Consider the following 288,358-nt stretch of genomic DNA (forward strand, 5'->3'; position numbering starts at 1 on the left):
AGTAATCTTGGTTGTAGGTCCTTAGTTTTCATCACTTTGAATATTCCCTGCCAATCCCTTCTGACCTGCAAAGTTTCTGTTGAAAAATCAGCTGATAGTCTTATGGGAGCTCTCTTGTAGGTAACTAACTGCTTTTCTCTTGCTGCTTTTAAGATTCTCTCTTTGTCTTTAACCTTTGGCATTTTAATTATGATGTGTCTTGGTGTGAGCCACTTTGGGTTCATCTTGTTTGGGACTATCTGCACTTCCTGGACTTATATATCTATTTCCTTTGCCAGATTAGGGAAATTTTTCATCATTATTTCTTCAAATAGGTTTTCAATTCCTTGCTGTCTCTTTTCCTTCTGGTACCCCTATAATGTAAATGTTCGTTTGCTAGGTGTTGTCCCAGAGACCCCTTAAACTCTCATTTTTGGGGATTTTTCTTCTTGTTCTTCTGATTGGGTGTTTTCTGCTACCTTATCTTCTAAATTGCTGATTCAATCCTCTACTTCATCTAATCTACTGTTGATTCCCTGTAATGTATTCTTTATTTCCATTATTGTATTCCTTATTTCTGACTGGTTCTTTTCGTTTGTTTGTTTTCTATCTTCATATTTGTGTTTTCTATCTCTTTGTTGAAGTTCTCCCTGAGATCACTGAACATCCTTATAACCAGTGTTTGGAACTCTGCATCTGGTAGGTTACTTGTCTTTATTTTGTTTAGTTCTTTTTCTGGAGCTTTGTCCTGTTCTTTTATTTGGGATATGTGTCTTTTTCTCCCCATTTTGGCTGCCTCCCTGTGTTTGTTTCTATGTATTAGGTAGGGCTGCTATGTCTCTTGGCCTCAGTAGAGTGGCCTTATGTAGTAGGTGTGCTATGGGGCTCAGTGGGACAGTCTTCCTGGTCACCTGAACTGTGCACTCCAGGTGTGTCCGTTATGTGCGTTGTGTGTCCCTCTCCTCTTGAAATTGAGCCTTGGTTTCTATTTGAACATCAGTGGGAGGAATTGACCTCAGGCTCAGTGGTTGTGAGGACTGGCCATAACTACCATGGAGGAGTTCTGATGCAGGCACTGACCCTGTAGAGCAGAATATGGCTCAGCAGGGCTCTGGTGCCTGCCCAATCTGTTCCTTGGGTGTGTCATACTTGGTTGTGGCTAGATGATGCTCCAGCTCATTTCAAAGCTGGCCTCTGGACACTCCAGCCCTAGGGCCACCTGGGAGGGGATGTGCTGCAAGCGGAGTTCAGCCACAACCTGTGCCCCACCTGGGGCCATCCAGCAGGAAGCACAAAGCTGCCCATGCCATAGTTGGAAGTGCCTTGAGTGGCCAAGCCACAAACCAAGGCCAGCTGCCATGAGTACTGGGCTTAGGGCTGCTCAGCCAGAGGTACAGGACACACTCAAGACAGATGCTATATGTCTGGGTTCCATAAAACTTTCAGAGACCTAGGAAAGCCTTCAGCATGACCCAAGTCAAGCAGTTTGTATAAAAAAACCACTGGAAATTATTTGGGTGTACCTGAAAGTTGGGTCGGGCAGAGTCTCAAATCACCAGGGCATGGCGAACCAATGGTGTTAGCCAGCTTGTTGGAGACAGATATGGCAGCCGCCTCCATCTGCTCACAGGGAAGGGGGAAGGCTCAACAAAAGAACAGTGGCCTCTCAACTTCTCCATCTGCGAGAAAGCTGCCCCTACAGGCCCCATTTTGAAGCCAGACAACTCAATTCCCCAACATATATGTCTCTGCCAGCTCTCCAGCTGCTGCCCCAACGCTGGAGCTCAGAGCCAGTGATTCCATCAGTAAGTCTGTGCATGGTTCCTTTAAGAGGAGATCCTGGGAGTGCAGCCTCCCTTCGTCTCACTCAGCCACAATCTCCACTGGTTTTCACAACCACAAATTATGGGGATTTCTCTTCTGGCACTGGAACCCTGGGCTGGGCAGGGGCTGGGACCCTTTGCTCCTCTAGGAGTGACCTCCACAGGAGAGATATCCTTCCTGATTTTTAATGGTCACACATGGGTGTGGGACCCACCTGTTCAGAGTCTCTGTCCCTCCTACCAGTCTTGAGGTGGCTTCTTCTCTTGTCCTTAGTTGTAGGGCTTTGGTTCAGCATGATTTTAGGTGATTATCAAGGATGGTAGTTTTGTAATTTAGTTGTGATTTTGGTGTGGTTGTGAGAGAAGGTAAGCATAGCATTCATCTACTGTGCCATCTTGACTGGTACTTGTATGATCAACCGTCTCAAATGAGCCATCAACACTGCCCAGGCTACTCCAACTTTCTCAAACCAACCCTCTCTCCTCCTTCCCACCTTAACAGATGATCTCACCTTGTTGTTTAGAGAAAGAATGAAAGCTATGAGGTGAGGTCTACCATCTTGTACCAACATGAAACAGAGGTAAAGGAAATCCACCATTCATGTATCACCCATCCATCTATCCATCTACATAGCCAGCCATCCACCCACCCACCCATCTACACATCTACATATCCATCCTTCCACCTATGCACATATCCATCCATCCATCCACCCATCCATACATCTATGCATCTATGTATCTATCCATCCACCCATCCACCCATCTACATATCCATTCATCCATCCATCCATCCATCCATCCATCCATCCATCCATCCATCCATCCATCCATCCATCCATATATCCATTCAACCATACACTTACCTACCCACCCATCCAATCCGTCTATCTGCCTGCCTTACTTCCCACTGGTTGCAGTGTTATTGAAGGTCACTCCCTGAATCTGTTTTTGGATGCCTTCCCTTTCCACCTTTTCAGGAACCATAGACACTACTAATTTTCCCTTTTCTTCCCTGTACATTCAGTTTTTCCTTCTGAGCTGAATCCTTCCCACAGGCTTTTTATACTCTTAAGTCTCTCTCATTAAAAACCTTTTTCCTTGACTCCAGGTCTTTCTCCCATCTTGCCATCTCTTGTTATCTTCCCCTTAACAGCCAAACACTTCACAAGTACAGTCTCCATGTCTTCACTGCACACTCACTTCTCACCCCTTCCATGATAGCTCTGCTCCCATTATTCTAGACACAGTGCTCACTGAAGTTACAATGCCTTTCATGTTGCCAAACCTACTACATATACTCTTTCCCCCCATCTTGTCCTCTCAGTAGCAGTCAAAGCTCTTGGCTCCCTGTGATAGTCATATACCTGGTTGCTCCTACCTGTATTTCTTGCCTGTCCCCCACCCCATTCCATACTGCTGGTTCCTGGCCCCAGCAAACCACATTTCCAGGCTCCTGCCCAGTGAGTGCCTTCCCACTGGGAAGCCCTGGGGGAAGATAGGAAGAGAGTAAGCCTACATAATTTCTCTGTGCTTCAGGTTACATCTCCAGGAGTGGCTGAGTGTTCTCCTATCTTCCTGGGCAGCCCTGCCAATCCTAGTTCCCACGTTGCCCTCTTTTATGTCTGTCTGTTTGTTTGTTTGTTTTCTCCTGCTGGCTGACTCCAATTTCAGAGTTCTGCAACATGGAGCAGAGCAGGGCAAGTGTTTTCAGCAACCAGGTATGACTGACACAGGGGGTAAACAGTCTTGACTGCTATGGAGAGATCAAGATGGGGCAAAAAGTATGTGCATTGGTTTTGGCAACATGAGAGGCACCAGTGACCTCATCTTTTCTTTGTCAGTCTATCCGGCGTTAGGGTGGTTTCAACTTCCTGTTTGCTGTTAATCTCTGGGTTGCCTCACCATTTCTTCTCTGCACCCTCAGCTCTTCTAATGTTTCGATAACTACTGCTTCATATTAAGTTCCCTCCATTGAACTTGCGTGGCCTGTCTCCTAATTGGACAGTACCAGGTCATCTGTTGATCTTTCTAGGTCTGCTTTCTTCCTTCTCTTGCTGCTTGTTGCTCAGGAATTTGACCTGGAAGTACTGCATTCATGGCCTTTTTGCCTCTGACTTCCAGTTACCCAAACATTAGGGAATCCTGGAAGGAGATCTGAGGAGAGAGGGAGGAGAGTGAGATAGGTATTAATTCCTTTGGCTCTCCCTTGTGGCTGGCCGTGTCCTTGCCCAAGTTCACCACTCCTCTCCAACAGCCCTCTCTCCACACTGTCCTCCTTTGGGTGTGGTAAATGCTGCATGCCCCGCTCCCAGCCCCTTATAGCCTAGAGGTGGTAAGAGCTCTGCTGTCGCTGGCCCTGGGCACCACCCCATATTCTCTGAGACCAGTGCTGCCCACTTCTCACTGATCTCCTGCTTTCCAGTCTCTCCATCTCATATTTCTCAAATGTAGACACTGCTGCTCCTTAGAGCCAGAGCACTGCTTCCTAAAAGCTGGGCCCACAACCAGCAGTGAACTGGGACAGAGTTTTCAACAAATCTAATTGTTAATTAAAGATTTTTGGTGCTAAATAGCCTTTTAAATTAAATTATCATGACCAGTGGAAATTTATTTTTTAAAACTTAATTGTGGTGAAATCACACAAAATTTACCATCTTTTTTTTTTTTAATTGGGGTGACAATTGTTAGTAAAATTACATAGATTTCAGGTGTACAATTCTGTATTACATCATCTATAAATCTCATTGTGTGTTCACCACCTGGAGTCAGTTCTCCTTCCATCACCATATATTTGATCCCCCTTACCCTCATCTCCCACCCCGCAACCCCCTTAACCTCTGGTAACCACTAAACTATTGTCTGTGTCTATGAGTTCTTGTTTCTCATTTGTTTGTCTTGTTCTTTTGTTGTTTTTGGTTTATATACCACATATCAGTGAAATCATATGGTTCTCTGCTTTTAAGTCTGACTTATTTCGCTTAGCATTATACTCTCAAGATCCATCCATGTTGTCACAAATGTTCCTATATCATCTTTTCTTACCACCGAATAATATTCCATTGTGTATATATACCACAACTTCTTTATCCATTCATCTATCAAAGGACATTTTGGTTGTTTCCATGTCTTGGCCACCGTAAACAAAGCTGCAATGAACATTGGAGCACACGTGTCATTATGTGTAGATGTTTTCAGATTTTTTGGGTAGATACCCACGAGAGGGATTGCTGGGTCATATGGTAATTCTATTCGTAACTTTTTGAGGAACCTCCACACTGCCTTCCATAGCGGCTGCACCAGTCTGCATTCCCACCAACAGTGGATGAGGGTTCCTTTTTCTCACATCCTCTCCAACACTTGTTAGTATTTGTCTTGTTGATGATAGCCATTCTGACTGGGGTGAGGTGATATCTCATTGTGTTTTTTATTTGCATTTCTCTGAAGATTAGTGACGTTGAGCATTTTTTCATATGTCTGTTTGCCATTTGTGTGTCCTCTTTGGAGAAATGTCTCTTCAGGTCCTCTGATCATTTTTCAATTGGGTTGTTTGTTTTTTGATTGCTGAGTTTCATGAGTTCCTTGTGTATTTTGGATATTAGCCTCTTATCGGAGACACTGTTTGCAAAAATCTTCTCCCATTCAGTTGGTTGCCTCTTTATTTTGTCGATGGTTTCTTTTGCTGTGTAGAAGCTTTTAAGTTTCATATAGTCCCATTCGTTTATTTTAGCTTTTACTTCCATTGCCTTTGGAGTCAAATTCATAAAATGCTCTCTGAACCCAAGGTCCATAAGTTCAGTACCTATGTTTTCTTCTATGCAGTTTATTGTGTCAGGTCTTATGCTTAAGTCTTTGATCCATTTTGAATTAATTTTGGTACATGGTGACAGATAGCAGTCCAGTTTCATTCTTTTGCACGTGGCTTACCAATTCCCCTAGCACCATTTATCGAAGAGGCTGTCTTTTCTCCATTGTATGTTTTTTGCTTCTTTCTCAAAAATTATCCATCGATGTATATGTGGTTTTATTTTTGAGTTCTCAATTCAATTCCATTGGTCTGTTTTTATGCCAATACCATGCTGTTTTGATTATTGTTGCTTTGTAGTACAAGCGAAAGTCAGGGAGTGTGATACCTCCAGCATTGTTCTTTTTTCTTAAGATTCCTTTAGCTATACGGGGTCTTTGGTGGTTCCAAACAAATCTGATGATTTTTTTGTTCTATATCTTTAAAAATGCCATTGGGATTTTGATGGGAATTGCGTTAAATCTGTATTTGCTTTGGGTAATATGGCCATTTTAACTATGTTGATTCTTCCAATCCATGAGCAGGGAATGTCTTTCCATTTCTTTGTGTCTTCTTCAATTTCTTTCAAAAATGTCTTATAGTTTTCAGCATATAGGTCCTTCACATCCTTGGTTAAGTTTATTCCTAGGTATTTTATTCCTTTTGCTGCAATTGCAAAAGGAATTGTTTTTTGTATTTCTTTTTCTGAGATTTCATTCTTAGTATATAGGAATGCAATGGACTTTTGTACGTTGATTTTGTAGCCAGCAACTTTACTGTATTCATTGATTGTTTCTAATAGATCATGTCATCTGCAAAGAATGATAATTTAACTTTTTCTTTCCCAATATGGATGCCTTTTATTTGTTTCTCTTGCCTGATTGCTCTGGCGAGGACTTCAAACACTATGTTGAAAAGCAGAGGTGATAGGGGACAGCCCTGTCGAGTTCCTGAACGTAGAGCAAAGGGCTTCAGTTTTTCACCATTAATTATTGAGATTAGCTGAGGACTTGTCATATATGGCCTTTATTATGTTAAGGTATTTTCCTTCTATACCTATTTTATTAAGTGTTTTAATCATAAATGAATGTTGTATCTTGTCAAATGTTTTTTCTGCATCAATTGATATAGTCATATGATTTTTGTCCTTTGTTTTGTTTATGTGATGTATCACATTGATGGATTTGCAGATGTTGAACCATCCTTGTGACCCGGGGATGAACCCCACTTGGTTGTGATGAATGATCTTTTTAATGCATTGTTGTATTCGATTTGCTAGAATTTTGCTTAGGATTTTTGCATGTGTATTCATCAGAGATATTGGTCTGTAGTTTTCTTTTTTTGTGTTGTCCTTATCAGGTTTTGGTATCAGGCTAATGTTGGCCTCATAAAATGAGTTAGGGAGTACTTTCTTCTTCAATTTTTTGGAAGAGTTTGAGCAGGATTGGTATTAGATCCTCTTTGAAGGTTTGGTAGAATTCACTAGTGAAGCCATCTGGTCCCTGACTTTTGCTTTTGGGAAGGTTTTGGATGACTGATTCAATTTCCTTACTGGTGATCAGTCTGTTTAGACTTTCCAGTTCTTCATGGTTCAGCCAAGGAAGGCTATCTGTTTCTAAGAACTTGTCCATTTCCTCTAGGTTATTGAATTTGGTGGCATATAGTCCTTCATAGTATTCTTGGATGATCCTTTGTATTTCTGTGGTGTCCATGATAACTTCCCCTTTTTCATTTCTGATTTTGTTAATTAGTCTTCTCTCTTTTTATCTTAGTGAGTCTAGCCAACGGTTTGTCAATTTTGTTAATCTTTTCAAAGAACCAGCTCTTTGTCACATTAATTTTTTTCTCATGTCTTTTTGTTCTCTGTTTCATTTAGTTCTGCTCTGATTTTTGTTATTTCCTTTCTTCTGCTGACCTTGGGTTTCACTTGTTCTTCTTTGTCTAGTTCTTTAAGGTGTAACATGAGGTTATTTATTTGGGATTTTTCTTGTTTCTTGAGATAGGCCTGTAATGATATAAATTTCCCTCTTAAAACTGCTTTGCTGCATCCCAAAAATTTTGGTAGGATGTATTTTCATTGTTATTTGTTTCTATGTATCTTTTGATCTCTCCTCTACTTTCTTCTTTGACCCAGTCATTCTTTAAAAGTATGTTGTTTAATCTCCATGTATTTGTGTTTTTTCCTGCTTTCTTTTTGCAGTTGATATCCAATTTCAAAGCCTTGTGATCAGAGAATATTCTTGGTATGATTTCAATCTTCTTAAATTTGCTGAGGCTGATTTTATGTCCCAAAATATGGTCTATCCTTGAAAATTTTCCATGTACACTAGAAAAGAATGCATAGTCTGCTGTTTTATGATGAAGTGCTCTATGTATGTTAATTATGTCCATTTCATCTAATGTGTCATATAGGGCTGCTATTTCGTTATTTATTTTCTGTTTGGATGATCTATCCATAGCTGTCAGTGATGTATTTAGGTCCCCTAGTATAATTGTGTTTTGGTCAATTTCTCCCTTTAGTTTTGTTAGTAGTTGCTTGGTATATTTCGGTGCTCCCTGATTGGGGGCATAAATATTGATGACTGTTATGTCTTCTTGTTGTATAGTCCCCTTTACCATTATGAAATGTCCATCTTTGTCTCTTGTTATCTTTTTCACCCTGAAGTCTGTTTCATCTGATGTCATTATGGCTACACCTGATTTTCTCTGGGTACCATTTGCTTGGAGTGTCAATTTCCACCCTTTCGCTTTGAGTCTATGCTTGTCCATGTAGCTGAGATGTGTCTCTTGGAGACAGCATATGGTTGGATTTAGTTGTTTGATCCAACCTGCTACTCTGTGCCTTTTTATTGGTGAGTTCAGTCCATTTACATTTAAGGTGATTATAGATATGTGAGGATTTCCTGTCATTCTATCTTTAATCTTCTGGTAAGGCTGTGTCTCCATTGTTTCTTTGCCTTTTTGTTTTTGTCTATTATTTCCGTATGGTGGTATTTTATGATGTTTCCCTCTGTTCCTTCTTTTATTACAGTATATATTTCAGTTCTGGATTTTTCTTGAGTGGTTACCCTTAAGTTTAAGTAAAAGAAAGTTTGATATTTAGAATATTCCATTTTCTTTAGCACGCTTACTTTCTCCATTCCCATATTCCAGTTCAGGCCTTTACTCTCCCCCTTTTTAAGTTTTGGTGCCACAAATTGTCCCTGTTGATGGTGGTCGAATAGCCTCCTTTAGTATTTCTTGTAGTGCAGGTCATGTATTAGAAAATTCCCTCAGCTTCTGTATGTCTGGAAAGGTCTTTATTCCTCCCTCATATCTAAAGGATATCTTTGCTGGATACATTATTCTTGGCTCATAGTTTCTCTCTTTCAATAGTTTGAATATTTGGTTCCACTGCCTCCTGGCTTGTAGAGTTTCTGCTGAAAAATCTGATGATAATCTAATGGGCTTTCCTTTGTAGGTTACCGTCTTCTTTTCCCTGGCTGCCTTGAGGATTCTTTCTTTATTGTTGATTTTAGACAGCTTCAATACAATGTGCCTTGGAGAAGGCCTGTTGGGATTGAGGTAATTAGGTGTTCTATTTACTCCTTGGATTCGAGGATCCAGTTCTGTCCACAAGTTTGGGAAGTTCTCATCAACAATTTGTTTGAATATATTCTCTGTTCCCTTCTCTCTTTCTTCTCCTTCTGGTATGCCCATTATTCTTATATTGCTCTTTCTGATGGAGTGAGAAAGTTCTTGTAGAGTTCTTTCATTTCTTTTAAGTCTCAAGTCTCTTTCTTCTTCCATCCATGTCATTTCCAGGTTTCTATGTTCGATGTCACTGATTCTTTCCTCCATCTGGTCAACTCTACTACCTAAGCTGGTTATTTCATCTTCATTTCTTCTATTGAGGTCTTAATCTCCAGAAATTCTATTTGGTTCTTTTTTAAAATTTCAATCTCTTTTGTAAAATGCTCATGTTGTTCTTTGATTGTGTTTCTGAGTTCATTAAACTGCCTTACTGTGTTTTCTTCCAGCTCGTTGAGTTCTTTCAGAACTGCAATCTTGAAATCTCTATCGTTTAAGTCACATATTTCCATATCTTTAAGTTCCTTTTCTGGAGACTTTTCACTTTCTTTCAGAGCCGTCTTGTTGCCTTGGTTGTTTATTGCAATTACTGATGTATTATTTCTCTTCCTAGACATCTACAGGAGTGCCTTCTGCAATGGTTGGTAGAAAGAGGTCTTTCTTTTGTTTTCCAGTACTTGTTGGTAGAATGGTTTATTTTCTCTCCTACTGCAGCCTTTTTTTCCTCTCACAGGGTAGTGCTATGTTTTCTCTGCACTATTCCAGCTTCTCACACAATGGGGGAATTCCCTGGGAGACGGGCTTCTCCTCTGTTAATAGTTCGCCTGGGTCACAGGGCGCAGTGTCCATGTGGGTATGCGGAGAGCTTTTGAAGTTCCAAAGCTCTTCCTGCACCAGATTCAGAGCCCTTATGTTTCAGCAGTTCTGTTTACTCCTGCAGGGATCCGCCCAGATAGGTGGGGTCAGGGGTGGGGTGAGTTGTGAGAGGTGGCCCAGAGCAATGGTAGCAACCACCACCACAGCTGGTCCTGCTTCCACAGCTCCCTCCCCTCTGCCGGAACTAGTTGGGCTGCGAATCTGTGTCTGCGGTCCACAGTTCTCAGAACAGCAAATACTCTGTTCATTTGATCTGACACTGCTACTGCTCCGCTTCTAGCACCAGGCAGGTGGGGGCGGGGTGAGCTCTGGGAGGGGCGGGAGGGGGCGGCTAGTCTCAGTGCCTCAGGGTTCCATTCTCTGCTCAGCAGTGAGGGCTTTAACCACCGTTTTCAGCCTACTTCCCTCAGTCTTTGCTCCGAGGTCTCTTCTGTGAGCGTTGGGTCAGCTGTGTTTTATGCTGCACCCTCAGCCCTGTGAGCCATAAGTGGAGCCCTAGCAGTCCGAGTTCTTCCCTCTCCCGCAGCTGTGGTAGTTCCAGGATGCAGCGAGCTCGGAGCAGTGAGCTAGGTCTGCGTCCTGTGCCCATGCAGCTCCGTCTCTGCACTTCTCCCTTCCCTCCTCCCCTGCTCGCGTGATTTGCCCGCCTTTTGGTGAATTCAGTAGTGGGCCTCTTCATCTTGCCTGTCTGCTGTGCAGGGAGTCCTTTGTGGAGTTATTGTTCTTCGATTAGTTGTAAATTCCAGGGGAGATTTACAGAGGCTCACCTCACCTTTCCATTTTGATGACACCCATGAAATTTACCATCTTAACCATTTAAAATATTTGGTTCAGTGGCATTAAGTATACTCACATTGTTGTGCAACCATCACCATTGTCCATCTTGAGAATTTTTTCATCTTCCCAAACTGAAACTCTGTACCCATTAAACACTAACTCCCCTTTCCTCACTCCCTGTAGCCCCTGGCAACCACCATTGTATTTCTTGTCTCTATGAATTTGACTACTCTAGGAACCTCATATAAGTGGAATAATATAGTGTATATCCTTTTATGTTTGGCTTATTTCACAAAGCCTAATGTCTTTAAAGTTCATTCATGTTTTACATTTGTCGGAATTTCCTTCCTTTTTAAGGATGAATAATATTCCAGGAAATTGATTTTTTTTAAATGTTCTTATTTTGTAAAATAAAAGTTATTAATAGTGAACCAATGTCACCCAAATGCTTCTGAAATGCCCTGGCCTATAAAATCATGTGTCTGGCTACCACTGGATCTCAGGGTAAAATGCAGTCTCCTTGCCCCATGTTGCATGTTCTCAGGACCCCAGACCTCTCAATCAGTTACATGGTGAGCATGATGAGTCATGCTTTCTCATCGTTCCTTGGAAACCACTTATATGTCCCTGTTTCCATGCACCCTGCATCCATTCTTACTCTTCTCTCCATCTGGAATCTTTCTCATTTTTTCCTAATTAAAGTCATCCCAGTCCTGCCATGCCTCCTCCTCCCAAGGAATCATAATGCACCCTAGACTCCCTCTCTTAATTTTTTCCCTCTCACAGTTTATATCACTTCCTCATCTTTGATTTCTGCTGTGTCTGCACGTTCATCTCCCACATTGGACTATAAGTACCTGAGGGCGTCTGAACCTGACTCTCCCCTATTCTCATTTAGTCCTTGGCAATAAGCTCCTGGGTGTCATCTTCAGGCCAGGAGCTATCCCAGGCACTGGGAATACAAAAACAACCCTAAGGTATGATTTTACACAGGGGTCAACAGGCTCTGCCTGAAGCTGGTGAGACTCACAGAAGGATGGCTGTGAACTTCCTGTCAGTTTAGCTTTTCAGAAACATTTTTATTTGTGACTCTAGATTCTCAGATGTGTCTTGGTTCAAGGCCTGGAGCTGTATTAAGGTTAACTCATATTTTTACCTCTATATGTGCTATGATCTGAATATTCATGTGTCCCCCAAGTTCATATGCTGAAATCTTAAACTTCAAAGGTGATGGTATTAGGAGGTGAGAACTTTGGGGGTGATTAGATTTTGAGGGTGGAGCCCCATCAAGGAGATTAGTGTCCTTATAAAAGAGACCCCCATGGAGCCCATGTGAGGACACATGAGAAGTTTGTGATGTAGAAGAGGGCCTTCACCCAACCATGCTGGTACCCTGATCTCTACTTCCAGTCTCCAAAACTGAGAGAAATAAATTTTCATTGTGTATAAGCCACCCAGTGTGTACTGTGTTATAACAGCTAGAATGGATCATAAAGCAATATGTAAAATCACATGTTGATCATTTTAAGAGGGAATATCAAGGAAAACCATCCTGAATTCTAGGTTCCCATTGGGGAAAGGTTCTAAGGGAAGGGACATCAGGTGACACCATGAGTAATTCACAAGGCAAAGTAGAAGCATGGGGCGGTCTCATTTTGTGTTTGAACAAGAGGCCTCAGGAGTTGAACAAAGGGGAATACTGGCCCCAAATTTGCAAAGAAAGTTCAGGTCATGTGCTTTGCTCATTTTGATTTCCCAAAGGCTACAGACCTTGACAAGTTAATGTTTCCTTTGCAGGAAATGTACACTGAGTTACTGAGTTCCTAAAGGACAAGCTGAGTCATTCTTACACAACAGAAAGTGAATCTATCTCTCTATCCATCTGGTCACCCACTCATCCTCTAAACTGTCCCTGGATTGGATCAGTAGCCCCATCCCCTTACCCACAACATAGGGCTGTGCAAGTACCCACTGTCCTCCGGCCACCTAGGAATCTACAGAAAGCTTAAGCAGTGGCTGTTTCTGTTGGGCACATCCTCCATCCACACTCAACCACCCGGGGCCTTTTTTGAGTCAGGTTCCATTCAGGGCTCTGGGGTCTACAGATGAAGTAGTCCCTGTCTTTGCCCTCAGGGGCCTTGCAGTTGAGAGACAGACAGACAGACAGACAGACAAGCATGTGGAATTTATATTAGAGTGTGATCTGTGCATAAATGTGGGAATTCCCAAGGGAAGAAGGCTGGAGAAGTCTTCCCAAAAGAGATATAATACATAAGCCAATACCTGAAGCATAAGCTCAGATAGATGAGTGAAGGGACATTCCTGGCAGAGTGAATTGAGCTGGCAGAAGTGGGTTCAGTATGACTCATTCAGAGAGTATCATAGAGTTCTAGGATACAGAAGAGCTGGTTTCTGCCACTCTCTGACCTCAGGCCCCATTTCTCTATCTGGTTCATGAAATGATGAATTCAGAAGCCATATTCTGTCACTTCCACCATATTTCATTTGTTAGAAGCAAGTCACTGAGTACAGCTCATGCTCAAGGGCTCAAAGAATTGCACTTGTGCTCTTGAAGGAGGGAGAATCAAAGAGTTTTAAAATTACCACAGTGCACCCAATAGCCACAAATTATTTACAGTCCTCCCATATGCAAAACATATACCCCTTCCAAACCTCCCTCCCAAAGTCCCATCCTACTATAGAATGAGTTTGAAGTGCAGAATCTGCATCTAAATCAGGTTCTGTGAAGGATACTCCTTGGATGTATTTCCTTCAATGTAACCCCTTGAGTACAGTTCTCAATTTGCAGACCTGTGAGTTCCAGGGATAAGTAGTCTTCACTCCTGTGCCTGCCTCTCCAACATACAATGGTGGAGTAAGTATAGCATGAGCACTGTAGATAGTATTGTTCAAAGAGGATAGGGGTGAGAGGCACACAGGTGTCACTAGGGAACTGGGGCTGGCAATTCCGAAATCGATCTGGGCAGATGTTGGAAGTTCCTTGATTAGGATTAGTTCCTTGATTAGGACTCAGTCTGACTCTGACCTCTCCATGCTCACGGTTCTACTTTTGGAGTCTTTGTTGTGCTCTCAAGTCATCCTTTTGTTTCCATGAAATGTAGTGCATGTCAATATCTGTGTGCTTTGTCAGGGTACTTCTTGCCAGTAGAATTGGGGTGGATGGGTAGAAGGGGCTTCCAGAAGTCTCTTTTCATTTTGTACTATCTCTGATCCTTTCAGTCCAATCTCCAAGCTGGCACCATTTTGCCAATATAGTTCTTTTAAAATCGGTGTGTCTTATGTGAATCTCTTTGAGGTTTACTCTTTTAGACAACTGGAATCTCTTTGAAGTAAATCCTTCTCTACCTTGGGCTTTGGCTGAATGACAACTTTAAGCTTCTTGGAAGTTCTACTGTTTAACTGAATACTCTTGAGGTGTCACTTAGGATTTTTTTGAGAAATTAACAAAGGATTTACAGCCCCACCTTTGGCATCATCTTTTGGCCAACTTTTCCTGGGATGGCCCTGGATTACATCTTTGCCTGGAAGTTGTTTGTTAATTTTAGCATCATTTGACATCTGGAGAAGCTGGGAATTTTAAAAACCTGCACATTTTGGTCCATTTTTACTTAACGGTCCTTCTTTTGGCTTATCTCTCTTCTCTCACATTTTAGTATATGAAGTAAGAATAAGCCAGGAACACCTTCAACATTCTGTCTGAAAATTTCCTTAGCCAGATTGCCCAATTCATTTGGCACATTTTCTACTTTCTATGCTACTGCAGGTGGCAGTGTCACTAAACTTCCTGCTTAAACGTCCCTCCTTTCCTGCTCTTTATTCCCCTTTAGACTATGGGTTCTTCTCTGATTTACTAACACCTTTTTGCGGTGTCCAATGTACAAGTCATTCTTTGGGGGGGTTCCTGTTACCTCCCATCATTCTGCCTTCTCTATTCTAGCTTCAAATTTCTGCTCGCACTGCTTTCCCATTCCAGGCTCCTGATATTCAGTCATTTATTCTACAAATTTTATTGATCACTTTCTGAACACAAAGCACTAAATTAAGTGTTGGAGAATTGCTGGGGACTAAGATAGTCTTTGCCCTCAGGTTCTAGTGGGGGAGACATGTCAATCAAATAATCCCAGAAGCCATGACAAAATTACAATGGGCGGGGAGAATGCATCAAGGAAAATTAGAGGGCCCTCTGTGATCATATAATGAAGGATCTGTTCTAGTGGGTGTGTGCCCAGGAAAAGAGTCCCTGAAGATGTGATATTTAAGTAGGAACCTCCTGAAGTATGAATGGGATTCCCTTGGAGAAGAAGATGAATAGCACGTGAAAAGTTCATGAGTCAAGAAGGTCGGTATATGTGAGGGATAGCCAGGAAAACTGGAGACTGGAGCAGAAAGAACAAGGGGACAATTCCTGAGAATGGGCTAGAGGGCTCAGTAGAGATGGGTCACCTCAATCTTGGGTGTTCATCCTGGTATGTGGACATTAAGCCATTCAACAAACATTTAGCATCTACTATGTGCCATCACTGTTATTGGGAATACAACAGTGAATGCATCACACCAGTTTCCTACCTTTAGAGAGCTTAGAGTCTAGTGGTAGAGACAGGTAATGAACAAGAAATAATGAACAAGAAAATCTCAGATATACAGTAAGTGCTGAGAAAGAAATACAATGGTAACGTGATACGGAGTGGCTGAGGGACTTCTTTAGACTGTGTAACCTGGAACAACTTCTCTAAGGCTCTGCATCAGATATTTGATATGTAAGCCTCAATATGAAGGCAAGAGAGGGCGTGCCTCTGTAGTATTTGAGAAAAGAATGTTCCAGCAGAGGCCAATGTAAAAGTCCTGAGACTGGAGCAAGCTTGATGTGTTCAGGCCCTGAATAGAAGTCCAGGTGTCTGGAACTCAGGTAGAGAGAGCCCTCCAAAGAAGTGAAGATAGGAAAGGCATAGAGAAGTCCAGCAGCGTGTGTGGCAGGAGGTTGCATTCCAGGCAGAAGGAGCCACTTGAACAGGGGATGGATGTCAGGAAAAAATGGGCATATTTATTCTCCTCTGTATTCTTTTTTCCCCTGATTTTCCTTGGCCCAGAAGGAAACAAATAACCTTGCCTGAGGCAGGATTGGTCAGGTTGGGAGACAGGGGAGGGGTTCCTGGCATACCGACTAGGTGGAAGGGAGCACTGGAAGAAGAGGAATTGCCTAGAAAGGCAGGAAAGGGCACTGTGCAGGCAGAAACCCAGACACGCAGTTACTGACTCGCGCAGGTTCCTGGAGGTACAGGGGGCAAGGATCTTGTTTGACTCTGCCTCGTGTCCACAACATATGGCAGGAACTTGGTACTTTATTTTTGAGTGAGTGAGTGAGTGAGTGAGTGAGTGAGTGAAAATTACCCGTTTTGGTGAGTTTCCCTTTACCAATTCAGCCTTGCAAGTACTCATAAACTCGTGGCGCTTGGGCCTTTTCAAAGCCCCGTGAATTCTGGAAGGGTCTATAGCAAGTCCTCCCTATAAATGCAAGCAGGCCCAGAGAGGGTGAGTGATGCGTCGCGCCACGGTCTCAGAGTTTGTCAGAGTCCTTCCCACCCCCACCCAGAGTGACTTTCTGCTCTTCCCGCGTCCCCCGCCTTTCTCGCCTCTGCCGGGCGCCTCTCCCCTCCGGAGCTCTGACCTTGACTGTGGCTCCCGGACTGGCCGGGGCGGGTCCCACCTCTCCGCCGCTCAGGGCCAGCCTGCGTCAGCCACAGTTCCCAGACCGCGGCTCTCAGAGGTCCCTTCTGGCCCGCAACGCCTGCACCTCCTTCTCTGCTTGGTGAGTCCCGGCGCATCCCGACTCCCCCCTCGCCCCCCGCCAGAGGAAGGCAGGCTATCCCAGTTCGCACCTACGGGGGTCCCGGGGGCTCCACGAGCCTCACCGCAGGAACGTGGGGCCTGGGATCCGGATCCCGGGTTCCCCTTGGGGTAGCCGAACCTCCAGCCTGGCCTGGGATCTTCAGTCTAGAGGACCGCGACAGGGGGCTGGGCAGGGAGGGCAGAGCTTAACAGAGCCCGCTCCAACCTGTGGAGTGGGCATTATAGACCCGGCTTACAGAAGAGAAAACTGAGGCTCGGAGAGAAAAGGGGACAAGCTAAAGGTGACACGGATTGTCTGTGACAGAGGGACAACTTGTCCCCCTGGGCCGTCTGCCCCCTTTCCTAAATCCCTTACCCCATTCTCTGGATTGGGAAAACTCCCCCCCCCCGCCCCTCCCCACCCCCCATCCCCGCATTGGTCCTGTGCAAGAGGAGCCAGACCCTGGGGGTTGCCCTACTCATAGCCCAGCCTGCCCCCCATCTCGGGGCGAGGTGGGGGGGCGCAGCTCATTTACCAGCTGCCTAGGAGAGACAGAATTCTCCCTTAGATGGGGACAGAGACAATTTAACAAGTAGTCTCAAACTTGTGGTTAAGAGGTGTGTGCTGTAGCGTCCCTCCCCACTTTCCACTACTCTGTGACCTTGAGCAACTTTCTTAAGCTCTGAATCAGTTTCTTTGGCTGAAATTGGGAGGGGTGATAAATAATTGTGCCTACTTCCTAAGGTTGCTTGAGAATTACATGAGATTACGCATCATGTCTGGCCCTAGGAAGCCCTCTGTGAAAGTTGATTCGGTATTACCCTTCGCAACAATGTTGGGAGACATGAGGCTGAGAGATGGAAGCGATTCTCCAAGGTTGAACCAGGTCTGCAGCCTCTGTTGGTCTAGGTAGCAGTGCACTGTGGCCTTTCCCTATGTTCAGGACCTTAGAAAAGACACTCCCCCAGGGGACCCTGGCTGTGGGAGGGACAAGCGTGCTGCCTACCAGATGCCAAGCTGAACAGGCTGATTGCAGGAGGGGAGTCAGCTTTGCACCCTCCAAAGGGCACTTAGAGGAATGGGACACCTGTGGCTGAATGAAGGCTGACCACTTGGCAGCTTAGCTGAGCCTCTGCCGTCTTCTAGAGCACCGTCCCTTGGTGGGTCGCAACACTACAACACGAGAACAAGGGACTCAGAGCTGCTGCTCCTGCATAGCAAAACCTGGTAGCTGGGTCCTGAGGAGACAATCCTAGGTGGGGGTTTGGGGTAGGAGGCCTGGGAAGCCATTGCAGTCCTAATGCTGCTAGGGCCGCCCCACAGCGTCCCCATGTCCTCCCTCTATCCCCCTGCATCCCTATTCTTTCTGCCTAAGGTAACACCCACGCACCACCTGGGTCAAGGACACCGAGTGGTGCCAACTCAAAAAAGAGGCAAAGGCTGGAAGGCTGCCAGATGGCCCACGTGGGGCTCTGTAGTCCCCCTTTTCCGGCTTTTCCCCATCATTGCACCCGATATTTCTGTGGCCAAGGGCCAAGGTTGCCTGTGGCCCCACCCATTGCTCCTCAACTGTAACAACAGCCCCACCAGGTGGCTACTAGACTCTACCTTCCAGCTTCCAAAGGAGTCTTTTTTTGCACTCCTTTATTTTTCAACAAGGAATACGTGCCCAGTGTAGAAAAGAAAAAACAAAACAATATTCTGGAAAGAAAAAGATAATTGCAGTCATAAAACAAAACAAAACAAAAAAACAGACCCCAAAAACTCTACCCAGCGACTTTCAGGCTTTTACACTGCAAGTACACAAACATTTTAAGGTGCTTGCATACACTCCTTAAAAAATTATAGTGGTGTTTTTCCTGTTGGATGTTTTGGCTTGTAAATTCCTGGGCATGAAACAGATTACACTGTCATTTATAACTGCTGCATGGCTTACCCAGTGTGAATGTGTTATTTAAAAATACTCACGTCTTTATTTGCTTGTTCAAACATAAGTTAGAAGTGAAATTGCTCAGTCAGAAGAAAAGAACTATTTTTAGGATTTTGATATTTATTATACCAATTTATCAGTGCACTAAGTTATACCACTATCAGAGGTATATAAGATTGTCTATTTCCCTATAACCTAACCAACATAGGATATTTATATTGTTTTAAATATTTTCCAATTTTACAGGAGAAAAATAGTTTTGTTTTATTATTAAATCAAGTTTTTGATTACTTGTGATTTGAACATGTTTGTTTTTTTTTTTCTTTTGGCAAATTGCTTCACAGACATGTAAAATCTTCATGTATGAAAGTTTATCACATACTTTCTTTTACATTTGTTTTTAGTGTAAGGCTTGTAAAGCCCAGTATTTACTAGTATTTTCTAATATTTCATGTTTTCTTGCTATATTTAATATTTTAAATATTTAGTTTTAACCCAATTTAACTGTATTTTGGAGTAAGATGTGAACTATAGAGATAGATTTTATTAATTAATTTATTTATCTAATTAATTAAATTAATAGACTATATTTTAGAACAATTTTGAGTTTAAAGAAAAATTGAGCAGAGAGCACAGAGAGTTCTCATATACTCCCTCAGGTCTACCCCCCACCACCCCACTTTCCTTTATTATTAACTTCTTGCATTGGCATTAGTGTGGTACATTTGTTATTCTTAGTAATTCAATGTTGATACTTTATATTAACTAAAGTCTACAAGTTTACATTAGGATTCTCTCTTTTGTTGTATATCATATGGGATTTGACAGATATATAACGACCTGCATTTGTCATTTTAGTAGATAATGGTTTATCTACTGTAAAACATATCTTGTGTGCTCCACCGGTTCGTTCCTCCTTTTTCCTCACAAACCCCTGGTAACCACAGATCTTTTTACTGTCTCCCTAGTTTTGCCATTTTGAGACTGCCGTATAGTTGGAATTGTACAGTATGTAGGCTTTTAATATTGGCTTCTTTTACTAAGTAATATGCATCTAAGGTTCCTCTATGTCTCTTTGGGGCTTCATAGATAATTTCTTTTTAGCACTGAGTAACATACAATTGTCTGGATGTACCACAGTACAGTACATGTATCCATGTACCTACTGACGGACATCTTGATTGCTTCCAAGTTTAATTAATTATGAACAAAGCTGCCATAAATCCATGTACAGGTTTTTGTGTAGATGTAAATTTTCAACTCATTTAAGTAAATACCAAGCAGTGTGATTGCTGGATTGTATGGAAAGAGTATGTTTAGTTTTGTAAAATACTGCCAAACTATTTTCCAAAGTGGCTGTACCATTTTGCATCCCCACCAGCAATGAACGAGAGTTCCTGTTGCTCCACATCTTTGACAGCACTTGGTGTTGTCAATGTTTTGGAGTGTAGTCATTCTGATAGGTGTGTACAGGTATTTCACTGTTGTTTAAATTTGCAATCCCTAATGACATACAATGTTGAGCATCTCTTCATACGCTTATTTGCCATCTGTATATCTTCTTTGGTGAGATGTCTGTTCAGATCTTTCCCCCATTTTTTAATTGAATAGTTTGTTATCTTATTTTTGAGTTTTAAGAATTCTTTGAATATCAGTCATTTATCAGATATGTGTTTTGCAAAGAGTTTTTCCTATCTATGGCTTCTTTTTATTCTCTTAAATAGTGTCTTCTACAGAGCAGAAGTTTTAAATTTTAATGAAGTCCAATTCATTATTTTTTTTTTCTTTCATGAATTGTGCTTTTGGTGCTGTACCTAAAAAGCCAAACACAAGGTCACCTACATATTCTCTTATATTAACTTCTAGGACTTTTACAGTTCTACATTTTACATTTAGGTTTATTAATGAGTTTGAGTCATTTTTTGCATCTATATATTCAATTGTTCAAGAATCATTCGTTGAAAAGTCTATCTTTTCTCCACTGTATTGCCTTTGCTCCTTTGTCAAAAACCAGTTTCTTTCTGGGTTCTCTATTCTGTCTATTGATCTACTTGTCTATTGTTTTCCTAATACCATAGTGTCTTGATTACTGTAGATTCATAGTAAGTCTTAAAGTCATGTAGTTTCAGCTCTTTAACTTTGCTCCTCTCCTGCAATATTGTATTGAATATTCCAGATCTTTTGTCTCTCCACATAAACTTTAGAATCAGTTTGTTGATATCCACAAAATAACTTGTTGGGATATAATTTTTTTTAATTGGGGAATATTGGGGAACAGTGTGTTTTTCCAGGACCCATCAGCTCCAAGTCAAGTTGTGTTATTTTTTTTCAATCTAGTTGTGGAGGGCCCAGCTCAGCTCCAAGTCAAGTCATTGTTTTCAACTAGTTGTGGAGGATGCAACTCAGCTCTAAGTCAAGTCATTGTTTTCAATTTAGTTGCCGAGTCGTTGTTAGTTACCGAGTCATTGTGGTTGTTTTTTTTTTTTTTACATTTCACTTTTTAATTTTTTTTATTATTTTATATATATATATATTTTAATTTATTGGGGTGACAATTGTTAGTAAAATTACATAGATTTCAGGTGTACAATTCTGTATCACATCATCTATAAATTACATTGTGTGTTCACCACCCAGAGTCAGTTCTCCTTCCATCACCATATATTTGATTCCCCTTACCCTCATCTCCCACCCCCCAAACCCTTACCCTCTGGTAACCACTAAACTATTGTCTGTCTTGTCTATGAGGTTTTTGTTTTTTTTGTTTTTTTCTTAGACATTTATCATTTATATCCCTCACACTCTGGACCCCCCGCCCCCATCCACTATCTCTCTGACATCGCAGCGAGCCATCCCATTTCCACTATCTCCACTCCCAATGCTGTACTCTGTCTCTTGTAAATGTATACATACCTATATATACATATGTATATCAATAATATTATAGTTGGCATTCATTATTGTTCAGCTTCAGGTGTACAGAGCAGTTATCAGGCATCTACATCTTCCCTGAGATGGTCTCCGAAATGGGACACATGTCTATTTGATACCTACAAAATCTTTACAACATTATTGATTACGCTCCCCAGATTAATTTTCAAAACCCCGTGGCCATCTTGTGGTTACTGATTGTTTTCTAATCCCCTCAACCTTCCCCCTTACCACCACCCCCCCACCCATCTAGCAACCCTCAGTTTTTCCTCTTTGTCTCCAAAACTGTTTCTGATTAGTTCATTCACTTATTCTTTTCTTTCGATTCCGCATATAAGTGAGATCATATGGTACCTATCTTTCTCTGTCTGACTTATTTCACTTAACATAATGTTCTCTAGGTCCATCCATGTTGTTGCAAATGGTAAGATTGCTTTCTTCTTTATGGCTGTGTAGTACTCCATTGTATAAATGTACCACATTTTCTTAATCCAGTCATCTACCGATGGGCATTTTGGTTGTTTCCATGTCTTAGCTATTGTGTATAGTGCTGCAATAAACATAGGAGTGCATAAAGATTTTTGAATTGGAGTTTTGGATTTCTCCGGAGAGATACCTAGGAGTGGAATTACTGGATCATAGGGTAGTTCCATTTTCGGATTTTTGAGATACCTCCATACTGTTTTCCATAGTGGCTGCACCAATCTGCAATCCCACCAACAGTGCACAAGCGTTCCCTTTTCTCCACATCCGCGCCAGCACTTGTTGTTTGTTGATTTATTGATGATAGCCATTTTGACTGGGGTGAGGTGGTATCTCATTGTGGTTTTTATTTACGTTTCTCTAATGATTAGTGAGGTTGAGTGTTTTTTCATTTTCATTTCATGTCTGTTTGCCATCTGTATGTCCTTTTTAGAAAAATGTCTCTTCATGTCCTCTGCCCATTTTTCAACTGGGTTCGTACGATAGTGACCTTGTAAAAAGTGTTTGTTTTTTTGGAGTTGAGTTGAGTGAGTTTTTTATAAATTTGTGATATTAACCCCTTATCAGATACATCATTGGCAAATATCTTTTCCCATTCAGTAGGATCCCTTTTTGTTTTATTGATGGTTTCCTTTGCTGTGAAAAAACTTTTTAGTTTGATGTAATCCCACATGTTTATTTTTTCTCTTACTTCCCTTGTGCAAGGGGATATATCAGTAAAAATCTTACTCTAGGTAATGTCTGTAAAGTTTCTTCCTATATTTGTTTCTATGATTTTTATGGTTTCAGATCTTACACTTAAGTCTTTAACCCATTTTTAATTTATTTTTGTATATGGTGTAAGGAGGTGGTCCAGCTTCATTTTTTTGAGTGTGTTTGTCCAGGTTTCCCAGCACCATTTATTGAGTACACTGTCTTTACCCCACCATACATTCTTGCTTCCTTTGTCGTAGATTAAATGGCCATATAGGTAGGCATGGATTTATTTCTGGGCTCTCTATTGTGTTCTATTGATCTATGTGTCTGCTATTGTGCCAGTACCATGCTGTTTTGATTACTGTATGCTTGTAGTATAATTTGATGTCAGGTATCATTATACCTCCCACTTTGTTCTTATTTCTCAAGATTTCTGAGGCTATCCAGGGTTTTTTATGGTTCCATATAAATTTTAGGATTATGTGTTCTATTTCTGTGAAAAACGTCATTGGTAGTTTGACAGGAATTCTGTTGAATATGTATGTTGTCTTAGGCAGTATGGACATTTTAACTATATTAATTCTTCCTATCCATGAACATGGGATGTGTTTCCATCTATTTATATCTTCTTTCATTTCTTTCTTCAGTGTCTTATAATTTTCTGAGTACAGATCTTTTACTTCTTTGGTTAAATTTATTCCCAGGTATTTTATAGTCTTTGAAGCAATTATAAATGGCATTGTTTTTTTAATTTCTCCTTCTGATGTTTTATTATTGGCATATACAAATGCAACAGATTTCTGAATATTAATTTTGTATCCTGCTACTTTACTAAATTCATCTATCAGCTTTAATAGTTTCTTGGTGGAGTCTTTAGGGTTCTGTATATACAGTATCATGTCATCTGCATATAATGACAATTTTACTTCCTCCTTACCAATTTGGATGCCTTTTATTTCTTTTTCTTGTCTGATTGCTGTGGCTAGAACTTCCAGCACTGTGTTGAATAGAAGTGGAGAAAGTGGGCAACTTTGCCTTGTTCTTCATCTTAAGGGGAATGGTTTTAGCTTTTCCCCATTGACTATAATGTTAGCTGTGGGTTTATCATATATGGACTTTATTATGTTGAGATATGATCCCTCTAGTCCCACTTTCTTAAGGGTTTTTATCATAAATCGTTGCTGGATTTTATCAAATGCTTTTTCTGCATCTATTGATATGATCATGTGATTTTTATTCTTCATTTTGTTAATGTGGTGTATTATATTAATTGATTTGCAGATGTTGAACCACTCTTGTATACCAAGGATGAATCACACTAGATTAGGGTGATCTTTTTAATGTATTGTTGAATTCTGTTTGCTAATATTTTGTTGAGGATTTTTGCTTCTATGTTCATTAGAGATATCAGGCTGTAGTTTTCTTTTTTTGTGGTATCTTTATCTGATTTTGGGATCAGGGTGATAGTGGCTTCGTAAAAAGTGTTTGGGAGTCTTCCCTTCTTCTGGATTTTTTTGTAATAGCTTGAGGAGAATAAGTGATAATTCTTTTTGAATGTTTTGTAAAATTCACCTGTAAAGCCATCTGGTCCAGGGCTTTTGTTTGTTGGGAGATTGTTGATTACTGATTCAATTTCCCTGGTGATAATCAGTCTATTGAGGTTTTCTGTTTCTTCTTGAGTTAGCCTTGGAAGGTTGTATACTTCTAGAAAATTGTCCATCTCTTCCAGATTGTCAAATTTGTTGGCATATAGTTGCTCATAGTAATTTCTTAACATTTTTTGTATTTCTGTGGTACCTGTTGTCACTTCTCTTCTTTCATTTGTGATTTTATTAATTTGGGTCCTCTCTTTTTTTTAATGAGTCTGGCTAAAGGTTTGTCAATTTTGTTTATCTTCTCTAAAAACCAACTATTGGATTTATTGATCTTTTGCATTGTTTTTCTGGTTTCTATTTCATTTATTTCCTCTCTGATCTTTGTTATCTCCTTTCTTGTACTCCCTTTGGGCGTATTTTGCTATTCTTTTTCCAGATCCCTTAAGTGTGAAGATAAACTGTTGATTAGTGATGTTTCCTGTTTCTTTAGGTAGGCCTACAATGCTATGAATTTCCATCTTAGGACTGCTTTCACTGTATCCCATAGATTTGGGTCGTCGTGTTTTCATTTTTGTTTGCCTCGAGATATCTTTTGATTTCTTCCTTGATCTCATGGTTGACCCATTCATTATTTAGTAACATGTTATTCAGCCTCCATGAATTGGTGTGTCTTCCAGTTTTTTTCCTGTAGTTCATTTCTAATTTCATAGCACTGCAGTCAGAGAAGACAATTGGTATGGTTTCAATTTTCTTAAATTTATCAAGACTTGTTTTGTGGCCTAACACTTGGTCTATCTTGGAAAATGTTCCATGTGCGCTTGAGAAGAATGTGTATTCTGCAGCTTTGGGGTGAAATGATCTGAAAATATCTATTAAATCCAAGTGGTCCAATGTGTCATTTAAGGCCGTTGTTTCCATATTGATTTTCTGTCTGGAAGACCCGTCCCTTGTTGTCAGAGGTGTGTTGAAGTCCCCTACTATGATTGTGTCACTGTTGATCTCTGTTTTATGTCAGTCAATATCTGTTTTATATATTTAGGTGCTCCTATATTGGGTGCACAGATGTTTACTAGGGTTATGTCCTCTTGTCGGATCGATCCCTTTATTATTATATAGTACCCATCTTTGTCTTTTAATATGTTCTTCATTTTAAAGTCTATTTTGTCAGATATAAGTATTGGAACTCCAGCTTTTTCTCATTTCCATTTGCATAAAATATATTACTCCAACCCTTCACTTTCAGCCTGTGTGTGTCTTTTGATCTGAGGTGAGTCTCCTGTATACAGCAAATACAAGGGTCTTGCTTTCTTATCCACTCAGCCACCCTATGTCTTTTGATTGGAGTATTTAATACATTTACATTTAAAGTGATTATTGATAGGTACATAGTTATTGCCATTTTTTTATATTTGTAGTTAGATTGTTTTCATCTTTCTTCTGTTTACAGAAGTCCTTTTAATATTTCTTGCAATGCTGGCTTGGTGGTAATAAATTCCTTTAGCTTATTCTTTTCTGGAAAGCTCTTTATCTCTCCTTCAATTTTAAATGATAGCCTTGCTGGCTAAAGCAATCTAGGTTGTAGTCCTTTGTTTTCCATCACTTTGAGTGTCTCCTGCCACTCCCTCCTGGCCTGCAATGTTTCTGTAGAAAAGTCATTTGATAGTCTTATATGAGTTCTCTTGTATGTAACCCTCTGTCTTTCTCTTGCTGCTTGTAGGATTCTCTCTTCGTCTGTAACCTTTGCCATTTTAACTATAATATGTCTTGGTGTGGACCTCTTTGGGTTTAAACTGGTTGGAACTCTCTGCACTTCCTGGGCTTGTATGTCGGTCTCCTTCACCAGCTTAGGAAAGTTTTCGGACATTATTACTTCAAATATGTTCTCAATCCCTTGATCCCTCTCTTCACCTTCTGGTATTCCTATGATGCGCGTGTTGTTGCACTTGATGTTATCTCAGAGGTCTCTTAAACGATCTTCATTGTTTTTTACTCTTTTTTCTTTTTGTTTTTGTGATTGGGTGATCTCTGCTAACTTGTCGTCTAAGTCGCTGATTCGATCCTCTGCTTCATCTAACCTGCTGTTAATTCCTTCAAGTGAGTTCTTTATTTCAGTAATTGTGTTCTTTAGTTCTAACTGGTAGTTCATTATGATTTCTCTATCCTTCTTTATGTTGTCTCTAAACTCCTTAAACATTCTTATCATCAGTGTTCTGAATTCTGTCTCTGATAGGTTGGTTACCTCTATTTCATTTGGTTCCAATTCTGGAGATTTCTTCTGTTCTTTTATTTGGGACATGTTTCTTTGTTTCCCCATTCTAGCTGACTCTCTTTGTTTGCTTCGATGTATTAGGTAGATCCCCTAGGGTTCTTAGTTCTTGCTGGGTTATCTTATGCAGTATGTGTCCTTTATATTTGACTTGCACCTCTTCCTTCTTCTCCTCTGTGTGTGCTCCAAAGGTGACTCTTGTGTTGCATATGTTGTCCTGTTAAGGTTGATCTTTAATTGCTTTTTGCTTGTGAGTAGGTGGGGTTGACTCCTAGGCTGACTAGTTGTGTGACTTGGCTCTGCCCACAGCAGGGTGTTCTGCTGCATGAGGGTTGACCACTTAAATGAGGTTTGGCCTTTATGGGCTCTTGTGCCTGTAGAGAATTCCCTCTGGGTGTGTCACTTGTAGGTCAAACCCAGTAGTCCTCTGGTTTGGTCTGGAGTTGGCCACTGGGTGTGTTGAATCTTGTGTCTCTTAAGCTGTGCCCTAGTGTAGGGCAATTTCAGAACAAAGCAAATCATCAAGCACAGCAACAACAACAACAACAAAGAAAAAATCAAATACATTCACATGTAAAAACAACTGATAACCCACACTCAACACAGGCAAAGATATCAAAGGTATCAAAACAAAACAAAACAAAAAAAGCAGCTCCAGTCTTGGTTTAATCCCACCAAGTAATCTCCAGGTTGTCCTCTGCTGTACCAAAGAGTCATGTGTGTACTGTGCAGGCAGAGCCAATCACCTGGTGCCCAGAGTGACCTTGGGACTGCAGATTTAGATGCGTGGGTTTAAGGGGTCTGGATGGTAGTTTCTACAAAGTCAGTGCAGTTTCTGCTCTTGCCTGCACATATGCGCTCTGAGATTAGTGCCACCAGCCCTGTGCCCAGGTCTCCTGAGTCTTAGGGCACTTCTTGTGTGTGTGTGTGTGTGTGTGTGTGTGTGTGTGTGTGTGTGGCTGGCGGGAGATTTCTGAGCTGCTGAAAGCCCAGAGCTGCATCTGCCGCTTACTGCTGATCCCTGGGAGTGCCTCTGCAGTTGTAATTGCCCTGCCCTAGGCAGGCCAGAAAGGGTGAGGGCTGGGGATGGAGGGATCTTCTCTCTCCCAGCCCAGCTGTGTCACACTCTTCCCACAGGCCAGGAAAGGTGGTGGCTGGGGGTGGAGGAGTCTCTTCTCTCCTAGCCCAGCAAAAATCACACTCTTCCCAGCCTCTTCCCTGGGTCAGAGCTGCATGCCGGTCTTCTCAGAGCCTGAGCACTACAGCTCCTCTGTAATCTCACACTACTCCCACTACAGTTCAGGGGACAGTTTAAGTCTCTGGCACGCCAGGAGTAGGATTAGGAGAGTGGGGGGAGGTGCCCAGGTATGGAGTTTGTGTCCTTTGTCAGACCTAGGGCCCAGTTGGAGGTCTCAGCTGAGGTTACTGCCTCAAATGTTGGATATGCTGCCCCCTTGAGGGGAGAGATCAGCTGTGGGATGCAGGGAAAGAGCCCACCTCCTGGCTTTTGTGTTCTCTGTTCCATCCTGGGATCCCCTGCGTCTCTGCAGCTGCCATTCGCTGCATTTGCGGCCATGTCTTCACAGCCGCAGGTGCAGGCCATGTCTCCACGCATGTCCCCTTCGCTCCCTTCCCTCTTCCCCTGCTCTCCCTATTTGTCCACCTTCAAGTAATCCTTGCACGAGTCTCTTAGCTGTTCTGCGTGATGAGCAGAGAGTCATTTGATGGGTTATAGATGTCCTGTTTGTTATAAGATCCAGAGGAGAACTCAAAAAGACACCCCTGCCGCCATTCGTATGACGTCACCCCTTATCCAGTAAGTTTCTGCTCTACTTTTTATTATTTCCTTTTCTCTGCTTACTTTTGATATAATTTGCTTTTGTTTTTCTAGTTTCTTAAGACAGAAGCTTATATTATTGATTCTTAGATATTTTTCTTTAACAATATATGTATTTAATACTATAAATTTCCCTCTACACACTACTTTAGGTGCATCACACAAATTCTGGTAACTTGTATTTTAATTTTAATTTAGTTCAAAATATTTTAAAATTTCTCTTGAGACTTCTTCTTTGACCCATATGTTGTTATTATTGACTTCTGGTAATTCCAGTATGGTCTGAAAGCATACTTTGTATGATTTCTATTCTTTTGAATCTGTTAGGGTGTGTTTTATTGTCTTTCTTGGTGAATATTCCATGTAAGCTTGAGATGAATGTATATTTTGCTGTTGGATGAAGTATTCTATAAATGTCAATAAGATCCAGCTAACTGAGGATGTTGTTCAGTTCACCTATGTCCTGACTGATTTCCTACCTGTTGGATCTCTCAATTCGTGGGGATTAATAGAGGGGTGTTAAGTTTCCAACTATACTCGTGAATTTGTCTATTTCTCATTGCAATTCTATCAGTTTTTGTTTCACATATTTTGATGCTCTACTATTAGGTACATACACATTAAGGATTGTTATATCTTCTCAGAGAATTGAACCATTTACCATTGTGTAGTATCCCTCTTTATCCCTAATAATTTTCCTAGCTCTTAAGTCTGCTTTATCTGAAGTTAATAGAGCTACTCCATATTTCTTTATTAGTGTTAAGAGGGTATACTTTTCTCTATCCTTTTTCTTTTAGCATATCTATATTTTTATATTTAAAGTGGGTTTCTTGTAGACAACATACAGTTGGGTTTTGATTTTTTATCCACTGTGTTTTAATTGGTATACTTAGACCATTGATGTATAAAGTGATTATTGATATAGTTGGATTAATATCAAATATATTTATTATGTTTTCTGTCCATTGCCTTTATTTTTCTTTTCTTTACCGTTTTTGGTCTACCACTTTTTTCTGACTTCTCTGCTTTTAACTGAGCATTTTGTGTGATTCCACTTTCTCTCTTCTCTTAGAATATCAATTATACTTTTTTTTTCTTTTTTTCTTTTTTTTTTTTTTTCTGGTGGCTGCTCTAAAGTTTGCACTATACATTTACAATTAACCCAAGTCCATTTTCAAATAACACTATACTGTTTTTTGGGTAATGCAAGTACCTTGTAACAGAGTATTTCTGACTTCTCCTTCCCGTGCCTTATTATCAATACTGTCATTTCACTTATACACAAGCTATAATCACTGAATATATTGCTGCTATAATTATTTTAAATATATTGTTATCTGTCAGATCAATTCAGAATAAAACAATTATTTTACCTTTATTTTATGGAACATTCTTTTACCTTTATTTATGGAGCATTCTTTAATGTTCTTCTTTTCTATATGTAGGTCTGAGTTTCTGAATTTTATCATTATCCCCCTTTATTTTGAACAACCCGTTTTAAGATATTTTATGAGTCAGGTTTATTGGTGACAAATTCCCTTAATTTTTGTTGAGAAAGTCTTCAATTCTTCCTCACTTTTGAAGGATAATTTCACTGGATACAGATTAGATCCAGTTCTAGGTTTTTCTGTCAATGGGATTTTTGTGTCAATACATTAAATATTTCATCCCAAGAAGAGAAGTCTGATATAATCCTTATTCTTGTCCCTTTATAGGTAAGGTTTTTTTCCTCCTCTGGCTTCTTTCAAGATTTTCTCTTTGTCTTTTATTTTCTTAAATAAAAGCTTAAATGTAATATGCCTTTGTAGATTTTTTGGGATATTTTACTCTGGTTGGTTTTCTCTGAGCCTCCTAGACCTGTGTTTTGATGTCTTTCTTTAATTTTGGAACATTCTCAGTTATTAATACTTCATATACTCTTCTATTTCTTTCTATCCCCTTCTAGTATTCCTATTACTAGAGGATGTTACACCTATTGTAATTGTAATTGTCCTGCAGTTCTTGCATATTCTGCTCTGTGTTTTTCTTTTTCTCTTTGCATTAAGTTGAAGAAATTTCTATTGACTTATCTTCCAGGTCGTTAATTCTTTCATCAGCCGTATCCAGTCTATTGATGAAGCTATCAAAGGCATTGTTCATATTTGTTACAGTTTTTTATTTCTAGAATTTCCTTTTGATTTTTTTTCTTAGAGTTTTTCTCTCTCTGCTTGCATGACCCATCTGCTCTTGCATATTATCCATCTTTTCCATTTCCATTTCCAGGCAATGCTAAATAACCCTTAGCATTTTGATCATACTTATTTTAGATTGTCAGTCTGATAATTCCAACATCTCTGTGGTATCTGAGTCTGGTTCTGATGCTTGCTCTGTTTCTTCAAACTGTGTTTTAGTCTTTTAGTATGTCTTGTAAATTTTTTGTAGAAAGCTAGACATGATGTACTGGGTAAAAGGAACCAAGGTAGATAGGACTGTAATGTGAGGTTTTATTTTCATCTGGCTAGGGATTAGGTTGTGTTTGCTGTTTGTTATAGCTGTGCTGTCAGAGGCTAAAATTTCATCTGGTGTCCTTGTTTTTCTCTTCTCTCTTGTTTTCCTAGAGACTCTTAAGTAGGGTCTGAGGCCAGCAGTTCTTTCATTTGTAGTCCCCTGTTATGATGCGGTGGTGAGGTGTGGGGGAGAGGAAGCAATTTATAGTCCTATAATCACCATATTTTGCCATTAATGCACACTTTTTTGCCCAAATGTGGGAAGGAAGAATAAGGATGCGCATTACGAGGTTGGACAATTAAGCTTCTGAACTCATCCTAGAAAAAGTACTATATACCTCACTGCTGAATATCACTACGGTCATCTTCGAAGTACTCCCCTTGGGAAGCTATGCACTAGGGTTTCCAAATTCCCGACATTTTGGAACCTTCAGGAATCGAGAACGGGAAATCATATTTCCCGAGAATTCTCAAAAATTCCCGAAATAATCTTTTTTATTTAATTTTCGTTGATCATCTGTAATAATGGCTGTAACAGTAAATGTTAATAAACAGAAAAGCCATAGAGAAGGTGGGGCAACCACGGTTCGTGGTCCCGGCACAGACTTTCAGAGGTTTCGAGACACTCCTATATATAAAATGTCCATGCAAAACTTTAGTAAATAAAATTTCCTAAATGGAGGCCGACTGGAATTTCATGCCTAGTTCATCTCTTGCCCTGAGTGCTAAACAAGATCTCTACAGCATCATTTTGGCTAGGTTTCTGTTATATTTCAGGTTTTCTCAAAACATAACAAATGTAATTAATACAAACTTTATTTAACCAAACCTTATAGTACACAGTAAGTTTTTACATATAACACACAGTGTATTAACATTCCCAATCTCATTTAAATATTTTATTTATTAAATTAAACATTAATAGAAAACAAATGCAAATATTCATTTGAAAACTTAAAAAGTACTTCAAATACTTTTATTTGTCTTTTTTTTTAATTTATTGGGGTGACAATTGTTAGTAAAATTACGTAGATTTCAGGTGTACAATTCTGTATTATGTCATCTATAAATCCCATTGTGTGTTCACCACCCGGAGTCAGTTCTCCTTCCATCACCATATATTTGATCCCCCTTACCCTCATCTCTCACCCCCCACCCCCCTTACCCTCTGGTAACCACTAAACTATTGTCTGTGTCTATGAGTTCTTGTTTCTCATTTGTTTGTCTTGTTCTTTTCTTGTTTTTGGTTTATATACCACATATCAGTGAAATCATACAGTTCTCTGCTTTTCCTGTCTGACTTATTTCGCTTAGCATTAGCTATCAGAAAATTTTTGCAAGACTTACCAACTAATGACAAGCTCTACAAAGTGCAGGGAACTGCAGGGAGAAATGAACAGAAATCAGCTTAGTGCTGAAAAACTTTTACTTACCTCTTACATTTCTTGACATATCAAAAGTATGACATAGAGAATCTGAATAATAGAATAATAAACTCAATTTATAAATGGAACTTCCACTACAACCAAAAAACACATTTCTCATCCAGGGCCCTTAGAACATTTACAAAATTAACCATGCGGTAGGGCCCAACTCACTGAAAGAGTAGAAGTATTCTGGGTCATATTCTTTTTTTTTTTTTTTAACTTTTCTTTATTCCATTTTATTTCCCCCTATTACATAACATTATTCTGGTTTGGGAGATATATCTCCTATTTGTAGTCTTGTGATTTGTAATTTCCTTGAATGCTATTCCTTCTTCTTGTTGAGTTTAATGCCTCACCTTTGTGATATTGCTTTCTTAGTGATTCTACACTGTTGGTGTCTTTTTGTGGTTGAAATTTCCCATTTGCCTGTGTGTGGTTGCAGTTTCTGTTTCTGTAATGTGACTCCCTTGATTGATCCTAAATCCTCCATGGATTAAAATATTTTTCAGTCAATGCACTTTCACGCTATGTTTATTTTATTCTATTAGAGAAGTGTTTTTTTTTCATAGTGAGGTTAACCTGCTATATTAGAAAAAGAGCAAGTTTTCAGTTGGTGTGGACATCTGCATTCCCCAGCTCCTACTAAAATATCTCTGGTTGTAGACAGCAAAAATGACTAATGATAAGCCATAAATAGACTCATTTTGGTCCTCTCTTTCATATCCCCCCATCTACCATCACCTCCAGCCTTTACCCTCCAGATGACAGGCACACCCCAGCACTGAGATGCCAGCATTTTCTGTTGGGTGCTGAACTTTTCTTCTTCAGACAGGCTTATGAATCACTCTAATTATGGAACATTCTTGCAAGCTCTATCTAGTTCCTTATAGTCCCCTTCATCTTCAATGTGTCCTTATCCCTGAGGTTGAACATCATTATTTATTATCCTAACAGACTGTTATTTTTCTTATGAAAGCATTAAGAAGAAAGCAAAATATCTTTTGTATCCATGTTTCTATCTAAGTGAGATGATGAAACCTAGACTAAGATCTTACATCTATCCTACCCACTAACCTACATTCCCTGCCAAAGTCCCTACAAACACTTAAATTTATGACCCTTGCACTCAGGAGTCCTCATTTCTCAGGTACAATAAATGCTGATTGATGGTGTAACTCTCAGTTCTTAAGGTAAATAACTGTCTTTACCTTAATTGCATATGTGTGTCCCTCACCCCCACATCCTGATCTCTGGCACCAAAGTATGCTTATAAAACACCATTAGACTAGATTCATGGCAGAAGAATGTTGCCCATGGCTGGAGCATAGTCTCTATTTTCATCTTCCCTCTCCTTCCGCCAAATTTCTCATCCACCTCAGGCTTCAAAAACACAAGCCCAGAGCATCTTCTTTCCTCATTAGTTAACAGCACAAAAGTGTGTGCTGAAGTCAGATATTAGTAGGGCATAATGATAGGAGGTTGTGGAGATAAATGCAGACTTTAAAATAATAATAGTGGTCACACTGTCAAAGCTTTTAAAAATACATTATTTCAGAGTTTCTTTTTCATTTACATAGTCCATGAATGAAGGCAAAAAATGAACAGTCATGTATTCATTTTAATATGTATTAGAATGACTAGCAATTCAACCCATAATTTAAAGGTGTTCACAATTTCTTTTTAAAATATGTATATATAGTGAATAACAGAGTATTCCAAGGCAGGCCAATACTCTCACTTAGTCCAACTATAAAAGTTGGATAAATTTATATCTGTATTTACATATCTATATTTATCATTTATCTATACATTTAAAGGCATCAGAGACCTTCAGAAGCAATAAGAACTAGAGGCAGTAAAGTTCCAGTGAGAACAGAACTTTCTAAGGTGGAGTGAGGATCTGTAGCTGCCTTTCCCCTGTGGACACTTACCAATATGTGTGGGTGATAAAGTATAAGAGAATCTTGGTTTAGTGCAGGCAAAGTCTTATTATGCTGGAGACAAAGAAACTGTAGATGTTTTATTGATCACACAGGAATGAAGTGACAAAACTGGTGTCTTGAGGGGCCTTACAAACATGACTATTTCTCCTCCAGATATCTGTTGAATTCCAAAGCTGCAGAAGGGGGATAGCTAAGAGTTAAGTCAAAAAACCTATGAAAGGCATACTAGGAATCCCCACTGTTTTTCAGTGCTAAGGAGACAAAGACCTGTCCGGGTCTAAATTTGGAAGCCCTGGAGGGCCAAGCCCAAGGAAAGGAGAAAGCCAGACGTAGATTAAATTTTACTAAAACAACAGCAAAGCATCAAGCCAAATCAGTCCATAATTGGACCTACGCAATTGTCACTCTCAACCCCACATGTACTTAACAAATGAAAGGGTAAACTTTCTTTGGTAAAATATATTATGAGGAACATCTACTTTTTAAACACAAAATGCCTGTAGTCAATGGAAAAATTATGAGGTATTTGCAGAGACAAGATCATATGAACACTAAAGAGAAAAGCAGACAATACACACAGATTTACAGATTATACAGACACCCAGATTGCAAACTAGTATGTTAAAATAACCAAAAATAGTACCTTCAACAATATAGAGGAAAAGATGGAATATTTCCCAGATATATACCGGGAGTGCCAAAAGAATGTATACACATGACTTGTATTCATCTTTTGTTATCGGCATATACTGAGTATTAGAATTTTAATAGATTTTTCCTTTCTTAAATTGTGTACACAAATACACACTCACACACACACACACACACACATATATATATGAAGTAGGTGGGATGGGTTTAACAACAGGCTGGATATATCAGAAGACAGTATTAGGGAACTGTGAGAGAGGCCAATAGAAAATAACCAAACTGCAGCACAGAGAGAAGAGGAAAAATAGAATATAAGACATATATGGTATACAGTTAAGTAATCTAAAATGTATGTAATTGGAGCTTCAGAAGAGGATTAGAGGGAATGAGATAGAAAATGCACTTGAGGAGACCGATGGACACAAGCTTTCCAGGGCTAATGTACTGATGAATAAAATTAACCACAGATTGAAGATATTCACTGAACCTCAAGCAAGATAAATAAAAAGAAAACCACATCTAAGCAAACCACACCAAGACCTGGAAAGGACATTTGTTACAAGAAAGAAAATTACAAATCAATCTCTCTAATAAGCATAGATAAAAAATATCTTAAATGAAATATTAGCTCATCAAATCCAGCAATATATAAGAAGGTAATAAATCATGATCAAATAGAATTAATTCCAGGAACACAAGTTTGGTTTAGTATTTGGGAATCAATCAATATGATTCACTATGATAAGATTTTTTAAAAGGATAAAAATCCCATGTTTAGAAAGAACATTTGCTAAAAAGTCCACTCCTTCTCATAATTAAGCAAGCCAGGAATATAAGGCAAATTTCATAATATGCTAGCCTATCTACCAAAAATCACCAAGTATATCAAAGAGTCAAATATTGAACAATTTCTTCCTGAGGTCAGAAATTAGAAAGGAACTACCATTACTGTCTATATTCAGTATTGTAGTGGATGAATTGACCAGTGTAATAACAAAACAAAAGAAATGAAAGCCTTCAGTATAAGAAAGAAATAAATAAAACTACCATCATAACATGATTGTATACTTTGAAAATCCCAAAGAATCTACATACATTAAAATTCATGTGTGAATTAAATAAGTCACTGTTCAATCTAAAGTCACTGCATAAAATCATTTTTTTTCTATATGCTAGCAACAAACATTGGAAAATAAAAATTATGCCATTTATTATGGTATTGAAAAACAAGTACCTCAGAATAAATGTAACCAGAAAAGAAAGGAAGACTTCTATACTGAAACTATTACTGAGGACAAAAGAAGAAAACTTAAGAAAAAAGAAAGATATGCCCTGTTTATGGAAAGAAAGTCATAGTATTAGAAGAATGGTAGTTTTCTTCAAACTGAGCTACAGATTCAGTGAAAAAAACAAAATATAATCAATCAACATTCCAGCAAAATATTTTTTGACACCAATTGTTAAAAAGGGGGCCAAAATAGTCACAGCATTTTTGAAGAAAAACAAAACTGGAGGACCTAGACTACATAAATCAAGACCTGTTAAAAATCTCTAGAAACTGATAATCAGCAAAATAACAGAACAGGAAGGGTCAAGCTCTTGTCCCCTCCTGCCACAGAAACATTGAAAAGAAAATGGAAACTGTCAGAAACAACTTTGTTAGAACTCTGGGAAATAGTCAAAGGTTTACAGAAACCAAATGACAACTTACTCAAGAAAAAAGCAACTTAAAAAAATGTAAGAAATCTTTGGCACTTTTCTCACCCTTGCCCCACCCCCTCCCTGACATGGTGGCAGTCATGAAAATGGTAATCCATGTTTTAGTGTGAGAGCCAGGTCCCTGGTTCAGGATGGAGCAGAGCATGCTTAATTCACAAATTATTGTGTATGTCTGTTGTAACCTGTGCAAGGGCTACCTAAAAGACTGGCACAAAGTGCTCAACTGTGTTTCACTTAACTCAGAATTCAGGCTATAAAAGCAATGGGCATTGCTTGAAAACACAGTAAAGTGAACTAACAACCTACAGAAGCCTGGGACAAAAGATTACAGTCATGACATCCATTAAAACACCTAAGGCACAGGAGGAAAAGAGAGGGAAGATTTTTTTTGGGAAACGGGGGCATTTAAAAGCAACTGATGTACATTGAAGAATTCAGAAATCCTGGTGCATGCCCAGGGCAAGATGCATGGTCAGAAAAGCCTTGAGAAGTTCCTAAACTTTCAACTTGGGTTGATCCCTAAGCTCAGTGCAATCTGGGCTAAATGTTAAAGGAGTGTTCCAGCACAGAAATGTTCTGGAAAAATTGGGAAAGTTGTTTTTTTCTCTTACCTATGGCATTCAAGAAAATTTCTGCCTAAACATTGGCAGAACACAAGCTAAGGAACAGATACTTCAGTGACCAAACATGACAAAGAATATAGTATTTGCTAAAATACTTTGAAAAAGTCACTAACAAAGAGACTACTATTGCTTTCAAAAATCAAAAACACAGCAAAAGTAGTAATGGAGGAAATGAAGGACAAGAAAGAATATAAGTCATACAGAAAACAAGGAGAAGGGGGAGAATCTGATTTCCAGAGTTGCCATATTATAATAGTAACTTGTACAGTTTTCAACAACAACAGAAACAAAAACACAAAGCATGCAAATAAACAGAAAAGTATGGCCCATTTAAAGGAACAAAATGAATGGACAGAAGTCATCGTTGAGGGTGTCCAGATATCAAACTCACTAGACAAAGACTTTAAAACAACTGTCTTAAATATGCTTAAAGAAGTGACAGAAAATATGGACAAAAACTGAAGGATATCAGAAAAACAATTATAAACAAAATGAGAATATGAATAGGAAATTATACAAAGGAATCAAACAGAAATTCTGGAGCTGAAAAGTACAATAGCTGAAATGAAAAATACACTAGAAGGGTTCAACAGCAGATTTAAGCAGGCAAAAGAAAAAAAAAAAACCCCAGTAAAGTCAAAGGAAATTTGATTCTGCAGATCAAAAGGAAAAAGAATGAAGGAAAGACAGCAGAGTCTAAGGGATCTGTGATACCATGAAGCAAACCAATGTATGCATGAAATTCCAGAAGGGGAAGAGGGAGAGAAGGAGCAGAAAAAATATTTGAATAGTGGCTGCAAGCTTCCCAAATTTGATGAAATACAGGAACCTACAAATTTAAGAAGCTCAGTGAACTCTAGGTAGGATAAACTCAATAAGATCCCCCCCAAGATACATTATAATCAAACTGTTGAAAGACAAAAAGAGAGAACCTTGAAGGCAGCAAAAGAAAAGAGACTCATCAAGTACAAGGTATCCTCAATAAAGTTAACAGCTGAGTTCTCAATAGAAACTCTGGGGGCCAGAAGGCAGTGGAATGACATATATAAAGTGCTGAAAGGCAAAACCAAACCAAACCAAATAAACAAACAAACCTGTCAACTAAGTACTCTATATCTGACAAAGCTGTCTATCAAAAATGAGGATGGAATTAAGACATTCTCAGATAAACAAAATCTGAGGGAAACATTACCACAGGACCTATCTTACAAGAAATGCTAAAGAAAATCCAGCAGATGGAAATAAAAGGACATCAAAAGTAACTTGAGGGCTGGCCTGGGGCTCAGGCGGTTGGAGTTCCTGTGCTTCTAACTCCGAAGGCTGCCAGTTCGATTCCCACATGGGCCAGTGGGTTCTCAACCACAAGGTTGCCAGTTCAACTCCTCAATTCCTGCAAGGATGATGGGCTGCACCCCCTGCAACTAACAACAGCAACTGGACCTGGAGCTGAGCTGCGCCCTCCACAACTAAGACTGAAAGGACAACAACTTGAAGCTGAACAGCACCCTCCACAACTAAGATTGAAACGACAACTTGACTTGTAAAAAAGAAAGTCCTGGAAGTTCCCCAAAAAAGTCTTGCTCCCATTCCCCAATAAAATCGTTTTTTTTTTTTTTTTAAAAGGTAACTTGAAGCAGTATGAAGCAATGACAATCACCATTAAAAGTAAACACAGGGGCATACATAAAGCCAATATTATTGTATGTTTGGATTGGAACCATACTTTTTATTTACTATGTGATTTAAAAGACAAGCATGTAAAAATTAATTATGTATGTCAATTATATCTCAATAAAACTGAAATAAAAAATTTAAATAGAAAGATTCATTTTTGCTCTGTATACTTCATTCATGAGAGGAGGTATATATTTATAATTTCCTGATAGTAATATAAATAAATGTTAATAGTGAGAGAAAAAAATTAATGATAAATCTGTTTTTGGATATTAAATGCATAGAGATGTAATTTATGACAACAAATAAAAGGTGAGCGTGGAGCTGCCTAGGAGCAGAGTTTTGTGTGCTATTGAAGTTTAGTTGGTCTCAGTTCAAAGTAGACATTATAAATTTAGAACGTTAAATGTAATCCCCACGGTAACCATAAAGAAAATATGTGTAAAAATATAACAAAAGAAAATGAGAAGGGAATCAAAACAGTTCACTACAAAATATCAGCTAAGTATGAAAAAGGCACTAATGCCAGAAATGAGGTACACAAAAGGTATAAGGTATACAGAAACAAATAGCAAAATCACAGAACTAAGTCTTTCGGTATCAGTAATTATTTTAAATGTAAATGTATTAAACTATACAATGAAAATGGAGATATTGGCAGACTGGATTAAAAAAGGATCCAACTATATTCTGTCTACAAAAGACCCACTTTAGATCAAATGTCACTAATATGTTGAAAGCAAAAAGATGGGAAAAGATATTCTACGCAAATAGTAATCAAAAGAGAGCTGGGGAGGCTATACTCGTATTCGACTAAGTAGACTTTAAGTCAAAACTATTACAAGAGACAAAGAAGGATATAAGGGTCAACTTCATCAAGAAGGTATAACAATTATACGCCACTAAAGAACTCACCCCAAAATATTTGAAGCAAAAATTGATACAATTGAAGGAAGAAATAGTTTTGCAATAATAGTTTGACATTACAGTATGCCACCTTCAATAATAGATAAAATATCTAAATAGATTAATAAGGAAATAGAGAGAGGGCTTGCACAATACTATAAAACAATTATGCATAACAGACATATATGGAACACTCCACCCAACAAGTCAAATACACATTCTTCTCACTTGTACATGAAACATTTTCCAAGATAGACAATATTATAGGCCACAGAACATGTTTCAATAACTTTAAAGAGACTGAAATCATACAGAGTATCTTCTCTGATCACAGTGGAATGAAGCTAGAAATCAATAACAGAAGGAAAACTGAAAAATTCACAAATATGTGGAAATTAAATAACACATCTTAAACAATTAATGAGTCAAGAAAAAATTACAAAAGATATTTTAAAATATTTAGAGATAAGTGAGAATGAAAATGCAATATATCAAAAATTCATTGGATGTAGGTAGTGTTCGGAGGGAAAATTATAGTTGTAAATGCCTACATTGAAAAAAGAAATACCACAAATCAATAAAATGAATGATCAATGGGGAAAGGCTGAAAGTGTTTCCCCTAAGGCCAAGAATAAGACAATGGGGCCCACTTTTGCCACTGCTATTTGATATTATACTGACATTCTAACCAGAGTAATTAAACAAGAAAAATAAGTAAAAGGCACCCAAATTGGAAAGAAAGAAGTAAAACTATTTCTATCCCATAATCCTATACATAGATAATCCCCCCAAAATCCACAAGAAAGCTGAGCTAATAAATAAATCTGCAAAGTTGCTGGGTATGAGCTAAACATGCAAAAATCAGTTGTGTTTTGATTGTTCACAGTTTCAATGACCAATCCAAAAATGAAAATTTAAAAGCAATTCCATTTCCAATAGCATCTAAAAGTAGAAAACAGCTAGAAATTTAACTAAGGAAGTGAAAGACTTGTACAATGAAAACTATAAAACATTGTTGAAAGAAATTAGAGAAGATCTAAATAAATGAAAGACATGCATTGTTCTTGGATAGGAAGACTTATTATTGTTGTCAATACCACCCAATGTGATCTACAGATTCAACACAATCCTTATCAAAAGTCCAAAAGTCCCAAAGCCTCTTTTTTCAGGCTTACATGCAATTGCAAATGGTCCCAAATCATCAAACCAAGCAAATTTGGAGGACTCACACTTTCCGATTTCAAAACTTACTACAAAACTACAGTAATCAAAGCAGTGGGGTACTACCATGTTTCCCCAAAAATAAGACCTAGCCGGACAATCAGCTCTAATGCATCTGTTGGAGCAAAAATTAATATAAGACCCAGTCTTATTTTACTATAAATTAACACCGGATATAAATTAATATAATTAATATAAATACCAGGTCTTGTATTAATTTTTGCTCCAAAAGACGCATTACAGCTGATTGTCTGGCTAGTTCTTATTTTCGGGGAAATATGATAGCATAAGGATAAAAGTGTAGTTCAATGGAATAGAATTGAGAGTCCAGAAATAAACCCATACATATATGACCAATTGATGTTTGACAAGCCCACTAAATCAGGAAAGAATAGTATATTCAATAAATGTTGCTGGGACAATCGGATTTCTACATGCAAAATAATTAAGTAGGACCTCTAACATACAGTGTGTACAAGCACTAAAGCAAAATGGGTCAACAACCTCAACTAAATATAAGACCTAAAACCATAAAACTCTTAGAAGAAAAGATAAGAGTAAATCTTCATGATCTTGTATTTGGCAATAGAATTTTAGATATACATCAAAAGCATGAGCAACAAAAGAAAAATAGATAAGTTGGATTTCATTAAAATTAAAAACTTTTGTGCATTAAAGAATGTTACCCAGAAAGTGAAAACATCACTTTCAGAATGGGAGAAAATATTTGCAAATCATATATCTTTAAGGTTTTAATATTCAGAATTTTTATATATGTTTAAAAAAATCCTACAACTCAACAAAAAGGAAAACAACCCAATTAAAAAATAGTATACACCTAAGAGCGGAATTGCTGAGTAATATGGAAATTGTATGTTTAGCTTCTTGAGGAACTGCTAAACTATTTCTCACAGAGACTGCAGTGGTGGCAGAGCCCATGACCCAGGCATGCCCCCCCCATTATGGCAACTGTGACCTTGACCCTCCCAGCAGTGAGGACTGCACCCAAGACCCTAGTACCCAGCAGTAGTGGTCCCTCGCCCTAAGGTTACAACAAACATGGCAGTGCTCAGGACCAGGAGTTCCAGGAGCCATAACAGCACCCACAACCCAAGTACACTCCTGCTCCATGGCAATGGTGACTGTGACCTCGGCCCTCCCAATAGCAGGGGATGCACCCAGGACCAATGCCCACAGCAGTAGTGAGGCTCTAGGAACCTCACTGGCACCCAGGACCTGAGGCTCCAGGAACAACAGCAGCACCTGAAACCCAGTGACACTGACAGCAGCAAGGCACTAGCAACCTTGGAGGAACAAGCAGTGACAACAAGGGCACTGGGGACACTACTGACAAAGGGTAGTGGAGAGTGGAAAGTGCTGGCTCTCAACTACAGCTAGAAAAATCTCAGAAAGATGTTTGCTACTTCAAATGCACCAGCAGAGGAAAAATTCATCAAGCACCATGAAAAATCATAGTAACAAAGTATCACAAATGAAAATGACAATTCTCCAGAAAGTAAAATTCCTGGAAGGTTGTGATCTAACTGATAGAGAATTCAAAATAGCTTTTTTAAAGAAACTCAGTGACCTATAAGAAAATTCAGAAAGACAGTTCAATGACCTCAAGAATAAAATTAATTAACAGAAGGAGTACTTTACCAAAGAGATTGAAACTCTAAAAAAGAACCAAAGAGAAATTCTGGAGCTAAAGCACTCAATAAATGAGCTGAAGAATGTATTAGAAAATATTGGAAATAGAGAAGACTATGGAAGAGAGAATTAGTGATCTCAAAGATAGAATTCTAGAAATTCTAGAAATGTTTCAGGTGGAAGAGGAGAGAATACTAAGATCTAAAAAAAAGAAAAAAAAAGAAGAAGAAGAAACTAGAGAACTATCCCACTCCACTCCATTAGAGAAAAAATCAACATAAAGATAATGGGTATCCCAGAAGGAGAAGAGAGGGAGAGGGGAGCAGAGAGCTTATTTAAAGATATAATAGCTTAGAACTTCCCAGACTTGGGGACAGAACTGGCTATACAAATCCACAAAGCTAACGGAACACCTAATTATCTCAATGTAAACAGTCCTTCTCCAAGACATATTATATAAAACTGTCAAAAGCCAATGATATACAATGAATTTTAAAGGCAGCCAACAGGAAAAAGTCAGTAATCTACAGTAACCTATTAGACTATCATCAGATTTCTCAGCAGAAATTTATAAGCCAAAAGAGAGTGTAATGACATATTCAAAATACTGAAAGCTACAACTAGCATCCAAGAATACTCTACCCAGCCAAGTTAGCCTTCGGATATGAAGGACAAATAAAATCTTTCCCTGACAAAAGTTGGAGTTCACCACCACTAGATTTTCCTTACAAGAAATGTTGAAAGGAGCCTTCAGCCTGAAATAAAAAAAGCAAAAGTATACAAAACTTTGAGTAACGTGATAGACAGAATCATAAAATTGCAAAGTTATTTCAGAATAGAGTGTTAATCACTAAAGGTTAGTATAAAGGTTAAAGGAAAAAGCCATTAAAAAATAACTATTGCTACGGCCATTTGATAGCAAACTCAGGACATAAAATGGGACTATGTGCGACAACAAAAGCATGAAAAGGGAGGGAGAAAATGATGGAACCTGGCAAATCAAGATAAGATGCTATCAGCAGGGGAAAAAAAGATTATTTTATCTATGAGACATTTTATACAAACCATGCGATAATCACAAAACAAAAATCTAGAGCAGAGATATAAAACATTAAAAAAGAGAAAACTGAGAAAACCACCAAACTAAAATGGCAGACAGAAATATAAGGGAAAAGAAATAATGGAGATTAAAAAAAAAAAAAAGAAAAAAATGGCAGTAGTAAGCCCTCATATATCAATAGTTACCCTAAATGTAAATAGAATGAACTCACCAATCAAAAGGTACAGCATGGCTAGATAGAATAAAAAATAAGACCCAAATATGTGCTGCCTGCAGGAGACTCCCATCTTAGCTCTAAAGACAAACATAGGCTCAAAGTAAAAGGGTGGAAGATGATAAGCAAACAAAGCCAAAAGAAAGTGAGCGTAGCCATACTTATATCAGATAAAACAGGCTTTAAGCCCAAAACAGGTAATAAGAGACAAAGATGGATGTTTTATAATGATTAAGGGGACAATCCATCAAGATGACAACATTTATCAATACATATGCACTCAATGTCGGAGCACCAAAATATATAAAGCAACTATCAACAGTCCTAAAGGGAGAATAACAGTAGGGAACTTTAATACCCTGCTTACAGCAATTGATAAATCATCCAGACAGAAAGTCAACAAGGAAGCAGCTGCATTGAATAACATATTAAACCAAAAGGACTTAAAAATATATACAACAGAATGCACATTCTTCTCAAGTGCACATGGAACATTATCAAGGATAAACCATATGTTGGGACACAAACAAGTCTCACTAACTCTTTTTTTCCTTTCAAGGGTAAAAATTTTATGTTTTAGGAAGCTTATACTGCATATTTTCAAAGAGAGTCACATAAGAAAGCAAAAATGTTATCCTCCCCTCATATTAGAAATAAATATGAAGGACATAAACTTTTTCTTTTTTAATCATGAGACTTGAAAGTTTAGCACCAGCATCCAAAATGAACAGAAAAGGGGAAAAAAGCGTTTTACTATATATTTCAAATTTCTTTAGTAGGGGTTCTCCCCATACGGTATTAATGTTTCTTCTTTAGTTCATATTATAAAAATAGTAAAATGCAGGGGAAAATATATAAAACTAGTGGTTGCTGAAAGTGGGGAGATTTTTCCCTTGTCTTCTGTGAGGCATTCCCAGAAAAATTGCTGTAAAAAAATGGTTGACATTCTCCTTTGTACTTGTTTTGTAAAGAGTAATAGTAAACATTCCAATGTCCACATCTTGGTTATCAATCTTATTAATCTTGGTTATTATTGCTTGGATGTTTCTTTGGTGTTAGCATGGTATGGTCTTCTTTTTGCTTTATTTTTTGAATGGTCATCAATTCCTTAGGTCATCTGCTAATGGTGAAGGTGCCTGGGGAGCCTGGTGTTGCTCATTACTGCTCTGCTTGGTAGCTGGAGCAGGGTTCTCATATGGTGCTTCACCTGCCTTGGTCTCTTTGCCACTTTGTGAAGAAGTATTAGGAGGACGGGGACAATGTTAATATTTTTATGAGCACCGGTATTCACAGGGAGTAGGTGGCTGGTTTAGACCATTGACCACTTGTGATTCTCTTTATCTTTAGCCTCTCCCACAGCTAGGGCAGATCATGGGTGAGGAGGTACCCTATGATACCTTGGACGGTAAGTTGGATTTCGACGAACCCATCCTTGAAGTTGTGCTCCCTCTGGGACTCCATCCTTAATCTCTCCAATTTCACTAGTATTACTAGGAGGTCCCTGGTGTCTGCAATAGTAGCCACATCTGTAATGGGGCTGATCAGCAGCACAAGGGCTCCCTTCTACAGAAGCTCCATCTGGAACAGTCATATTGGCTGCTTCTGCAGCCTTTTTTCCTTTAACCACATCAAATTCTATAGTTTCTCCATCTACACTGCGCAGATATTTCGGAGAGTTATTCTTTTTGATGGCAGTCTGATGTATGAGTACATCTTCTTTGGTGTAATTTAGACTTTTTTTTTATTATTCTCAGGTGTACAAAGCAACATAATAGTTAGACATTTACACCCCTCAAAAAGTGATACCCCCTAATCTACTACCCCTCTGACATCGTATATAGCTGTTACAATACCACTGACTATACGTATTCCCTATGCTGTACTTTACATTCTGTGAATACACACACACACACACCCACACACAAACGAGTTCTGCCAATTAAGTTCGCGAACTTGCCATTGTGTGCTTACATTGGCAGTGCTGTACAAACAGCTTGGTAAGGTTTTATAACCTTGGTATATCAGTGTCTCACAACTATGTTTGTGTCAATGTGTGGTGGTGTTTTGCTGAGTGGTATTCATTATTGTTGCGTGTTTTTGTGTGCTATCGTGAGACTATCTGAGCTTGAATTAGAGCAATGAACAAACATTAAATTTCTTGTTAAACTTGGCAAGAGTGGAAGTGAAATCAGGGACATGTCAATCCAAGTTTATGGGGATAATGCCATGAAGAAAATGGCAGTATACAAATGGATTAAATGTTTTTCTGAGGGGAGAGAATGTGTCACTGATGAAGAGAGGTCAGGGCCGCCAGTAATGAGCAGAACTGACAGAACACTGCAAAAATTCAGTGAATTGTGCGTCAAAAGCATCGGCTGACTGTGAGAGGCATAGCAGACCAAGTAAACATCGATAGAGAAACAGTTAGGAAAATTTTAACTGAAAATCTTGGTACGAGAAATGTATGTGCACAAATGGTCCCAAAGGAGCTCTTGCATCACAACAATGCACCAGCTCACATGGCACTGTCTAGGAGGGAGTTTTTAGCCAGTAAACAAATAGCTATTGGAGCACCCTCCATATTTACCTGGTCTGGCCCCCAATGACTTCTTTCTTTACCTGAAAATAATGGAAATATTGAAAGGAAGATATTTTGATAACATTCAGGACATCAAGGGTAATACGACCGCTCTGATGGCCATTCCAGAAAAAGGAGTTCCAAAATTGCTTCGAAGGGTGGACTAAGCACTGGCCTTTATGCATAGCTTCCCAAGGGGAGTACTTCAAACGTGACGGGTAGTGATATTCAGCAATGAAGTATATAGCACTTTTTCTAGGATGAGTTTATGAACTTAATTGTCAGACCGTGTGTGTGTGTGTGTGTGTGTGTGTGTGTGTGTGTGTACCGGGGTGCCAAAAAATGTATACAAGTGGACCCTTTGGTCAATGTTGCTCAAGCAGTAGTTTGCTGTAATCAGAAGTGTCTGGATGCTGATGGTAACCACTTTGAGTATCTCTTGTAATTGCAGAAGTCAAACATGACTTGTATTCATCTTTCATTATTGGTATATATTGAGTATCACAATTTTGATTGTTTTCTCCTTTCTTAAAATGTGTATACATTTTTTGGCACTCTCCAGATAGATAGATAGATAGATAGATAGATAGATAGATAGATAGATAGATAGATAATTATAGTTGGCATTCAATATTATTCTACTTCAACTTCAGGAGTATAGAGCAGTGGTCAGGCATCTACAAAGTCTATGAAGTGATCCCCCTAATTCCAATACCCATCTGGCACCCTATGAATCTTTAAAACATTATTGATTATATTCCCTATACTGTATTTCATATCCCTGTGACTATATTGTGACTACTAATTTGTACTTTCTAATCCCTTCACTTTCTCCCCCATCCCCACCCCCTCCCATCTAGCAACCATCAGTTTTTTCCTCTATATCTCTGACTCTATTTCTGTTTTGTTTGCTCTTTTATTCTGTTATTTAGATTCCACAAATAAGTGAGATCATATGGTATTTGTCTTTCTCAGTCTGACTTATTTCACTTAGCACAATATTTTCTAGGTCCATCTATGTTGTTGCTAATGGTAAGATTTCATTCTTTTTTATGGCCAAATAATACTCCATTGTATAAATGTACCACAATTTCTTTATCCAATCATCTATTGATGGGCATTTTGGTTGTTTCCATATCTTGGCTATTGTGAATAGCCCTGCAATAAACATAGGAGTGCATATATTTTTTTGAGTTAGTGTTTTAGATTTCTTTGAGTACATACCCAGGAGTGGAATTGCTGGGTCATAAGGTAGTTCCTTTCTCAATTTTTTGAGGAACCCCCATACTGTTTCTCATAGTGATTGCACCAGTCTGCAATCCAACCAACAGTACACTAGGGTTCTCTTTTCTCCGCATCCTAGCCAACATTTGTTGTTGGTTGATTTATTGATGATAGCCATTCTGACAAGAGTAAGGTGGTATATCATTGTGGTTTTTATTTGCATTTCTATAATGATTAGTGACGTTGAACATTTTTGCTTATGTCTGTTGGCCATCTGTATGTCCTCTTTAAAGAAATGTCTCTTCATGTCCTCTGCCCATTTGTTATTTGGGCTGGGTTTTTCTTTGTTTTTTTGGGGTGTTTCTTTTTTTTTTTTTTTTTTTTTTTTTTTTTGGTGTTGAGTTGTTTTGTTTGTTTGTTTGGTTTAGTTTATTTTGCTTTTTACAAATTTTGGATATTAACCCCTTATTAGATATATCATTGGCCAATATCTTCTCCCATTCATTAGGATTTCTTTTCATTTTATTGATGGTTTTCTTTACTGTGAAAACCTTTTTAGTTTGATGTAGTCCTACATGTTGATTTTTTCTTTTGCTTCCCTTGGCTGAGTAGATATATCAGTAAAAATATTACTCAGGGTAATGTCTCCAAATTTACTTCCTATATTTTCTTCTAGGAGTTTTATGGTTTCGGGTCTTACATATAAGTCTTTCATTCATTTTGAAATTATTCTTGTATATGGTGTAAGAAGGTGGTCCAGTTTCATTTTTTTGCCTATATTTGTCCAGTTTTCCCAGCACCATCTATTAAATAGACTGTCTTTACACCACGTAAATTTTTGCTTCCATTGTCATAGATTAAATGACCATATAGGCATGGATTTATTTGTGGGTTCTCTATTCTGTTCCATCAATTTTTGTGTCTGTTTTTATGCCAATACCAAACAATACCATGCAGTTTTGATTACTATCACTTTGTAGTATGATTTGATGTCAGGTAGCATGATGCCTCCCACTTTGTTCCTATTTCTCAAGATTGCTGTGGCTATTTGGGGTCTTTAATGGTTCCATATAAATTTTAGGATTATTTGTTCTAGTTCTGTGAAAAATGTCATGGATAATTTGAAAGGGATTGCATTGAATCTATATATTGCCTTAGGTAGCATGGACATTTTAACCATATTAATTCCGCCTATCCATGAGCATGGTATATGTTTCCATTTATTTGTATCTTCTTTAATTTCTCTCTTCAATGTCTTATAATTTTCTGAGTACAGGTCTTTTACTTCTTTGGTTAAACTTATTCCTAAGTATTTTATTGTTTTTGAAGCAATCGTGAATGGACTTGATTTCTTAATTTCTCCTTCTGATAGTTTGTTATCGGTGTATACAAATGCAACTGATTTCTGAATATTAATTTTGTATTCTGCTACTTTACTAAATTCATTTATCAATTCTAATAGTTTTGGTGGAATTTTGGGGGTTCTCTATATATAGTATCATGTCTTCTGCAAATAATGACAATTTTACTTCCTCCTTTCCAATTTGGATGTCTTTTATTTCGTTTTCTTGTTGGATTGCTGTGGCTAGCACTTCCAGTACTATGTTTAGTGAAAGTGGGCATCCTTGTCTTGTTGCTGATCTTAAGGGGAATGATTTCAGCTTTTCCCCATTAAGTATGATGTTAGCTGTGGGTTTATCATCTATGGCCTTTATTTTGTTGAGATATGATCCTACTCTTCCCACTTTGCCAAGAGTTTTTATCATAAATGTATACTGGATTTCGTCAAATGCTTTTTCTGCATCTGTTGATATAACCATATGATTTTTATTTTTCATTTTGTTAATGTGGTGTATCACGTTAACTGATCTGTGGATATTAAACCAACCTAGATACCAGGAATGAATCCCACTTGATCGTGGTGTATGATCTTTTTAATATATTGCTGAATTTGGTTTGCTAATATTTTGTTGAGGATTTTTGCATCTATGTTCATTGGGGAAATTGGCCTATAGTTTTCTTTTTTTATAATGTCTTGATTGGGGATCAGGGTAATAGTGGCCTTATAAAATGAGCTTGGGGGCCTTCCGTCCTTCTGAATTTTTTGGAATAGTTTGAGGAGGATAGGTGATAATTCTTTGTGAATGTTTGGTAAAGTTCACCTGTGAAGCTATCTGGTCCAGGACATTTGTTTGTTTGGAGCTTGTTGATTACTGATTCAATTTTGTTCATAGTGATTGGCCTGTTTATATTATCTGTTTCTTCTTGATTTAGCATTGGAAGATTGTATACTTCTAGGAATTTATCCATTTCTTCCAGATTGTCTAATTTGTTGGCATATAGTTGCTCATAGTACTTTCTTAAAATTTTTTGTATTTCTGTGCTGTCTTTTGTCACTTCTCCTTTTTCATTTCTGATTTTATTAATTTGGGTCCTCTCTCTTTCTTGATGAGTTTGGCTAAAGGTCAGTAATTTTGTTTATCTTTTCAAAAAAACAACTCTTGGTTTCATTGATCATTTGTATTTTTTTTCTTTTGGTCTTTATTTTATTTATTTCTACTCTGATCTTAATTATTTCCTTCCTTGTACTCACTTTGGGCTTATTTTGCTGTTCTTTTTCCAGTTTCCTTAGGTGTAAAGACATACTGTTTATTTGAAACAAGATTTTTCTTGTTTCTTTAGCTAGGCCTGCTTTGCTATGAAGTTACATCTTAGGACGGCTTGTGTTGAATCCCATAGATTTTGGGTTGTTGTGTTTTCATTTGTATTTGTCTCCAGGTATCTTTTGATTTCGTCCTTGATCTCATTGTTGACCCATTCATTATTTAGTAGCATGTTATTCAGTCTCTATGTGTTTGTGTGTTTTCCAGTTTTCTTCTTGTAACTGATTTCTAAAGTTCATAGCATTGTGGTCAGAAAAGATGTTTGATATGATTTCAAACTCTTAAGTTTATTGAAACTTGTTTTGTGGCCTACCATGTGGTCTATCTTGGAAAATGTTCCATGTAAACTTGAAAAGAATGTATTCTGTTGCTTTGGGATAGAATGCTCTAAAAATATTGATTAGATCCAACTGGTCTAATGTGTCATTTAAGGCCACAGTTTCTGTTTGATTTTCTGTCTGGAGGATGTGTCCATTGGTATCAGTGGGGTGTTGAAGTCCCCTACTATGCTTGTGTTACTGTTGATCTCTTTCTTTATGTCAGTTAATAGCTGTTTCATATAGTTAGGTATTCCTGTGTTGGGTGCATAAATGTTTACTAGAGTTATGGCCTCTTGTTTCATTGATCCCTTTATTATGTAATGTCCTTTTTCTTGTCTCTTGTTATAATCTTTGTTTTAAAGTCTATTTTATCTGATATAAATATTGCTACCCTAGCTTATTTCTCATTTCCATTTGCATGAAATACCTTATTCCATCCCTTTATTTTCAGTCTGTGAGTGTCTTTTGATCTGAGGTGGATCTTTTGTAAACAGCAGATGCATGGGTCTTTTTTTCTTATCCTCTCATCTACTCTGTATCTTTTGATTGGAGCATTTAATCCATTTACATTTAAAGTGATTATTGATATTAATAGGTACATAGTTATTGCCATTTTATTATTTGTATTTCTGGTCTTTGTTAGTTAGTCTGTTTTCACCTTTCTTCTGCTTAAAGAAGCCCTTTTAATGTTTCCTGCAATACTGGTTTGGAGGTAATGAATTCCTTTAGCTTTTTCTTTTCTGGGAAGCTCTTTATCTCTTCTTCAACTTTAAATGATAGCCTTGCTGGGTAGAGCAATCTTGGTTGTAGGCTGTTGTTTTTCATCACTTTGAATATTTCCTGTCTCTCTCTTCTGGCCTGCAAAGTTTCTGTAGAAAAGTCAGCTGATAGTCTAATGCGAGCTCTCTTGTAAGTAGCTCTCTTTCTCTTGTTGCTTTTAGGATTCTCTTTGTCTTTAATCTTTGCCATTTTAATTATGATATGTCTTGGTGTGGGTCTGTTTCAATTCTTCTTGTTTGGGACTTTCTGCACTTCCAGGGCTTGTATGTCATTTTCCTTCACCAAGTTAAGGAAGTTTTTGTTCATTGTTTCTTCAAATAGGTTCTCGATCCCTTGCTACCTCTGTTCTCCTTCTGGTATTCCAATGATGCGAATGTTGTTGCACTTGATGTTGTCCTACAGGTCTCTTAAACTATTTTCATAGTTTTTTGTTGTTGTTGTTCTACCTGGGTGAATTCTGCTACCTCATCTTCTAAATCACTGATTTGATCCTCTGCTTCATCTAATCTGCTGGTAATTCCTACTAGTGTATTCTTCATTTCAGTTATTGTATTCTTCATTTCTGATGGGTTATGTTTCATGGTTTCTATATCCTTTTTTATACTTGCTATCTCTTTGTTGAAATTCTCACTAAGTTTCTTAAGCATTCTTATAATCAGTGTTTTAAACTCTGTGTCTGGTAAGTTGGTTGCCTCCGTTTCATTTAGTTCCATTTCTGAAGATTTTTCCTGTTATTTTATTTGGGACGTTTCTTTGTTTCCTCATTCTGGTTGCTGCTCTGTACTTGCTTCTATGTATTAGGTAGATCACCTATGTCTCTCAGTCTTTGCTGTGTGGCCTTATGTAATATGTGTCCTTTGTAGTTGAATTGCGCAGTCTCCCTAATCTCCTGCGCATGTGTTCCAGAGGTGTCCTTTGTGTTGTTTGTGTTCTTCTGTTGTAGTCGAGCCTTGAATGCTTTTGGCTTGTCAGTGGGTGGGATTCATTCCCAGGTTGACTAGCTATAAGGATTGGCTACACCCACAGTTTATGAGTTGCTGTATGTGGGCTGACACCTCAGAAAAGGCTTTACCCCTGCAGACTCTTGTGCCTGTTGAGAACCTTCTTTGATTGTGCCACTTGTGGGTTTAACCAGATAGTGCTCTGGTGTGTACTGAAGCTGGTTTCTGGGTGTATTGTTTCTGGTATCTCTTGGGAGGAGCTCTCATGCAGGGCAATTTCAGCCCTGCCTGTTACCAGTCCATGGCTACCTTGTAGGTGCCTCAAAGCTATATGTGGCTGCTGCCCATGCTGGACCTGGAGGCATATGAGGGTGACCTTGATGTGAACTGAGGCTGGCTGCCACCAATATTGGGCCTAAGGCAGCTTAGAAAAATACTCAGGGCCCCCAGGCCTGTTGCTACCTGTCAGCTGCCCATAAGACCCAGCTGTTGAAAGAGGTTCCTTACTTACAACACTGTCTAGTTGACCCAGTGTTGAGAGTGCCCTCAGTCATGCAGCACTAGCAGTGTGGGGTAGAGTTCAAGTAAGTCACAAGATGTGACTGGTGGATTTTACAATGTTAATTCAGATTCAGATCTTATACCTGTATCTGGCTTGTGACCACCTTGTATAGCTCCCCGATGACAGTGCAGCCAGCTTCCACCTCAGGCTTGTGAATTCCAGAGAGCTGCTCCCAAGTGTTTATGGTGCAGTTTTGGGGTCACTGTTCACCACCAAAATCTTCCCAGGCCATTATGGATTGTTTACTGCTGTAACAAACTTCCTCTGTGGTTTGTGGGAGCAGGGCTAGTCACTCAGGCAGCCAAAGTGCCCCTGGCAATACAGCTTTAGGTAGGCAGGGTGGAGTTACAGGGGTTTAAAGGGTGTGGGTCAATGGTTTCTACAAATTCAGTGCAGTCTCAGCTCCTGGACCAGTGCTGGGCCTATGACCACCCTGCAAAACAAAACAGAACAAACCAACAACAACAAAACACACACACACACACAAAACCAACAAACAATCAAAACAAACAAAAATGCAAAAAAACCAACAAAACAAAACACAAGAAACAAAACAAACAAAAAAAACAGAGTAAACTGAAAGCACCAAAAACAAATCGGAACAAAAAAATAAGAAAAAATAAAACAGAAAAAAGACGAAAAAGAAATAGGAAAGAAAAGAAGAAAGATGAAAGAAAAAAGAAAAGGAAAAAAAAAGAGAGAAAGAAAACGGAAAAAAAAACAGAAAAAAAAAGGTGAGAAAAAAACAAACAAACAAACAAACAAAAAAACCGCTAAGTCCAGCTACTACCCATCTATGCTGTCGCACAGGTCTTGGCTTAATGCCCTCCAGCAATCTCCCCAGGCTGTTGCAGGTTGCTGCTGTAGAAAACCTCCTCTGTAGCTTGTGGAGGGAGAGCCAGCCACCAGGTGCCTCGAGTGCCCCTGGTAATACAGCTCTAAGTGGTCAGGGGCAGGCTACCCAAGGGCTATGGGGTGTGGTCAGTGGTTTCTACAAAGTCAGTGCCGTTTCTGCTCCAGCCCACAAAAATGCACTGAGAACATCATGGCCAGCTACCAGAAGGTGGGCTTTTCCTCTGTGAGCATGTTGCCTAGATCTTAGGGCACCAATTTTATGGAAGGATATGGAGGACAATAGAGTTCTGAGCTTCTGAAATTCCAATGCTGCCTCTTTAGCCCAATGCTGAGACTGTGTGTCTCAGCAGCTCTGATTACCCCACAGGGATCTGCCCAGAAAGGTGGGGACAGGTGGGTTGTGAGAGGTGGCTGGTGCTTTGTGGCTGCGACCAGCCCAAAACTGTTTTACACCCACAGATCTTTCACTAGTGCTGGAGTTTGCATCTGCAGATGTGGGACCCCATTGCTCCAGTTCTCAAGGCTGTAGATATTCTGTTCTTTCATCTGACACTGTTACTGTTTCTTCTGGAGCCTGCTTCTAACACTGGGATGACGGGGGCGGGCCAAGCTCTGGGGAGAAGGGGAGGCAGCCAGGCTCCATGTTTTATTTTCTGTTTTCTGGCTGGCAGTGAGGGCTTAAAGCACAGTTCCCACCTGAGGTCTATGCTTCAAATGCTGGGTTCAGCCATCTTATATGCTGATCTCTTGGGAAGGACTATGGGCCTCAAGGAGTGTGCCTGCAGCCTGGATTCTTTCTTCTCCTGAGGCTGCAGTGAGCTCTGGTCTGCATCCTGGGGCCCTGCGGCCCACGTCACTGCACTTTCCCTTTCCCTCCTCCCCTGCTAGCCAGATTTACCCACCTTCAGGTGATTTGATGTATAGGTCTCTCAGGCCTTCCTGTGTGATGAGCAGGGAATCCTTAGTTGAATTATGGCTAATCAACTTGTTGTAACTTTCAGGGGAGATTTCAAGAAGCACTCCTCACACTGCCATTTCTGTGATGTCATCTTTTGGTGTCATTTACATTTATAAATCCACATCCATTTCTGATGTAGAACCACTTGAAGTGCCAAGGATTTTGGTGGTGAGAACTTTTTTCTCGGCATCTTCACTGCCCATGGAGGCTGAAGAGGTGAGGGCCACAGGGCTGCAGGGGCAGCATCCCCACAGGGGTTTCTTGTGACGAGGGTGTCAGGTGCTGGGGATGTAGCCTGCAGGCTCCTGGGCTCTGGGTCCTGAGGGGTTGTAGTGTCTCTCTCCACTGGAACCTTCAAGAGGGTGGTGGTGTCTTCACTCACCTAGCTCATGCTGCCTCCTCTGCTCTCAGTCTGGCACCTGAGTGGTGATTAATTGGAGGTAATCATGGTTGGTGGTCACAGTCATCAGGCTCACTCTGGAGAGGCTGGTGAAGATGTCCTGGTTTAAGCAGTGGTGGCCAGGGTGAGGTCTCCTAGCAGAGGCAGCTGGAGCTCTTAGGCTTCACACTAGCTCTTGAAATCATTGCTGGATCTTTTTCCAAGTCTCAATAAATTTGAGAAGACTGAAATTATATCAAGGAAGAGTTACATTATCAAAATGGCAGTGTGAGGTGAGCCTCTTGAAATCTCCCCTGGAATTTACAACAAATTGAATGACTATAATTCCACAAAGGACTCCCTGTGCAGCAGACAGGCAAGACTAAGAGGCAAGCAACTAATATCACCTAAAGGTAGACAAATTGGGTGAGATGGGGAGGGGAGAAGCAGGAAGTGCAGAAATGCAGGCTGCACAGGCGCAGGACGCAGACCAGAGTTTCCAGCTCTGAACTCGCTGCATTCTGGAGCTACGATAGCCACGGCAGAGGGAAGAACTTGGACTGCTAGTGCTCTGCTTACGGCTGCAGTCTCACCTGAGGGATCAGCATATGACACAGCTGAACCAAACGCTCACAGCAGAGACCTCAGAGCAAAGACTGAGGGAAGAAGGGTGAAAGTGGTGGTTTAAGACCTCACTCTCAAGCAGATGATGGAAGGCTTAGGCGCTTAACCTAGCTGCCCCCTCCCCACCCTCCCAGAGATCACCCAACTCCCACCCTCCTGGTGTTAGAAGAAGAACATAACAGTGTCAGATCAAAAGAACAGAATATTTGCAGTTCTGAGAACTGCTGCCTGCAGCCACGGACTCACAGCCCAACTACTAGTTTCAGCAAAGGGGAGGGAGCCTTGGGTTCAGGACTGTCTGTGGTGGTGGTCACTGCCATTGCTCAGGGCCACCTCTCACAACCCACCCTGCCTCAGACCCCACCTATCTGGATGGATCCCCACAGGAATAAACAGAGCCACTGAAACACACAGCCTATGAATCTGTTGCAGGAAGAGCTTTGCAACTTCAGAAGTTCTCCACATCCACCCCAGAGGTGGAAGCCTGTGACCCATGTGAACTGTTCACAGAGGAGAAGCCACCTTTGAGGGAATCTGCCCATTGTGTGAGAAGCCAGAAGAGTGCAGAGAAAATATAACACTACAGTGTGAGAGAGAATAAAAGACTGCAGTCAGAAAGAAAATAAAACATTCTTATAACACCTACAGGAAAACAAAAGAAACACCTCTTTCTATCAACCTGTTACAGAACCAACTACTGTACATGGCTAGGAAGAGAAATAATAATTCATTAATTGCCAAGGATAACCAAAGTAATAAGACAGCTAAGAAAGAAAATGAGAAGTCTCCAGAAAATGAACTTGAAGACATGGAAATGTGACTTAAATGACAGAGAATTCAAGATTGCATTTCTTAAAAAACTCAATGAGCTGTAAGAAAACACAGACAGGCAGGTTTATGAACTCAGAAACATATTCAAAGAACAAAATGATCATTCTACCAAAGAAACTGAAATTTTAAAAAGGAACCAAATAGAATTTCTGGAGATTCTGAACTCAGTAAAAGAAATGAAGAATGCAATGGCCAGCTTAGTTAGTAGAGTTGACCAGATGGAGGAAAAAAATCAGTAACATCAAAGATAGAAATTTGGAACTGACCCAGATGGAAGAAGAGAGAGACTTCAGACTTAAAAGAAATGAAGGAACTCTATAAGAATTTTATGACTACATCAGAAAGAGCAATATAAGAATAATGGGCATATGAGAAGGACAAGAAAGGGAGAATGAAACAGAGAGTATATTCAAATTAATAGTCAACGAGAACTTCCGAAACTTGTGGAAAGAACTGGATCCTCAAATCCAAGAAGCAAATAGAACACCTAATCACTTCAATCCCAACAGGCCTTCTTCAAGGCACATTTTATTGAAGCTATCAAAAATTAACAACAAACAAAGAATCCTTAAGGCAACCAGGGAAAATAAGATGGTAACCTACAAAGGAAAGCCTATTGGATTATCATCAGATTTTTCAGCAGAAACACTACATGATAGGAGGGAGTGCAATCAAATATTCAAACTATTGAAAGAGAGAAATTATGAGCCAAGAATAATATATCCAGCAAAGATATATTTTAAATATGAAGGAGGAATAAAGACCTTTTGAAACATAGAGAAGCTGAGAGTTTTCAAACACAGGACCTGCACTACAAGAAATACTGAAGGAGACTATTTGACCAGCATAAATAGGGATAAACTGTGACTACAAAAAAAAAAAAAAAAAAGTGGGGGAGACTAAAGGCCTAAACCAGAATATGGGAATGGAGAAAGTAAACATGCTGAAGAAAATGGAATACTCTAAATAGCAAATTTTATTTTTACATAAAAGTAGTGGTAACCACTCAAAAAAAAATAAATAAATCCAGAACTGAAATATAGGACATAATAAAAGACAAAACAGAAGGAAAAATCATAGAATACCACCGTGCTGAAATAATAGATAGCAACAAAAAGGCAAAGAAACAATGGAGACACAGTCTTGCCAGAAAACGAAAGATAAAATGATAGGAAATCCTCATGTATCAACAATCACCCTAAATGTAAATGGACTGAACTCACCAATAAAAAGGCACAGAGTAGCAGATTGGATCAAAAAAAGAAACCCAAACATATGCTGCCTCCAAGAGACGCATCTCAGCTACAAGGACAAGCATAGACTCAAAGTGAAAAGGTGGAAATTGACATTCCAAGCAAATGGTATCCAGAGAAAATCAGATGTAGCCATACTGATATCAGATGAAACAGATTTCAGGATAAAAAAGGTAACAAGAGACAAAGATGGACATTTCATAATGAAAAAGAGGACTATACAACAAGAAGACATAATAGTCATTAATATGTATGCTCCCAATCAGGAAGCACTGATATATACCAAACAACTACTAACAGAGCTAAAGGGAGAAATTGACCAAAACACAATTATAGTAGGGGGCCTACATACATCATTGACAACTATGGGTAGATCATCCAAACCGAAAATAAGTAAGGAAATATCATCCCTAAATGACACATTATTGACATTTATAGAGCACTTCATCCTAGAATATCAGACTCTGCATTCTGTTCTAGTGTACATGGAACATTCTCAAGGATAGACCATATAGTGGGCCATAAAAGTAGCCTCAGCAAATTTAAGAAGATTGAAATCATACCAAGCATATTCTCTGATCACAGACTTTGAAATTGGATATCAACAGCAAAAAGAAAGCAGGAAAAACCACAAATATGTGGAGATTAAACAACACACTTTTAAAGAATGACTGGGTCAAAGAAGAAATAGAAGGAGAGATCAAAAGAAACATAGAAACAAATGAGAATGAAAATACACCCTATCAAAATTTTGGGGATGCAGCGAAAGGAGTTTTAAGAGGGAAATTTATATCTCAAAGAACAAGAAAAATACCAAATAAATAACCTCACGTTACACCATGAAGAACTGAAAAAGGAAGAACGCATGAAATCCAAAGTCAGTGTGACCGTCCAGCAGCCACGAATCAACGAAGAACCTGAAAGGGGGAGTGGGAATGAACAAAGACACTCACAAATGATGATGATGATGCGAATTCGGTCTCCAGTGATGCTGAAGCACTGAGTTTACTTTCTTTCACCAATTTATACCATCTGTGTACATGCAGCTTAACAATCATAAGTATGCATTATCTCATTAAGAGTAAATTTATGACTTTTACATACAAACTACAAAATCCTTGAAACTTTCCCAAAGTCATTATCTCATGACAAAGCCCACCAATTATCCTGCTAGTCTTCAGTCCTCAGTGTCCGAGAACCGGTCACTCCCACCTCATTCCTCAGCAGCTTGCAAGCACCCTCCAGGTGCAGGCAGAGGTAATGCCTTAGAAGCTGAAACAAGTTAATCATAAACTGAGCCAGTCTGCAAGGCTTTAGAATAACAAGAAATCATGGCTCCCCACAAGTCAGCAGAAGAAAGGAAATAATAAAAATCAGAGCAGAACTGAATGAAATACAGAACAAAAGACAATAGAAAAAATTAAAGTGACAAAGAGCTGGTTCTTTGAAAAGATTAACAAAATTGACAAACCCTTGGCTAGACTCACTAAGATAAAAGAGAAAAGATACTAATAAACAAAATCAGAAAAGAAAGAGGGGAATCATCATGGATGCCACAGAAATACAAAGGATCATCCACGAATACTATGAAGGACTATATGCCACCAAATTCAGTAACCTAGAAGAAATGGACAAGTTCTTAGAAACATATAGCCTTCCTAGACTGAATCACGAAGAATTGGAAAATCTAATAGACCGATCAACAGTAAGGAATTTGAATCAGTCATTCTAAATCTTCCCAAAAGCAAAAGTCCGGGACCAGATGGCTTCACTAGTGAACTCTACCAGACATTCAAAGAGGACCTAATAGCTGTCCTACTCAAACGCTTCCAAAAAATTGAAGAAGAGACAATACTCCCTAACTAATTTTATGATGCCAACATTACCCTGATACCAAAACCTGGTAAGAATAACACAAGAAAAGAAAACTACAGACCAATATCTCTGATGAATACAGATGCAAAAATCTTAAACAAAATTCTAGCAAACCGAAAGCAACAATGCATTAAAAAGATTATTCACCACGACCACGTAGGGTTCATCCCAGAGACACAGGGATGGTTCAACATATGCAAATCCATCAAAGTGATACACCACATAAAGAAAATAAAGTATTTTCATATGATTATATCAACAGATGCAGAAAAAGGTTTGACAAGGTACAACATCCATTCATGATTAAAACACTTAATTAAATAGGTATAAAAGGAAAATATCTTAACATAATAAAGGCCACAAATGACAAACCCTCAGCCAATATCATAATTAATGGTGAAAAACTGAATCCCTTTGTTCTACATTCAGGAATACGACAGGGCTGTACCCTATCACCTCTGCTTTTCAACATAGTATTGGAAGTCTTAGCCAAAGCAATCAGGCAAGAGAAAGAAATAAAAGGCATTCAAACTGGGAATGAAGAAGTTAAATTGTCACTATTTGTGGATGGCATGATACTATATGTAGAAATCTCTAAAGACTCCACCAGAAAGCTATTAGAATCAATAAACAAATACTGTCAAGTTACCAGCTACAAAATCAATGTACAAAAGCCCATTGCATTCCTATATACTAACAATGAAATCTCAGAAAAAAAATAAAATACAGTTCCTTTTGCAATTGCAAGAAAAAGAATAAAATACCTAGGAATAAACTTAACAAAGGATGTGAAAGACCTATATACCGAAAACAATACGACATTTTTAAAAGAAATTGAAGAAGACACAAAGAAATGGAAAGACATTCTTTGTTTATGGATTGGAGGAATCAACATAGATAAAATGGCTGTATTACCCAAAGCAAAATTCCAATGGCACTTTTAAAATAAATTGAACAAAATATCTTCAGATTTATGAAGAACCACAAAACACCCTGAATTTCCAAAGCAATCCTAAGAAAAAAGAATAATGCTGGAGGTATCACACCCCATGACTTAACCTTATACTATAGGGCAACAATAATCAAAACTGTGTGGTATTTGCAGAAAAACAGACACACAGACCAATGGAACAATGGAGAACCCAGAAATAAACCCACATAAATATGGACAGATAAGTTTTTCAGAAAGAAGCCAAAAACTTGCAATGGAGAAAAGACAGACTCTTCAATAAATGGTGCTGAGAGAATTGGAAAGCCACATGCAAAAGAATGAAACTAGACTGCTATCTGTCACCATGTACCAAAATTAATTCAAAAGGAATCAAAGACCTAAGCTTAAGACCTGAAACAATAGACTACATAGAAGAAAACATAGGTACTAAACTTATGGACCATGGGTTCAAAGAGCATTTTATGAATTTCACTCCAAAGGTAAGGGAAATAAAAGGTAAAATAAATGAATGGGAGTATATCCAACTTAAAACCTTCCGCACAGAAAAAAAAAAAAAAAAAAAAAACATAGACAAAACCAAGAGGCACCCAATCGAATGGGAGAAGAGTTTTGCATACAGTGCCTCCAATAAGGGGCTAATATCCAAAACATACAAGGAACTCATTCTACTCAACAAAAAAAAAAAAAAAAAAAAAAACAACCCAATTGAAAAATGGGCACAGGACCTGAAGAGACATTTCTCCAAAGAGGACATACAAATGGCAAATAGACATAAGAAAAAATGTCAACATCGCTAATCATCAGAGAAAAGCAAATAAAAACCACAATGAGGTATCACCTCACCCCAGTTAGAATGGCTATCATCAACAAGACAAACAGTAACAAGTGTTGGAGAGGCTGTGGAGAAAAAGGAACCCTCATACACTGTTGGTGGGAATGCAGACTGGTGCAGCCGCTATGGAAGGCAATGTGGAGGTTCCTCAAAAAATTACGAATAGAATTACCATATGACACAGCAATCCTCTCCTGGGTGTGTACCCAAAAAATCTGAAAACATTTATCCATAAAGACATATGTGCTCCAATGTTCATTGCAGCTTTATTTATGGTGGCCGAGACATGGAAACAACCAAAGTGTCCTTTGATAGATGAATGGATAAAGAAGTTGTGGTATATGTACACAATGGAATACTACTCGGCGGTAAGAAAAGATGATATAGGAACATTTGTGATGACATGGATGGATCTTGAGAGTATAATGCTAAGCGAAATAAGTCAGACAGAAAAAGCAAAGAACCATATGATTTCACTGATATGTGGTATATAAACCAAAAACAACAAAAGAACAAGACAAACAAATGAGAAACAAGAACTCATAGACACAGACAATAGTTTAGTGGTTACCAGAGGGTAAGGGGGGTGGAGGGTGGGAAATGAGGGTAAGGGGGATCAAATATATGGTGATGGAAGAAGAACTGACTCTGGGTGGTGAACACACAATGGGATTTATAGATGATGTAATACAGAATTGTACAGCTGAAATCTATGTAATTTTACTAACAATTGTCACCCCAATAAATTAAAAAAAAATTCATTACAGCAAAAGACACATTGCCATTAACTCACTCAAAATACTCCACCTCACTTCAAACACACTTATCCCATCATTCTTGCCACTTTCTGAAGTAGTTTTGGAAGTCCTTTCGTGAATGCCTTTACTTGCACTGTGGTGGCTGCTTCGATGTCCTGAATTGATTCAAAACGTTTACTTTTCATGGTCATTTTGACTTTGGGGAAGAGCCAAAGGTCACACTGTGCCAGATCTGGTGAATAAGGTGGATGAGGATACACTGTAATGTTTTTATTTAACAGAAATTGCTGTACCATAAACAATGTGTGATACGAAGCGTTGTCATGATCGAGGATGAAACCATTTGCCCATTTCATGTTAATGTGCTGTTCATGATACATGATTTATGGCACACTTTAAAACACATTTTCTCTCAATCATAGCTCACACCCGAATGACCACATCAAGTAAGTTGAAACTTGTCACACACTGTTACTAAGGTTCGACATGCCACTTCCCACATTGAAGATCCCTGTCTTTCTGTTGGATGGCACTCAGCAGCAGCATTCACCATATTTTTTTTTTATCACAATGGAAAGGCTCTGTGTCACACATCGCTTCTGGTATGGCAATTTCTGTTAAATAAAAACATTACAGATGTAAACGCTGTGTTTACCTTCTCTCACAACCATATCAAAATTACAATTAATCTACAAAATAACCATTATTGAGAATCGCCTAAAATCAAGCTGAACTGAAGCCTTTAAACTAAGGATGTGCAGAAGAAGCCACCTCCAGACTGGTAGGAAAGTCAGAGACATGGAACGGACTTGTCCCACACCCATGTGTGACCATTAAAGATTGGGAGGGCTATTTTGGCTGTGGGAGTACCCCATCCCTTAAAGGAGCAAGAGATACCAGCCCCACCCCAACCCAGGGTTCCAGTGCTGGGGAGAGAAATCCCCATAATTCTTGGTTGTGAAAAACAGCAGAGATTGTGACTGAGTAAGACAGTATGGCTGCACTCACAAGCACTCTTCTTAAAGGGACTGCATGTAGCCTTACCCACCAGTGGTCACTCGCTCTGAGCTCCAGTGCTAGGGCAGCAGCTGGAAAGGCAGTAGGGACAAATGGTGGGGAATTGAGTTGTCTGGCCTGCGAAGGGGGCTGGAGCGGCAGCTTTCTCCTGCATAGAGGAGTTGGTGGAGGCCATTTTTTTTTTGTTGAGCCTTCCCCCTTCCCAGCGTGAACACAGGCGACCACCATTTCTGAGTCTCTGCTGCTTGTTCACCCGACCCTTGCGATTTGAGACTTGGCCCCACCCAACTTTTGGGCACACTCAGGCTGCTTTCAGTGTCTTTCTTTCACAGACTGCCTGCCTTGGCTCAAGCTTCACTTTCCTAGGGTATCTCAAAGGTTTGTGGAACCCAGACAAGCAGCATCTGGCTTGAGTGTGTTCTGTACCACTGGCTGAGTGGCCCTAAGCCAGCACTAGTGGCAGCCAGCCTTGGTTCAAGGCTTGGCCTCTCAAAGGCACTTCCAAGCACAGCACAGGTGGCAGATATCTGCGGATTTCTTTCTGGCTCCTGCTAGGTGGCCCCTGGTGGGGCATGGGCTATGGCTAAAGTATATCTACAGCGGATTCCCTTCAAAGTGGTCCTGGAGATGGTGCCCCCAATGGCCAGCTTAAAAATGAACTGGAGCATCACCTAGCTGTCTCCAAGTATGACACATCCAAGGGCCGAATTATCAGGCAACATAGTCCTGAGGCAGATACTGTTCTGTAGGTTCAGCCCCTGCAAAACAACCCTTACACTGTAGTCAAGGCCAGTCATTATAACCAGTTAGCCCAAGGGTCAGTCCCTCACATTGATGTGAAGTTATCAACCAAGGCCCAACTACAAGAGGAGGGCACACACAACCCACACAAAAGACGTGTGTGGCTCAGATAACCAGAAAGACTGAGCCACTGACCCGCACAGCACACCTACTACATAAGGCCACTCTACTAAGACCAGAAGACATAGCAGCCCTACCTAATACATAGAAACAAACACAAGGAGGCAGCCAAAATGGGGAGACAAAAAAAAAAAACGTGTCCCAAATGAAAGAACATAACAAAGCTCCAGAAAAAGAACTAAGCAAAATGGAGATAAGCAATCTAACAGACGCAGACTTCCAAACACTGGTTATATGAATGCTGAATGATCTCATAAAAAATGGAGATGGAAACCAGGAAAAAGGACCAGTCAGAAATAAAGGATACATAATGGAAATGAAGAATATGTTACAGGGAATCAACAGTAGATTAGATGAAGCAGAGGATCCAAACAGCGATGTAGAAGATAAGGTAGCAGAAAACACCCAACCAGAACAGCTAAAATAAAAAAGAATCCAAAACATTGAGGAGAGTTTAAGGGGCCTCCAGGACAATATCAAGCACACCAATGTTCGTATTATAGGGGTACCAGAAGGAGAAGAGAGAGAGCAAAGAATTGAAAACCTATTTGAAGAAATAATGACAGAAAACTTTCCTAACCTGGTGAAGGAAATGGACATGCAAGCCCAGGAAGCACAGAGAGTCCCAAACAAGATAAACCCAAAGAAGCCCACACCAAGACATATCATAATTAAAATCTCAAAGGTTAAATACAAAGAGGGAATCTTAAAAGCAGCAAGAGAAAAGCAGTTAGTTACCTACAAGGGAGCTCCCATAAGACTGTCAGCTGATTTCTCAACAGAAACTTTGCTGTTTCTGTTGAGAAACAGAAGGGAGTGGCAGGAAATATTCCAAATGATGAAAAGCAATGATATACAACAAAGATTTTTCTACCCAGCAAAACTGTCATTTAGAATTGAAGGAAAGATAAGGAGCTTCCCAGACAAGAAAAAGCTGAAGGAGTTCATCACCACCAAACCAGTATTACAAGGACTCTTAGAGGGACTTCTTTAAGATGGGAGGTGGTTAAGGATGGGTGAAAGGGGAAGGGATTAAGAAAAGCAAATTGAGTGTTATACAGTAGTCAATGGGGATGTAGGTTATAGCATAAAGAATATAGTCAACGATATTGTAATAACTAGATATGTTGTCAGATAGGTACTAGATATATCAGGGTGATAGATGGGAATGGGGTTGGGTTCAGGGTGAAAAAGCTGAAGGCATTAAGAAATATAAATTGATAGTTAATACAGTATGGGGAATATAATCAACAATGTTGTGAAGATCATGTAAGGTGCCAGATGGAAACTGGACTTATCAGGGAGATCACTTCATAGACTGTGTAGATGCCTGATCAATGCACTACACACCTGAAAAGCTGAAGCAGAATAATATTGTATGTCAACTATAACTAAATATATAGCTATACATAGTCACAGGATGTGGAGTACAATATATGGAAGATAGTCAATGGTATTGTGACAGCTATAGAAGATGTCAGAGAGGTAGTACCTTGGGGGTGGGGGGTTTATCACTTTATGAGGTGTTTAAATGTCTAACTATTAAGCTGCTTTGTACACCTGAAACTAATAAAAACAAAACAAAACATTATGGTGAGATCATATGGTATTTGTCTTTCTCAGTCTGACTTATTTCACTTAGCATAATATTTTCTAGGTATATGTGGAATCTAAAGAACAGAATAAATGAGCAAACAAAACAGAAATTGACTCAGAGATACAGAGAAAAAAACTAATGGTTGCTAGATTGGGGGTTTGTTAGGGGATGGGAGAGAAGGTGAAGGGATTAGAAAGTACAAATTGGTAATCACAAAATACTCACAGGGATGTGAAATGCAGTATGGGGAATATCATCAATAAAGTTGTAAAGATCATGTAGGGTGCCAGATGGGTACTGAACATATCAGGGGGATCACTTCATAGATTGTGTAGGTGCTTGACCACTGCGCTTTACACCTGAAGTTCAAGTAGAATAATATTGAATGTCAACTATAATTAAATATATATATATATATATATATATATATATATATATATATATATATATATATATTCATTCACAGGATGTAAAGTACAGCATAGAGAATATAGTCAATGCTATTGTAACAGCTATATATGATGTAGAGGGGTAGCAGACTTGGGGGGGCTATCACTTTGTGAGGGTTGTAAATGTCTAATTATTATGTTGTTTTGTACACCTGAAACTAATATAATTTTAAAAATAATTAAAAAAAAAAAACATTACAGTGTGACCTCATCCACCTTATCCACCAGATCTGGCACCATGCAGCTTTCAGCTCTTCCCCAAAGTCAAAATGACCATGAAAGGTAAACATTTTGAATCAATTCAGGACATCAAGGCAGCCATGACAGCACAAGTAAAGACACTCATGAAAGAGGACTTCCAGAACTGCTTCAGAAAGTGGCAAGAATGATGGGATAAGTGCGTTTGAAGCAAGGGGGAGTGTTTTGAGGGTATTACTGGCCATGTGTCTTTCACTGTAATAAATTTTTTTAAATTTAAACATTCACCATAATTTTATATATATGTGTGTGTGTGTGTGTGTGTGTGTGTGTGTGTGTGTGTGTGTATACACATATCTTACAAAGGACGCATAGTCTAGGTTATTTAACAAAACAAAACAAAAACAAAAACTCTGCATATCATAAGGAAAAGACTACCCAATGGAAATGAGAGACAAAAGACTCAGGGAGTCAATACACACAAAAAGATACATAAATGGCCAATATACATAGAAAAATGTGCTCAACTTCATTAGTTATCAGGGAATTGCAAAATAAAACCCCAATGCTACAGCTATATTTCATGTTTGCAAAATAGCTGAAATGAAAAGGCGCAAGGCTACAATGCAGAGCACATGGAAGTGGAAATTGGTTCAACCACTTTGGAAGACTGGCAGAATTTGTTAAGGCCAAATATTTTCATACCTGTAACTCAAGAATTGCACTTCTAGGTACATACCCCACAGAAATGTGTACCTGTGCCAGAATCTTTATAACATCTCTATTGATAATAAATAGCCTCAAAGTGGAAATGACAATCAACAGTAGAGTGGATAAATAAATGTATTTATTTACATTCACACAATGAAATACTATGTAGCAATGAGAATGATCACAATACAACATGGATAATGTTGAGGGGAAAATCCACAAAACATTAAAATTTATAATTCCATTTATATAAATGGAATATATATACATGTACATATATATGTATATATATATATGTATATGTATATATGTATATATATATGTGTGTGTGTGTGTATATATATATATATATATATATATATATTTTTTTTTTTTTTTTTTAAACAGGCAAAACTGTTCAATGCTGTTAAAAGTCCAGTTACTCTTACTGGGATGTAGTGACTGGAAGAGACTCAAGAGGGATTTCTGAAGTAATTCTTTATCTGAGTGCTGATTACAAGGGTGTGTTCAGTTTGTGAAAATTCATTGAGCTACATACTATGATTTGTACACTTTTCTGTATATATGAGGCATACAACTTCAATAAAATTTTCAAAAAATGTATATTTTTGTAAATGGACAATTTAAAGAAATATGTCAGATGAATAACATGCTTTACAGATATGTTGAATGAATGCCCAAACGTTGGAGACATTTGCATGATCTAGCTATGTGTCATTTCATATATCTTCCTTCTTTTCTGTTTTTTCTCCTTCTTCCCCCCACCACCCCACTCCGATTCAAGCCCTTGTTTCTCAGTCTAGTTGTGTAGGACACAGCTCCCTGGCCCATACTGGTATTATGAGCCTTGCCCTCCCCCCGGGTTAAGGCAGTCGGTTGCCAGTCATTGGTCGGCTGCTCACAGCAGCGGAAGCACACGCTAGCCCACAGCAGCCCATGGCTGCCCACGGCTGCCCACGCCATCCTCCGGCTGCTCACGGCAGCCCAGTTGCAGGGAGAGCCGTTGTTCACAATCTTAGCTGTAGAGGGCACAGCTCACTGGCCCATGTGGGAATCTAACCGGCGACCTCGGAGTTAGGAGCACCTGAGCCACCTGGCCAGCCCTATATCTTTCTTCTTAACAAGCCCAGTGGCACCCCCTCCCACTTCCCTCTTCCATCTTCAGTCCTCAGGGCCTGTCCACCAGGTATCCTTTCCTATGAGGCTGAGGTAAACAGGGGAATAAGCCTGACTTGTAGGCTGAACGTCATTTGAGGCACATGACATCTTTCTTACTAATGAATGAGGAAACTGAGGCTTCATGTGATTTGGCCAAGGTCACAGACTGGTTAGTTACAAAAATATGTTCAAATACCCCTCAGAGAACTTGACACCCCGCGTTCCATGTGAATTCAGAGGGTTTCAAGGAGGAATTCCTAATTCTGCAATCTCGGTGTGACTTGCCCACTGTAGCATCTAAAATCCCCCCTTGCAATAACTTTACCTGTGGTCTTTTCACAGTGGCCGCCTCCCCACAGTGGCTGCCACTGGGGAGCCCCAGAAAGGGGCGGAGGAGTAGGGGCAGGCAAGTCAGGTTCTATGCAGCTACACCACTTGGGCCAGAGAGCCCTGTCCAATGCTGCAACCTTGTTCCTTCCCCAGGTCCTCCTGACCCACTGTTGCTGCCATGAAGATCGCAGTGATTGGGCAGAGCCTGTTCGGCCAGGAAGTTTACCGCTGTCTGAGGGAGGAAGGCCATGAGGTCGTAGGCGTGTTCACTATCCCAGACAAAAATGGGAAGGTGGACCCCCTGGGTGAGTGGATGGCCTAAGAACAAGGAAAGGGGGTGTATAGGACGGTGGGTAGCAGTGGATGGAGCAGAAGCCTGCAATATCTTGTGGTAAGGCCATGATGTCCCTGGCCAGATGCAGCCGAACACGGTCTACTCTGAATCCTGCTCAGGTGCCAAATGGCTGCCCGGCTTTTCTGGAACCAAGTGGAAACCTCCTTCCCACCTGATCATAGGGTGGGATTTGCATCCTGGAGAAGGGCCATGGAAAAGCTTGGCTTGCTCCCAGGGCCCTACTGTCTGATCACTCCAGGTTTCTCTGAACCTTGCATCCAGGCCCTGAAAAGGCTATCAGTAGTCACTGTGTCCCCACCACTAGGAATGCCTGGTACACAGAGCACTGAGCTCCACTCTAGGAGTTTCTGCTCAGAGGAATGGAGTGAGGTCTGAGAATTTACATTTCTAACAAATTCCCAGGTGATGCTGATGCCCCTGGATCTAGGAGGAGCACATTTTGAGAATCACTGGCTGAGCTGGGGAGTTCAGCAGCATGGCAGGATGCAGGGTCCCTTAGCTCAGATGCACAGACCCTCCCGGGACACTCACAGGTCCTTCACATGTCCTTCTCAGGTCTGATGAACACAGAATATGGGGCTAAGCTCAGGAAGGGGGCCTCGTGGGACTGGCCAGGTACAAAGTTTTGGTTCATAGGGAAGAGTGAGTTTCCCTGAGACCCTGAACTCAGTTCTAGCACCACCCCAATGCCAGCCAGGCCCCCGTCCTAGATCTGACCCCAGTGTGACCCATGACATAGAGCCTGAGCCCAGCCCCCGATCACCAAGTGACCACTGACACCAGCCTCTGAGCCTGGACCCAGATTGAGCCTGGCTGTGGCTGTTGCTTGACTTTACCTCAGATGTCCTGCAGAAGTAGTCCCTTGGTCACAGTGGGAACAGCTTTTACAACTAAAGTCCAGTCTGTTCACACTGATCTCACCCTCCCTCAACACCCCTGGATGCCAAGGTACAAAGGCAGAGGGGGCTGGAGGGTGGGTCCAGTCAGGTCCAGTCAGGGGCCAGACATCAGGTGTGCTAACAGAGAACAGAGTACAAGGAAGTGTCCAATAGGTGCTAAAGAGAGGCAGCCAAAAGAGAACTCAAAGGTACCGGTTAGTGATTGCAGGAGACAGCTGCCACCTCTAAGGCTGGGGAAATCAAGAGAATAAGCTATAATTTCTAAAACTTGGAAGCTTGAGGGGCTATAATTCATAATTGTGAGGAGGACGTGCTTGTCGTGGGTACTGGTAACAAGGTAGGAGGAGGGGTTTGAAGGCTGGAATCTGGACCTTGGAGGGCAGACACCAGTGGGAGGGGATTGTGTGCATTGAGGCTAGTTCTGCAGATATTGGGAAAACTGCAAACTGACTCAGCTGCTGCTCTGGGGTGAAGATGTGAGACCAGAGTGATGCTCACAGGACAGAAGCTCACAAAAAGAAGCAAGTTTTCCTCCCCTCTTCTCTCCCTTCTTCCCCTCCATCCTGTCAGTGTCCCTCTAGCACCCCTTATTGATAGTGTTTTTGCAGTTTGCAGGGTCCCAGACCCCACCCCAGAAAGGAAAAGGGTAGAGAAACAGTAACTTGGTAACGGGCATGGTGAGGCTGTGGGAGCAGCATGAGTTCAAGAGGTCAGCTGTAGAGGGTCAGGCAGGAGTCTGGGAGAGGGAGGCACCCATACATCTTGGTGGTCAGTAGAAGTCAGTCCAGACAGAACTGAAACCTCACCCTTGGTTAGTACTGTCCCCTCTGCACTGCCCAATGGAGCCTTGCGGATCAGTGGGGAAGGGTGAAAGGGACAGGCCTGGAGAGAAGGTGCAGGAGTCACTTTGCTGGGAAGGCAGAGACGGCCATGTGTGGGTGGGTGCAAGGAGGGGCCAGTTTCTCACTCGCTGTCCCACAGGCTTGGAGGCTGAGAAGGATGGAGTGCCAGTGTTCAAGTTTCCCCGCTGGAGGGTGAAAGGACAGGCTCTGCCTGATGTGGTGGCAAAATACCAGGCTTTGGGTGCCGAGCTCAACGTCCTGCCCTTCTGCAGCCAGTTCATCCCCATGGAGGTCATCAATGCCCCCTGCCATGGCTCCATCATCTACCACCCGAGTCTCCTCCCCCGGCACCGAGGGGCCTCAGCCATCAACTGGTAAGATGGCAAAACCACCCCCATTTGCCTGAATCATCATCCTCCCTTAGCCCGGAGCTGTTCTCTGGGGTTGCAGAACAGGCATCATGCAGGTGCCTGTCCTGTGCTGCCAATGGCATCCACACACCAGACTGCTTAAGTGTTATCAGTAAGCAAGAACCTTCGAGAGAACTGGGGATAGGCATCGCTAAGCACTCTGCATTCCCACAGTAAACTGCAAAGTGAGCAGTCAGTGTTTCCATTTTGGGCGGCGGCCTTGGGGACAGAGTGGGTCAAGAGGCTTGCCAGGCTTCACCCAGGAGACCATTGGGGCCACCAGCCCAGGTGATGTACCCAGAGGTCTGCTTTAACTTCCACCCACTGCCACACTCTCAGTAGCACCTCATTTGGAAATAGATAAAGATAAATGATGAGAAGTACTAAGATGACAGACTAGGTGATCGTCTGGTGGGTAGGGCAGTTTATATGAGTAGTAGGGTGGGGAGGCAGCTGAGCTGGGAAAAGAGGGCTTGCAGTCAGACTGGTCTGGTTGGAATTCAGACCCCTAGATCTCCAGCCATCTCTCTTCACTTCTCTGGGCTTCAGTTTCCTTATCTGTAAAGGGAGCATGCAAAAAAGGAGCTGTAAGGGAGCTCCTTACATCACGTGGGAAGATTAAGTTACATGAGTCATATAGGACTTTTACCACAATACCTGGCACATGGTTGGTATCAATAAATACCATTTTCCTTCTCTTTCCCACTCTTGCCAGAGTAACACTCAATCCTCCCATGGGACAAGGGGTAGGGGAGTACTGGAGGATAGCAGGGGCCATAAAGTCTGCCCCCAGAGCATCCTTCTCTGTGGTCCTTCCTGCTAGACTCAGAGTTTCACTCTTCTGCTCTCTAGGACTCTCATTCATGGAGACAAAAAAGGGGGGTTTACCATCTTCTGGGCAGATGATGGCCTGGACACCGGGGACCTTCTTCTCCAAAAGGAGTGTGAAATCCTCCCAGATGATACTGTGAACACTTTGTACAACCGCTTCCTCTTCCCCGAAGGCATCAAAGGGATGGTAAGAGCTGGACGCTGACTGTGCCCAGGTGCCTACAGGGCCCTTCCCACACACCTTCTCTATGCCCAGTTTGCCGCCCAGAGGTAGCCGGGAATCTGTTCCCCTAATTTCAGGATTCTGGAGGGAGAGAGCTCTCATTTCAGGGTTTCAAAGAGGTAAGATTAAGACATATAATGCATTGTATTAGGCAGGACTCTTGCTTACAACTGACAGAACCCAACTCAAAAAGCTTTAGCCAAAAAGGGGTCATTTTTGGCTCATTTAATAGAGAAGTCTAGAGGCAGAGATGGTGTCAAGCATGGCTGAATCATTAGGATTTTATTTTTCTCTCTTTCTTCACCCTGATTCTACTTTTCTGTTTGGTTAGCTTCATTCTCAAGTTGTCTGACCTCAAATGGGAAAAAAGTCACTGGTGGCTCAAGGCTTACACCTGTGGATTGGAGGGGAAGAGAAACCCTTTTCTCCTAGAATTCATGAATGAAAAATCAGAAAAGACTGTGATTGGCCGATTTTACAATCATGTGATTGCCCTGAGCCCATCTCTGGCCAGGATGATAGAATACTCCAATTAGCTAGCCTCAGTCACATGCTTCCTGTTGTGGCCAGTTGGGGAAGGAAGGTTGGTCTAGTTGTAGTCTTGCGGACTGAGTTTTCTGCAAGAGAGAGGCTTCCGTTACTGGAGAAAGACACAAGAATGACTGAGAGAGACTTGTACTTGGCATAGGAGGCAGGCCCCATGGGACTTGACCCCAAAGAGGTTGGTGTGTGGGATTGCAGCTGGTGGTTCAGTGGGAGGATGCCAGCCAGTAATGGCCAAAGGCAGACACATTCCTGATTGTCACCAATTTCAGCAGCAGGTAGGAGTCAGACAGGAGGAAGTCTCCCGGAGGAGAGGAGAGCATTTACTGTTTGGAAGTAGCAATAAGCATAAAGACGTAAAAGTGCTCACTATTGACCACATGTCAGTTGTCCCCTTGCCCTCAGCCAATCTGGTGTACCACCACCTTTTATTGTTTAGGTATGTTAAACTAGATGCCTCTTTGTATTCTCTCCCATGCAAAGTAGACTTGCTAGAGATTTGATATGAGAGACAGAGAAACTGGTTACCTTGTACACGTCACAGAAATCAACTAAAAATATCCTTTAAGGCTGGGCTGTCCAATAGGGCAGCCAGTAGTCACATGCTGCTATTAAATTAATTGAAATGAATTCTAATTAAAAAAATATATGGTGATGGAAGGAGAACTGACTCTGGGTGGTGAACACACAATGTAATTTATAGATGATGTGATACAGAATTGTACACCTGAAATCTATGTAATTTTACTAACAGTTGTCACCCCAATAAATTTAAAAAAGTAAATAAATAAGTATATATATTTAAAAAAAGATAAAGATTGTCCGACTGGATGAAGAAAAACAAAACTCAAGTATATGCTGCTAAGGCACATCTTAAACATACAGTTATCAGATGGTTAAAAAAAGGGGAGGGTACAGAAAGATACAGCATGCTAACAATAACCAAAAGAAACTTGGCATAACTATTTTAATATTGCTAATAATAATTTTGGTGTCATAATTTTGAAACAATTTTATATATACTATAGGATAAAGCAAACAAATAAATATGTAATATTATTAGAAACCAAAATTTCTATTGTACAGGAAAAGATATTAATATAATATAAAAACTTCAGAAAAACCTATAATATTAAATTTTAATTGAAAACATCAAAAAAAAAATTGAGTTCCTCAGTCTCAGTAACTACATGACAGGTCCGTAGGAAATGTGCATGGCTGATGGCCACTGTATTGGACAATGCAGTCATAGAACATCTCCACCACAACAAAACATTCCACTGGGCAGTCCTGCTTTAGACGTTTCTTACAATCCCGTCACTTCTCAGTCTCGGCGTTTCTGGGAGCTCTCCCCCCAGACCTTCTCTCACAATGAGCCCAGGCTCCTTGGTTCCCCTTCGTCCCTGCCCTGATTTCTTCTCCCATAACCTTCCTCTTTCCTTTAACAGAGAAACTACTTCTGATTAATCTCAGACCTCCAAACCTATCATGAGACTCATGATCCATTCTCCTTACTGGTCAGGGAAGGTTTTAGATAAAAACATGAAATTTGTGCGTGTTACACTTATACAGTGCTTTATATTTTGTGTAATCTTCTAAGATCTATGTAATCTTGTAAAACTTTGTATAGTAGAGAGGGCAGGGTTCTGTGCCCATTGTACAGATTGGAATCGGATTTGGGCTAGCTCCATGTCTTCGTATAGGAGTTATTTCTTGGGTGCCTGTTGTGTGCCAGGCATGTATGGTTACTGTGAGGCAGGATCCAGATCAGTGTGAACTCAGGGGATGGGAGTAAGGGGAGGGTACTAATGCTGGGGATATGAGTGACCCGGGTCTCCCCAGGTGCAGGCTGTGAGGCTGATTGCCGAGGGCAAAGCCCCCAGACTCCCTCAGCCTGAGGAAGGAGCCACCTATGAGGGCATTCAGAAGAAGGAAACAGCCAAGGTGAGTGCCAGGGCTCTGCCCACCCTGAAGCTCTGCCCATCCTGAAGCCAGGGCCGGAGTGCAGAAGGCATCCTGGGGAAGCCAGGGATCAGGCTGGGCAACCAGGTTGTAATTATTTAAGGTGAGAAGAGAGGACTACCCAGGCAGGGAAAGTGTGAACAACGCCGTGGATTGGGGAAAGCATGTGGCACTTGGACAGTCAGGGAGCAGGGTCTGTTTTGGGTTCTTACCTGTTCCTCTTTAGGAAGAATGGGCAGATATGGCCCTCAGGGAGAAGAGCTGGTTTTGTGTGTGTGTGTGTGTGTGTGTGTGTGTGTGTGTGTAATATCAACAGTCATGCCAGAAGTCTTTAAGATGAGGAACGAGAGATAATTCAGTTCCTCAAAGCTGTCATAAGCATGGGAGTCTTGGGGGCCTACAGGCTATACCTCTACTCAGAGCTTATTGCTTGCTGTGTAGGCATCTATGTGAGTCCTATAGGACAGGAGAAGCTGTTGGCAGGGCACAATGGAATGGGCCTGCACTTTGTGCTGTGGACTCTGTAAGGCCTTGGCCATCTTAACAAAAGAACATTATCTTCCCCAAATCATCAATTTACATTTACTCAACCCATGAAACACCGAGAGTCAGAAAGCACCCTGACTGTGGGTACCAGAGAGAGACCCCACCCAGCTCAGGGACTCAGACTAGTGTCCAAGAAATCGCCAGACTTCCTAGCTTCCTCCCCCCAGGCTTCACCCACCGTCAGGGGTCATCAGGGCAGAGTGTTACCCAGATGGTCAGGGAGTAGAGAGACACCAGCTGAGCAGACATGTCCTACCCCACAGATCAACTGGGACCAGCCAGCAGAGGTCATTCATAACTGGATCCGTGGCAACGACAAGATGCCAGGCGCCTGGACAGAGGCTTGTGGGCAGGTATGCTCATGCATGGCTGGGATTGGGCTGGATGCACTGGTGTGCCCCACTGACTGCAAAACTGTCAAAATATGTTTGAACTGGCTGGCAAATAGCTACTTCCCTGAACCCCAATCCCACCCAAGTGCCCCCAGCCCAGGAACATTGCTAGAGTGTAAAGGGAGAGCACAGTTGAAGGCCTCCCGGCCTTGCAGCAACTCTGGGGTTGAGCTGTCTCGGCTGTAAAATATTTTGATTCTCACCCCTGGGCTCATGGAGGCCCAGCTCTGACTTCGACTTGGCCCCACGCGGAGGAGCAGCATACTCAGACCAGGGGCTAGGCAGTAGGCAAACCAGATGCTGAAGACAGGGAGCCCTGGGGCTCACAGTCTCTCTCAAGGCATCAGGGGCTGGCAAGACCCTATGTAGGGCAGCCCTATCCTCCACAAAGTCCTGGACTGTCTGAACCCCTGACCGCTGGCCAACTGCCCAGACTGTGTTGGGGAGTCCTTTTGCTGCCCTTGCCATCACAAAACCCTATGCAGAGTGACCAGTGCTTGGTGGCATCCTCAGGGCAAGTGTCTTCACCCCATGGTGACTTGAGCAGGTTTTCTCCCAATGTCTGTCCACCTGAGGTCTGAGACCATGGGCCAATACAAAGGGTCTTAGAGGAACACAGGGCTTGAGGACTTCCAATGCCTCCAGTGTTCCTACAGGCCTTGTTTATACCCCTGGATGCAGAGTTCTAGGGCTGTGGCCCTCACATTGCACTTCCCTTGGCCCCTACGTCATCTCCCTAACCCTGCTCAGCCCTGTCTAGGCTACCTACAGTGGGGGCCTCTTCTCATCCACCACCTTCTGGTTTTCCGGTCCTGTTTCCAAACAGAAGCTGACATTTTTCAACTCAACGCTGAACACTGCAGGTCTGGTGCCTGAGGGAGAAGCTTTGCCCATCCCGGGAGCCCATCGGCCAGGGGTGGTCACCGAAAGGGGATTGGTTCTCTTCGGGAATGATGACAGAATGGTAACGAAGCTGCTGTTGGTCACATGTCCATACAGTAGGCTCAAGGCCCTGCATACTCCTGTCCAAGGGTTCCCACCCTGCAGTTAGACCCCAGGCTGCTCTGGAGAAAACAGGAGAAAATAAGATAAGACAGCAGATTCCAGGAGTCCATGCTTGCCCCAACCACTGGGTTTGCCCACTTCCATGTTTCAGGAAGGCCATCCTCTTGATCTTCCTGACCAGATGCCTTAGCCAGAGCTGGGTGTCCTGTGAGGGTGTTAGAATCATGGAGACGCTCTCTCCATGGAGCCCTGAACTTAGGGCCTCATATTAGTCCTGCAGAGTATACAAACACTACTTGGTGTGGTCACTGAAACTCTATGCCTCTGTTTCCTTCTGTTTTAAGAATCCTTGGAGCCATGCTGGGCACATAGCATGCTCTGATTTATATTAGCAGACTCTGAAACTCAGAGCAACACTTAATATTTATGGAGTGCTTTCTGTGTGCCAGGCAGTTTTAAAATAATTTATAGGTATTAAATTTAATTCTCCCAACAACCCTGTGAGACATGTATTAATATTATACCACTTTACAGAGGAGAAAACTGAAACACAGAGATTTAAATAATCTACCCAAGTTCACCCAAGCTAGTTAGTTCATGGCAGAGCTGGGATTCAAACCCTAAAATTCTGGCTCCGAGGCCCACCAGTTGCCACAGTACTATACTATTAATGCTCACTCTGTGCAGTGTTGGGCAGGTCTGGACTTTAAGGTACTAGGGGCAGGGAACAAGGAGGACAGGCAGGGAACCCCAAGCACTTGAGGGAATTTCAACAAACCTTGTGGATGTTGGACGCTTGGCTGCTTTGGTGTATACAGACCAGGTGGAGTGTGGCATGGCTTTGCTTGGGACTGGTGTGACCTCACTCTGGGTGCCCACCTTTCCGTGCTCTGCCCTTGGAGAGCCTGAGGCTGCCATCGGTATCTGCGATTTACAGTTGTTGGGTGTTTTAGGTATTCAAGATTGATAAATGCAGTTGGAAGACCAGATCTGTCTTGGGTCAGCTTCCCTAAAAGCAGCTCCTGAGATGGGAGATATTGTGCACGTGATTTATGGAGGGAGTGCTCTGGAAAAATCGTGTACCAGTCGGGAAGGACAGAGGACAATGCTAAGCGAAGCTAATGGTTCTGGAGCAGTCTAGCCTCCATTTGATCCCAGGGCAGGCTCTTCAGTGTGACTTGCACCTGCCGATTGTTTCCCAGCATCTTTACATCACTCAGTCGTCTGTTTCTGCTCCCCTGGAGCTGGGTGGGGGACAATGAGGCATCGCCCCTGGGCCTCTCTGTGCACAACCGTGCTTATCCACCAACAGCAAGGAGGAAGGAGTACAGAAGTAGGCCACTAACAGCACCCCCCTTGTGGCAGCTAGCTGGACATCCCTGCATCAGGAGGGGGTCACCAACTGCATCCCTGTGATATCCACAGGGACAGCAAAGTGAAGGAGGCAGTCTTGATGGACACCTTTGGTTGAAACCTTTCTCAAGAACTTCCAGTTGGGTCTGACTGTACTTTAGCTCACAGAAAGCTCCAGAACATCTTCAAAAGGCAGCAGGGTAGGGGTCAGGCAGGACCGTTCTTATAGATGTCTTATCAAACAGAGATGTGCTCCTCCACCCATGAGTTCATCTGCTCCTCTTCCAACCCAGAGGGCATCTATGACCTTCACCAGATGGAAGGGTTTCAGGAGCTGGCTATTGTGTGATAAGTTGTTTTCTCAGTTGGTTTTCAAAGTAGTGCTTTAATTATTTTGTCTAATGAGTGGGTATCAGTTTTATAGAAATAATAAAGTCATTACACTTAAAAAGAAAGCGAGAGCATAGTGGGGTGGATGATAGGGAAAAGTGAGTATGAGCGTTACAGTCTCCTCTGTGCCCCAAAAACAGCAGCCTCCCCGCTCTGAAGTCTTTTCCTCATCATTCATTCAAGACTCCCTGTGCCTTTCTTATGGCAAGGGTTGGAGACTAGCACAGAGCTCTCTGTGGAATTGCTCTGTCCCTGCCATAAGGGCAACCACAGGCACTGTGCAATCCTCCCTGTGCAGCTGCTGGTGAAGAGCATCCAGCTGGAGGATGGCAAGATGATCCCGGCCTCACACTTCTTCAGGGGAGAAGACAACTGTGCCCTCGATCTGACTGAGGCAGAGCTAGACATCATGGAGGCTGTGCGGGTAAGAGACCACTTCAGGCTACTGTCTGGTTGCACAGGTCACTCAACGCACATGTGTTTTGTGAATCACACTTCCTGAAGTCAGACTGTGCACACTCCCTGTGGATGTATGTGCTGGCCCCACGCACAGTGTTTGTTCTATCCTGTCTTGGGGCTTTCTATGTCTTCTTGCCCCTTCTTCTTCTACTATTGGGACTCTGAGATTTGGCCAGCTGGGTCTGACTCTTCTAGAGATTCATTGTCAAAAGTGGATAAATGAAACAGAAGCCCCTGGAATAGCTGAAAGAGTCAGGTGTTAAGCCCATGGTCTTGTGATAGAACATGTGCTCTGGAACCTTCCAGAAAGGCTTTCTGAGAGGGATCACCCTGAGATGTGACCAGCACAGGTGTCTAGTCAGGCAGACCCAGACTCCAATCCAGCTCCCCGCTAGTGATGTAGGCCAGCACTTCCTTTTCTGACTCAGTCTCTTCCAGCTGAGTCCAGTATGTGGTCATTTCCCAGAACTGTTCCTGGCCTCCTTCCTCTCCCAACCCATCACCCTCTCCCTGGAAGGCATGGTATTGATGATGCTTAGCCTTATTAAATGGATGACATTGGATGCATTGTCAGCTATTCATTCAATCAATCACGTATTCAACTACTTATTTAAGAAATACGAATTGAGCTCCTACCGATGCTGGGTGCTAAGCCAGACACTAGGAGTGTGACAATAAGCATGTCCCTGCTGTCATGAAGTGTCCCTTCTCATGGGGAACAAAGCCAATGAATAGCCAAGCAAATGAACAGAATGCTTTTACACAGGGAGAAGTGCTATGAATGAAATAAGGTAATGGGAATGAGGTCCTTGGAGACTGCAGGACAACATTAGAAGGAATAATCAGGGAAGGCTTCCCTGTGTGGAAGGAGGGGAAGCCTTGAGCAGAGACTTAAATGCAGAGAGAATATCTGGGGGAAGTCTGAGACAGAAAGAACAACAAATATGAGACCCTAAGAGGGAGGACATACCTGTCTTAGGGAGCCACAGGAAGACAATGCAGCTGAGCTCAAGGAGGAGGGCGATGATGGGAGGAGGAGGCCCAGCCAGCAGGCCACATTGGTGACTGCAGCTGTTAACAAGTGCAGATGGCAGGACTCAGATGGAGGGATATGAGGAGCTCACACTGCTCCAGAGGGCACCGAGAACTTCCTTAGTGGAAAGGTGAACATTGTGAATGTCTGTTAAGAAAAAAAAAGAAAAGCCTATTCATTCAAAAAAAATATTATTGGAGCAAGTGCTCTGGCTCCTATGCCTGCTCTGGGCTTATAGGGCCAGCTGGAAAAACTGACCTTCTGGAGCTTATAATCGAGTGGCACTCAGGGAGGGATGAGGTTGTGTGTTTGTAGAGCTAGGCCTGATTCAAACGCTGCTTCAGCTGAGTCCTTCATCTGTGAAACAGAAAGAATCAACCTTGCCTCCATGGATGTTGTGAATGGTGAAGGAGAGAACACATATGAAAAAGGTCAATTTAGTAGTGCCTATTAGGACCTCAATAAATGTTGGCAGTGAGCTTAACTGTCATCAAACAAAGCAGATACTTCTAGAGTATGTACCCATGCAGACAGAGTTCTAAACACTTCAGGAATAGTGGTGTATTTAATTACTGTAACAACTCCATGAAGGAGTTACTTTTGCTACCTTCATTTCCCCCCTGAGGAACAGGGCCAAGGTGGAGTACTGAGGGTAATGCTGGGGCTAGAGCCCAGGTGCTGGGCCTAGAGTTCTTGCCTCCACTGCTACCTATATGGCCTCTTGGTCATTAGCGTTGTTATCATTACCCCTGTTGGTCACAGCTGGCCTGAGCCCTTTCAGGATGTATGGTCTGGAGGCGAATGGGGTGGAAGGGAGATAGCTGGAGATGAAGGCCAGTGAGGGGCAGTTGCAGCCCCCCAGTATTGGTGGTGAGGGTCTGATCTGGTGACTGTAGCAGGGGTCAGCCCATGTTCTCCATTCAGCAGAACTCATCAAGTGCCCACTGTGAGCTGGGGCAGGCCATGGGCAATAAGCCAAGCCTTATAGCCTCTTGAGCTGAAGCCGTGCAAGGCATTGTAGGTGGCACAGACACTGTGTTTAATGAGCAACTTCTGTACTCCAAGCACTCTGCCTGCATCACACAAGGTATCCTCCCATAGCTATTATCAGCCTCTTGCACAGATGAGGAAACAGCTCCCTGCATCTTCATGGCTTGTCAGAGATCAAACTAGGATCTAAAGGAGACTGTGTGGCTTCAGGGTGCACTGCCTCTCGGAGGTTCCACATGTATCCAAAAAGGGCTGGTGTGTCTTGCAGGCACCGTACAGTGGCATGTCACCACTGTACACCAGTGGTGTACACATACACCAGCAGGTGACCAGTGACCCCAGGCCACATGAGTCTGAAAAGGATAGCCCATGTCCAAAAATCAGTCAGTAAAGGTTTCAGGAAAGAGATGGTGCAGAAGTTGGCCTTGAAGAATGCCTAGAATTTAAATGTGTTGCCAATGGGCAAGGGCCCCAGGCAGAGGTGTGAAGGGCAGTCGGCAGTCATGTGGGGACAGGGAGTGGCTCAGCATGGCTGCTAATGGTCAAACTGAGTATGGGAAGGGTAAACCCGTGGCACCTTCCCAAAAAAGAACGAGGGGGGAGAGGTTAGACTAGGGGTCATGGGAGGCTGGTCCCAGTTGGGTCTGCCTACCTGCACCCCCCCTACCCATCCAATACTGGCAGTGGCCTTGAGCTCTGACAGAGCCTGAGGCCCCTCCTGGTTCCTGTCCTGATAGGTCTGGCTGGGAGCCTGCCCAGAAAATAGTCATTCCGTCCTGGGCTGGACTGGGAAATAGTCATTCCTTTGTGGGAGACTGGGAAGGTGCTGCCCACTCAGCTGTCACTGTACCACAAGGCCGGCTGGCGGGCACCGCTACCCTCCACAGATCTGGGGACAGAACCAGCTAGCCTCTCAGCGAGGACAAGACCCAAGCCTTCTGAGTCCCATCAGTGTGCCTTGTTTTCTTCCGCATAACTACCCCTCATTTTGCTTTCCCTTCCATACCGCAACACCCACACACCACTGTCATGCTGGGGATATTCAAACCTAGACAATAGCAGCAAGGTGAGGCCAGGCGTAAGGGAGACCCAGGAGGAGCTGGGCCCTGCCTTCCTAGTTCCCAGCCACACCTTCAACTCTGGCACTTCCGTCCTCCTTCCAGCCCTGGATTGTCATGGGGATCCCAGAAAAGCTGAGGATCAAGGTGAGGTGGGTATGAGGACAGCAGCTGAGAGGCCTGGGCTTTGGCAGTATCTCTCTCTCCAGGGGGTGGTCACTCCAAGACCTTCAGACTCCTCAAAGCAGCTGTACCTTGGAGGGGGACGAGGCCCAATCTGATACCAGGCTGTCCACGCACATGTCAGGGGCTGCTCTCATCCCGATGACTGATACCTGCTTCCATCTCCCCTGGGAGCTGTGTTCTCACCATGCCTATTTTTCAGAGTGCCTGGAAGCGGATTCTCCCTAGCATCCCGGAGGTGGAAGACTCCACCGATTTCTTCAAGTCAGGGGCCGCATCAGTGGACATTGTGAGGTATGGCCAGGGGTGGAGGGTCCCATTCCAAATGTCTGAGGCTGTGTCGTACATCACCCCAAAACTGAATGGCAGGAAAACGACCACCATTTGTTATGCTCATTGATTATGCAGATCAGAGATCTAGAAAGGGCCCACAAGCCTGGCAGGTCACCTCAAATGGCTACAGGTCAGTGGACTGGTGGGAGCTGGGACAATTGGGTAGGAATGTACTGCTGCTAGCTGGCTTCTCACTGCCATTACTGGTGCCTGGGCCAGGTAGCCTGGCAGCTGCTTTTCTGGCACCGCTGACCAGGTACCTGCATGTGGCAGCTTGCGGACTTGGACTTTTCTCTGTAGCAGCTCACAAGGCTGAGAGTGAGAGTGCCCGCAAACAAGGCAGGTATGGTAACGACTTTCATCACCCAGTCTGGAAAGTCTCATTGTGTCACTGCTACTGACTTGAGTGGTCTCAGCAGTCACAAACTCATCCAGATTCAAGGGCAGGTAGTGGGGCTGAGACCCACCCCTCAATCGGAGGAGGATAAATTAATGTGTGGCTCTGTTTTAAAACTGCCACAAGCCCCAACACTCCCAGTGACAGCCAAGATATGTGAGGGGAAAGGGACAGGCAGGTATGCCTGAGCAGATAAATCTAACCTCACAAATGGCCCCATGAGGCATGTGCTGGGTGTTAATTACTGTAATATTTTAAAAATTGAGGTATAGCTCTGTATAGTGAGGTGCACAGATCATAAAGAGAACAGTTTGGTAAGCTTTATTTAACTTGTATAACCCACACAGTTTTATCATATATAATATATAGATTATGTTGTATGTATCATATATAGCACAAGTCATATCTTAATCTAGACAGACACCAGCCTCATCCCCAGGAGGTTCCCTCCTGCCCCTTTCCTGTCAGTGGCCCCATGCCCCACGGACAATCCATCACCATAGATTAGTTTACTTGTTCTTCAACTTCATATGAATTGTCCTGCTTGCCACTTGACAGTGTATAAAGGGAAAGATGTGGATGGAATGTATTAAAACACCTTTGCTTATAGCAATAGTAACTCAACCTGGTTTAAGCAAATTAACCAGTAATTCAACCTGGTTTAAGCAAATTAACAAAAATAAATAAATAAATAAATAAATAAATAAATAAATAAATAAAGTCCAAAAGTCCATGGTGGGGCAGCTGGGTGGCTCAGTTGGTTGGAGCGCTGTGCTCCTAACAGCGGGGTAACCAGTTCGATTCCCACATGGGCCAGTGAGCTGCACCATCTACAGCTAGATTGAGAAACAATGGCTTGACTCAGAGTTGGGGGAAGGGAGGGGAGAAGGGGAAAAAGAAAAGTCCATGGTGGCTTTCTTTAGGCATAGCTGACTACTCCAAAGGCTCAAATTATGTCATTAATGTTGTCATCGTGTGTTGCTTCATTGTGGGGTAGGATTTCTCCTCATAGTGACAAGATAGCTGCCCAGTAGCTCTGGTCTAATTTCTTGTCTTTTCAACATTCCCATTAAAAAGGGGATGCTTCCCCAGCAGTTATTACAGAAGCCCTTGACTTGAATTTTACTGGCTCTGCTAGAGTCACGAACCAATCAGTGGCCGGGGGAGGCACGCTCTGATTGACCAAAGCTTGGACATGTGCCCATCTCTGGAGCCAAGGATTAAGCCAACTACATTGAACTCACATCTCTAGAAAGAGGGGAGAAGGTTGTTTCTGTGGAAAATGTCAATGTTGTTCCCAGAAGCAGAGGAAGTGAGTGCTGGGAAGGCAGAAACAGAGATGTCTGACACATGCGGGGAGGGGTTTCTTGTACTTCAGATGGGCTCACTTGAGTGTCTGCAATCAGCTGCCAGACCAGCTGGGGCTTGCTGGTCTAGGTTAGTCCTTTTAGTGGGATTGCCCAGGCTTAGGTACTGATTTAAACAAACAAACAAAACTTTTGGGAAGAATTTGAGAATATGCTAGAATTTAATTATGATAAACCTTAAGTTATAGGAGGTGAAGAGTGAATTCAAATTATGATATACTCAGTGAAGTATGTGAATACACTTCTGTACAAGCACCACATGTTAGCTATGTTCTTGGGTAATGCTCTTAACCTATGTGTGCCTCAAAATCCTTATTCTAAAACTGGAAGAAAGAGACCTGCCTTTTTTTCTTTTGTATTTTTTTTTTGGCTTAGTATATATGAAACTTTAAGAGCAGCATCAAAAATGCATAAAGTGATTGGCTTTTAATAATTATTAGCTATGATTTTCTTTGGTGTTGAAATAGTTCTCAAAACTTAATTCTGTCATTCATGCATGATCTCATCTTCCCCTCCATTTCTCCAATGTTGATTATGTATTTCGTACATCTTTGCATTGTAACATTTGTATATATCCTATTTCTCCCAGTACGTTGTAAGTTCTTAGAAGACAAAGACTTTGCTTCTTTGTGGCCTTTATTACTTAACCCACACCAACGCTTTCAATCAACTGTTTTATTTATTTATTTATGTTTTAAAATTTATTGGGGTGACAATTGTTAGTAAAGTTACATAGATTTCAGCTGTACAATTCTGCATTACATCATCTATAAATCCCATTGTGTGTTCACCACCCAGAGTCAGTTCTCCTTCCATCACCATATATATGATCCCCTTTACCCTCATCTCCCACCCCCCACCCCCCTTACCCTCTGGTAACCACTAAACTATTGTCTGTGTCTATGAGTTTTTGTTTCTCATTTGTTTGTCTTGTTCTTTTGTTGTTTTTGGTTTATATGCCACATATCAGTGAAATTATATGGTTCTCTGCTTTTTCTGTCTGACTTATTTCGCTTAGCATTATAACCTCAAGGTCCATCCATTATCAACTATTTTATTAATAGCCATCTTTCACTACCCCTGGGGAAAACTTGGGAAAATTATCTCTTAAATCCTCAATTTCCCCCATTTAGTAATATCTACCTTGCAGGTGTTCTGTAAAATTATTTAAATGTCTTGCACAATATCAGACACATATTAAAGATTACATAGGTATCTGTTCCTATCTCTTTTATATTCCATTTAATAAATAGTTGTTGATGGTGGTAATGATTATTATTTTCTAAGATCTAATTAGTGTCTGGGAGAGCACAGACAATGGATAAAGAGGAGATAGATATGACTAGAGAACATACAGGAAGAAGCTACTATAATATGGTCCCATTTTATTAATTAGGAAAGTGTAAATATAAGAAGAAAAAGTTATTTTAGATGTGATGTGACATCTTTCATTGTTCACTAAACCACCACATTTTCTATATCCATATGATGTTTTCCACGACAGAATAATAATATCAAACATAGGAGTATCTTTTGAATTGAAATTAGGATCTTTAGAACTTTTTCTTCTTTCATGACTGAGACTTTGTACCCATTGAACAGCAACTCCCCATTTTCCCCTCCCTGCCCCCAGCCCCTGGCAACCACCATTCTACTTTCTGCTTCAATGAGTTTGACTACTTTAGATGCCTCATATAAGTGGAATCATACAGTATTTGTCCTTCTGTGACTGGCTTATTTCCCTAAGTATAATGTCCTCCAGGTTTACCATGTTGTAGCATATGACAGAATTTTCTTCTTTTTCAAGGTTGAATAATATTCCATTGTAGATATATACCACATTTTATTTATACATTCATATTTTGATGGACACTTAGGTTGTTTCTGCCTTTTGGCTATAGTGAACAATGAACAAAGGAGTGCAGATATCATTTTGAGATCCTAATTTCAATTCTTTTGGATAAATACCCAGAAGCAGGATTGTTGGATCACATGTAATTCTCTGTCTAATGTTTTTAGCAACCTCCATACTGTTTTCCGTAGTATCTACACCATTTTACATTCCCACCAAAAATACACAAGAGTTCCAATTTCCCCACATCCTTGCCAGCACTTGATTTTTCTGTTTTTTGTTTGTTTGTTTGTTTGTTTTGTGTTATATTTTGTTTGATAATGGCCATCCTAATAAGTGTGAGGTGATGTCTCATTGTGGGTTTGACTTGCATTTTCCTGATGATGAGTGATGTTGAGCATCTTTTCATATACCTGTTGGCCATCTGTATGTCTTCTTTGGAGAAATATCTTCAAGTCTTTCAACCACTTTTAAATTGGGTTATTTGTGGATTTTTTGCTGTTAAGTCGTATTTTGGATATTAACCCCTTATCAGATAGATGGTTTGCGAATATTTTCTCCCATTCTATAAGTTGACTTCTCGTTCTGTTGCTTGCTTCGTTTGCAGAGAGAAACTGTTTAGTTTAATGTCATCCCACTTGTCTATTTTGGCTTCTGTTGCCTGTGATATTAGTGTCATATCCAAGAAATCATTGCCAAGACTAATGTCATGAAGCTTTTCTTTTATGTTTTCTTCTAGGAGTTTTACAATTTCAGATATTGCATTTAAGTCTTTAATCCATTTTGAACTGATATTTGTCTGACAAAGCTGTAATGGCCACTGTAACAAAAAAGTACCTTCAGACTGAAAGATGAAACAGGCAATTCTGTAGAATATGAAGGACTTATTGTAAGGTAATTTACTTTTGGGAAAATTATGAGTTAGAGTGGACAGATGGGCCAACAGTTCTGCGCAAATTATTCTCCACTACCAGATCCCCGTTACAATACTTTTTTTTTTAATTTATTGGGGTGACAATTTTTAATAGTGTAACTCAAGTATTAATGATTGACAAGACAAAGAGACAAAGAATGACGTAGCGCCACGGGCCATACCTCCTGATGGTCTTGTGATAGATGATTGTTTATAATTGGTACTATTACTAGTTTGATATTTATCTCAATTGTCATGCTATTCGGCTGTTAATAACAAACATATTTATGGCTACATTTTAAGGAACACAGATAATCATCAACTAGAAAGCTTTGATATTCTTACTAAGGACAGTGAGGTTGGTCAAAGGTCACTGCATGAAAGGACACAAAAATGGAGATAGTTTTGTTCACACCTACATCTATACAATGTTTGTGTGTGGTTTAAGATTAAGGTCCAATTTCAGTCTTTTGCATGTGAGTATTCAGTTTTCCCACCATTTGTTGAAGAGATTATCTTTCTCCCATTGAATATTCTTGGCACCTTCTTAAAGATTAGATAACCATATATGCATGAGTTTACTTCTGGGCTCTCTATTCTGTTCCATTTTCCTATATGTCTGCCTTTATACCAGTATCATATTTTTGATTACTATAGCTTTGTAATATATTTTGAATTTAGGAGTATGAGGCCTCCAGCTTTGTTCTTCTCAAGATTGTTTTGGCTAATCAGGTCCTTTGTGGTTCCATATGACTTTTAGGACTGCTTTTTCTATTTCTATAAAAATGACATTGGGCTTTTGATAAAGAGTAAACAAATCTGTAGATAGCTTTGGGTAGTATGATCATTTTAACAATATTGTCTTCAAATCCATGAACACAATATGCTTTACCATTTCTTTGTGTCTTTTTAAATTTCTTTCGGAAATATTTTATAGTTTTCAGTTTACAGGTCTCTTATCTCCTTGGTTAAATTTATTCCCAAGTATTTTATTCTTTGCAATGCTATTATAAATAAGATTCTTCTCTTGTTTCCCTTTTCAGATGCTCATATTTAGTGTATAGAAATGCAAGTGATTTTTGTATGTTGATTTTGTTTCCTGCAACTTTGCTGAATTTGTTTACTAGTTCTAAGAGTATTTTGGTGGCATTTTTAGATTTTTCTACGTATAAGATTATGTCATCTATGAAAAGAGCTCATTTTACTTCTTCCTTTCCAATTTACATGCCTTTTATTTATTTTTCTTGCCTAATTGCTTGTGGTAGGACTTACAGTACTATGCTGAATAGAAGTGGTTAGAGTGGGCATCCCTGTGTTATTCCTGATCTTAGAGAAAAAGCTTTAAGTCTTTCACCATAATGATGTTAGCTGTAGACTTGTCATATATAGCCTTTATTATGTTAAGGTAAGTTCCCTCTATACCTACTTTGTTGAGAGTTCTTATCCTACGTGGATGTTGGATGTTTTTCTGAATCTCCCGAGATGACATATGATTTTTATCCTTAGTTTTGTTGATATGGTGTATCACATTGATTTGTGGATATCAAACCATTCTTGCATGACCACTTGATGATGGTGTATAATCCTTTTAATGTATTGTTGAATTCAGTTTGCTGATATTTTGTTGAGAATTTTTGTACCTTTAGCCATATTCATCAAGGGAAAAAAAAGAGATCTTTAGGTATCTAAATGTTGAATGACTATAATGTACACCTGAAACTAATATAATATTGTATGTTAGCTATATTTTAATAAAAGTCTTTAAAAAAGAAAAAAGAGAGAGTGCCCAAATAAGTAAAATCAAAAATTAAAGAGGTTACAATCAACACCACAGAAATGCAAAGGGTCATTAAAGAATAGTATGAACAATTACATACCAACAAATTGGATAAACCCAGAAGAAATGGATAAATTTCTAGAAATAAGCAACCTTCCAAGACTGAATGAGGAAGAAACAGAAAATCTGAACAGAGTGTACCTTTCTCAAACTATTGCAAAAAATTGAATAGGAAGGAATGCTTACAAATTCTACAAAGCCAGCATTACCCTGTTAGCCAAACCAAAGACACTACAAAAGAAAAAAATTACAAGTCTATTTCATTTATTTCTGCTCTAGTCTTTGTTATTTTTTTCTTTCTGATAGCTTTGGGTTTAGGTTACTTTTCTTTTTTCTAGTTGTGTTGTGTATTGATTTGAGATCTTTCTTCTTTCTTATTGTATATATTACAGTTAGAAATTTCCCTCTTAGCACTACTTTTGCTGTGATCCATAAGTTTTGGTATGTTGTGTTTTTGTTTTCCTTTGACTGATAATATTTTTCAGTTTCCCCGGGATTTCTTCTTCCACCCATTGGTTGTTTAAGAATATACTGTTTAATTTCCAAAAATTTGTGATATTTTTCCATGTTCTTTTTGCTATTGATTTCTAGTTTCATTCCATTGTGATCAAAAAGATGCTTTATACAATTTCAGTGTTTTAAAATTTATTAAGACTTATTGTGTGGCTAACAAATGGTTTACCTTGGAGAATCTCCCATGTGCACTTGAGAAGAATGTCAATTCTGCTCTTCTTGGGTGGAGTGCTCTGTAGATATACAATTGGTTTATAGTGTTTTCATGTCCTCTCTTTCCTTATTTGTCTTCCCTGTGGTGTTCTGTTCATTATTGAAAGTTGGGTATTTACATTTTTAAATATTATTGTAAAATGTATATTTCTCCCTTCAATTCTGTCAATTTTTGCTTTGTTTATTATGGGGTTGTGTTTCTCGGTGCATATATGATTATAATTGTTATATCCTCTTGCTGTGTCAATTTTTTTTATCAATATTCTTTGTTTCTTGTAAAGTTTTTCAATTTAAAGTCCATTTTGTCTGACAATAATGCAGCCACCCCAACCCTTTTTTGGTTTCTATTTGCATGGAATATCTTTTCCACTTTTGTACTTTCAACCTTTTTATGTAATTTTATCTAAAGTGAATCCCTTGTAGCATATGGATGGATGCTGTTTTTTATTCATTCTTCCAATCTATGTTTTTAATAGGAGAGTTTACTCCATTTTCATTTAACAAGATTACTGATTTAAAAAGGATTTACTTTTGGCATTTATTTATTTGGTTTTTGTATGTCATATATGCTTTTTATTCCTCAATTTCTCCATTACTGCTTTTTTTGGTAGTGTACAACTTTGATTCCTTTCTTATTTCTTTTTACTTATTTCTTAGTTATTACCTTGGAGAATACAATTAACATCTTAAACCTATAATAATTTAGTTTAAATAATATCAACTTAATTTCAGTAATGTATAAACACTCTAATCCTATACATCTCTATACATCCCCATTTACATTGTTATTGTCACAGGTCACATCTTTACACATTGTATACCCATTAATATAGAGCTTAACTTACTGTTTTATGCATTTGTCTATTATACCATATAAGAAAAAGAGAGAGATTTCTAGTCAAGATGGCGAAGTAAGTAAACACTGCACTCCCCTTCTCTCAGGACCACATTAATTACAACTAAACCACAGAACAACCATTATGGAGAATCACCTGAAGTCTAGCTGAACTGAAGCCCTACAACTAGGAACATAAAGAAGAAGCCACCTCGAGACTAGTAGGAGGGGCAGAGGTACAAGATGGGCTGGTCCCACACATGCATGTGACCATTAAAAATTGGGAGGGATATTTAGCCTGTGGAGCCCCCTGCCCCCTGCAAGGAGCAAGGGATCCCAGCCCCTCCCCATCTCAGAGTTTCAGTGCTGAGGAGAGAAGTCCCTATAACTTCTGGCTGTGAAAACCAGCAGAGATTGTGGCTGAGTGAAATGTAGGGCAGCTGCACTCCCAAGTGCTCCTCTTAAAGGGACTATGCACAGACTTACTCACTGATGGACTGACTTACTCTGAGCTCCAGTGCTGGGGCAGCAGCTTGAAAGGCACCAGGGACATATGGGGAAGAACTGAATTGTCTAGCTTCAGGGTGAAGGGCAGCTTTCTCCCAGACAGAGGAGCTGGCAGAAGCCATTGTTTCTTTGTTGAGCCCTCTCCCTCACTGTGCGCAGGTGCCATATTTGAGTCTCCATCAAACTGGCTATCACCTTTTGTCTGCCCCACTCTAGTGATTCCCTGAGACTATGCCCCACACAACTTTTGAGCACATACAAGCTGCTTCCAGTGGCTTTTCTATATAAACCACCTACCTTGGCTCAAGCTGTGGACTTTTCTAAAATCTCTCAAAGGTTCACAAAACCCGAACAAGCAGCATCTGGCTTCAGTGTGTCCTATACCTCTGGCTGAGCACCCCTGTGTCTGGCACTAGTGATAGCCAGTCTTGGTTCATGGCTTGGCCTCTTAAGACACCTAAAAGGACAGCATGGGTGGCAATCATCTCTGGGTTGCTTTGTGGCTCATACCACATGGCCCCAAGTGGGACACAGACTGTGGCTGAACTTGGCCTTCAGTGGGTCCCCTTCCATGAGGCCTAGGGGCAGGCAGGCCAAGTGGCCAGGTTTGCACTGGGCCAGGTAATCTTGCAGCCATCCGAGGATGACTCGGATGACCCAAAGGGCAGCCTGGGCAAATACCAGAGTCCCTCTAAAGTGAACCCTACTCTGTAGGGTCAACCACTGCAGAGAGCTCCTCCACTGTAGTCACAGCCAGGGGTTAATCCCTCCCATTGATGTGCAAACAGCAAGCAAGTCTCAACTATAATAGGAAGGCACACACAACCCACACAAGGGACTCACCTGGAGCACCTGGCTCTAGTGACCAGGGAGATTGCACCACTGGGTCTCACAGGACAACTACTGCATAAGGCCACTTTACTAAGACTGAGAGGCATAACAGCCCTTCATAGAAAGAAACTCAGGGAAGCAGCCAAATGGGGAGACAAAAAACAATTCTGAAATAAAAGAACAGAACAAAGCTCCAGTAAAAGAACTAAAGAAAATGGAGACAAACAATCTACCAGAAACAGAATTCCAAACACTGGTTATAAGGATTCTCAATCTCAGGGAAAACTTCAATGAAGAGATAGGAGACATAAGAATGGAGATAGAAAACATGAAAAAGAACCTGTCAGAAGTAAAGACTACAGTAACTGAAATGAAAAATACATTAGAGGGAATCAACAGTGGATTAGATGAAGGAGAGGATCGAATCAGCAATTTAGAAGATAAGGTAGCATAAAACACCCAATCAGAAGAGCAAAAAGAAAAAAGAAATCCAAAAAAATGAGGACAGTTTAAGGGAGCCTCTGAAACAATATCAAGCATACCAAAATTCGCATCACAGGGGTACCAGAAGGAGAAGAGAGAGAGCAAGGAGTTGAAGAAATAATGACAGAGAACTTCCCTAATGTGATGAAGGAATAGATATACAAGTCCAGAACGTGCAGAGAGTGGCAAACAAGATGAACCCAAAGAGGCCCACACCAAGACACATCATAATTAAAATGCCAAAGGTTAAAGACAAGGAGAGGATCTTAAAAGCAGGAAGAGAAAAGCAGTTAGCTATCTACAAGGGAGCTCCCACAAGACTATCAGCTGATTTCTCAGCAGAAACTTTGCAGGAACTATTCAAAGTGATAAAAAGTAAGGACCTACAGCCAAGACTACTCTACCCAGCAAAGCTATTATTTAGATTCGAAGGACAAATAAAGAGGTTCCCAGACAAGAAAAAGCTAAAGGCGTTCATCACCACCAAACCAGTATTACAAGGAATCTTGGACTTCTTTAAGTAAAAAAAAAAGATGAAAAATATGAATAAAAAATGGCAATAATGGTATCTATCAATAATTACTTCAAATGTAAATGATTAAAGGCTCCAGTTAAAAGACATTGGGTGGCTGGATGGATAAGGAAACAAGATTCTTACATATGCTGCTTACAAGAGACTCACTTTAGATCAAAAGAAACACAGATTGAAAGTAAAAGGATGAGGGAAAAGATATTTCATGAAAATGGAAATAAAATTTAAAAAGCTGTAATAGCAATACGTATACCAGAGAAAATAGACTTTAAAACAAAGTCTATAACAAGTGACAAAGAAGGACCCAGTAATCTCTCTTCTGGGTAATTATCTGAAGAAACCCAAAACACTACTTTGAGGGGATATGTGCATCCATATGTTCACTATAACATTGTTTACAATAGCCAAGATATGGAGGCAGCTTTGGTGTCTGTGGATGTATGAATGGATAAAGAGTAGGTGGTACATATGTACAATCAAATATTGCTCGGTCATCGAAGGGAATGGTTCTCACCATCTGCGGTGGTATAGATGGACATGGAGGGACATGGTGCTGAGTGAAGTATGTCAGATAGTGAAAGACAGATGTAATGTGATTTCACTTCTATGTGGAATCTAAAGAAATAAAACAAAACAGAAACAAACTTATAGATACAGAGAACATTTTGATGGTTGCCATATGGGAGGGGAGTTGGGAATGTGTGAAAGAGGGAAAGGGATTAAGAAGTATAATGTGGTTGTTACAAAGTAATCATGGGGATGTAGGGTATAGCTAAGGAAATGTATTCAATAATACTGTAATAACTATGTATGGTGTCAGATTGGTGCTAGATTTATTGGGGTGATAGATGCAAGGGGGTTGGAGGACAGGGTAAAAAAGATGAAGGCATTAAGAATTAATGCAAATTGTTAGTTACAAAATAGGTCACAGAGATGTAAAGCATAGGGAATATAGTCAATAAACTATGTGTAGTGACAGGTGGGTCCTAGACTCATCAGGGGGATTACTTTTTCAATTATATAAATATCTAACCACTATGCTCTTCACCTGAAATTAATATAAAATAATATTAAATGTCAACTTTAATTGAAAAATTTTAAAAGGGGGGAAAACGGTGAAGTCCCCTTCACCTAAGAGTCTCAAATTTTCAGGTATAAAACAAATAAGTCATGAGGATGTAATACACAGAATGGGGAATATAGTCAATGATATTGTGATAGCATAGTATGGTGTCAAATTATTGCTGGACGTATCATGGTGATCACTTCCTTAGATATATTAATGTTGAATAACTATTGTGTATACCTGAAACTAATATAATATTGTATGTTAACTATATTTTAATAAAATTGTTTTTTAAAAAGAGAAAAGTTATATACTATACCAAAATTACAATACTACTGGCTTTCATATTTACCTATGTAGTTACCTTTGCCAATGTTCTTTATTTTTTTAGGTTTTGAGTTACTTTTTAGTGTCCTTCATTTCAGCCTGAAAGATTTCCTTTAAGATTTCTTGTAGGGCAGATCTACTGGTAACGAACTCCCTCAGCTTTTGTTTATTTAGAAATGTCTTTATGTCTCCTTCATTAATTCTTGGTTGATTAATTTTTCTTTCAGGATTTTTCAATCCCACTACCTTCGAGTCTTCATAGTATTTGAGGGAAAATCAGCTTTCAGTCTTATTGAGGATCCTTTGTATATGAGGAGTCACTTCTTTCTTGATGTTTTTCCCAATACCTTCTTTGTCTTTGCATTTCAGTGAGTTGACTGTAATATGTCTCAGCGTGATTTTCTTCAAGTTCATCCTGCTTGGAGTTCTTTGAGCTTTTTGGATGTGTATATTCATATGTTTCCTCAGATATGGGAACCTTTTAATCACTATTTCTTAAAATATTTTTTCTGACCCTATCTCTTTGTTTTTCAGTAATGAGTATGTTGATATGTTTTATGATATCCCACAGGTCTCTCAGCCTCTATTCATTTTTATTTATTCTTTTTTCTTTTGGTTCCTCATACTGGATAATTTCAAGTTCACTGATTCTTTCTTCTGCCAGCTTAAATCTGCTGTTGAACCCATCTAGGGACTTTTTCATTTCAGTTATTGTACTTGTCATCTTGAGAAATTTTTTGGTTTCTTATTATAATTTCTATCTATTGATTTTCTTATTTTTTCATACATCATTTTCCTTATTTTCTTTAGTTCTTTGTCCATGGTTTTCTTTAAATCATTGAACATATTTAAGACAGTTGATTTAACATCTTTGACTAACAATTTCAATATCTGTTCTTCCTCAGGGATGATTTGTTGTTTTTTTTTCCAAATTCATTTTTTCCTATGAATGGGCTATAATTCACTGTTTTTTTCATATTTTTACAATTTCTTTTGTTCAAAACTGGACGTTTTGAATGTTATATTGTAGTATTTCTGAAAATCTAATTCTCTCACTCCTCAGAGGTTGCAAAATCTTGCTTCCTGAGTGCTGGAGCCATCCATTTGTGACTTTTCCAAACTGTTTTTTACAAAGTGTGTATTCCTTGTTGTGTGTAGTCATTGAAGTTTCTCTTCTGTTATCTTTGTGGTCAACCAGTGGCCTAACAAGGATTTTCTTAAATGTCTGGCTCCCAAAATGGAAAAATAAAAGTACTGCTTCTTTAAATCCCCTAGAAGTTGCTTCAGCCTGTAAGGGTTGAAACAATGGCTGCTAGACTTTGTGTTGGTTCCTCAGTGATCAAAAGAAGTATCATAATCCTGAGTTACAAAAGACAAAGTCGTTATTGCTCACCCTGGCTCCAGGGAGCTGCAATCAGGAATGTGGCCAACTGCCTCTACTGCTTCCTGTCACAGAGAGAGAGGTAAGAGACGGCAGCCAATACCTCACCGAAAGGAGTAAATTCACTGAAATCTACTGACATTTGCCAGCCTCCACATTATGTACTCCCCTGGATACTGCAAATGTTTGACTAAAGTCTAGAATTTCAGAATGTTTGATTAAGACACTTCCTACCAGTTCAATAGTTATTTAGGTGGAGGGATGGATTTTTGGAGCTTCCTACTCTGTCATCTTCTGTCTAAACATAGGTTTTTATTTCTCTTAAGTAAGTACCTAAGAGTGAAATGGTAAGTATATGTTTAATTTTTAAGAAACTGCCAAAATGCTTTACAAAGTGGGTTCCAAAGTATCATTTTACAATCCCACGAGCAGTGTATGACAGTTCAGTTGCTCTGCATATTTATTGGTAAATTGGTATGGTCAAGCTTTTTAATTTTAGATGTTCTAATGAGTATGTAGCCATAACTTGTGCTTTTAATTTGCATTTTTCCTAATAACTAACAGTGTTGAGCATCTTTTCTTGTTTTATTAGTTCCAAGTATACAAAACAACATAATGATTAAACATTTAAACACCTCACAAAGTGATAAACACAAGAATTCTACTGCCCATCTGACATCATACATAGCTATTACAATACCATTGACTACATTCCCTATGCTGTACTTTACATCCTGTGACTGTATGTATTTTTTAAATAATAGTTGGCATTCAATATTATTTTACTAGTTTCAGGTGTACAGTGCAGTTGTTAGGCATTTATGTAATTTAAGAAGTGATCTCCCAATAAGTCTAGTACCCATCTGACACCATACATAGTTTTTACAACATTATTGACTAGATTCCCCACATTGTATTTCACATCCCCAGGACTATTTTGTGACTATTCATTTGTACTGCTTAATCCTTTCACCTTTCTCACCCATTCCCCCAGCCTCACCCCATCTAGCAACCATTAGTTTGTTCTCTGTACCAATGAGTCTATTTGTGTTTTCTTTGCTCATTTATTCTGCTCTTTAGATTCCACATAAAAGTAGGTCATATGGTATTTGTCATTTTCAGTTTGACTTATTTCACTTAGTGTAATACCCTCTCGGTCCATCCATATTATTGCAAATTGAGCATCTTTTCATATGCTTATTTGCCATCCATATTTCTTCTTTAGTGAATCTGTTCAATCTTCTGACCATTTTTACTTAGATTTTTTTTTCTTAGTGTTGAGTTTTGAGAGTTCTTAATATAGTCTAAATAAAAGTCCTTTATCAGATATGTTATTTGAAAATATTTTCTTCCAACCTATGGCTTGTCTTCATTTTTTAACAGTGTCTTTTGAATATTATTATTAATTTTCTATTAATTATTATTATTAATAGTTGAATTATCTCATTTACACATCACAAAATAGTAGTAGCACTATTATTATTCCCATTTTTCTGGTAAACAAACTAAGACTCAGAAGAATTAGTCATTTGCCCAAGGTCACAGATTAGTAATTGGTGGAGCCAGAACTTGAAACCAGGGCCTTCTGAGACCATGGACTGGGATTTTAACCTCAATTCTAGACTAATACTCATGCTTTGGGTGCTGAGATGAAGGTTTCCTCTGGGTAAGTATGTTTGGCATCACCACCTCTGCCACTAGAACAATGCATGTCTGCCAAGCCTCTTCCCATGCTCCCATTTTTTTTATCTCCTTTCCTCCAGACTGGTAGAGGAAGTAAAAGAGCTGTGTGATGGCCTGGAATTGGAAAATGAAGACGTTTACATGGCAACCACCTTTAAGGACTTCATCCAACTATTAGTGAGAAAGTTGCGAGGAAACAACAAAGAGAGTGAATGCATCATTGACTACGTGAGTACTGGGGGCCCCCACATGGGTATGGCCCTGCAGACCCCTCAGGCATCCATATCTATGGATCCAAAATGACACATGGGGGAAACCTGGATGTACAAGAAGGAAGGATCCCCATGAGACCACCCTTCAGTGTCCCAGGCTTTCCCTGGCAACTCGATACCCTAAGGATGCCAGGGCAGTAGGGCAACCTCAATAGAGGAAATTATTGTCTAAGACTCAGTATTTGGGATAAGTTCTGAGTCCTAAGACATGAGACCAGGATATCAAGAAGAGGCTTTTACAGAGGACTTCTCTCCCTGTTTCTCCTTTGGTGGGCTTTTCCAGCGGTGGCTGCATGTCTACTGTGCCTCCAGCTCCTGCCAGATCACCCTGCCGGGATTCTGGTTCCTCTGGGTAGCCCTAGCTCCTAATACTGGTACCACCACCTCCTCCATTTGTCCCTATAATTTAGTTATGGCAGTGGCTTCCTACTGTTGCTGATCTCTGAGTTGACTCACAGCTTCTCAGCTCTTCCACCACCTGTGTAACCAATTCTCTCCATCAAATTATTTTTGTTGAAATGCCAGAAAAAAAGAAAAAAGAAAGCAAGAGAGAAAGAAATTGGAAATGTTTTCTCAAAAAGGAAAACAAATGTTTCTACACATTCAAATTGTGTTATGGAAGGATGCTGAAGTAATTATAAATCTGTTTTGTTGTCTTTGCTGTTGTTTTTTAAAGAAACTCTTGAAAAATATCCCAGATTATCTTGGTAGGTAACCAACTCCCATAGGAATTAGCTTTAGGGTAGTTTGTTTGGCTGGTAGTATGAAACAAAAGCTGATGAAGAAAGGTGGTCAGAATAGACCTCAGGTTGGTTTTGGTTTTGTGAAAAAGTGACTGATAAACAGGTTTGGGGGTGGCATCCCAGAGGCTCCTGAATTCAGTGTGGAGTTGCAGATATGTATGGATGTGAGTGGTGAGGCTGGTGTCATGTCTGGTGGCTTATAAGGGTCTATCCACCTACTTCCTATGTGTGGAGACCAAGCAACCAGCCTGAAGTCACATAACAGGTAAGTGGTAGAGCTGGGACTCCAACCCAGGTAGTCTGGCCTCAGAGTCTGTGCTCTTCATTTCTTCTTACCACTCAGCTCCTCAGACTGCCCACATAATAGCCCGTGCGTGTGTGCGTGCGCGCGTTTGCACGTGCACCAGTGGTTGTCTATCTATCTGTGTTTCCTTTGTCTCCCTGTGGGTTTGTGCCAGTCACTGATTCCCATTTGTGAAGAATCCACACTAAAGCTAAAATCTATGAAACCTTCCTTCCCAGGTGGAAAAGGCAGTGAACAAGCTGACCCTCCAAATGCCCCACCAGCTCTTCATTGGGGGAACGTTTGTGGATGCTGAGGGCACCAAGACCTATGAGACCATCAACCCGACAGATGGGAGTGTGAGTGCAGGCCCAGCACCTGCTTCTCTCCTGCCTCCCACCGTTCCTCCACCTATGACCTACTCTCCCCCCTCCCCCCACCTGGCCTCTGGGGGTCCTAGCCCAGGGGGCCTCTGCTTGGACACAAAAGTGTTGCAGTCAGTCTCCAGTCTTCCATACAGGAATAGTATAGAGGAAGATATGGTGGGGAGGGGTTGGTGGGGAAGCAGGAGGACTCTAAATGTCTTCAGCCTGCTTCAGAGACTAGGAGTAGAGTTTAAAATCCCCCCAAGGAAGAAAGGAAAACCATTCCCTCTCCCTCCACACTTCAACAATAATCCCAGTGTCAGCCCCACCTTCTCAAATATTTTCCAATATTGGGAAATTCTTCCCTGAATCCTGTGTTTGTCAGACTTTCTTGACTGTGACCTGTTGCATCATGACCCATACACACATGCGTTCTCACACATGTACACACCTGGAATAACACTTACTCTTACAGGTACATATTGGTCATTTTCTATCTTGTCCCATTCTATAGCATCACTCCAGAAAACAGATAGCACAGTCAAAATGGATCATTTGAAGGAAGTTGAAAGAATGTGTTTCACAAAGGAGTGGACAAGGTGTGGTGACACAGACAAGGTGTACAGTGCTCTCAGGCAGAAATAGCAGGAGCCGTTTCCACCTTGAGGCCAGTTTTGGGAGTCTTGGGAGGGAGGCTGTGTGGACAGTGCTGCCCAGCAGATGTCATCTGTGGGAGAGCAAGGGAGAGCTGGCCTCACACCTTTTACCGCCTTCTCACACTTGCACCCAAGCCTGAGCTGTAGTGCATAGGGACACCCTCAGGGCATGCAATGCAGACAGGGATGGGTCGAGTCAGCTCCAATGTCTAGTCTATCCCACTAAAGAAATAAACGTTCTGCCTGGGACTCACTGAATTAATGGGTCTCTGCTCTTGGTTTGGAAAGGCTAAGCTGACCCTCAGCCTTGTAGGTGCAACCTAAGTCTGTTGCTCTGTGTGGGCTCAGTGGGAAAGTGAAGAGAAGGTCCTCGGTATATAGAAACACATACAAACCTTTCCCAGACCCCACCTTCCTTTCATTGTGACTGCCCAGTGCCCTTCCATTGGCAACCTTCCTTTCTGAGGCCACCCAGGTGGCCAGATGAGCAAGGAGATGTCGTGTCTGTGCCCACTGAAACCAGAGAGGGCTTCACAGCTCTGCTTCACCACAGGTCATCTGCCAGGTGTCCTTGGCCCAGGTCAGCGATGTTGACAAGGCAGTGGCTGCTGCTAAAGATGCCTTTGAGACCGGATTGTGGGGAAAGATCAGCGCGAGGGACCGGGGTCGGCTCCTATATAGGTGAGAGCCCCACACTCACCTGTCAGCCACCACCACCTTCAGCTTGGGGTGGGGCTGGATGCTCAGATCCTATATGAAAGAGTTGGGGTCCTGGACAGGTCATGGAAGCCTGAGGCTCAGCAAAGGCTACTCAAAGGAAGTTACTTGAGAGACAGGAGGAATTTCACCAGACACAACTGGCCTTAGGGGAAAGGTGTCACTGGTGGAGGGACAGATGAGGAGGTATAAAACTGAGGGAATGTTTCAGATGACAGCCACAAACTGGCAAAGCTAACAACTGATCCTGACAACTGATCCAGATAGGCACAGGGCTTACCTGGACCAGCCTAGGCCAGAGGAAGGATTGGGGCTCCTGTGCACAGAAGCCAGTAAGGGCAGGGATGTGGCCCACCCTCACATTTTCCTCTTTTTTTAAGTAAGGGCGAAGGGAGTCCCCTCTCCATAGCCCCAATCAGAAGTGTTAGGAAAGGACTTGGGCTTACTTCAGCTTATGGCGTTAGGGTGGGAATGAGGCTGGGAAGACAGGCTGCTCCCCTAGAATCAGGTAGTCCCAGTGGGGCAGAGCAGTCACCCCCAAGGAAGTGAGGTGATGTTTCCAGCAGAAGGGCAGGAGCTGGGCAAATGAACTGAGCAGCATCCGAAATCTTTGTGAGCAGTTTCAGGGTCCTGATTTGGTGCTCTGGATTCTGGGGAAGATCTCAGGCACAGAGCTTGGTGATGATGTAGTCTGAGCATGCTTTTCATCCAGCAGGAAAGCCCCCATCTTGGTCATGCAGTCAGAACGCCTTTAGTTTCTATTCCAGAGGTCAGAAACACCATGGCAGCCCCTGCAGCAGGGGAGCAGAGAGAAGGGCCTGCATGGTGTGCAAAATGTAATAGAGATGGAGGACTATGGAGGTCGGACATGCCCAGCCTGCCATAGCTTTAGTTTCAAGACTCCTTGGAGAACTCATCAGTTATTAAAAATAACCATTGACTAGTGACTTAGAGCTTCTGGAGATCAGTCACAGCTGTGAAGTGTACATGCTGGTGGTGATGGGCTGCTGGCTCTGGAACAGGGACCCCTGTGAGAGACAGCACTGGCCCAGAAGACAGTGTCCTTCCCTTGAGATGCTCTCCTACTGTCTGGTGACACATGTGATAACCCCACTAACCAAAAAGATAATGAGGAGGTGGTACCCTGCACAGCTCCAAGTGGAGACCCGGACTGGGTGGACAGACACATCAAGGCCTGAGTGCTCCTAGTGACCTGGTCACAGCCCCTGGCAGCCTCCCAGTCTCCAAAAAGGAGGAGTGCCCATCGCTGTCCCAGGAAAGGGCAGGGCAGGATTTCCCAGAGACATGACTGCCCAGCAGCCCTGGTTCAATGAGGGAAGTAGGACCACCATGGGTATTATGGAACATGGAATGCATTACAGGGATAAGACACAACAATTGTGGGAGAAGCTGGGAAGATAGATCCTGAAGGGAGAGTTAGAGAAAGTCATTAGCTAGTGCCCCAGAATCTCTGGGGAACAAGATAGAGCCTGCCTGGGAATCTGGGTAGCCAGCCATACGCAGCTGCCAGAGTGGGACCACAAAAACCCAGTGAAAGTATCTGTGGGAAACTGCCACCTTGTGTGCAGGTCCACCTCCAAGGCTCTGGTGATGGCCTGGGTAGCTGTTGGTCAGGGGATGGGGCTCTCAGAGGCAGAAGTGCAGCTTTCCCAGGTTGACATTAGAGCAACTCTGCACAGCTCCCCTCGAGGAGCCTCCCAACTAGTGTGATCAGGTGACAATTCCTTTAGTAAGTGTATCCCAGGTATTAGATTTATGACTCAGCCACATCACACATGGCATTGTCTAGGAGTGTCAGGAGTTGGAGGGATTTGGAGCTGATCAAGGAAAAAATAATGGCCATGAGAGGCAGCAACTCATAACAGGCTTTATTGGGTTGCCAGTGAGGAAGTCCCTAAAGCAGGAGACCCTCCAGAGGCTGCGCTGAGGGTAGGGGATCACTACTCAGAATGGGAGGGGGTAAGGGAACTCCAAGGGACAGGGGAGATCAGAGAAGGGGCTGCCATGTCCAGGTGATGTCACTCAGCAATGCAGTGGGAGTCTCTGGGTCAGAGGGCTCTGGAAGTGGGGACTATAATTACACAGCCTGTCTCAGCAGTGGTAACAGCTGTCGGCGAGATTCTGCGGGAATGCAAACTAGGCAGGCTACAGTTTGCTGCTTTGGGATAATTTAAAAATAACTCGATATGTGAAAATTTGCACCAGTGGGCTTTCGAGTTAATGGATCTCAGCCAGCAGTGAAGATATAAACAACATAGGGGCCAATATACAGATGCTATCTTTGGCTAATTTGTAATATAGATTTATATCTTTGGCTCATCTGTTCTTATGGATGATGGAACCCTAGTCTTTGAAATACCACAAAATATTTTTAATATTTCATCTATAATGTTTCTCAAAAAGTTTACACCTTTGCTTTTCTTACCCAAAGCGTGACCTGGGCACTGTTTCTGAGGCAACAGCATGTCCCTGCTGCTATTTTGTTGTGCTCGTTCGATCCACAGTTTCATTCACCAACTTTTCACAGCATGCTGCCCATGTGCCTATGAGCAGGAGACCAGATGCTGTCCCTGCCCTCGTGGGAGAGGAAATAGTACTGAAATGTTCAACTATATGAATATCAGTGACAGTCAGGCGAGGTTTAAAAAAAGGCGAAGATGCTATTAGAACACTGCAGGGACATGGCATTGCTTTGGGGTGGGAGGGATTAGGGTCGGTTTCCCAAAGGGTCTGAAAGAGTTGCAGAAGGTTGAGAGGGGAAGCTGGAGTACAGAAACTGCAGTCCAGGCCTATGGTATGAGCACAGCTCCCACAGGTCCCGGACAAGAGGCCTGACTTACCTGACACTTGAAGGGGACCGACGTAGGGAGAAGAGAAGAAGGCAGTAGGTTCCATGGCCCCAGGAGGAAATGGGTAAGGTCTAGGGGTGGTCAGTCAAGCACAGGGTTGGGACTATGTCCTGAATGTGGAGGGCAGCCATTGGGGGAACTTGAGGTGTGCGCAGGAGGACTGGAGCAGATCTGGGAGTGTTAGGGCATTGCCAGTGGCTATATGCAGAAAGAAGCAGAGTAGGAACAGGTCAGCAGGCTTGTCTCTGGGCTCGAGCTTCCCTATGTGCAAGATGGAGGGCTGTTCTAGATTGGTGGTCTCTACCTTCCCCCATCCACCCTGCCCCCTGTGTGCATGAGACCTTCACATCAGGGAGGGAGCTACATTCTAACTCCCAGGCTACCCACAGCAGCACACCCACCAGAATCATGGGTGGACAAGTGGACATTGGAGTGTTCAGACTCCAGGAGGGCTATGTAGACATTCCTTCCCTTGCACCTTCCCTGTCATTCCTCCCTCTCCATTCCTGGAGACACCAGCTTCAGGAGCATCCTCCCATGGATTGGCTGGTGCTTGAAGCCAGGCAGGCTTTCTCCCCTGGTGGAAGCTTTCCAAAGACAGAGAGGGTGGCCTTCTGGGATGGTGACCTCCTTGTTACAGAGGCAGGCAGCCTCCTCTGCAGAATCCTGTATGAGTGTTACTATAAAGTAGTCAACCCATCAATATTTCAGGAAGGAATAAATGGAGAGAGGGATGGAGAGAGGGTGAGAGGGCATCCTCACACTCATCCAGCGAAATAAACGTTACTGTTCCATCTCACAGATAAGGAAACTGAGGTCAGCACATGTGAGTGTGCAGGGTAGGGCCCCCAGCCCCTTGGAGAAGGGCCTTAAAAAAGCAGACCAGGCTATGCCAGGCCTGAGCCTCTCTCCCTCCTTTCCCCCATGCCTTGGCCAGGTTGGCAGACCTCATGGAGCAGCATCAGGAGGAGCTGGCCACCATTGAGGCTCTGGATGCGGGTGCCGTCTACACGCTGGCCCTGAAGACCCACGTGGGCATGTCCATCCAGACCTTCCGCTACTTTGCTGGCTGGTGCGACAAGATCCAGGTGGAGCCTGGGCTCCTGCCCACTGCATGAGAACTCACATAGGCGGGCCAGGCCTGGCAGGGAACTAACTCTGAGGGTAGCACATTACTCTGAATGCTGTGTCACATGGCTGTGGGCCTCCAGTGTTTATCATGGGCTCCCCACCTTCTCTCCTCTCCACAGGGCTGAGGAGTGTGGGCAACGAGGGAGATGGGCTACCACAACTTACTGCCTAAGACAACACCACTTATTAGCTCCCAGTTCTGTAGGTGGGAAGTCCAGGTGGGCTCGACTGGGTTCTATGCCAGGATCTTACATGCTTTATGTCAAGGGGTGGCCAGGATGGGCCTTATTCAGAAGCTCTGGGGGGAAAACCTGCTCCTCGGCCGATTCAGCTGTTGGCAAATTCAGTTCCTACAGTGGCCGGACTGAGGGCCTTGGTCCTTACTGACTGCTGGCCAGGGCCGATCTCAGCTCCTGCAGACCTCTCTCTGGTCCTTGTCCTGGCCCTCCATTCCCCTATCCTTCTGGTTCTCTTCTGCCACTAATTGGAGAAAACTCTCTGCTTTTACAGGGGCTCCTCTGGTTATGCTAGGCCCACCTGCTTTATCTCCCCATCTTAAGGTCAACAGTGCCATACCACATCATTGCAAGAGGAGTAGCTGGCTATGTCCCAGGTCCCAGGGAGCTGGGCCTCACCTTCGGGGCCATTGTTGGAGGTTTGCCTGCTAGAGGCTGTGCTGGATCAACCCTTCCCTGGGGAGACCCACGGCTGCAGGGCTCACAGTGTCTCTGTCAGTTCTGGACCCGCTATCCTCCACAGGGCTGAGGAGTGCAGACAATGAGGGAGGTGGGCTGCATGCTGTACCCATATCTGAACTCAGATGTCCCCATTATACATAAGCTAGGAGGTTTGCATCTCCTACCCATCTGGGTAGTGGGGGCATCAAGACGCAGATAAGAACCTGCTCTTCATTGGGCCCCAAGGGCAAGGTGGCTACTCAGAGGGAAGGGGTAAGGACGAATCCCCTGCCACTGACAGCCCCCCATGCTTCTTCCAGGGCTCCACCATCCCCATCAACCAAGCTAGACCTAACCGCAACCTGACCTTGACCAGGAAGGAGCCAATCGGGTGAGTCACAGCACAGGGGGGAGAATAGCCACACACCAGGTGCTTTTCATGCAACATGCTGTGTGGAGCGCGCATATCTTCCCCTTGTATATATTCATCAAATAAGCATCTATTTGCCAACTACTATGTGCCAGACTTTTCAGGGGTTGGATATACAACAATGATCAAAACTGCTGAAAATTTCTATTCTCGGGATAAAAACAGCTTCCACTTCCATGGTACCTGTTCTGTGCTAGGCACTATTTTAACAACTTTATAAACATAATTTTATATAATCCCCACAATAACCCTATATCAGTCAGAGTCATAGTAGGAAACAGAGGGTACACCCTAAAAATTTTTTCTGAAAAGAGTACAATGATCAATGTGCATAAAAATGAGGGACTACTGCATAGCCCCAAGGAACAGAAAAAGTGATGGAGAAACAGGCAAGAGTAGAAAGAGATGCTCAGCAGGAAAAGGCAAGTGTTCAGTCAGCATAGACCAGACTGGGGAAATGATTTAAACCCAGCAGCGAGGCCCTACCTCACCATCAGATGACCCAAAGGCCCAGGGAGGGAAAAGAGCCAGCATATTGCCTGGGTGGGGGCCAGTGGGTCCACTCCTGTGAAAGGCAACTTGGCAGTGACCGTTCAGTACCCACATGTCCTCACCCCACAAAGCACAACTGTGGTGACTCACTCACAGGGGCTCACAAGGAGACACACCCAAGATGCTGACAGCAGCTGCACTGGAACCTGACAGTACAGCCAACGCTGAGCTCTGTGGTGTCCCCGAGAGGAATGGTGTGTGGCTGTGCAGGGAGTGCAGCAGCACTATAGCCACAGCACAGCAACAGGTCCTGCAGAGACCACTGTTACCTGAGGAAAGCAAGCTGAGGGATGGTGTCTAAAAAACGTCCCACACTGTCCTGTCCTGTGGTCCCTCTTCACAAGTCATATGCATGGGTGCGCAAGGAAAGGTCTGGCCAGGGGTGACCTTGGGAGGGAGTGGAGTCTCCTGGGACAGGGCTCCACCTCGGTCAGCACCTTTCGGTCATTCCCACCTGCTCTGTACCCCTCACAGGCTGGGGAGACTGTGTTCCACCAGCAGGAACCCCACAATCCCCTGGATGGTGGTCAAAGGCCGTCAGCTTCATTGGGAATGTGGGAGTGTTTCGTAAAAAGAGTGTGTTCAAATGTCCTCACTCACTCACTTGGGTTGGTAACAATGAGTACAGCTGGACAAACCAGGTCCTGAAGGACAGGCCTGCTGGTGAGGGAGGCTCCTGTCAGGAGAGTGGGCTGCGAGGGAGGGTGGGTTGTGGGTGCAGGAAAATCCCTCCTTTAGCCCACAGGAAAGGGGTAAGGCTGGGGGCAGGTGGCATAGACACCAGGGCAGAGGTTCTCCAGGCCAGGCCATACAGCTTAAACTATGGGGAGAAGTAGAGAATTGCCTACCTGGTGCTGAGAAAGAGCAAAGGCCAGCCCTTTCTGATGTTCAGAATATGTTAGAAAACTTATGTTTGGCCATCTCACTGCTCCTCTCAGTGTCATCCAGTGGCTCCCAGTGCACCTGAAATGAAATCAACCTCCTGACTTTGGCCGTGTGCTCACTGGGCTCCCGATGTCCGTGACCCCACTGCATTTAGCCATGATGGCCTCCTCCTGGACCCTGGGCTCTCTACGCCCATGCTGCCCTCTATATATTCACACCAACCCAACCCCTCCCCCAGCTTCCAGTCCTTCAGCTATTGGCCATCCAGTTGTCAGCTGTGTGGCGACCTCCTCCCCTAGACCAGTGCACCAAGATGGTCTACTCTCTAATTTGCAATCTCATTTTGTTCTCTGTATGACACATGCCATCCAAACTGATGCTGCTGCACTCCCAGGGCACACGCAGAGCATTCCAAAAATGTCTGCAGGAGGACAGGGCAGGGGCTCCAATCAATGTGCACAACCGACTGCCCTGGCTAGTGCCACAGTGACCTTCAAAGTGATGCCACAGCTCCGTTACCCCTCACTCAGCTACACACCGGCCCAACCTCCCCGGGGCCAGGAGCTCTCTTTAGTGAGAAAAGGGTGTAACCTCCCATCATCCAGGCACACTGGACAGGACACTGGGACAGGCAGGAGTCACCCCATTGCAGTACCCAAGGAACTGGAGCACAACAGGGCAATGGCTGGGAGGGGCGGGCCTCAATACTGGGGGAGCCAAAGCCATGAGATTCCCACTAAGGAAGACCATCAAGAATAAACGAGGCACAGAGGCTAACGAAAGAGCGGTTTCACCACAGCTTGGTGAGTGATGTATTCATCCCGTCCCTGCATCCCACGCCCCTGCTGGCTTTGACTCTATGTCAGGGCCCAAGCTGCAGACACCCCCAGCCCCAGGGGTCACAGTCTTTCCCCTATGTTGGCAAGTGTAGGAGGTTGCTGGAGCCGCTGCAACAGAGATCTAGGAGGCTCAAACAACAATTTGCCTTAGTGTTCTGGGGGTGCAAGTCCCAGATCAAGGTGTCTTTAGCAGGGTTGATTCCTTCTAAGGCCATAAGGGAGAATGTGCTCCAGGCCTCTCCCTAGTTTCTGGTGGTTCTCTTGCAATCTTTGGTGTTGCCTGACTCTGCCTTCATGTTCCCATGGAGTTCTCCCTCTGTGTGTGTGTGTGTCTGTGTTCACATGTCGTTCTCTTCATAAGAACAGCAGTCATACTGGGTTAGGCACCCACCCTACTTCAATAAGATCTGATCTTAACTAATTGTATCTGCCATGACCTTATTTCTAAATGTCACATACTGAGGTTCTGGAATTAGACTTCAACCTATGAATGGGGGAGGGGCACAATTCAGCCCATGACAGTGGGACTTACTTCTCTGATATCTTTTCTTCTCTGGAGTCCCCCACAACCCAGCCCGCTCTCTCCCTGATGACCTCACCACTTCCCTGGGGACACTCACTCTGGTCCCTACACCTGTCTTGTCTCTTTCAGCCTGCTGGGGGTACACAGTGTGAGGAAGTGACTTTCCTAAGCCCTCAGCATGCCCCATCCCTCCCAGGATGGCCTGGAGACCCCCAAGTCAGCCTCTGCACGTGCCCAGCCCCGTCTCCCTCCCACTCTGCCTGACGGAGCACTCTGTGGCTCCTCACTCACTACCCGTCATGCCATGGGTTTTTGTACACGCTCTCCCCCTGCCTAGGTTCAGCTAAGCAGTCATCTTTTTGGGAGCATTCTCTGATGGTCATGGTGGTGATGAAGATGATGAAGAAGATGATGATGATGAAAGTAACAGCCGTGTAGTCAGCACCGGGCTCTTGCATGCACTAGCTCCTCTAATTATCTGACACTCATGCAGAGAGGTGTTGTTATGGCCCCGTTTTACAAGGGACAGAGGAAGGTAGAGCCACATGGCTGTTGGGACCATAGGTGTTGTCATCAGGTCCCCTGGGACTGTGGGGCAGCCTCGCCTCCATGAAGACACCACCCAGACAGAGGCTTTCTCCTCGACTGAGGGGTAGCACTACACCGGGTGCCATCTCTTAATGCAAAGCAGACAGACCTTATCAGGCTTCCCAGGCTGACTCCATGCTTCTCCTCTCCACAGAACTGAGCCCTGGCCTCATACCCATCCTCCTGGCCCACTTGTCCCTGGACCCTGTCCATGTCCCCCCAGCCTGCCGTGTGACCCCAGGCCCTCTCCCAGACCCTGCTAGTTGCCAAGGTTCTTATCCATGCCGGCCTGCTCTCCCTTCCCTGGTTGTCGGTGCTATACCTTACCAAACTGTGTCCCTACACTGGTCTCATAGTTCCCATCAGAAAATGTCCAGTGTCCCATGCCATCGTGCTCTGTTGGAAAGAGGAACTCCTGACAGACTGGATACACTGCCCCATTAGGGCCCGGGAAGGTAGGCAGGAGCTGCCTTCAGCAGGACCTTTGGTGCCATATCAAGAAACCTGGCTCTGTAGTGGATAGCAGGCCTGGGAGAGAGGAAGAAGATGGCAGGCCCACTGTGGGCACCCAGGCTGAGAGAAGAAATGAAAGCCTGCTTCTTCTATATGGCAGGGTCTGTGGCATTGTCATCCCCTGGAACTATCCCCTGATGATGCTCTCCTGGAAGACGGCTGCTTGCCTGGCTGCTGGGAACACAGTGGTGATCAAGCCTGCCCAGGTGGGTGAGGGCAGGGCCTGTGGGCTGTAGAGGGCATGGGGAAGCACCCTGAGCAGAAGGGGCAAGATGGCCCTTTGACCCCTTCGCCATGCCAATCATGGTTTCTCTTCAAGGGAGGAAGGGTACTGCCGATGAGGGCCAGTCTACTGTGGGCAGAGGTAGCATGCAGTAGTGCCCGCCATAAGTAGACTTCATGTTCTTTCAGCCACAGGGTGGCTGAGTCAGGGTAATCATGCTTGCATTTGCAGCTGCCTGTTGAGCAGAGTCAGGGATTTCCTCACAGACGGCAGCACTCCAGATCCCGGGGATCAGAAATCCTGTTTGGTGCCCCTGACCCTGGCCCTGTGCTCTGAGACAGCCTGAAGTGGTCTATTAGTAGAAATGGTGCCCTGGTTGCCTATTTGGCTTCAGAAACCAAAGTCCTGGAGGGAAGTGGGGTGAGCAGTGGGATTTGTGCATCCACCACCCCAGCGCCTCACAGAGAGGGCATAGAGGTGGGATGTCAGGGGTGGCTCATGCAGGCTGGGAGGGGCTGAGCAGTGTCCCCCAGAGGTGAGGACACCCCACCCCCTTCAAGAGCCTCAGCTTCCTCACCTGTGCATTGGCAATAACAGCCCCTCCTCTACCTGGCTCTGGGGGGTTTAGGAACTGAAGAAGAGATGCTTCAGCATGTGGATCTGGAGAGTGCTCCCAGAAAGTCCCCCATCCCCCCAGTTTCTTTGGGGGCAATTTGTCCCTAAGGGTATTAATATAATTTTAAAAAAACTAACAATAACAATAGCTGACGTTTATAATATTATAGTGCTTGGAGTTAAGTATTTTTGAGCATTTTAACATATATAACCAATTAAGAGCAATTTACATAGATTTAATAGTAATTTACATACATTTGCTTATTTAAGCCTTACAACAAACCCCTGAGATGATCCCTAACCTCTCCCTTTGTGTGCGTGTGTGTGGGCCGGCTGACAGGTCAAGACAATTGTCCCTGGAAGATCCCCGCTAGCCTGTTGCCCTTAGGAACACCTGGAACCCACTCCCAGGGCAAACACCCCACAGATTTGGCCCCTCAGCCTGAGGCCTAGGTGTGGGAGGGGCACAGCCTTACCTTGGCAAGGAAAGTTACCAGGACCAGAAATGCATTCCCTCTTCCCCAGAAGAGGGCCAACTGCTGGCTGGTGAAGGACAGAGCACGGCCTCCAGCAGTGGGGCAATCATCTGCACCACAGCTGGACCCTGTAGCTCTAGGCCCTCTCTGGGCTGAGGTGCTGCCAGAAGCCAGGAGGTGGACAACTAAGGCAGCACCACAGCCAGAGGAGGAAACCTTCTGAGTATGAGGCCCTGCTTGGCAGTCCTTGGGACTCTGTGCTTCCTGAGGGCTCAGTGTAAATGGGAGGCAGAAATGAACAGGCAGGAAAGGACCCAGGCCTCGCTGAGGGGTTGGAGCCCTGCCAGGAGAAGGTGCTAGAAAGGCATCTGAGGTTAACAGGACTTTGTTCCCGGCTCCCAGCTGGAGCTGTGTGAGAAGCTGGCTGAGTTGGTGGTATCCACGGTGGTGAGGCATGAACATGGCTTCCCCCAGGGGTCTTCCCACCACGGCTGCCCTCCCTGCTTGCTACCTAGGCTGCCAGGAGAGGACGGCAGGATCCCACTTCCCGATCCCTCCTGACCCAGTCTTCTGTCCTGCCTCCTTAGGTGACCCCACTCACAGCCTTGAAGTTTGCAGAGCTGACCTTGAAGGCTGGCATTCCCAAGGGTGTAATCAACGTCCTTCCAGGATCTGGTAAGGGCTGTGGGTGGGGCATGGGCATCTGGGAGAGCCAGGGCTCCAGGCAGCTGGACATGCACTTGGTCAGAACAGGGCCTGCTGCATGATGCGCCCTGGCAGGTGGAGCAACGTGGTGCAGAGTGAGTGGAACGGCCAACCTGATGGTGCAGGAGGAGGCCCTCCTGTTGTTTCTGATGAGAAGTCAGCAGGTTAACCTGACATATGATGAGTCATTTTTCTCTTGCTGCTTTCGAAATTTTCTCTTTATCTTTCAGTATTTTTACTATGATTACCTCTGCATTTATTTTACATAAAATTCATTAAGCTTCATGGATGTATAGATTAATGCTTTTCATCAAATTTGGGGAGTTTTGGGTCATTATTTATTCTGATGTTTCTCCTGCTCCTTTCTCCTCTCCTTCTGGTACGCCCATTATGAATATGTTGGTGTATATAATGCTTTCCTACTTAACTCTGAGGCTCTCTTCATTTTTTCTTTTCATTCTTTTTTCTCTCCATTCTTTACATTGCATAATCTCTATGCTCAAATTCACTGATTTTTTTTATTCTACCAGTTCAAAATACTGTTGAGTCTCTCTACTGAATTTTTCATTTCAGTTATTGAACTTTTCAGCTCCAGAATTTCTGCTTGGTCCTTTCATAGTTGGTTCTTTATTGAAATCATTTATTTGGTGAGGCACTGACATCATAGCTTCCTCTAAGCATGGTTTAATTTAGTTCTTTGAACGTATTTATAATGGCGGCTTTGAAGTCTTAGTCTGTTAAGTATGACATGTGGGCCCTCTCATGGTCAGTTTATAATGCCTGCACTTTTTTTTTTCCTTTGTTGAGTCACACTTTCCTGTTTCTTTGCATGCTTTTAATTTTTTGGTTAAAAACTGGATATTTACATAATGTATTGTACCAACTCTGGATACTGATTCCCTTCCTCCCTTTCCAGACCTTGTTTCTATTTGCCTGTTGACTTGTTTTATGACTTGACTAGACTGGTTAAGTGAAGTCTATTTTCCCTGTAGTATGTAGCCAGTGATGTCATCCCTCAGAGAGCACAGCCTTGGGCATGCACATCACCCTAGGATGAAGCAGTTTTGTCAGGTTTCTCATTGACTGTCCTTTCCCTGGTCTCTCTGTTAAGCTGTCTGCCTCCTTTGGTATCACACCCAGCTGTTCAGCTCCATTAACTGCAGACTGGTTGTTCTATTGTTTTCAACAGTGCCCCAAGGCATAAATTGCTCTATAAGCTGATCCAATTAGATTTGGGCCCCTTTACATGGGTAGTTTTCTAGGCCATCCTTTGAGGTTCTTCGCCAGAAGGGCTCTTCCCTGGTTCTCTCTGGTAAACCAATGGACCTGTGGTTTACCTTATTGCTGTCACCATTTTGAATAAAGTCTTTTCCTTTGCAAAGTGTTTTAGAGCTCTCTGTCCTTATAGAAAGCTTCTTTGAGGGATATGGCATCTCACCAGGTTATGGCATCTGCCCCTCCTGGTGAGATGCCAAAATCTCTGAGGCACTACCTCAGGTGCTGGACCCCCTGAGGGAGTTAGGGCTAGGCGAATGAGGTCCCAGTAGACTCAGCCTGCTTCACGTATGGTAGAGCCTTCTTCTTTTGAGTGGGAGCTGGGTGGAAGACATACTCACCAAGAACTGAACCTCTGAAACTCAGAGTGGAGGAAATGAGAAATGCTGATTGCCTGCCCCTCCTGGTGAGATGCCATATCCCTGGACTGGTTGCTGTAGGAGAGAAGGTCCTGCCTTCCTGGTCACACCTGCCTGGAATAAAGCTTCCAGCAAGATGGAGGGAGAGGGGAGATATGGAGCGAGAGAATGGTTCACAGTTCAAGTGCCATTGACTCTCACTGTTCTTACTGAGATTTACTAGCTTTTCTTGAATAAGTGTCCCTGCATTTGCTGTATTCCCCCAGGAAAATTTCTAGAGAATATAAGTGGTTGTTATTTAAATGATTTTCACCAGTTATGGTTGTTTTCCTGGGAAATTGCCCACTGGGCTCCTCATGCTGGCTTTCCAGAAGTGTACTTCTACCTTATAATTTTTGAATATATTGTATTCATGCTTTTATTATTAAGTAACATATAATTGTATATTTGATCTCCTCTCTAATCCAGTAAATCAAGAGATTTTTTTTTTTAATTTTCAAATAATTTTTTGGTCTAAGATTTTGTTCTTACTTTCTAGTTTTATTATGTCATGATCAGAGAATATAGCCTGTGTTTTAATTCTCTAGGGCTGCCGTAACAAAACACCACAATCTAGACGGCTTAACAGCAAAAATTCTGTCTCACAGTTTTAGAGACTAGAAATCTGAGATCAAGGTGTTGGCAGAGCTCTGCTTCCTCTAAACTCTCCAGGAAAGAATCCTTTCTTGCCTCTTTTTAGCTTGTAGAAGCATCACCCTGAGGTCTGCCTCGATCTTTACATGGCATATTTCCTGTGTGTGTGTGTCTGTGTCCAAATTTCCTCTTTTCAGTCTTATTGGATTTGGTCCCCCCATAGTGGCATCATTTAACTAATTACATCTGCAGCACCTTATTTCTAAATAAGGTCACATTCTGAGGTAGGCTGTTAGGACATCAACATACGAACATTTTAAGGACACAATCCAACCTATAATAGCATATAAAAATGTTTCTTTCTAAAATGGAGAATTTCTTTGTAATCTGATATATAATACCTTATAAATATTTCTTAGATAGCGAAAAATAGTGATATTATTATTATTATTATTATTATTATTATCAAATAGACATTTTATTTTTTCAAAGCAATTTCAGGTTCACAGCAAAATTGAGTGGACAGTATAGAGAGTTCCCATATACCCCTTGTCCCCATGCATGTGTAGTGTCCCTCATTATAAACATCCTGCATCAGATGGTACATTTGTTACAACTGATGAACCTAAATTGACAAATCATCGTTATTCAGAGTCCAAGGTTACCTTAAGATTCACTCTTGGTGTTGTACTCGTATGTCCTAGGACAAATGTGTAATGAGACGTATACGCCATTGTAGTCTCATATGGAATAGTTTCACTGCCCTAAAAATCCTCTGTGTTCCACCTAATCATGTCTCCCTTTCCCCAACTCCTAGTAACCACTGATCTCACTGTCTCCATAGTTTTGCTTTTTCCAGAATGTAATATAGTTGGAATCATACAATATGTAACCTTTCAGATTGGCTACTTTCACTTAGTAATATGTATTTAAGGTTCTCCCATCTCTTTTTGTGGCTTGATAGCTCATTTCATTTAGTGCTGAATAATATTCCATTGTCTGGATGTGCCACAGATTATTTATCCATTCACCTACTGAAAGACACTTGGTTGCTTCCAAGTTTTGGCAATTATGAATAAAGCAGCTATAAACATCTGTATGCAGGGTTTTACGTGGATATAACTTTTCAGCTCCTTTGGTTAAATACCAAGGAGCAAGGTTGCAGGACGGTATGTTGAGCATCTTTAGTTTTATAAGGAACTGCTGAACTGTCTTCCACAGTAGTTATTCCATTTTGCATTCCCACCATCAGTGAATGAGAGTTTGCTCCACATCCTTGTTAGTATTTGCTATTGTTAGTGTTTTAGATTTTGGCTATTCTCATAGATGTGTAGTAGTATCTAATTATTTTACTTTGCACTTCCCTAATGACATATGATGTGAAGCATCTTTTCATATGTTTGTCACCTGTATATCTTCTTAGCTGAGGTGTCTATTCAGGTCTTTTGCTCATTTTTTAAATTGGGTACTTTGTTTTCTTATCGTTGAGTTCTAAGAGTTCTTTGCATATTTTGGATACCAGTCCTTTATATCAGATGTGTTTTTTGCAAATATTTTCTCTCCAAAATAGTGATTTTTTTTAAACAGGAAGTGGTGGAATGGAATTAGTATTGAAATCATTTGTGGAGCTTTAAATATATATATATATATATATGGTGTCCCACTGCAAACCTTTGGAACTTGAACCTTCACAGGTGCACATGGGCATATGTAATTTTATAAGCTCAGAGGCAGGGGAGCAGTGGAGATGGAGGTCAAGGGATTGGGTGGGTAAAGGAGCCCAAGACTGGTTGATTGATGGGTTGGGGAAGGAATGTGTCAAGATTGACTCTCAGTTTCTTGGCTTCAACAACTGGCTGCAAGCAGAGTTTATTTACTGAAATAGAGAACCTGGAGGAAGAGCACGTCTAGGGAAAAATTAAGAGTTCAGTTTCAAGTAGATTGAATTTGAGAGGCTGTGAGACATCCAAGTGGAGGTGCTGAGCAGACAGAGGAGTGATAAATGTATCTGTATTTCAGAGGAGCTTGGCTTGGAGATTGAGAGGATGATGTGCCTGAAGATGGCATTTGAAAAGGTGAGCCAGGGTGAGATCAGCTGAGATGATGCGAATTGAGAAGAGCAGAGCAGGGTCCAGGATAGAGCTAGAGGCAAAGGGTATTTTAAGGTTGGATAGAAGAAGAGCAAAGGGGATGGAAAAAGAGCAGTCAGAGAAGTAGGAGGCAAATTAAAAGAGTAGAGAGTCTGAAGCCAAAAGATGAAAGAGACTTAAAGCAGCAAAAGATGACTTTACGTTTGGGGAGAGATGACCGTGAAGCCTCATTGAAAAAAGAGATCTGAAAGGTGAAAAGGAATTAGCCACCTTGGGGGGCAGGGTGTGTGCAGGGCTTGGGGTGAAATGGAGTAAGAGGCAGGTACGTTTCCAATCATTCAGGTTCCAGTCACTCCAAACATGAGGCAGCGAATGCCTGGGCTCTACACAGCTGGGCCCTCCACACCCAGGCTCTCCGCGCCTGGGGCTCTCCTGGCCAGGCTGCAGCCCTAAGGAAGGCCTTTTGGAGTCTGTCATGCTTGGGCAACACTGCCTCCACAGCCAGGCCAGGCAACCCTTGGGTCTCTGTTGGAGACCCTGGAAAAGCTGGAAGTCTGGGTGCCTGTACCCTTGGTATATACCTTGATATGTTGAAAGCCACACGCAGACTGTATGAGTTTGCTTGGGCTGTTGTAACAAAACCGACAGACTGGGCCTTGAACAACAGATACTTATTTCTCACAGTTTTGGAGACCATAAGTCCAAGATCAAAGTGTGAGCAGGGTTGGTTCCTTCTGAGGCCTCTCTCTTGGCGTGCAGATGGCTGTCTTTTCCCTGTGTTCTCACAGGATCTTTCCTCTATATGTATCTGTGTAATCTGCTCTTCTTACAAGAACACCAGTCAGATTGTATTAAAGGTAATGACCCTAATTGGATTGGATAATGACTTCATCCTACCTTAATTACCTCTTTCAAAGCCCTGTCTCCAAATACAGTCACATCTGAGGTAATGGGCATCAGGGCTTCAACACGTGTCAGGTGGTGGGGCAAAGGGTAATGGCCACTGTAACAAGAAGGTGTCTCAAGACCGACAAACAAAGCAGGCAACTCCAGAGAATAGAACAATTTAGTATAGGGTAATTTATTTATGGGAAGACTGGTTTGGAGTGGAAGAGATGACCCAACAATTCTGTGCAGATTATCCCCCACTAAGAGACAGCTGTTACCATACTTTTTTTTTTTTTTTTTTTTTTTATAGCACAACTTAGGTACTAATGACTGACAGGACCAAGGGACAAAGAATGAAATAGCACCAGGGGCCATACCTCCTGGTAGTCTTATGATTGATGATTATTTATAATCGATACTATTACCATTTTGATACTTATCTCATTTGTCATGCTATCTGGCTGTTACTAACAAACATATTTATGGCTACATTTTAAGGAACACCGATAATCAACTAGAAAGCTTTGACATGCTTACTAAGGACAGTGAAGTTGGTCAAAGGTCAGAGCATGAAAGAAAAATGAAGTGGAATCCAGGACACAGACATGGAGTTGGTTTTGTTCACATCTGTACCTATACAATATGGATTTTGAGGGAATACAATACTGTCTTTAACAGGGAGCAAAGCCAGGGAGCCCCAGGAACTTAGGGCACTAAGCACAAGGGCACATCCCAGAGCTCTGGCCTCAGGGTGGACATGTGAGGGGTAACGGGACTCATACCTTCCCACTCCAGCACCAGAGAGGCCACCCTGACTCCCCCACTTCTTCCCATCCACAGGCTCATTGGTGGGCCAGAGACTCTCAGACCATCCTGATGTGCGGAAAATTGGGTTCACAGGCTCCACAGAGGTGGGAAAGCACATCATGAAAAGGTAGGCGTTTAGGGTGTGTGGGAGAGGCCACCACTGCCTCAGAAGCTGTGGCTCTGGTCACAGTGTCTGGACATGCACAGTGCTGTATGTGAGCTTGATCCTGCTTCTCAAGCCTCCATGTGTACTGTGGTTCCTGGAGGCCAGGTTAACGCAGGTTATTTCGTGTGTGACAAGCTCTTGGTAAGTCTGGTGGTGGCTGCTCTGTGGAGCTCACTTGGACCTGTGAAGTGCTGGAGCTGTGTGTGGCTGCTGAGTGCTTGGAATGGAGCTGCTCTGAATTGAGTTGTGCTGGGAATGTAAAAGACACACCGGATTTTCAAAGCTTAGCGCACAAAATAAAGCATCTCATTAATATTTTTTTATATTGGTTACAAGTTGAAATGATAATATTTTTGATTAATTGGGTTAAATTAAATATATTAGAATTAATTTCACCAGTTTCTCTTTAGCTGTTTTTTTCCTTAATATGGTTACTAAAAAAAATGCCATTACGTGTATGGCTAGTGTTGAGGCTTTTGTTCTGTTCTAATAGAGGGTACTGGTCTAGGACATCCTCTCACTCTTACTCCTTGTACTTTGGCCTCAAACTGAAACAGTGGGGTTATGTTCCAGGCTCTGTCACTAATTCACGATGTAACCTGGGTCAAGCCCTGACCCTTCCAGGCCTCAGTTTCCCCACCAGTTCAACGAAAGCAGTTTATAGCTCAGTGATTCTGGTCTGCGTAGGTAGACAGAGGTAGCAGCTCACAGCCATGGCTGCCCCAAGACAGTCACCAGATGCCTACAACCCACCCCACTGAAGCTGAGTTTCTGGGGTGGGTTTTGGGTATCTGCACTTTGAGTGATGAGTACAGACAGCAGCTGGGGGTTCTTCTGAGTCCGCTGACTTGCAGGATCTCTAAGGGTACATGACCACCCATTTCTGTCTCTGCTCCAAGGGTCACGTGAGTGGGGAGTCCAGCTACGGCATGACAATTCCACAGGGAGAAAGGCTTCTCTTATATTAAAACAATGTCTCTTTACTGTAGCTCCTAATGCAGAGCAATGCTCTTTCTGGGATACTTCTGCAGCCCTTGCCCCCACACTCCTACTTTGTGGGGTTCACATCTCTCAGCCCTGCACACTCCCTCTGAACCAGCCTGCGCTGTGACCCTTTTCTCAAATGGGTACCACACTTGTGCCAATTTCAGTGGCTTTATGTGACATCTGCTTTTTTGGATCAGGAGCCACGGCCAATGCGGCTGGTGGGTCATGTCTTTAGGGTCAGTAGAGCCTGACGTCACAGCCTGTGAGTGCATCAGGGCGGGGCTGCTCTGATTCATTTTGAGTGCAGTGGAGTAAACCTGGGTGTTGAAGAGGAGGAGTCTGGAGAGAACAAGGGGCTGATGGACAGACAGACAGATGACAGAGCAGGGGATGTAATTGCAAGTAGTCACAGCAGTTTATTTACCTCTTCTGATTCAAAAGCTGGCCAGTCTCCCCTGTGCTGTGTAGGTGAAATTCACATCTGAACATGTGCACAGAGTCCAGAGGGAGGACTCAGGAAATGTCACTCTAAGGACTCCAGGCAAAGAGGGTTTGTGCGGGAAGCACTCTGGCTCTGCAGCTGCTGTTTTCCTGGATTCTCTCCAAGCCCCCGTGGCTGGTGCCTGAAACAGGGAAGTCTTCCTCCTGAATTCAGTCCTAAACAAGGAACCCTCTGCCCTTTGCCCAGTTTACTGAGTGTCCCTCTGAGGACAGTATCAGTAAGTCCATTTTGTTTCCACTGATGCAGTGTGCACAGGACCCCCAGCTACTCTCTTTTTTCACCCGACACTAAAAATTTGAGGTGCGAAGCCCCTACGGCACTGCAGCTGCCCCACCTGGGGATGCTTCTATGTGGACTTATTGGTTCAACATTTATTGAACACCACCTACATGACCAGACAAATGCCTGTGCCCTGCTGGGGTTTAGGCTCCAGTAGGTGGGGTCAGACAAATGCACCGTGATGCACTGGAGCTTACATTTTATATGAGGCCGTTAAGGCAGGCACCTTAACAAGGGACTTTGGAGCAGAGGCCTGAAAGAAGTGAGGAATGAGCTGTGGGGACCTCTGAAGAAGGAGTGACAAGGAGGGCGACAGTGAGAGCAAGTCCCTGAGTTAGGGTGGGGTTGGCTGTTGGAGGAGGCACAGTGGGAAGCCAGTGAGCGAGAGGAAGTGAGAGGGGGTAGCCAGCAAGTGTGGGGTGGGGAGAAGTCACTGGGCCTGGTCTCGTGGGGCTCCCTCCAACCCTTTGCTTGCTCTTTCAAGTAAAGCATGTTTTGGAGTTGCCCTTGTCCCCCTCCACCTAGAGCCCCATGTCCCTTCCTCCCATGGATCTAACTCCACCAACACTGTTCCTTTCAGCTGTGCCCTGAGTAATGTGAAGAAGGTGTCCTTGGAGCTGGGCGGGAAGTCGCCCCTCATCATCTTTGCTGACTGTGACCTCAGCAAGGCTGTGCAGATGGTGAGGGCCAGCCTGGGGGCAGGTCATTGGGGGAGCGGAGGTGGGATGCTTTCTCTGATTCTACAGTCAAGCTCACACATTTAACCTAGACTGTAGTATCACAAGCATACGAGGTCTGACAATAAGGTTAGCGAACTCGTCCTAGAAAAAGTGCTACATACCTCATTGCTGAATATCACTATGGTCAACTTCGAAGTACTCCCCTTGGAAAGCTATGCACTGATGCCAGCACCTAGTCTACCCTTCAAAGCAATTTTGGAACTCTTTTTCTGGAATGGCCATCAGGACTGTCATCATATTACCCTTGATGTCCTGAATGTCATCCAAATGTCTTCCTTTCAATATCTTCTTTATCTTCGGGTAAAGAAAGAAGTCACTGGGGGCCAGATGAGGTGAGTATGGAGAGTGTTCCAATACAGTGACTTGTTTACTGGCTAAAAACTCGCTCACAGACAGTGCCATGTGAGCTGGTGCATTGTCGTGATGCAAGAGCCATGAATTGTTGGTGAAAATTTCAGGTCTTTTTCATCTAACTTTTTCACGCAGCCTTTTCAGCACTTCCAAATAGTAAACATGGTTAACTGTTTGTCCAGTTGGTACAAATTCATCATGAATAATCCCACTGATATAAAAAAATGTTAGCAACATCGTTCTGACTCTTGATTTGGACTGACGGAAATTTTTTGGTCACGGAGAATTGGCGGACTTCAATTGTACACTTTGACACTTTGTTTCAGGGTCATATTGGTACACACATGTTTCATCACCAGTGATAACATGGCCCAAAACATCATCTTGCCTCTCCAAAAGGTCTTGGCAAATTTCGACTCTCTTTTGCTTTTGTTCATTGGCGAGCTCCTTTGGGACCATTTTTGCACACACATTTCTCATGCCAAGATTTTCAGTTAAGATTTCCCTAACTGCTTCTCTATTGATGTCTACTGGGTCTGCTATTCTTCTCATAGTCAGCCGATGATTTTTATGCACAGTTCAACAAATTTTTGCAATATTTTCATCAGTTCTGCTCGTTACTGGCCGCCCTGACCTCTCTTCATCAGTGACGCATTCTCTCCCCTCAGAAAAACATTTAATACATTTGTACACTGCCGTTTTCTTCATGGCATTGTCCCCATAAACTTGGACTAATTTATGCCCCTGATTTCCCTTTCACCATTGCCAAGTTTAGCAAGAAATTTAATGTTTGTTCCTTTCTCTAATTCAAGCTCAAACATTCTTGCGATGGCACACACAACCACACAACAACAATAATGAACGCCACTCAGCAAGACACCTCCACACGTCGACACAAACACAGCTGTGAGACACTGATATAGCAAAGTTATGAAACCTTATTGAGCTATTTGTACAGTGCTGCAATGTAAGTGCACGGTGGCAAGTTCGCGAACGTAATTGGCAGACCTCGTAGACTGTGGCAGGAAGGAGCCTTGGGAATGACACAAGGAGCACAAGGAATGACATGTGCCCTATAAAACCACCTTCCCAAGAAGTTTCATAACTGTAAGAATAACTGGAATCAGCCTCATGGGTTGGAAAACATATTCTGAAATCAGCACTGCAAACTTCCTATCTAGATAAGCAAAGCAGAACCCTGGACACTTGGGCACAATGTAAACCTCCCCAACCTTGGCCCATGTCCACACTTGCCCAGGTCCACCACTGACTCACTGGGCAGTCTTGGGCAAGTTACTTAACCTTTCTGGGGCTCCGTAATCTCACCTATAGGATGGGAAGAATAGTATACCTAACTCCTATGGTTGTTACAGGGATCATAAGCTACTATGTCCGAAGGACATAGAATGGTGGCTGCATGTGGCAGGTGCTGTGTATCAGTTGTTCTTATATTAGCATTATTATTGTTATGCCTTAGTCCCCCATCCACTCCTATGGGAGCAAACCAGTAAGGCCCTGTTCATCCAGGTGCCCAGATAAGCCCTTACCCCATCCAAGATCCCACTGTGATTTGAAGGATGATGTGACACCCAGCATGGACACAAAAGGGAGTCCAGTCTCACTAGATGGGGAAACCAAGGGCAGCCAGTCCATCAGCTTAAGGGTCTTGGCCCTGGTGCTGAGGCTGACGCCGTGGGACTAAAGGCCCAGGCCATGACACTGGGCGGTACAGACCCAAGGAGAGCCAGACTTGATCCAGAGCAGCCAGGCTTTTGCTCCTTCTGCAGCCCCTACATGGGGTTCCCCAGGTCTATAAACAGGCTCCCTTGGGCCTCTGAGAATATTTATTATTTCTCAGAGGCCTGGGCTGGCACCCTGTCCCTTCCAAGAAGGGGCTTTGCTGCCTGCCTTTGCCCACCTTCTATTTCCTGCTCTACGCTAACAGACTTCCCATGCTCAGCTCCAAGGTTGTGAGCTCTGACCCCTTTTGAGTCACCCTAGGGATCCCACCCAGTGGACAGGGTCTCCATTCTCACTCTGTTTCAATCCCTCTTGTCCTCCACTCTCTGCAACATGGACATAGGCCTTGTCCCCAAGGGCAGTCACCCTTGGCCTGTCCTCTTGAAATGACTAAGGAATGAGTGGGGTGCATGTGCCCCACAGTGGCTGGGCCTGGCCTCCTTAGGAAGTCAGGACATGTGCATTCCTCCCCTTTCCTATAGACGGGAGTACCAGGGCCTAGTGGGAGTGGGGCACCCATGTCCATAGGAGTGGCTATAATCCAGCATTCTTGTCGGTTTGCCAAAGGGAATGAGCTCTGTCTTCTTCAACAAAGGCGAGAACTGCATTGCAGCGGGCCGGGTGTTTGTAGAGGACTCAATCCACGACCTGTTTGTACAGAAGGTGGTAAGTTCTGCCACAGGATCTCTGCGCACCGGGATAGTCACGTGGGCTGCAGGGAGCTTAGTCCAGGTGGAGTCAGGCATCATTCACCTTGGGCAGGGAACCCGCAAGGAGCTGTGTCAAGTCTTCACTGGTTTTTATTATTTCAGCAAGAAATAGCAAGCCTGCCACTCAAATTACACAAAAGGGCCTGTTTTAGGTCAGGTCCCTGCAGTGGAGCCTGAGCCAGGATTTCATGTAGCTTACTAAGGGTGAGCTCTCAGGTGAAACCTGGAAGAGTGAGGAACCAGGAGAGAACAGGGACTGAGGACATAGTCTCAGGTGACAACCAGCCTTGGCCTGACCCACGGACCTGAGCTCTAGAACACAAATGACACCATTCACGAGTATCCTTGGAGTTAGGAGACCAGGTTTTTGACCCTTACGACTGTTGTTGACTATGGCTGGAGGAGGACACCTCCTGTCAGCTCATGGGACCTGTCAACAGCCACCTCTCACAACTGCTGTAGGGTGTGTGCTCACAAGTAAAGGGGATGGGGCAGGTTACTGACAGCATATACTACATTTTACCACATAGATCCAGACAGGGAAATCACTTTTTTCCTACCAACTCTGTTGTAAAAGGATGTAGGGAAGGACGTGGGTTGGTATGACCGGGTCTCTGTTCCATCCCTAATCCATTCAGGGCTAGCAGGGTTTGGAGAGCTCTGGTTGGCTCACCTTCAGCCAAGATCCCGTCTCCCCCTCATGTCGTGGAGAGCAAAATCCAATCCCAGTGGATATGAGAGGGGATGCTGGGGGCACAACCTCTATGTGCAAGTTTAAGCAAACTATATTTAGGAAGCCAGAAAAAATGAGAGAGTAGGTCTGGGGACAGGGTGGGGTGGCTGTTAGGAAAGAGTTCCTGGAGAAGAAGATCTTGAATAATGGTTAAACATATGAAAGGCAGAATATGACAATAGAAAACAGATTTTCTAAAAGGGAGTGTAACTGTTTTCCATGTAACAAACTACTACAAAAACTAGTGGCTAGGGAGAACAACTGTTTATGCAGCCCACAATCCTGTGTGTTGGCAATGTGGACACCAGCCCAGGTTCACCTGAACTTGCTCACATATCCGTGGTGGTGCCAGGTCAGCTGGGGCACTTGGTGGCTGCTCTAGATGGCTTTTTTTGGAGACTTCATTCTGAAGTTTGTGCCCAGGCACATGCAGAGCCTGTTCCAGCACTCCCAGGCATGAGAATGGAAGTTTAAAGGCCTCTTGAAGCTCATTCAACTCCACCGGAGGAGGCAGGGCTCAGAATCCCAAGTACAGGGAGTGAGCTAAGCATTCAGGAGTCAGCAAGGTTGCTCTTGGTGTCCTGGGGAGACAGGGGAGCAGTTGGGTGGCCAAGCTGAAGCAGAGAGAGGAGCAAAGCACAGCTTGGTACCAATTTGTGGACCCTTCAGGACAGTCAGAGGAGTTAAGGGGCCCTGGTACGAGGGAAGAGGGTGGCTCTAATGGGGCTTGAGCCCCTCCTGCATCTTATTAGCCCTGGCTAGGTATGTGGAGCCTGCACAGGAGTTAAGTGGCCCTAGCCACAAAGGAGGAGGCCAGTCAAGCCTGACCTTAATGCAGCTACAGTGAGGGCAGAGATGACCTTGTTTGGTCTTAGGAAACCGAGGAAGGAACATAGGAGGGAAGTAACCAAAACGGGACAGGGTGACTCTAGCCTGGAGCCCTGAACACTTGGCATCTGCCACCTGAATTCCTTATCTTAGCACAGCATCCCATACCCAGATCTTTTCTGACTCTCCCCATCCCAGCCTCAGAATCATCAGATAATATCTGGCACATCCTTTGAGGAAACCCAGGCCAACTCTAGGCAGCAAAGCCTAGACCTACTTGGATGTTGGCCGAGGCAACGGGGAGGGCATTCTGGAGGAGGGGGTCTTCAAGCTGGATTCTGAAGCAAGCAGAAGAAGTAGGGGCAAGGGTGAGTGGACTCAAGACCAAGGCCCTTCCCCTCCACTTAGTGTCTGTCCCACCTTGTCACCAGGGCATTTTAGCAGGACTGGTATTTCCCCACCCCATCCCATTCCCATCCCATATCCTAGAGTGCCTGGAAAAGCCTTCCTTAAGCTTCTTAGCCTGTGAAGCTGGGTGATGAACCAGTGTAAAGACACACCCTGCTCCGCCCCCCTACCTCCCTCACTCACACATACACAGCCTGCCTCTCTTTGTCACTCTCCTGTATCCCTGCACAACTGCGTTTCCCAGCACATCTGACATTAGGCTCAGGTCTCCTTATATGTGGCATACGTCTGGGTTTCAGCCTGGAAGGCAGGTTGGGAACCAGAATATGGAACTCCCTGAGTTCCTGAAACTGACATGTGGACTTTCTTCAGAAGCCAGTGGTTAGTCACCAAAATGCAAACATGGGAGGGGAGGTCAGATGATGAGCAAAGTCAGAAACTGCGGCACCTGAGTGAGACCTGACTGGAAGGGCTTTCCACAGGTAGAAGAGGTGACGAAGATGAAGATTGGCAACCCTCTAGACCGGGATACCAACCACGGGCCACAGAATCACCAAGCCCACCTACAGAAACTGATAGAGTATTGCCAACGTGGTGTGAAGGAAGGGGCCACACTAGTCTGTGGTGGGAATCAAGTCCCTCGATCAGGTAAGTCAGAGCACTCCTGGCCCACTTCGGTAAATTGAGGCAGGAAGTAGCATGGCCTGTGGTTTTCTGCCCAGTTCTAATTGGAGGTATCTAAAGTCCAGGTACCTTGGATGGGGTGGCCTTGGCTATTTGGACACCTGCCAGACCAGGTGTGGGACTGGCAAGGTGAAGTTCCCAGAACTGAAAGCATAATCAGTGCTGGTTTAATCTGTATTGTAGTAGACTCTGACTTACCACTAACATCACCATGTGCTTGACATTCTTTCCTCCCATGGGTTCCATGGCCCAGGATTCCATGGTTTTCCTATCTTTCACCGTTATTTGTCAGCAGTTGCTCTTTACTGGAAGCTCCCTCTCCACCTGTATCTTAAATGTAGGTATATCCCCAGGGCTGTCCTGAGTTTGGAGCACTCCTTATGTTAGACACTTTTCCTGGAGGATCTAACCCTACGCAATGACTCAGACCCTCCCAAATATCTGTCTCCAAGGCTCCTCCTCACTCAAAACTCCTGACTAGCTAGACACCTCCACCTACATGGCCCCCAGGCCCTTCAAACTCAAAGGTACCAAATCCATCACATCATCACAGTGTCTCCAGACCCAAGCTGATCCCAGACACACACAACTGCCTCTCTAGAATCTTCCATTTAATCAAGTGAGCAGAGCCAGAGGAGCAGGAGCTCCTCTGGATTATTTGAGCTGCTTCCCCATTAGACTGCCTAATCCAGAGGAACAGGTGCCATGTGTTTCCTCTATACTATTAGGTCTTTCGTGCCAGCTCCAAGCCTCATACAAAGCCTAAGTTAATTTGATGGAATAAAGGAGGGAAGAAAATAATTAATTCTAGACTCCTCTCTTTCCTTGACCCCTTACTTTTAATTAATTGCCTAATGCTCTTAAATCTGTAAATCTTTCTTGCCTCTCCTGTATCCATGTCACCATTGGGCCAACTCTCCGAATCTCATTTTGCTTGGACCGTCATGGAAGCTTCCTGCAGGATCCACTGAACCCTGCTAATCCTTTACTTATGCAGTTGCCAGAGGTTCGGTTATGTCTCCCCCAATGTTGGAACACTTCCACTGTGACCCATCATCCTGCAGCAACAAGCGCAAACTCCCTAACTTCCCACCAGGGGTCTCTCATGATCTGCCTCTAACTTGCTTCCCTTTGACCCATACTCTGGCCATGCTCAACTCTCCCTCTGAACAAGAGTCTCATTTTATTTCTCTCGCTGCATTTGCCACTCCTCTGCTTAGTGAATACCTCCCTGGTTTCCCCACCTGATGGACTCATTATCCAGTTCAAATGACAGTCAGGCACAGATCATCACAGGTGCTGCTGAACACCTCATACCTCAACAGAGTTTTATAACCACTGTACTGCCACTGTTTGCCTACCGCCTTCACAGCTCCAACTTGACTGGGGGTTCCATGAAGCCAAAGTTCAGGGATTGATGGGAGAGAGTGAAGTGAAGGCATTGTTCAAAGAGCAGTTTGTGGATGCAGCACCAAGGAACTAGGAACAAGGGGGAACCCTCACCATCACCACCTGACCTGAGGAGCAAGAGGAGGGAGCAGAATTCCTGGGACCCAGTGACAGCAGAACTGTAGGACAGGGGCTGCTTCCTAGTAACCAAACCTACTGGAAGCCAGAGAACGAGGGAGCACGGGCATGCAGTGCTCATGGTGGAGCCCAGAGCAGGGCAGAGGAAAAGGGAGAAGGGAGACAGTCCTGGGAGGTCTTAGCCAAATCTCCTCCCCATCACCACGCCACAGGGTCCAGTGGAGAGCCATCTGTGAGGCTGCACTAGCCAAAGAATCCAGATATGTTTTCAGATTAGATGTCACTAGAAAACCTCAAGTCTTTTTTGTGATCTTGAGCTTCTGCATTGGCCGTGGACAGACTTGGATCCAAATATCAGCTCTATTACAGACCAACTCTAAGCCTCATTTTCCTCAGCAGCATTTATTTGAAAGCATTGTGGGGCTCCCATAAATTCGTATGCCTCGGGCAGGAAAGCACCTCACAGTATGTGGCATCTACCACACAGATGTCATGAATTGAATTGCTGGAGTGGGATGTGTGCATGGTGGCTGGTGAGACCCAGCATGGACAGGGAGAGGCAGGACTACTGGAGGATGGCTTTCCTGAATTCCACAGACCTCTGTCTCCCCTCCCCCGGCCCGCCCAGGTTTCTTTTTCCAGCCGACCGTTTTCACAGATGTGGAGGACCACATGTTCATCGCCAAGGAGGAGTCCTTTGGGCCCATCATGATCATCTCTCGGTTTGCTAACGGGTAGGGAATTCTGCTTATGTCTCTCAAAAGCCTGATTCTTCCTGGGTGTTACTGGGGGCTTCACATGAGCTTTGGGGACAGAAGGAGAACTCAGATGGGGTGGGAGCTGTGGACAAAATCTGGCCGTCTGCAGAGTCCTCATCAACCACTGAGGTGAGGAGAGCCCCAGGGGACTGGTAGGGCTTTGGGTCCTACTGTGAGTGTCCTTTGTGTCTCTGGATGTCTCTCTTACTGTGTTGGTATCTGTCCTAATTGTCTACTGATGTGTAATAAACTATCCCAAAACTCAATGGCTTGGAATAGTAACAGTTATTTATTTCACTCATGAATCTGCAATTTGGTTAGGGTTTGATGGGTCCAACCCGCCTCTGCTCTGTGCCACGTCTGGCCCTCAACAGGGACATCTTGAGTGGCTGTCTTCCAGTGATCTCTGGGCCACCTTATAGGTTCTCTCCCCCATGGCAGCCTCAGGGCCTCTGCTCTGCACCTGGCTCCCCCACAGAGGCTGAGTGTAAGCCTCAAGGCTCCTCAAGATCCATTGATCAGCCTCAGAAAGCCCAGAACCTAACTTTCATCATGTCCTATTTGTTCAGCAAGTCACCAAGACCAGCCTGGGTTTAAAAGAAGAAGGATTAGACTCTGTGGCCACATCGATCTACTCAAATTCTTTTATGGATTATTAGTTTTCAGAGTAGAACCTTTGAGCAGATTACAAAATGACACCTCATCCTAATACACTATACTTCCAACTGTCAAAATATTATCAAAATTATCATTACATGCTGATTTTTTATTAGAATAATTTGCCATCTACCAAGCAAATATTGTGCTAAGTCTTCAAGCCTATGATGTCTGAGGTGGGGAAACCCAGACATGGCTCCCTGGGGAATACTCAGTGCATGTACCTTTCCAGGTGTTGTGGGGACCCCTTTTACCTCTCTCTGGGCTCCCATCACTCTGTCTGTAAAGTAAAGGGCTCGCCCTTGTTGACCCAAAGTGTCCTTGTGGTCGTCTGTGTGCAAATTCTACTCTGCTCTTCCTCATCTCTTTAACTCTGTCCTCCTCTCTTTGTAGTCCTGTCTCCTCTACTCTAGCTTTAGGCCTGGAACATTTCTCCTCAGAAGGTCCTGAATGGTGGGGAGCTTGGAGGGGGCTGGGCTCCCCTGTGGGGGAGGTAGAGGTCTCTCTGAGTCCCAAGTCCAGGGCTGCCGCCCAGTCCTCCTTCACCAAGTTCTTCCTGGATTTTCCCTGCAGTGACGTGGACACTGTGCTGTCTCGAGCCAATGCCACAGAATTTGGCCTGGCCTCTGGAGTCTTCACCAGGGACATCAGCAAGGCCTTATACGTCAGTGACAAGCTGGAGGCAGGCACCGTGTTCATCAACACATACAACAAGACCGACGTGGCTGCTCCCTTCGGAGGGTTCAAGCAGTCTGGATTTGGCAAAGACCTAGGTAACCTAATCCTAAACACCTGTTAGAAGTCACTTGGTGCCAGGTCCTGTCCCAGGGATCAGGCGTGTAGCATTGACAAGATGGTGCTCACTTCTTACTGTGAGAGGACAAGTGATAATTAAGGCAGTAAACAAGATCCCTCTAGGAAGCAGACAAGACAAAGTGATCTGGGCGAGGATACTGGGAGAGCAACTTTAGCCTGGAGCCAGGAAAGGCCTCTCTGAGGAGGCCTGAGACCTGCCCTGAGACCCCAATGGTGGAAGGAGCCAGCATAAAGACCGGGGGTATGTGTTCCTAGAAGAAGGAATGGCAAGTCCTGACGGAACCAGCTTTGGTCTTGGAGCTGCAGGAAGAGGCTGGTGTGGGCCCAGGGTAGAGAGGACAGGAGGAGAGCAGGCCCAAGAGGCAGGCAGGGGCCAGATGGTGGGGCCCAGGGATCACAGTCAGTCCTCAAGTTTCATCCTCAGAGAGAGGAAAAGCCATGGGTGCCTACTGGGGCAGTGTGAGTTCCTAGTGTAGAGACAAGGTCACCACGGTAGGAAGCTGAATGCAAGCCTGGCCTGACTTGCTGGGGAAAGTGGAGTTCTGCTCCAGTACTCCTCTTTCCCTGAACTGCTGCTTGACTTAGGGTGAGTCCCATTTCTCCACATCCTGCCACTCTGGAAACCAGCAGTTGGGGACTAGCTCCAGTTGGGAATTACAGCTCTGATGTTGAGTTTGGCAGAGGCCAAAAGGTATAAGAGAGCAGCACACTGTCTCTTAGACACCTCCATCCCTCCAGACCTTCCCTGCCCAGATCAGGGTACTCAGGGAGGTTCACATTGAGGCTGAAACCAAAGGGCACTCACTGATTTTTCTTCTTTGCTCCATCTTTCAAATCCCGTGGGAAGCTGCAAGGATGCTTGTGAATAGATCCCCCCAAAGCCTGACACCACACAAACACTATGCACGCAGAGCCAGGGCTCACACATACACACACATGCATATGCCCACGTGCATGTGCGCACACATACACACACACACACACACACACACACACACACACACACATACGCTGGACACTCCTGTCCCCTCTGTCCTTGCCATCTCTGGGCTACTTTCCTGGTGTCTTCCATGAAAATCCACAAGGACCATCATCATCCAGGGAGGCTACGTGTGCTGAGTCCCCAGGATATGATCTCTATCACTTATGACTCTGCCCCTGCAAGCTCCCCCAGCCTCTCCTTTGTCCTCTGTGTCCTGCTCCCACAAACCAGGACTTCCAAACTTAGGATGGGCCAGAGACCTCAATGGACCCCAGCTGGTGGTGAAAACAACGTTGGCAGCAGCATCAGAGAAACATGGCTCTTGGACCCAGCCTTTGTGTGTGGGGGAGTTGTCAGGCAGCCACAGGCTCCTCATGCTGGTTGTGGGGCCAACAAATATCCGCCACTTAGCAGAGTCGAATTCCAGGGGTCTCGGGGGCCCTGTAAGACACCCCTTTTCCTAGTCACAACTTGATCTGGAATTGGTTGGGAGGCAGCAGTGGGAGAGGCTGGCACATCTGGGTAATAGGAAGGCACCAAGAGAAACTTTCAGCTGCCCTGGAACTGATGGGGCTGCCCTCCCTTAAGAGTTGGTCGCTGAAGCTAGGGAAGTCTCTGGTATGGTGGCCTCAGATTGGTTCTGTATTCCAATGCCTATTGGAATCCTGTTCCCTCTTTCACTGGCAGCTGACCCCCCAGGCCTTTATTTCTCATCTGTAACTGGGGCTGAGCTGGGTTTGATGTAGTGATCCATGAGATAATATGCACGCAGGAGCCTCTATGATGATGATGGTTCCAATGTCACACACTATCTTGCAGGAGAGGCGGCCCTGAATGAGTACCTGCGGGTCAAAACAATTACTGCCGAGTACTGAAGAAAGGTCTAGTGAGAAGAAAACCTCCATCTCACCCTCCACAATCTGACCTGCCTCCCCTGGCAATCCAATTGCCCTTCTCACCCCCTCCTGATGCATGGTACCTCCACCTGAAGCAGCTGATGGAATCCTCCTGCCTGCATCCCCTGTCCCTGTCTGGGACCCGTACCCCAACCCCAGTCCAATCAGAGTGACATTTGGCTGGGTGAGAAAGTGAACCCAGGGCAAATAAAGGTTCTGATCATCAGCAGCCTGCACCTTGTGTGTCTCTTCACCCGTCTGGGTGTGCCCTGGGTGACCCTGCAAGTCCTGATACACAAGTGAGGTTCCAGGAACTGAGGTTTGGGAGAGCCAGTCAGTCACCTTGGTGAGAGACACAGAAGTGAGAAATGAATGTGTGTCAGCTCTGGCCTCAAAAAAGACGATGAGGTGGAATTAGGTGTTTGAGAGGTTTGTGGGGGTACCCCCACACACTGCCCCAAACACCAAGGGGAGGAAGCAGAAAGAGCCCAGGAAGCCAAACTGTGACGCAATCCCACTCCCCCTACAGATACAGACTGTTTTGGGAGCCTCCCTGAGACAAATAGGCTTCAGCTGACTTCTAATTCAAGAACATTGCAATGGGAGGCTGTCCCTGGACCACCATGGCTCATTGCCCCAGGCTAGCATTCCATACCTGGGCGGTACTCCATCTTTTGCCCTATCTTTTTTTTTTTTTAATTTTATTAAATTTATTCATGTGATATCAGTTAATAAGATTATATGTTTCTAAGTGTACAATTCTATAATACATCATCTATATATTGCATTTTGTGTTCATGCGAAGTCAAGTCTCCTGTCACCATATATTTCTACCTCCACCATCCCCCTTTCCCTCCGGTATCCACCATACTATTGTCTATGTCTGCGTTTTTGTTTGTTTTCTTTTTTTTTTTTTGTCTTATTTGTTCATTTGTTGCTTTTTGCTTTATATCCCACTTGAGTGAAATGATATGGTTCTTGACTTTTTCCATCTGACTTACTTCACTTAGCATGATATTCTCAAGATCCATACATGTTGTCATAAATGGCAGTATTTCATCTTTTCTTATGACTGAGTAATTATTCCATTGTATACATGTACCACATCTTCTTTATCCAATCATCTATCAAAGGACACGTTGTTTGTTGCCATGTGTTGGTTACTGTGAATAATGCTGCAATGAACAGAGGGATACATATATCTTTAGGAATAAATGTTTTCAACATTTTTGGGTAGATACCCAGAAGAGGGATTACTGGGTCATATGGTAACTCTATTTTTAATTTTTTGAGGAATCTCCATACTGTTTTCCATAGTGGCTGTACCAATGTATGTTCCCACCAGCAGTGTATACCTTTTTCTCTACAACCTCTCCAACACTTGTTATTTATTTTCTTGTTGATCGTAGCCATTCCAACAGGTGTGCGGTGATACCTCATTGTGGTTTTGATTTGCATTTCCCTTATGTGAATTGAACATCTTTTTTTCTGTTGCCTGTTTGTATGTCTTCTTGGGAGAAGTGTATGTTCAGGAACTCTGCCCATTTTTTGATTGGTTTGTTTGGGTTTTTTTGTTGTTGAGTTGTATGAGTTCCTTATATATTTTGGATATTAGCCCCTTATCAGAGGTGTTGTTTGCAAATATCTTCTCTCCCATTCAGTTGGTTACCCTTTTGTTTTGTTGATAGTTGTTTTGGTGTGCATAAGTTTTTTAGTTTGATATAGTCCTATTCATTTATTTTAGCTTTTGCTTCCCTGGCCTTTGAGATCAAATTCATAAAATCCTCTCTAAGATTGAGGTCCATAAGTTTAGTACCTATGTTTTCTTCTATGTTTTTTATTGGTTCTGGTCTTATATTTAGGTCTTTGACCCATTTTGAGTTAATTTTTGTGTATGGTGACAAATAGCACTCTAGTTTCATTCTTTTACATGTGGCTTTCCAATTTTCCCAGCACCGTTTATTAAAAAGGTTTGCATTTTTCCATTGTATGTTTTTGGCTCCTTTGTCAAAAATCGTTTGCCCATATATATGTGGGTTTATTTCTTGGTTCTCAATTCGGTTCCATTCGTCTTTGTGTCTGTTTTTCTGTCAATAGCATGTTGTTTTGATTATTGTCTCTTTGTAGTATAATATGAAGTCAGGGAGTGTGATACCTCTGACTTTGCTCTTTTTACTCAGGATTGCTTTGGCTTTTTGGGGTCCTTTGTGGTTCCATACAAATCTGATTATATTTTTGTTCTATTTCTTTAAAGAATGCCACTGGAATTTTGATGGGGATTGTATTAAATCTGTATATTGCTTTGGATAATATGGCCAGTTTGACTATGTTGATTCTTCCAATCCATGAACATGGAATATCTTTCCATTTCTTTGTACCTTCTTCAATTTTTTAAAAATAATGTCTTGTAGTTTTCAGTGTATAGGTCCTTAACATTCTTTGTTAAGTTTATTCCTAGATATTTTATTCTTTTTGTTGAAATTGCAAATGGAATTTTTTTTATTCCTTTTTCTGAAATTTCATTGTTAGTATATAGGAATGCAATGGATTTTTGTACATTGATTTTGTATCTTGCAACATTACTGTATTTGTTTATATTTCTAATAGTTTTTTGGTGGAATCTTTAGGGTTTTTCTATATAAAGAATCAAGTGGAGTTCATTCCAGGGGCACAAAGATTACCACATTAACAAAATAAAGGATAAAAATCATATGATCTTATCAATAAATGCAGAAAAAGCATTTGATAAGATACAACATCCATTTATGATTAAAGCATTCAATAAAATGGGTATAGAAGGAAAGCACCTGAACATAACAAAGGCCATATGTGACAAACCCTCAGCTAATATCATACTCAATGGTGAAAAACTGAAAGCTTTTTCTCTAAGACCAAGAACAAGACAAGGATGTCCCCTCTCACCACTGTTATTCAGCATAGTACTGCAAGTCCTAGCCAGAGCAATTAGGCAAGAAAAAGAAATATAGGAATCCAAATTGGGTATGAAGAAGTAAAATTGTCACTTATTTTTCCCTATCTTGTGTCTTCTGTATCTCTCTCAGAATTCGCTGGCCCAGTGACCTCCCTCCTGCACTTTCTTCTCTCTTTCAAGTTGCCCTCTCACCCTGCTGTAGCCTGGACCCTCCACTCTGCTCACTCTCTCCTAAGTCCAAAATGCTACAATCCCCCTTACCTTCTAATTCCTCAGTTTACCTCACATGTCAAGATCTTTGTGGCATTCCAAACCCCCACCCCCACCTGGCTCTGCTCCTCTGCAGGTCCCTGGTTGTGCTGGTAGTCCTGGCCCAGCTTTTACTTGTTTAAGAGACTCTTCAATCCCCCCCACTAGTGGACTCTGTCCTACAGGGACCTATGAAATTCCTCCCGTCTCCTCCCAGGCCTCAAGCCTGGCCTTCCTCCATTCCTCCATTATCCTTTCTCTTCCATTCAGGATATAGTCTTATAGAGGGTCCATCCAAACCTCCCCTTGTGAAGGATAATAATAGCCAGTAATAAACTAGTTGTCTGGTGGAATTCCAGACCCTTTCTATGTATTTATCTCATGTAATCCTTTCATTAGCTCAATTATTTTTATCCACATTTGTAAACAAGGAAATTAAGGCAGAGAAGTTTAATTGCCCAAGCTCACACAGATAATTGAAATTGTATTCCCCTTAGTTAGTGAAGACTTTGAAAACCCCCTCTGCCTATAGACTAACTCGCCCCTCTCAGAGACCTCAGTATTGCATTCCTAGATTCTCTCCAGTGCTAGGAACCAGGCCCACTTGGGAGTTCCCTCTCTGTCAGGCCTTAGCTGCTATGGTCTAAGGGAGCAGGCTACCCCATTGACACCACTCCCGCCATGGGGTGGGGAGCCTCTATTCCCCATGTGTCTAATACACCCCAAATGTGAAGTGGGCCCTCCTTTTGACACCCCGAGTCCCACTGCCACAAGGCTGCAACGTCTTGCAAAACCTTCTTAGAGGGTCAGGAATCAATAACAACTCCTATTGCATGGGGCAACTCAGAGCCCTGAATCCCAGACCCACAGCCAGGCCCCACTGGAAGCATCTCCTTGCCCATTTCCCACCTGCCAGCCCATGAAAGGTCAGCTCATCCCCACCCATGGAGTGCTCCTGGAGTGCCTGGCTTCAAGTCTTGATGGCTACAGAAGGAAAGAAAGAGCCTTTTAGTCTCTGTTCCTTACCTCAGACTTGATTATGACTGATGGAGAATCACCTTTCCTGTTCGAAGGGGGTGTGGACCTTCCTTAACACAGTGACTTACATCAGACCAGACAAGTCCCACATCTGCCCCTTTCCCAGGTCCCCATTGTTTCACTTCCAACACCCCCAGAGCCAGGACATCAATAGCAGAGTCCAGGTTAATGCAGCCGGCCCTCAGCTGGTCTTTTCACACACTTCCCAATGCAAGGCATCCAGAGGAGTCAGTACTGGCTTTCCTGTAAACAGCCCTTCACAGCAGAAGAGCAGGCAACACCTCAAGGACAGGCCTATCCAAATCCAAATCAAGCCAAACAACACTTTTTCTCCCTTTTTTGGACATGCACATAGAGCTTGGTTTTAGCCAGGGTGCCCACTAGAGTTCTATTTGAGACCATTGGTTTAGATGTGTAGGACTGGGTTCCTAATCTTCCCCCACTTCAAGAGCTCTCCTGAAACTAAAAGGTAAACATATAAGAAAAACCACCTAGTTTTCCCCTCCTATGTATTTCTCGCCTGTGTGTGCTGTTCTATCCCTCTTCCAACTCTAGGTACTGCTATATCCACATGGGTGGAAAATGGTTTTACATAGAACAGTTCACTTCTGACACTTCTTGTCACCAAATGTGTGAAGGGTTTTCCCTCACAAAGCAATTCTCTGCAACAACAGCTGAGTGTCCTATGATTTAACTCAATTTTGACGCTGTCTACCTGAAGATGGTGTCAGACCCTATATGTTAAGGTCTCAGTCTCACAAGACTGCTCCCACCCCATTTCAGATGTCAATCACAAGTAGTAGGTCCTCAGGTTACCTCCAACTTAGCTGTAAATTAGAGGTTCCCATGGCCCCCCACCCCTTAAGTTTGATTAATTTGCTAGAGTGGCTCACAGAACTCGGGGAAATACTTACTAGCATTTACCAATTTATTATATAATAATAGATATGATTAAAAAACACAGATGAACACTCAGTTTTTCATCTATGTCTCTGAAACTGTTTCTGATTAGTTCATTCATTTATTCTTTTCTTTAGATTCCACATGTAAGTGAGATCATATGGTATTTGTCTTTCTCTGTCTGACTTATTTCATTTAACATAATGCTAGATGGGAGGCGGGGTGGGGAGAAGGGGGAAGGTGAGGGGATTAGAAAGCACAGTCAGTAACCACAAGATGGCCACAGGGATACAAAAGTCAATTTGGGGAATGTAATCAATAATGTTATAAAGATTTTGTAGGGTATCCAATGGACACTTGTCCCATTAGGGAGACCACCTCAGGGAAGATGTAGATGCCTGATCACTGCACTGTACACCTGAAGCTGAAGCTGAACAATAATGAATGTCAACTACAATTTTATGTATATATATGAAGTTATAAGAAGCAGAGTACAGCATTTGGAATAGAGACAGTGGAAATGTAATGGCTGTGTGCGATGTCAGAGGAGTAGTAGATGGGGGTGGGGGTTGTCACTGTGTGAGGGATATAAATGACAAATATCTATTACATTGTTGTGTACACCTGAAACTAATAAAAAAGAAAAAGAAAGACATTCTGTAAGAAATGAGAGAAAAAAAACACAGACGAACATGCAGATGAAGAGATTCATAGGGCAAGGTCTGGGAGGATCCCTAGCACAAGAGCTTCCGTCCCTGTGGAGTTGGGGTGCATCACTCTCCCAGTGTGGATGTGTTTGCCAACCTGGAAGCACTCTGAACCCCATACTATTGGGGTTTTATGGAGTCTTCCTCATGTAGCCATGATCAATTATTAACTCAATTTCCAACTCCTCTCACCCCTCTGAAGAAGTGGAGGGTTGGGCTGAAAATTTCAAGCTTCTAATCATGGTTTGGTCTTTCTGGTACCCAGCTCTTGTCCAGGAGCCATCTGGGAGCCCACTCAGAGTCACCTCACTACAACAAAAGATGCTTCTAGTGTTCTTATCACTTAGGAAATTACAATGATTTCAGGAGTTCTGTGCTAGAAACCAGGGGTAGAGAGCAATGTAGTTTTTATTATCTCACAGTAAGGATTATAAGACTGTTAGTTATTTCCCATTTTCTTTTCTTTGTCTCCTTCTTTCTTAAGTCATAGAACCCCCAAATTTTACACCTGGCAGTGTTTGAGCACATGGCTGCTCCAAAGAAAGAATCCTCAGCCTCCTTTGCAGCTAGGCAATGATCATCGAACCCGGTCTAACGAACAGAATTCGAGTGGAAGGATACGTGCCACTTCCAGACATGCCCTTTAAAGGATGAGTCAAATGTCACTGTCCCTTTTTTCCTCTCCTTGGGCTGGCTGGAAGCAGATCCAGTAACCAAAGTGGTGGGCATTTTCCAACCATGTGGCTACGGCAGCACCTGGAGTGGGTGGAGGGATGGAGCAGCATATGAGGGAAGTTTAAATCCCCAACACCATGGAGGTGCTTATCAACCAAGGCAACCTGCCAGCAGACTAAACTTTTACCACTCTCTCTTTGCAATTTTTAAATGTGTTTATTTTTTATCATGCTAACAGAAGAATTTGAGGAAGTTTAGCAATATAATAAACAAAATAAAAATATGCATGAGCAAATTGGGACAAAGAGGAATGCAGCAGAAAGATCAAATCAAGAATGTGGTTTATACTGAAGCTGTGAAATCATACACTCTTCTAAATTTGGATCCCAATTTAGCTCAGTTTCTAGCCGTGAAGAGTACAAGAGAAGTTGATCCATGGTGAGCTCATCGATGGTCGGAATATAACAGAAACCTTTTTCTTTTTTTCTGGAGTAGGGGAAGAAATTCATATGATAAGTCTTCCTAAAAAAAATTTTACAATGTGATGACCATCGTCTTATAGTATTTTACAGTAGAGTGGTAAATTGCAGACAGCTCTTTCTTGTGACCAGCCCCAAAGTAGGCTGAGCATATGTTAAATCACAACCAGTACAAGCAACTGCATTTGTAGTAGAGTTGGAGAATATACTACTCCAACTACTCCAACTGGAGTGGGAGTGGGAGTGTGGACAGACCTCTGTGGTTCAAACTGGAGCTCTCTGTTAATCTGACTTGATCCAAATGTGGTGAGTCTGAAGAAATGGAATTCACCAGAAGCCTTTTCAGGGAGAGACTTGCATTTATTTAGAAGAAATATTCTGATGTAAAGAGGGGCTGCTGAGGATTTTAGGATCAAGAGACGGTCACAGGATTGCTCCATGTAATAAAAGGAAGAGGACTTCAAAATGTGTGTGGGAATGAAGTGGAGAAGGGAGAAGGTGAAGCTGGCAAAGCTGGGTGGTGTGGTGGGAAGGAAGGGAGGGTAGACCCTCAAGAGCAGAGAAGCAAACCGTCTTAGACAAAATGTGGGGCATGTGGTATAAGCTCCCTTCCCCTTCTCCCCTCCAAAGTCAACAATTACTCATTGTTCCCTGTGTTTTCCTGTGAACTGCCCCTTTGGGGCAACTCCAAACTGGAGATGGTTCATGTACCCAAGGAGATATATGCAAAGCAGAGCACAGAAACAAAGAACATTACAGTAGCATCTGGTTATGTGAGGCCAAACCTAGTGTACCTGGTTGGACTGCACATCCCATTAGTAATTGTCCAAAAATGCTGCTTCTCCCAAGTGAAATTTGTAAGGCATGTTGAGCAGCAAGCTGTCTGCTTTCTATTCTCTGACAATGCCTGGCAGGTATTCTAACCATAGCACCAGCTGTTGTAGGGTCTGCTGATCTGGGCCAAAGATTGAAGTGCCATTATAAATTGAATTACAAATAGGTCAAGGATTTTAACAATAAATATATTTAAAAGATGAGGACTCACATCACTCTACAAATAGCATCAAATTGAAATGTTTACGTACAGTCTTGCCTGAAATGCCTACATGAGACTAATTCACTCTTAGAAACATAGCCTTGGTACATAGTGAGCATTTAAAGATAACTAGGAATGAATAGATTCATAAACGCGTCTCATCCTGGCTGTTGACGAGTTACTGATCTTCCTCTACACTTCAGTCCCCTCATTTATAAAAAGTCATGGTGTTTTGAAAATGCCTAATACTCAGTGAGGACAAGATAAATGTTAACTTCCTGGAGGTTTATAAAATATAAGATTCATGGAGTGGGTAGATAATTTCCAAGGTCTAGGTTACATTAAAATTTTATTGTTCATTGAACAAGTAAATACTGAGGTCCTACTTTTTAAAAAAGGATGAGGAGGAGTGGCCAGTTAGCTCAGTTTGTTAGAGCACATTGTTCTTGGCAACAAGGTTGCTGGTTCGATGTCCACATGGGTCACTGTGAGCTGTGACCCTCTCTCCACAACTAGACTGAAACAACTACTTGACTTGGAGCTGATGGGTCCTGGAAAAACACACTTAAATTAAAAAAAAAAAAAAAGGATGAGGATAGAACACAGTTTGTTTACTTCACTATTCCCAGTGCCTAAGATAGGGCCTCATGTATAGTAAGTGCTCAATAAATATTTAATGACCAAATGAATAAAACTGTATGTTTATCATTCTAAATTCTCACTGCAATGGATTATCTTCTAAGAAAAAAAGAATATGTTACCAAAATTGTTTCAAGAACTAGTCAAGAACCTGACTAGATTCATTAACCTTTGGAAAAATATGGAAAAGCCACCAAAGAGTTATCCCTTGTATCATTCAGGTTTGGCTAGCTTAACAACTCAACAAGCTTGTTTCTTGCTTATGCTGCATGTCCATCATGGATTGTTGGGTGCTGTGTTCCAGGGCTCCTGTTCCAAGACATGGACATCCACCTGGAAGAGGGACAGAGATTCTGGACAGTCTTGTGTTAGCACATAGGTGATCTTCACTGGAAACGACATGTTGCTTCTGCCTCCGAACAACTGGCCCATGCTAGCCACAGAGTCCATCTAATCCAGGGGGCAGGAAGTTCAACCTCCATGTGCCTGGACACAGGGGAAACAGAAAATCAGTGGGCAGCATTAATCACTACCCTTAAAAAAGGTCTCAGCTCAGACCAGGAACATTTTTAACTATGAAGAAATAGATAATTTCCATACCAATGTTCTAGAACATAGAAAAGGATGAAAAGCTTTCTAATGCTTTCTACAGAATTATCATATCTCTAGTGCCCAAACTTAACAAAGATAGCACAAAACCAAAGGTATAGTCAAACACATAAATGTCAAGATATTCAACAACCTCAATAAAATACTCATAAAGTGAATCAACTGTACATAGCAAATAATTCTTTATGACCAAATCATGTGCATCCCAGGAATACAAGGATGGGTTAAAGGAAAATATAGAATCACTTCCATTCACAATAAAATGTCATTTTCATATATTTATGTTCAAATCCTAGGTCAGTCACTTATTAACTGTGTGACTTTGGGTAAATACTTAACCTGTGATCCTTAGTTTTTCACATCTGTAGAATGGGCTCATCACAGTCCTTATTTCCTAGGATAATTGTAAGAGTTAAAAGACATAATGACTATGAAGTGTTCAGAACATGTGTGTGTGAGATGTCAGAGCTCAATATTAGCTAATTTTATTACTATTATTGTCACATTAAATGAATATTCAGTCATTTATCCATCTCTTTATTCTACAAATGTATATTGAGCATCTACTATGTGTCAGACACTCTTCTAGGAGGAAGAAGTTGCTGCCCTTGTAAAGCATACATTCTAGTGGGGGAAAAAACAACAGAAAACCAAATAAATAAATATAGTACATCACATAGTGTTAAGTGTTTGGAGAAAAATACAGCAGTGAGGGAATGGGGAGTGCTGTCTTGGGGTGAGAGTGGGGTTGGTGAGATGTTATTTTATATAGGGTTCTTGGGAAAGTCCCTTCTGATAAGGTGGGATTTGAACAGATATCTGAAGGGAGATGGGAATGATATGAGATGCCATTCAATGTGTGGTGGATCATAAAAATGGCCACAATCCTTTGTAGCTGCTTCCATCAAGATATAGAGTTTATTTCTACATCCCTTGAAGGTGGGTAAGCTTTGTGATTGTTTTGACCCATAGGATGTGGCAGATGTCACCTTGTGCCAGGTCCAAGGCTCACCCTCAAGAAGACTTGTAGCTTTCTCTCTTGCTGTGCGTGGAATCACCTCCCATCCTGTGAAAAGCCCACCCAGCCTAGAGGAAGATGAGAGATGCGTTGTTCAGCATTGCCAGTTACCAGAGGCACTGCCACCTAGATGGTCAGCAACCGACTGCATATGCATGAGTAAGTCCCTGAGGAGACCAGCAGAAGAACCACTTGATTGGACTCAGTCTAAATGTTACAGAATGTTAAGATAAAAAAATTATTGCTGCTTTCAGCCATGCAGTTTTGGGTTTAGTTTGTTTTATGTTGCAAAAGCTAACCGATACAGATGATTTTAAGAAATGAAATATTGGAATCAATGTTTAAGTGTGGAAATTAGATATAGGGAGCTTGCATAGAAGCAAGGATGCCATTAGGAGGCTGTTCCTCTAATTCAGGTGAAAGAAAAAGGTGATAGTGGTAGAAGAGATGGGGACTGATTTTTCTGGACATTTTTGAAAGTAGAACTGATAAGATTTGCTGATCAATTAGGTATGGGATGTGAGGGAAAGAAAAGAGTTGAGAATAAATTCCAGATGTTTGGCTTGAACAACTGGAAGACTAAGTGCCATTTAGTGAGATGGATATGACAGTAGAAGCAAGTTGGGAGGAAAAATTGAGCAGATTGGTTTTGGATGTATAAAATTTGAAATGCTTATGAAGCATCCATATAGAGATATCAAGGAGACATATTACATAGGTAGAATTAAGAAGAGATGTTCAGGCTGAAGATGTAGATTTGAGTGTTATCACCATTGAAGGTATTTAATGACCCTGGATGAGGTTGGCTAGGGCATCTGTATAGATAGGGGAAAGTTGCTGACTAAGAGAAGGACCTGTTCATTGCCATATTTTGAGATTGGGGAGATGGGAAGGAGCCAGAAAAGGTGAGTGAGAAGTGGCCAGAGGTATGAGGAGAACCAAATGAGTGATGTCCTGGAAGCCAAGTGCAGAAAGGGCATTTAAGGAGGAGGTAGGCATTGACCAACCGTGCCAAATGCTGTAAGGTGAGAACTAAAGACTGATTCCTGGATTTGTCAACATCGAGGTCACTGGTGATCTTGAAGTAAGCTGTTTTGGAGGACTGGTCAGGGCAAGGAGAATGGGAGGAGACACTAGGAAAGAAAGTATAGACAACTCTTTCAGAGTATTTGCAGAAATAGGACCAGAAATAGTGACATGAAACATGCTGATGGGAATATTCCAATAGAGAGAGGAAAATATTAAAATGCAGGGGACAGAGGGAACAATAATTATAGCGATGCCTCAAGTAAGTTAGAGAGGATAAAACTCCATATATAAGAGAATCCCATGCACTGTTCATCTTTAAGGCTGAATCGGTAGATATATTCTCATTCGGATAAGGAACATCATTGCTTGACATCACCACTGTTTCTTAATTGTACAGAAGTTTTGGCCAATGCACCGTAGCAGGGATTAAGCACAAATATTGCAAAGGCAAAGACCAAATTATTGTTACTTGCAAATAATATATCAAAGCGTACATAAATACTCTGGTGATAAGGCTTCAGAATAATTATATATTAAACCTTCCTGAGAAGTCTTTTGTAAATAGGAATCTAAATATACGAAGTCTGACAATTATGTTCGCGAACTAGCCACTGTGCGCTTACATTGGCAGCACTGTACAAACAGCTCAGTGAGGTTTCATAATCTTAGCATATCAGTAACTCACAGCTGTGTTCGTGTTGACATATGGCAGTAGAGTTCATTACTGTTGTTGCGTGTTTTTGTGTTCTGTTGCAAGAATGTCAGAGCTTGAATTAGAGCAACAAACAAACATTAAATTTCTTGTTATATTTGACAAGAGTGGAAGTGAAATCAGGGACACGTTGGTCCAAGTTTATGGGGATAATGCCATGAAGAAAATGGTGGTGTACAAATGGATTAAACGTTTTTCTGAGGGGAGAAAACATGTCACTGATGAAGAGAGCACAGCATGGCCAGTAACGAGCAGAACTGATGAAAACACTGAACAAATGGTCCCGAAGGAGCTCACCGATGAACAAAAGCAAAGGGAGAGTCGAAGTTTGCCAAGACCTTTTGGAGAGGCAAGATGATATTTTGGGCCATGTTATCACTAGTGATGAAACATGAGTATATGTACCAATACGACCCTGAAACAAAGTGTCAAAGTGCACAATGGAAGTCAGCCAATTCTCCATAACCAAAATGTTCTGTCAGTCCAAATCAAGAGTCAAAACTATTTTGCTAAACTTTTTTGGTATCAGAGGGATTATTCATGATGAATTTGTACCAACTGGACAAACAGTTAACCAAGTTTACTATTTGGAAGTGCTGAAAAGGCTGAGTAAAAAAGTTAGACAAACTGAACTTTTCACCAACAATTCATGGTTCTTGCATCACAATAATGCACTAGCTCACATGACACTGTCTGTGAGGGAGTTTTTAGGCAGTAAACAAATAACTGTATTGGAAAACCCTCCCTATTTATCTGATCTAGCCCCCAATGACTTCTTTCTTTACCTGAAGATAAAGGAAATATTGAAAGGAAGACATTTGGATGACATTCAGGACATCGAGTGTAATATGACGACAGCTCTGATGGCCATTCCAGAAAAGGAGTTCCAAAATTGCTCTGAAGAGTGGACTAGGCACTGGCATCAGTGCATAGCTTCCCAAGGGGAGTACTTCGAAGGTGATCATAGTGATATTCAGCGATGAGGTATGTAGCACTTTTTCCAGGATGAGTTCGCGAACCTAATTGTTAGACCTCGTACATCCTGAAGAACTAAGAGTGATTAGTGGGAGGCAATTAGTGCTTTTTACCAATATCCAGTTCTGCTTGCCTTCCTGACACATGGAAAACTGAACTTTCTGGTCCTTTTGTAGATAATGGAGCCACATGACTAATTCTGTACAATGAGGTGTGAGGGGAAGTGAAGTGTGTCACTTTTGGGCCAGACCATTTAATGGCTAGAATGAGATCATTTTTCCAATCTTTTCTCCCAAGCCAACCAGGTAACCAACAATATTTGAAAAGGTGCTGCTCTGCCTGCTTGGAACTCTGAGTGATGACAATGAGCAGAGACTCTCTGCGGACCCTCAATGGACATGTGGCCAGAGCAAGAAAGAAACCTTTGTGAGAGTTCAGGTTTGTTTGTTGACACAGCATATCCTGACTGCTACAGTGATAGATGGGTGTTCCTCTGGTCATAATTTGTTATAAAACTATGTTATATATATTTTAGGGCAACCAAAATATCAAGCAGTAGGGAAAGAATTAAATTAAGGATTCTCAACCTTGTCTATTCCAATATCTTTTTATATAACAAATATTTTTATCACACTTTGTATATCCTCCAAGATCCATAGATCATATTACCAACCTATGCACATACTCTAAATAAAATTAATACATTTCTCTCATTTTAATATAAATGAGAAATAAAGGAAAGATACACTTAAATAAAATAATAGTGCTTCAGTATGTAGGCAGTGAGATAGCTGAGGTTCTACTCCGGCTCTGGAGTACTAACCTGAATTCAGATTTTTCTCAACGGAACCACAGAACCAGGGGACTCAGTAAAGTAGGTGAGAGTTGATGAGGGCCTATCTTAGGTGAGACCATGTGCTTTTGGCCCTGCCCATTAATGAAAGGCTCCAAGCATAGACATTTTTAAAAATTATGGTAAAACACATAAAATTTACCATCTTAACCGCTTTCAAGTGTATTGTTCAGTGATATTCAGTACATTCAAATAATTGTGCGAACATCACCACCATCCATCCAGAGACCTTTTTCATCTTCCCAAACTGAAACTCTCCCAAGCATAGACTTAACATCAATGGCAAACGAGGTGACTCAGAGAGCTGAGATATCACAGACAGAAGGGGGAAATGCACATTATACAACTTCAAATATCTGCTCTATAGTATATAGTAATTTAGAATGTTTAATAAAACCTGCAATTATTTAATACTAACAATTATGTTACATTATATTTTAAGCATTGATGTATTCCATGTTAAAAGGTTCTGCACCCAATTACAATGTGTGTGTGTGCGGGAGGGTAGGACACCATTTGGACACCAGCTGGGTGTCCAATTTAACTCAATTCTGACACTGTCTACCTGGAGATAGTGTCAGATCCCACAGGTTAAGTGTTCAGTCCCACAAAACTGCCCTCCCACCCCTGCACTTCAGATGCCAATCTCAAGCCCAGGTTATCACCTGTGCTTCTGACCAACCAGCTGTAGATTAGAGGTTCCCACGAACTCCTCCCAGGTTTGATTAATTTACTAAAGTGGCTCACAGAACTCAGAGAAACACTTCACTTGCAGATTATTATAAAGGATGTAACTCAGGAAATGCATAGGGTAAGTGTCATGCAGGGTGTTATGCGGGGTCTCAGCCTCTGCTCCCCGCATAAGGATGCAGGATATAATGAGGCCAAAAAGGAACACCCATGGAGCCATAGATAGGGAAGTCATACCACCCTAGTCTCTCTGGTGGCTGGGCTAGAGACACAGGAAGCGGGAGCCACATGATGCGCAATCTGCAGCTTCTCTGCCAACCGACCTCACTTGCTAACTACAATCCGCTGTGCTAACTACAATCTGCGCTTGCTAGCTCAGCCACCATCGCTGCCTGCGTAGCCACAGTAGTTATATTAGTGGCCAATGGCTCACTGGTTACAGCTGACAGTCAAATAGCCACAGCTGATGGCCATCTGATCACAGTTGATGGCCATTTACTACCCGAGCCAGGACTTTACCATGTGAGGCTGAGAGCCTGGAAACTGCACTCCTGGCTCTGTCACCACAGCAAGGTATGGGGAAAGGGGCTGGTAGCTTCTGTGCTCTTCCAGTGTGCCACTTTCCCAAATCTCTATGTGTTCACCCACCCAGAAGCTCTCTGAACCCCGTCCTTTTGGGGTTTTATGGAGGCTTCATTATGTGAACAGAAATAACTAAAATGGAGCCACTAATGTCAAGAGGGCCCTAAAATGGAGTCAGGAGCCCATTAGGGAAGTCAGACTTAAGCATATCCACACCTGAATGAGATTTGACTTTTTGAACTTTAGAGCTTGCTGTAGAACCACATCTGGGAATTGCTTACCTGAGAGTCTCACCACCAGGACCTGACCAATCCTTTTTGAACTAGTCATCACAACATGTTACACAGTCAATAGGAAGTTTCCTTTGTTACAACTTACACTTTTTGCCTTTATAAGCTCTGGTTTTCTTCATCTTCCCCAGAGCATATTTCAAGTCTTCTCTCAATTTGTGTCTCCAGGATTTGAATACTTTAAGACCCCAAATAAACTTTTGATTTGTTTGACAGCCTCTGTTTTTTAATAGTTGACAATTACATAAGCAGATTGATTAGATCATTGTTCATGGGTGATAGATTTAATTTCCAGCCCCTCCCCCCTTCCTGAAGCTTCATGGAGGTGGAACTGAAAGTTCCAACCTTCTAATCTCATGGTTGGTTCTTCTGGCAACCAGCCCCCATCCTTAGGTGGGATCCAAAATTTACCTCATTAACCTAACAACGGAGACCTTTAGAACTCTTATTACAGGAAGTTCCAAGGGTTTTAGGAGTTCTGTGACAGAAACAGTAAATGATGACCTAATATACAGGTCTGACAATTGAGTTCCTAACTCATCCTAGGAAAGTGCTACATACCTCATTGCTAAATATCATTACAGTCACCTTCGAAGTACTCCCCTTGGGGAGCTATGCACTGATGCCGGTGCCTAGTCCACACTTCAAAGCAACTTTGGATCTCTTTTTCTGGAATGGCCATCAAAGCTGTCAAAGAAGAATACATTCAGCCTAAGAGAAAGCTTATAAGAGTTTATTTGAGCCAAACTTACATCAATTACCAGGAAGCACAGTCTCAATGGATTGAGAAAATGCTCCAGCAAATGGCCGTTTTGCAACTTATTTTATACATTAGAATCAAAGGAAGAGGGTTACGTGAAATCCATTGGTTGTAGATTAAGGGGGTGAAAGAAAGCAAGATGGGGAAATCTCTGGGATTGGATAAAAATTAAAATGGAGAGACACATACTTCTTTTAATTGGTGGATACAGGATAGTTAATAGCATTGTCATGCAGGATGTCATGCGGGGTCTCTGGTCCTGCTCCCCACATAAGAATGCAGGACATGGTGAGGCCAAAAAGGAACACCCACGGAGCCACAGATAGGGAAGTCATACCACTATATTCTTGCTGGCAGCTGGGTTGGAGACACAGGAAACAGGATCCACATGACCTGCAACCTGCTGTCCGCTTCTCTGTCAACCAACCAACCCCACTTGCTAGCTGCAATCTGCCGTACTAATTGCAATCTGCTCTTGCTAGCTCAGCCACCATCTTCTTGCTAGCTCCCTTTTTCTGCTAGCGTAGCCTCAGCAGTTATATTAGCGGCCAATGGCTCACTGGTTACAGCTGACGGCCAACTAGCCCAGCTGATGGCTATCTGGTCAAAGTTGATGGCCATTTACTACCTGAGCCAGCACCTTTCCACGTGAGGCTGAGAGCCTGGAAACTGTGCTCCTGGCTCTATCCCCACAAGCATTTGACAGCACAAAGAGATGGTATTTGGGGACAAGATAACAATGAGGGATTTTGTAGTTTTCAGCTCTGGTGTGGTGGGTTATGCCCCCTGGGGGGGATCCAGAATAAAGGATTACTCTGACATTGCAAGGGTATGTTATCTTAGATGCAAAAAAACAACAGATAGGCTCACTTAAGGTAAAGATTGACCTTTGTCAAGGAAGCTACAGGCCAAGGATGTGACTTCCTGCCATGGCCCACCTTGGTTAGGAATTTTTATGTTCACACCATCCTATGTGGTTATTTTCAGTCTCCTGAGCTTGTCAGGTTTAACCTGTGGCTCCTTTTCCATCCACAGTTCCCCTTTTTGGTCATAAATCAACCCGAAGGATCAATTGATGACCAACCTTTAGTTGGATAATGTGGTCCCATGGTGCTAGGAAGGCTCATTCCTAGGAATTCTTAGTGTCAGCATTTGTCATATTGAATGTTGGACCATTGGAGGTGGGGCAAGACCATAACCTTAGATGGCAGTCAAGGCCGAATTATTTATTTACAAGAAAAGGCGAGCGAATGGGAGGCAGTCAGATGCTATATGTCTTCATTAAATGTATTCTGGATCATTTCTAATCTTTGAGCTATCGTGATCCTAGTTTTTTTTTCTGTTAGTCTTATGGTTTTCATTTTTTCTTTCTTTTTTTATTTTATTTTTTTGTATCTAGTATAACATTTACAAACTAGGACCAAGAGCAATAATATTGAATCTGTAACACTGATTAGGAGCAGAAAATGTCCAATATTAGATAAGTATGAGTCTCAGGAGAATAAACATCCTAGCCATCCAGAGAACCTTTTACATGCATTATCATAATTTTTTTTAATTAAGCTAATACTATGTTTCCTCCCTCGTCTACTGCTATTTGTACCTTATGATAACTTTGGCTAGATGAATGAAGACTCTCTGTTATTTCATGATCTAGAAGTTCTAATTTTTCTTCTGGCCAGTTAGTTTCCATAGAAATGACTTCATGGGGAGGATTCAGTTCAATTTTCCAATACTAGATAGATATAGATACTGGATTTTCAGTATCTATATTATCATAGGTTTCATTAACCTTAGGCAAAGTTAATTTGCCTATGATTTCAGTATTACACTATATTCCTGTAGCATTTAATGTAAACCTGGTATTATTACAATAGAAGTCAGTTACCATGTTTCCCTGAAAATAAGTCCTAGCTGGACCATCAGCTTTAATGTATCTTTTGGAGCAAAAATTAATATAAGACCCAGTATTGTATTGTATTGTATTATATTATATTATATTATATTATATTAGACCTGGTATATATTATATTATATTATATTATATTATATTATATTATATTATATTATACCCTGTCTTATATTATATTAAAATAAGACAGGGTCTTATATTAATTTTTGTTCCAAAAGATGCATTAGAGCTGATGGTCCAGCTAGGTCTTATTTTCGAGGCAACATGGTAGTATAACAGAAGAATTTTCTAACCCTTCCCAATAAAAACGTCCCTTTCCCATATACCATATATTGTTATTTGTTGGGGTGGATACAATAGGCCAGGATTGGGTAAACTCAGAATTCCGTATAGACTGGGGACATAACCATTCACCTTTTCAAGTTTCACAATCAGATAATGAGATGGGTTCCCAATTTTTTTATTATTTAATATGGCCCATCTACTTCCCATTGGGAGTAGTCTAGTATTATTAAGGATGGTCCCCATGCCAGCTAGTTGAACTCCTGAAATTCTTAGCTTAAGATTTAACCGAGGTGCTTGTGTTTTTAAGATACAATGTCTTAGATCACATTTTCCACCCAAAATTTTACAAAGTCCAGGGGGACCCTAAGAGTTCCACAGTGTCTGGCCTGGGCTTCTGTACCCATTATAGTTGGCCATTGTTTCATGGCTACTTCAGATTCTATTTGTAGTAGCATAGATAATAAGGTTGAGTCAGGGTACAGGCACGTTCCCATTGCTGGGTTTGTGCGTGAAATTTGATAGTCTGTCGAGTCTGTTCTATCCATTTAGCTAGGGCCTCATTATCTTTCCATGCTTCTTCCCATCCTTTTCCTTCCTTTTGAAATAACATTCCCTCTATATGACCTATTTTAGATAAGGAGTCTTTTTCTAACGAATGACGTTCTTCATTAGCTGTAAATTCAGCTTGTCCCAGAATACCAAGTCCAGCTCCCAATCCTCCTAGTAGTTCCCTTTTATTTCTTATGGAAGGCCAATGTGTTTGCATCTACCAGGAATGTTGTTGCCATTCTGTGCCTATGGCCTGGGAGCAATTGGGGTACATTGAATGAACCCAAAACTGTTGAGTTTCCCAAGCTATAGTTAAATGAGTAGTGGTGAACCCCAAATGAGCTAGAGTTTGAGTATTCCATAAGGCTTCCCATAAGAGTCAAGGATGCAAAGAGGGGGGGTACTTACAGACATATCTATCCACCAAGAAATTCCAATCATTTTTGCAATGGGGACCCATTTATTTTTCTCCTATTTTACGGGCATCCAGCCACAGGAGCATGGCTGGTGGCTTTGAGGACAAGCTATACTATGACAGATAGGGCAGGCTGCTGCAAGCCTTTTCCCATCACACCCAGGTATTTTTCTTAATTTCTTGTCATCCATTCCTATAGCTATACAATATTCATCTCAATGAAATCCATATATAATTCTACCAGGGGAATTATCAGGGAGGTATTCTTGAAAGTACTTACTCAGGATGGCTCCTTTATAATAGATATACCCAGAAAAAATGTACCAAAGTTAATATTAATAGTAGAAGAGGACCAACGCATGGCTAACAAGGTGTTAGCCTCATTATCATAACTGATAATGAGAATGTCATTTTCTATTAAATGGGAAAGATTGGCAGGTACCCAAGTTAATTTTTTCATATCCGGTAAGGATATAAGGGGAGACAGATACTGCTTCCATTAGGAAACCACAAAAAGGATAACAACAAGAAAAGAACCATTTGATATATCTCAAGAATTAGGTGATATAAGAGTAAGGTTTGAGGGAAATTTAAGGAACAAATTTAACTACTAGTTAAGGAAAAACAATGATTAAATAAGCATCCTTGGGTCCAGCATCAATTCGTGGGTATACAGGCCTTATCAATGTCTTGGGATAGCTGTCTGCCTTTGATGTCAGCGGTTCTCATCCTTGCGTTTTCGATATCTGCTGTAGATGGAGGCAAGTGTCAGATATAGGAATAGTGGTCCATTCACTGTTAGGTCCCTTTTTTTTTTTTTTAAATTTATTTTTAATTTATTGGGGTGACAATTGTTAGTAAAATTACATAGATTTCAGGTGTGCAATTCTGTATCACATCATCCATAAATCACATTGTGTGTTCACCACCCAGAGTCAGCTCCCCTTCCATCACCATACATTTGATCCCCCTCACCCTCATCCCCCACCCCCCAACCCCTTTACCTTCTGGTAACCACCAAATTACGTTCCCCAGATTAATTTTCAAGCCCGTGGCCATCCTATGGTCACCGATTGCCCTCCAATCACCATATGATCTCACTTATTTGCGGATTCTAAAGAAAAGGTCCCTTTTTATAATGAGAAATGTGAATCTACAAGTTAACTCCTTTAAGTTTGGCTGCACATGGATTAGTTAGTAACATCTGATAATGTCCCTTCCAATGAGGCTGGAGAGAATCTTTTATTTGATGTCTTTTCCAGTAGACAAAATCTTCTGATTGTAAACCTGGTCTTTGAAGTCTTCGTCTCCTGGGAGTGCACTGTGAAATGAATCAATTACAATTTATTAATCCTTTTAAGCTGGTTAATAAGCCCTTGACAATAATGTAGGATGTCTCCTTTTAGTAAGGTTGGTTCACATGCTCCCCCATCCAGATGCACAGGGCGACCAGTGACTATTTCGTAAGGAGAAAGGCTATGTTTATCAAAAGGAGAAGATCTCACATTGAGGAGCATGACAGAATGAGTCGTAGGAGATTAAAAGCTTCTGAAATTTTGGCTAGTTGAATTTTGATTGTACCATTGGTACGTTCCACCAATCTAGAGGATTGGGAGTGATAAGCACAATGAAAATGCTGTAGAATAGGCCAAATGTTACAGATGCATTGCATTATTTGCCCAGTGAAATGAGTCCCTCAGTCACTATGTAACCCAGAGGGAATTCCCCAGTTGGGCATTATTTTTCCAAAAGCACTTTACCTACTGTTAAGGCTGTTGGTCTCCTGCAAGGGAATGCCTCAACCCAGTGAGAAAACATAGAAATCATAACTAATATATATTTGTATCCTTGAGATAATGGCTTCTGGATAAAATCCAATTGCCATACCTCAAATGGGCCTAAAGGAAGTGGGAAATGTCCTTGGGATCCATGAAGTGGTTTTCCTGGGTTACATTTTGGACAGATAGAACATCTGCAATACACTTTATGAGCTACAGTGGGAAAAGAGTTTCCAGTAATATTATTTACTCCCTAAAATCATCTTTTCAGGACCCCAAAGTGTGAGCTCATGCACATATTAAAGTATAGGCAGTTGAGCCCCTATAGGTAAGATTGGTTTTTGATGCGGTCCAAACCTTATCTGTTTGCCTGGGTCAAAGATTTCCTCTTTTTGTTGCCATATCTTCTTCTCTTCTTCTATGGCTGTCCTTTGGAACTGTAAAAGAGACTCTTTTATTGATTTAATAGGAAGCAAGGGGAATTCTCGGATCTGTATATTCTCACTATTCAATGCTGCCTATTTAGCTGCAGCATCAGCTAAATTATTTCCTTTTGTGTCCATGGTGGCAGCTTTAGAATGTCCTGAAATTTGGGTAATTGCCATTGTCTCAGTTGTTGTGTGGCCTCTAATAATTCTGAAACCTGTTTTTCATTCTTTATGGATTGCCCTGAGGAATTTAAGAAGCCTCACTGCTTCCACAGCTTTCCAAAGTCATGAGCTGCACCAAAGACATAGTGACTGTCAGTGTAAATATTGGCTACTTGATCTTTGGCCAAATGACAAGCTCGAGTTAGAGCAATTAACTTGGCTTGTTGGGCAGATCTTATTTTAGGTAAATAAGAACTTTCAATTATGTCCACCGTGGAAGTTACTGCATATCCAGCTCAGTAAAGTCCCTATTCATCTTTCAAATAAGAGCCATCTGCAAACCAAATTAAGTCAGCATTATCAATAGGAGTTTCCTGTAAATCATTTCTGGGAACAAGAAGGTGGTCAGTAAACAAAACACAATCATGGTGTTTTCTTCCTGTAAAGAGTGTAATAAAGTTGCTGGGTTGAGACTGTTGCATTGAGTTAAAGTAATATTAGGCACAGAAAGCAAGAGTACTTCATAAGAAGCCTGTCAACTGACAGAAATATGTTGAGTGTGGTGAGAGTTCAGTAAGGATTCAACAGAATGAGGAGCATAAATAGTTAGAGGAGAGCCCATAATTATCACTTTTGTTTGCATATTATGGCTGTAGCAGAAATGGCCCTCATACAGGGGGTAGCCCCTTTGCTACTGAGCCTAATTACTGACTGTAATATCCTGTAGGTATGTGATGGTCTCCATGTTTCTGAGTTAGAACTTCCAAAGCATTTTCTTTGTTTTCATGTATGAAAAGGAAGAAAGGAAGCTTATAATTAGGGTGTCCCAGAGGCAGAGCTTTAGATAATTTTTCCTTTAAAGCTTTTACATCTTGTTTTCCTTCTGGGTTCCATTGGATTGGATCAGATTGATCTAATTTTAATAAAGCATATAGAGGCTGGACCATTAATGAAAAATTTGGGATCCAATTGCGTCAGTGCCCAGTTAAACCCAGGAATCCTCTAAGCTGTTTTTTGTTTTTGGAAGGGGAAAGGATAGCATTCCTTTGAGTCTTTCAGGGTTAATCAGTAACCCGTCTTTAGAAATGAGGTGGCCAAGGTATTTTACTTGGGGCAAACAAAATTGAAGCTTTTCCTTTGAGACCTTATGTAGCTTTAGAGCTAGCTGTTGTAACAGATAAATTGTGTCCTTTTGGGAGTCTAGTAGTGTCCTAGAGCATAAAAGTAACTCATTCACATATTGGATTCGTGCGGAATCTCTGGGAAAATCAATATCATTTAAAGCAGCCTTTAGTATCTGGGAGAAATAGGTGGGATTCTCTGTATACCCCTGGGGCATCACAGTCCAAGTAAATTGGAGATCTTCCCAGGTGAAAGCAAAGAGATATCGATGGTCCTTTTCTACAGGGATGCTGAAAAAGGTACTACGTAAATCTATTACTGAAAATTTTGGCAGTCCCTAGGAATGGCTGATAACATGGTATGTGGATTTGGAACCACAGAATTTCTGGGAACAATTATTTTACTTATTGCTCTGAGATCCTATACAAATCTCCATCCTTTTACATTTGGCTTTTTTACTGGGGGGATAGGAGAATTACAGGAGCTTCTACAAGGAATTATAAGCCCCCTTGTCATGTCCTGCACAACAAAAGTTGTGGGAAGTGAGAAGGGCGGTGCAGGGTAAAGAAATACAGTAGCCAAGAATAGAGTGCAAGCGGTGCTAAGGGACTCCATCTCAAAGGACTGAGAGCCCCGAATCGGGCCAACACATAGCTTTTATTGATTAACAAATGAGGAAGTCAAGCTTGTTAATCTCAAGATCTGTGAATCTCATACATTATAATAGGAAACTGATTCAAACCAATCACCCTTGCCTGCAGACAGTGGAACCAAAAGTCACAGGATGTCTTAGTAATTGTTGTAAGTACCTCCCCAAGGGACAAAACCTTTATGCTGAAACTTACTAATAGGAATAGATGGAGAGCTGATGTTACCACATCATTGAATCTCTTCCCAAGCAGGATGTGGGAAGGAAGGTAGCCACAGAGGCAGAAGCTCTCCTTAGCCGGGGGAAGGTGGGGGAATGTGCCCACCTCTATCAACCCATGCGTTCTCCAGATGGCCCCCATATTACTGTGCCTGGCTAAGGTTATTCCTTCCTTGAGGAATCTTACCTGTCGTTGACTAACCAGCCATCCTTTGGGGCCAAACAGGGAGACATGAGGTGTAAGCACAAAGGTGAAGCAAAGTCCCTGAAAGGATCAGTCTCACAGACTCTCCTTTCTTTAGGGGTAGGTACAGATGGGTAGGCTGCTGCGTGGCCTCACCCCGTTTAAATAATCTTGTATAGTGGGTTTAATTCCAGCTAGTGCATCGGGTCTCAAAGGATATTGGCGAATATTAGGTAGAGGCAAAGTATTGCCTATAGTTATTTTAATAGGAGTGGCTGACTTAATCTTGCCAATATCTGTACTGGAAAGGGCCCAAAGTTGCATTGGGACATCCTGCAATAATTGTTCAGTTTCAAGATTAGTTTCCATTAAAATCATTGTTTTCCCAATTGGTTCAGTATCTGAATCATTTAGATCTAAATACATTTCACCCTTCTGGAAAAAGGATATATGGGCATTATGGGTTTCAAGAAAATCTCTCCCTATAAGATGAATTGGGGCATATTTAACTAGTAAAAATATATGTTGCCCTGTAACATTTCCTAGATGGAAGGGAACAGGTCCTGATTTAAAAACAGACATTGGTTGGTTAGACATCCCTGCCATTTGTACAGAAGCTTTACTCCAGGGGAGAAGGCACCTTAGTTGGGTAGGATCAAGAATAGATAAAGCTGCACCAGTATCTACAAGGGCCTTAGTAATTTCCCCTTTTATGATAATTTCAATTTCCCTTAAAGTATTGGTAAGGAGAAGGGGAAATGCCCCCTCATAGTCCCCGGGGCAACATTATGCTTGCTTTTGTTTCTTTTCTTTTTCTAAATCCCATTTCAGTTTTCTACAATCTTTCTTAAGATGACCTGGCCTTTAGCAGTAATAACAGACTCTTCTCTCCCCTTGTCTAAAAGACCTTTGGGGAGACCTGACCTGATGGCTTAATTGCTAAAGTTGTAAGTTCATGATTTGAGCAGCTTTATCTCTTTCTCTCTTTTCAATAGTTTTAGATAGTTGATCAGCCAGAATGGCCAGTTCATCAATATGTATAGTTGGCCAATTTAATTTATATTGTTTAATCAGCATTACAAGTTCTTCACGCAGTCCTTCCAAAAATGCCGAATTTAGTAAAGGATCATTCTGATGATCCTTAAAAGCATCTGGAGACAGACCTGAGTATTGTTTGAAAGTTTTTTCACAGAAGTGAAGCACTGGTTCATCAGGCCTTCTTTTACATTGCTGGACCTTGGTCCAGTCCATTTTCCAAGGAAAAATCTCAGGTATGGCTTGATAAAGCTGGTGGGCTAAGTCTCTGCATTTTTCCTGATCTGTCTCTCTTTGTTTTAAGAAGTCCTCTACAGGAGCTTACCAGTGAACCTTATACAGCCATTCTGTTCTTTCATTCTCAGAAACCAGTAGGTGTATCAATTGGAATAGGTCAGAATAGCCGGGATCATATGTTCTAACAGTTAAATCAAATTCCCTTGCAAACCCATCAGGCTCCTGGAGAGGGACAGGGAAATCTTTAGTTAAATTCCTTAATTCTGTTCTAGTCCAAGGAACATATACAGTTGCTGGTTCCTCTCTGCCTGAGACCGGCTTCTCCCTGAAGGGAGCTGCCAGAATTTCTGTTTTTTCTGATTTATCTTGGTCTGAATTTCTATTCTCTATTTCCCCTGGGTCTGTAAAGAGTGGTAGTGAAGGGGGTATAGAGGAGATAGAAGGAGGAGGAGGAGGAGGAAGAGAAGGGAAGGGTATGTCCGGACAAAGAGCTCAGAAAGCAAGGGATATAGTGGAGCAGTTGGAGAAGGGGTGGGGGGAATGCGACTTCAGAAGCCTTCTTTAGTTCAGAGACAGTTTCTAAAATTTTCTTATTAACTTCCTGTAGAGAAAGGTGTAATCTGTGCTCCACCTAGAAGCTTCTAGTTTCCAATCAAGAGAAGCTTTCATTCATTTAATTTAATTTTAGAGCCAGCTTTTTTTCAACTGAGCATGCAAAAAATCAATTTAAGAGTCTCAAAACTTCCCCATTTTGGCCATTTCAAGTTGATATCATTTTTTGTTAAATCATCCCATTTCTGTAAGTACTTGCAAGTTGAGATTCCATCCAAATTATACATGTACCCTGTAGGAGTATTAATGGGGGGCTGGGGTTCCTTGGGTTTATTGACCTTAGAGACACAATTTCCCATGTTAGTTCTAGTTTTCTTTAGATTCCTGCAGAGTATGAACAAACTTCTAGGGATATTGTGTAGTGGATTGAAGTGTGCTGCTTATGGGTTGAGCTCTAAGGTGAGCTCTTCAACCCTCTTACATGCCTCAGTTTCTCTCCCCAGCTGTCTAGTACAACCATGAGGACTCAGAGCACTAGGTAGCCAGCCTTTATGTGCACGTCCCCAGACAAGTCAATTATTTAATTATAGTTGTGTTGGAATTCCCTATGGGGCCACTGCACATTTTCAGGAGTACCTTCAAACACCTCTACAATGATTCTTAGTCACCTAAGAATACCCGAAATTCGGGCTGGAGGGAGTAAATGCCCCTTATCTTCGGAGCTGAACAAGTTCAGACTGTCATTTATCCAGCAAAGGTTTGTTCAGACTTGCAGTAAGCAATTCCAAATGAAAAATCAAAATTACGGGGTGGCCAGATGGCTCAGTTGGTTATAGCGTGAGCTCTGAACAACAGGGTTGCTATTTCGACTCCCATATGGGCCAGTGAGCTGTGCCCTCCACAACTAGATTGAAGACAGCAAACTTCCGCTAAGCTTCCAGAGGGGTGGCTGGATGGTTCAGTTCATTAGAGCACGGGCTCTGAACGACATATTGCCAGTTCAATTCCCACATGGGATGGTGGGCTGTGCCCCCTGCAACTAAGATTGAAAACGGCAACTGGACTTGGAGCTGAGCTGTGCCCTCCACAACTAGATTGAAGGACAACAACTTGGAGCTGATGGGTCCTGGAGAAACATACTGTTCCCCAATATTCCCCAATTGAAAGAAGGAAGGAAGGAAGGAAGGAAGGAAGGAAGGAAGGAAGGAAGGAAGGAAGGAAGGAAGACCAAAATTAAAATCAGCCACCCATCTCTACTCCTATCCTTTATCATCACCTCGAGGATTTTCTAAGAACAGCTCAAGTAAAGTTAGACCCTCTACCACAAGTGAGGGGAAGATCCTGGATTTCCAAGAGATAACTCACCCAAGTCCACCCGATGTGAAGCGGGGAGCCAGTGGGGCACAATGGGCCCCTGCTTGTACCTAGCACCAAATCTGGGTTCCACAGATGGTCCCAGGTGGGCTTCTTTGGAATCCTGCCAACTATGCCAAGTAATGTCAATGAAAAATACATTCAGCCTAAGAGAAAGCTTATAAGAGTTTATTTGAGCCAAACTGACAACAATTACCGGGAAGCACAGTCTCAATGGATTGAGAAAATGCTCCAGCAAATGGCCATTTTGCAACTTACTTTATACATTAGAATCAAAGGAGGAGGGTTACATGAAATCCATTGGTTGTAGATTAAGGGGGTGAAAGAAAGCAAGATGGGGAAATCTCTGGGATTGGATAAAAATTAAAATGGAGAGACACATACTTCTTTTACATTGGTGGGTACAGGAGAGTTAATAGCATTTGACAGCACATAGAGATGGCATTGGGGAACAAGATAACAATGAGGGATTTTCTGCTCTGGTGTGGTGGGTTGTGCCCCCTGGGGGGTCCAAAAAACGGGATTACTCTGACATTCCAAGGGTGTTACATTACCATGTTTCCCCGAAAATAAGACCGGGTCTTACATTAATTTTTGCTCCAAAAGATGCATTAGGGCTTATGTTCAGGGGATGTCATCCTGAAAAATCATGCTAGGACTTATTTTCTGATTAGGTCTTATTTTCAGGGAAACACAATGAATGCAAAAAGATAACAGATAGCCTCATTTAAGGTAAAGATTGACCTTTGTCAAGGAAGCTACAGGCCCAGGATGTGACTTCCCACCATGGCCCACCTTAGTTAGAAATTTTTATGTTCACAACATCCTATGTGGTTATTTTCAGTCTCCTGAGCTTGTCAGGTTTAACATGTGGCCCCTTTTCCATTCACAGAGCTTTTGTTGTATTACCCTTGATGTTCTGAATGTCATCCAAATGCCTTCCTTTCAATATTTCCTTTGCCTTTGGGTAAAGAAAGAAGCCATTGAGGGCCAGACCAAGCGAGTAGGGAGGGTGTTCCAATACAGTTATTTGTTTACTGCCTAAAATCTCCCTCACAGACGCTGCCATGTGAGCTGGTGCATTGTCATGATGCAAGAGCCATGAATTGTTGCTGAAAAGTTCAGGTTGTCTAACTTTTTCACACAGCCCTTTCACCACTTCCAAATAGCAAACTTGGTTATCTGTTTGTCCAGTTGGCACAAATTCATAATGAATAATCTAATATCAAAAAAGGTTAGAAACAGTGTTGCAACAAGTTTGCGAACTTAATTGTCAGACCTCGTATGTTGACATTTAAAATGTTCTACAAGTTCTGTAAGCCCATTTTGGCATTTCTTCATTTTTTTATACTGCTAACCTCCAAGCATGGAAGTGGGCACTGAGGAGGAAATGACCTGCATATTACAGGTGAGGAGACAAGTTTTCCCTAGGATCTCATGTCTCGTAAGTGGCTAACCCCAAATCCCTTCCTTTTTGCCAGCTTCTTTTCAAATTGAATTCAGCAAAACCTGCATGACTATTTTTAGTGGTAGGCTCAGTCACCTCAGTCCTTCCAGGTATGGAACCTGAGGTGTCTTCTCAGCAGCCCTTGGAGCTATCCTGTCCCTGAGGGTCCGGGAAGCGCTGGGGCAGCAGCAGCTGGGTGCACACTAGCTGTCCTCCTTCACAGCACTGCTCCTTTCTGTGGCACCGGGTCCTGGAAGCTGGACCAGTTGCTCCTGACATTCCTACCTCGAGGGAGACCCAGCAGCTTTATTGAGGCCAACCCTGAGTTCATGTCCCTATGCAGGTGCTGTAAGTCTTTCTACATATGCCTTAACAGAGACAACAAGTCAGTCCCTGGCTGTTCAACAATTTGAGGGTGGAGAAGACCATCAGGTCTGTTGTAGGGAGATTTTCTAACAGAGGCAGGAGTGTCCCTCACCTTCTAAGTCCAGCACTGCCAGACACTCCCTAGTGGGAAAGCCTCGGTTTCTTCATCAGAAAATGGGAATGGCCTGCCCCCTAGGCCTGTCATGATGATTCTGTGATATCACGGATTTAAGTGTGTGTTGGAAAGTCCTAGTAAAACACAAGGTGCTATTTCTATTACAGCATGAACAATTTTGTTTACGCTAATTGTTCTGCAAATTAGTAGTTATCTTCCTTCCTGGCAGTTCTGAGCCAGGATGCACAAAGGTGGTGGTCTGGGCCCAGGGTGGGGTGAACTGCTGTAGGCCTGTCCCGCCTTGAAGTCCCATGTAGTTCCTCCTGCTTTCACTGAGTTTGTTAGTTCTCTGCAGAGCTTCTGGATGGGGTTGCTAATTTGGTGGTACAAACAGTAACAATGACCCACCTCTCCACGTGACTGAGTGAAGCACAGGCATGGCCTTTTTAGTGTACAACAGTCAGGGAGGGGCTGCTAAACCAGCCCTGGAGTATCCAGCATTTCAAGAGGGAAATGTGAGGGACAGGTCCTGGGTGATCTTGAAACGTCTTCGTCATCATAGACCAAATTTCATTTCTTGGAATTTTACTGTTTCACATTGCTGACTGAAAAATAATGTCTACTAGGTGTTTTGTCACCAGAAAGGATTTATTCAGGAAAAAGAAAGCGTTGCAACCGAGTGCATGCAGACATGGCAAGCCACACGCATACTGTGGCCTGCATGCCAAGATGGAGGAGTATTTATATAGGGGAAAAGGAAGAAAAGGGGAAGCATGACTATACAGCTTTATTATAAACATAGGTTTATAATAAACCCCTGTGGTGTTCTTATGTGTAGGGATCTCATGGTTATGTAGTAGAGTGCGAAAACTTCCATAAGTTCTAACTCTTCCCATAGATTCTCAGGACTGATTATGCTTGCTTAAAGTTCCAATTAATCTTTATCATTATGTAAATTTGATATTATAAATTTAATATCAAAAAGCAAATAATCCATAGAGCTCTCAGTCATCTTTTAACTGAAACACTAGATTAGTCAGAGTATCTCCCTTTTTAAGCACTCATTCATTCATTCACTGGTTTGCTTGTTTGAGAGAGGTGGTCTACTGCAATGGGAACTGTCATCTTTACTCTCAGTCAGAACAGAGTTTGAATCCAGCTCTGCCACCCAAAGCTGTGACCTTGGGCAAGTGCAGTAATTCTTTGGGATCTGTTTCCTCATCTGTAAAAAAAGGCATGCAGTCATCTCGCAGGCTTGCCGTTGAGGGTTAGCAATGATGTGCAGAAAGCCCATTGCACTGAGAGTAGTGCCTGGAAATTGCACTTTCATTCTCCATCATTGCACCTATTCATTTATTCCTGTGATCAGCAAACGTCCTTCTCGGCCGCTGCTCTGCCCACATCTCCCTTCCAGCCAGGGCACATCTGCCTGACTTCTTAATGTGGGACCTGCTGAGATTTCCAAGAGGGGTTCTCTGCCTTTTGGAGCTTCTTGACCAACCTTGTCTGACGAAGCGTCAGGCCTGAAGAGCCAGAGCACTTTTGTCTCCCAGAAGGAGCCCTCACATAAAGATTGGCAGGAGTCAAGGTTTACATACTGCTCAGATGGGCTATCTCTGAGACTCCAAGAGGTCCCAGCAGGACGAAGCTCCAGGAACCCATGGTGGTCACTTTCTTGATGATGAAATTTTATTGGCTTCCTTCCTTTCCCTGTCTCGCCTCCTTACTCTTCTACCAGTGTTTTCTGGGATCATCTCCCAAATAACCTACTTGCACTTGAATCCTTATCTCAAGGTCACTTCTGGGAGCTAGAGAGCAACCTAAAGGAAGTGTCTACTATGTATAATACTAGCAATGTGCTGGGAATCCAGAGATGAAGAGACAGAGAGTCCTCTCTCTTGAGGAATTCATAGTCTAAGAGGCAAAAATATCCAATCTAATATAGCACAGTGACATAGTTAAGAGATGTTGAGGATTGTGAGAAAGGAGGCGGAGAGACATGTGCTTGTCACGTCCCAGGGGAGGACAATCTTGAGCAGAGTCGAAAGAGGCATTTCAGAGGGCAACCTTTGCAGGGAAAGGATTGAGAAAGAGGCTGACCTCAAGAAGTGTGGTCTCTGAAGGGACAGCTAAGTGGCAGCACAGGGACAGGTGGCTTTGCTGTGGGAAGAGGCAGAGGACCGTAAACTCCAACGTCATTTAGTGAGGTCAGTCTATGAGACCTGTCTACACCATTTCATTCTGTGCAGAGGTGACAGCAGAGCTTGGCCAGCCTATCAGAAGGGCCTCTGCCAAGCAGGGCTGCTCCACAGGCTCTGAGACTATGGGCAGGCAGTGGAGAGGCAAGAGGAAAGGAGGTGGAGCTGAGCAGATCCTAGGCTGGGGCTGCTGCCACCAATCTGAAGGCCATTTGGGGAAGACAAGGACTGGCTGAGACACAGGGTGAACGCTGTGTTGGCAGAATGACAGTGGGAAACTGGGACAGACATGAAAAAAAGTATGGGCAGGGTCAGGCCTGCCTGGATGCCCACGTCAATCTAACTGACAGGCTCCCCTTGTGCCCCCAAAGCTCACTCAATGGTCCACCCAATGACCTGGAATCACCCCTCCAATAGCGATTTGTCCTGTCAGAACTTTAATAGTGATAATGGAAAAAAATAAAGTGGAATAAGCATTGCTCAGAGAATCACTTGAAATAGAGTCAGGGTGCTATTAGGGAAGTGTGGCTTATGCACATCTTACGCCTCAGTTCTCAGAGTTGCTATTAAGTTGCTAAACCAATTGCAGAACTTAGCTCAAGGCTGAGCCATCCAGGAATAACAACATCCTGGAATAACAACTGCTACAGTGGACATATATGGACTTTACTACCTTCCTTGTAGTATTTGCCTCCCTTGTTTGCAAACTGGAACTAACCAATCCCTGTGAACCTAGTCAACAATCCTTCATTTGCATGAAATAGTTACATTTTGTGGGGTTTGCCTTTATGACATCTGTTTTTCATTGTTCTCTCCAGAGCCCAGTTTGAGTTGCTACTTGAATCTGCCTGTAGTATCTCAAATTTGGATCAAGACCCCCAAATAAACTTTTAATTTGTTTTATAGCCTCAGGGTTTTTTTTGTTAACAATAGTAACAATAAAAATAGTAGCAGCGAACATATACTGAGCTCTTATTACATGCGAGGCATTGTGCTGAGAGCTTTATATGTGTTGATTTCTGTCGTCAATCCTGTGAGGTAGGCACCAATATTATCCCCACTTTACAAATGAGAAAAGTGAGGTTCATAATGTCAACTGATGGTTCTTGGCAGAACCCCCAATTTGGGGTGCAGTGAAAAAGAAAACTTTAGTGCAAACAGCTCAATTGTGATATAGCATGGCTTTGAAAACAGCATGGCTGTGGAAAAGTTCAGTAATGTTACAGCTCAATTATGAAGAAATATGGCTATGAAACAGCAAGGCTGTGAGGAGTGAGAAGGCCCCTGTCCTGCCTGACAGCTCTGCTCTGTTCTGACAAGACGTTGCGACTTCGGTGTTTCCGCTCCAGCTTGGGAAATGCAGTCTACAGTCTTTGTCAGAAAGGAAAAAAATGGTCCCTGAGCTAGAGGGGAGCAAAGCTCACTTACATAGAAAGAAGTCACCTCCCCTGGCTCCTGATTGGTCTATTCTCATGCAAATGAGGACTCCAAATCATTGCAGTTTGATTGGTCCAGAAAGCATTGTCCTAAGTGGTCAGAATGGAGCTGCTCTGGTCAATGAAGATGCTGATAGGGATATAGCTGTGCAGCTCTAATTGGATGGAGAAAGTCTCAATCCTATTTGTCGAAATAGGATTCCAGAAATTCCTTTATAAGGTCTGGCTCAGATGGCAGGAACACAGTGCTGGAAGGCAGTGCAGTTCAAGAGGCAGACAATTTACTGCGGCCTCCTCCCTGAAGTGCGATTTACATGAGCGGCCTCTGTAGAAACGGTGGCTAGGCTCCATTTTTAAAATTTGAGCCCAGTTAGCCACCAGTTGCCCTTCTTAGTAGCTATCTCCTTTCTCAGGGTCTACAATAACTTTCCTAAAATGAGCTTGTGAAAATATTAATCCCTTGCTTTAAACTCCTTTGGCTGCCCTAACCTGACTTGGTGGCTTAAACAGCAGAAATTTATTTTCTCACAGAGGCTGGAAATCCAAGATCAAGGTGCTAACAGGGTTTATTTCTGGTGAGTCCTTTTGTGGGGACAGAGTCCCAGAGAGCAGTTTCCAGGCTCTCAGCCTCACGTAGAAAGACGCTGGCTCGGGTAGTAGATGGCCATCAGCTGTGACTAGCTGGCCATCAGCTGTAACCAGTTAGCCATTAGCCACTGATATAACTGCCGTGGCTATGTTGGTTGGTTGGTTGGTTGGCAGAGAAGCGGACAGCGGATTGCGGATCATGTGGATCCTGCTTCCTGTGTCTCCTCTGGCCGCCGGCGAGACTGGGGTTTAGGGGGAACCACTGTTGGGGTACTGGCGGATGTTTTCTTTTGTCTCGACCAGCCGCCATCGAGAATCGAGTAGTACAACTCCCCTATCTATGGCTCCGCTTTTTGGCCTTACCATATCTTACATTCTTGTGTGGCGAGTGGGAGCTGAGACCCTGCATGACACATGGCGCAGCGAGCAAGGTTCGGCCTTGGCCAAAGCTCTCCGAAAGGCAGTGGAGCAGTTTGTGCGCATGAATATTGCACAGGGCGGCCTGCGGGATCTCTGCTCCCGCTTCCCACATAAGAATGCAGGATGTGGTGAGGCCAAAAAGGAACACCCATAGAGCCATAGGTAGGGGAGTCATACCACTATAGTCTCACTGGAGGCTGGACTCACACGACCTGCAACCTGCTGTCCGCTTCTCTGCCTGCCAACCGACCGACTCCAACTCATCAACCAGCACAGCTGCAGCAGTTATATCCGTGGTGAATTGGCTAACTGGTTACAGCTGACGGCCAACTAGCCACAACTGACGGCCATCTACTACCTGAGCCAGCACCTTTCCACGTGAGGCCGAGAGCGTGGAAACTGCTCTCTGGGACTCTGTCCCTACATTCCACCCCTACAGGGTCTTGCCTCACAATTTACGTGACAAGCGTCTTCCACATGGGTCCCTGTGCCATATTAGCCTCCAGGCACCTACGGACGGAAAGAAACAGTAGTCTTGGGAAACAACAATGGCAAATCCCTTCCATCTGGGAGGATACATACTAGCTTTTTGTCCTGGGAAAGGAGGATCGCTGCCACTGGCACCTTTCCCGGTTTGTGGTACCACACCTTTATGGCAGTGCTTGGGGTCCCTTGAATAGTTTCAACATGTAACAGAACAGGAGACCCCATAATAGGCCATATTGAGAGCACATAGGTTCCCCACAAAATCATCCCGGTATCGGGACCTCTGTATACTCCAGTCACTTGCGGTGGCCACTCGGCAACCACACCTGGCGTCACTTGAAAATCATGAGTCAAACCGGCCCTCCATGGGGTTATCAGGCCCAACCACCAACATTGGGGGCTTTTGACCCACCAGGGCCAAGTCCATTGCTGCCGTTCCCCTGCTTTCAAGCATGTGGGTGCTGGCAGCAAAATGTTTCCATTTCTGCTGTAGCCTGGCTTTAACGGAGTCTTACTTGTGGTAACTTGTAATTGAATGGGAGAGGCCGTTCGATGTAGCAGAGCTTCTACTGGTGCAGGCCCTTCCTTCCCTGGTCTCTCATTCAGGACTCTCAGGACGTCCCATAGGCGCGAGGCCCAGTCACGCATCGTGGTGTTTTGACACTTCAAGGCCTTGCTTTAAAACGCCACTGTAGCGTTCAATCATGCCAGCTGCTTGTGGGTTATATGGGGTATGAAAAAACCATTGCATGTCCACCCTGGCAGCCCAGCACTACACTTCTTGCCCCGTAAAATGGGTACCCATGTCACTTTCAATGACTTGGGGGCGCCCATAGAGGGCACACAGCCGTGTAAGAGTGACCACTGTATGCCACTGATCTGCAGCCGGACGCGGCCAAACAAACATCAACCCCATAGCAATGTCCACTGCTGTGAACGCATATATGGCATTGCGGGCCTTAGGCAGGGGTCCAATGTAATCCACTTGCCAGCGAGTGAAGGGCACCCTCCCTCGCGTAATCTGCTGTGTCTCCCAGAGGAGCCTCTGCCTTTGGGGGATGTCCTGGGCACAGACGGCACAATCATAGCAGGCATCTGCTGTCTCCTGCCATTTCAAAGGCAGACCCCAGCATCTGCTCACTTGCCACATGGTTCGGCTTCCAGCGTGCTACAATTTCCTAAGCAGCCAATGGGCCACATTAGTGGCAGGAGCCCGCTCTAACCATCGGACCCGTGCTAGGGAGTCTGTTTCATTGTTACCTGGGGATACTAAGTGGGAGTGACCTGTGACATGCATTAGGGTCACCTCCTTTCTCTGCCCTAGGTCCCAGAGGTCCTGCCACATGGCTTGACTCCACAGTAGACGGTGTCCTACCAACCAGTTTTGGTGTTTCCACATAGGGAGCCACAGTGTTAGGCCCTGGAACACCGCCCAGCTGTCAGTACAAATAACTAGGGCCCCGGGCTCGTGGCTGATTACCATCCACACAGCCCGTAGCTCAGCCCACTGGCTACTCTGGCCCATCCCAGTATCAAACCAAACGGTGTCTGTTTTGGGTTGTACACCAACAGCCATCCAAACGGCTGCAGCCCCTTGGCTAGAACCATCGGTAAACCAGGCATCCTCAGGTACTGGGGGCTGTTCTTCTCTGTAGGGTGAGGGCTCCAAGTCCCCCACCCTAGGGAGAGCGCTTGGCTCAGCCTGGGCTACAAGTTCCGCTGGCCCCAGGACATGTTGTAGCTCTGTGCTCCAAGGGCTTGAACTAAGGGTGCTACGTTGTTCCAAGTAGGACCCACTTGGCAAGGGTGGTGGTCTGTGCACCCCCCCCCATTTTGGGTCCTTGGGTCCACGTACGGACTCACCTCTGGACGGGATAGGTTGTTCGAACCAACACCTGTGCCATTCCTGTGATGGCTTCTGTGGCCACTAGGGCTGTGTACACAGCAGCCAGCTGTTTCTCTATTAGAGAGTAGTGGACTTCCACTCCTTTCCACAATTGGGACCAAAATCCCACTGGCAACAGGAGACACTCCTGCCGTTGCCAGAGGCCCCAACCGTACCCCTCTTGGGTTACGTGAACATCAAGTTCAAATGGGCAGCCAGGATCTACTACTAGCAGAGCCTGTGCCTGCTGCACTGCCCATTTTGTGGCAACAAAGTCTTGCTCTATAGCCTCTGTCCAATCCCATGAGGCCCCCTTTTTAATCATGTTATACAAGGGCCTTGCCATTTGTGCTAAATGGGGTACAAACGCCCGCCAATATCCTGGCAGACCCAAATATGTCTGCAGTTGGAAGACATTGCTCGGCTGGGGAAAGGCTTGTATTTTGTCAATAATCGCCTCAGGTATGACCTTTATCTTCCCAACCACACAATGCCCAAAAACGACGGATAAGCCAGGGCCTTGGATCTTTTCCTTATTCACCGTCCAGTCACGTGACTTCAGGTGGCGGAGAAGAGAGGGAGCTACTTGCTCTAAATCTGAAAGAGAATCAGATGTTAATAAAATATCATCAACATAATGACACAAGGCCACAGAGGACAGGTGATCCCACTGTGCCAAATCCTGGGCTACGAGCCCGTGACAGATAGTGGGGCTGTGCAAGTATCCCTGCGGAAGGACTTGAAAAGTCCACTGCCGCTAGTCCCAAGTAAAAGCAAACTGCTCTTGACACTCGGGTGCAATGTCAATGGAGAAAAAAGCATTGGCCAAGTCCACTACATAGTGATATGTTCCCAGGTGGACAGTCAGACGATCCATCAAATCGGGAATTGAAGGTACTGCCACGTGCAAAGGTGGCGTCACCTTATTTAACTCCCTATAGTCCAGAGTCATTCACCAGGTCCCATCTGGCTTCTTGACAGGCCATACTGGGGAGTTAAAGGGACTGTGCGTCGGACTCACAATATGTGCCTTCTCCAATTCCAATATTGTACGACCAATCTCCTCCCGCCCTCCTGGCAGGCAGTACTGTCGCACTGTAACCACGCGCCGGGGCTGTGGCAACACTTGAGGAGTGTGGTGAGCATGCCTGTGTGTCACCGCTTTCACCACCCGGATCCAGAGACGGAACTCTCCTACAGACATCTGTAAGCTGAGGCCATGTAGCACGTCCAGCCCTAGAATATACTCCGGAACGGGGGAGACATATACTTTGTAGGTACGAGGGCTAAGCCTTCCTATACCCAGTGGTAAGGAAACAGCTTTCACAGTCCCAGTCTTTCCCCCGTAGCCATCAATGCAGATTACTGGTTGGGGAACAGTTCTGGGTTCCCATAAACAAAACTGCAGTCTGCGCCAGTGTCAACTAGGGCCAAAACCCTCTGCTCATTAGAAGGGGACCAATGTATGGACAGTTACATGTGGGGCCTCCGGTCCCTGCTTGTCCCCTATGATGGGGTACCTTGGCCCCACCCCTAATCAAGCTGAAAGGAGTCGGCCTCAAGTGGCCGCATGAAGTCCTGGAGGGACACGGGTCGCGCTTTACCAGACTTCTCCTTTAGGCTTCTCCAGAATTGCTGTTCTGGATGCAACTGTTTCCAAAGTTCCAGCAGGAGTGCATTGGGTTGTCAGTCTATTTTCTTCAGATCGACCCCTGCTGCCACGAGATCACGCCACATCTGTGTGGGTGTTACTCTCTGAGGCCCGTGACCTCACCCCTTTACCTTTAGTTTGGGCTTCTAGGTCTCAACTGCGTGGACCTCCTGTCTTAACGTCCTTTGCCTCTGGCTTTCAACATCCCTTAGGGTGGCCATGGCAGTTGTAACTTCATGGATCCGTTGCCCTACATAAGGTGTAATAATGGCAACCAAGGATCCAAAAGCACTCGCAGGTGCAGTATCCAAAACCAGATATCTCATGCTGGCTGTAAAAAGCTCGTCATCCAGCCCCTGCATGTTAAGGTTAAAAATAGCATGTCTTATATCCATTTCACGGATGATTTAAGTTCCGTATATGATTGCCATTGACTCACAGTGTCTGGCAGCTCGCCAGCCTGTCCCTATACTGTACATACCGCAGCAGTGAGCCACTCCATTAGGGAATGGTTGCCCTGGTCGTGGGCCAACCTATGGCAGTTCTGTAACCTTTGTCGCAGGGACGGATGCACTGTCACGAAGGCTAGCTTTTCCATCTCGCCTGGGGAGCAGAGAATGTTGTCTGCTTCCTCATCCCATAAACATAATAGCCAAGCTGAGATTGGCTCTCCAGGGCTCTGTCTGGACCACTTCCCCAACTCCTGCAACTCAGTGGGAGTGTATGGGGTGTAGGTTGTGAACTCAGTCACAGCTGGGTTGCCTGTAGCAACGCCCCCGGGACCAAAGGTTGCTCATGTTTTACCCTTTGCTTCAAGATTGGCTGGGCTTGGGGGTTCGGAGCTACATTGTCTCCACTCACTTCCTCCGCCTCTGCCTCAGAGTCTCCACTGTGGGGCCCCCTCTTCTAACAAGTGGACCGGAAATTCCAGTGCTTCCAACCGGGATACCTGGTCCCGCACCTGGGCCATTTCATTAAGCGTATTTTCCGTGTTGAGACTCAAGGTCGTGAGGAACATCCAGCCCATGCGGCCGGCTGTAGCCTTCGCCTCCTCCGGCAACTGCTCAGCCAGAGACTGCAGGGCCCTCTCCACGCTGGCCGGAGAGCCGTCCATGTCCTCCCATCCCTCCTTGGGGGTCCAACTCCTGAGAACAGTGGCCACCGGACACCACACACTGTGTGGGGGCCACACGTCCTCCTGCCCAGAGTCAGATTCCATTCCTACCTGGTCGGAATCTTGCTCTCCGTGCCAGGTGTCTGAGTGGGTGGAGGCCTCTGTGTAAGATGTCCACAACCCTTGGAGCCTAAGGCCACAGCAGATCAACAAAAGGAGGACAACGCCGTCCATGGCCAAGAGGGTGGTGTGCCAGCTGGAGGCTTGGGTCTCCCAGGCAGACCGCGCCTCCCGTTCCCGGTGTCGCTACTCATGGGCCTCCTGAAGCTGAGCTCTCACACGCACAAACCGCTCACCATGCTTCGGTAGGTTTTGGCTGGCACCATACCCTGCCTACGAAACTGAGCTTTTATATGTGTAAACTGCTCCAGTATATTCCGGAGAGTTTTGGCCGACCCCACACCCTGCTCACTGCACCATTTGTCACGCGGGGCATCCTGCGGGATTTCTTCTCCCGCTCCCGACATAAGAACGTAGGATGTGGTGAGGCCAAGGAGGAACACCCACGGAGCCTTAGGTAGGGGAGTCATACCACTATAGTCTCACTGGAGGCTGGAGTCACACGACGTGCGACCTGCTGTCCGCTTTTCTGCCAACTGACTGTCTCTCTGACTTCCCTCGACTCTCCTCGACTCGACTCCCCAACGTAGCCGCGGCAGTTATATTAGTGGCCAATGGCTCAATGGTTATAGCGGATGGCCAACTAGCCACAGCTGACGGCCATCTACTACCCGAGCCAGCACCCCTCCACGTGAGGCCGAGAGCCTGGAAACTGTTCTCTGGGGCTCTGTCCCCACAACCTGTTTTTAATTGCCTGCCTTATTTCTCCTGAGAGAACTGATCCCTATAAATCTCTGTGGGGAGTTGAGGGACAGGAGGTCTCTTTTTTTCTGTATCTGCTTCAAGCTGAGAAGGGGGTTAGTAGAGCTGTCCCTAACCTACTGGGGAGTCATGAAACTCTCGCCCTATGTGTTCTTAAATAAACAAGAGGGGGTCTCATATCTGCCTTGGCCGGGGTTCACTGGAAGAAGCCTCACTGGGACATAATTCGTATCCCGACAGCCCCTAGATGAGGAGAAACAGACTTTAGTTAATAAATTTAAAGCGCTGGCTACAGGGATAAGACTCAAAGCCTATTTTAATTTCAGGTGATGTTTGTTCACCCAGGAGTTAGGTCTGAACTGGCCTGGAGAAGTGTTAAAACCATCTGGTCTCTGGGATGGCTGTTTATTTATCCACGAGTTAAGTCTGAAATGGCTTGGAGGAATGTTGGGCTGCAATAATTACAGCTCACAGGCTTTTAGGTAGTTACTACACAGGGTGAGAGACATTCTGTGATTTAGGCTAGGAGCAATCTTTAGTTTAGATTTTGAAACTGATTGGAAGAATGATTAAAACCAGGTGCCAAGAAGCTAAGGAACTAGGGAAAAGGAGACTTAAAACTTCTATAGTGAGGGGGCTCTCCCATATCAAATAGCTACTGTGTGATTCCAAATCCACATACCCTATGATCAGCTATTCCTGTGTGTACTACAAAAAATAGATTTTTATAGTACTTTGTTCAGCATTCCTGTGACGGAAAAAACGAAAAATAAACAAAACAGAAAATACCTCTTTGCTTTTCCACCTGGGAAGATCAGAGTTTACTTGGACAGTAATGCCCCCAAGGGTATACAGAGAGTCCGAGCTATTTCTCTCAGATACTAAACGCTGATTTGAATGACGTTGAATTTCCCAGAAATTCTACTCTAATCCAACATGTGGATGACATACTCTTATGCTCTAGGATGTATTAGATTCCTAAGAGGACACAACTTACCTATTACAATAGCTAGTCATAAAAGACATAGGGTCTCAAAAGACAAGCTTTGATTCTGTTTACACCACATAAAATACCTTAGTTATCTCATATCTAAAGATAGGCTATTACCTTAAAGACTTAGAGGAACCTGAAGAAGCTCTAGACAATTAAACTCAGTAGTTAAGGGCACTCTCCCTGCAGGCCAGCCATCTCTGCAATTGTCATGTTATGTAAACAAACTGAAGAGCTAGTTATAGGCACTCCTTTATTTGCGTTACTCATTCTGTTGAATCTCTGCTGAACTCTCATCACATTCAACACTTCTGTCAGTGGACTGGCTTCTTATGAAGCACTCTTGCTTTCTGCACCGAATGTTACTTTAAGTCAATAACAGTCTTAACCCAGCAACTTCATTGCCCTCTTTACAGGATGAAGACATCCACAGTTATGTTTTGCTTACTGAGCACCTTCTTGTTCCTAGGAATGTTTTACTGAAAACCCTCATTGATAATGCGGACTCTTATCTGAAAGATGAACGGGGACATTACCAAGTTGGATATGCAATAACTTCCATGGTAAACATAAATTAAAATTTCTTATTTACCTGAATAAGATCTGCCCAACAAGCTGAATTAATTGATCTAACAGAAGCTTGTAAATGAGCCAAAAATCAAATAACCAATACTTACACTGACAGTTGCTATATCTTTGGTGTAGCTCACAACTTTGAACTGTTATAGAAGCAATGATGATGTAGGGGACGAGTCCCCCAAATGATGTAGGGGAGTTTTCTCCTGTGAGTGTGAGTGTGTGAGTGTGTGAGTGAGTGCCAGGATTGTGTCTCATGAAACCAAAGAATGGAAACATGGACCAAGGAGAGGCAAGGAGCTGTAAAAGAGTTTATTAAAAAGCAAAGAAATGCAGCTCCCGAGTGGGAGGGGGTTCCCAAATGGGATGCCCCCTGACTGAGGCAAAAGCTCTTACTTTTATACCTTCCCTCGCCTGTTTGGGGAAGGGGAGCTGGCGCCTTTTAATGGGATTCGTCTACCAGGTTTGTTCTGTTTGCCCATCCTGAAGAGATTAGCAAAATAACCCATTCCTGTCTATCAGATCTGCCAGGCCAAAAAGGATTTATGAGATAATTTATTAGCCTCAAGGCACTGTTACATTGTGTCCTGGAGTGGAGGAGTTATCTCAGAATCTGGAGTTTTAGGATATGGCTGTCTTTTGTTTATTTTACCAGAGATCTGTCTGCCTAACAACTAACCTGTCTAAGTGAGACTTCTTAACTTCCTCAGGGCAGCCCATAAGAAAGGAAAACAAGTTCCAGAATTTAAATTAGATATCATATAGCAACTGAAACAATTGGCAATTATCAAAAATTCCAGGACATTCTAAGGCTGCCACCATGGAAGCAAAAGAAAATAATTTAGCTGGTACTGCAGCTAGACCAGCAGCAATAAACAGCCAAATTATCCAGACTTGAGAATGTTTCTTCTTATTATTAAATCAATAAAAGACTCTCTTTTACAGTTCCAATGGATAGCTGCAGAAGAAGGGGGAAAAAAAGAAAATATGGCAACAAAAAGGGGAAAACTTTGACCCAAACAGATATAGCTTAGCATGTACATGAGCTAATGCATTGGGGTCTTGGAAAGATGGTTTCATGGAGTAAAGAATATTATTGAAAACCTCCTACTGTAGCTCATAAAGAATATAGTAGATGTTCTACTGTCCAAAACGTAGCCCTGGAAAATCACATCATGGGTCCCAGGGACATTTCCCATTTCCTTTAAGTCCATTTGAGGTATGGTAATTGGATTTTATCCGAATGCCACCATCTCAAGGACACAAATATGTATTAGTCATGATTTGTATGTTGAGATATTCCCTTGCAGGAGAGCAACAGCCTTAATGTTAAGAAAGTTATTTAAAAGCATCATCATCATCATCATCATCCCCAACTGGAAAATTTCCTGTGAGTTACATAGTAACTGAGAGACTCATTTCACTGGGCCAATAATATAATCTATTTGTAATATTTGGCCTACTTTACAGCATTTTCATTGGGCCTATCACCCCAGTCCTCTGGATTGGTAGAATGTACAAATAGTAAATTAAAACTCAACTAGGTAAAATTTCAGAAGCTCTTAATCTCCTTTGGCCAAAAGGTCTCCTTATAGTGCTTCTCAACCTGAGATATACTTTTCGTGAACACAGGCTTTCTCCTCATTAGTCATTGTTCACCCTATGTGAAGGGACTTGTGAACCAATGTTACTAAAAGGAGACATACTACATTATTATCAAGGACTTATCAATTGTCCTTGATTGTCTTAAAGAAATTGTCTTAAATAAATAAATAAGTTAGTAACTGATGCACTTCAGTGTGCTCCTGGGAGGTGAAGACTTCAAAGACCACGACTCACAACCAGGAAATTTTATCAGTTGGACAAGACAGCAGTTAAAGACTCTCCAACCTTGTCGGAAGGGACCTATCAGTGGATATCAGAGACACCTCAAGGATGAGAAGCCACCGACATCAGGGTTAGACAGCTAACCCAAGACATCGAGAAGACCTGTATATCTACATAATTGATATTGAACTTAAAATAACTATTTAGTTGATTGTCTTTACCAGTCTGCTAATAATATTAGTAATGATGATAGTTATACTTGTTGTTTAGGCTTTTTTTCCCCTCAAAACTTGTACTTATATAGTCCAACTGTTAATAACTGCTGAAGGTATATAACTTTTATATTATCAATAATATTATTTTTATGGTTTTGAAATTTAGAAGGAATGTTATCATAGAAGAAAGAAAAGGGATGTGTGTATTTTTAGAGAAGATAAAAGGAAGTAGTTTGTCCTAGTAAGTTGATTATTTCTGAATGAGGAAAAGGAGACAAACTGAGAAGGATGAGTAAGTTGTAGGTTATTGAAAAAAATATATTGAGAAATGAATTTTACATATATAAATATTAGAACCCAATAATGCTTACCCCCAACTCAACATAGACTACTAATTATATTAATTCAGATAAAAGCTGAAGTGAATGTATATTTTAAAAAAATGGCCCTCTATAATGGCTGCTGAGGCACAGAAAAATTATTTATAAAACTCTTACTGTCCTCCTGGCCTCTAGAAATTTTTAGGTAACAATTATAATTTGCACCATTGTATTCTTTCAGGCGTAGCCCCTATTAAACCTTAAAGTTACAGTTCCAAGTTATATACCTAACCGAAATCAGATTAATAAATGATATTTAATTGCTTCCAATGTAAAGTAGACTGGCCATATTAAATAAAAAAGGTGAATGATTACGTCCCCGATCAAACTGGAATTCTGAATTTACCCAATCCTGGTGTATCGTATCCACCTCAACAAACAACAATATATGGTATATGGGAAGGGGACATTTTTGTTGGAAAGGGTTAGAAAATTCTGCTACGCTAACTGATTTCTATTATAATGACACCAGGTTTACAGTAAATACTATGGAAATATATTATAATACAAATTAACTTTGCCTGAGATTAATAAAACCCATAATATTGATACTGAAAATCCAATGTACAGTGGTACCTTGGTTTTCGAATGTAATCTGTTCCGGAAGACCGTTTAAGTTCTAAAATGTTCGAAAACCGAGGCACGATTCCCATAGAAAGTAATGCAAAATGGATTAATCTGTTCCAGACGTTTAAAATCAACCTCTAAAACAGCAATTTAGCATGAATTTTACTATCTAATGATATCATAGATCCATAAACTGATACACAATGAAAGCAATAAACACAATATACTACACTGTAAAAGCAATAATAAGTAAACACAATGTAAAAACAGTACTGCAGATGATAAAAATGAAAATGTAATTTTTTCATACCTGCAATGATGAGTCATGGTTTGGATGAGGGGGTCCCCTTCAGTAATCACAATAGGTGACCGTTCTTCAGGTGTTCTGTGGTCCTCTTCCATAATCGCAATAGGTAAGTGTTGTTCAGGTGTGCTGTAACCCTCTTCCTAATCACTGTAGGTGACTCCTCTTCTGCCATTCCTTCCCTGGATTTTTTTATACCACTGACACCTGGTTTAGACTCACCGGATCTTTTCCTCACTAAAAATTTTTTAATTGACATTTGCTTTTTCTGATGTTTTAAAATTTACCTAAAGTGAGACATAGCATTATCATTGAAAGTGCTAGTGGCATGACTTATAGAAGCTTCAACAGGGTGATATTTTTCAACAAAAATTTGCACTTCAACCCATTTTGCACACATTTCATTGATCAGTGCAGTAAAAATACTTTCTCTTCCCTCCTCCTCCAAAGACAGTTCCTCAGTTGATGCCTGTTGCTGCTCCATCAGAAGATGTTGAAGTTCTTCTGTGGTGAGTTCAGTCCTGTGGTCCTCCACTGACTCCTCCACGTCATCACTACTCACTTCCCAGCCCATGGACTTTCCCAGAGACACAGTGTCCTCAACAATAGGAGCATCCTCTTCAACATCCTCAAATACACGTTCAGGGACAGCGTCTGGCCACAGTTTCTTCCATGCTGACTTCATTGTTCTGTGAGACACATCCCTCCATGCTTTGTCTATGAGATGTAAGCAATGTAGGATATTGAAATGATTCTTCCAGAACTCTCTGAGGGTTAGCTCTGTGTCCAAGGTCACCTTTGGAATAGTGCTTTGGTGTAAAGCTTCTTAAAGTTAGATATGACCTGCTGGTCCATGGGCTGGATGAGAGGAGTTGTGTTGGGGGACAAAACCTTTACATTGATAAAACTGAACTCTTCTATCAACTCATCCTCCAAGCCTGGGGAGTGAGCTGGAGCATTATCCATAACAAGAAGTCACTTCATTGGAAGACTTTTGTCTTGGAGGTACTTTTTTACACTTGGCCCGAACACTTCATGAACTCACTCAATAAAAAATTGTCTGGTTATCCAAACTTTGCTGTTTGCCCTCCACATCACATGCAATTTGCTTTTTATGACACTGTTTTTCTTAAATACACCAGCGTTATCAGAATGGTTGACTAGCAAAGGCTTCAACTTGAAATACCCAGTTGCATTCCCACAAAATAAAAGGGTTAGCCTGTCTTTCATGGGCTTGTGTCCTGGCAATGATTTCTCCTCCTTTGTTATGTAGGTCCTCTTTGGCATTTTCTTCCAAAAGAGGTCTGTCTCATCACAGTTGAAAACTTGTTGGGGAAGGAAACCCTCTGCCTCTACATAATCTTGAAATTCCAAAACAAATTGGTCAGCGTTGTCTTTGTTGGCACTGGCAACTTCACCATGTCTCACCACATCGTGTATGCCATTTCTCCTCTTAAACTTTTCAAACCACCTTCTATTTGCCTTGAAAATATCACTCTCAGCACTTGTTCCAGGTCAGCATGCAAATGTAAAGCTTTTTCAAATTATACTCTCAGAAATGCTGTCACTGGCCAACTATTTTTCATTTATCCACATGTAAAGCAATTTTTCCACTTCTTCAATTGTCTGTGTTCTTTGTCTTGTAAGTGTTTTAACACCTCTTGCAACATTGGCTCCTTTAATGGCTTCTTTATTTTTTAAGATGGTACAAACTGTAGATTTGGCAATACCAAACTGTGTTCCCAGATCACATACATGAACACCACTTTCATGTTTGGAAATAGTTTCCTTCTTCACCTCTATTGTTGTTCTGTTAATGATTCTCTTGGCTTTGCAGCTTTTATCCATTTCTCACAGCAAGGCGTGATTGGCAGAGGGCGCCTGAGATGACATGAACACAGATTGATTGCACACAGTCATAAAAACGAAGTGGTTGCAAGAGGGCTACTTAGATTAGCTGAACACAGAGTTATGCACTGGGTTCCACAAAGTCACAAAAACAAATTGGTTTCAAGAGTTGAGATGAGATGAGCACAGATTGATTGCACACAGTCACCAAATAAGCCCAAATATCATCTCTGTGTTGCACATGTGCTCAGGACTCAAAAGCTGACAGCTGGGCCTCAGGATTTTGCACTGAGCAGAAGCCGCGTGACATGTTCGACTTCCGAGGCATGTTCAAAAACTGAAGAATTTACTTCAGGGTTTATGGCATTCGTAAACCGAAATGTTCGTCAACAGAGACTGAAAACCAAGGTACTTCTACTGTATTGGGAAATTTAACTTAATTCTCCCCATGAAGTCCTTTCTATGGAAATTAATTGGGCAAAAGAAAAATTAGAACTTCTAGATCATAAAATAATAGAGAGTCTTCATTCATCTGGCCCAACTTATCATAAGGTACAAATAGCAGTAGATGAGGGAGGAAAACATATTATCTTAATAAAAAATTATGATAATGCATGTAAAGTTGTCGCATCCTGCAAGACAAAAGCTGTGGGAAGCGAGCAGGACAGCACAGGGTTAAGAAAGACTGTAGCCAAGAATAGAGTGCAAGCAGGGCCAAGGGACTCGAGCCTCAAGGACTGAGCCTCGAATCGGGCCACCGCATAGTTTTTATTGATCAACAAATGAGAAAGTAAAGCTTGTTAATCTCAAGATCTGTGAATCTCATACATTATAATAGGAAACTGATTCAAACCAATCACCCTTGCCTGCAGACAGCGAAACCGAAAGTCACAGGATGTCTTAGTAATTGTTGTAAGTACCTCCCCAAGGGACAAAACCTTTATGCTGAAACTTACTAATAGGAATAGATGGAGAGCTGATGTTATCACATCATTGAATCTCTTCCCAAGCAGGATGTGGGAAGGAATGTAGCCACAGAGGCAGAAGCTCTCCTTAGCTGGGGGAAGGTGGGGATCTGTGCCCACCTCTATCAACCCCATGCGTTCTCCAGATGGCCCCCATATGACTGTGCCTGGCTTAGGTTGTTCCTTCCTTGAGGAATCTTACCCGTCGTTGACTAACCAGCCATCCTTTGGGGCCAAACAGGGAGACATGAGGTGTAAGCATAAAGGTGAAGCAAAGTCCCTGAAAGGATCAGTCTCACAGACTCTCCTTTCTTTAGGGGTAGGTACAGATGGGTAGGCTGCTGCGTGGCAACATAACAGGTTTTTGGTTGGCTAGGACGTTTGTTCCCCAGACTCATATTTGTCTAATGTTGGACAGTTTCTGCTCCTAATCGGTGTTACTATTGCTCTTGGTCCTAGTTTGTACATGTTATACTGGATACAAAAAAGCAACATAAGACAGACAGGGGGGGGAAAAAACTCAGATCATGATAGCTCAAAGATAAAAAAAATGATCTAGAATATATTTAATGAAGACATATAGGATCTGACTGCCTCCCATTTGCTCGCCTTTTCTTTTAAATAAATAATTCAGCCTTGACTGCCACTTAAGGTTATGGTCTTGCCCCACCCCCAATGGTCCAACATTCAGCACGACAAATACTGACACTAAGACTTCCTAGGAATGAGCCCTCCTTAGCACCATGGGACCACGCTATCCAACCAAAAGGTTGGTCATCAATGCATTCTTTGGATTGATTTATGACCAAAAGGGGGAAATGTGGATGGAAAAAGGGGCACATTTTAAATCTGACAAGCTCAGGAGACTGAAAGTAACCACATAGGATGGCGTGAACATAAAAATTCCTAACCAAGGTGGGCCATGGCAGGAAGTCACATCCTTGGCCTGTAGCTCCCTTGACAAAGGTCAATCTTTAGCTTAAGTGAGCCTGTCGTCTTTTTGCATCTAAGATAACATACCCTTTGGAATGTCAGAGAAATCCCTTTTTCCAGATCCCCCCAGGGATCACAACCCACTATACCAAAGCAGGTAATTACAAAATCCCTCATTGTTATCTTGTTCTCCAAATACCATCTCTACGTCGTGCTGTTTTTAACTATCCTGTACCCACCAATGTAAAAGAAGTGTCTGTCTCTTCATTTTGCTTTTTATCCAATTTCAGAGATTTCCCCACTTTGCTTTCTCCCACCCCCTTAATCTACAACCAATGGATTTCATGTAACCTTTCTCCTTTGATTCTAATGTATAAAATAAGCTGCAAAACGGCCATTTTCTGGAGCATTGTCTCAATCCGTTGAGACTTTTTGCTTCTTGGCAATTGTCAGTTTGGCTCAAATAAACTCTTATAAGCTTTCTCTTAGGCTAGATGTTTTTTCGTTCACACTTATCATAAGGTACAAATAGCAGTAGACAAAGGAAGAAAACATAGTATTAGCTTAATAAAAAAATTATGATAATGCATGCAAAGGGTTCTTTAGTTGGCTAGGAGGTTTGCTCTCTTCAGACTCATACTTGGGTAACATTGTATGTTTTCTGCTCCTAATGAGACAGATTAGTTAGCATATTGTTACGTAAACAGGGAGGTCCCCGGTGGAATAAACAAAAGGCAGCCATATCCTGAAACTCAAGGTTCTGGAATGTATCTTTCACTCCAGGACAAAGATATGAGAACGCACCTTGAGGTTAATAAATTATCCATAAATCCCTTTTGGCCGGACAAAGGAGCAGATCTGATGGCTACGGATGGATTCCTTAATCCCTTTAGCGTGGGCAAATAGGACAAACCTAATTCCATTCGAAGGCGCCAGCCAGCTCCCTGCTCCAAGCAGGCAAGGAAAGGTATAAAAGTAAGAATTTTTGCTTCAGTCACTGGGCAACCCAGTCGGGACCCCCTGAAACTCTTTCTGAGAACTGCAACTCTTTACTCTTTACTTTTAATAAACTATCCTGTTTTACAACTCCTCACCTCTCCTTGGTCTGTGCTTCCATTTTTCGGTTTCAGGAGAAGCGATACTGGCACTCACAAAGAAAATATCCTACATCACAAATCGGTGTTACTGGTTTAATAATATTGCTCTTGGTCCTAGTTTGTAAATGTTATACTAGAGGCAAAAAAACCCAAAACATAAGACAGAGAGAATGTTACAGATACCAGGACCGGAAAGAACCCAGGCAGCACTCAGAGAGTTAGGAGAGTCAGCTTCATTAAGCTGGTGGGCTCAGTGGGATCCTTCCCAGAGACTGAGCCCCTAGCAAGGTTTTGAGCAGGTTTTTATGGGTTGGGGACTTCCTTGAGTTGGGGAAAGGGTAGGTGTCGTCTGGTGATTGGCTCGGGGTGTGGCTTGGAGGGGGTTATGCGGAAGTGGGTTGGGGCTTAGGCTGGGGACTTCTCTCTCCGCTCAGGCCACCATTTTAGGTTAGTTCCAGGTGTCAGGGAACCATTTTAGGTCAGTTTCTCCATCAAAAAACTTGGATCATGAGAGGTCTGTTAAGATAGGGGATTGTAATGCTGGCACTAAATCTTCTATTTTTGAGATTTGGACCTCTGGTATAATTCAAATTAATAAGTGCAATTTAGCTTGGGAATTTTTGAAAGCTTTCTTTTCTTTGCCACTTAAAGATTCTGCTTCCTATACATTTACTATGCAGTTTCAATATTTCTATTTACTTAGGCCCAGTGCTAGTGCTGTGACTCAGGAGAGGTTTTGCATCTGTAATGGATCCACTCTCCTGGCTCCAACTTAAATCTACATAACGTATGCAAAGATTGTGATAACCATCTTTATGCACCGTCCCCCACCCCCAAGTACAGGAAAACATAAAACTTGAGACCAAAGACTGGATGCAGTAGTTGGCAGTTTCTAGCAGACTCTGCCCAGCCGAGCCTTCTCTTTAATAAATCTTCTGTATTTCTATCTGACTCGTGAATTCTTTCACGGCCCGCGAGTGAGCAGACACAATAAGGTCACAGATTAGAAATGATCCAGAATATATTTAATGAAGACATAGGATCTGATTGCTTCCCATTTTCTAACCTTTTCTTTTAAATATAAATAAAAAATTCGGCCTTAACTGCCATCTATGGTTATAGTCTTGCCCCACCCCCAGTGGAGCCACATTCAGCAAGACAAACGCTGACACTAAGACTTCCTAGAAATGAGCCTTCTTAGCACAGTGGGACCACACTATAGAACCAAAAGGTTGGTCAGCAATGCATCCTTCAGATTGATTTATGACCAAAAGGGAAAACTGGATGGAAAAGGGGCCACATTTTAAATCTGACAAGCTCAGGAGCCTGAAAATAACCACATAAAAATTCCTAAGGTGGGCGATGGTGGAAAGTCACATCTTTAGTCTGTAGCTTCCTTGACAAAGGTCAATCTACCTTAAGTGAGTTTTTCTATTGTCTTTTGGCATCTAGGATAACATGCCCTTGTAGTGTCAGTAATCCCTTTTTCTGGATTAGAGCAGGAAACTATAGAAGCCCTTATTTTTATTCTTGTCCCGATTACCATCTCTATGTGCCGTAAAAAAGTGAAGTATTAACTATTCTGTACCCACCTATGTAAAAGTACCTGTCTCTCCAATTTACTTTTATCCAATCCCAGGGATTTTCCTGTTTTCCTTTCTCCCACCCCTTTAATATATACCACTAATGGATTTCATGTGACCCTCCTATTTGATTCTATGTATAAAATAAGCTACAAACCGCCATTTTGCAGAGTATTTTTTCAGTCCGTTGAGATTTTGCTTCCTGGCAATTGTCCGTCAGTTTGGCTCAAATAAACTCTTAAAAGCTTTCTCTCAGGCTGGATGTTTTTCTGTCAATACTTTGTTCTGCCCCTCCTTGCATGTCTATAAAACCTTTGGCGGTATTAAGAGCAGGAAGGCAGTCTTTGTGACAGGGAGTCCACTGTCTTCCCTTAATGCTGGCATTTTGGAATAAAACCTGCTTTTCTTTTCACTAACCTCACCTCTCCAGTCCGGGCTTTCGTGCAGCGGTAACAGTTTCTCAGCCAGAGACTTGCTTTCCTTCTTTGTAAACCAGCCTCAAAGAGAAGTTCCCCCTAAGGACTGTTGTGAGAACTCACTGCAAGAAAACGTGGAAGATACTCGGCGCGCTCAGGATTCGCTCATTTAGATTCAAGGCCTGGGTGACCCAAGCCTGGAGCTGACATCTGACCCCATGTCTCCTCACCTCTAAAACGCCGCCCTACTACTCGGAGGGCGGGTCTCCGCGGCCCAGTCTTTCCGGGCTCGCGGGCCCCTGTCCTCCCCGCCCGAGAGTGCCAGGTCCCCGGCTGGGGCCGGTCGGGGGCGGTGCCCAGGAGGGCGGAGCGGTAGGACAACCCGGTCTTTGCCATTTCCTCCGTGGGCCCACCCTGCGGCCGTGCGCGTCCTCAGCCTGGCGAGCGCGCCTTCTGACCGCCAGCGACCCGGAGGGATTCGGGTAAGCGCGGCCCTGCGCTCGATGCGGGTGGGGCGGTGGTAAGGGGAGGATGGGGTCCACAGGGGGACAGCCAGGCATTCCGAGGGAGGCCCAGGACTGGGGATGCACAGAAGATGGAGTAGAGTGCGGGGACTGGGGTGGGGGTGGGGGGAGGCGGGAGGGGGTGTGCAGAAAGACAATCTGATGGAGATCCTGGGGCGGGGTGGGGGCACATCTGGAAGGGCGGGGCCATGGCATAGGGAGCCTGGAAAATGAGGTGAACTGCGGAAGTGGGGTGGGGTAGCGCCGGATGGGGGCTTGCGGCCAGGAGGTACGAGAAAGATGAAGTAAAACGGGGAGGACAGAGAGGAAGGGACGGGCGGAGGTGACGCCTGGGTAGGAGCCAGATCCGAAACTGGGGCTGCGGGTGAGTGTGTGATGGATAGGGTAACTGTAAGGGGGAGGGACATCAAGGGCTCAGGCCGGGGACGGTGCCGGCGGTGTGTGTGGGGGCGGGTTGGAGAGGCGACCCAGAGCTTGAGGGTGGGGGCAAGTCCTGTTCTTCACGTTGCTTTGAGGCTACTTGCCCCACACCCCATACAGCCACTCTTTGGGCTTAACTGTCTTGCTCATCGTACAAACTCTCAGCACCCGCACTCCAGCTGATCCGAAACTACCCAGGTGCGTACAGCAATGCTTGTCCTTAACTGGGCCTCTAGGTGATTCTGATGCTGCAGTGTTTTAAGAACCACTGATCTAAAACATTAGAGCTTTTAGGAGTTTGACCTGGGAGTGGGGGACAAGCCAGGTGTCCTGTGATAAAAATACATTATTCCTTGTACTCTTCATAAGCTACCATCCCCATTTAACAGATGCGGCACTGGAAGCACAAAAATTTAACTCTTCCAAGCACAAATATATAGGAAGGGCAGAAGCTGGGATTACAATCATGGGGGCAGACTCCAAAGTGTTCCCACTGAACCAAGTCACCTATGAAGCCCAGAGGGCTGAGGCCTCACAGCACCTTGGCCCACATCCACTTCCTGTCTATCCTCCAGAGTGGTCAGGAATGGCGCTGCCTCACTGGTTTGTACGAGGTGCTAAAGACCAGGTCCCAGACCTGATATGTTAACACTAGGTTGCCCAGAGGCCTGGGATCCTAGGCTGGCTTTGCCCCCCCCCACACTAATTGGGTGACACATTGTCAGTGTCCTCTTCAGTCTGATGGGACAGACTCCTTGTGAGGCATCTGAAAAAACTGTCACCTTGCAGATTCATCTGACTGGCAGCCCTGGTGGACCCTGGACCCGCTGCCTGACTCCTCTCAAGGCCTTTCCCCTAGGGAGGTGCTCTAAGAAGTATGGTCCATGTAGGGTTCTCATTCCACAGTACTGACACTTTGGCTGGGTAGTTCTATGTACTGGGAGGCTGTCCTGTATCACCCCCTCCAGGTTTTGTCCCCTGGTGGGAAGCCTGGGTAGGACTCCTGCCCAAGAGTCTATGCCACCTGCCCCCTTCCCATGAGCTAAAGGAGGGGTTTTCCTGCACCCACAACCCACCCTCCCCCGCAGCCCACTCTCCTGACAGGAGCCTCCCTCACCAGCAGGCCTGTCCTTCAGGACCTGGTTTGTCCAGCTGTACTCATTGTTACCAACCCAAGTGACATTTGAACACACTCTTTTTACGAAACACTCCCACATTCCCAATGAAGCTGACGGCCTTTGACCACCATCCAGGGGGATGTGGGGTTCCTGCTGGTGGACCACAGTCTCCCCAGCCTGTGAGGGGTACAGAGCAGGTGGGAATGACCAAAAGGTGCCAACCGAGGTGGAGCCTCTGTCCCAGGAGACTCCACTCCCTCCCAAGGTCACCCCTGGCCAGACCTTTCCTTGCGCACCCATGCATATGACTCGTGAAGAGGGACCACAGGACAGGACAGTGTGGGAAGGTTTTTGGACACCATCCCTCAGCTTGCTTTCCTCATGTAACAGTGGTCTCTGCAGGACCTGTTGCTGTGCTGTGGCTATAGTGCTGCTGCACTCCCTGCACAGCCACACACCATTCCTCGGGGACACCACAGAGCTCAGCGTTGGCTGTACTGTCAGGTTCCAGTGCAGCTGCTGTCAGCATCTTGGGTGTGTCTCCTTGTGAGCCCCTGTGAGTGAGTCACCACAGTTGTGCTTTGTGGGGTGAGGACATGTGGGTACTGAACGGTCACTGCCAAGTTGCCTTTCACAGGAGTGGACCCACTGGCCCCCACCCAGGCAATGTGCTGGCTCTTTTCCCTCCCTGGGCCTTTGGGTCATCTGATGGTGAGGTAGGGCCTTGCTGCTGGGTTTAAATCATTTCCCCAGTCTGGTCTATGCTGACTGGACACTTGCCTTTTCCTGCTGGGCATCTCTTTCTCCATTGCTTTTTCTGTTCCTTAAGGCTGTGTTGGAGTTGTGGGTTTTTTTGTTTTGTTTTTTTGCCTCTTATGCCACTGTTCCTTTGTCTCTTATGTTGGTTTCAGACATTTTTTGTAGACCTTTGCTTGTCTCTTAATTTTGTTTAGAAGTTTTGTCCCACAGAATATTTAAACTTTGATGGAGTCAAATTAATCATTTTTTTTTCTCTGATTTTTGCTTTCAGGGTTTTTACTGGGGGTGAGTGGAGACCTTTTCTCCCCTATCCTTCAGAGGTCCCAATCCCTGATTTAGGGTGAAAAATTCCTTTGACCCACTACTTCCCCAACTGCTCAAGCCATTCAAGTCCTATTCGGTTGGTGGAGGGAGCCTAGAAAAAGCTGGACATCTGGACACCCTCTCTTTGTTGTTGTCCGTAAGGCCTGGATGTCTGGATACCTGTACAGACCTTCCCCCTACCTGACTTTGTTAACACCTAATTCATTATTTCAGTGTACTTGTTGAACAGTCAACATTTTAAAAGATATCTAAGAGCCTGCTTTTTTCAAAATGATTACACCCCATTTATTTACATAGCTAATAAATCACAACTTACACATTTAACAAATTCTCCAAACATGTAAACATTGATCACGTGTCTCTATTTAATCAAACTCTTCTGAACTTTTAATTAACTGCAAGTCTATTATATCAGATTTCTGTAATATTTTCAATATGCACAAAATATTATGATTACAAAATTAATCAGTTCATTTACACTAAAACTGGTTATAAAAAAATCCAGTATCATGGATATAAATGTCCAGATTCATTATGTTTATTATTATTATTCTTAATCCTTTCCAATGTTGTTTTTCTAATGTATAAGGAATTTCACTATTACTTTTGTGTCTTCCTAGGGTTTCTGCTATCTCACCACGGGGGTCATCTAGTGTTGCTCATGGGCCCTGATTCCTTTTAGTGGGGAAAGCAACAATGGTCTTTTGAAAACAACACATTATCACGTCATCCTCCTGCTCAGAATCATCCAATGCTTTCACCTCATCCTGAAGAAGAAACATGAACTCTTTGTTGGGCCTATAAGGGCCTGCTTTCTGCTCTGCCCTGACTTCCTGCCATCCACTTTCACTATCCACCTTCCCCAGATGTGTTGACCTCTTTGCCTTTCCTTCCTCAGAAGTGCCAAGTTTGCCCTACCCCCGTGCCTTTGTGCTTGCTGCTGTTTCTTGAGAATTCTTCCCCTAGACCTTTGCACAGTTGGCACCTTTTTTGTCAGTGGGGCTCCCATCCTGTCTTCCAGGGTGGGATCTTTCTTGATTGTGCATCCAAACCATCCCATCCAACTTCCCCAGATTGTCCCTATCAATTCACTGTATTTAATTTTATTCATACTTGTATTTATCTTGTTTATTGATTTATTTTCTTGTTTATTTCTGTCTCTGCAGCTAGAATGTAAATTTCCCCAAGAGCAACACCTTTATCTGTCTTGCTTTTCAGTATATTCTTGGTGCCTAGAAAATGCAAGGCATAAAATGAAAGAACAAAACATTATTTGTTGAATGAATGATAAATCAGTGATTCTCACTGTGCGTGCATAGATGATAATAAACCACTGCTAATTTTGTTTATAAATGTCAATTGCTTAAAAAAATACCTTTTAAAAGTGCACGAGGGAGCATTTTCTCAATCCGTTGAGACTTTGCTTCCTGGCAATTGTTGTTAGTTTAGCTCAAATAAACTCTTATAAGCTTAAAAAAAAAAGTGCATGATGTGAGAGAGAGAGATGAGAAGGCAGAGCACAGGGTTTTTAGGGCACTGAAACTATTCTGTCTGGTACCGTAATGGTGGATACGTGTCATTATACACTTGTCCATACCCACAAAATGTACAACACCAAGAGTAAACCTCATATAAACTATGGAGTTTGGGTGATAATGATGTCAGTGTAGGTTCATTTGACAAATGCATCACTCTGGTGTAGGATGTTGATAATGGGGGAGGCCGTACATGTGTGGGGGAGGGGTATATGGGAAATCTCTGTACCTTCCTCTCAATTTTGCTGTGAACCTAAAACTGCTCTAAAAAAATAGTTTTGTGCATGTGTGTGTGTTTAATAAATAGTGCACATTCATCAGGGAGAAGTCCGAACGATATAGATGTGTATGAAATCCAAAGGATTATATCTTCGTGTCTCCTTTACCCCAAGCCCTTTCTCCTACGTTGACCATCTGGGTGGATAATGGTGCCTTTTACTAGAAGGAAGAGACAGAGAGACAGAATTGGAAACCAAGAGTTCTACATTAGACTTGCCATATTCGAGATGCCTCTTAGCTGAGTAGGAGGTCTGAATCACTTTGCAGCATAAGTGTGTCCCATTTTATTTGCTAAATCTAGCAACCCTAAGCTGGAAGAAGGGGTCTCAGGGAGTCACACAAGAAAGAAAATCAGTCAGAGCATGTTAAAATCGCCTTTGTTGTAGAATCCTGGGCACAAGAAGGCAGCAAAAGAGTGTTCTGACTTGAGGAGAAGGGTGGCATCATTATCACCCAAACTCCATAGTTTTGTGGACTTTAGCAGGAAGATATTGGTCAAAGTTCAGCTAGACTTAGCAGGAAGGGGGTGGCTCCAGTACAGCTACTTTCAGAAATGAGAGCAGGGCATTATTTTTGAGGATCAGCAGCATTGTCTGGGTGGTGAGGACTTTATCAAGAGGGATGAAAAGGAGCAGGGGCTAAAGTCCTATGTAGTAGGGGGAGTGGGCACAGCTGTGGGACAAGGACATGGGAAAGCCATGGTGGGCAAGACTCAAGCATTGAGCATCTCATGCCACCGTGAGTGGCCAAGACATCGGGCACACTGAGGTCTAGTGGTTGTTGGGCATCATACAGGCGACTGCTGGCCTTGGCAGGGGCAGTTTGTGCAGGAAGGAGCCAGAGGGGTGCTTGAACACAGCGGAGGTGGGACATAGAGACAGTGGGGACATGTCTCTGTGTAATCGCGTCCTGAAGGGGAGGAGAGAATGGGGTGAGGGCTAGAGGGTAGCTTGAGGTCAAGGGAGTTTGTTTATGTGGCAAATCCTGGAGCAAAGTTCCTGTTTCCAGCAGATGATTACAGAGGCAGGGGGAGAAACCGAGGGAGGGCTCCAGGCACCGGAGAGAGGCTGGCCCTGCTGACTACCCCCCCATTTCTTCAGCTATGTAACGGGGACAGTAGGGGCAGTAATAGACCTCCCTGAGGTCTTGTAAGGATTGAAGAACTGCCACACATGTCATTGCTAGCAGTGCCTTATTTTTTGAAAAGATTAAGGATATGGCACTGCTTTCCCCACTAAAAGGAATCAGGGCCCATGAGTAACACTAGATGACCCCCGTGGTGAGATAGCAGAAACCCTAGGAAGACACAAAAGTAATAGTGAAATTCCTTATACATTAGAAAAACAACATTGGAAAGGATTAAGAATAATAATAATAAACATAATGAATCTGGACATTTATATCCATAATACTGGATTTTTTCTAACCAGTTTTAGTGTAAATGAACTGATTAATTTTGTAATCATAATATTTTGTGCATATTGAAAATATTACAGAAATCTGATATAATAGACTTGTAGTTAATTAAAAGTTCAGAAGAGTTTGATTAAATAGAGACACGTGATCAATGTTTACATGTTTGGAGAATTTGTTAAATGTGTAAGTTGTGATTTATTAGCTATGTAAATAAATGGGGTGTAATCATTTTGAAAAAAGCAGGCCCTTAGATATCTTTTAAGAGACGTGTATGTGTGCCATGGGCTGGCACTGTGCTGGATACTGTGGTGGGGTGGTCGTCACAGTCGAGTGAAAAGAGACAGACACAAGATGCATAAATCAGTGTTAGATGGTAATAAGGGCTATGAAAACAATAAAGCTGGTGATATGCCTCAGCTTTGGAGAGGGAGACCAGAGAAGGCCAGAGAAGGCCTGTTTGAGGAGGAGACGTTGGAGTGAGGCCTGAGTGACATGAAGGAGCTGCTTGGAGAAACTGCATCAGAACAGGCTGGCAGGGCCAGGCGTGGGGGCGAGCAAGTAGTATACTTAATTCCATTTTCACTTGTGGTGGTTTCTGCTAGCCAAATCAAAAGCAGAAAATTTTTCTTTCAACAATTATTTTCGGTTTTTAGGGTAAAAGTTTTACACTTTTGTGAAATTTATTCTTAAGTAGTTTGTTCTTTTTGATACTATTTCAGATGCAGTTGTTTTCTTAGTTTAATTTTTGATTTGTTTATTGCTAGCATATAGAAATAAAACTTAATTTTTTTGTATTGATCTTGTATCCTACAACCATAGTGAACTTATTAACTGTAATAATTGTGTATGTCTCTCTGTGTGTCCATTCCTTAGGATTTTCTTTATATAAGATCATGTCATCTGTAAATATAGTTTTATTTCTTCCTTTCCAATTTGGATGCCTTTTATTTCATTTTCTTACCTAGCTGTGCTGTCTAGAACCTCAATTACAATGTTTAAATAGAAGTGGCAATGGCAGGCATCCTTGTCTTGTTTCTAATCTTAGGGGGAATACTCTTAGTCTTTCACCATTAGGTAAGTTTGTTAACTAGGTTTCTCATAGATGCCTTTGATCAGGTTGAGGTAATTTCCTTCTATTCCTAGTTTTTTAGTGTTTTTATTATGAAAGAGTGTTGGATATTGCCAAATGCCTTTTCTGAGTCTATTGAGCTGATCATGTTTCCCCACCTATTATTCTACTAATATGGTATATTACATTGATTGATTTTCATGTATTGAACCAACCTTGAATTCCTGGGACAAGTTGCATTTGGTCATGTTGAGTAAGTTTTTTAATATGTCTGCATTCAGATTGTTAGTATTCTGTTGATGATTTTTGTGTCTATGTTCGTAAGACATATTGGTCTGTAGTTTTCTTTTCTTAGGTTTTCTTTCTCTGGTTTTGGTGATCAGGGTAACACTGGCATTGTAGAACAAGTTGGGAAGTGTTTCCTCCTCATCTGTTTTTTTTTTTTTTTTTTTTTCCCGGTAGAGGGTAGTTTGTGAACGACTAGTTTTAATTCTTTAAACGTTTGGTAGATTTTACCAGTGAAGCCATCTGATCTTGGACTTTTCTTTATGAGGATGTTTTTATTACTAATTTAAATTAATCTTTTCATTGTTATAGGTCTATTAAAAGTTTTAAATTTCTTACCTAGTTTTGTTCGTGTGTTTCTAAGAATTTGTCCACTTCATCTAGGTTTTTTAATTTGTTGGTGTACAGTTTTTCATAGTATTCCCTCATAATTAATTTTATATTTGTAAATTTGTAAGTAATGTATGCTGTTAAGTATTTGAATCTTCTCTCTTATTTTCTTGGTCAATCTAGGTAAAAGGTTGTCAAATTTGTCAGTCTTTCCAAAGGCCCAACTTTTGGTTTTGTTGATTTAGTCTATTGTTTTTCTATTCGATATTTCATTTATCACCACTTTAATCTTTATTACTTTCTGCCCTCTACTTTGGGGGGGCTAGTTTGCTCTTCTTTCTCATATTTTTTAAGGTGAAAAATTAATTAATTTGAGCTCTCCTTTTTAGTATCAGCATTTACAGCTATAAATTTATTTCGAAGCACTGAATTGACAGATCCCATAAGTTTGGGTATGTTATATTTTCATTTTCATTCATGTTATATTTTCATTTTCATTCATCTCAGATAATTTTCTGATTTCTTTTTTGAACTGTTAGTTATTTAAGAGTGTGTTGTTTCAAATATTTGTGAACTTCCCAATTTTTCTTTTATTATTTATTTCTCATTTCATTCTATTGTGGTTGGAGAGCACACTTTATATAATTTAAATCCTTTTAAATTTGAGACTACTTTTTTGCCTGATATATGGTCTATCTTAGAGAAAGTGTCATGAGCATTTATAAGAGTGTATATTCTGCTTTTGTTGGGTAGAGTGTTGGGTAGATGTCAGTTCTACTTAATTGGCTCATAGTATCGTTCAAGGTGTCTGTTTTCTTGCTGATGTTCTGTCCAGCTGTTCTAATTGATAATTGAAAGTGGAGTATTGAAGTCTCCAGCAATTATTGTTGAGGAGACTTTTTTCTATCTTCAATTCTGTCAGGTTTTTGCTTCATGTATTTTGTGATTATGTTGTTAGGTGTATATATACTTATAATTGTCATGTCTTCTTGATATATTGATCTTTTATCATTATCAAATGTCCTTTGCAGTGACAGTTTTGTCTTAACATCTATTTTGCTTGATAATAGTAAAGCACTCCAGCTCTCTTTGGTTACTATTTTCATGGTATATCTTTTATAAGCCTTTTACTTTTATCTATCAATTTATTTAATGTAATTATTGATAAGATAGGACTTATATCTGCCATTTTGCTATTTGTTTTCTAGGTCTTATCGGGTTTTTTTGTTGTTATTCCTGTAACCTCCATTACTGCCTTCTTTTGAATTAGATAGATATTTTCTAATGCATCGTCTTTATTTTCTTATCATTTGCTCTGAGGGTTGCAATTAGCACCTTAGCTTATAATTCAAATTAATAGCAACTTAATTTCACTAGTGTATGAAACTTTGTTCTATATAGCTCTATATACTTCCCCTTTGTGCTTTTATTGTCTTACAAACTGCATTTTATAGATTGTGTGCCCATAAACACTTATTTATAATTACTGCTATGCAATTGTCTTTAAATCAGATAAAAGAAAAAAGAGTTACTAACAACAGCAAAAAACTTTTGCCTATGTAGTTACCTTTATATTGCTCTTTGTAGTTACCTTTATGTGGATTTGAACTTCTGTCTAGGTCTTTTCATTTCAGCCTGACAGACGCTCTTTGGTATTTTTTGTATGGCAAGTATGTTAGTGACACATTCTCTCAGTGTTTATCTGGAAATCTGTTAATTTCTCCATTTTTGAATGATACTTTTGCTGCTTATAGAGCTCTTGGATGGCAGTTTTGTTCTTTCAGCACTTTAAATATATCATTCCACTGCTTTTCAGCCTCATGGCTTCTGATGAGAAAAAAGCTGTTAATCTTATTGAGGATCCCTTGTGTGTGAGTTGCTTCTCCCTGCCTTTGCAATTTTCTCTTTGTTTTTGACTTTTAACAGTTTGATAAGGTGTGTCTTGGTGTCCATCTCTTTATATTAATATTTATCCTACTTGAAAGTTGTTGAGCTTGAATATGGAAATTTTTCTAATCAAATTTGGAAAGCTTTTGCTCCTTATGTTTTCAGGTATTCTTTTGGACTCTGTTACTCTCTCTTCGCTTTCTGAGACTCCTGTTATGTGTATGTTGGTATGTTTGATGGTGTCCTATAGGTCTCTGAGGATTTGTTCATTTTTCTTTTTGTTCTTTAAAATGGATAATATCTTTCAGCTCAATGGTTCTTTATTCTCCTTTTTCAAATTAGCACTTGGGCTCCTTTAGGGAATTTTTCATTTCAACTGTTATATTTTCCAACTCCAGAATTTCTATTGGTTCTTTTAAAAATAATTTTTATTTCTTTATTGATATTCTCTACTTGGTTAGACTTTATTTTCATACTTTTCTCTAGTTCTTTACACATGGTTCCATAAGTTCTTTAAACATTTAAAATAGCTGACTTAAAGTTTTTGCCTAGTTAGTCCAAAGTCTGTGCTTCCTCATGGATAATTCTTATTAATTGATTTTTTGCCCTGTGTGTGGGCCATACTTTCATGTTTCTTTGCATGTCTTATTTTTTTTAATTAAAAACTGGACATTTAAAATTATATAATGTGACAACTCAGGAAATCAGATTCTCTCCTCTTAGGGTTTCTTGTTACTGCTGCTTGTTCTAGTTGTTTGTTAGAGACTTTTCTGAACAAATTATTTAGTCTATATTCTTTGTTGTCACTGAAGTTTCTGCTTAGTGGTCAGATAATGATTGGTTAGAGATTGCCTGAACGCCATGCCTGTAACCAGTAAGTCTCCCAATCTTTGGCAAGGGGCTCTGTGTGCGTGTTGGGCACACCTTTAACATTTAGTCAGGTTGGTACAACTCTGCCTTAGCTTTCACTTTCTGCTTGTGTAGAGACTCTATGTCAGGCAGTGGTGAGAGCTTAGGGCCTGCTCAGGTATTTTCTGAGCATATGCCCAGCTCAGTGCGGGTGGCCTTCTAGATTCCCAGGAATGTGTAGGAACTGTTTAAATCCTGCCTATGCAGCTCATTCCCCAGCTTTTCCTTTTAGGTTTTTGGTTAGTATATTACTTACCCCAACTATTGTCCACTGCTTCAGGCAGCCACAAAGTACCTATAATTGTTTTCAGCAAATGTTCCCTAGGGAGAACCCTTTTTATACTAAATGAACTACAAGTCAAATGAAATGCAGACAATCTGCAAGTGGCATCTTTACAGTGGACCACCTAGTAGGCCAAATAATGACAGTTCTTTGAGAAGGAGGCTTTGAAAGAGCTCTTGCCCATTCTGCTCTCTCCAGGCTGTTGGTTTTTAAGGCTGCTGCAGAGCCAGAAAGCAGGGGATAGGACTAAGGGCAAGTTAAAACATTCCGGATGTTACAGTGTTGCTGTTCTTGCTGAGATTCAGCATTTTCTCTTGAATAAATGTTCCTTGTTTTGCTGTAAGCCTTTGATTAATTTCCAGAGTTCAGAAAAAGTTGATTCTGACAACTTTTTGCCAGTTTTCTTGTTGCTTTTATGAATGAGAGAAATTTCACAGGTCCTTATACCACCAGTTTTGCTGGTTCCGATTCATATATTGTAATGCTCTCTTCTGTACGTAACTTTTTCCCCCTCAAACATATTAAGTAAAAATTTATGTAAATTGGGGTTGCAGGAAGCCATACGGAGCAGGCACCAAGTGAAAGGCTGTGGATTGGCTGGAATGATGCCAGCCTCTGGTGGACAGAAGGGCTTGAAGACTTACAGGGTGTCAGCACCATTAAGGGTCAGGAACTCTTCCCTACAACCCCTGTTGCTTTGTGTCTCCTAGGTTAAGACTGCCAGGGGCGCAGCTGTGCTCACATGGATGGAACAGAGACCCGACAGCGGAGAGCAGAGGAGCTAGGGTTGCCGTATACCCTCAGCACAGGAAGACTCCCTAGAGCCTCAGAAGATGGACCTCTGAGTGTCCCTGAGAGCCAAAGGGTGTCCCCTAAACTACTGGGGACTGAGCTCAGCAGGGAGACTGCCTTGTCCATTGGTCTTCAGGTGATAGTGCCCTTTATGTTTGCAGGCCTGGGACTGTCTGGGGCTGGCATACTTTTGAATTATTTCCAGGTAAGAGGGAGCTATATAAGGATGATGGTGGTGGGGGCACTGTTTAATGGCAGCCACACGTTGGGCCCAGCTTGAGGAGCATGGGGCAGGGCCTCCTCTTCTCAAATATGTTTCTATAAATTGGGCAAGGTTCTTTTAGTTACTTGTGACAGAGACTAAATTTAACCTAGGTGAAGCTTTCAAAGACAGTTGATTAACTCATACAAATTGAAATCTCTAAGGGGTTGAATATCAGGCATGGCATGATCCAGGTGCTTAAATGATAACAGGATGCTGGCTCTTTTTCTATCTTTCAGCTCTGTTTCATTTGCAGGCAAGTTTCTGTACCTAGAGAAGTGGATGGCTCTTGGCAATCTATCCTTTGTGCATATGTTATTAGAGAGGAGAGAGAGATCTTTGTCAATATCCACATCACTCTCCAAAAATTGACCCTGATGTCAAAGGTCCACTCCTATTCCAGTCATCACTATTTCCTGGGGGATGACAATCTCTGTTTGGCCAGCATGACTTATGTTGTCATCACTCTTTGAGGAGAGTCAGGGTCCCTTGCTTTACACCCTACCAGCATCCCATAGAGTGAGGAACTGAGAGATGCCCATCAAACAAAAAAGTTATGCATGTACCATACCTTCCCTGTTCTTCCACCGTCAAAGCCCCTTCCTTTTGTCAGCATGATTTTAAGAAGTCTTCCCTGTAAAAGTATAGGACCCAAGAACACTTTAAGTCATTACCGACCAGGTATTTTCTATTATTTGGCAACCAGCTGAGAACAAAGATTGTCTTGAGTGGGGCAAGCTGGGAGGAAGAGGGTTGACATGTCCGTCAGTCCCCACCTCTGCCTCACTCACTGTTACAGGTCTCTGTGCCACCGAGGACCTTGTACCCCACCCCTCACGGATTTGGAACCAAGCAGGGTTTGAGTCCGTCTGCCACTTAGCTGTATGTCTGGGGATTTAAAGTTTTTTTTTAAAGCAACACTTAAAAATCAGGAGATTTCATGTGAAAATATGAATTCCTTTTTTCTCTAGAAAACTTGGCAACTCCTAAAACATTGGACCCACATTCCCTCATGGGTACCATCTGGTTGCTGCCCACCGTAGGTGTCTGTGTGCTCTGGTTTGGCAGTCCCCACCACTCCCTCTTGTGGCGCGATCTTACTTCACTCTGTTACTATCTGGCTCTGCCACTTATGGACTTCTCAGTGACCCTCCCTGCATCCTAGCTGTCCAGTTCCTCATAACATCCCAGCACCACTGCCAGCTCCACTTCCAGGTTCCACCTGCATCTTGTCAGGCCCCAGGAGAGTTGTTCCTCAATTGGAGTCTCTGTCCCAGTCTGACTTAGCCCCATGCCCTATGTTTGGTCTCTGTAACTTCCAGACCCTCGGTCCTCTTCTTCCTCCCAGTGACCCGATACCCTTTAGTCCTACATCCTTCTTTAACTCGTGGTCAGTCAACACTGCTCTAACCTCAAGAGCACTTCAGTGCCTGGCTTCCATGTACCAGGAGTTCCACATTCCAAAGATTTCCTCCCATGGATTCCCTCCTCCCCACCCCACTGTCACCTCCTGCCTCAGCCTCCTCAGCACCCTCCTTACTTCAGGTCTCACTCCCTGCAGTCCATTCTCTATACCAGCCATTTTCAAGAAGTCTATTTTATTGAGTGTTTCTATCAGTGTAACATCACTAACCATGTTTCCCCATACGCACACATGCATATTGATACATCACATATGTATATTTATATATACACTGACATATATATTTATATACATATTCACATATATACATATATAAGTCCCCAATACATACTTTGGTTTAGAAATTATACGTACCACAAAGACGTGCACACACATATACACATAGGTTTATACATTACATATGGAGAGGCAGTGTCATAGGAATTGCTTAAGAGCCCAGACTCTAGGGCTAAACTAACTGGGTTTGAGTTTGACCTTTGTCAGTTAAGCAAGTTGCTTTCTGTTCCCCAGTTTTCTCATCTGTAAATTAGAAATGACCCTATAAGGTTGTTAAGAGGACTGGAAAGTGTTTATAATACTGCTTGGCATTAGAAAGCACCCAGTGAGAATTAACTACTGTTATCCTTGTTGTCATTGATATTCTATCACACATAGTGCTGTGCAGATTTTTAAGAACTTATATAAAAGGATAAAAATTAGGCAGAAATACCTGTTCTAGTATTTCTCTCACATGCCATTGGATTGTGTGCACCCATGTTGGGGTCACTGCCTGAGCTCCTTGTCGGGGATCTCCACAATGCAGGTCTTTCTGAGTTTTAAAATCTGTTGGTTTTCCTGCTGCTGATGGGATAAAATTCATACTCCTAAAATGGACATCCAAGCATCCTGGGCTCACCTCAGTTGTATCAATTAGGATGGTTTCAGCTACAAACGCTAGAAAACATGATCTATAGTGAGTTCAAAAAGAAGGAAATATGTCATCTCCCAAAACGAGATTTCCAAGACAGGGTGATTCCGGATTGAAAAGTGATGTCATTACCAACTAACAACCTCCAAGGACCCAGGATCTTTCCAAATTCCTGCCGGGTCAGCTTTGTCCTCATGGCCACATCACGTCCAGAGAGAGAAGAATGGACCATCTGTTCTGGTTCTTCCTTCTTAAGCATAAGGAAACTTCCCTAGGAGACCCCAACAGAGCTCCCAACTTCTCGCTGGCCAGATTTGAGGCATGTCGCACTTTGAAATCAAATACTGGCAAAGGGAATGGAATGGCCATGATTGGCATGGCCTGATTGATCTGAGCAGAGGAGAGGGTCACCTGCCCCCCGAGGTGGGTTCCTTTGTGCAGTTGGGTTCTGTGACGAAGGTCGACAAGGGGCAGTGGTGCCCCACTGGCTCGACGCCGGCATGGCCCTTACCCTGCAGCTCTAGCCAGCAAGTGTTGGCTTTCCTCACGTGGGTTGTCCTCTCCCTGTGTCTTTTTTTCCCTGCCAACCCTGAGTGGAGAGGCTGTTGTTGTCTTTGCTGACCCTCTTCATGTAGGCAGTCTTTCATGGAGTCTTTCCTTAGGTGCCAGCCCAGCATTTTATCTTCACACAGGGCATTGTTTCTATAGCTGATGGGATATTTGCCATTTCTTGTGCATTAATCTGATACTTTACACTGTTTGAATGTGAACTGACTGACAGTATGGGCTACACTTTTTTTTTAATTGTTTTTTCTGGAAAAGATAAAACATTTATGTGATTCACTGTTCAAAAGGTTCACAAATGTGCACAGGGACAAGGCTCCCTAGTCTACCCAGAGATAACTAAAGGGACCCAGGTGTTGTATTTTTTCCTGAAGATATTTTATGCATGTACAAACATGTATTTATATCTGTTCATCTGTCTCTGTGTTTTTTCTCACCCTTTTACCCATATACAAACTGTTGAGTGCTATGGTTTTTGTGTTTTTTTTGTTGTTTGTTTGTGTGTTTTGTTTTTTTTTTACTTTACAACATATCTTGGAGATTATTCTTTATAGATATATTAAGAGCTTTCTTTTTTTTAATGATTGTGCAATATCCCATCATATAGATATACCAGAATTTATTTAACCATTTCCCTCTGATATGCTTTTAAATTTAACAATGTGTTAGTTTCCTCAGGCTGCCATAACAAAGTACAACATACTGGGAGGTTTAAGCAACAGAAAGCTATTTTCTCACGGTTCTGGAGGCTACATGTCCAAGATGAAGGTGTCAGCAGGACTTCGTGTGTAGATGGCCATCTTCTCCCTGTGTCTTCACATGGGCTTCCCTCTGTGTCTACGTCCAAATTTCCTTTTTTCTTTTCTTTTTTTTTAAATTAAAGTTTATTGGGGTGACAATTGTTAGTAAAGTTACATAGATTTCAGGTGTACAATTCTGCAATACATTAGGTGTACAGTTCTATACATCCCATTGTGTGTTCACCACCCAGAGTCAGTTCTCCTTCCATCACCGTATATTGGATCCCCTTTACCCTCATCTCCCACCCCGTTTCCTCCTTCCCCTCTGGTAACCACTAAGCTATTGTCTGTGTCTATGAGTTTTTGTTTCTTCATTTGTCTTGTTCTTTTGTTGTTTTCAGATTTATATCCCACATATCAGTGAAATCTTATGGTTCTCAACTTTTTCTGTCTGACTTATTTCGCTCAGCATTATAATCTCAAGATCTATCCATGTCGTCGGAAAATGGTACTCTTTCATCTTATGGCACAAATTTCCTTTAATAAGGCCACCAGTCATATTGAATTAAGGCCCATCCTAATGACCTCGGTTTAATTTAATTACCTCTTTAAAGGCCCTATCTCCAAATATAGTCATATTCTGAGGTACTGGGGGCTAGTTAGAACTTTTATTTTATTGGGGGGGTACACAATTCAGCCCATAGTAACAGCTTAAAATGGTATCCGTAACAAATGCTGCAATGAATAACCTTGTCATTTTATATATGTCTGAGTAAATGAGTAGAATAAACTGTTGCAAGTAGAATTGCTGAGTCAAAGGGTACATGCATTTGTGACTTTGATAGATATCACCAGATCACCTAGATGATTTTAATAGGTGGGACCAGTTATACTCCCTCTAACACCTCATTAACATAGTCTATTTCCAGCCTCTTTGATCTTTAACAATCTAACAGATGGGAAATTGCATTTCATTGTACTGTATTTGTTTCTATTGCTGTATAACAAATTATTACAAAACTTTGCCACATAAAACAAAACTCATTATCTCATTGTTGCAGTGGGCCAAGATCCAGTTTAGCTGGGTTTTCTGCTTCAGGCTCTCTCATGAGGCTACATTCGAGGTGTCAGCCATGGCTGTAGTCATCCTCTCACATGATGTGAGCAGGATTCAGCTCCTGGCAGATTGTTGGACTGAGGGCCTCGGTTCCTCAGTGGTTGTTGCCCAGAGGCCACCCTCAGTTCTTTCCCCTGTGGACGTCTCCAGCATGGCATCTTGCGTGACCAAAGTATGTGGTCTGAGAAGGAAATAAGTCTGCTAGCAAGACAAAAATCACTGTCTTTTATAACCTAATCACAGAAGCGCCACTTTGCTTCTCTTGGCTAGAAGCAAGTCACTGAGTTCAGCCCACACAAGAGCGTCAGTACAGGAAGCAGGGCTCATTGGGGCCATCATGGTGTGCTGCCTGCCATGTCCAGTGTACTGTAATTTACATTTCTTACCATGAGTGAGTGAGCTTATGCTGCAATGAATAACCACATATCCAAATATCTTTGGACCTTTCTGTTTATATTCTTTGCCCATATTTCTGTAGAATAGGTCTCCTTTTTCTTATTGATACGTAAGTGCTCTTTATATATTAATTGTTACTTATATTGTGATATGGATTGTAAATATGTTTCCCATTTTTCTATTTATCTTTTGACTTTGCTTTTGGTGGGGGTTTTTTGCTGTGCATATTTTTTTTTTTATGTAATCAAATTAATACACTTTCTTTAAGACTCTGAGCCTGTACCCTCCTTAGAAACAGAAGCTCTCTCTTACATAGTTGTCCAGTATGTGTGCTTATGAAGAAGACAGATCTCTACTCTTTGTCATGAATCTACTGTCATTGTGTTACATATGTCAGAAGCTCAAATTAGCAATCCACAGTGCTGGTCTACAGGGTAATCAGGAACCCTGAGCCCCATGTGGGTGGGGTGGAGATAAAGAGGAGGGAGGGTCTGGCAGGGATTGCACCTTAGCAAAGACCTGGAACAGCATAGACAGGCAACAGGGAAAGTCAGCTGGCTGAAAGGAAAGGCAAGGGGATGGAGAGTTATATCATGGAAGAGACTGGAGACTGGATTGGGTGACATGGGATGAGCCAGTCTGTTGTGATTGCCTCCTCTTCACCCCGTTGATGAGGAAGGGATTCCCACTGTGGGGTTATGGGGATGGTTGAACACAGCACATGACACTGGACAGTTGAGAATCAACAATGCATTATTAATCACATGTACTCACAGCCAGGAGAGGCCAGTGCATGCCACATAAAGTCCAAAGGAGGGTGCATTTGGCAGCAGAGTGTACCCAAAGAGACCGTGGGAGGTACTGTGTGGTATCAAAGGGTGGGGGAGTCCCTGGTTTCTGCAGGAGGGTGTGACAGGCTTGTTCACAGGCTGGCAGGGAACTAGCACCCACCACTCCGGAATAAGAAAGCACAGTTCCCATGAAAAGAAGTGTTGTGGGCCAGGGGATCTTATCTGTGGGAACAGATTGGGAGGGGCCACGTGGTTAGTCTATTCAGGCCCCACCTGCCTTCCCCCAGATGTTACAACAGCTCATAATATTCTTAGTTTTAGGCCTTACAGCACATTGACCTCTGATGCCTTGACACCAATTTAAACCTTAGTGGTGATTAGAACTTCTAGAAAGATGAAGTGCCTCCCTAGCAAGTGAATTAGGCTCTTGAACAGGAGGGAGAGGACACCATGGTGAACTTATACAAATTCCCCTTTGTGGCCAATAACTGCAGTTGAGGATCCTGTGAGGGTGGTGGTGCAAGGAGTATGTATCCCCAGAGAGCATGAATCCACAATAATCAATGCCAGATTTATCAATTCCCTCAATTGGGGGTCCATTTGCCACCTTGTAACTTAAATGTGTGGGCAAAAAAGGGGTTCTGTGGAAAGTAACCTCACAGGGTGATTTGATCATAAATTTCTAACTGGGCAGGTCCTGGTGGATAGTCATGCCCCAGGCATATAACTTAGTAAAAGATTTGCCTTTTCTGTAAGCAAGCCCTGTCCATGGCTTCAGTGCGAGGTTAACAACCCTTTGAAATAGGCTGTAACCACCCCCAAGAAAGCACATGATCTTGTTACCTATCCTGTAATCCAGTCCCTGCCTTGCTTTCTCTCACCTCCAGGTAATCTTCCTTCTGTTCTCTCTTTAATTTCAAATGCATAAAAGAAGCTGCAAAACTCAGGAGCAAAGTCATTCTCAGGAGCATTTGAGATCTTGCTCCCTGGTATACGTGGTCAGTTTGGCTCAAATAAACTCATAAAAATTCCCTATAGGTTTGGATATTAATGTCAACACTCCTCACTCAGTTCATCTCAGCAGAGCTTCCCACATAACCCAGGAGCCTGAGGCACGGGTTTGACCTCCTCTGGCACTGTGGTATCTGGCAAGGGACTGAGGACAGGGGAGGCCACCCCTTTCTGCAGGTGGGATATGCCAGAGGGCGCAGGTATTTCTCCTTCCTGTATTGAGGAGGCCTCGGTAGCTGTGCCTCCCAAGGCTCAGTGAGCAGCTGGATACAGAGGATCACAGGCCAGGGTCTGTGACACAGAGCCTCTCTTTCCTGGAGTACTCAGTATGCAACTAGGAACTACTTCTCTGTTGATACATAGTGCAGGCAAGGAGGGTAGTTTGTTGCATCAGAAGCCCTTGGGCAGTTTATTGTAGGTGGTCCAGAGACTCCAGGAGGCATGGGTGTAGGTTGCTAAAGACTCTGTACAGTGAAAGTCTCAGAGGGCCCTGATGGGAGTGCCTGCTGATTTTAATTTGGACAGATGCCTTTTGTTGGAGGCATCCATTTAAGGCAGGCTGCTTTGCAAGTGACAGCGTCAGTGGGCATAAGTAAAATTTGTAGAGGTGGACTGTGTTTTCTTCAGAATCCAAAAAGGACCAAAAGATGTTGGGCGTGTATTAACATTGTAGATGCTAAAAGGTCAATAACTGTTTTTTTTTGTTTGTTTGATTGTTTTTAATGTTTATTTGTTTTTGACTGTGTCAAGGACGGGGTTGCCCTCAGTGTACTACATAATTTTCAGGAATTTGACCAAGGTGGCAGTGTTGCCCCACATGTGGGGTGATAGCCCATCCTTTACTTGTGAACTCCTTTGTGAGTATTTGGATGTCCTTAATGAGTGTGTCAAGTGAGTCTTCTTGGAGGAGGATGTCCTCAGTGTAATGTCAGACCTGTGCTGCTAGAGAATGGTGGCGTATGCAGTTGAGATCTTGCCTGCAAAGTCTGTGTGATGGCAGAGCTGGTGAGGTACCCCACGAGAAGCTTGGAAAAGATGTATTGTGTCCCTTCAGAGTTGAAGATCGACTGCAGCTAAGAGTCTGTTGAAATAGACACTGAACAGAACATATTAGCCAAATCTGTAGTTGCAAAATATTTACTGGTTGCTGATTGGATGGAGTCAGTAATTTCAATAACATTGGATATTCGGAATGGGGATCTCAGTGGATGGAGCCTCAGCACTAAGGTTGTGATCATCCACAGTGAAGAACCCTGTGTTCTTTCCAGGTTTAAGAACAGGCTGAATTGGACTTTTAAAATGAAAAGCAGAGAGCATAGTCACGCCTTCACTAAGGAGGTCTTGTGTGAAAAATTTCAATCCTTGAAGGCCCTGTGTTACTTTACTTTGAGCTGTATTAACTATTTTAACGGGGCCAGGGATGGCCCAGGGAATCCCATTTTTGTCAAGCCAATTTCTAAGTCAGACTAGGTGGCAGGAGTGCCAGAGACCACCTGCCAGACACAGACCATACCTGAAGGCACCTCACGCCAGGATACAGTCAGTTAACAATAGCGCTTGCCTTGGGGACCAGGACGACACTTTAGGGTGGGTGGAGATGGCAGTGCCCAGGAGAGACAACCAAACATGGAGCAGGCTAAATCACAAGCTGGCCGGCAATTATTGGCTCCATCCCAGGTGGCCTTCGCCATGTCAAGAGCTAGTCAGCAAAGAGCAGTTAGTAACAGCTGTTCAGGTGTCCTAGGTCAGGGCTGAGCTGCCCTGTTCATGATGCCAACTGTTGGTTTGATCATTTCTTTTTCACCTCATTGGTGAGGAAGCGGTTCTAGCCCTAGAGTTACAGGGATGGCTGAACACACAGTCCCAACAATGGACAGATGAAATCACAGTTTATCAGTCACGTGCACTCAGCCCAGGGGAGGAGGACACTGCCTACCATGCAGGCCCACACAGGGGTTGTGCTCTGGAGCAAAGTGAACTGCCAAGGATTGTGGGAGGCAGGCCTTTTAGTAACAATAGGTTGAGATGTCCACTGGTTTCTGTGGGAGGGTGGGATTGTCTTGTTTGAATAATTCCATAACTGGCAGGAACTAAAACCCACTACTCAGGGATACTTGGAAACTGAGCATGGTCCTCCTGATAAGGAGCATTGCTTAGCTAGGGGACCTTATCCACTGGAGTGGGGGGGAGGGGATGTTGCAGGTTAGGCCATGGTTTTACCAAATGTTAGGGCAGCAAATCAATAATTTTAGGCTTTTCACCACTCAACCTATGGAAGGCTGACTGGGTTCTTTTTCTCTTTGTTTCTGTGATTCTGTTTATTCATTCACTCATTCATGCAACATGTGTATGTGTGCCATGGGCTGGCACTGTGCTGAATGCTGTGGTGGGGTGGTCATCACAGTCGAGTGAAAAGAGACAGACACAAGATGCATAAATCAGTGTTAGATGGTAATAAGGGCTATGAAAACAATAAAGCTGGTGATATGCCTCAGCTTTGGAGAGGGAGACCAGAGAAGGCCAGAGAAGGCCCGTTTGAGGAGGAGACGTTGGAGTGAGGCCTGAGTGACATGAAGGAGCTGCTTGGAGAAACTGCATCAGAACAGGCTGGCAGGGCCAGGCGTGGGGGCGAGCAAGTAGTAGACTTAAGTCCATTTTTACTTGTGGGTGGGTTCTGCTAGCCAAATCAAAAGCAGAAAATAAAGAAGAACCTTTCCTGCTACTGAAAATGTAACTGGCTTGATTTCTGAGAACTTGACAGGATGGAGAAAAGTTCAGGCCTTTAAGAAGGACCATTTGGCTCGTGAAAGCACCAGGAGGCCGTTTAGAAGGTATGCTCCTGGGGAAATAACCAGTTCCCACTGAAGAATTCGAAGTGAAAGCTAGGAATGATGATGTGTATTCCAGAACTCTCTGTCCATCCTCTGTGGATCCTCCTAACTGTCCTGCAGTGACACACCCCCTAAAAATCAGGGGAGTTGGAATAGATGAGTGGTTCTGATGCCGCAGGCCTGGGACCTGAGTCATTGGTCTGCAGTGGGGTCTGGGCTGCATGTTTCAGGAATTCCCGGGTAATTCTGATGGCTTAATGGACTGAAACCCTCTGAGGCAGTCCCACCACTCGTGTTATGGGGCTGTGAGTGATTTAGAGGCCCATGGAGGGGCAAGGGCTTATTACAGGTCACCCAGAAAGCACCATCTGATGCTTGACCCAGATTCCGCCCACTGCCTAGTATAGCCCTGGAATCTAGTTTAAGCTCTTTGAGATTTTCCACTATGCTACTGAACCATTTTTAAAGTCAACATTCTTGATTTTCTGGATTATAAGCCAATAGACCGTGTTGACATATTTTGTTCTCAAGTTGCACAGGAAAGTAATTTTTTTCTCATAATGATGTCTTTTATTTATTTTTGGTGACAGTTTATGTTTTGGTGGTTATAAAAGCAAATAATCACAATAGAATGTACAGAAAGTTATACAATAAAGGTCATTTATAATTCTACCACTGAAAGGTAATAACCACTTTTAGCATTTTGGTGTATAGCCTTCTGAACTTTTTACTGTGTGTGTGGGTGTGCATATGTTTATCTTAATTTCTCATTTGATTTTTTTAAACACAAATGAGAATCACTTTTGTGATGATTTGTAACTTGGTTAATCAGGACTCTCTTTCTATGCGAAATGATGCAAATGGTGGTGTATTTCCATATCTTCTGTACTGATGAGAGTGCGTCAGGGTCCCATCGTGTATGATGATATATTGTATTATGATGTCTGACTACATTCAAACTGTAAAGAAACTATAAAGGGGTTGCTGAAGTCAGAAGGAAGTGATCACTTGTTGGTGATGTGTGTGCCTTGGTTAGTGTTTCAGGCCAGCCGAGAGGGGTTCTGTTTTAAACCAGTGAACTCCCTTAAACCAGTTCACTTCCGCAACTCTTTTCTCAGAAACACGCCATTTCTCTTAGCCTCCTACTGGTTCAGACTTGTGCTTGAATCAGTGAACCCAAACCACTGATGGCGGGCAGTGGCAGACAGGAGAAGGGGCCGGGAGGGACAGAGCAGGATAGGTAGTGGAGGCAGTCTGCGCTGGGAGTCAGGAGCTGAGGGCCTCAGTCCTGCCCTGATGTGAACTTGCAGGGCCTCTGTAAGGCGCTACTTGCTGGTGAACATCCTGGAGATGTTTTGAGAGTCTGGTGTTTGATTGAACATGAAATGATTGATTGTGAGAATCATGGACTTGTACACAAAGGGAATTGAAGACCTATCATTTCATTCATTTGTTCATTCATTTGCTGGTCACTGAGTGCTTGTGTGCAGTTGATTCTGCTCTATGCTCTCCTCATTCCTTGGCTTTCCTTCAGAGCACTTTTCACAGGTCATAATTTTTATGTTTGGTGTTGTTTTTTTTTTGATTACTACACTGGAAAGCCCTAAATATATCTGTTTGCTAACAGATGCATCACAGCACTTAGACCAGAGTTTGGCAAATATCAGGCCCTAAGTACTAATTTATAGTGTGAATGAATGAATAATTTCCCCTGCTGTGAAAACTGTAGTAGAATCAGCCAGCCTCCATTCTCAAGAGGAGCACAGTCCAAGAGGGAGAGTGGATGCATGTGCAGGTCGTGCTTGCATTAGGCAGGAGTAGACTTGCCTTCAGGCAGGTTCAGACAAAGTACTTTGGGAATTCTGGGGAGGGAGATGTGAGGCTCAGGCCGGGAAGCTGGGAGGCCTCAAAACAAGGAGGCGACTCAGTTGGCCTTGAGATCAGGTAGGAATTTGGCCTGGGCCGTGTGTGGAGCCTGCAGAAGGAGCAACGTGAGCATAGGCATGGCCCACAGGAGGGTCTGCAGGAAGTTCCGTCTATGACGTGCATTATATGACCAGGGACTAGAAAGAGAGAGGGCGCAAAGGGATGTATTTTTCCTAAATTATAGAGGCCCTTGAATGCCTGACTACAAAATCTAAACTTTCTCAGGTAATAATGAGTTGACAGCTGATAATATTTGGGCAAACAAGTGACCTGGAGATGTACTGTGGGATGTGAGTATGAAGAGTACGCGCTACTGTGGGTGGGCAGATGTGTTGGGAGGTAGTAAGGGCCACGGTGAAGGTCGTGTCCATGAGCTGGAGAGGAGGGGCAGATGCAGGAGAAATTTGGGAACAGGCAGATTGGATGTGGGATTGAGGTGATCACAGGGAAGAGTGGTTAGAGTGAGGTTTGGGTTTCTGGCAGCACCATTCATTGAGGCTACAAGCTTAGGGCAAAAGGTTTGGAAGAAATCATGAAAGACAGTTTGGGGTGCGTGCCCCTCTCCCTGGTGGGGTTAAGCATATCTGAGAGCCCAGGATAGAGGTCTGGGCTAGAGGGGAGAGGTCTGGAAGTTGTTGGTTTATCTGAAATGAGTCTAGTCAGGGGTGGAGATGAGGTTCCCCAAATGTCCCAGTTATCTACTGCTGTGCAACAAATCACACCAAAATTTTGTGGCTTATTTAAAGCCACTCATTCAGTTTGATCATGAATCTGCAGGGCTTTGGGTGGGGCTCATTGAAAACGGCTGTCTGCTCAATGCAGCATCTGTAGGGGTGGCTTGCTAGGCACTGTACCGAGTCCAAGATAGTCCACATGACATGACAATTGCTGCTGGCTGTTGACTAGAACCAGTTGGGGCTCTTGGCTGGAACCCCTGTATGTGGCCTCTCTGTGTGACTGCTTGGGCTTCCGCACAGCATGGTGGCTGGTTTTCAGGCATGAACATCTCAAGAGATGGGAAGTGGAAGCTGTCAGTTTTTCAAGATTTTGGCCCAGAAACTAACTAGTACAGTGTCTCTTCCACTGTTCTACTGATCCAGCAGTCACAGATCGAAGGGGAGACAGAACTCCAACTCCCAATGGGAGGAATGCCAAAGTTTAGAGCTCATTATGTCATGTTCCTGGGAAGGGCTTAAAAATACCTGTTGAATGAATGAGTAAATGAGTAGTGTGAGGAAAGATGCAGTGAAGGAATATCTGGGGCTCGAGGGCAACGGTTATTTGTGATGTTTGGTGGGAGTTCGTGAGGAGAGGAGATAGGCTTGGGAGGTCAGGAGGATCTAGACTGGTGAGGGCTGTGACATTCAGGAAGTGGGAATAAAGTGTGGGATAGACAGGGGAACCAGCTAAGTGTCTAGGAGGTCTGTGGTTTAGGAACAGGAGCAGAGGTGAGGCCTGGACTAAGGCCTGGTCTACGTGAGGTCCCTGGGGTCCACAGGTGAGTGTGCATCCGACCCTCAGCTTTGGGCTTCTGCTGGCTGTGGCCTTGATCCCTGCTCTGGCTTGCCTTCAGGCCTGGACATTCTGTCCCTGGCACCTGTGGAATGCACAGCAGGCATACCCAACAATAGAATTCCTAGGAGTTAGAGGTGGTGCCCCAGACCCTTCTCCTCTGGGCCGGGTTGGTCTTACCTTTGCAGCAGATGACAGTGTGGTCCCTTTGGAAGCACATTTACAAATCTTCTGGGCCCTTGAAAGAACAAGGCTGTGTTTCCCCTGTGAACACAGCTTCTTCATGTGGCCATGACCCCCTGGACATCGAAGTTGAGGTGACCACAGCATGTGGCTTCTTTCTTGCAGACCCTCAGAGGGCTGTAGATTCAGTTTGAGAAATGGGTCCATCATGCTGAAATTTCTCCAGGCCCTTATCTGTCAAGAGTAGACGCTGCCCAGGGCAGATGTGCAGAGGTGGGCAGGCCTCCACTTGGCCCTCATCAAGGCCAGGCCTCACGTGGCTCTGCGTGCAGCCTGAGCCAGCATGGGCTAGAGGGCTGGATGCTGTCAAGGTCGTGCCAAGGGACAGTGAACCTCCTAGTGGCAGGCCAGCTGAGGGAGGTTCCGGCTGACGTAGCAGTCACTCTCTGAAGAAAACCTGATCTGCAGAGAGTGGATGGACAGAAGGAGCTGGCTGAGGCCCTGAATGAGTCTCTGAGTCACATTTGCCTTTTCTGGTCACTCATTTGCTCTGGCCTTCGACCAAGGGGGAACCCTTCACAGGCGCAGGGCACCTGGCCACGCTACCTGTGCGAACTTCTTGGGAAACGTGAGAGTGCAGAGGACAGAGGAAGGAGGGCTCCCTGGACCTGGACGTCTTGCTCCTGGGAATGAAGTTGACAGCCTGACCATGGTAGTCACCCAGCTGAATCTGGAGTTTCGCTTTCAGGGCAAGAAGCTTCGAGGCTTTAGCTGTGAGCTCACCCGGTCCCCCTATGGAGTCTTCCCTGAGACTGCCTTCACCGTCACATGTCAGATCACAGTGCCCCTTCTGCTCTCGGGCCTGGGCATGATGACTGCAGGCCTGGTGATGAACACCGTCCAAGTGCGTACTGGGCATCTGAGGGGACAGTGTGGGGTACTGGGTTGGGGGAACCGGGGTCTCCAGGCATCACAGATAGGACAGGCTGGGGGACACAAGAGGTCCCTGAGTGGGGCTGCAACTCTGAGTCCAGCCTCGATGCTTGGGAGTCTTGGGCTCAATGTTGCTGGCAGAAGGGTCCTCCAGGGACCTCAGTGTCTGAGATTTACAATAGCTTCTGATGATCCTCTCTGAAGGTCAGTTCACGTGAACCACGTTAGCCCCAGGAACTAAAACCATTTTCCTTCTAGGGAATGCAGGCTCATTAGGCAGGGCCTGAGGGGTTCGTATCCTGGCTCTGCCATTTGCTCACTATCTGAGGGAACTTTTAGTGTCCCCCTCCCTCAGTTTCCCCATCTGAAGCTTGAGCTAATAAATGCTCCCACCTTGCAGGATTGTGAGGATGGATGACTGAGTGCACTTGGTGTTGTGGCCCAAGGGTGATGGGCACTATTCCCTCTAGCCCCCAAAATCTCTGTGGGGCTCTTCCATGGGAGGACAAGAGCCAGAGCCCAGGCCGGGGTCCAGGCCAGCAAGGGGCTGTGGTGATCTCCATCAGGTAGAGGTGTTTGCTTGAGCGATCACACACTCTGGTGTTTGCTTCTCCCGGTCTGTTTATGGCTCAGGTAATGCTGTTTGAATCATTGAGGGTTTGCTCTGTCTACTTAAACATTTCTTATAGAGTTAGTATGTTGCTTAGAAAAATTACAAAATGTACATAAGTGAAGGAGGGTGGGTGCCCATAATCTCTGCCAACATTGTGCTGTTTATCTATCCAGAACACATAAACACAGAAATATTTGGGATCATACTATATAATGTACTTCTTAACCTGTAAAATTAAATTTAAATTTATTTTTTTAATCCATGGAGTCATCCCAGATGGCATTCCACCTTCGTCAGTACACACAGCATCTCCTTATGAATCGCTGCCTAGCATTTCCCTGTGCACTTGTCTCTGAGTTAGGGAGGGGTGATCAACACCCACCCTGGCCCGTTGGTCTCTGAATGAGGCTCTCACGATGCCTCCCGGGCCGCCTCTGCTTGCATACCTCAGTAGATGGGATACTCACCCTTTCTGGGGCGGGGGCAGCCCATTGCATACTGACCAGCTCGGTGTTAAAAATCTTGTGTTCATCTGGGCTTGTTTGTCACCCCTTCCCTAAGACCTTCCTGTAAATACTGTGGAGAGAGACTCTTTGCCCTTTTCCTTCATGCTGGCCTCCCAGATGGCTCCTTAATGCAGAGTCAGGAAAGTGTTCTGCCCTCCACCTAGACTTCCTCCTGGACTGGCATCCTATGCCACCTTTATGGATGGTCAGGCACAATCCCCATACCGCCTACTCCCCACATTCCACTAAATCTTCCAGATTCTGCCTATCTGTCCTGACTGACAAATACTCTCCCAGGCTGTAGCAACTGAGGAACACATAATGGGGTGAAGGGACTCCAAGCTGTGCTCCACATAGGTGGCTGTGGAAGGTCAAAAAGGGGTCTCTTGGGAGGCAGGCCTAGAGTATACATGGGGAAAGCTGTCTGCAAATGCAAGCCTTGAGCCATTCATCTTTGGGAGATTCAGCAGCTGGGAGAAAGAGAAAATAGCTCTGGAAGTCGTACCCATTCCTTCTCTCCACTTTGCAGATGTGATTCTGTGACACCAGGGTGCTATGAGGTTCAAGGGCCCTTGAGTTTCTCTGGGTCCCGAGCCTGTAGCACTACCTCCGTGCTCACTGCCATTCAGCAGTGCAGGAAACAGTCTTGGCAACACCACTCCATACAGAAGCCCCACAATATGGGACGGGGTCCCGGCTCCTGGCTCCAACTGTACCTAGGCCGGTGCAAGCCCAGAGCAACAGGAGGCGCATGCTGGGCCTCGGCTTAGGAGCCCCTAGCGAAGATGACCGTCTGGTTCCGGAGGCATGCCTCAGGGGCCATCCCTGGTGCAGTCCTGAGACCAAGGGCACTGGCTGAGTGCTCACTTCGCCTCCTCTCACTTTAGGGCCAGGGGTTTCTCTCTTTTTGGGGCCTGGGTTCAATCTATGCTTGGCCTGGGGATTGAGGGCCAGTAAGTGGCCAGAATATCAGTTGGGTTTTTTCAAAAATTTATTTTTCAGTTACACAAGAACGTATAAATATTTCACTTTTTAATAAAATAAATCTGAAAGCTGAGGTTAACCCCTCTTTGACCACAGCTCTCAATCTTAGTTTATTCCTGTATTATCAGGTCATGAATGTCCTTCCAGAACTTTTTGGGGTTTATGTACACACGTGTGTACTGGAGACAATAAAAGTGTTCTTTTTTATTGTTGTTAGAGGGTTTGTGATTGCTCTTCACTGAATTAGAGAAGAATCAGACATGATCTCTGCTTTTGAGCAGCTGAGAGCCGAACGCTGAGTAGGGTGGATGAATTCACTCATTCATCTGGTTCTGCTTTCATTCATTCAGCACGTTCTGTTAAACTGGGTCAACAAGCAGCTGAACAGGAATGTATTATCTTACAGTTCTGGAGGCCATGGCTCTGAATTGAGTCTAATGAGGCTAAAATCAAGGTGTCAGCAGGGCTTGGCTCCCCGGAAGCTCTAGGGGAGAATCTGTTCCTTTCCCTTTTGCAGCAGGGCCCTGAGAGTGCAGTGGTGAGCAGAAACAGACCAGCCCCCATCTTCCTGGTATGTGTAGTCTTAGTGGGTGAAGCAGCTGCTTATGAGATCATCCCACAGATGAGTGTGAGGGAGTGGAGGCAGTGAGCGGATGTTTGCCAGGGAAGGAAGAGAGAACAATCCATTCTTCCTAGAGGAGTCAGAGAATCTGTAGTTAGCAGAACAGTTGGAGTTGGACCTTAAAGATAATGTAGCAGTTTCCAGGATGACGTGAGAAACAGCAAACATTCCAGGTAAAGGGATCAATGTGTGTGTAGATAGGGATAGATGAGAGTGTGTGTTTGCAAAGAGTGAGGAATATGAGTGGACACTGTCATGGGAACGGGGCACTGGGCAGGCAGTGAGGGACCCTGTTCACTCTGCTCAGGAGTTTGAGTTATATACTGAGAGCAAAGGTGTTGTTGACTCTGTTGTCATTCTTCGTTTTAATAATGAATATCGTGTATTTGTTTTATTGAAGTATAGCATAGAAGTATGGAAAATTGTACAACTCATATGTGTACAGTTTGATAAAGCATCTTAAGATAAATACATTTCAGTAACCACCACCCACGTCAAGAGCATTCTAAGCTCCCAGCAGGCTCCTCTAGGCCCCACCCAACCTAAACCACTCTTCTGACTTCTAATACTGTAGATTCGTTTTGACTGTTCTCAAGGTAAGATCCTACTAAGAACATTCTTGAGTATGTTTTAGTGAGGGCGCAGAAGAACTCACATTTGTTGGGTATATGTCCAGGAGTGGAATTGGCAATGAAAGGTTATAAAAGGCTGAGGGACATGGTCGTGTATGTGCAACAAAACTCAACCCTGGAAGCTGGATCAGAGATGACCTGGAGAGTTCAGCTCCAGGCAGCAGGGGAAAGCTGGAAGACTGGTGATGATTCAGAGCTCCCCAAGTACAAGAACCATTGCTTTTGATTGATTTCAGCCTCCCCAGTGCCTGGGATAAATTTTTAAAGTGTTACTGGAGAGGGCAGTGGCAGAATCTAAGACAGTTACCATATCTCCCCGAAAATAAGATCTAGCCGGACAATCAGCTCTAATGTCTTTTGGAGCAAAAATTAATATAAGACCCAGTATTATATTATATTATTAAGTTATGTTATGTTATATTATAATGTTATTATATTATATTATATTATATTATATTATATTATATTATAAGACCTGGTCTTATAGTAAAATAAGACCAAGTCTTATATTAATTTTTGCTCCAAAAGACACATTAGAGCTGATTGTCCGGCTAGGTCTTATTTTGGGGGAAACACGGTATGAAAACTTGGATGTCAGGATGTCGGGAACACAAGGGGTTAATTAAGTCCTGGCTGGCAAGGCAGGAGGATGCTTGGAAACTCAATGGGCAAGGCAGGGCAAGGTGAGCTGGGTGAGGAAGGTGGAGTTTGAGGGGCCTCTGGGATGTCCACAGGTTCAGTCACTGGTTGGGTTGGTAGGTGTAACACTATGAAGGGAGATCTGAGCCCGTAAGGTCGTGCGTCACCAGCACAGAGCCCAGTGATCAGTTGGAATGCTCTGGCTGTGGGTAACAGAAAACCGAACTCAAAGTGACTAAAAACATTTATGATCCCTATAAAGAAGGCTGCATGTTAGATAACTCCAGCACTAGTTAATTCACTGGATTAACAGTGTCACTCAGTATCCATGGTCCTCCTGTTTTTCTGCTTTACCCTTCCATGTTTCTTGACTATGTCGCAGAATAGACCCCTCATGGTTGTAGAGTATGAGTCCTGATGTCTAAACATGACTTCTCAAATTTACTTGGCCATGCTAGTGTCCTAGGCCACACTCAAGGAGGATGGGACTCCCTGCATAAAATCTCACCTTCCAGCCTTCACCCGCTTCAGGCTGCTTGTTGATGGAGAGTGAGGTGGCTGTGGAAAAGGTAACTCAAGGCATGCAGGGGAAGGTAACTCAAGCCTTGGAAAGGAGAGGATGTGGACAGAAAGGAGAACTGAAGACAAAGCGTGAAGGAAAGTCAGTATTACAGTCAGGAGGCCTACAACTCCCAGTCTCCTAAATGGTGGAGTTTACTGTTTGCAAAAAGCAGACTTTGAATGGGCTGGGATGAATCCAGCGGTGGGAAAGGATTGGTCAAGAGCAGTGTGTACCACAGGCAGTAAGTAGTTTGCTGGTGGTAGCCTGATCTTCCTCTCTGCTTTGTTCAATCTGTCCCTTAACAGGGAGTTTCTCAGCTGTGGAGTTGGAATCTCGAAAAAGAATGATCCTTTGTTTTACTGAGAAAGTGTGTTACTTCTAGTTGAATCAGTCCCACAAGGCTATCATGTACCCTGAGAACTACCCAGAGTGAAAAAATCTCTGCCCATTTTGAAGAATCAGGGATTATTAGACTTTGGTGAAATTTCTAACTTTGTAGACTTCCTATGTGGAAAGAGGAAATACAATCCTTTAAATTAAATTAAAAAAAAAAATTAAAAGGGGAGGAGGTGGCAAAGGAGGTTAACTGGAGGTTAGGATGGAAAGACTAGAGAGGTCAGTGTAGGACAGGGGTTGTAGTCATGGACACCAGAAGTGCCTGTCACCCAGTAGGAGTTTAGCACATGCTTGGATGGGGATGTGGGGGGGTGGGGTGGAAGATGCCCTAACACAGAGAGAGCAGCAGAACGGGGGTTAGTTAGAAGAGCCAGAGGAGCTACTGCTTCCTTTAGGAAGAGGGGCATTGCTTTGGGGTGCAGGGACAGTCAGAAGCTTGCACAGCATTGAATTATGATGGGTGATGACGGGAACTCATTCAAAATTTAGTGATGCTGAGGAAGAGGGGGAAGGCTTCCGTGGCAGGGGGTACTGAGAGGAGGGGTTTTATTTTTACTTTTGGGTTGGTGGGTACTTGGTTTTGTATGTAGGCAGGGAAAGAGAGCACACAGGAGCCTGTCAGGTTGCAGAGGAGGTAGGAGGGGATTTAAGGTGGGGGACACTGCCTGGAGGCAGGAGCCCAGGCAGTAGGGAGGGCCTATGTCTGTGAACTGAAGGGGAGACCACCTGTGCTGGATGGAGGGTGGCAGCTGATAGGGCAGCTGCACAGCTGCAATGGGGCCAGATGTTTCTGGATGACCAGGACTGAGATAATGGCAGCATCTCCTTGCCTGGTGACATGGTTTTTTCCTGAACTTTTAGGAGAGGACAGACTCACAATTACATCAGAGCTGGTAAGGATTCTGAATTTCACAGCTTTGTAGATAAGCTAAAGGGAGAAACCAAGGAGTGCAGAAACCATAGTAAACAATGGATCTAAAAAGGGCCTGGCCCAATCCCTTGACCTTCAGGCCTGGTGAGATGACTCTCTAGGAACAAAGGCTTCCTGTCTCCTAGTTGACAAAGTTGGTTTTTCTCAGCTCTAGCATTCCAAAGCCAGGAGTTTCTAGTACAGGGGTCACAGATATCTGTAGGGGACAGGGAGCTCAAATAAATCAGTAGGATCAGATGGAGCGTTACGAATTGGTTGGGGAACAATGTAATTTGCATGTTAAACAGGTTGGAATAGTTTTCACTTCACAAAGAAATTTTTTCACCTCTAGTTTTCTTGAAACGTGCATCCCTTTCATTCTTTTTATTTTTAATTTTTATTCCTTTATGTTTGATAAAGACCTGGATAGAGGCACAGTCTATCTGTTTTGACAAATCCAGAGCCCCCATACTCCAGGACACCTTACCCTTGACCTCGGTGTCTGGGAGCAGCAGAGCAGGCCGGGGGCTGCCCGGGAGTCCCTGCCAAGGTCTCCCAATTCATGAGAATCTCCCAACTTTGAAATTGGTGACTCATCTCTATTTCTACAAATACATTGTTCATACTCAACAAAGCGTGCCTGCAGGCTAGACCCATCCTAGCCCCCAATTTTCCCAGGTGCTGAGGACCAGAGAGAAAAAGAGACTCTCTTGAGGCTACTACTAGTTCTGTTCACTGAATAGATTAAGAAAATTTCACAGCTTTATCATTGTTTTGTGTTTAGTTTAAAGTCATTTAAGAAACTAGTCTTACTCATTGATTTTATAGTGAGTGAGAAGTAACTTGTGGAAGCTTCTCTCAAGAAATGTCCCAGATATGCCAATATGTGTGTGTGGATTGAGTTTCTTATTCTGTCCCCACCAGCACTGGCCCGTGTTTATGGAGGTTAAAGACCTGTTGACTTTGGTGCCACCCCTAGTGGGCCTGAAGGGGAACCTGGAGATGACACTGGCGTCACGACTCTCCACAGCTGTAAGTGGACACCTGGGTATCTGGGTCACCTACCTCCTGGGGAGGGACACATCTGCACCACTAGGTCTTCCTGAAGTAGCTTATAAGTGGGTGGATTGGACTCTCCGAAAAGATGAGTATTTTTGGGTTTTGTTCTGTCATGAAGCTCTACCTGGTTACTCCGGCCTGTCCTCCTGTTTTTCCATGGTTAGGCTCTAGTAGTGGCGAGTCCAGGCCCAGCCCCCATGTGTCCTGAGTTTCTCCTTTAACGCAGTGTCAGGTAGGGCTCTGTGCTCCTGTGCCCAAGTCTATGTACTGCCCCTGCTCAGCTACCTGAACCCTGAGCCCAGCTCCACACATTCACACTGAAGCCATAGTGAGCACCACAGGCTTGATGGAAGGTTTCATAGAGGAGACAGAGGATTGCATGCTGTTAATAATCTTTGTGAGGGGCTTTTGTTCTCTAGAAGGGCTCCTTGAATACCGGAGGGGTTTTACTCTGGGCTCTAACCAACAAGCTTCCTAGTTTTGTCACTCTGTTTCCCTCACAGCTATCCAAGAATTGAAATTGTTTTCCTCTCTCTGATGCCCATTTGTAGATGAAAAAGGACGGTGGTAAGAGGAAGTGTGGTGTGTTCAAGAAACTGAGAAAAGAGCTACAAACTTAGCTGGAGTGCAGAGGGCAAGGGGATGGGGCTGCCTGGCAACAGGAGGCCAGAGAGATTAGGGGAGGGATGGTCGGCTGAACAGCAGCCCCCAAAGATGTCCATGTCCAAATCTGTGGAACCTGTGAATGTTACCTTATATGGGAAAAGTTTTTGCAGGTTTGATTAAGTTAAGGGCCTTGCCATGAGAGAACATCCTGGATAACCCTACTGTTACAAGTGTCCTTATATAGAAGAGGCAGAGGGAAGTTTCAGATGGAAAAGAAGGCCTACGAGAGAAGCTGAGTCCCAGAGAGAAGTTTTCCTGCCACTGGTTTTGAAGATGGAAGAAGAGCCACGAGCCAAGAAATGTGGCTCTCTACCTGCTGCAAAAGGGAAAGGAACAGATTCTCCCCTAGAGCTTCTGGAGGGAGCCAGGTCCTGCTGACACCTTGATTTTAGCCTCATTAGACTCATTTCAGAGCCCTGGCCTCCAGAACTGTAAGATAATACATTTCTGTTATTTTAAGCTACTAAATTTGCAATAATTTGTTACAGCAGTAATAGCAAACTGACACCTGGGGCCAGATCATGTAGAGCCCTGTAGGACATTGAAATGTTTTAAGCAGCAGGTAACATGATGCAGAAACATACACACACTACACACACACACACACACACACACACACACACACACACACGCCCATGTATACACATACACGCACGCATGATTATATTGGTCATTTGGGAAGGAAAAAATGTTGATGGTTATCTCTGCCATGCTGGCATTTCAGGTGTTACGTTTTTATTTCATAATGCTTAACTGCATTTTAAACACTTCTCTATAATGATCGTATTTTAGAGTTATAATCCTTTTAAAATACATAAAACATGGAAGGAAAAAAGAATGGCTAGTGTAATTCTTTACAGTGGTCTATCCAAGGAGAACAGCCCCATTATAATCACAGTAGAACCTTTAAAGGCCTTCAACACCCATTCTTAACTTTGTAATCATCATACTAAGATAGAAATTAATACAATAAAAACACAAATTTACATGCACAGGTCATTGGCTTTTGACAAATCTATCTGTCTGTCTGTCTGTCTATCCATCCGTCCATCTATCCATCCAGCCATCTATCCATCCATCCACCCACCCACAAAACTACTACCCCAATTGAGATATACATGTACAGGTTTGGAAATACAAATACAAAGCTCCTGACTGGGAAAAGTCAATGTTGTAAAGTTATCAGTTCTCCTTGTATTAGTTTATAAAATTAATGCAATTACTATCAATATGCCAAAAGAATTTAGGGAAACATTTGACAATATTAAAGTTTATCTGGAAGAATGAGTGAAAATACCAAGAAAATTTTGGTAGAAAAAAAGAAAGAATGTTAAAATTGAAGTTCCAGATTTTAAAATTTTATCTAAAGCTATAGTAGTTAAAATATTTTGCAACCTGTCTCAATTGTTATTATCATAGAACAAAATCTAGAAATAAGCTCAGATATATACAAATATACGAAGTGTGATCAAAAAAATACAGTGAATATTTAAATTTTTTACAGTAAATTTTATTTTTACAGTAAAATTACAGTAAAATTTATTACAGTAAAAGATAAATTGCCATTAATCCCCCTCAAAATGATCCCCCTCACTTCAAACACACTGTCCCATCGTTCTTGTCACTTTCTGAAGCAGTTCTGGAAGTCCTCTTTCGTGAATGTCTTTAGTTGTGCTGTCGTGGCTGCCTCGGCATCCTGAATCAATTCAAAACATTTAATTTTCATGTCAGTTTGACTTTCGGGAAGAGCCAGAAGTCGCATGGTGCCAGATCTGGTGAATAAGGTGGATGAGGACACATTGTAATGTTTTTATTTGACAGAAATTGCCATACCAGAGCTATATGTGACAGGGAGCATTGTCATGATGCAGGATGAAACCGTTTGCCTATTTCATGTTAATGTATTGTTCGTGATCCATGATTTATGGCACACTTTCTCTCAACCATAGCTCACACCCAACTGACTGAACCAAACAAGTTGAAACGTATCACACATCGTTATCACATGTGATGCTTCCCGTATTGAAGATGCCTGCCTTTCCCTTGGATGGCACTGTGCAGCAGCATTCACTGTATTTTTTGATCACACCTCGTAATCTATTATATGATAATACTGACTGGCATTTTAAATCAGTGAAAAAGTATGAATTATTAATAAAGGTTTCTGAGATAATTGGTTCATTCTTTAGAAGTAATTTTTCTTTAATTTATGTCATGCATAAATATATATTTTGAAAGATTGAATAATTGAAAGTAAAGCAATGTACCAGAAAAACACACCAGTAGTTTTAGATTCTGGTGATAAGAAATACTTTTTAAGGGCGGCTGGTTGGCTCAGTTGGTTAGAGCGCAGTGCTCATAACACCAACGTCGCCAGTTCGATTCCCACATGGGCCAGTGAGCTCTAGTTGTGCCCTCCACAACTAGATTGAAAACAACTTGACTTGGGGCTGATGGGTGCTGGAAAAACAACTGTTCCCCAATATTCCCCAATAAAAATTAAAAAAAGAAATACTTTTTAAGTAGCAGAACAAATGTAAAATCTGTAAAGGAAAGATGATAGCCTTGTCTCAATTAAATTGGAAGCTATATAACAATTTGTTTTAGTTTCCTAGGGCTGCCTATAACAAAGCACTACAAACAAAATGGCTTAAACAACAGAAATGTATTGTCTCAAAGTTATGAAGGTTATAAATACAAGATCATGGTTTTGGTAGGGTTGGTTCTTTCGAAGGCTGGGAGGGAGAATCTGTTCCATGCCTCCCTCCTAGCTTTTGATGGTTTACTGGCTGTCTTTGGTGTTCCTTAGCTTGTAGACACATCACCCCCATCTCTGTCTTTATTTTCACATGGCGTTCTGCCTCTTTTCCTGTCTGTTTCCAAATTTCCCCTTTAAGTAAGGACAGCGGTCATGTTGGAGTTTGGCATCCACCGTACTCCAGTATGACCTAATCTTAACATCTGCAACAATCCTATTGTCAAAAAAAAGTCACATACCAAGGTAGTAGGGTTAGGATTTAAAATTCTTATTTGGAGGGGTGGGGAAAGACACAGTTTTACTCATAACAATTTCCTTGCATAAATTTAAAAGGAATAACCAAAAGGGAAAGAGTTAATATAAAATAACAAAGAATTTGTATTCTCAAGTATCTATGTAGCTCTTTCATATCAATGCAAAGATAAACCCTTCAATATCTAAATAAAAGACATGAATCATAAATTAATGTTCATAAGTAAATGAGAATATAAATCAACATAGAAAAAATTCTCAACCATACTATTCATCAGTGGCTATTCATTAACCAATTAATTTTATTGCATATCAGGTGTCTCTGACAACTGAGTACATCCACAGTTGTCAATAGTGTGGGACATCGGAATTCTTAGGCACTAATGTTGGCAAGCGTAATTTGGTTTTCAGAAAGGCAGTTTGTAAAACTGTAAATGTGTGTAAACCCTTTAACCCAGAAATTCTGTTTCTGGTAGTTCTCCTAAAGAAACACAGATGCACCCAGAAATCTCAGTACAAGAATGTTCTCCCATAGCTTTTTTTCCCTACTTTTTATTTTGAAATAACTATAGATTCACAGGAGGTTGCAACAATAGTACAGAAAGGACCTTTGCACTCTTCTCCCAGTCCCCCCCCATGTTTACATGTAAGGTTAACTATAGTACATTATTGAATCCAGGAAATTAACATTGGCACAATGTATGTGTAGAGTTCTGTGTCATTTTATCATGAGTAGAATTTATGTAACCATCACCACAATCAAGATACAGAGCCGTTCCTCACCACAAAGATCCTTCAGACTATCTCTTGACAGTCACAACCACCCCCTCCCTTTTCCCACCATCTCTAAATCTCTGGCAACCACCGATCTGTTTTCCACCTTTATATTTTTGTCATCTTGAGAATGTTACATAAACAAAATCTTATAATATGTGACCTTTTGAGATTGGTTTATTTTCACTCAGCATAATGTCCTTGAGAACCATCCAAGTTATTTGTTGTATATATCTATATAATTTATTGCTTTTATGGCTGAGTAGTATTCCATGGTATAGATACACCGCTGTTTGTTAAACCATTCGCCTATTGGAGGACATTTTGGTTGTTTACAGTTTTGACTATTACAAATAAAGCTGCTATGAACATTTGTATACAGGTTTTTTGTGTAGAACAAGTTTTCATTTCTCTCTCTGGTTTGTCTAGGAATGAAATTGCTAGGTAGGATGATAGTGTTTGTTTAGTTTTTAAAGAAACTGTCAAAAAATTTTATAAATTCTCACCGGCAGTTTTTGAGATATGAGGTCTAACAATTAAGTTCATGAACTTGCCACTGTGCGCTTACATTGGCAGCACTGTACAAACAGCTCAGTGAGGTTTCATAACCTCGGTTTATCAGTGTCTCACAGCTGTGTTTGTGTCGACTTGTGGCAGTGTCTTGCTGAGTGGAGTTCATTGTTGTTGTTAAGTTTTTTTGTGTGCTGTTGCAAGAATGTCAGAGCTTGAATTAGAGCAGTGAGCAAACATTACATTTCTTGTTAAACTTCACAAGAGTGGAAGTGCAATCAGGGACATGTTAGTTCCAAGTTTATGGGGATAATGCCATGAAGAAAACAGCAGTGTACAAATGGATTAAACGTTTTTCTGATGGGAGAGAACGCGTCACTGATGAAGAGAGATCAGGGTGGCCAGTAACGAGCAGAACTGATAAAAACATTGCAAAACTTTGTTGAATTGCGCGTCAAAATCATCGGCTGACTGTGAGAAGCATAGCGGACCAAGTAAAAATCCATAGAGACACAGGAAAATCTTAACTGAAAATCTTGACATGAGAAAGGTGTGTGCAAAAATGGCCCAAAGGAGCTCACTGATGAACAAAATTTTGCAAAGGGGAGTCGACGTTTGCCAAGACCTTTTGGAGAGGCAAGACGATGTTTTGGGCCATGTTATCACTGGTGATGAAACATGGGTGTACCAATACGACCCTAAAACAACAAAGTGAACAATGGAAGTCAGCCAATTTTCCATGACCAAAAAAGTTCTGTCAGTCCAAATCAAGAGTCAAAATGATGTTGCTAATGCTTTTTGATATCAGAGGGATTATTCATTATGAATTTGTACCAGCTGAATAAATAGCTAACCAAGTTTACTATTTGGAAGTGCTAAAAAGGCTGCATGGAAATTTAGACGAAAAGGACCAGAACTTTTCATCAACAATTCATGGCTCTTGCATCACGACAATGCACCAGTTCACACAGCACTGTCTGTGACGGAGTTTTTAGGAAGTAAATAAATAACTGTATTGGAACACCCTCCCTACTCACCTGATCTGGCTCCCAATGGCTTCTTTTTTTACCCAAAGATAAAGGAAATATTGAAAGGAAGACATTTGGATGACATTCAGGATATCAAGACATCAAGGATAATAAGATGACAGGTCTGATGGCCGTTCCAGAAAAAGATTTCCAAAATTGCTTTGAAGGGTGGAGTAGGTGCTGGCATCTGTGCATAGCTTCCTAAGGGGAGTACTTCGAAGATGACCATAGTGATATTCAGCAGTGAGGTATGTAGCACTTTTTCTAGGATGAGTTTGCTAACATAATTGTCAGACCTTGTATCCAGTTTGTCTGCATCTTCGCTAATATTGGTATTGTCCAATTTTTATTGTAGCTTATTTAACAAGTGTGTAGTGTTATCTCATCTTGGTATTATTTGCATTTCTCTAATAACTAATGATGTTCAGCATTCTTTTCATGTGATTGTTTGCCATTCACATATCCCCTTCAGTGACGTGTCCATTTGCATCATTTACCATTTTCTAAATGCATTACTATTTTTACTCTTGAGTTTTGAGAATCCCTTATAAATTTCTATATATCAATCTTCTCAGATATGTTGGTTGTAAAAATTTTCTCCCATTCTATGCTTGGCTTTTTACACCCCCCCCCAACAGGGACTTTTATAATATTTTATATTAATTACAGTAAAATATAAAATTTACCATCTAACCATTTTTTAATTGTACAATTCAGTGGCATTATGTATATTCACATTGTTGTGCAGCCATCATCACCATCCGTCCTAGAACTTTTTCATCTTCCCAAACTGAAACTGTACTCACTGAACATACAATTTCATTACTTCCCTTTCCCCTCGGCAACCACTGCTCTGCTTTCTAGGAGTTTGACTGTTCTAGGTACCTCATATAGATAGAATCATACAGTATTTGTTCTTTTGTAATTGGCTTATTGCACTGAGCATAATGTCCTCTGCTCTATGTTGTAGTTTGTGTCAGAATATCCTTCCATTTTTAGGCTGACATATCCCATTGTATGTACAGTTATACATGGCCTAAAGATGGGGATATGTTCTGAGAAATTCATTGTTAGTCAGTATCTTCATGGTACCAACATTGTAGAGTGTACTTTCACAAGCCTAGATGGTATAGCATACTACTGTCGATACTATAAGAAACTTCCAAACGTGTAGAGGAGCTTTAAGAGTTTATTTAAGCCAAACTGACAATTACCAGGAAGCAAAATTTCAAGGGATTGAGAAAAGGCTCCTGAGAATGGCAATTTTGCAGTTTATTTTATACATTAGAATAAAAGGAAGAAACACAAGGAGGGTTATGTGAAATCCATTGGTAGTAGATTAAGGGGATGGGCGAAAGTAAAGGGCATTGGATAAAAAGTGAAATGGAGAGACACATACCACTTTTACATTGGTGGGTATAGGATTATTAGTAACATTTACAGCACACAGAGAAGGTGTGTGGGCAACAAGGTAATAATGAGGGTTTCTGTGGTCTAGTGCTCTGGTGCCAGCGGTTGTGCCTTGAGGGGCCTGCAAAAGAAGATTACTCTGCCATTTCAAAGTATGTTATTTTAAATGCCAAAAGACAATAGACAGGCTCACTTAAGGTAAAGATTGATCTTTGTCAAGGAAGCTACAGGCCTAGGACGCGACTACCTGCTGTGACCCGCTTTTAGTTAGGAATTTTATGTTCAAACCATCCTATGTGGTTACTTTTGGTCCCTGAGTTTGTAAGGCCTACCATGCAGGCCTCCCCTGAGCTTGTCAGGTTTAGTTCCCCTTTTCATCCACACTACACACCTAAGCCATGTGGTATAGCCTATTGCTCTGTAGGGGAGGAAAAAATAATTTTCCCTCTTCCATTCTGGGTTCTTGGCTGAGACATCCCTATAATAAAAGGCAGATAAACAGGAGAAAAACAAACAAAAGTTTAATAACATGTATACCTCCTGTATACTTGGGAGAGACCCAGGAAGACTGAGTAACTTGCCAAAATGGCTGAAGCCACCACCTTAAGTACCATACTCAGCTGAAGACAAAAGAAGATATTGGGGAAGAGTGCAGGAGTCAGTTATGGAAGGTTACTAGGTAAAACACACTAAACAGGGATAACGTTATGCAGATTAAAGTCATTGTCTTCTGCACTGGTAAGAGTTTCTAGGGATAAAGTCATCCCCCTCTTCCCGGTCAGGCAAGAGAGAAACTCTTACAAATGAACATTTCTCTTACAAATGTAAATATCTTTTATAAAGGGTAACTTCTACTTGGTTTTTAGAGCTTCTCCCATTGTCTACTGTTTCTTAAAATTAACCACCCTGAAATAATCCTGACACCAAATAGATTTATTTGGGGATGACAAATTCTGTTCCCCTACAGCTTCTAAGCTACAAACCTGTACAGCATGTTACTGTACCGGATACTGTAGGCAATTGTAACACAATGGTAAGTATTTGTAATGTGTTGTACTACCACATTGCGATGTCCATGACATCACTAGAGCATTCACTCATAGGAATTTTTCAGTTTCGTTATAATCATATAGGACCACTGTCCTATATGCAGTCCACCGTTGACTGAAACATTGTTATGCAGTACATGACTGTACATACTACATTTTGTTTATCCATTCATCCATCAATGGACATTTGGCTGCATCTGCCTTTTGGATATTTCTTCTGTGAACATAGATGTATAAATATCTCTATGAGACCCTGCTTTGAATTCTTTCGGGTATACACCCACAAGTGAAATTGGTAGATCATATGTTAATTCTATTTTTAATTTTTTTGAGGTACCTTTATATAGTGGCTGTACCATTTTACATCCTCATTAACAATATACAAGGGATCCAATTTCTCCACATCCTCCCCAGCACTTATTTCCTCCCCCCCTTTTTTTTTTGACAGTATGTGTGTGAGGTGGTATCTCATTGTGATTTTGATTTACACTTCCCTAATGATTAGTGATGTCAATCATCTTTTCATTTGTTTTTTGCCATATTTATATTTTCTTGGAGAAATATCTATTTAAGTCCTTTACACATTTTTTAATGGAGCTGTTTATTGGTTATTGAGCTGTAGGATTTCTTTATATTCTGGATATTAACCCCTTAGCAGATATGATTTACAAATATTTTCTCCCGTTCCATAGATTGCCTTTTCACTGTTGATTGTGTCCTTTGATGCTCAAAAGTTTTTAGTTTTGATGTAGTACAGGTTATCTATTTTTATTTTTGTTACCTGTGCTTTTAGTGTCGTCCAAGAAATCATAACCAAATCCAATGTCATGAAGCTTTTCTCTATGCTTTCTTCTGAGAGTTTTATAGTTTTAGCTCTAATGTTTGGGTCTTTGATTCATTTTGAGTTAATTTTTATATATGGTGTTATGTAAGGGTCCAACTTCATTCTTTTGCATATGGACATCCAGATTTCTTAACACTGTTCAAATGACTGTTCTTTCCCCATTGAATTGTCTTGGCATGCTTGTCAAAAGTCATTTGGCTGTGTATGCAAGGGTTTATTTCTGGATCTGTGTTCTAGTCCATTGATCTACATACCTGTCTTTATGGCAGTACCACACTGCTTTGGTTATTACAGCTTTGTAATAAGTTTTAAAATCAGGAAGTATGAGCCCTCAAACTATGTTCCTCTTTTTTATGATTGTTTTGGCTTTAGGGTGGTCTCTTGAGATTCCATATGAACTTTAGAATGGATTTTTCTATTTTTGCCATTGGGTTTTTGATAGGGATTGCATTAAATCTGTAAATACCTTTGGGTAATGTTGTTATGTTGACAATTTTAAGTCTTTCAATACATGAACACAGGATGTCTTTCCATTTATTGGTGTCTTTTAAAATTTCTTTCAGTAGCATTTTGAGCATACAAATCTTCCATCTCCTTTGTCAAGTTAATTCCTTAGTGTTTTATTCTTTTCAATGCTATGGTAAATGAAAATGAAATTGAAAAATCTGAAGAGGAAATTAGTTAAACAGTGTTATTGTAGAGATGCACCTGTTTTTCTTGTTTTGATTTTATATCCTGCAACTTTGGTGAATTGCTATATAAGTCAGGTTTTTTTGTGGAATCTTTAGGGTTTTCTACCTATAAGATCATGTCATCTGTGAATAAAGACAATTTTACTTCTTCTTTTCCAATGTTAATACCCTTTATTTCTTTTTCTTGCCTAATTGCCCTGGCTAGGACTTCCAGGATTATGTTGAGTAAAAGTGGTGAAAGCAGACATCCTTGTCTTTCCTGATCTTAGAGGAAAAGTTTCATCCTTTCAGTATGAATATGATGTTCACTGTGAGCCTTTCATACATAGCTTTTATTATATTGGGGTAGTTTCCTTCTATTTTTGGTTTGTTGAATGTTTTTATTATGAAAAGGTGTTGAATTTTATCAAATGCTTTTTCTGCATCAATTGAGATAATCATGTGGTTCATTTTCCTTCATTTTGTTAATGGAGTATATTACGTTGATGAATTTTCATGTGTTGAACCATCCTTGCATTCTAGGAATAAATCTCATTTGGTCATAGTGTATAATAATTTTAATGGGCTATTGAATTGTTTGCTAGGATTTTTGAATCAATATTCATAAGGGATATTAATATGTCTGTAGTTTTCTTCTCTTACAATATCTTTGTCTGGCTTTGGTGTCAGTGCAAAACACTCCACATAGAATGAGTTTGGAAATGTTTCCTCCTTTTCAATTGTTTCAGAAGAGTTTGGTGAGGCTTGATGTTAATTCTCCTTTTCCTTCTATCCTGAAGAGGAACCAGGAATTGGCAGCTTCCTCCTGTCTATGCTACTCTGTGCCAGGGAGAGTGGAGCAAGGGTGAGGAAAAATAACATGAAATTTCTACCATTTTGGTCACCCAGGTTGGCACACAGTAGCCCATGGCAGCACACAGCAGCCTGTGGCAGCACACGGCAACTCATGCCATCCTTCAGCTGCTCGCGGCAGCCCAGCTCCAGGGAGAGCTGTTGCTCACAGTCTTAGCTGTTGAGGGCGCAGCTCACTGGCCCATGTGGGAATTGAACCTGTGGCCTTCGGCGTTAGGAGCACGGCTCTCCAACCGCCTGAGCCACCGGGCTGGCCCTCATTTTTATTTTAATATATATACAGATAGATACAAAAATAAATATGGATATGTTTGCATACATGGTTTAGAGGTGAGTCATTATGTACATACATATATTTCCTAGCTTCATCCACTAAGAGGACCTAAAAGCTGTACCACCCCAGTCGTACCTAGTGCACCTAGTGCCAAGATCTTGGTTTCTGATACCATTCTCCAATAAAAACAACCGGCATCCTTGGGAAAATGGCTCATTCTAGGGCTGGGGCAGGGAAAATATAAAATGAATCTGGAATATCTGATAGTGCCTGAAAGTAAAGAAGAGAGCTAACGAGGAGGTGTGGGCATGTCAGAAGCAGGAACCAACCTGAAAGAGCTCTTAATGCCCACAGCTGGAACAGTTTTAGCAACAACATAAATAGTGTTGTCTTGTGACCTGTAGAATAAAATAACTACCCATGAGTCCATACATACCATATAAATAAATGATTAAGTCAATAAATAAGTGGGGGAGAAGGGACAATTCTATCTTAGAGATTTAATTTAAAAATTAAATTAATAACTATAGAAAGGTGGAAATTTAAAATCACCATTAGCATACCACAGCGATCATTGATGCAGACAAAATCCAGTGATGAATTAGTGGGTGGCACTTTAAGGAGAAATAGGACCTTAACATTGCCTCAAAGTATCTCCTCAAATATTTGTAATTGCCGTGGTAGTTTTAGCACATGTCTTCAAGTCATTGATATGCCGTCCTCTAGGAGCTGAAGCTGGACCTAATGACTCACTTCCAATTACTAGAGTATGGGAAGGAAAAAATAGTTAAGTTTGCAATAGAAAATCCTGGCAGACATCACCTTCCGTAGTGATCAAGGTTAATATCACCTGTGATCAGCCATGTTATCATGCAACCCCGGATACCATGCAAAGAGAAGGGCACTTCACCCCTGCAATCTTCTCCCTCAAAATCCATAATCTCAGCTTAATCATGAATAAAAACCAGACAAACCCAAGTTCAGTGATATTATATGAAATACTTGACCAGTGCTCTTCAAAAGGGTCAAAATCATGAAAGGCAACAAAAGGTGAGAAACTATCATAGATTGGAAGAGACCATGGAGACAGTGATGACTGAATGCAGTGGGCGATTGGATTTATTTCCTGAAACAGAAAAAGGGCTTTAGTAGAAAAACTGTGGAAGTCCAAATACATTCTGTCGTTTAGTCAATAGTGTCGTATCAGTTGATTGTCCGTGATTGTGTATGTAACATGTTAACATCAGGAGGAGCTGGGTGAAGGGTTTACAAGAAACTCTCTGTATTAACTGTGGAACTCTCCTGAAGTCCAAAAATAGTTCAAGATAAAAAGTTAAAAGATTATCTTTCCCTATCCTCCAATTTGGGTAAGAAGAAGGATAGCAAAACTTATGTTCAGTCCTTCATTTTAATCCAGTAAATATTTTTTTGTTATTAGAAAAAAAAACATACAAAGTAATGAAAAGTCATTTTTTACTGTGAATGGACTAAATGTCCTTCTGAAGATATAACTTATTGGGTAAGACAGGATCCTGGCGTTAAAGAGGTGGCACACACAGATAGAAGCTGAGCAGAGTTTAATGAAGAGTTGACCTCATACCTGTTACAATGGCTGTCATCAACAAGACAAATAATAACAAGTGTTGGAGAGGCTGTGGAGAAAAAGGAACCATCATACACTGTTGGTAGGAATATAGCCACTATGAAAAACAATATGGAGGTTCACAAAAAATTAAGAATAAAATTACCATATGACCCATCAGGAGAGTCATCCCTCTCCTGCATATATACCCTAAAAATCTGAAAACATTTATCTGTAAAGACATATGTGCTCCAGTGTTCCTTGCAGCTTTATTTATGGTGGCCAAGACATGGAAACAACCAAAGTGTCCTTCAATAGGTGATTGGATAAAAAAAGATGTGGTATATATACCCAATGGAATACTACTCTGCCATAAGAAAAGATGAAATAGTGCCGTTTGTGACATCATGGATGGATCTTGAGATGATTATGCTAATGATATGGAAATAAAACGTCTTGAGGAAGAAATGCCTTTCTGATTCGTACTCATCGGTCATGAGCCAGCAGCAAGCCCATTATGTGATAAGAGCAGCACCAACTTGGAGTTGGTTGATCCACAGGAAACAGCCAACGGGCACATTGAGTCCCTGGGAGCACACAGTGCAGTGTGGAGCAGACAGGAAGGACGAGCCTGCTGGCTTTGTGTTTTGGACATGTGCAGCAGTGTTCTCCATCTTGTGCCCTTGTTCCTACGAGGATCTTTGAGGTGGGTATTAATCTGTCTGTGGGAAAATTCGACTGAGGCTCTGAGACTGTTCTGTGATATGTCCCAGACATCCATCATACTGAAGACAAAAAGCCTCCCCTTATTTGTACAAAGAAAAGTGATTATATTTTTTCCCTTGGAGTTCAGGAACTTAACTCAGTACAAAGGAGCTAGGAAAATATATTTACTTTGAAACTTTTCTTATCTACGTCTTGAATTTTGCTAGCAAATGCTATGATATTAGGAGCTGTCTACCATTTTTAAAGGAGAAAGTCATATTTCTGATCATTTTCTTATCCTAAGAGAAGAGGGACTTAAATGCACTTCTGAAATGAGATGATTTGCAAAGATGAAGTTGGGGTGGTTCGTGGTCCTTTGAGATGTGACTCACTGGAGAGGGGAGAAGGGAACTGCAGGTGCTGGGTGATGGCCAACAATCTGGCTGAGGCCACAGGCCAACTTCAGAGAGGTGTCCTCTTCCTGTGATCTGTGGATGAACTTGGGAGTCACGTGGCTCTGAAATTGTGGGTGACATGCATGCCTGTGTGCACATGTGTGCGTGTGTGTGTGCGCACACGCTTGCATACTTGGTTTGGGAGAGAAGGTTCATAACACCATCTGATCTCAAAAGAACCTATGTTCTTACCTCTCCATTCCCGAATCACTGCTTTGAAAGCTGGTCAGAATAATTTGTTTTGATGTTAGTGAAATGGTATTTGCTGATTTCTCTATCCTGAGGGGACTGCCTTTTCCAGGAAGGACTGACCTGGCTTTGGGCCCAGCCAGACTTACCCTCTGCCCTTTTCTCTCCATCCTAGGCCAATACTGGACAAATGGATGATCCCCGGGAGCAGCACAGAGTCATCACCAGTAACCTCGCCCTCATTCAGGTGACTCTTCCCTTTGATTGATGGGTCCCCTTTTGCATCTGCAGTCAGACCCACTGCATAGGAAGGATGAAAGCTAAGTGAGCCTTTGTCCCTGTGCTCTGGACTAAGCTTTGGCAATGGGAGCCACCCGTCTCTCCACCCTATCTATGCCCACCAGACCACACTCTTGCAGCAGGTGGAGGCTTCTTGGAAGATTCTCCTATACTCATTTCTCTTTCTCATAGCCTAGGGTGCTGATTGCCTTCACTTCTCACTCTGTCTCCCCAAACAGTACTTGCCAGGGTTGTTGCCCTTCTCCTGTGATTGCCTTGTACTTGTGATCCTACTTATTCTTTCTGGGGTGTCTGCAAATCTTTCCTGCCCGGAAATTCCTCCTTGGCCCCTCCTGCCTCTCTGCCTATTCCTTCTCAGCCTTTGCAAAACTGTGTCCCTTAAATGCTTTAAACTTGTACCTCCTTCTAGCAGACCCTAGTTGGGCTAAGTGCTCATCCTGAGATTCTCAGAGTCAGGAAGCCCAAGGCAAGAGGAGCCTGCAAAGATTGGCTTAGGGGCTCACGGAAAGCTAGGGTTGGATCTAGAAAGAGAGTGGCTCTATCTAGAACCTAGGCTTGTCTGGCTGGGGCAGCCTGTGGCTGCACAAAGAAACTGGACTGTGAGATCAGACAGGCCTGGAGTTAAGGCAATCATTTATCAACTGATAGCCTTGGGCAGAGCACACAGACTTGCTTAGCCTTATCTCCCTGTTCATCAAATTAGGAGGATACCAACTTTACCTCTCACCTGGGTTCCAGAGCCTCTATTTCTATTTCTTTATTGGTTATCTCCACCTGCCTGTCCCAGAAGCATCCCTGAAACAGCATAGCCAGATCTAGCCTTGTCACCTTCCCTCCTCACACCCATCTCTCCTGCAGTCCCCAACTCTGTCTAGTTTGATGTTTGAAAGCTCACTTTGGGAGTCAACCAGCTGGGGACTCTCAGGCAAGTCACTTCACATTACCTGCCATGTGGGTGGTTGTGAGCTGTGGGTCATGGGAGAGGCATGGAGTCTAGCTTGCAAGTGGTAATCAGTCACACTAGATGTGCCCAGTGAATAGTCTTCCCATTTAATCAAGCTGGAAACCGTGTTACCCTCAGCTTCTCTGCCCCTTATCCTTACATCTAGTCACTGAGAATCCTACGTTTGATTTACGCTGGAATCTAGCCCTGCTCCTCCTTGCTTTGGTCTCTTGGTCCCTTAGCTGACTGCAGACCTCTTTGCTGTTTTAACTGCTCCAGACTTCTTGATCTTCAGCTCACCTCTGCATAGCCATGTGAGTGACCTTTTCTAAAACCGAAAGCTGATTAGGCCTTTTCTTCTTTAAGCCCCTTTGTGAGTTCCCCTTATCCAAGTGTGGGAATGGCTCAAAAGGCATTCATGGTTTGGTCCCACCTTCCCTAGCAGCTTTCTGTCCAGACACCCCCTGCCTTTGCATATGCAATTACCTCGCCTTAAAATGTTCTTTCTCCTCTTGTTCATCTGGCAATGAAGCCCTTTGAAGACTCCAGTCAGGTCTCAGTTCCAACCTGATGCCAGGTACAGTTCTTTGGTGCCTGGCATGTGCTGCTGGGGCTGCCCTTGTTGCAATTTTGTGTTTAGATGTCTGCCTTCTCCACTTGAGGTGAGTTGCATGGGCCAAGATCACTTGTAATATACTATAAGGTATTTGGGTAATTTGTAGCCATATTTGGCCTGTAGCTGAAGAGCTTCGGAGATTATGAGACACTTGTGATACTCCTAACAGAGGGTCTGGCAAGGAGCAGGTGATAAATACCTTAGCTACAAGTCACCGGTTTTACTTTTCTGTTTTACACCAAGTCTTTGTTTATATGCATGTACATTTCCACATGACTGTCAACAAACATTTATTAAGCCCTGCCGTGGGCCAGGCAGTGGCTTGGCACATGGTCCTGATGGTAGCATGGGTATAATTTTTAATTTTGTCCCTCCATTTTTAAAAAGCTTACATCAGATCAAGTGATGCAACAAGTTTCACAATTAAACTTTTTAATAACTTTAACATATTCCATCATGTAAATGTATTCAAGAGTGATATTCAAATTTTTTAACAATAGGTAGGGCCTAGAAACTCCCTGGTAAGACTGAACGGCAGCCACTGAGAGCTGGCCTGGCAAGGCCAATGCAAACCTGCCCAACTTCGGCCCTGTCCGACTTCACTTAACCCTGTGGGTGCACCTGCAGTCGTTTATAGGCTTCTGCTGGATAAATTACACTGCAACGAAAATGTTCTCTTTTTGCATGACTTTCTTAAGAAAACTTCCCACAAGTTCATGAACAGAATAAAGGTACAGATTTTTCCAAAAAGTATTACAAAATATTTGATTTTGTAGTATTCAATAATAGCACTAGTATTAATATTTGAATTATTAGTTTCTCCATAACCTCACCAGCATTGAAAATATTCTGCTAAACCACTTTTTGCATTTACAATATGTGTGTGTGTTTGTGTGTGTGTGTGTGTGCACGTGCATAGGCAATATATGATACGATTTTCTGTTTTTTAAGCTTAAAAAGTATAGAATTGTATGTACAATTCTTTAATTTGTACTTTTAATAACTTTGAATGAAAATCATTTGTAATGGCAAATAGTAAGCAACTCAGTAAATAGCAGCTGTAAACATCATTATCATTATTATCTGGGTCTTTGTACACATGTGCAATTGTTTTCTTGGGAAATGCTAGGTCATAAGACATGTGGGTAATTTACAGCCAAATTCCCGTCTAAATTACTGTACCAATGTTACCACCATCAATGTATAAGATACCATTTCAAATACCGTTACATATTTGTCAATGTGTATTTTATATTATCAATCTTTGAAATTTTAATTTTACCTAGTTTGATGGGAAAAAATAGTGTATCCCATCCATTCATTGATTCATTCATCCATTTATTCAGTGAGCACAGATGAGGGCTGAGATCCAGGCTCTCTTCTGAAAGCTGGCAACCATGGCAGAAAATAAGACAGAACTTATCTTTTAACAGAGGAAAAATAACAGCAGGTATAAATAAATAAGATACCTTCAAATTGAGATTTCATTTAAAATTTTCCTGATTACCAGGGAAGTTGATCATCTTTTATGCACGTTTCTTAGCCATTTGTATTTCCTTATCCTGTGAATTCCCTGTCCACATTCCTTGTGGATTTGTCTATCAGGTTATATTATTATTATTATTATTATTGATTTGTAAAATGGACTTAATTATTCTGGATACTAATCCTTTACTAGTTATACATGTTGGAAATATTTTCTCCAAGTCTATGTCTGTCTTTGAATTTTGTGGTATCTTGAATCATATGGAAGTCATAGTTGGACTTAAATAAATTTTATCTATTTTTCTATATAGATTTTAAATGACACATCTTTAGTAGAAGGCCTTCCCTAATCTGAAATCTGAAACATACTATATTTTCTTCTCTTTCACACTTTAGATTTTTATGTTTAGGTGTGCATGTGTGTGATGATTTAAAACAGGAATTTATTTTATTTTTCCCAAGCAGATATCCAGTTCCTCTTACCTTTTTCATTCAACAGTCAATATTTCATAAAAATTTAAAATGCCACTTTTATTATATTAAATTTTCATATATTCATGATCAAATTTTCATATATTAAGTTTTCATATATTCCTGGTGCTATTCCTGGACTCCCTCCTGTCGTGCTGATCTATTTTTCTGCTATTACACCCTATTTTAATTACTATAGCTTTAAAATACATAACTGATACTGAATGTGTCAAAACTTCCTCTTGATCTTCCTCCTCAAAATTGTCTTGGCTATTCTCACACATCTACTTATCTTTGTGAAATTTAAAATGAGGTAAGTGTCATGAAAAATCTTGTTGGGACTTTCATTGAATTATATAGGTGAACTTGGAGAGCTTTCTTCTTCTTTAAAATACTGACTCACATTGTGCGTTCACCACCCAGAGTCAGTTCTCTTTCTGTCACCATATATTAGACCCTGTTTACCCTCTTCTAGAGCTCCCCTTCCCCCTGATCCTTCCCCCTGATCCTCTGGTAACCCCTAAACTATTCTCTATGTCTGTGAGTTTTTGTTTCTTCATTTGTCTTGTTCTTTTTTTGTTTTCAGTTTTATGTGTGAGATATAGATAATGTATTACAAAATTGTACACCTGAAATATATGTAATTTTACTAACAATTGTCACCCCAATAAGCTTTAATTTAAAAGAAAATATACTAGCTCGCCCTATCCGTATGTATGGTAGTGTTCTCTGTTTATTCAACCTTCTTTAATAACACATGATTCCATTGAGATGTTTTGGATTACTGAGAGTAGATAGCAGTATTGTGGTGAAGGGCAGGGAGGAGTGGAGGTGGTCAGGGGGAGCCTGCCTCACATTTCTGATTTCTGCCCCAACAGGTGCAGGCCACCGTTGTGGGGTTCCTGGCTGCTATGGCTGCCCTGCTGCTGGGAGCTCTTTCTAGGGGGGAGTTAGACTTTGAGAAGGTGGAGTTGCTGTGTGCCAGCAGTGTCATCACCGCCTTCCTCGCTGCTTTTGCCCTAGGTGAGCTGTGCCCTCACCCAGCACCACTCCTCCTCCTGGCTTGTTGGCGTGCCCCACTCCTCAGGGCTCCAGTCTCAGTTCTTTGTGCTTTCAAATCGGAAAGATGGGACACTAACGGTGGAGCCTTGTGTGTCTGGCTACGGGCTGGGGAAGAGCCTGCCTGGGTCTTGACCCACTTTGTTGGCAGGGGAGGAGGGTAGTGAGCCCCTCCCTGGGTAAAGTGTGTGTGCCAGAGTGAGCTCCTAACTCCATTTCCCTTCCCTCTGTTTATTGAAAGAGCTGGCCTGTGCTTTGTAGACACATTCGTCTGATCATCTATTCATTCATTCATTCATTCATTCACTCATTCCTTAACTGTTTCTTGAGTATGGCTTGTGTATGGGCCTCTGCTGGGCTCTGCAGTCTGTAGTCATGGTGGGAGGCAAGGCTCAGTTTTTAGCTCAAATTTCATCTCTTCAGAGAGGCCTTTTCTGACTTCCCCCTCACAAGTACTGCTCTCCTCCCATCTCCCCTTCTGCACTGCCACCATGCTCTACTGCACCATGCTTTTTTCCTTTTAGAGCATTTGTAAAAATCTGAAATTATCTTGTTTCTTTGTTAATTTTCTATGTCACCTCCCTGCTACGATGTCAGCTCAGAGCGGGGCTCCCATCTCCTATTCTTCCATCTGCCTTGCCACACAGCAGATGCTTCCTATGTGTCTACAGAAGGCAGAAAGACAGAAGCATTGGCAGAAATAACCCCATCCTCAGGGACCTCATGGATGTCAGTGGAGACGCTATTGCTGTGTGACTACGATAGAATGTCACCCATTCGTTATCACTCAATATTTATTGAGTGTCGACATACTATGGACCAGGCACTGGTACAGGGCTGGGGATACACTGGTGAGCAGAATGTACTGGGATGCTGTTTTGTGATGTTCATATTCTAGTTCAAAGTAAGACATCAATACAGGTGCATATAATAATTCCAGTTAAGTGCCAGTGCCTCTTCCTTTCTGAGGCTTTCTCTGATCATCTGTCTAGAGTAGCCCCGTTCAGTCATACTTTATTTTAGTATCCTGTTTATTTACTTCAAATGCTTGTTCACTTACTTGTGTACTGTCTGTTCCAACAAACATTTATGTGTGAGTACAGAGCCTGATGGTTATAAGAGCACTTAAAACAGGTCCAGGCATATAACCAGCTCCCAAATGTTTGCTGAATGAATGGACTTTATTCTGATTCTCTTCTGGATTATATGTCTGTGTGTATGTTGCAACATGTGTAAGTATAAGAAGAAACAAGTGATACTGTAAGAATTGGATTTGTATTTACACTTCTGTCCCCGCCTGCCTCACTGCTCATGAAACACCTTTGAGCTCAGCTCTCTGTAAGTGAATACAGCAGGTTATTTGGTGACTTCAGCCGATGGATGAAAGGGCTGCTTTCCTGAACTAGGGCACGTAATTGGGAAGGAGGTAAGAGTGCAGAAGCCTGGGAGCAGATTCCTTAGCTGTGCTTCCTGGGTCACGTGCCTGTGCATGTGCCCATGGCCAGTGGCACTATGACTCAGTGTGGTTAAAGGCAGGGCAGGATGAGTATGCCAAACCTTCTGAGAAATAGAGCCCAGGAGATACTTGGCATGGTGTTTCCTCTGAAAACAGCACAATCAAATGATTCAGGCTTGTTCCTGTGGGTCCTTGTAGAGAACGCTATGCCTACCTCCCCATTTTACAGATGAGGAAACTGAAGCCCAGAGATCGGGTGAAGCTCGGCTGCGTGGACATGTGTAACTGGGGTTGTCCAGAGATGTGTGGAAGGTCAGAAATGCTGCCCGTGGCTCAGTGTGACTGTGACATGACTGCCATAAAGCCATGTGGCGGTGGTGGTTTTTAACGAGCGCTCTCAAACGGGTGGTGTCCCTTTATATAGTCCCAGTGGGATTTTCACCAGACCACCGGCTCAGCCACGCAACTCAGATTCACTTAAAACTGGTATTTCAAAAGGGAGAAAAGAGCTGTGACCTGGCCACAAAATAGGGCACAAACTATGGCTGGTTGTGGCAGCTTTAGGACCACATTGATGTAATAATTCTAATTATTTTTAGTTACAGAATGCTAGGTAAAGTGTTAAACACCAATAGCCAAGATACAAAGTGTCTTCTTAAAGACCGGTGTTAGATGCTGTTGGATTAAGTCCTAGGCAGCAGCTGGGAGCTGGAAGTTCACATGCGACAGTCACCTCAGAACAGAGTCAGAAACAGAAAGTAGGACCTGGCGAGGTAGGGTGGCCACGAAAAGGTACCTCTCAGGTCTCCAGCTGGGGAGCAGATCTCCAATGCTGTACCCTAAAATCCTTATCACCCCTGCACTCAGAGGCCACATGCTTCCTGCACCCAGTGGTGGCCCTGTGGGGCTCCTGAGATAGGCCTGTTCCCCAGAGATGTGTACCTACCCATGTGCCTTTGGCTTAAGGACACCTGACAGCCCTGCCAAGCTGCCAGCACTGCACTACAGTGTGTGTGTGCTCCTGCTCCTTCCTTCCCTCTCTCCTGCCGCAGGGGCCACCCTGTACTACCACCCCTCCCATTTCCCCTCACAGGCTTTGTCCCTAACAAACTTCTCATACTATTAATTCCACCCAGGCACCTGCTTCCCCAACAGACACAGGAGGCTCAGTCCTTGGGGCTCCCATTGCTCAGAGCGGTTTTGGAGCATCTTCCCTGCAGTGAGGAGCTGTGAGCTTCATGTCTGTAGTTCCAAGTGGTTTGGGAACCCAGGAACCACTTGACTGCTATTTCCCCGACAGGTTTGCGTGTGTCATCAGAGCTTTCAGGTTGCTTCTTAGCTTTACGCCTACAAGTCACAAAGCAGACTCCAACTGTCCCGCCTTCAGCCGAGGCTTATGTGGATAGAGGGAAGTTACTGAGCAGCCTCCTGCACACCTGTTCATCCTGTGGCACTTCTCCCCTGTGCTGCTGAGCTTCCTTGGGCTCACTTGATTCCCTGAGCTCTGAGTCTCTTCTCTCTCCTCTCTGCAGGAATGCTGATGGTCTGTATAGTGATTGGTGCTCGAAAGCTCGGGGTCAATCCAGACAACATCGCCACACCCATTGCAGCCAGCCTGGGAGACCTTATCACGTTGTCCATTCTGGCTTTCTTTAGTAGCTTCTTCTATAAACACAAAGGTAGGGGGGCCCCAAGAAGGAGGGGCCCACCAGCAAGGTTGAGTGGGAATGTTTGTGCCTACAACATTCAGATTGGGCTTTGTTCCCTCAGGAGGGAACCTGGGGTCCGTCATGGAGTCAGAAACCCTCCTTTTACAGAGGCAAAGCCTGAGGTCATTGAACAAGTCAAGGTGTTCTCCAGCAAGTGCCTCAAGCTGTCCCAAGCATGTTAAATGGGACACAACTACTCAAGTCAGCAGATACATAGGTTGTCATTTTCCCTCTTAGGATCAGGGTATGCGAGGAGGCCAGGGAGGGCCTGAGGCTGGTCTGGTCACTGCAGCACATCCTTACAAGTGGCAGTGCCTCCTTGGGGAAGGCAGTTCACACAGGACTCATATAAACTGCCCAAGAAGTGACTCCCAAGAAGGAATGCCTCAGCCAAGGCAGCAGCCGTACCAGCGTATGTTCTCCTATAGGCACGAGGCAGGGGAAGCCAGAGCTCCTTTGAAGCAGCCTGGCAACCTGTTCAGCAGCTGAGGGAGACCAAATGTTCACACATCTTTTGGCAACAGGCCCTCACTCCACCAGAGGTATCCCCAGGTCTGCCCTGGAAACACTTTGTGCTGGAAACACTTTGTGCCCTGAGCACTGAGGGCAGGCAGCATCACCCTTGCCCAGATGGTTCTCCCCTGCTGGGTTTGCACAGCTGACTGCTCCCCTCCAAATATCACTTTTTTACTTTCCAGCTGGTACAGTCTAGATAAGATGGCTACACACAACTGTTTGCATTTAGTGTCAATTCTGAGTGTGGTGAGGACCCCAGATGCCTGGGGGCAAGTAGCATAAATGAGTAGAGTGGACAGTGGTGAAGACATTGGGGAGCACTGGGTGGGGCATGTGGTGATCGTTGGTGGGAGGAAATGCCCCAGACAAAGGAGCAGCCACAGCGGAGCTCCAATTTATCATTGCCCTGTCAGAACATGAACCCAAGGATTTGAGACATCACCCGTTTTTACATGTTGGCAACTGAAGCAGAGCAACAAAACACTTCTGATTTGGAGTGCTCAGACACTGGGACTGTTTCCGTCTCAGCTCTGGGACCTGCTCCTTACCACCCCAGAAGCTGCTTACCACCACCAATATTTAACAGTTTGGGAGATTCTCAAAGTTCATGTAAGTGGCAATGAAGATCTAATTTTATTTTTAAACTGAATTCAAAACAAGATGTGTGTATGGGTTAGTTAATTGCATTTGATTTGCAAAATAAATATGAATCACAGGTGTCCTCAGACCCTTCCTGTTTGTCCCTGCTGTACCCCTACTGAAATACTGTGTTTCAACACATGACTTACTAGATGTTGAATCACGGATGGATGGTTCGTCTTTCCAATTAGACTGTGACTTTATCCTTGGAGCACTGGGAGGAGGGGGTCACTGGGGCTGGCACATAACAGATAAATCTTTACTGACAAGGAGTGACCCATCGACCATCACACCTGCCAGTGTAGTCAGGAAGATAAGCCACATGCAGGGAAGTCTCACCGTGGTGCTGGGAGACTGAGGTGGAACTCCTGCCACGGCTTCTGAGTAGTTCTAGAAAAATTGGGCTAGCCGCAATAATGTCCTGCAAGTATGCACTCCTATAGGTTGCTGTCTCCCAGAGTGTTTGAGACTTATTTAGAGCTCACTGGGCCTGCCTCCTGTCTTCTGGTAAGACGAAGAGGCTGACCACTTTCACCATGAAGCACTTTGTTTCTAGCCAGCCTCAGGCACCTGTGTTCTGTCCTTCCTTGTAGCTGCCTGAGGAAGTGGGCCTCCCTGTGGCAGACGAAGGGACTGCGATTGATTAGTACAGAGAAGGGCAAGAAGGGATTGCTCCTAATAATGCTGCTGAGAGAAAGGGGACGTGGAACACAGACCTACCCCTTTGAGTGTTGCGATGACTCAGCAGAGGGGTGTGCACCACCCTGAACCTGCCCTCAGGAGGCAGGGCCAGAGATGAGAGGATAGTTCTAGAGAACGCCAGTGTCCTGATCTGTGTGCATGTAGAAAGTGAAACACACACAGAGTACCAGACAGAAGGGAATGAGTGAGAATGGTGTTTGTGTGCATGCCCAAGTGGGCTGATCCAGACCCAGGTTCATCTTCAGATGACACAAGGACATGAACAGCTGCAAAGCTGGCCATAGATAGCTCCAGGCCCTATGAGACACGGATGCCAAGGAGGGAGCAGGATTGGTATCACTAACCGACTGTGGCTATAGCCCTGACTTCACTGCTTGCTGGATCGTGTCCTGGGTGGGCCACTTTCTCACACTGCAGTCTCTTCTTGTCTGTCTGTGTGGGGTTGTTGAGAACACAAAATGAATTCATGTACCAGAAGTGCTGGCCCATGGTCGTGATCCCATAAATGATAGCATTAGTAATAGTAACGTTGGAAGGAGGTGGAGGAGGGTACTTAGTCAGGAAAATCACAAAAATGCCAGAGAAATGAAGTTAAATGTGGCAGGAATTGTGGACAGGGAGGAACTTTTCCAGTAGCTTAACAGGATGGAGAAAATTCTTTGGAAAGGATGGTAGTACAGTCTACCCTACCCTGAGGATGGGCTGTCTCCTCAGAACTCCAGAGCCCTTAGTTCCCAGCCCACCTCTCATTTCTGCAACCCAGGCCACAGCCCACCGGGCCGTGCTGTGTGCTCTGGCCCTGGCCACACAGCTGCATGTGTCCCCTTTCTCCTTCTCTTTCTCTTCCCAGACAGCCGGTATGTGGCTCCACTGGTCTGCATCGGCCTCATGGCCCTGACTCCGGTGTGGGTCCTCACTGCCAAGAGGAGCCCACCCATCATGGAGATCCTCAAGTTCGGCTGGTTCCCGATCATCCTGGCAATGATGATCAGCAGGTGAGCTTGGGTGACAGCCTCTGTGCCGTCTCTCCCTCCCGCTGCCATCCCCTGGCTCTGTGGTCAGGAGAGTGACCTGAGAGCTAAGGAGTCCCCTGGAAGAGGGTGACGCTCACCGCCCTGTGTTCATAGAGTGAACCGCAGCTGTGGGCTCCTTCACGAACCCCTGGTGTTGGTTGGGTCCTACCTCTTTACTCTTCTCTCTCTCTCACCAAGAACCCTAGACTTGTTTGTTCTGAGAGACAGCCCTGTTTACAATTGCCAGAGCACCAGAGAGCCAGGAAGAGCTGAACCTGGAAACGTCAGATGAGCGCACTAGTGCCATGGCCCTCTGCCCCATTTTGGCACTGTGGGATACCAGGTCTCCCGTTCCCCTGCTGCCACAACTCTCACTGGCCTGAACCCCTGTTTAGGCTGCAGGGAGTCCCTCACCTGACCTCAAGGTGATGGCTCAATGAACACCATTTCCACAGCATGACTGTTAGTGGGACCTAGTGGGGCTGAGGGTTTAGTCCCCCTGGACCCTTCGGTCTTCCAGCTGAGCCCAGGTCTTCCATCTTCCAGCCTCATTCTCGAGGGCCCTTTCTGCTAGCAGACCCAGATGGGGCCACTTCACTCCTTTCTGATATGCTTTTCTAACTTTGACTCAAGGAAGAGAAGTTATGGTCTAGGTATCTTTGCTTCTGGGCTCCTTACACAAACTGTTCTCACTTCTCTGGAGCTCTGGGGACAGAGTAGCCTTTGCCAAAGTATAGGGGCTGATGGGAGTGAGGTCTTGCTGCAGCATCTTCCAGGAACAAAGGGCAGGAGATAATACTCATGCAGGCTCATTTTCTGCTAAGGATCAGCTCAGTTGCAGTTCAGGGGCTGTCATGTCACAGCGCCCAGCCAGCTAAGTGGCCTTGGAAAAAGGAGTTTGTTGTTTGTTTTTCGTGGGCTGACATTATGTGAAGGGCTTCTAGAACGGCTAAGACTCAGACTAGAGATGAAAGTGCGTGTGTAGGGTGCAGAGGACACTGGGGAGTCCAGCCTGGCTATGACAGATATTTTATGTAGGGGTAAGGAAAGTGTTTGCTAAGCTGGGAAGACAGACTGATGAGGCAATTTATACAAAGAAGGTTTGTAAGGCCACTTACAGTTGTAAACTCTACTCATTTGACTGCGGTCTGCTCTCTTCCCAGTTTCGGAGGGCTCATCTTGAACAAAACCATTTCCAAAGAGCAATACAAAGGCATGGCCATATTTACTCCCATCATATGTGGTAGGTATTGGCAACCTCCATCACTGGGGGTCCCTGGGCTGGGTTGACCCGCAGGGCCCAGGTGGTGGGACCTGAGCAGCAAGGATGTCGGAGGTCCAAGCCTAGACCCTCAGAGGCAGTCATGAAGCTAAGCAGGTAGAGGCTATTGAGCCTGGTTTTTCTCAGAGAGAAGGAGACCCCCGGGCGAGCCCTGCCCATTGCTTACCAGATCACACCCTGCTCCTGATAAATGCCACCCGAGCCTTCCCACAGAGCTAAATCCCACGCCTTGAAGGCACGCAGAATTCAACACAGGATTCTCTGGCACCTGCAGAATGAGTGTAACCATCAGAACTGGGTGTTGGCCTCTCATGGTTTTTTTTTTTTTTTTTAACTTAGATTTTAACACTGATGACATTTAAAACTCAGACATTTACACATAAAAATCTGGATTTCTGTCTTCTTGCAAAGCAAGGTTATGACAATACTGGGTTTACATTGGGGGTAGGGCAGGAATCCGCTGCTGCTGAGAGAGGACCTGTGCTGTCCAGTTTGCCCCAATTCCTTCCATCCCTGTTGTATTCCACCCAACCCTTCATTGATTCACCTTCCAGGCTTAGACCCTGTGGGCATTAGTGGCGAGGGCCCCTCTTTTAACCAAAGCTTGCTTTGAGCCTGGTTTCTGATAGGGCTCTGTAAGTCGGACTACTGGTCAGGAGAAGAACCAAACATGATAACTTACTGTGTAATTTGCTTGGTGCCCAGACACTAGCCTTCTGGGACTTCAGAAACAAGCTTCAGAGGCCCTCCTTGGGCTACCCCTCCCCCTCCCCACTTCTGTGGGAAGCCAGGCCTGTGTTCCTTGCATGTCAGTAGGCTGCCTCAGGACAGAGCCCACAGGGCCTGTTTCCAGCACAAGGGCTGGCCTTAATGAGTGAGGCCAGCAACAGCTAAGTCAGGCCCAGACAGCCATAAACTTAGAAAGATATCCTTGGATGGCACCAAGTCAGATACTATAGGAGCCAAGTGAGCAGTTTGAATGAGTTAAGCAGGTAAGTCAATAGCTAGGCAGTGACGTGTGATGGGGAACAGGGCACGTGTTCCTGGTGTGACAGGAGTTGTGCTTGTTCTGCTCCATCCACTTGCTGCTGGTAGAAACTAAGTTCCAGAGATACCTCAGCTGACTTGTTAGGAGAAGCTGGGAATCTGGATTAAAGGCCTAATTTGTAAATGCTGCCAATTGGATTTATTTTATTTTTTAAATCATGTGTGGGCCAAGCAAAATAGATCTGTAGCCCTTCTCTGCCCACAGACCACTTTTTGTATCCTGTGGAGCACTGAGGCCGTTGGTCTCTGCCCTGGAGGTCACTGGGGCATATCTGGTCCATTGTTCCCTGTGTGACTGAGGAAATAGAATGGGGGCAACACAACCCGTCCTCAAAAGGAGATGGTCATCATGGGTGGGCCCTGGTCTCTGCCAGCCCCCGAGTCTGCCCCTGCAGAAGGAGCTGAGCGTTGCCTTTGCTAGCCGGGCCCGCTGACCCTGGCAGGGCTGTACACCATCAGCTCCCTGTGGAAGCTGGGAGCCTCTGCATTGAGCCCCAGCTCTGTTGCCACATGAGTGTGTCTCTTCTCTCTTGCTGTTCTTACCCACTGTGCTCTTTCCTCTCCTCACCTTGAGGTGAATAAAATCCATTTCGCTGTCTCAGGTATTCTAGTCTGTAGTCTGGTTCTTGTCACTTCCTATGGCCTTAAGTGATTTATCAAGATATCCTCCCATTGGCTTCTCCATCTACTGTCCTTCCGCCCTCACCCTCACTCCTTTCCTGAGTTGCGTCCCTCCCTCCCTTTGACTCTCCCTCTACCCAACAAATATGTATCAGAACCTACTTTGCCAGTCTTACAAAGTAGGTTCCTTACACTTCCTTCATCTTAAGAGCTGTCAAGGTGATACAGTTTCTACTTTGATACCTCACTCACGAGGTTCAGACCACCATTGCTTGGTACCAAATAAGATCTGTGGTCAAGGGGGAGGACAGAAAAGAGATCAAGTGCTGAATCAGTCAAGGAAGGCTTCCTGGGGGAAGTGAACTTAAAATAAGGGTTAGAACTCAAGAGACTGGCATAAAGAACGGGAAACCAGATTCTTTTTTTTCTTGCAGGTGTTGGTGGCAATCTTGTGGCCATTCAGACCAGCCGGATCTCCACTTACCTGCACATGTGGAGCACGCCTGGGGTCCTACCCCTCTGGATGAAAAAATTCTGGCCTAACCCATGCTCCACTTTCTGCACCTCAGGTGGGTCTGATGTCTTCCAGAAGCCATGTGACTATTTCTTTAAACAAGTGAATTAACATCATTGGAATATGGCTCTTGTAGCTATGTCTAAGACCAGTGCTGCCTTCAGCACAGATTATTTCAAGGGCACAGATCATCTTCAAGGGCACAGCTTCTTCTCCCAGATACCTGACTCCCCAGCCCTGCCTTTGATTCATTCATTCACGCAAATATTTATTGAATGTCTACCAGGTACTAGGTATCAGTTTACAGTGTTGAGAGAAAAAGCTGTTTCTTGCCCTTGTGCGTATAAGTGAAAGAACAAACACACCAAAAAATGAACACATGATCACAAATTGTTAATGTTCTAAAAGGCAAAAAGCACAGGGTACGATGAAAAAGAATTAAAGGAGATACTCAGATTTGGGGTTAGAAAGTTTCTCTCTGAGGATGAGCATGCGTAGGTTGGGGAGGAGGCGTGCTGGAGCAGGAAGAGCATTTAAGGCAGAGGGAACAGCCTGGGCAAAGGGCCAGAGACAGGAAGGAGCTTGATAAGTTTGAAGAACTGAAAGGCCAGTGAGACCTGAGCATAATGAGCAAGGGAGAAGAGGAAGGAAGCTGAGGCCAGAAAGGTAGGAAAGAGTTGATCATATAGGACCTCAAAGCTTGAGAAAGGAGACTGGATTTTCTATTCTGAGAACCACTGGAGGTGTTTTATCTTTTTGTTGCTTTTAAAAATTGGATCCTTCTCCCATGCATTTTCTTTTATCGTTTCCTTTCTGTTTCAGGAATTACATTTAGCCATTCTTTTGGGATAGGTCTGCTGGCATATTCCTGAAGGATACTTTCACTGGGTAAAAGTTTGATGGTTCTTTTCAACACTTGAAAAATATGCCGCTTCCTTCTGACCTTTGTGTTTTCTGATGGGAAATTGCCATCATTGGAATGGTTTCTGCTGTGTGCATAAGGTGTCATTAAGTCTTGTTTGCTTCAAGACTTTTTTCTTTGTAGACTTAGGATTATGATGTGCATTGGTATGGGTTTCTTCAGATTACCCTACTTGGAGTACACTCAATTCCTTGAATACACAGATTTATCTTTTGCCAAATTTGGGACATTTTAAGCCATTATTTCTTCAAATTCTTTTTCAGCCCCACTTTCTTCCTCTTTTCCTTCTGGTGTTCTGATGATGTGAATGTTAGATCTTTTGTTATAGACCCACAAGTCCCTGAAGCTGTCTTCTTTTTTTCCCCAGTATGTTACTCTTTGTTATTTAGATTGGCTCATTTCTATAGTTTTTCCTTCAAGTTCACTGATTCTTTCCTCTGTCCTTTCTATTCTGCTATTAATCCCATTCAGTGAGTTGTTTGGACTTTTTTGGCTATTGTATTTTTTCAGTTCTAAAATTTCTATATGGCTCTTTTTTGTTATCTTCTACTTCTTTTCTGAGACTTTCTCTTTCTTTACTGAATTATTCTGTTTTTATCATTTGTTTCAAGTGTGCTTGTAATTGCTGGTTGAAACATTTAAAAAATGGATTTATTAAAATTTCTTTCACATAATTCTACCATCTGTGTCATTTCAGTGTTAGTATCTGTTGGTTGTCTTTTCTCACTGAGATTTTTCCTGCTATAATGAGTGATTTTAGATTGAATCCTGGACATTTTGAGTATTATGTTATGAGACTCTGGATCTTATTTAAGTCTTCTATTTTAGCTGGCCTTCTTTGACACTGCACCACTGTGGGAAAAGGGAATGCACTGCTTCCTTACTGCCAGGTGGTGGTGGAAGTCCAGATTCCCCCTCCTTCTCCATTGACACCATCCTGGAAAAGGAGCACCTCGCTACTGGTGTGAAGGGTAGAAGTCCATGTCCTTCTGACACAGCCCTTGCTGGAAGGGAAAGGCCTCCCTTGTTATTACTCCCACATGGCCTGCACTGATATGGTGGTTGGGGGTGGGGAGGTCCTTATTACCACTTGGCAGGGTACAACTTATTTTCCACACGGCCAGAAGGAATGAGCCACATTCCACCTGGATGAGGGCAGAAGTCCAGACTCCCTCTCTGACCTTTGCTGATGGAGGTGGGGCTGCTGTTTTTCCTGTGGTGTTTGGCTGGAGTAGAGCAGTTATTATCTAAAAGTTTTCTAGCTTGCCAGGCTGTCCTTTTCTGGATTTTTGGCTAGAGAAAGCAGGTTTTCGTTGAGTCTTTTTTTTTGGTCAGTACCCTTTGGCATTTCTGGGTTACTGACTTCTCCAGCACCCAGGCTAGGATATATGAGGCAAAAAAAAAAAAAAAAAAAAAAAAAAAAACAAGAAAACTAACTTGGGGAACTCACTGCCATGTTGTTCCCTGGGCTCTGAGGTCCCTAGCCAGCTTGCCTTTTTTCTCTACCTTTCAGAATCTTCTTATGTTTGTCAAACCAGAAATAGACTCAGAGATATAGAGGAAAAAACTAATGGTTGCTAGATGGGAGAGGGGTGGGGAATTAGAAAATACAAATTAGTAGTCACAATATAGTCACGGGGATACGAAATACAGTATGGGGAATATAATCAATAATGTTGTAAAGATTATGTAGGGCACCAGATGGGTACTGGACTTATCAGGGGGATCACTTCATGGACTGTGTAGATGTTTGAACACTGCACTGTACACCTGAGGCTGAAGTAGAATAGTATTGAATGCCAGCTGTAATTAAATATATAGTCACAGGATGTAAAGTACAACATAGGGAATATAGTCAATGGTATTATAACAGCTGTATACAATGTCAGAGAGGTAGTAGATTGGGGGGTTATCACTTTGTGGGGGGTGTAAATGTCTATTACATTGCTTTGTATATCTGAAACTAAAAAAAAGAAAAGAGGCAACCATGCTACAAGAATGAACAACATATAATAAAGGAATTTAGATGGATAAATAAAAAATAGCAAACAACAACAAAAGAATCTCCTTATGTTTATTTTATATATAATACCCAAGGTTTTTAGTTTCATTTAGTGAGAGGAATAAGAAGTGTGTCTACCCCATCTTGTCTAGAAGTGGAAGTCCCCATTACATTTTCTGACTCGTCATTTGTATATAGAAAAAGTATTTACTTTCTATATTATTTATGTACCTGTCTTAGTTCAGGCTGCTATAACAAAAACAGACTAGGTGACTTATAAACAACAGAAATTTATTTTTTATAGTTCTGGCAGCGGGAAATCCAAGATCAAGGCTCTAGCAAATCCGGTGTCTGGTGAGGGCTCTCTTTCAAGTTTATAGACAACTGTCTTCTCACTGTATCTTCATGTGGTAGAAGGGGTGAGGAAGCTCTCTGAAGTCTCTTCTATAAGAGCACGAATCCCATTCATGAGGATTCAACCTTTGTGACCTATTCACCTCACGAAAGCCCCACCTCCAAATATCATCACATTGGGGGTTAGGTTACAACATACAGGTTTTGGGTAGGAACAAACAGCCTATAGCAGCAATAAAATTCATATTTTACTGAATTCTTTATGTAGTTTTTCTGTAGATTTTCTTGAGTTTTATGCCAGCTACCAACAATAATTATTTTGCTTCCTCCTTTTTAAGTTGGTGTTTTTTTGTTTTTTTTTTTTTTAAAGAATCTCTTTATACCTTGTCTAATTTTTGATCATGAATAGATTTGGGTGCTTTTATGTATTCTTACCCTCTCTCTACATATTATTTTATAGTAGACTTTTCAGCTTCTAAGCTACACATGATTTTTTTCCCTTTTCCATATTAAGTTGAAGAAATACATTATATTAACTCAGAGGCAAATGGAGACTTACTTTTCATTGAAACTCTTTGTGTTTGAGAAGTCCATCACATTCATATGTTACAGTTTTAAAGCATGGGGCAGGGTAAATCATGTTTCTTGCAGAGTCTCAAACTTGTAGAGTGCTGGATCCTAAAGAGAGTGTGGGGATCACTCGTACCTGCTGACAGGGTCCCAGAGGCTTGGCAGGAGGACAGGGCTACCTGAGGTCCCATGAGTGTACCACTCTCCTGGTTCTTAACTCTTCATGCAAAGCCTTTGTTTTTTTGACACTCCCAAACTCTTTTCTACCTTAAATCCCTTGCAGATTCACTTTCCTCTGGCCAAAATCCTATCCCCCAGATTCAGATCTCAGCCTAAATGTCATCTCCTTGAGAGGGCTTCCAATCCCCAGTAGCTCATTCCACTAATAGACACTTCATCCTCTACCACATTATCTGGTTTATTTTCTTCCTAGTACTTGTCACAGTTTGAAGTGACCTTTCTTACTTGTTTGTTTTTGCTACTCGATTGCAGGTTTTCTTTCTTCCCTAAAATGTCAGCTCCATGCAGTAAGGGACAGGACTATATTCCCATCTGCTGGAACGTGCCTGCCACATAGTAGGTGCTCAGTAAACTGACCAGGGCTATGTGGACTACCCCCTGGCACCTTTAAGAAGTAGCTGAATGAATATCGATACCTCACTGGAGACTGGCACATGCAAAGGTGGCCTCTGCTGCCAGTCAGGTCACACAACCCTCCTTGGTTCTGTTTCTTCCAGAAATCAATTCCATGTCAGCCCGAGTTCTGCTCTTTCTGGTGATTCCAGGCCATCTGATTTTCTTGTACGTCATCTACCTGGTGGAAGGCCATTCGGTCCCAAACAGCAAAACCTTTGTGGTATTCTATCTGCTAGCTGGCCTGATCCAGGTAAGGACAACTGTGGCAGCTGCAAAGCAGCATTCAGGGGTTAGGCAGCCAGCAAGCTGTGTTCCTTATCCTGGGAGAGATGCTGAGGAGGTGGGGTTGGAGGTTCCTGGACACGCAGGGCACAATCCCCGTCTTCCACGAGTCAAGTCAATTCATGCAAACTCAAGGGCATGATCTAGACACAAAAGCCACTCCATACTCCATACTGGATTCTCCATACTGCACACTTCACACAGCACAGTCCACACAGCACTCTCGGTACTCAGCCCTCCACAAGGCACAATCCACACTGCATACAGCTCACTCTGTACTCCTCACAGGAGGATCAGAGGAGCTGTCCTGAGGATTCAGCATGTTGCCGTGAAGCAAGCTGATGAACAGATCCAGCTGATGAACTGGCCCATGTGCATCAGTCATCACAGACGGGGTGGGCAGGGACCAGGACCCTGCTGGGGTGTTGCTAAAAAGCATGTGTGGACTTGACTCAGAGCTGGATGGTGATAAGGATATGAAAGAGGTTAAGCTGGTGCCTGCCTTGGGGTAGTACTCAGCAGACTGTCTGCCAAGACTATAGCTGGCTGATGTCCTGACGGGCCTGAGGCCTTTGCATGGATAACTGGGCACTGGAGGGCAATTCTAAGGGATTAGCATTTTCAGATCTTGAATTATGGCATTCACAATTGCAGCATGTCCCTGACCCTGAAGAATAGGCTGGGGCAGTCTGAGAAACTGTTCTGAGCAGCAGCAGGAAAGGGGCTAGGGACAGCCCCCAACAAGGGACCAAGGATCCCTGAGACCTGACCAGGGCTGTGTGGACTACCCCCTGGCACTTTCAGGAAAGGCCAACCATCTAAAGCTGCCCATGAGAGGGCCTCCAGCAAACCCAAATTGAAGTCCCAGCAAGATTTGTGTCTAAGGTTCCCAGGATGCTGAGTGGATCTGGTACAGCAGAGAAGGTAAAGGCTGGTGAGCAGCAGCAGGTCTGCCTGGCACTTCAGGATGCCAGGAGCAAGGCCCAACCACAGGGAGGGAAGCTAGGCAAGTGTGGATGAAGGTGGACTCACAAGCTCATAGCTGGGTGTCAGACCCCAAGAGAAGCTCGAGGAAGGGGACTACCAGGGGTCGACTTGTCCACCGGGTGTCTGCCCTTAAAATCTGCTAGAGTTTCTTGATGACACTTGGCTTTCTGATTTAGTCACCATCTTTTGTGTCTGCTTGGTCTTATGACAGGTGACAATCCTGCTGTACCTGGCAGAAGTGATGGCTCGGCTAACGTGGCACCAGTCCCTGGATCCTGACAACCACTGTATCCCCTACCTCACAGGGCTAGGGGACCTGCTAGGAACTGGCCTCTTGGCACTTTGCTTTCTTATCAGCTGGTTATTGAGGAGTGAAGCAGAGCTGGATGGCATTTTAGAACCGGCATCTGCACCTCCCTAATGAGCCCAGGCAGTCCCAGTTAGTCAGTAGAATCTTCCCTCACACCAACAGGGTATAGAAGGCAGTTCCTCCCTGGCTGGGTCCTTAGGTGGCCCTTTGTCAATCTGCTAAGAAGACTCACACACACCTTGACCCCGGAGTTTGTACCTGAGTCCATGATGGAGCCTAAAATCAGGAGCATTGTTTGTGAGTGTGTGAATGTGACTGCATGTACCCAAGTGCTGGGTGAGTGTGTGAATGAGTGTGCACGTGTGTGTGGAGAGCAGCGTTCTCTGTCCTGAACATGCTGGAGAAGAGGCCTGTCCAGTACATCTTGGAGGATGTATTGGCCCTGTTTCATGCCAGTGCAGCCCAGACTGGGGTGAAGCAGGAAGGAGACCTGTTGTGTGCCCAAGCTTCAGAACTCTTTGAGCCCTGGCTTAACTGACATCTTCACTAGGCCTGGCACGGTCGGCCACTCTGCTGGTGTGCCCTGCAAATGTGTGCAGCCCTTCCCAGGATGGGGCCTTACTCACCCCCTCATCTGCTCCCAGCATTTATTCTTGTCAATGCTTCCCCCCTCCCCCCCCCCTTTTTTTTTTTTTTTAGCAAAATCCTCTGTTTAGATTTTAATGAACTGAGAGGTGAAAAATAAAGCATAGTTTATATTGTATTTGGCATTTTGTGTTTGTAAAGATATTAATGCAACCATGAGACTTGGGGTGTATAAGTAACAAAAACCTCTGGCATTTCTCTAGTATAATGTTTGTCATACTGTACTCTCCAGCCTAGAAGCATCAACATCAAAGAAACTTATTAGAAAACCAAATTATTAATCCTCCCTTCCCCTAAGCCTGGCAAAATAGAATGTCTCAGGGTCACCACCCAGCAATGTGGGTTTAACAAGTCCTCCAGGTGGTCCTGATGCACTCTTTCATTTGAGAACCACTGTTCCAGAACTCCATCTTTTAAAAAATATGTATGTACTCATTTTTCGTTTCTTATTAACTCATCATAACAACTTTAGCCCTGGTTTTGGCTGAGGATTATTATCTTCTGCTGACCTTAAATAAATACACAGCAGGTATTTCTCTAGCAACATTGGTTTGATTTGGGAACAACAAAGTACTGCAATTTGGGACATGCAGTCTAATGGTGACCATGTGCCAGTCCAGAGAAGCAAAGGAGAGGAACGCTTTTATGCATGTGGGAGGAGCTGTTGTAAATGAAGAGTCTATTGGAGGAAACTGAAAGTTCTAAGTATAGTGGATTTTCATTGGCTGAATTATGGCAGTCTCCCATTGGCTGAGCTGTCACTGGGCAAGGAGGAGTCTCTCTCCTGCCAAGTAATCAAGTAATATCACTTCCTGTTGGAGTTGCAAAGTACTCTCTTCCCCTTGGGGTTAGTAGTGTGCGTTGAGTGATATGCATTACAGTTCTCTCTTCTAGCCTCCCAACTCCATTTTAAATGAGGTTTCTGTGTATTAGTTTCCACACTTCATATGGTGGGGAAAAAAATCATTCAACAAATATTGACAACCTGTTGCATCTTTCCCAGAAAGAAAGGGATTGCAGCTAGTTGGAGTAATTGAGCAAGGTTTAAGGCAGAAACAGTTTACAGCCACATGGGAACGATGAATCAGTGAAGCACCCTGGGGCTGGGCACAGTGGGGGAGCTTCTACCCTGAGGTATTCACTTAAAGGAGAGTAGTTAGAAGTGGGTGCCTGAGAGGAGTTCTCTAGTCAAGAAATAAAACGACTACCACCTTGTGGCCTGGCAGAGAGAAAGCCATGAGAATAAATAACCCAACCTTATTCTCTGCCCACTTTCATCTCCTGCAAGTATTTCCCAATAGCCAAACCCACCCAGAAGTTAAATGACTAGGGGTGTCATTTATGGATGGTCCATAGAAGTCTCAGCCTCCTGGGGCACAGAATCAGGTGAGGGTAGAGAGTGGCTCTGGAGGGACAAATGAAGAATACCCAGCACACCTACAATGCTAAGCCCAGGCTAGGTGCTAGGGATGCACATGGGGGAAAAGCACTCATGGCTGTTGTCTCAAGGGTCTCCTGGTGAGATGGTTAATAATCAATATCACACCAATAAGTAGTAAAATTCTATTTCCAGTAAGTCCTGCAAAAGAGATGCACATATGCTGTAAAAGTACACGAGAGCTAAGATTTAGTGAGCACTTAAACTGTGCCATGTTCTGAGCATTTTATTATATATGTGTAAACTCATTAACCTCACAACAATTTGATACAGAAAATACTATTATCATTCCTGTTTACAGATTAGGAAACTAGGGCATTATTGTAACAGTGAAATGCTCGGCCTCTCTGACTTCATCTGTTGAGCCTGCTTTGTTTCCATGGCTTTCCGTACTAATCAGAGGAATTCTGCTTGTGGCTTGAGTTTTAGTAAAACAGCCCCTTACCAGAAACTGCTTCTCCTGAGATGAGAAATATGTACAAAATTAATGATTGTTTATCAAATACAAGCAGGAACTTTGTGGCCAGACTCACATCAACTCAGAGTCAACAGACTAAGAAAGAAATTTCACAATTTTCCTCAGACCCCTGCTGTTGCTCATATGTTTGTGGTCATCAATCAACCTGAAAGCCTTCCCATGTCCCTCTTCCCTTGATGTAAAAGAACACCGAATACTGTACTTTTGGTGGAATAGGTGAAGGGATTCAGAGGTACAAATTGGCAGTTACAAAATAGTCACAGGGATATAAAGTACAACATAGGGGATATAGTCAATATTGTTATAACTATGTATGGAGTCAGGTGGGTACTAGACCTTTTGAGGTGATACTTCGTAAGTTATACAAATGTCTAACCACTATCTGTACACCTGAATCTAATATTGAATGTCAACTATAATTTAGTAATAATATTGTAATAACTATGTATGGTGTCAGATGGCTACTAGACTTAATTGGGGTGATCACTTAAGTTATAGAAATGTCTAATCCTATGTTGTACAGCTGAAACTAGCATGTCAACTATAATTGAAAGACTTTTATAAAAATTAAAAATATTGATATCAGCATTACTTATGACAGAACATTTGAAAAACTAGCCATTAAGAGGGACCAGGTAACTAAATCCCAGTATATTCACACAATGCAATACTATCAACCTTTGCACCTGGATCCATCATACTATTATGTGTGTATTGTTTATTTATATTTTTTAAATGAGAAAGATCTATAGGTACTGACCTGAAAAGTTGTTGATGATGATCTATTAAATGAAAATAGCAAGTTGTAGAACTTTCTGTGGTGTGAAAAAAAAAGTATATGCATTTACCTTTTAAAACCACTTATATGGAAAAGCAAAGGAATTAGAATAGCTAAAGCAATTTGAAAAACCAGAATAAAGTCTTCCCTGTATCCTGATGTCAGGAGCCAGAAAGGAGAGTGTCTTCAGAAACAAAGATGGGCCACATCTTTGCCCCAACCTACTATAGCCCCCAGGCTGGCAGCTGGCATCCCAGCTTCTCTGCTCCCAGACACAGAGTCAACTCAGATTGAGCGGGACCTGGACTCTGCAGTCCTGGACTCCCTAAGTCTTCAGCCTCTTCCCTCATGCCAGGAGCCCCTGGCAATTCATTTGGCTGCCCCAAACTCCAAGCCAAGGGCTGCCACCCCTAGCCTACAGCAATGCAGTTCTACCCACGAGCCTTGGGCTGCTTTACAGAGGAAAGAACGTTCCCTTCCCATAGTGGGTAGGAGCCAAGGGGACAACTGAACCTTTGCACCTGGATCCATCATACTATGTGTGTACTGATCTCTAAAAGACACACAAATAGTGGCCTGAGACCCATTGGCACGCTCATGAGCATTGCTGTCAGTAAACATGGAGATGCATTTAGTAATTTGGGGGAGGTAGGAAGAAAGGAGAAACATACACACATATATTCTGGGAGCTAATTGGTACTCCTGCCAGGGCTGGCAGTGGTGAGAGTAGAAAAGAAATTTTTGTTGCTACTTCTTGGGTCCCCTGGGCTGACAACCCCAACTGATTCAGACAGATTCTGGATATTTTATTGGTGTTACTGTAGGAGAGTGAGAGCTTAGAGCTTTTTAGTCTATCATTTTGCTGACAATCACTCTACATTTTATTCTGCCTACTATCATTTTTCTCCTCAATACACAGTCAACTTTAAGAAAGTAATAATCTGCATACACTGCATTTAATTTTCAATTTGAACAAAGATTAAGAACACAGAGGGAAACTGAGTTGTTATGAACAAGTTTGGTAAGGCAATTTGGTTTATTTTTTTGAAGCTATCTAAATGTTCCAGAATATTCTATAACAATTCTAATACACTAAAATTAGAAAAAAATAAATCAATGATTACTCATTGCTCTCTCTTTCCCAACCCTCACCTCCACCCCAGCGCCTATGACATTAGAGTCATCTGATTAAACATCTGCCTCCCCACTGGGCTAGAAACTTCTGCTCTCACTCATTTCTATCACCATTTCTATAGTGTTCACTATATGCCTAACACCACTGCAGCCACTAACATGGTAAATGAAGGAATTATTTCTCCACTAAGCCCAGAGTCTGGATTTTAAAAATCACAATAATAATAAAGAAAACCTCTCCCATGTATTCTGTGAAGTCACAGCCTTAATAGAGCAAGTTGTGTAAATGTTGGGAAGGAGGTCCCTGATCTGCCATATGCCTAAGAGGGTGATGAATATAACTGGCACTAATATTTCCTGGGTACAATTAGAAGATCCAAGTTTCTCAAATGAGAAACTTGACCATTTGTCAAAGATGGATCAATTTAGGAATAAGAGCTAGTCCCTTCTCCCCTGTTGTGTCATTGTCAGTGTTGATGAGGAAACATCCAACCTAAGAGAAAGCTTATAAGAGTTTATTTGAGCCAAACTGATGACAATTGCCAGGAAGCAAAGTTTTAACAGACTGAGAAAACGCTCTGGAGAATGGTGGGTTTGTAACTTATTTTACACATTAGAATCAAAGGAGGAAGGTTACATGAAATCCACTGGTTGTAGATTAGGGGACTGGGAGAAAGCAAGGCAGAGAAATCTCTGGGATTAGATAAAAAGTAAAATGGAGAGACACACACTTCTTTTACATTGGTGGGTACAGGATAGTTAATAGCATTTTACAGCACGTAGAGATGATATTGGGGGAACAAGATAACAATGAGGGATTTTGTAGTTTCCTGCTCTGGTGTGGTGGGTTGTTCTGGGGGGCGGGGTGTCTGGAAAAAGGGGTTACTCTGACATTCCAAGGGTATGTTATCTTAGATGCAAAAAGACAACAGATAGACTCACTTAAGGTAAAGATTGACCTTTGTCAAGGAAACTACAGGCCAAGGATATGACTTCCTGCTATGGCCCACCTTAGTAAGGAATTTTTAAGTTCAAACCATTCTATGTGGTTATTTTCAGTCTCCTGAGCTTTAACATGTGGCCCCTTTCCTGTCTACGTTAGGAACCTATATTCTCACTCAGGGACAGTCTGAAAACTGAACAAATACAGCTGAGAAAGAGAAAGAAGTCATGAGAATTGGGTCTTTTAAAGCGCTGCTAAATACATGTGGCAGGAATCCTGAACAATTCGCCTGAGAGTGACCTCTCCCAGCCTAACCCACAGGCATGCACAATCAAGGAGAGCCCTCTCCTCTCCCAAGTTAAACGTTAGGCAGCATTGGCATACTCTGTACATAAGGAAAATAGTAATATCCCCATTTTACAGATAACAAAATAAAATTCATGGGATTTACAATCTAATTATATCTCCTGTTCAGAGTTATTATTTCACAAATATTTAATTTGTAGGATTAACACCAAATCCAAGGAAATCTTCACAATGGTCAATTGGAGAATCTTGTTTCCATAGCCATGACATCATTCTCCAACTTGTCATTTAATAATTCTTGGTGAAATTCACCAGCATTTGTTCTCCAACACTCAGCCCTTTAGAGCCCCCCCTCTCCTTGCTGTGCCTTGCCCCATTTTCTCCTCTGGATGCACATGCCCTCTGTCACCAGCTCCTCTACATGTGGGATTCAGACAACCTTAACCCTAGCTCTGCCATCCATAGACTTGGACATGTGGTTAGGCTACTTTGGAATATATTTCATGGTAGGTGGACCAATCCAAAGACTCATGTCTTGTTGGAGGGTCAGTGACTCCCATCACACAAATTAGGCACTAAAAACTGTCGTGGCTGCTTGGTCACAGGTTGTGAAAGAATTCACAAGGCAGGTAGAAATACAGAAGGAAGATTTATTATAGAGGAGGGTCAAGTGGGCAGAGTCTGCTGCAGACTACTGCTTAGAGTCTTTGTTTCATCTGAAGTTTTACACAGAGGGTGCCAAAAAAATGTGTACATATTTTAAGAAAGGAAACAACTATTAAAACTGTAATACTCAATATTGTCTTGGTGTAGAATTAACCCCATGTCATTCGCAGAATGTAAAACAATATATGAGACTCTACAAGAGTTTTCAGAGAAAAGATTTATTGAAAGTCAGAAAGAGAGAGAGAGAGACAGAGAGCTTTCTGTTTGTGAGACAGGTTAGTTAGCATGTTGTTAGGTAAACAGAGGTACCTGGTGGAATAAACAAAAGGCAGCCATAATAGAAAGTGTAATAGAAAGTGATTCCTTTTATGGAAAATTAAGGGAAAACTGGTAGTGTTTAAATATTGAAAGATGTGGTGAAAGGTGTAAAATAATGGTTTAATTATTCAGATGTAGTACAAAGGCCAGATATGTTTAAAAGCCATTGGGCAATTTGTGACTGACCAGGTTTAAGATCATAGTCAGATTCAACCATGGAAGAAGCAGGTATTTGGAGTCACCCAGGACTGGAATCTCAATTAGCGGATATGATAAAAGTTCAGAGGGACATTAAAATTTTTCATTTTCATACACATATATTGATATTATATTGATATTACTTAATTCAATTAAACTTGACATAAAATGAAGATAGGTTAGCACAAATATTCAGGGAGTGAGGTCAATACATAAAGGATCTCTAGCATTTAGGGTGAGGGAACATCCACGGAGCCATAGATAGAGGAGTCATACCACTACATTCTCTCTGGTGGCTGGATTGGAGACTCAGGAAGCAGGAGCCACTCTATTCGCAACCTGCCATCCACTTCTCTGCAATCCGCAACCCACACTCCTCTGTGCTAACTGCAATCTGCGCTTGCTAGCCACCATCTTCTTGCTAGCCCCCATTTTCTGTTAGTGTAGCCACAGCAATTATGTTAGTGGCCAATGGCTCACTGGTTACAGCTGACAGCCAACTAGCCACAGCTGATGGCCATCCAATCACAGTTGATGGCCATTTACTACCTGAGCCAGCACCTTTCCATGTGAGGCCGAGAGCCTGAAAACTGCACTCCTGGCAGTGTCCCCACACCATATATGACAAACCCTCAGATAATCTCATAATTAATGGTGAAAAACTGAAGCCCTTTGCGCTACATTCATGAACACCACAGGGCTGACCCATATCACCTCCGCTTTTCAACATAATGTTGGAAGTCCTAGACAGAGCAATCATGCAAGAAAAAGAAATAAAAGGCATCCCAGTTGGGAATGAAGAAGCTAAATTGTCACTCTTTGCAGATGACATGATACTATATATAGGAAACCCTAAAGACGCCATCAAAAAGCTAGTAGAAACAATAAATGAATATAGTAAAGTTGCTGGCTACAAAATCAACGTACAAAAGTCCATTGCATTCCTATATACTAACAATGAGATCTCAGAAAAAGAAATTAAAAAAAAAAATTCCTTTTGCAATTGCAACAAAAAGAATAAAATACCTAGGAATAAACTTAACCAAGGATGTGAAAGACCTATCTGCTGAAAACTATAAGACATTTTTAAAAGAAATTGAAGAAGACACAAAGAAATGGAAGGTCATTCCATGCTCATGGATTGGAAGATTCAACATAGTTAAAATGGCCGTGTTTCCCAAAGCAATATACAGATTTAATGCAATCCCCATCAAAATCCCAATGGCATTTTTAAAGAAGTAGAACAAAAAATCATCAGATTTGTTTGGAACCACGAAAGATCCCAAATAGCCAAAGCAATCCTAAGAAAAAGAACAATGCTGGAGGTATCACACTCCCTGAGTTTATCTTGTAGTACAGGGCAACAATAATCAAACCAGCATGGTATTGGCAGAAAAACAGACACACAGACCAATAGAATGGAATTGAGAACCCAGAAATAAACACACATAACTATGGACAGATAATTTTTGACAAAGAAGCCAAAAACATACAATAGAGAAAAGACAGTCTCTTTAATAAATGGTGCTGGGAGAATTGGAAAGCCACATGCAAAAGAATGAAACTGGACTGCTACCTGTCACCATGTATCAAAATTAACTCAAAATAGATCAAAGACCTAAGAATAAGACCTGAAACAATAAATTGCATAGACGAAAACGTAGGTACTAAACTTATGGACCTTGTCTTCAAAGAGCATTGTATGAATTTGACTTCAAAAGCAAGGGAAGTAAAAGCTAAAATAAATGAATGGAACTGTATCAAACTTAAAAGCTTCTGCAGAGCAAAAGAAACCGTTGACAAAATAAAGAGGCAACCAACTGAATGGGAGAAGATTTTTGCAAACCGTGCCTCTGATAAGGGGCTAATATCCAAAATATACAAGGAACTCATACAACTCAACAACAGAAAAACAAAGAACCCAATTGAAAAACGGGCAGAGGACCTGAATAAACTTTTCTCCAAAGAGGACATACAAATGGCAAATAGACATGAAAAAATGCTCAGCATCACTAATCATTGGAGAAATACAAATAAAAACCACAATGAGTTATCACCTCTCCCCAGTTAGAATGGCTATCATCAACAAGACAAATAGTAACAAGTGTTGGAGAGGCTGTGGAGAAAAAGGAACTCTCATACACTGTTGGTGGAGATTGGTGCAGATTGGTGCAGCCGCTATGGAAGGCAGTGTGGAGGTTCCTCAGAAAATTAAGAATAGGGTTACCATATGACTCAGCAATCCCTCTCCTGGGTATCTTCCAAAAAAAATTTGAAAACATTTATTCATAAAGACATATGTGCTCCAATGTTCATTGCAGCTTTGGTTACGATGGCCAAGACATGAAACAACCAAAATGTCCTTTGATAGATGAATGGATAAAGAAGTTTTGGTATATATACACAATGGAATACTATTCGGTGGTAAGAAAAGATGAAATAGTATCTTTTGTGAGAATATAGATGGATCTTGAGATTATAGTGCTAAGCGAAATAAGTCAGACAGAAAAAGTCGAGAACCATATGATTTTACTGATATGTGGGATATAAAACTGAAAACAACAAAAGAACAGGACAAACAAATGAAGGCACAAAAACTCATAGACATAGATAATAGTTTAGGGGTTACTAGATGGTAAGGGGGAGAGGGGCTCTAGAAGAGGATAAATGGGGTCTAAAACATGGTGATGGAAAGAGAACTGACTCGGTGGTGAACACACAATGGGATTTATAGATGTACAGAATTGTACATCAGGTGTACAGAATTGTACACCTGAAATCTAAGTAACTTTACAATCAATTGTCACCCCAATAAACTTTAATTAAAAAAAAAAAAGAAGCACTTCTATAGGATTGGGCCTGAGGGCCAGTACAGAGTCAGTATTGCTTTTATTTTTTCCAATTTTATTTTCTTTCTTTCTTTTAAAAAATTTTTTATTGGGAAATATTGGCGAACAGTGTGTTTTTCCATGATACATCAGCTCCATGGCAAGTTGTTACTTTCAGTCTAGCTGTGGGGGACACAGCCCAACTCCAATTCAAGTTGTTATTTTCAATCTTGTTGTTGGGGGCGCAGCTCAGCTCCAGGTCAAGTCGTTGTCTTCAGTCTAGTTGTGGAGGGCGCAGCTCACTGGCCCATGTGGGAATCCAATCAGCGACCTTGGTGTTATGAGCCCCATGCTCCAACCACTGAGCCAAGTGGCCGCCCATCCAATTTTGTTTTCTTGTAATACAATTGAACACATTTTGAAAACTCCAAAAAGTATAAACAAAATACTTCTTTTCATTCTTCTTCCCATTTTTCCTTTTTTAAGTAACCTTTGTTCAGAAACTGGAATCTATAGAAAGTATTGTTTTTTTAATTAGGCAGTGTATTGAGGAGAAGTAGAGTAGGTAGAGTAAAATTTAGAAAATTTTGAAGAACTGGAGAAACATGAACCCACTGAGAGTCTTCTGTTACTCTGTGAGCAGAGAAGTTAGGTTCCATATAAAGCCTTTTCAGTCATGAGGTGGACATCACATCAAGATTCACTGATATTTTAATGAAGAATATACTTGTAGCTTTTATATATTTACTTTTTGCTATGTAAGAAGCACTTTATTTATTAGCTCATTTAAGCACGTAACACTATCAAGACTTTATTAAACCATTGCATACATGAGAATTATGAGGTTCACGTTGGGGTATAACATACCCATACTCACAGCTGATAAGTAACAGATCATGGGTATTGCTTCCCTCATGCTTAGTCGCTAGATTTAATTGAAATTGGTGGGGAGCAGACTTCATTTACGAATTTCCAAGTACAAATAATCACCAGTCTGAAAGTCCGAATTAGTATTCTGTTGTGGAATTTTCAGGTTATTTCACAAGACACCATATATATATATATATATATATATATATATATATATATATATATATATATATATATATTCCTTTATAATGAAATAACTGTGCATTCAGAATGTTTCAGAGTGTGCATATTTCTGTGATGTATATGAAAGGCATATGCCAAGTCAGCCCAGAGAAATATTTGACTGGACCTCTAACAGGTTTTGTGCTTTTGATACACAGCTTTCTTTTCCCAGTGCTGTTATCCTCAACCATTGATTCTGGACATAAGAGGTGTGATCAAACAATATGGTGAATGTTTAAATTTTAAAAAATTGATTTTACCCCAATAAAAAAATTGATTACAGTAAAAGACACATTGCCATTAATCCCCTTGAAATACTTCACTTCGCTTCAAACACAATTATCCCATTGTTCTTGCCATTTTTTGAGGCAGTTCTGGAAGTCCTTGTTCATGAGTGTTTTTAGTTGTGCTGTCGTGGCTGCCCTGATGTTCTGAATCGATTCAAAACATTTACCTTTCATGGTCATTTTGACTTTGGGGAAGACCCAGAAGTTGCACGGTGCCAGATCTGGTAAACAAGGTAGATGAGGACACACCGTAATGTTTTTATTTGACAGAAATGACCAAACCAGAAGCGATGTATGTCATGGAGCCTTTCCATTATGATCACAAAATATGGTGAATGCTGCTGCAGAGTGCCATCCAATGGAAAGGCAGAGGTCTTCAACATGGGAAGTAGCACATCGAACCTTAGTAACAATGTGTGACAAGTTTCAACTTGTTCAGTGCAGTCAGTCAGGTGTGATCTATGGTTGAGAGAAGGTGTGTTTTAAAGTGCCATAAATCATCCTCCATCTTGACAATGCTCTGTGTCACATATCACTTCTGGTATTTTCTGTCAAATAAAAACATTATAGTGTGTCCTCATCCACCTTATTCACTGGGTCTGGCATCGTGCGACTTCTGGCTCTTCCCCAAAGTCAGAATGATTCAGGACATTGAGGCAACCATAACAGCAAAACTAAAGACACTCACGAAAGAGGACTTCCAGAACTGCTTCAGAAAGTGGCAAAAAATGATGGTATAAGTGTGTTCGAAGCAAGGGGGAATATTTTGAGAGGGATTAATGGCAATGTGTCTTTTACTGTAATAATTTTTTTTTTTTAATTTAAACATTCACTGTATTGTTTGATCACACCTCATAGTTGGGGTTTGGGCAGCCTGAACCAGAATATATACCATGCTTTTAGGAATCAGTGACCTTCAAGGATGTGGCTATTGACTTCATCCAGGAAAAGTGAGCCCTGCTGAATGTATCACAATGAAGCTGTAAAGAAGTGTGATGCTGGAGAACATCAGTCATCTGGTCTCTGTGGGTTTCTGTCAACGTTCATTTATATAATAAAAAATTACCCAGAATAACTTCCCCTTAATCTATTTCCCTCTCCATCCTGACTCATATATACCCATATGGCATTTACATCTACCTGAAGGAAATATTGTTTATTTACCTCCATCTATTTGTCATCCCACAAGGATGTAGACTTCCTGACCACAATTTTATGTCTTTCTTGTTATTCCATATCTAACATCCAGAATAATGCTAGACATTCATAGTTGAGCCTTGGTTACTGTCTGCACATCAATGGGAGGGATTGGCCCTTGGGCTGATTGGCTGTAAGGACTGGCTGTAACTACAGTGGTGGAGCTGTTGTGTAGTGTCTGATCCTACAGGGCAGGATTCACTTTAGTAGGTTATGGTGTTTGCTCAGTGTGCCTTTGTGTGTGTCATTCCCTGGAAGTGGCTCCAGCTCAGTCCAAAGCTGGCTGCTTGGTGTGCAAACCCCAGGGTTCACTGGGAGAAGCCCTGCCACAGGCCAAGTTTAGCTACAGTCTGTGCCCTGACTGGGGCCACCTGGCATGAACCACAAAGCAATCCACAGATGGCTGCCACCAGTGCTGGGCTTGGAGGTATCTTGAGAGGTGAAGCTGCAAAGAAATGCTGGCTGTCACTTGTGCCAGGCTTAGGGCTCCTCAACCAGAGGTATAGGACATGCCAAAGCCAGATGCTGCTTGTTTGGGTTTAGTGAACCTTTGAGAGATTTTAGGAACGTCCGCAGCATGAGCCAAGACAGGCTGTTTGTACAGAAAAGCTACTGGAGAGGCTTGGTTGTGCATAAAATTTGGGTTGGGCCTGGTCTCAGGGAATCATCAGGGTGGGGCAATTGATGGATTCTTAAATATAGCAGTTGCCTGCGTCTGCATGCCAGGAGGTGGGTGGGTTCAACAAAGAAACAATGGCTTCCTCCAGATCCTTTGTCTGGGAGAAAGTGCTCCCTCCAGCCCTTGCCCTTAAGCCAAACAACTGTTTTTCCCTGTATGTTCCTGGCACCTCTCGAGCTGCTGCCTCCATGCTGGAGCTCAGAGTGAGTGAGTCCGTCAGTGAGTAAGTCCATGAATGGGCCCTTTTAGAGGAGTGACTGGGACTCCAGCCACTCTCCATCTCACTCAACCACAATCTCCACTGGTTTTCATAGCCAGAAGTGTGGGGACTTCTCTCCCCAGCACTGGAACTCTGGGCTAGGTAGCCTGGTGTGAGGCTGGGACCGCTTGCTCTTTTGGGAGAGGGACCTCTGCAGCAAGATATATCTCCTGACATTAAAAAAAATTTTTTTTATTGGGGAATATTGGGGAACAGTGTGTTTCTCCAGGGCCCATCAGCTCCATGTCATTGTCCTTCAATCTACTTGTGGAGGGCGCAGCTAGCTCCAAGTCCAGTTACCATTTTCAATCTTTAGTTGTAATGGGTGCAGCCCACCATCCCATGCGGGAATTGAACCAGCAACCTTGTTGAGAGCTCTCCCTCTAACCAACTGAGCCATCCAGTCACCTCTCTCCTGACTTTTTAATGGTCATATACAGGTGTGGGACCAGCCTGTTCCACATCTCTTCCCCTGCTACAAGTCTCCAGGTGGCTTCTTCTGCATGTTTAGTTGTAGGGCTTTGGTTTAGCTAGACTTCAGGTGATTTCAGTGATGGTTGTTCTGTAGTTTATAGTTGTAATTTTGATGTGGTTGTGAGAGGAAATAAGTACAGCATTTACCTACTCTGCCATCTTGAGCAGAAATCTGGTGAATATATTTTAAATTTTACTTAAATTTGTGATGAACATGTGTAAGCAATGTCTGTTAGGTGGTCTGCACGAATGAGAAAGGTTTTCTGAGAAGTAGGGCATTAGGGCGTTTTTTTTTTTTTTTTTTTTTTTTAAGTAAGAGTTTAATACAATCTCCCATGAGAGCACATAGAATGCTAAGCACAAGGGAGAACAAAATTTTAAGTGAGGGTTACAAAGAATACATGAAAAAGTCAGTAATGTTTGCTTTCTCATGAGCTAACTAAATGATTATTTAAAGTAAAAGTGTACCAGTTATTATACTAAATGCCACAGTGAAAGGATAGGTTGTTGAATTTCTAATTTTATACTTTTCTTCTTCTGAGACTTAAGAATATATTAAGAAATTTAGAACATTTGGAACTACTTCCTAGTTTTTATTATATTTCTCATTGAACTGAAGTAAGTCTTTTTGAACTTGTGTCAATAACTTAAATGAATCTTCAGTTAGTTCCTTTTTTCTTGGAATCCAAATATTCTTAAGGTAGGTCTTGGGGGTGATTGCATGCCTAGATTTTTAAATACAACAATGGACACTTGAACTTACGAAGAGGAAGAACAGTCCCTTTTGAATGTGTCTTGCTTTCTTACTAATTAATCTAGTAGTTAAAAATGTGTTTCCCATTTATTTCATTTTTATAAAGGATCTAATAGGAACACAAAACCTTACTTTCTCTATTACCATGGAAACAGCTTCCTAGCTCTGGCTTATCCTATAAATTTCCAAGTAGCCCAGAACCCTTGGGTGTGCGATCATCTTGAATCACTTACCTCATGGTGTAGTACAGATTTCCTAAACTTTATAGCTGTGTTTCCCTTTGCCTGCCTGTCTTCCTCAAGCATTGGAATTGCTACTAGTTGCCAACAATCTGCCTAATGCTGATCAAATAAGTTTTTAAAAAGAAAAAAAATCCCCTGGGCTTCACCTATTCAATCATTCTTTCTCTCTCTCAAATCTTACCAACCACTGATTTTCCTACCACTTCTTTAGTTTTGCCTTTTGTAGAGTGTTATATAATTGGAATTATATATTATGTAGCCTTTTCAGATAAACTTTTTTCACTTAGCTATATGCATTTAAGATTCATCCATGACTTTCCTTGGCTTGATTGCTCATTTCTTTGTATTGTTTAATCATATTTCATTGTATGATTGTGCCACAGTTTGTGCCCTTTTTCAAGTTTTGAAGGACATTTTGGTTGCCTCCAGTTTTTAGCAGTTACGAATAAAGCTACTCATCCAGTTGATTTTTTTCTGTCTATTTTTTAATTCCTAACCCCAGCCAAATGACTGCTAGTAAATCAGGAGAACAACCTAACTTAGAGGCAACCACTTTTCATCAAGATCTTCACCAGACCTCACAATAATTTTACATGGTGAAATTTCTATAATATACTCCTTACTCCATTTATCTCATAGTGGTTCATCTTCCTTGGTTAAAGTCTATCTGATACAGAAATTATCCCAGAAGTATTTCAGAGAAACACATTTAAGGTTAATTTATCTGTGTTAATTATAAGTTATCTGAAATTTCCTTCTATTCTGATTAGATGTGAAGTCATTAATGATTCTCCTACCAGTGGGGAAGGGGCTGCTGCAAACCCATGATATGCAGTAGCAAAACAGTTACTTAAGTTACCACCATTGACACTCTTGATAGAAGGCAAGTCTTTGAGTGACCAAGTAGTTGGTGTTCAGAGAACATTTTAGTAAAAATAAGATGAACATAGATTACTTCAAAGTGTGAAGAACTTTGGAAAAGAAATGATGATCTAAGTTCCTAAAAATGGATAAGAAACCAAAAATTTTCTATGACTGAACCTAAGGAAACTTTATCTCCTATAATTACAGGGATAATATATCTGGAAACCAATTAGAGACTAATCTCGTTGGTGGCTGACCTACAATGCATACTGATTTTACAGCTTTGGTTAGTTTCTTATGTTAAATTAAGGCATTGATTAAAGAATGAGATCCTGAAAATTGAGATGGGGACAAATGGGAATATCCCAGTGAACCTAGGGTCCTTGGGTTCCTGAATTCTTCTAAGTATCCTTTGGCAATAGATGCACCCTTCATCCTCTATGTGAGATTCTCCTCTTGTATGAAGAATCTATATTGTTCTCCTCTGAGGTATTTGCCTCACAGAACTCTGCTGATCATCTGTAGGACCAAACACTTCATCTTTCATTGCTTCTAGAAATAGAGCCAGACTCAAATACCATCAGGCCCCAGGGATTAAGGTACAAAGTATAACCCATGAAAAGGCAAATATGAACTGAAAAATTTTACAAATTTCTATCACTAGCAACCTGGGGACCACGTATAGGAAAAAATCTTAAGGTGCTGAATTAGAGTAAAAGGAATATGATTATAGATAAAGTCAAATTTGTTCATGTGGGTACTCCAAACAGAGTTGCTGGTTCAATGCATTACCTTGAATAGCTGTGATGGCTTTAACAGTTTGCTAGGTTGATTGATTAAAACCTGAACCCGAGTTTCCCTGAATGAGTTTGAAATACCAGAACTTTCTAGTTTCCTCTCAAGAAAGGTATTCAAAGACCTCAGAAGATTGAAATGCTAGATTACCCATTGGGAAATCTCCTTACATTGGCAACAAAAAAAAAAAAAAAAGTCTAACCTAAGAGAAACGAATCAAGAATGTATGGTACAGAAGGAGAGGTTGAGTATTAGTTATGGCCTTGTGAACAATTGCAGAAGCAGTGGGTCGTTTTCCCAGAAATTTTGACCAGCCAGAATCCCAGAGAAACTGTTCCTGGAACACATGAATTTAATATGAGAAGTAAGTGGATCTGAGCAATGTAAAGGGCACCCTGTAGAGGACACTTTTTTTTTTCCTATATATATCCTAAATATAATATATATATATATGTATATATATATATAATATACTATATACTAAAGGACACTGTTGAAGGTCTGGCCAGATCCCTTTTACTGGGCAGACATACTTGTACTCCAGCTGCTGCAAAAATTCACAACTGCTCTATTCACTGGAGAATTTTCCCCAGCTAAATGGGAGCCATAATACCAGAGAGTTTATGCTTCCTTCCTTCATCCTTGGGGCAACTCTTAGCCAATGACCATTGACATAAGGACATAAAAGGCCAGCAGCAAGACCTGAAGGTGGGACTGACCTTGCTTCAGGTCATGTTTATTTTACCCTCATGGGATCAGACTACAATCAGGCATTGCTGAGACTACAATCTTTCCTTGGCTGTTTACCCCTGCTCTGTCCTGCTTTCTTCACTTCGTCTATTCTGAGAACAGTCCTTCAGTATCACTTGAATAAGAATCCCCATTGCAGCTATGCTTCTAGTGAAACTGATTTGAGAAACTAGCTGTTATTATAAGAAATTGAGCGTCTCTGAACCTTATCCTGTAAAGTAGTGCTAAAAAGACTTTATCCTAATATTTTTGTAAACATCAATCATAATATTTACCATGTTATGTTGAGATTATCTGTTTGTGAGATTTTATTCTGAATCAGGTATGTTTGTTGGATCATCTCTTTGTCCCTAATGCAGAGTGTGACCCTTAGAATAACTCAATAAATATTCATCACTCAACTCCCTTTAGAGTCTGCTCACCCACCTTCATGTTCGTATAAACACAGTATCATACGGATTTGGTTGCAAATTTTAGAACAATTTTAGAACAGACTAAATAAAGCTTTGTCATATAAGCCCAGACTTTATTCCTTGATTGCTGGGGTGAAAGGGGAATGTTTACTTAGGTCTGTTGGTAGACAGGTGTCTCTACATAATTGAAGAAAGCATTGACTCCAGATTGATTCATGACAGTGATCAAAGAGCTTGTCCTTATTGATACTGTTATAGAGTGGATAAATGGCCAAGTCAATGGCTTTTGTGATGTGGGACCAGGAAGGCCACTGAGTCTTTTTATGGACAGTACATGCCATCCTCCCTGCTATCCACTTTTTAGTCTAAGGCTGCTCAAGACTTATCAATTACACAAACTTCCCACAAAGGCAAGTGCTTTATATCCTCTATGAGTCATGTAATTATACGTTTTACTTCAATAATGACACAGTAAATATGAATCTGGGAGAGCACATTGTTTAGCCTTGTGTTGTGGAAATAGGCTTGACTTGAAATCATGAGTCTTGTTCAGGCATGGTGGATATTCAAGCACAAGAATGGATGTATGTGTGACTAAAATCTTGCAGTACATCTGTGCTGGTTGGTAAAAAATCACAGTCCCGAGCTCCTTGAGCATCTGCTTCCCAGCTTTGGGAATAAGGTCCATTCATATTCCTCCCCACCAGGTCCCAGATACTTCCCTACAACTCAGCAATAAAAGGGAAAAGCACAGGGTCTTGGACTCCCAGCACCCAAGAGACCCAGCACTCCAAGGTCCCAAGCTTCCATTCTGTGCAGTCATGCCACACGGTTATGTAAAAGATTGACTGTCACCCTTGAGTTCAAGGTCTCATTAGGTCCCCTATTAGACATGTACCTGTGTGGCTATGAACAAATTGCATTGCTTTCTTAGAGCCAGTTTCCTAATCTCACAGGGTGATTCTGGGGATGGTTCTTATATGGAACTTGTTAAATTTGCTTTTGCAGTGTTTACAGTAGAGACAATCTGTCTTTGATGCCCATTCCCCACAACATGTAAATATGCACTCTGATTTACAGGTGAAGTTCACATAGAATTGCAATGATGGATCATAAAACAATGAACTGTTACATAGTCTGGCCCTCCTCAACAGTAGTATAAAGCAAGCTACTCATTGTCCTGTGCTCATTTGTTTGTCTACATCTCTTCTTTCCTCCCGCCCCTCCCCAAATCAGAAACCAAGTCAAATTAGCTGAAGCAAAAACCAGGCTATTTATTGGAATAGGCTTATCTCACAAAACCTAAGGTCAGGAAGCAGAGGGTCTCAAAAGAGCAGGAACTGGGAAGTGGACCCAAGGTCAGTGTTCCAATTCTTTCTGAGACTCTATGGGGCCTCTCTGCTCTACTTTTCTCAGCACTCCTCACTACCGTGTTTTCCCGAAAATAAGACCTAGCCGGACAATCAGCTCTAATGTGTCTTTTGGAGCAAAAATTAATATGCGATCCAGTCTAATTTTACTATAATATAAGACTGGGTCTTTAATATAATATAATGTAATAATAATATAATATAATATATAATACTGGGTATTATGTAATATAATATAATATAATATAATATAATATAATATAATATAATATAATATAATATAATATAATATAATAATATAATATAATATAATATAGACTGGGTCTTATATTAATTTTTGCTCCAAAAGACGCATTAAAGCTGAGTGGCCAGCTAGGTTTTATTTTCAGGGAAACACAGTACATCTCACTCTAAGAGTCAGCTTTTCTGCCTGAGTATACCCAGTGAAGGGAATGGTTGTCCTAACCCAAATTCTGCTACTTCACTTATTAAACTTCTCTAGGCCTAGATTCCAGCTATCTCTGTGGGGTTTCATGTCCATCCCTATCAACTATGTCCAAAAGGAACATGAATTGATTTACAACAAATAGAGCACCCAGAGCTGTGGGAAAAATCAATTTTCTAAGAAATGGGCAAAGGGAACTCTAGGTGAAAGAAATCATTGGTAACTTTCTGAACTTATAGGCTGACAGAATATAAAAGGAGTTTTCAATCAAAGACAGAAAAAGTAATTGTCCTGCAAATGACTCTACCAATAATTCCCATAGACTAAGTTATCACTTACTCGATGGGGGGTGGGGGTGGGGATAGAAAGAGAGAGAAAGAGAAGGGAGGGAGGGAGGGAGGGAGGGAAAGAAGAAAGGAGGAAGGAAGAAAATGAAAAAAAAGGACGATGAACATTTTCTGTTTCTTCAAAGAAGAATGCACGTGTTTAATGGATCACCTTAACTGGACAGTTTCCTCAGGATACTAGTACCTTATGGTGCTATCAAGGCAATTAAATCAGATCCTAAACATTCAGTATAAGGCATCATTGAATTGCCTATCAGGGAGATGGGGACACGATTTTGGCAATGGCAATGACTGCCCTTAGCTTTATGGTGACATATGGGGCTGATGGCACCACTCCAACTTCTTTCCTTCCCTTCCTCCTCCCCATATTGCTGGGGCAGTCACCCTGGAAGCTACAGTGTTGACTTCAGGAGTGGAGCCTCAGCTTCAAGGGGTCTTGTCTGAGATCCAGCTTCAACAGCAATGGCGTGTAGACAGTGAAGCCATCAATTGACAATGGCTTTCTGAAGTTTGGGAGGTTAGTTGGGTCACAACATCCTGACCAGGCCTTTCTGAGCTGTGGACTTTCTGTGTGTGCTGGTGCATGGAGGGGTTGTGCCGGGATCCTGGCCTGAGATGACAGAAGGGGCCTCCCCTCCTTGTTTCCCCAGAAGACTTCAGTGGCCACAGTGACAGTGGCAAATCTTGTATCCCTTAGAGAACTGGGATGGTACACAACTGTTGGGTCACCAGGACAACGTGTTGGGAGGACTTCAGCTCCAGAGTATGGCATCTCCCCAGGCTCCTTCAAGATAACAGTGACCAGAACAGGCCCTGGATCTGGACAAGTGCACCTGGAGCTTTTGACCTTGTCATCAATGGGAGGAGCCCAGAGCACGGCTGGAAAAACCTTCTTGTGAAATGTGTGATGGGGGCTAACATTTTAAAAGCATGAATAGTGAAACATGAATGTAGATCTCTTTGCTTTTCTTTTTTTCTTTTCTTTTTTTTTTTTTTTTTTTTGGTGAAGTAGGAAATATTTAAATATGACTTCTTTGTGTCTTAGTTTTCAGGGCTGCTTCTTTCGAGGGATATTATTTGTGAATAATTCACATGCTGGGCCAAGTGGTTTCCCAATAAAATCTTATGAAATTGATTGAACAATATCTTTTTCTTTAAAAAAAGATAAAATAATATTTAAAGAACATATTCATATTCACAAATGATCTCTGTGATCTATGAACTATTTGAAATATTGTCTTCTATCATGAATATTCTATATAAAGAATGATTTCTGATTTCCAGTCAAGATGGTGGAGTAGGTAAACACTGTACTTGCATTCTCCCATAATCACATCAAAATTACAGCTAAACTGCAGAACAACCATCACTGAGAATCACCTGAAGTCTAGATGAACCAAAACCATATAACTAAGAACATATAGAAGAAGCCACCTAAAACTGGTGGGAGGGGCAGAGACACAGAACAGGCTGATCCTATACCTGCTTGTGATCATTAACAATCAGTAGAGATATCTTGGCTGTGGAGATCCCCATCCCAGAGGAGTAAGGGGTCCCAGCCCCACACCATGCTCCTCGGCCAAGGGCTTCAGTGCCAGGGAGAGAAGTCCCCATAACTTCTGGTGTGAAAACAAGTGGAGACTGTGGCTGAGTGAGATGGAGGGTGACTAGAGTCCCAGGTGCTCCTTTAAAAGGTTCATGCACAGACTTATTCACGGATGGACTCACTTGCTCTGAGCTCTAGCCCTGGAGCGGAAGCTCGAAAGACAGCAGGGATATACAGGGAGGAATTGTTTTGTGTGGCCTAATGGCAAGGGCTAAGGAGAAACTTTCTCCAAGACAGAGAAGCTGGAGGAAGCCATTGTTTCTTTATTGAGCACTCCCCATTCCCAGCATGCAGAGGCAGGTACCACCATACCTGAGTCTCCATCATCATGGCTAACACCATTCACTTGTCCTGCCCTAGTGATTCTTAAACCTGGCCACACCTAACTTTCAGGCACACCCAAGCCACTTCCAGTGGCTTTTCCCTACAAACAACCTCATTTGGCTCATGCTACACACTTTGCTAAAATCTTCCAAAGGTTCACAACACCCAAACAAGCAGCATCTGCCTTTGGCATGTCTTGACCGCTGACTGAGCAGCCTTAAGCCTGGCACTAGAAACAGCTGGCTTTGCTTCACAGCTTGGCCTCTCAAAGCACCTCCAAGCATAGCACAAGCAGCAGCCATCTGTGGATTTCTTTATGCCAGGTGGCTCCAGATAAGGTGCAGGCTTTGGCTGAACTTGGCCTGCAGTGGGTCCCTTACCAGGAGTCCCCAGGTCTGGAACACCCATTGGCCAGCTTTGGACAAAGCCAACACACCCCTGGCTGCCTCCAAGGTCAATACACTCAAAGGGCAGATTCAGCAGGAACCAGATCTCTGCTAAAGCAAATCCTGCTCTGTAGAATCTGGCTCTGCACAACAGCTCCTCCACTGTACTCATGGCCAGTCCTCACAATCAATCAGCTGGAGGGTCAATTACTCCAATTAATGTGCAAACAGCAACCAAAGCTCAACTACAACAGGAGGTCACACACAACCCACACAAGGGACACACCTGTACTACCCAGCTTAGGTGATCAGGGAGACTGTGCCACTGGGTCCCACAGTACACCTACTACATAAGGCCACTCCAGTAAGACAGGAGACATAGCAGCCCTATCTAATATATAGAAACAAACACAAGGATAAACCCAAAATGGGGAGACAAGAAAACGTGTCCCAAATGAGAAAACCGAACAAAGCTCCAGCAAAAGAACTAAAGAAAATGGAGTCAAACAATCTACCAGATGCAGAGTTTAAAACAATAGTTATAAGGAGGCTCTAGGGAGAACTTCAACAAAGAGGTAGGAAACATAAAGATGGAGATAGAAAACATGAAAAAGAACCAGTTAGAAATAAAGAACATAACAACTGAAATGAAAAATACATTAGAGGGAATCAACAGTAGATTAGATGAAGAACAGGATCAAATCAGTGTTTTAGAAACTAAGGTAGCATAAAACATTCAATCAGAACATCCAAAAAAAAAAAAAACCACAAAACCAAAAAAACCCAAATGAGGACAGTTTAAAGGGCGTCTGGGACAACCTCAAGTGTACCAACATTCGCATTTTAGGGATATCAGAAAAAGAAGAGAGAGAGCAAGAAATTGAAAACCTAGTTGAAGAAATAATGATGGAAAACTCTGCTAACTTGGCACAGGAAAAAGATATTCAAGCCCAGGGACAACACAGAATCCCAAACAAGATGAACCCAAACAGGCCCAAACCAAGACACATCATAATTAAAATGCCAAAAGTTAAAGACCAAGAGAGAATCTCAAAAACAGCAAGAGAAAAGCAGTTAGTTACCTACAAAAGAGCTCCCATAAGACTATTAGCTGATTTCTCAACAGAGACTTTGCAGGCCAGAAGGCTTGACAGGAAATATTCAATGAGATGAAAAACAAGGAGCTACAACCAAGATTACTCTACCCAGCAAAGCTATCAAAAATTATATGAATAGATAAGGAAGAGGTGATATATACTAATATATAATGGAATATTAATCAGCCATTACAAAAGAATAAAATCTTGCCATCTGCAGCAACATGGATGGATCTAGAATGTATTGTGCTGAGTTCAGTAAGTCAGACAGAGAAAGACACATGTCTTATGCTTTCACTTATAAGTAGAATCTAAAAAGCAAAATAAGTAGACATCATCAAAATGGCTGTGTGAGGTGAGCCTCTGGAAATCTCCCTGGAATTTACAACAAATTGAACAACTATAACTCCACAAGGGACTCCCTGCACAGCAGACAGGCAAGACGAAGGGTTTCACTACTGAATTCACCTAAAGATGGGCAAACTGCGAGAGAAGGGGAGGAAGGGAGAAGTGCGGAGACAGGGCCTCGCGGGCGCATGACTCAGACCTAGCTCAGTGCTCCTAGCTCGCTATATCCCGGAACTACCGCATCTACAGGAGAGGGAAGAACTTGGAATACTAGGGCTCCGTTTATGGCCAACAGGGCTGAGGGGCGACAGCATATAACACGGTTGAACCTAATGCTCACAGTAGAGATCTTGGAGCAAAGACTGAGGGAAGAAGGCCGAAAACAGTGGTTTAAGCACTCACTGCCACAGAGAATAGAAGCCTTAGGCACTGAAACTAGCCGCCCCCTTCCTACTCTCCCAGAGCGTGCCCTGTCCCCACCTGTCCAGTGCTAGACACGGAATAGTAGCAGTGTCAGATCAAAAGAATAGAATATTTGCAGTTCTGAGAACTGTGGTCTGAAGACAAAGATTCACAGCCCAAACTAGTTCCAGCAAAGGGGAGGGAGCTGTGGAAGCAGGACTGGCTGTAGTGGTGGTCACCACCTTTGTTATGGGCCACCTCTCACAACCCACCCTATCCCTGCCCCCAACTATATGGGCAGATCCCTGCAGTAGTAACACAACTGCTGAAGCACATGGGCTCTGAATCTCATACACGAAGAGCTTTGGAACTTCAAAAGCTCTCTGCATCTCCAAACAGATGCAGCACCCTATGACCCAGGGGAACTGTTAACAGAGGAGAAGCCTGCCTTCCAGCAAATCCCCCCATTGTGTGAGAAGCGGGAATAGTGCAGAGAAAACATAACACTACAGTATGAGAAAGAAAAAAAGGCTGCAGTAAGAGAAAATAAAACATTCTACCAACATGTACTGGAAAAGAAAGACCTTTTCCTATCAACCTGTTGCAGAACCCACTCCTGTAGATGATTAGGAAGAGAAATAATAAATCATCAATTGCCATGAATAACCAAGGCAACAAGACAGCTAAGAACGAAAGTGAAAAGTCTCCAGAAAATGAACTTAAAGAAATGGAGGTATGTGACTCAAATGACAGAGAATTCAAGCTTGCAGTTCTTGAGAAACTCAATGAGATGCAAGAAAACACAGAAACACAGTTTAATGAACTCAGAAACACAATTAAAGAACAAAATGAACATATTACCAAAGAGATTAAAATTTTAAAAAAGAATCAAATAGAATTTCTGGAGATTAAGAACTCAGTAGAAAAAATGAAGAATGAAATAGCCAGCTTAGGTAGTAGAGTTGACCAGATGGAGGAAAGAATCAATGACATCGAAGACAGAAACCTGGAAATGACATGGATGGAAGAAGAAAGAGACTTGAAACTTACAAAAAATGAAAGAACTCTACAAGAACTTTCTGACTGCATCAGAAAGAGCAATATAAGAATAATGGGCATATCAGAAGGAGAAGAAAGAGAGAACGGAACAGAGAGTAGAGTATACTCAACAAATAGTTGATGAGAACTTCACAAACTTGTGGAAAGAGCTGGATCCTCGAATCCAGGAAGCAAATAAAACACCTAATTACCTCAACCCCAGCAGGCCTTCTCCAAGGCACATTGTATTGAAGCTGTCTAAAATCAACGACAAAGAAAGAATCCTCAAGGCAGCCAGGGAAAAGAAGACAGTAACCTACAAAGGAAAGCCCATTAGATTATCATCAGATTTTTCAGCAGAAACTCTACAAGCCAGGAGGGAGTGGAACCAAATAGTCCAACTATTGAAAGAGAGAAATTACTAGCCAAGAATAACATACCTAGCAAAGATATCCTTTAGATATGAAGGAGTAATAAAGACCTTACCAGACATACAGAAGCTGAGGGAATTTTCTAACACACAACCTGCACTACAATAAATACTAAATTAAAGGAGGCTGTTCGACCACCATCAACAGAGACAATCTGTGGCAACCAAAGCATAGAAACGGGGAGAGTAAAGGCCTGAACTGGAATATGGGAATGGAGAAAGTAAGCATGCTGAAGAAAATGGAATACTCTATATATCAAACTTTCTTTTACATAAACTTAATGGTAACCACTCAAAAAACATCCAGAACTGAAATACATACTGTAATAAAAGAAGAAACAGAGGGAAATATCATAGAATTCCACCACACAGAAATAATAGACAACAACAAACAGGCAAAGAAACAATGGAGACACAGTCTTACCAGAAAACTAAAGATAGAATAATAGGAAATCCTCACATATCAATAATCACCCTAAATGTAAATGGACTGATCTCATCAATAAAAAGGCACAGAGTAGTAGATTGGATCAAAAACTAAACCCAACCATATGCTGTCTCCAAGAGACTCATCTCAGCTACAAGGAGAAGCATAGACTCAAAGTGAAAGGGTGGAAATTGACACTCCAAGCAAATGGTATCCAGAGAAATTCAGGTGTAGCTATATTGATATCAGATGAAACAGACTTCAGGGTGAAAAGGTAACATGAGACAAAGATGGACATTTCATAATGGTAAAGGGGACTACACAACAAGAAGACATAACAGTCATCAATATTTATGCCCCCAATCTGGGAGCACCGAAATATACTAAGCAACTACTAACAGAACTAAAGGGAGAAATTGACCAAAATACAATTATACTAGGGGACCTAAATACATCATTGACAGCTATGGATAGATCATCCGAAAAGAAAATAAATAATGAAATAGTGGCCCTAAATGACACATTAGACGAAATAGACATAACTGGCATTTATAGAGCACTTCATCCTAAAACATTAGACTATACATTTTTTTCTAGTGTGCATGGAACATTCTCAATGATAGACCATATATTGAGACAATATACTAGCCCCAGCAAATTTAAGAAGATTGAAATCATACCAAGCATATTCTCTGATCACAAGACTTTGAAATTCGATATCAACAGCAAACAGAAAGTAGGAAAAAACACAAATAAATGGAGGTTAAATAACATACTTTTAAAGAACGACAGGATCAAAGAAGAAATTAGAGGAGAGACCAAAAGATACATAGAAAGAAATGAGAATGAAAATACATCCTACCAAAATTTTTGGGATGCAGCAAAAGCAGTTTTAAGAGGGAAATTTATATCATTACAGGCCTATTTCAAGAAACAAGAAAAAATTCCCAAATAAATGACCTCACATTAAACCTTAAAGAACTAGAAAAAGAAGAACAAATGAAACCGAAGGTCAGCAGAAGAAATGAAATAATAAAAATCACAGCAGAACTAAATAAAATAGAGAGCAAAAGGACAATAGAAAAAGTAATGTGACAAAGAGCTGGTTCTTTGAAATGATTAACAAAATTGACAAACCCTAAGCTAGACTCACTAAGATATAAAGAGAGAAGATACTAATAAACAAAATCAGAAGTGAAAAAGGGGAAGTTATGATGGATGCAACAGAAATACAAAGGATCATCCAAGAATACTATGAAGGACTATATGCCACCAAATTCAATAACCTAGAAGAAATGGACAAGTTCTTAGAAACATATAGCCTTCCTAGGCTGAACCATGAAGAATTGGAAAATCTAAACAGACTGATCACCAGTAACGAAATGAATCAGTCATCCAAAACCTTTTTAAAAGCAAAAGTCTGGGACCAGATGGCTTCACTAGTGAATTGTACCAAACCTTCCAAGAGAATCTAATACCAGTCCTGCTCAAACTCTTCCAAAAAATTGAAGAAGAGACAGTACTCCCTAACTCATTTTATGAGGCCAACATTACCCTGATACCAAAACCTGGTAAGCACAATATGATAAAAGAAAATGACAGACCTATATCTCTGATGAATACAGATGCAAAAATCCTAAACAAAATTCTAGCAAATCGAATGCAACAATGCATTAAAAAGATTATTCATCACGACCAAGTGGGGTTCATCCCAGGGGCACAAGGATGGTTCAACATACACAAATCCATCAATGTGATACATCACATAAAAAAAAAAATAATGGACAAAAATCACATAATTATATCTATTAATGCAGAAAAAGCGTTTGACAAGATACAACATCCATTTATGATTAAAACACTTAATAAAATAAGTATAGAAGGAAAATACCTTAACATAATAAAGGCCATATATGACAAATACTCAGGTAATCTCATAATTAACTGTGAAAAACTGAAGCCCTGTCCTCTACGTTCAGGAACACGACAGGGCTGTCCCCTATCACCTCTGTTTTTCAACATAGTATTGGAAGTCCTAGCCAGAGCAATCGGGCAAGAGAAAGAAATAAAAGGCATCCCAATTGGGAATGAAGAAGTTAAATTGTCACTATTTGCAGATGATATGATGCTATCTATAGAAAACCCTAAAGACTCCACCAAAAAGCTCTTAGAAACAATCAACGATTACAGTAAAGTTGCTGGTTACAAAATCAACGTACAAAAGTCCATTGCATTACTATATATTAACAATGAAATCTCAGAAAAAGAAATACAAAAAACAATTCCTTTTGCAATTGCAGCAAAAAGAATAAAATACCTAGGAATAAACTTAACCACGAAGGTGAAAAACCTATATGCTGAAAACTATAAGACATTTTTAAAAGAAATTGAAGAAGACACAAAGAAATGGAAAGACATTCCGTGCTCATGGATTGGAAGAATTGACATAGTTAAAATGGCCATAGTACCCAAAGCAATATACAGATTTAATACAACCCCCATCAAAATCCCAATGGCCTTTTTAAAAGAAATAGAACAAAAAATCCTCAGATTTGTTTGGAACCACAAAAGACCCCAAGTAGGCAAATCAATCTTAAGAAAAAAGAACAATGCTGGCGGTATCACACTCCCTGAATTTAGCTTGTTCTACTGGGCAACAATAATCAAAACAGCATGGTATTGGCAGAAAAACAGACACATAGACCAATGGAATAGAATTGAAAACCCAGAAAGAAAACCACATAAATATGGACAGATAATTTTTGACAAAGAAGCTAAAAACATACAATGGAGAAAAGACAGCCTCTTCAATAAATGGTGCAGGCAGAATTGGAAAGCCACGTGCAAAAAATGAAACTGGACTGCTATCTGTCACCATGTACCAAAATTAATTAAAAATGGATCAAAGACTTAAGCATAAGACCTGACACAATAAACTGCATAGAAGAAAACATAGGTACTAAACTTATGGACCTTGGGTTCAAAGAGCATTTAATGAATTTGACTCCCAAGGCAAGGGGAGTAAAAGCTAAAATACATGAATGGGATTATATGGAATTTAAAAGCTTCTGCACAGCAAAAGAAATCATTGAAATACTAAAGAGGCAACCAACTGAATGGAAGGAGATTGCTGCAATCAGTGAGTCCAATAAGGGACTATTATCCAAAATATACAAGGAACTCATGCAACTCAAGAACCAATGAAAGAAACAACCCAATTGAAAAATGAGCAAAGAACCTGACGAGACATTTCTCCAAAAAAGACATACAAATGGCAAATAGACATATGAAAAAATGCTCAACATCACTAATCATCAGAGAAATGCAAATACAAACCACAATGAGATATCACCTCACCCCAGTCAGAATGGCTATCATCAACAAGACAAATAGTAAAAACTGTTGGAGAGGCTGTGGAGAAAAAGGAACCCTCATACACTGTTGGTGGGAATGCTGACTGGTGCAGTCGCTATGGAAGGCAGTGTGGAGGTTCCTCAAAAAATTACAAATAGAATTACCATATGACCCAGCAACCACTTTCCTGGGTATGTACCCCAAATATTTGAAAACATTTATGCATAAAGACAAGTGTGCTCTAGTGTTCATGGCAGCTTTATTTACGGTGGCCAAGACATGGAAACAACCAAAATGTCCTTCGATAAATGAATGGATAAAGAAGTTGTATACATACACAATGGAATATTATTCGGCAGTAAGAAAAGATGAAATAGGACCATTTGTGTCAATATGGATGGATCTTGAGATTATAATGCTAAGCGAAATAAGTCAGACAGAAAAAGCAGAGAACCATATGATTTCACTGTTATGTGGTATATGAACCAAAACAACAAAAGAACAAGACAAATGAGAAACAAAAAGTCATAGACACAGACAATAATTTAGTGGTTACCAGAGGGTAAGGGGGAAGGGGAATGATAGATGCGGGTAAAGGGGGTCAAATATATGGTGATGGAAGGAGAACTGACTCTGGGTGGTGAACACAAAATGGGATTTATAGATGATGTAATACAGAATTGTACACCTGAAATCTATGTGACTTTACTAACAATTGTCACCCCAATAAACTTTAAAAAAACCAAACAAACAAAAAAAAACAAATGAGGAGAAATCCAAAATGATTACAAAGGACTATATCAGGGTTTCTGGTTTCTTTGAAATGACTCTTGTGTCTCCAATAGCATTAGTGTTTTTATGTCTATTTGTTTATAAACTGATGGAACTCCTGTTACTTATTTGACTATTTCTGCTCCTCTGTTGGTTGCAATCAAGGCCCAGACAGAGAGGCACAGTTTTATTTTTGTCAACAAGTTGATTCATGATTTTTGTCTTAAAACACTCTTGGCTCACAAGTTTTCTCTATTTATTAAAATAATTATGCCTTGAGCATCTACTTTGTGCATCAAAATGAAATTGGTGCAGTGGCATTCTCATAAAAGAGGGAGAAAGCATGCGGCATGATAAAAGTTTGATCTTTGGAGCAACAGGGCTTAGATCAATTTCAAGCTCTGCCATTTAGCAATGTGGTTTTGGACAAGTTATTCAACTTTTTAAAAAAGGGGCTTATCTACCTCTTCAAGTTTCTGTAAAGGCCAAATAAAACCTTATGTGAAGGCCTAGAACGGGGCCTGTACTACTGTAGATATGGCAAAAAATTATCTCTGTAGCATCCTAATGGAGATATCCCTCTGCTTTAGAAGGTATGCAAACACACAAATGACTAATTATACACAGAGTATAATGTAAATTCCATAATTAAGTACTACATTTACTGGAGAAACATAGAGGAAGGGATGTGTACTTAATTCTGAAGGTGTAGAAAATTTTCATAGAGAAAAAAATAACATCTTAGACAAATAACCTACAGAAACACAGAAATAAATAACTAATACAATGAAGAAACATCACATGAGTTTTCCATTTCTTCCTTGAGTTCCTGTGAACCAACACAACATATCAGGTGGTAAAAGATTAATGGAATAGGACTCAGAAGGTTTGGGTTCCTATTTCCCCTCTTCTACTTGCTGATGGTGTACCTTGTGTAAGTTCCCTATAAAGAAGCAAATTAAATTATTCATTGATTGAAAAATTTATAAAATGCCTACTATGCGCACACCCCACTATTTTACATAAAATATTTTCAGGATACGAAAACAAACAAAGAATGCTGATTCTCAGAAGAGTACATCTAGTTGAGCAGATAAGACATTTAACTGAATGGAACAGAGGAATATACACAAAACGATAACGACCATAAGAAAAGTTACAGATAAAGGTATAGTGATTTCATTGTAATTAACTATTTTCATTAAATATCATCTCTGTTCAAATTATAAGTAAAACTATTAGAAACTTTGTAATTTTGATTTTTTTACTATCTGAAAGCAGTGTTTCCTTAATACTTTCCAATATTAATGTGTGTTTAGATCACTAGGTGGCATCTTTTCTCTTTCAGAATCAGACATTTGAAAGCCAATTTTTATTTGCAAAACAAAAAATTTATCTTTGAAAATAATGGCAATGAAATAGGTTCATTTTTATAAAAATGTTTCTTTTTAATTTTAACTAAACCAGAACTTGTGCAACCAAGTATATTGCCATTTTAAGAGATCAGCTTGAAACAATATATTTTGTAACCCTTCAGAAGCTGCACTTATTTCAGAGAAGTGTGGAATCTTTATAATTTTCTCCAGAGGTAGTTTGAGAATCATACAAAAATATGTTTCATTATATATTCATAGCTCATATATTCTTTGCTATTATCTCAATTTACATTAAGTTTTTCAAATATTAAAAATTTAATTGGTACTTTATATTACAAAATGTAGATTTTCAATGACACAGTCACATAGATTTCCTCAATGAACCATTTTCATTTAAAGGGAAACAGAAAAGAAAAACCACATATCAAATTAGAGGAGAAGGGATGACAGCATGAAGTAGGGGAGAAAGCATGGAATTTAAGCACAAACGAATCCCACGACAAATCATAGTGTGACTTTGGGCAATTTCTGAACTAACATGCGCCTCACTTCCCTCATTCCACTCCTTTGCTTCCAAGGCCATGGTCAGACTCAACCATAATTCTCTGGTTGCTTCATTTGTATATATCACACATGCTCAGCAAAATTATAACCTTCTTGATTGCAGAATCTGTTGCCTGAATTATTTTTGTTTTAAATAGTACTCTGTATAAGTATTATTGCTTCACATTTCATATTTGTTGATAAGAATTAGGTGATTTGTTTTTTACTTTTCTTCTTAGGCATGCTTCATGTCAATTTCTTCAGCTATTTATCCATCTACCTGCCTATCATCTATCTATCTGTCATCTATCTATCTATTATTCTATCATCTATCTGTCTATCTATCATCTATCTATTATCTATTCATTGAAGTTACATTTCACTTGCACTGACACAGAACAGGTCTGTGGAAGTCCTAGGGTATAAAACAAGCCATCTGAATTATTTATGTGGACTCTTTGCCAATTGATTAGAAAAAGTAGAAGCACCTCAAACCCACTCTTCAAGTGAATCAGGTGAAATGTCATGTTTATATATTTAACGAACATTCTAGATGATTTCTGGAAAGCTACATGAAATTTCCTCTATTATTATAATTTTCCTCTATTGTTAACCATACATCTGTTAAAGATATTGAATTTATGATTAACAATGTTACCGCAAAGAAAACTACAGGCCCACTGGCTTCACAGAGGGAATCTATAAAACATTTAAGGAAGAAATAACACCAATCTTAACAGAAGCTTTCATGATATAAACAGGAAGGAACTTTTCCAACACTTTTTATGATGCCACCCTGTATCAAAATCTGTCAGAAACATTACAAACAGCAAAAAATTATATACCAGTATCTCCCAACAAAATTTAGCAAATCATCTATCATCTATCTATCTATCTATCTATCTATCTATCTATCTATCTATCTATCTATCTATCATCTAGCTACTTCTATCTTCAACCACACATTTTACATGAATTATTTAATCAAGTCCAACATTCTATATGGTGAGTACTACTATTAACCTCCATTTTATACATGAGGAAACTAAAGGTCAGTGAGCTTATGTGGTCAAAATTCACATTACTAGCATGTTTTAGAGGTGGCATTTGAATCCAGAGCAATCTAAATACAGATTATGGGCGGAGGCACTGTCACCTATTACACCACCACCTAGTCAGCTAGAGGTAACTTTAAACCATCTGATACAATAATTTTCAAATAATGTTCTGAGGTGAACCAGGGATACTAAAGGTGTAACTCAGGTTTAGCAAGAAGCAGATTTGGAGTTGGGTGGAGATGGAGCCCTTCCCTTATTATTAACTCCTCCTGACCAACTTCAACTAGAAGGCCTCCATTTTTATCCATTTTGTAAACTGTTTTCTATCAAAGACTTTGTTTTCAAAAGTCTTTTCCTAACCTGGAAAAGGTTTAAAACCATCAGTCTATCCTAGCAGGATACTCTGAACACCAGAATCATTTTACATATAAGAAAATGCACTCCAGAGGATTCTGGGAAGATGGTAGAGTAAGAAGCACCAGAAATCTGTCTCCTCACCTATACAACAATGGCCCTGGCAGCATTGTCTGATGAAACTATCTGGAATCCACTGAAAGCTTGAAACTTCCAGAAGATTTGGAGGGTAAATTGCGGTTAATTTTTGTCAATTTTGGATGTTAACACAGGAGCAGCTACACCCTCCTCCTCTCCAGCCCGCCAACTCTGTAACAGGCGTGGGTGCATGCGTTCCTAGAATAGCTTGCACACAGCTTTTGGGAACCAGGGTGGGTAAAGAGGACCCTGATTTCCAAATATAAGGAATCTGTGCTCTGATTGCCTATTGCTACTTCTGATCACAGAGGTGCAAAGAGATGGACAGCCATTGTTGTTGCACTGATGCAAACCTCCCCTCCTTCAGCTGAAGTTATTTCCAGGAAATTTAAAGGGCTGGGCCCTTTTTTCACACCCCTTTCTCTTTTTTCTATTTTGGGAGCCAGACACTAAAGACTAGGACATTTAAAAACAATTATATAAAAACGACAGTTAGAAACAACAGGGAAAATTAGGAAGTGACCATGAATGCCCAAATAAAGACTCAGAAAACCCCCCAGAATACTTTAAGTTTACACCTCAGGCAGATTCTTGGCACAAAGACTGCCTACAAAAACAAAAAACAAACAAACAAACAAAAAACTCCTCAAAAGAAGCAAACAGACAAAAACAATAAACAAAACCCAGCAAACCCTGAGCAGGGGGGAAGAATCTGATTTATAGAATTACCACATAATTGAATTCATGTCCAGTTTTCAACCAAAATAAAATGACAAGGCATGCAAAGAAACAGGAAAGTATTGTCCATTCAAAGGAAAAAAAAAAAATCAACAGAGATGGCGGGGAGGAGCTAAGATGGTGGACTAGACCGGTGCTGTGCCAACTGGCTCCCAGGATCACACCAAAATTACAAATGATTTATACAACATTCAACCTCGGAATTCATCTGAACACTAGCCAAACAAAACCTCTAAACTAAGGATTTAAAGAAGAGGCCACGACGTCAAGACTGATAGGAGGGGTGGATATGTGAGGCAGGCTGACTCCAGGCCCACGGAGAGAGGGTGAACCCCACAAGGGGCACCACAGTGACAGAGGATTCCCCTGTTGTGGGAGGGACCCTTAGGCCCCATGCTGGGCTCCCCAGCCCAGAGTCCCTTTGCTGAGAAGGGGAGTTCCATGATAGCTGGCAGTAGAAATCAGTGAGGACTCTCTTTGTTCAATTTGGTGGTGCGGAGGGCAACTAGAGATCCAGTCACCCTCCTGTGGACCCGGCACACGGACTCGCTGACTGGCGAGCACTCACTCGGTCCCTGGCGGAGGGAATGACTCCGCAGGTGGGTGACCAGGAACCTGAGGGGAAGGACTGAACTGTGCTGACTGGGACAGGCAGAGACAGAGTTTTCTGGAGTGTTGGGCCAGGAGCTGTGCGGAGGCGCAATCTGGCCAAGACATTGGTGGCGCATTTGTGCTGGCTGGTTGCCGGTGCAGGAGCGCACGCTGCTCTGACTTGGTGGGGGCCACTGACCACATCCCGTGGTGTCTTGGGGACCTGCGCTGCCCACCTAGAGCTGTGTTGCCAGGAGCACCCTGGGCCCTTGGTGACCTGCCCCCACCTCCACAGGCCATAGAGGGTTTTTGCAGCAGTAAACTGTCTGCAGCAACCTGTAGGGATTTTTTTTTTTTTAAGATTTTATTGGGGAAGGGGAACCAGACTTTATTGGGGAACAATGTGTACTTTCAGGACTTTTTTCCAAGTCAAGTTGTTGTCCTTTCAGTCTTAGTTGTGGAGGGCCCAGCTCAGCTCCAGGTCCAGTTGCCGTTTTCTAGTTGCAGGGGGCACAGCCCACCATCCCTTAAGGGAGTCGAACCGGCAACCTTGTGGTTGAGAGCCCAGTGGCCCATGTAGGAATCGAACCAGCAGCCTTCAGAGTTAGGAGCATGGAGTTAGGAGCCTTCGGAGTTAGGAGATCTACGGGCCTGAGCCACCGGCCAGGCCCTTTTTTGGTTATTGTTTAAAATTATTATTATTACCATTTTTTCCTGTTTCTTTTTATCCCTTTTTTCCCTTTTTTCCTCTTCTATTTATTTTTGTTCCTTTTACTTCTTTTTCTTTTGTCTGTTTTCTGTTTGTTGTTGTTTCCAGGGTTTGTTTGTCTTGTTACTGCTTTGGTTAATGTTTTTCTGTCTTGTTCTGCTGTTTTTGTCTCTTTTATTTATTTTTGTTTCTCATTGTGTTTTTGTGAGGGTGTATTTGTTTTTTTGGTGTTGTTTTTTTGGTTTGCTCTGCTTTGTTTTTGTTTTGCAAAGTAGACACGGGCCCAGCACTGGTCCAGGAGCTGAGACGATACTGAATTTGTAGAAACCACTGACCACAACTTTACTTACCTGTAACACCACCTTGCCCACCACCAAACAAGATAAACCCAAACAGGCCCACACCAAGACACATTATAGTTAAAATGGCAAAGGTTAAAGACAAAGAGAGAATCCTAAAAGCAGCAAAAGAAAGACAATGGGTTTCATACAAGGGAGCTCCTAGAAGACTATCAGCTGACTTTTCTACAGCAGCTGCAGGCCAGAAGGCAGTGGCAGGAAATATTCAAAGTGATAAAAAACAAAAGCCTACAACCGAGATTGCTCTGTCTAGCAAGATGATCACTTAAAATTGAAGGAGAGATAAAGAGCTTCTCAGAAAAGAATAAGCTAAAGGAATACATCACCACCAAACCAGCCTTGCAGGAAATGTTAAAAGGGCTTTTCTGCACAGAAAAAAGGGGAAAACAAATTAAAAAGGAAGACCAGAAATACGAATCACAAAATGGCAATACATCTGTACCTATCAATAATCACTTTAAATGTGAATGGGCTAAATGTGCCAATCAAAAGACATAGAGTGGCTGAGTGGATAAGAAAACAGGACTCATGCATATGCTATTTACAAGAGACTCATCTCAGATTAAAAGACACACACAGACTGAAAGCAAAGGGATGGAATAAGGTATTTCATGCAGATGGAAATGAGAGAAAAGCTGGGATAGCAATGTTTATTTTAGGCAAAATAGACTTTAAAATGAAGACTACAATAAAAGACAAAGAAGGGCACTACATAATTATAAAGGGATCGATCCAACAAGAGCACATAACCCTAGTAAACACCTATGCACCCAACGTAGGAGCTCCTAAATATATAAAACAGTTTATGACTGATATAAAGTCAGAGATTCAACAGTAGCACTATGGTAGTAGGGGACTTCAATACCCCATTGTCACCAATGGACAGAATCTCCAGACAGAAAATCAACATGGGAACAGTGGCCTTAATTGACATTTTAGACTAATTGAATGTAACTGATATTTTTAGAACATTTCACCCCAATGCAGCAGAATATACATTCTTCTCAAGTGCACATGGAATATTTTCCAAGATAGACCACATGCTAGGCCACAAAACAAGCTCAATAAATTTAAGAAAATTGAAATCATATCAAGTATCTTCTCTGACCACAATGCTATGAAACTAGAAATCAATTATAAGAAGAAATCCGGAAAACACACAAATACATGGAGGCTGAATAACATGTTGCTAAATAGTGAGTAGGTCAATAATGAGATCAAGGAAGAAATCAAAAGATACTTCGAGGCAAATGAAAATGAAACACAACTACCCAAAATCTATGGGATGCAGCGAAAGCAGTCCTAAGAGGGAAATTCATAGCAATGTAGGCTTAGCTAAAGAAACAAGAAAAATCTCAATTCAACAGGCTATTATTACACCTAAGGGAACTGGAAAAAGAACAGCAAAACAAGCCCAAAGGGAGTACCAGGAAGAAAATAATAAAGATCAGAGCAGCAATAAATGAAATAGAGAGCAACAACAACAAAAAACAATATAAAAGATCAATGAAACCAAGAGCTAGTTTTTCAACAGATAACCAAAATTGACAAACCCTTAGCCAGACTCACTAAGAAAAAGGAGAGAGAGAGGACTCAAATTAATAAAATTAGAAATGAAAAAGAAGAAGTGACAACAGATACCACAGAATTATGGAAGATTTTAAAAAAATACTATGAGCAACTATATACCAACAAATTAGACAATCTGGAAGAAATGGATAAATTTCTAGAAGAATACCATCTCCCAAGACTGAATCAAGAAGAAACAGAAGCTCTGAACAGACCAATTATTGCCAAATAAATTGAATCAGTAATCAACAAGCTCCCAAAAGCAAAAGTCCTGGACCAGATGGCTTCACAGGTGAATTTTATAAAACAGTCAAAAAAGAATTAACATCTATTCTTCTCAAAGTATTCCAAGAAATCTAGAAAGAGGGAAGGTTCCCAAGTGCATTTTACGAGACCACTATTACTCTGATCCCAAAACCAGACAAAGACATTACAAAAACAGAAAACTACAGACCAATATCTCTAATGACAATAAATGCAAAAATCCTCAGCAAAATACTACCAAACTGGATTCAGCAACACATTAAAAAGATCATACACCATAATCAAGTGGGATTCATTCCTGGTATGCAAGGTTTGTTCAATATCTGTAA

At 42.4% G+C, this 288,358-nt stretch overlaps 2 protein-coding genes, 1 long non-coding RNA gene and 1 pseudogene across 9 annotated transcripts; 2 read left to right on the plus strand and 2 right to left on the minus strand.

The window, feature by feature from the left end:
* The first annotated feature begins 16,474 nt into the window (after positions 1 to 16,474).
* Positions 16,475 to 131,387, plus strand: ALDH1L1 (aldehyde dehydrogenase 1 family member L1). 2 transcript variants are annotated; one of them, XM_033135659.1, is made up of 24 exons: positions 16,475 to 16,636; positions 67,635 to 67,748; positions 68,889 to 69,040; positions 70,971 to 71,205; positions 72,094 to 72,259; positions 74,681 to 74,782; positions 75,610 to 75,699; positions 76,565 to 76,702; positions 78,785 to 78,910; positions 82,412 to 82,503; positions 97,360 to 97,507; positions 98,817 to 98,936; positions 100,152 to 100,279; positions 104,123 to 104,273; positions 105,314 to 105,384; positions 109,424 to 109,529; positions 111,225 to 111,312; positions 117,428 to 117,521; positions 119,909 to 120,008; positions 122,727 to 122,825; positions 125,321 to 125,486; positions 127,678 to 127,783; positions 129,038 to 129,237; positions 131,082 to 131,387. In XM_033135659.1, exons 3-24 carry the CDS (start codon positions 68,914 to 68,916, stop codon positions 131,135 to 131,137), a joined length of 2,709 nt encoding a protein of 902 aa, XP_032991550.1. In that variant the 5' UTR covers positions 16,475 to 16,636; positions 67,635 to 67,748; positions 68,889 to 68,913; the 3' UTR covers positions 131,138 to 131,387. The 2 variants fall into 2 exon arrangements, with proteins under 2 accessions (XP_032991550.1, XP_032991549.1); XM_033135658.1 differs by lacking the exon at positions 67,635 to 67,748.
* LOC117038671 (Y-box-binding protein 3-like) lies at positions 45,044 to 68,210 on the minus strand (annotated as a pseudogene).
* Positions 100,286 to 109,410, minus strand: LOC117038750 (uncharacterized). Its single transcript, XR_004425715.1, has 3 exons — positions 106,824 to 109,410; positions 103,177 to 103,383; positions 100,286 to 101,106 (listed from the first exon to the last, which is right to left on the minus strand). It is a non-coding gene; the product is annotated as an uncharacterized LOC117038750 (long non-coding RNA).
* A 51,464-nt stretch (positions 131,388 to 182,851) lies between the features above and the next one.
* Positions 182,852 to 251,121, plus strand: SLC41A3 (solute carrier family 41 member 3). 6 transcript variants are annotated; one of them, XM_033087398.1, is made up of 12 exons: positions 182,852 to 183,004; positions 194,371 to 194,657; positions 208,864 to 209,019; positions 215,837 to 215,944; positions 230,187 to 230,258; positions 234,705 to 234,849; positions 237,874 to 238,020; positions 240,758 to 240,902; positions 242,084 to 242,163; positions 244,305 to 244,439; positions 248,970 to 249,118; positions 250,349 to 251,121. In XM_033087398.1, the coding sequence occupies exons 2-12, from the start codon at positions 194,403 to 194,405 to the stop codon at positions 250,556 to 250,558; spliced, it is 1,602 nt and encodes a 533-aa protein (XP_032943289.1). In that variant the 5' UTR covers positions 182,852 to 183,004; positions 194,371 to 194,402; the 3' UTR covers positions 250,559 to 251,121. The 6 variants fall into 6 exon arrangements, with proteins under 6 accessions (XP_032943289.1, XP_032943284.1, XP_032943287.1 ...); XM_033087393.1 differs by lacking the exon at positions 208,864 to 209,019 and having other exon boundaries at positions 182,856 to 183,004; XM_033087394.1 differs by lacking the exons at positions 182,852 to 183,004; positions 208,864 to 209,019 and adding an exon at positions 183,309 to 183,410.
* Positions 251,122 to 288,358: the final 37,237 nt, after the last annotated feature.

This window comes from Rhinolophus ferrumequinum, chromosome 19 (assembly GCF_004115265.2).
Source record: "Rhinolophus ferrumequinum isolate MPI-CBG mRhiFer1 chromosome 19, mRhiFer1_v1.p, whole genome shotgun sequence".
Taxonomy (NCBI): Eukaryota; Metazoa; Chordata; class Mammalia; order Chiroptera; family Rhinolophidae; genus Rhinolophus; species Rhinolophus ferrumequinum.

Coding starts and splice junctions, on each gene's coding strand:
- SLC41A3 (XM_033087398.1), top strand. CDS start 194,403: ATGGATGGAACAGAGACCCGACAGCGGAGAGCAGAGGAGCTAGGGTTG. Junction 234,850..237,873: donor CCTCGCTGCTTTTGCCCTAG/GTGAGCTGTGCC, acceptor TCCTCTCTGCAG/GAATGCTGATGGTCTGTATA. Junction 238,021..240,757: donor CTTCTTCTATAAACACAAAG/GTAGGGGGGCCC, acceptor TTCTCTTCCCAG/ACAGCCGGTATGTGGCTCCA.
- ALDH1L1 (XM_033135659.1), top strand. CDS start 68,914: ATGAAGATCGCAGTGATTGGGCAGAGCCTGTTCGGCCAGGAAGTTTAC. Junction 82,504..97,359: donor GCATCAGTGGACATTGTGAG/GTATGGCCAGGG, acceptor CCTTTCCTCCAG/ACTGGTAGAGGAAGTAAAAG. Junction 109,530..111,224: donor TGGTGATCAAGCCTGCCCAG/GTGGGTGAGGGC, acceptor CTGCCTCCTTAG/GTGACCCCACTCACAGCCTT.